The sequence below is a fragment of the Aphis gossypii genome, chromosome 2 (assembly GCF_020184175.1).
Source record: "Aphis gossypii isolate Hap1 chromosome 2, ASM2018417v2, whole genome shotgun sequence".
Taxonomy (NCBI): domain Eukaryota; kingdom Metazoa; phylum Arthropoda; class Insecta; order Hemiptera; family Aphididae; genus Aphis; species Aphis gossypii.
Window position 1 is genome coordinate 13,185,356 of NC_065531.1, and position 270,875 is coordinate 13,456,230.

The 270,875-nt window shown below is 28.3% G+C and overlaps 11 protein-coding genes, 1 long non-coding RNA gene and 2 other non-coding genes across 40 annotated transcripts in view; 9 read left to right on the plus strand and 5 right to left on the minus strand.

Annotated features, from left to right (window-relative positions):
• LOC126549632 (uncharacterized) overlaps nt 1–1,248 on the minus strand; it is a 13,867-nt gene extending 12,619 nt beyond the window's left edge. Inside the window, exons 1-2 of the mRNA XM_050199407.1 lie at nt 1,064–1,248; nt 935–983 (exon numbers count right to left, since the gene is read on the minus strand). Coding sequence (XP_050055364.1) covers nt 935–983; nt 1,064–1,144 — 130 coding nt within the window. The 5' untranslated portion in view covers nt 1,145–1,248. The remainder of the gene's footprint in view (nt 1–934; nt 984–1,063) is intronic.
• A 13,950-nt stretch (nt 1,249–15,198) lies between these two features.
• Nucleotides 15,199–17,758, plus strand: LOC114130823 (uncharacterized). The gene is made up of 8 exons (XM_050200851.1): nt 15,199–15,432; nt 15,605–15,728; nt 15,800–15,985; nt 16,142–16,525; nt 16,605–16,780; nt 16,872–17,031; nt 17,179–17,324; nt 17,410–17,758. The coding sequence occupies exons 1-8, from the start codon at nt 15,340–15,342 to the stop codon at nt 17,743–17,745; spliced, it is 1,605 nt and encodes a 534-aa protein (XP_050056808.1). The 5' UTR covers nt 15,199–15,339; the 3' UTR covers nt 17,746–17,758.
• A 5,658-nt stretch (nt 17,759–23,416) lies between these two features.
• LOC114131394 (aryl hydrocarbon receptor protein 1) lies at nt 23,417–76,489 on the plus strand. Of its 11 annotated transcripts, XM_050200090.1 has the most exons (13): nt 23,420–23,747; nt 24,050–24,121; nt 31,061–31,528; nt 40,947–41,140; nt 66,922–67,037; nt 67,117–67,206; nt 70,391–70,612; nt 70,785–70,975; nt 71,379–71,485; nt 72,264–72,405; nt 72,607–73,155; nt 73,963–75,075; nt 76,015–76,489. In XM_050200090.1, exons 3-13 carry the CDS (start codon nt 31,434–31,436, stop codon nt 76,307–76,309), a joined length of 3,114 nt encoding a protein of 1,037 aa, XP_050056047.1. In that variant the 5' UTR covers nt 23,420–23,747; nt 24,050–24,121; nt 31,061–31,433; the 3' UTR covers nt 76,310–76,489. The 11 variants fall into 11 exon arrangements, with proteins under 11 accessions (XP_050056053.1, XP_050056054.1, XP_050056055.1 ...); XM_050200096.1 differs by lacking the exons at nt 24,050–24,121; nt 76,015–76,489 and adding an exon at nt 75,936–75,963 and having other exon boundaries at nt 23,417–23,747; XM_050200097.1 differs by lacking the exon at nt 24,050–24,121 and having other exon boundaries at nt 23,418–23,747; nt 73,963–74,467.
• A 1,148-nt stretch (nt 76,490–77,637) lies between these two features.
• LOC126550582 (5S ribosomal RNA) lies at nt 77,638–77,756 on the minus strand. Its single transcript, XR_007604686.1, has one exon. It is a non-coding gene; the product is annotated as a 5S ribosomal RNA (ribosomal RNA).
• Nucleotides 77,757–79,882: 2,126 nt separating this feature from the next.
• On the plus strand, nt 79,883–80,001 carry LOC126550575 (5S ribosomal RNA). Its single transcript, XR_007604680.1, has one exon. It is a non-coding gene; the product is annotated as a 5S ribosomal RNA (ribosomal RNA).
• Nucleotides 80,002–91,062: 11,061 nt separating this feature from the next.
• Nucleotides 91,063–92,484, plus strand: LOC114128138 (protein jagunal). The gene is made up of 4 exons (XM_050201485.1): nt 91,063–91,298; nt 91,488–91,629; nt 91,833–92,051; nt 92,116–92,484. Exons 1-4 carry the CDS (start codon nt 91,213–91,215, stop codon nt 92,245–92,247), a joined length of 579 nt encoding a protein of 192 aa, XP_050057442.1. The 5' UTR covers nt 91,063–91,212; the 3' UTR covers nt 92,248–92,484.
• A 2,270-nt stretch (nt 92,485–94,754) lies between these two features.
• LOC114128131 (trithorax group protein osa-like) lies at nt 94,755–128,778 on the plus strand. 4 transcript variants are annotated; one of them, XM_027992568.2, is made up of 18 exons: nt 94,755–96,294; nt 108,628–108,816; nt 109,746–110,018; nt 117,506–117,986; nt 118,064–118,200; nt 118,474–118,878; nt 119,019–119,316; nt 119,395–119,627; nt 119,688–119,885; nt 120,165–120,381; nt 120,450–120,596; nt 124,029–124,191; nt 124,265–124,526; nt 124,604–124,769; nt 124,835–125,022; nt 125,094–125,210; nt 125,538–126,989; nt 127,344–128,778. In XM_027992568.2, the coding sequence occupies exons 1-18, from the start codon at nt 95,500–95,502 to the stop codon at nt 127,740–127,742; spliced, it is 6,120 nt and encodes a 2,039-aa protein (XP_027848369.2). In that variant the 5' UTR covers nt 94,755–95,499; the 3' UTR covers nt 127,743–128,778. The 4 variants fall into 4 exon arrangements, with proteins under 4 accessions (XP_027848369.2, XP_027848370.2, XP_027848371.2 ...); XM_027992569.2 differs by having other exon boundaries at nt 94,756–96,294; nt 120,459–120,596; XM_027992570.2 differs by lacking the exon at nt 118,474–118,878 and having other exon boundaries at nt 94,756–96,294.
• A 2,371-nt stretch (nt 128,779–131,149) lies between these two features.
• LOC114128133 (peroxiredoxin-4-like) lies at nt 131,150–139,915 on the minus strand. 5 transcript variants are annotated; one of them, XM_027992576.2, is made up of 6 exons: nt 139,432–139,915; nt 134,501–134,952; nt 133,577–133,684; nt 133,394–133,511; nt 131,756–131,995; nt 131,150–131,685 (listed from the first exon to the last, which is right to left on the minus strand). In XM_027992576.2, the coding sequence occupies exons 1-6, from the start codon at nt 139,473–139,475 to the stop codon at nt 131,511–131,513; spliced, it is 1,137 nt and encodes a 378-aa protein (XP_027848377.1). In that variant the 5' UTR covers nt 139,476–139,915; the 3' UTR covers nt 131,150–131,510. The 5 variants fall into 5 exon arrangements, with proteins under 5 accessions (XP_027848377.1, XP_027848376.1, XP_027848378.1 ...); XM_027992575.2 differs by lacking the exon at nt 134,501–134,952 and adding an exon at nt 135,260–136,010; XM_027992577.2 differs by lacking the exon at nt 134,501–134,952 and adding an exon at nt 137,816–138,120 and having other exon boundaries at nt 139,432–139,913.
• Nucleotides 139,916–140,338: 423 nt separating this feature from the next.
• LOC114128132 (heterogeneous nuclear ribonucleoprotein 27C-like) lies at nt 140,339–153,912 on the plus strand. Of its 3 annotated transcripts, none has more exons than XM_027992573.2 (11): nt 140,339–140,619; nt 143,879–143,919; nt 144,140–144,306; nt 144,372–144,558; nt 146,279–146,361; nt 147,768–147,866; nt 148,137–148,401; nt 148,487–148,600; nt 148,695–148,783; nt 151,041–151,122; nt 152,958–153,912. In XM_027992573.2, the coding sequence occupies exons 1-11, from the start codon at nt 140,582–140,584 to the stop codon at nt 153,089–153,091; spliced, it is 1,299 nt and encodes a 432-aa protein (XP_027848374.1). In that variant the 5' UTR covers nt 140,339–140,581; the 3' UTR covers nt 153,092–153,912. The 3 variants fall into 3 exon arrangements, with proteins under 3 accessions (XP_027848374.1, XP_027848373.1, XP_050057997.1); XM_027992572.2 differs by having other exon boundaries at nt 140,341–140,619; nt 148,665–148,783; XM_050202040.1 differs by having other exon boundaries at nt 140,342–140,619; nt 148,665–148,783; nt 151,041–151,205; nt 152,958–153,100.
• Nucleotides 153,913–158,009: 4,097 nt separating this feature from the next.
• Nucleotides 158,010–166,105, minus strand: LOC114128136 (katanin p60 ATPase-containing subunit A-like 2). 5 transcript variants are annotated; one of them, XM_050200710.1, is made up of 8 exons: nt 165,965–166,062; nt 164,807–164,947; nt 163,619–163,760; nt 160,118–160,505; nt 159,876–160,044; nt 159,491–159,791; nt 158,852–159,011; nt 158,010–158,785 (listed from the first exon to the last, which is right to left on the minus strand). In XM_050200710.1, coding segments are annotated over exons 3-8 (1,248 nt in total). In that variant the 5' UTR covers nt 163,621–163,760; nt 164,807–164,947; nt 165,965–166,062; the 3' UTR covers nt 158,010–158,557. The 5 variants fall into 5 exon arrangements, with proteins under 5 accessions (XP_050056667.1, XP_050056665.1, XP_027848382.1 ...); XM_050200708.1 differs by lacking the exon at nt 164,807–164,947 and having other exon boundaries at nt 159,882–160,044; nt 163,690–163,760; nt 165,965–166,105; XM_027992581.2 differs by lacking the exon at nt 164,807–164,947 and having other exon boundaries at nt 163,690–163,760; nt 165,965–166,105.
• LOC114128135 (bumetanide-sensitive sodium-(potassium)-chloride cotransporter-like) lies at nt 166,041–178,601 on the plus strand. 4 transcript variants are annotated; one of them, XM_027992578.2, is made up of 18 exons: nt 166,041–166,188; nt 166,691–166,754; nt 170,404–170,665; nt 171,786–172,036; nt 172,113–172,227; nt 172,305–172,432; nt 172,526–172,720; nt 173,107–173,338; nt 173,820–173,941; nt 174,044–174,179; nt 174,396–174,607; nt 175,318–175,556; nt 175,619–175,789; nt 175,873–175,973; nt 176,046–176,160; nt 177,089–177,216; nt 178,071–178,179; nt 178,279–178,601. In XM_027992578.2, the coding sequence occupies exons 2-18, from the start codon at nt 166,704–166,706 to the stop codon at nt 178,406–178,408; spliced, it is 2,697 nt and encodes an 898-aa protein (XP_027848379.2). In that variant the 5' UTR covers nt 166,041–166,188; nt 166,691–166,703; the 3' UTR covers nt 178,409–178,601. The 4 variants fall into 4 exon arrangements, with proteins under 4 accessions (XP_027848379.2, XP_027848380.2, XP_050056664.1 ...); XM_027992579.2 differs by lacking the exon at nt 166,041–166,188 and adding an exon at nt 166,223–166,622; XM_050200707.1 differs by lacking the exons at nt 166,041–166,188; nt 166,691–166,754 and adding an exon at nt 168,634–168,730.
• A 2,500-nt stretch (nt 178,602–181,101) lies between these two features.
• On the plus strand, nt 181,102–191,195 carry LOC114128137 (bumetanide-sensitive sodium-(potassium)-chloride cotransporter-like). Its single transcript, XM_027992582.2, has 17 exons — nt 181,102–181,379; nt 181,975–182,236; nt 183,764–184,014; nt 184,072–184,186; nt 184,254–184,393; nt 184,446–184,640; nt 184,718–184,949; nt 185,899–186,020; nt 186,526–186,661; nt 186,742–186,953; nt 187,019–187,257; nt 187,326–187,493; nt 188,077–188,180; nt 188,298–188,412; nt 190,290–190,414; nt 190,855–190,960; nt 191,022–191,195. The coding sequence occupies exons 1-17, from the start codon at nt 181,329–181,331 to the stop codon at nt 191,149–191,151; spliced, it is 2,703 nt and encodes a 900-aa protein (XP_027848383.2). The 5' UTR covers nt 181,102–181,328; the 3' UTR covers nt 191,152–191,195.
• A 27,395-nt stretch (nt 191,196–218,590) lies between these two features.
• On the plus strand, nt 218,591–227,543 carry LOC126550385 (uncharacterized). Its single transcript, XR_007604472.1, has 3 exons — nt 218,591–220,054; nt 221,048–221,180; nt 226,310–227,543. It is a non-coding gene; the product is annotated as an uncharacterized LOC126550385 (long non-coding RNA).
• A 30,913-nt stretch (nt 227,544–258,456) lies between these two features.
• LOC114125692 (uncharacterized) lies at nt 258,457–262,516 on the minus strand. The gene is made up of 2 exons (XM_027989458.2): nt 261,505–262,516; nt 258,457–260,800 (listed from the first exon to the last, which is right to left on the minus strand). The coding sequence occupies exons 1-2, from the start codon at nt 261,956–261,958 to the stop codon at nt 260,751–260,753; spliced, it is 504 nt and encodes a 167-aa protein (XP_027845259.2). The 5' UTR covers nt 261,959–262,516; the 3' UTR covers nt 258,457–260,750.
• Between the last annotated feature and the right edge of the window lie 8,359 nt (nt 262,517–270,875).

Below are 270,875 nucleotides of genomic sequence, written 5' to 3' on the forward strand. Positions count from 1 at the left end.
CGCACTATATATTTATATATATATTATTATTATTACAAAAACATTTATTTTAGATGATAATATCAACATCAAATTATATACGAGTATATAATATTCTGTATAATATATTTATACCAAGCCATGTAGGTAGGTACTGTGGGCTAGCGGGTGCTTTCGTCGATCGGCAGATTGACGCGGACTGTCGAATTTCCGAATACGTAAGCGTGGACAATATTGTGCAAGTGGTCGTCTTATTATATTATATAGGTACGAATCGCTACTTGCTATAATACGCGATGAGATACTATTATTAAGATTAAAAGGCACGGCCGTGCGTGTGATAATAATACACCAGTCGTACCTACGTCTTTTGAGATAATAACGCGAAAAACATGTTGCTGATTTATTATAACATAATATATCCTACAATAGGTTCCTTTGTAATATGAATAATTATAGTTGTATAAATACAGCTAGAGAGCCTATATAGTATAATATTATTATTATATAGGCTTTCTAAATACAGCCATACAGTTGGCGCAAGATACTTTACGTAGCTCATTGGACAAACACCTATCCATCACAATTTTACATGCATAGATTTTATGATGTGTAATGTGTATAGAACATCTATAGTTAAATATAAAAAAAAACCAAATAAATAATAATAATATATATATATATATATATATATATATATATATATATATATATATATATGTACAATCTTAAATGTAATTCAACAATAAAAATATTTACAAACTGTTATACCGTATAATTTGTATGCATTACTTACAATCAAGATAATAATAAAATAATAATTGCATAATTACTCGTTAGTCGTTATTTAAACATACCTATGTCCTTGACAATATCAATGTACAATATATTACTTTAAGGTCATTATCATTATAATATTTTATTGAATTTTTTCAATATGATCAAGTAGACTTACAAAATATTATAGCGAAATCCCCTTCCTTCCAGGGAATTATACCAGAATCCTGAAAGTGATAATATGTATAGCTTAAAAATATACAATATAAATAATAAAATTGAATTTATTGTTCTATTATTTACTTACTATTATATTTACATCACTTTCTACAAAAACAGTTAAGAACCCGATAAACATTAAAACTAATATGGATGACATTTTACACATATATTCTTGAAAACAAAATAATATTTAATATCTTGTTTGATAGAATAATATATCTTTTACATATTATTAGGTACATCTACCATAGAATAAAATACAATTTTTAGATTTTTGTGATGTTTAAATTTATAATAAACTCATAACAACGGATAGTATATTTTACATTAATACAATTAAGTGGAAATGGCTAAATATCTAACCATAGATTTTATTAAAATTTAAAACATTAGGCATAAAATTTAATTTCGTCTCGTTAAGACTAGTCATTTTTCTGATCGTCCAAAATGGCGCCAACTAGTTTTTGAAATGTTTATAATTATTTTTTAATATATTTTAGTAATTTTATTATTTACTATAACTATCATTAAATATTGTTGAAATAGCATTGAAAATTAGTCGGTTTTTTGTTGTAAAATTCAAAAGCATTGATTCTATATAAACAGGTATTCGCACTTGTTAGCCACTATTTTTTTTTGAAAATGCTTCAGCCAGATGACCTATTCTACAATTTTTACCCATAGGTAAGTAAAGTTGGACACTGACTATAGTTAGAAGATTAAAGTTAAAGTTAAGTTAGAAAATTAATCTTAAGTATTGGAAGTTACTTTTAAAAATAGTTTTGAATAGCTAATTGAATTTAGGTTTGTACTTAAAAAGAGGATTCCTGATTTAAAAACATACCTATAGCATACAAATGTATTAAGGCTTGAAATTGATAAAAAAAAGGATAAAATATAAAGCAGGTAAAAATTTTACTGAAAACATAACACTGCTAAATTTATTCAAAATATATTAATAAATTACGTAATACAATATTCAAAATTACATTCAATAAGCAATATTTCTACGAAATTATAGTTAAACCCAAAAAACTTATTAAAACAGACATTTAAAATTGTATTTGAAATTGTACGTGAGTTGGAATATAAATATTTTTTATTAATTTGGAATATTAAATAATTTGTATTGAATGATAAAATGAATGTTGATGTAATATGTGTCTCTAATATGCCTATAATAAGGCCAAGGGTTATGATAGCCTATGAGCGACGTCTATCTTACAAACTAGTTTTGTATTGATAGGAAGATAATAATATAATAATGTATACTTACGGTTTAATATTATTATTATTATTATTTTTTATTATTATTAAAGTGAAGGAAGTGATATAGCGTGACCGTAATGCGATTGAAAAATAAATAGGAAAAAATATTGTCGGAATAAATGAGATAAAATTATAGAAAAATACATCACAAAAATCGAAGGCCAACCGATGTTAGACGATTATAATACCAATCCCCAAGCCTGTAATTACGCATCGGAGCCCTGAGGATTTTGCTCCTTCACCCAAGTATCAAAGTCTCAATTATGCCGATTGATGTAAAGACTGCATCATATATGTATGATGGATCTAAAAAAAAAAAAATGTTAGACGGATGTGGAATGTAACCAGGGGCTAATTTTGAATTTGATTTTAAGAAAGTTATTTTTTATTATCTGTCGATATTAGTGCATTTTATGTAGGTAAAGCTTAATGTATATGTGAAAATGGCAAACATCTAATTTCTTAGTTATTTATATGCAATTTTTAATTTTTTTAGTTTCTTATCTGCAAAACTTAAGATGTACCTATTTAAGTAAGTTTATTAAATTTTTCCCATATATTGAAACATAATGTAAAATACTAGTCAAATACAATCTAACAATATTATATTATATGCATGTAATTAACACTAAATTGTTTTTTTTTTTACTGAATATCATTCTTTAATTACTTCTATATTGCGTTATAATTGAGTTACTTATAAGATAAATTTAGACAGAATATACAAAGATCCGGTGTTGGACTCTCTTCTCAATTTACTCACCTGCATACAGCGTAAAATAATACATTTTAGTGTATTAGGGTATTGTTATATTTAAATGAAAGCAATATTATGGCGTTATCTATAAAATCTAATTCGTAAATGAATTCTATAATTGCTGACATTTCTAAACATTTTTTGAATAGTTATCAATAACTGAAATAGAAAACTATACTTTTTTTGCAATTAAAATGTAAAGAATTTTTTTTCAGTATTTCGATATATAAAAATCGAAATTTGGACAGTATAGGTAGTTTTAAATATTTAAAGTTTAGGTGAGTGAAATACTAAAGACTAGACCGATATTTTTTGGAGTATATCATTGTACTAGTTAATTTCACAATAAAATATAATTAAAAATAAACGAAGAGTATTTAAATATTAAACAATACTACTTTAGTAATTTATATTTACCTATTATAATATATATTATATTATAATTATGATACATTTTTAAATAACTCTGATTTATCATTAGTATAAATACTATAAAATATAATTAAGATGAATATTAAATATTATAATTATTAGTTGTAAAAGTGGTTTTAACAATTGTAGTTGGAAACTTTAATAAATATTTTTTTTCTTTACATAATGTCTATAGACGAATAGACCGTGTTATATTATATTTTTGAATAATAATATTAACACTAAGCAGTAAATATTATATTTTTTAATAAATAAAATAGCTTAGAGACTCAATGCCATTTATTTTTATGTTAAAAATCTTAGCTTATTGAAATCGCATATTTATTGTTAATAATTATTAATGTTTTATTTATAGTTTTTGATGAGTGACTTAAACTATATATATTTTTTTTATAATCGAGAAATATGTATGGTTCGATTTACAGTATTCATTTTTCCTTCCGGAAAGTACATGTTTATACTATTTTGTGTACCTAATTTATGCAAATACATATTTTTGAACTAGTAATTTAGGTCACAATTTTTGATTGATTTAGGAAATATTTAAATAATTGGTCGACAGTTTACCTTGAAATTATGGATCATTTTATAGTTTATTAAGAAAACCTAGAGATGTATTTTAAACTTATCTATTTTTCTTATGGTGCATAAAACGTATAATATATAACAGAATTAATTGATAACACAATTTTATTATTTAACACAATTATTTCGTTAAAATATTTAACTAATTAATGATGGAATATTTAATATTATCATATTTTCTTTTAAATAACAATTACTTATTTAATATTCTATTTTAAAGTGATTATTGATTATTATGTATCTCTTTTAATAGTTTGAAACAAAATAAATACATTTTTAAAAATAAAAGTAAAAAATACTTTACCCTCTAAAAAAATCTATATAGACATCTATTGAAAAACTAATTAATTGAATATTTCATATTTTATCAAATTTCATAAGCTTAAATAAAATAATATGAATATACATAACTATTTATTATTTGATTTTAATTTCATATTTATATGCATGAGTGTGTATGTGTGAAAACTATGAAATATTATTATTTTTATAGTTAAAATCGCTATATATTAAAATTGAATAAAAATAAACTACAAATAGTTGGACCTCAAGTAACTTATCACTTACTATACTCATTAAAATTAAGTTGGATGCATGCTTAAAGTAGTGATGATTATTACTATTATTAAGTTGAATGTCGTCTTGCACCATATAATATAATGCAGTCTTTACATACAGCTTCACTGCTTCAGTATAGTGATATACGAGTGTAAACGAGATTTATAGCCAATAACATTACGATTTATATTGGACATTGCTTTGATATTTTATTTTATGTAATATATACATATTATAAATATAATAAGTTGCTTACTGGTCAGATAGGTATATCAACAGCGTGATTCCATAGAATGCGTGTTTTAATTAAACGTTTCATTATTTACAAATCTTTTTTTTTAAATAATAATAATGCATTAATGCAGTAAATAAATAAAAGAAGTAAGAAAGAATGCAATTTCAAGTTGTCCATAATTTTTGGATTTTAGCCAAATGAATGATAAATGTAAAATGAATAGATATATAAAAAAAGATAAATATAAATAATAAATTGAACCAAATATAATCGTATGATAAAAAAACCGGGAAATAGTATGTATGTATAATAATATTAGGTGTCGATAATTCGGAGTAAGTCACCACGATAGATAATGATACCTATATATTGAATTCAATTTGAATTCAATCAATTTAATATTTTACCTAAAAGAATGTTGCACAATTTTGTATTCTTGATAAATTTTATAATATTTTAAACATTTATAAACATTTTTTTAAATATTTTTAAATTACTTTAAAAGTATAGCACTCTATAGCTATATTTAAAATTTAAAATTTCCATAAATAGATTAAAATAATATGTCTTAATATTTATTTATAGTCTCAATTTTTCATTTTATTTTCACTAAAATCTACTTATAAGGAATCTCGTATTATACCTACATTTTCATGCTTATTTGCAAAGCATAAACATTTTTTTTTTTTATGAAAACGTTGAAGATTTCAAATGTCTTAAACATTTTAAATAGCTCAAAAAGAGAACATTATTTTCAAAATAATATTATAAATACAAAATTTTATGAAAATTCGATGTATACCTGACTATGATTAGGTATAGGTACATTTGTTTTAATTAACTTACAACTAAGATTAAAAAATCGATTTTGTCAAACTCTGTTTTTTTTTTTAGATTTTTCTGATTATTAGGAAAAGTACGGACAACTATTGAACTTTCACCTTCAACTATCAACAATATAACAATATTCAATTTCATATCAAATACCACAAAAAAGTAAAAAACCTGAATATTTTTTCACCACCTCAATGTTGACAATTGGAACATTTATTTTGCTACAAAATATGTTTTAAAACGCTAAAAAAGAAGCATCGTTGTCAAACTTCATCGTACCGAATCTAAAACAGAAGTATTTATATAGTTTGAATAGTAATTAAATAATTAAATGTTTGTTAAGGACGATATAGGAATTTTGTCGTGACTTCTTTAGTAGGTAAAAGTATGTTTAAATAAAGATTTAATTATATACACGTGATATATTGTATGTATATTTTAAAGCGGGTCTCATAAAATAAATATCTTTTAAAAAGTCTTAAAATTATACATCGTGTGTATATATATATATACTTAATATAAATAAAATATACTATAGGAATGATGAGTTTAAATAGGTTAAAATAATTTATATAAGTAAAATTAAAAATATAATGATTAAAAAGTCTTAAAATTATATATATGTTGTGTTAATAAAAAACAAGTGTGCATTTAGATAGATACTATTTATATTGAAATAACTGAACCGTTAAATTATCTATATTATAAGGTCGTGAGAAAAAAAAACACGAAAAAGAGAAAATCAAATAAGATAGGTACCAACTACCAACTGTTCACTTATTATATATATATATATATATATAGGGATATGTTATATTATAGTATGTAGTATGTACGCTCCGTATAAGAAACGATGTAAATATCTATATAATAGTAATAATAGTAATAATAGTAATATGCATATTATAAACGCAAGTGGATTTCGTGCGGACATTCGCTATAATAATGTGTTTGACCGACCTGAAAAAACTATTGATACAATAATTGTATTATATGTATATACTTACTATTTTTTATCCCGAGACATTATTGTCGTGCTAGTTATTTCTATTTATTCCATCACGATTGAACTTTTCTACCTACAGGCTATATATACTATGGTGACTTGACGTCCTGCAGGTTTATTAATTTTATTATCTAACCGACTATCTCTACATTTTGCAAACTGTATGCTATGTATTCGCTAATTGATGCTATGTACAAATAAATAATAATAATTATATGATTTTTATTTAAATACCATAATACAGTTATAGCTTTATTAGATATGGAGAAAAACGCGAATGCTTAAAATTGTCGTTTTCTATTAGTAGTCGAGTATACTGATGATGAGGGGAGAAGGTATTATATGTTAGTATACTTATTACTGATTATTACGAGGTATATAGGCACTGAAACAGATTTTTTCAAATGAAGTGTGACGGATATCAGCAATCAAAATTTGAATATCTATGTGTATTATGCGCAGTATATTTTACACGCACGCACACATTATATATAGGCTTATTATAACTTATAAGCCTATAGAGTGGACGAAATTTACAGTTAAATCGACCAAAAAATTTAGCTATGTTTATCATAATAAAATGTACTATATGTTTATTTTTTATATGTATAATATATGTATATGACGACGTTTCGCTAAATATACACATAATATACGACGTATAACTTATAATATGTACTTATATATATATAATATTATAATATAGTATACGCGTACTGCAGTGTGCCTGCAACATGATAAATTAGCCGATTGCGATACGGGTGTTAAATTATATATTATACGAAAAACGACCATTAGGGCTTTTGTCGAACGGATGCGGAATATGAGCGCATAATTTGATTTGTGTCGTGCCCGCGGCGGGACTCCTACGGCGGCGCGACGATTACCCGCGGGGAACCCGGTTGGGGGTGTTGGCCGCGTTCCCGGCGCGTACATTATATTATACCTACTATACGCGTTACCTGCCTATACAGTTAATATTACATATACACATATTATTACATGAGGCATTTTCGATTCTTTTTATTCCAACACTCGTACACTATACATTATATATCACACGCAAAACACAATAATTATTGTTGTCGAAAGAAGTCGTAACGTCGATACCGTTTTTTTTTTTTACCCTCGATTGGTCGTAAGGTGTTATTGATGTTAAAACACACATTCAAATATATATATCATTATTCTAATATAATACAAGTGCGGTGTGTAAAATGAATATATTTATTAGGTTTAAGTTTCCAGCTACGAAAATTTCAATTTAAATTCTTCCATCGTATATATATATATAATGTATAAATATACGAGCACCCATGCATAGAGCACAATACGCACTCGTATATACTATACATATGAGCGTTAATATAGTTGACCGTTAAACATTTTATAAATCATATTTGAAACCAGATATATACACATCTTTCACTTGGGTTATGATTCATAAGATACTTGCAGACGTCCCTCCCAAATGGTTTAAATTGCTGTCTTAAGCCCCCCCGAAATCACGGCCCGCGTGTAATGATCAGAAATTAACATCTGTATACGCGCATGAAAATAAATATTATCTTGAAAATTAACTCACCACAAATGTCCACTCCTCACTGTAATGCAGGAACCGAGATATAAAACTATATAATATATGGCTATAAACTACAGGTGTAGCTGCATCGTAATATATTTTTTTTAAGTATAATAAGTAGTAACCTACGTATTTTCTATACAGGGTTGATTGCACACGCAATGATAATAAAGTATACACATCACCACCACCGCCGTCAACCTGCAGCATAGGCGTTATTACTTTAATCAATATTGTATGTATACTAACCCACCATCACTGCACTATTTATACATACCTATATAAATAACTTTTCATAATATTACCATACTCACAATATTCGTCATCATGTATTATATTTTATACATAGTATGTGCAAATTTCACATTTAAAATGTAATCAAAGAAATTAGGTATACTAGGTATAGGTATATATAATAAAAAATAATAATACGACTTGAAGAATAGTACTATTTATGTATAGGTTTAAACATTAAAATCTATATACAGAATATTATTTTACGACATTCATTATTTTGAAAATTTGAAGCTTTTGAAAATATTTATTTTATATAATTTGAAGTCATTATAGAACAATATTTTTCTAAATAAAAACCAAAATTGTTAAGTCTTGAGTTAGTTATGACAATGTTACAACTTACGAGCTTTTGAAATAACGAGGATCTTATACATAAAAAAAACCTATTTGTATCACTTATACCTATATTATATATATATTATATATAAGCTAGTATAATCTGTATACATCGCATATGCCATATGCGTGTTGTATACAGGTAGGTATACGCAAGCCACGCATAATGAGTCTATATATGTATATGTATATATATAGATACACACTAAAAATGCTTATTAAATAGTATATAATATTTTAAATAATTAATTTATTGATAATATTGATAATGGTGATTTTATCGTACATCACTTAAATTATATGGATGTACTATAGTCTGCAGGTATAATTCATATTTTTCGCATAGTATTATATACTGTGAATAAAATAACGACATACGCTTCATATATAATATATTAATTATAATAACATGTCCTCATTGTATACGACGTGATTAATCGCAACGTCGCTGATTTTTTATGTTTTGTAAATATATATTATTCGCATAATGGAAGATTGAACTAAAAAACCTAAGATATGTAGGTAATACATATTATGTATGTAATTTTATTGTATTAGTATAAAGCAGTGTTTCCCAAAGTGAGCGATAGGAATATCCAAGGGAGATATGAAAGTTACAAGCTTAATTGATTTTTTATCATGCAGTTATACACCAATACATTTTTCTTTAAGGGAGAGGGGCGTCAGTCTTTTTTTTTACAAGTGGGTGGTAAAGATAAAAAAATAAATTTTGATCATTATACCTATACAATATACATATATATTATATGAATAATTACAAATTAAGTAGTTGAACTAAATTATTAAACATTAAAATTGCATAGAGTTAATAAAATATAATTAGAAAGTTATTTCAAGTCTCTGATTCGCTATTTATATAAGTACTATGTTTATTAAAAAAAAACATTTATTAATGATATATACAGTTAGGTATATATTTAATAACATAATATACATGTATATCTAAAAACTAAAATAAGATAAAAATATCTATAATATAATATCATTTATTTTAATTTTACTGTAATACAATTACTGTATTATATTATATTGGGACTGAGAATATAGTATACATTCAATTTTTTTTTTAATTATAAGAATATTTGTCTGTATTTATTTATTAATTTTGGAATAAATTATTAGTAATTTAATTGCATTCAAATTGCCCAAAGGTAATTCAATTATTAAAAACTGATTAAATGATTTTGAACTTTTAAAATATGTTTGGTTTTTTAAGATAATTATTAAGATTCACATACATATACAGCGATAAACATATTATTATTAAAATATAACATACAGTTAATGGAGAACCTATACATACAATATACTGTACAGAAGTTCCCTTTCTCGTTATCAATATGTTAAAATAATTAAAGTGTTTACTATACATTTATACCCATACAAATACCTTATATATTTTCAAAATATATTTTATGCATAATTTGAAATTTTATTCGAAATTTTTATTCAATAGATAACCTTTCCGTTTTTGTTTTACGTTCAAGCGGAAATACATATTTAATGGACATAAGGTATACCATCACTATAGAATTATTTTGTTCAACACGTGGTAGACATAAACATATTATTACAGAAAGTTTAAATTTTTAGGAAATTATACACAAATTATATGGACGCAGGTGTTTTGAAATAATTTTGCATAGTTATATATATATATCAAACATATATTATACATGATATATATGTACCTAACATAGGTATATATACGATATTTCTATCGGTAACATTAATACATTATATAATATGTATATATACTTAAAAGCAGGTAGCTACTGTCCAAATATAGTACGTATAATATAATAATATACAAGGTTAAAACTGAAAATAATGTTTTTTTTTTTAACTGCAATATCCACTTATATGTTATGGACGAAACCCTATTGCAGCAAATATTTTATTTTTTTTTGTAACAGTATAATACTGCAAAAGAATATCAGCTAACGAAAGCAACATTTTTTTGAAAACGGATGATTTTATTTTTTTTCTAAAATAAGTTACTAGATTTTGATTTATTATTATTGTAGATTTGTAGATTGAGAGATAATACCATTTATAAATCACGAAATCACAGATGGATATTATACATATTACAATATTACATGCACACGAATTAATGATTTCAATGATATTCGAAGGAAACGAGAAAAATCTTATTATAGATAATATTTAAATTTAGTACTTATATATTTATATATATAACATATTTTATATATATATATATATATATATATCAAGTATAATTTGGTTTTATAAGCTTTAGCTAGAGCACAATGTACCTACCTAATAATCTGTATCTAATAATATACTACTCAATACGCGTATACATTATTTTATTATTTTAATTAATACACTTACAATATACAGAAATTGCATCGATAAAATACAATATTGAGAAAATGAAAATATAATTTTTAATAATAAGATTAAGAACGCTCTATTTATATTACCTAATTATTTTTTCAACGATGGCACGTTGCCATATTTAATAATTTATATTAAATGATCGAGCACAACATATTTGGTACTTGTATATAGATAAATATCGAGAATCAAATAAAAAAATGTATAAAGAAAGTTTGTAAATCAGGAAAATGGCATAATATAATGTTTTTTTATAGCTTATAATGTATAAAAATGTAAAAAAAAAGAATTTCCAAAAAATAAAAAGATATTAAAAATAAATATAATAATATTATGAGCTACAAAATTTATTGTAATTTAAATGTAAACCTTAATTATAAGCTAATAACCTTGTTGTTGATGCTGTAACAATGTATAAAAAAAATCATAGCATTGAGAATTGATTTTTTAGGAAAAAAATATCTATTGTATTATTATATACGTATACCTAACCTACGTCCTACCTATATATAATATTCCGTTATATTATCTTGAATCGATAAATAACGCATACTAGCTATTCTAATCTAATGTAACGACAATGACATCGGCTAACCAGAAGAATTTGTCATTTATTACCACATCGGTCGGTTATGTCTCTAGCAAAATGACGACTGAATGAATGAAAAATTCTTCATTCACCGTCAAGATATTGGTGGTGAAGTCATTCATCGTAATTGTGATTGCTGCATCATTGATTCCGAACTCCGAATGGGTGGCGGTTTTACCTACTGCAGTGTGATTATATATATATAAGTTACACGACTTATTGGGACCCTGGACCACACGCGAGTAGAACGTTTTGTTATAAGTCTTAATAATAAAACAATTTTCTAACTTATATACAGTATACACCCATCACTCGCTATACGCACGAGTTCATATACCTATTGCAATGTAATTTGAATCTATATAAGTGATCGTCAACGATAATCGAACGCATAGTCTAGTGTTTTCCAACCGGGGGAAGGGGGGTGTAAATATTGCTGGGGAGACGTAAGCAACGGAGTAAAATTTTATTTATTAAATTACTTTTATTTTACAACGTATAGGGAAAAAATGAAAAATGATTATAGGAGGGGTGCGCGAGATTTTTGAAAATCTACAAAGGGGGCGTAGGATATAGAAAAGGTTGGGAAACACTGGTTTAGTCCAATATTATTTCAAGTAAAAAGTATAGACACAACAGTGCCAGATTCAAATTCTCGATCACGCATCAAAGTGTCGATCAGAGTAGTACCTACCTATAATAGTCTCTTTAATTTCTCAAATTAGTACAATATGCAGATAGTCTTAGTAGTGTATGCGTGATATAAAATTACACTTTTGTTCCGGTTTGTTGATTCTTATACAAAATATTAAATAAAAACACTATAATAATATGATGATCATAATATTTACAATAATTATAATTTACGTACAAGTAATATACTATACAGTCTATCATATTGCAAAATATAAAATAGTAATGAGTACTAATGACTCAAGTTATGATGAATGATGCGATGCATAGCAAACTATGACTTTGAAGTTTGAACTATATCAATATTCATAGGTACTTATAATAGGTACTTATGTTATAAAAATAATATATTAATATTTTCGTTCAGTTAATATTCTAAAGAGTAGGTTACTTATATAACCTGAAATTGCATTCAACTTAATGAACAATTGAGAATAATAAAATGTGTGTTTAGGATTTTTTATACTAAAAATATCAGAAATATTTCAAAATGTATTGCTCTGTGAAATGTTTAAATATTTATTACTTATTAGAAACTATACTGAATCGCAGAAATTATACATAGCATATGTACTTGAAATGGTTGTATCAGACTACCAACTTTTGGCTTTTGTTATTGCTCAAAGTAAAGATAATAGTGACAATTATACACTATACAGCCATATAGGTATAGGTAATTCAGCCAATGTTGTGAAGGTAGTTCAGGTATCGTACAAATAAAATTTGAGCTTTCAAGTAAACACGAGTATGCCTATAAATAGTATTATATTTGATAGATATGTGTTTTTATTATCAAAAAATATTCTTTAATCCTTTAAATGGGCATTTATATATGCAAAATGTAATTTCAGTATAATAATCAGATTGATATAAAATATAATAGGTATTATAATCTATTGGTAGTCTACCTTGAGGCTGACTGTTCTCGGAAAATTTCTTAACTCAAAATAGCAATCTCCGTATTTATATATTTATTATTATAATTATAGTTATAGGAATATTGCAAGGTGTCTATATAGCTGCATGTAGCATACAAAAAATAAAAATACACAACAACGTTTACAGCAACTATAAATTACTATTTACTCTTCTATATCTGGCTCTACATATACATAACCTGCAACGTTATAATAATATATTTTATTAATACACAGCAGTAGGTATAGGTACTCCAGTGCTTATAACCATGGTGAGGAGAGGAGTATATATCTAACCTTATATACCATTGATTAAACATAGGTATAGTAAGTACACGGAAAATAATAATTTGGTTATGGTTAATGGTTGTTTTATTTAGGTTGGCCGAACCATTTAGAAGGTTACTTTTAACCATTTTAATAGGTTGCGTCTACTTTTGTGACGTGGTTGTAAATAACAATACGAATATAATTATAAATTTAAAAATAGTTTTGCAGCTGCAGTTGAATTGGGTTTTGTGTTATATTTATAGACTATAGATGACAATATTTTATTAATTTCATTGATTATGATTAAGATATCGGTGTTATCATTGGTTATGGTATATAATATTATTACTTTAATGTAATTATTTTCAAATGTCAATACAATACACGGTTATTACTTATTTGTTAGTTGTTACTCTCCGTCTTGTGCAATACATCTATTCTCCGGTATTTCACATTTTTGTTTTTCGTCTTTCGAGTTTCGTTTGGTCATTTAGTGACAAGTGTATATGCTATTCATACGCGGACGTCTATAAATTGTACGTAGGTGCTACAATAGACTTACAGTAATTATTGTATATTTGGTTTTTTTTACCATGGATGATTTTGTTATAAACATCTTAAAAGAACTGAAGATTCCGCAAAATATAGTTCAAGAATTTACAGGTAAGTTTCTTAAAACTAAATACAAACTAAATTAATATACCTAGCTTTGTAGTTTATACAGACTAGAGTTAGTCAATAGTTATTATAGTTAAGTATTTGTTACAAGTTAATACTAAGATATACCTTCCCCCCACATAACCTATTGTATACATTATTACAGATTGTGTATTATATTCTTGTTTTCTAATAAATAAAAAAAAGAAAAGGTATACCTTCAGTATTCATAATTTATATTTTGTGTAGATACTAGATATATAATAGATACGTGTCATCTTACATTTGCCGTGTACTTGTGTACACTGATCACACTACATATATTTTGATTACTTTACAAAATCTATAAATTTATAATAATATAATCCTTTGGCTTGTTGCAAATATATGTAATAGCATTGATTAATGTATTATCAATGGTAATAGGTATTGTTTCATCACCAGATTTGTGTATTACTATCAGGTCATAAGTAGGTAAAGTAAAATATATTATAGGTATTTACATTTAAATATACATTAAATTGTTCTCTGTATAAGTGTATAACTGTCTACTGTCTAGTCAAATTTATTAACATCAATATCCTCTTGTATGCTCCATTTGGTAATAAATAGTAATCTATCAGTGATAGATACACTGTAACATAAATATACAATGTTTATAGTTCAGCCATGGGATTTTTTGTTACTAACATAATATGACATTATCACCATAAAAATTATTTATTTTTTTTTTTTTTGTAATAAATTATTCTACTTTGCTCTTATATAATATAGGAGAGGATAACTAGTATAATTGTTAAAGTATAAATACATTAAATTTTTGTTGAGAAAACAATAGGATAATATTTAATTTAAATATTAAAATTAATTTATGATTTTCATCTACCTGTATGTTTCTAAATTTCTAATGGTTAGATCATGGAGTTGATGAAGAAGCTTTTTTATGCTTAAGTGAATCTATGGTGCGGGAGATTTGTCTACCAATGGGCCATCGTGCCAAAATAGTTAAAAGAATATCAGAATTGAAGTCAAAATTATCATCTAATGTGCAAGTAATAAAATTATACTGATAATAAGTACCTACCTATTGTAATTCAATCTTCTTTCAATTTCCAAAACTGGCTTTATTTTTATTTTCATGAATTATTTTCCTATAACTTTATAGTTAATACCTAGATATGTTAATACTATATTGTGTGCAATAAACTGTTTTATTTATTATAGAACTCAGGTAATTCCTCTTTGGAGATGCCTGTTTTTAATGTTTTTGCTGATGGTAATTTGAGTAATATTGATAATATACTTAACTCCCAGGAAACTTTGCAGACAAATTTTGATGCAGAATCAAGTATACTCATTACTCTTGTTATTCTTAAAATTCAATACCTAAGCACATTAATTAATTCAACTAAAATGTAGGTACAGAAGTTATCAATCAGGATTATACAACACTTGAAAACTTTATTAATACTCCTAACACCAGCTTTATTAACACACCAAGCACCTCATATATGAATACACCTAGTGACAGTTATATTGATGCACCTGGCACCATTGATAATGTTGATGTGAATGCTAAAAAAAATACAATTAACGCTAAAGTATGTTTATTAAGTATCTATGTAGTTTATTCTATATGACTGTATGTAATTTATAACCATGATTTTATTAAAGCTACTAAAGGAATTATGTTAAAAAATAATAATAATGTATTCTACATAGGTATTAAAGGATATTAATAATTTTTGTTACAGGCATTAGATGCATCAATTAGCTTAGAAGCTATTTTAAATTGTTATCATGAAGGCAAAATCATTTTAGATAGTTATTTAAAGACTAACGAATTAAGTGGATTGTTGAGAAATAAATTGTCTCATATTATAATAACACATTTACTCAAACAAAACGAAGACAAAAAAATTTCTACTGAAAAGTTTAAGTCAGTATCACTGGAAATTTGTTCTTTATTTCCTCAAGAACACAAAGAGACTTATTATACTCCTTATAAAAAAGAGGCAAATTTAGTATCGTCTGCTAGAGGGAAGTTGTGGGACAAGTACAATAATTTAAGAAAAGAAATTAGGAAAATTAACCAAGGGTCAACTAAGGAGATAACACCTGAAAATAATTTTATACCCAATGAAAGTATAGTGAATACTGTGCAATTTTTTCATCAATATATCAATATAATATGTATTAATGTTATTTGTTTTGTTTGATTAAGAATTTGCTGAAGATATAATATGGCTCAAAAATAACATATCACCATGGAATATTGTTGAACAAAAATGGCTTAAAACATTTCATGAAAGACACAATTACTTATTAAAAAACGATAATACCAACAGTTGTTATCTGGCAGAGTATCCTCCTTTGAAAAGCCCGCTTGGTTTCACATTGGTTAGTATCCAATTTACATATAACTAAAATGTCTAAAACTACTTAATCTATATTTCTATGAGTTATTTAAACCATAAATATTTGATTATAGATTGATCTGGATTTCAGTCAGCTATACCCTCAAAAAACACTGATACTTTTTACTAAGTTTGAAATTTTAAAAAATAAACTACCAATATATATTAAAAAATATAATATCAAAGGAATTGATAGTAATTTGATTGATGCGATCGTAAATCCTCCAGACTCTGGTAAGATTTAACAAATTATTATTACGTGAAATGTAGCTCATAATAATATAATTATTATAAATACCTATCTAAAAATTCTATAAATGTTGTAAAATTAATTAAGTACTTTAAATTAATTTTTAAAATATAAATTTGTATGTGATATAGGTATTGATACAGTTGCTGCTTTAAAATTTCTTATAGAATTATTCAAGCCAATCAATATATCTAAAAGAACATGCACTGGATCAAAAAAAAAATTTACTAGACCATCTAAATTAGAAATACAGCAATCTTTCATTTATTATGTAAATGTATGATCTCACAAATTTATTCTATTTTTTAAACTATACTAATTTACTGAAATAATTAATTAGAGATTGGTTTTCCTATATTTAGAATGTTTCACAGTTGAAGGAAGTAGATGATGAAAAATCAAACAAGGCATTCAGAACAGGAGAAAGACTCCAACCATACATGATTTTTGTAGAGACTGATAGTAAGGTGACTTATTTTTATGTTGTAATCAACAAGTTTTATTATAAAGTTGAAAGTGCTTTAAAAGCATTAGATATATGCTTCAAATCTTTCTTTGTTTTTAATTTACATTATACACCACAATGTGATCAAATATGGTATTTTATGCAAACATTTATTTATGAAATTATAACCAAGTTTGACAAAAATTGCAGTCCAAATGTCAATACTTTAATTAATGACTTAAATAAGTGTTAATATTATCCAATATTTAATAATCATTTTAATAAAGAACTTAAAATTGTTAAAAATATTTGTTTAACAGTTAAAGATAAAACTTTTATTTTACATTTTAAAGCATTTCACTATTTTAATCATTTGTTGTACGTATCAAAATATATTATTATTTTAATTATATTTAAAAAACAATTATAAAATGCCTGTGTGTTTTATTTGTTTTGTTTCTGTAAATTCTTTTAAAATTCTTATCAGGCATATAAAACTATTTCATTCTTTTGAAAATATTATAGAGTACAAATGTATAGAACCATCATGCATAAGAAGTTATAACTCTTTTGATTCTTTTAGTAGACATCTGTTAAACCATACTGTAGTGAACCAACAGTTTTCTAGTAATTCACATATTGAACCAATGCAGATTGTTGATAATTTGCATGAAAATACGAATAAAGAACCAGATATAATTCCCTGTAGTGAAATATCCATTCAGTCATTTAAGGATCTAGTTACTAAGGATGCAATAATTCTTGTATCAAAATGGTATGATGAAATGGTTGTACCTAGGAACAAAGTGCAAATTCTTATAAATGACATAGATGTATTTAATGATAAATATATGCAAATTCTAAAAAAAGAAGTTTTAGATCATTTAGAAAAAAACAATAGTGATAAAAATTCAATTTCGAAAGTATCAGCTATGTTTGATGTTGTTAATAATCCCTTTATACATTTAAAAACTGAGTATAAACGATTAAAAGTTTTGGAAGAGTTAGGAGTCTTTATAAAACCAATTGAAATTGCTATAGGTAGTAGAAACAAAAACATCACAAAAAATGATAACATTGTTATTAATTTAGTTAATGTAAATATTTGTTTTATTCCATTAAGATGTATCTTTAAAGTATTTTTTGAACAACCTAATGTATTAAAAACAGTTCTTAAGTATTTTCAACATTTAAATTCTATGACTGGGGGAATTATTTGTAGTTTTGTGCAGAGTGAAGTTTGGAAAGGTAAATTTCAAAATAACACAGATAAAATAATCATACCTTTTTTTTTATATTTTGATGAATATGAGACTAACAATCCTCTTGGAGCTCATGCTGGTAAAAAAAAATTAGGCGCAGTTTATATATCATTTGGGTCATGCTTCCCTCCCGAATTCCAGTCTTCATTAAATTACATATTTCTTGCCTTACTTTTTATTGCTAATGACCGTAAGGAGTTTGGCAATAAAAATACATTTAAAGAACTAATTAATGAAATAAATTACTTACAAACCAATGGTATAATAGTGAATTTAGAAAATCAAAATTACACAATTTACTTTTCATTGGCATTAATCATTGGCGATAACTTGGGCTTACACTCAATGTTAGGTTTTAGTGAAAGCTTTAATGCAAATTATCCATGTCGTTTTTGTTTGTGTTCTAAAATTGAATGCAATTATTTAGTAACACAAGATGATAGTAAAATGAGAAATAAAGAAAATTATGCACAGGGTATAGCTATAGATAACTTATCACTTACAGGCATCAACGAATTGTGTGTATGGAACCAAATTGATGGTTTTGATGCTGTTCACAATTACTCAGTTGACCTAATGCATGACATTTTGGAGGGGGTTTGTTCTTATGATTTATCTGGGATATTATATGAATTCATAATTAATCTTAAATACTTTACATTGGATACATTGAACAATCGTTTACAGTATTTTAACTATGGTCCTTTAGAAGTCCAAAACAAACCTCAGTCAATATCGATGGATGTAATAAGAAATAAAAAAAAATTAAAAATGTCAGCAAGTGAAGTGTTATGTTTTTGCAGACATTTAGGTGTTATAATTGGTGACCTTGTTCCCATTAATTCAGAATTTTGGCAATTATATGTATTACTTCGACAAATTATACAGGTTGTAACTTTAAAATCAATTCAACCAGGATATGATTTATTATTAAAAACACTTATTACTGAACACCATGAGTTGTATTTGAAATTGTTTCTTACCAACTTAAAACCAAAGTATCACCACTTATTACATTATCCACTAATAATGAGTAAAGTAGGGCCTGTATCTCATTTATGGTCAATGAGATATGAGTCGAAACACAGGGAGTCCAAACTAACAGCTCATTCAATTACAAGTAGAAAAAATATTTGTTATACATTGAGTATAAAACACCAACTAAGACTTGCATATCGATTATTATCTAAATCTATTACACTATCTTTGTCTTCGGAAGCATCAAACGTAGGAAAAGTAATAGATATATCCAGAAATGAGATAGAAAAAATAGAAAATAATATATTTAATCAGACTTTAAATTTAAATTCTATGAGTTTTGTTTCTTGGGTTCAGGTGAAAGGTACTCGTTACACAACCAAGCAGAGAATGATCATTATAATTGATATTAAGGATATGCCCATATTTGTCATACTAAAATATATTTTCTTTAAGCTCCAATGTGACATACCATATTTAATTGGTCAGCGTATAAATACAATAGGGTTTAATGAACATCTACAAGCATATGAAATAAAAAATAGTGAAGAACTATTATGTATTTCATTTGATAGTCTACTTATAGAACAAAGTCCATGTGTTTGTAGCACAATGTCTGATGGTTGTACATATGTATCTTGTAATTTTTAAAAAGTTACCATATATATTTTGCTTAAAAAATGATAATGTATTATATTTTGTTCCATTTTTTTACACATATATTAAAAATGTATAAATAATAGTTAGATAATAATATTGTATTACCTATATTTTGTTGTAAATTGTTTATTTGTAATAAAATTTATTACCTACTTAAAGATATTTTATTTATTTATATCATGATATATAATATATTATATATAATTCCCTCCAAAATCCTATATCCTAGTTGCTATACAACCATTTCATTATGGTTTCTACAAATAATGAGATTTGTTACCATAACCTTATAATATTGTTGGTGATACTACGTATTGCTATGTAATAACAAAACAATTTAGGTTGGGATAACCGTGTTTATGGTTGACGGAACCATGTTGATTGGTTAAATTCCAACCTACTTGTTTGGTCACATCAACTGAATTACGACAACCAAATAGGTTTAGTACTCTGAACTATGTTAAATGGTAGTCCCTATACCTACCATTGAATTTGGTTAGCGTAACCATTAAAATGGTATCGACAACCATATAGTTTTTTCCGTGTACTTATAATATCAATAATGCTTATACGCAGTGTTTCGTTTAATTTCTTTAATCCATATATAAGTACAATTTATACTTAAATTTTTATTTTCTTATGTGGCATTTAAATCATTACCTAAGTATTATCGTCAATATAATTATACCTAGATGGCTGTCATATAGTATGCGGTCTACCGGCAAATGAGTTCTACCGGCCGCTGTAGGATGCGGTCTACCTGCGGTTTTTACATAGCCTTAAGTTTATTTTTAATAGATACACTTTAATCTTTTTCTATCTTTTAGATACACTTTATCTTAATTGCATTATACACAGATAACAATACTTCAACATTTTGTAAAATTATTGGCTCAATAGCTCAGTATGTCATTTATTGCGCGACACCACATTTTAATTTTTAACACCATATTTTACACACCTAATATGTTGGCAAAAGAGTTTTATTCAATAATTAGTAGTGAAGAATCAACCACAAACTTTTTAATTAGCAAAAATCTTGTGGCAAATAATGAAAATTCCGAATGTATTAAGTGTGGAAGTACTATGAATTTATACCTACGTAAGGAAAGAGGTAAGGAAAGGAGAATTTTACGTTGTAAGAGAAAGGGATGTCAAACAACACAAAGCTTAAGGTGAGAAAATTATTTTATTTTTCAAGGGATTTCCAATGAAATGAACTATATTTTATTTTAATTATTTAACCTTCCTTCATATTTCGACAATTTGTTCATTTACGATTTATTAATAATTATTAACTATATACCTACGTACGAATGTATTTTTCAATACAAACAATTTCCCATGTTTCCAAAAGTACAAAATACTCGTAGTAACAAAATAATATAAATTATTAAACTTGTTCTACGGTCCATATAACGATTGAAATTTTAAAAGTGCATGTTATACATTTTTTTTAGCTTTTTTTATTAATATTTTATAATTTTTAATACCTTTTTTTTTATAAATATAGTTTGTTTCATTAGGAACTCATATGGATATATTATATAATTAAATATTAATAAATAAATCATATTAGTTATAATTGTGTAATGTGTATATACTATTATATAGAAAAGATAATGCTTTTTGGACTTATATTGACAAAAATGGTCGTCTAAATAGTGGACTAAGCCTCAGTCAACAGTTAGAACTAGTGTTCTACTGGACTCAAGGTTTATCCAACAAAACAATCATGTCCTTAACTGGAAGATCGTCCAACACCGTATGTGACTGGATGAATTTGTGTCGGGATATACCAGCCAAAATGTTTGAAAAACGTAATAAATTTGGAGGACCGGATGTCACCATACAAGTTGACGAATGTTTGTTAAGAGGATCCAGAAAAAATCATAAAGGTAATTTCTATTTTATAATTTTATAGCTATATATATTATAGTGATAAATATTAAAAATGAACATTTTTCGTCCTTCGTTCCTAATCTGACTTTCGTTTCCGAACAATACACTTTTTATCATATTATATGCGTTATAAGTGTACCTATTATAGTATTATGTGTAGGTATACTTATATATAAGTAGCCATTCGAGTACCTATACTATACCTACTAGCTTATTATATTATACCTGCTTTATTTATCATGATTTTACATACATTATGTACAATATAGAATGATTATCGACGATTATAGATGGATATATATTCAAACGGACCTGCAGCAGCAGCAGCAGCAGCAATACAATATACGACGCAATAACGACTGGTGCAGTCGCGCTGCAGCAAGGCCGCAGGGGTGGTCGCTGCAGCTTGTACCGATATTATAATATTATATTTTCCATAATAATAATTACCTACCTATTATACATAGGTATATACACGTCGTATCTATAATACGCGCCCGGTACAGCAGCTATTATAATAATTCAGACTATACCTATATAGACGTGTGTGTGTGTGTGTGTGTGTGCGGTACATAAAACGTTGTTATAATAACAATATTATAATATTATAATAACACGGTCGGGTCGATTGAGTGTGTGATGTGCGCGCGCGCGCTTCGCCATATATATATAATATACATACAACGCAATCGCAATAATACGCGTGTAATAACAATATCGCTCGCGGCTCGGGCGACGGACTCCCACGGGACGGACACACACACACACACACGAGCCCTATACGCGGACCGGCATAGCGTACACGACGGCGGCCGGTGTAATTATTGTAATAGGAAAAGTGTAAACGCCGCTACGGCGGCGGCGGCGGCGGCAGTCGTCAGCCATTGCGGCGGTCGGCGCCCCATTGGTCGGCGGCCCGCCGCCAATCCAAGCGGAATGGAAAACGAACGGAACGCGGTGCGCGCTCGATGCCTCCCGCCGCTGCGGCCCGAAGCCGCCGGAGGGGGGGACGGAATTACACAAAACTCGTAGGAATCGTCGTCGCGGTCCCCACCCCCCACCGCCGCCCCGTGGCCGCGGCCGGTGTACGACCCGAACCTGACGGGCGCGAGCGGGAGCACACGGGCGAGCGCGCGCGCGCGCGCCGTCGAGTCGAACAGTCCGCGATCGTACACCGTGGCCGCCGCGCCGTTTCCATCCGTGTTCACCGCGCGCCAGAACAGCAGTGCGCCTCGTCGTGCCATCGCGTACGGTGTCCAGCGTGTGCGTCCGTGTCTGCGTGTGTCTGTGTCTGTGTGTGTGTGTGTGTGAGAGAGAGAGTGTGTGTGTGTATATATCGTGTGCGCGAGTGCGCGGGCGCGTGTGTACACCGATTTTCGTGTGACGAAAAGAAAAATTTAATATTTTCCGTCACACCTACGCCCCGGGATCGTATATTTTCTTCCGATCGTAGGTATATATTATATATTATACGTTTATATTATATTATATATATACCGTTGTAAGCATAGGTATATAACTCGTATAGGTCCACGGCACACTCGCGTCAACTCGTCTCTCGATTTGTTTCCGAAAGTTTTAAATTTTCGGACTGGGATTTATTAACACGTTTATATACCTATATCTTCATACACCTGCGCTGCATTACACGTCTTCGATTTTATAAATCATTTATAGGATACTGCACTCGCGAATCGCGAAATAACTGCACCAATCCTATACTGCTCGTATATTATAATATATTTTACTATATAGGTACTGTAAACCACTGCACAGTATATATATATCTGCAACAGTCGTCCGTATCGTGTGACTTTGAACTCAAACGTAAGTTTTTATGCGTATATACATTATAAAGCAGAAAAATATTTTATGTAGAATTTAAGGTATATAATAAGGTATTATGACAATTATGTTACATAAACGATAACGATGTAGGATATCGCGTGTATACAATAATGTACATACACTTACAGGATTTTTATTAACAGACGAGTTGATCTGAATTAGACTATATTTAACGTGTAGGTACATAAAATCTCCTATACTGGTGTTTCCAACACCGATGCCAAAAACGTAATTTTTAAATACGAGATTGATTATATCGAATTTGTCTGCATTTACCTTACCCATATATGCTTTTAGTAATGTTTTACGGTGTATCTACCTATATAGATCGAGTTCCAATATTTGAACGGGGAAAAAATAATACAATAGAATTGCGAATCTCGGGAATAAACCAAAAATATAATATTTGAGTCTTATAAAATTATTTAAAGTAAATCATAAAATTAATCGTTCAAGTTAAGTATATTAATGTAACAAATTATACATCGAAATCTTACTCTACTTTGTAAATGGTTTATAAATCATAAGGTATCTATATTATATTCAAATAACTATACATAATATAATATATAAAGTGACTTAAATGCATCTATGGATATAACTCATCTTTAATTTAGTGAAATTACTGTAATATATATGAAATTGTATAAATCGATTAACATTTTATGATGAAATCATCATACAATTAATATATACATTCACTGTAATAATAGGGAGAAAAGCATTGTTTTTTTTTTTACCTTCTTTGGTATAAGATCTTATTATAGGTATCATATTTTGTTACTAATGTTACACATTCGTATAATTATTACGTTATTATTCTATCACTATTTATAGATTAAAATTTATAATTCTGTACAATTATTGTAATGCGCGCATTAACTCGATACAATTATGCGGATATATATATTTTATATAATTGTAGGTAACTACCTATATTTTTATAACAATTAAGAATATGCTCATTTATTTAATGTAATTTCCAAATAATTTTTCACCTTTTATAACAGAACTGGTTGTATTATATAGGTACTTTTTACCAAACAACTCGAGTGTGAAACATAAAAAATATTTATCAGTATACTTTATCTAAGACTTGGGATATTTAAATAATCTATACGACTATATCTTTAAGTAGTTCGTATACATTTTAGATATTCTATTCATTTTCAAAATAATTGAACCGGCCGGTAAACCATAAAAGTGGTAAAATATTCATATACACTTGCATATTATGTAGATATATATAATATGTATTTAACACGTATATATATCTCATATGCATGAATTATAATTTATACCTACATTTAAAAAAACTATAGTTTATATATAATGGTATATTTTTATTAAAAAATCAAATCAAAATAATACAAATATGTTCGTTATCGTTGATGAAATAATTGTTACCAGTTATAGATATCATTATATAATAACTTCAAATAAAATTTAATTGTATTAATATAATATAATAATATGTTTAAATAAAATAATTAAGTAAAACTTATTTAAAGTGTTTAACAACAATATATTAAACATTATTGTATTTTCATAAATATGTACATAATAATATATTATATTAATGGTCATGATCCTGGACACTATATATTTTAACTACATAAAAATCGAGCGCTGTTAAGATTTTCTATATTAGATAATACACCTAACATATATGAATGTATGATAAAAGCATGTAGTTATCTGAAACAAGACCCTAATAATAAAAATAACACACAGTACCTATATACTTTATCTGATTTTTAGATTTTAAAATATTTAGTTAGCAAATAATTAAATGTACCTATAAACACCTAACTGTCTGCTTATTCGGGTGTAAACGCAAAGTAATAAAAAAATATAGGTGTATACTGTATATACTATATCTATTACAGTAAAATGGTTTTAAGTAGTTACAGTAAAAACTGCAACATTTTATTTAATATGAAAAATCTGAACAGTTATAAAATTACTATTTTTATTTTTTATTAATTAATTTATAAATATAAACTTTCTATATGTAACAGAAATTGTTTATAAAATTATACATAGGTACAGATCGCGACAAGTGTCTCCTTATTATAGATTATTACATGGATAATATTTTAACCACGATGTACCTACTACCTATACTTAGTGCACGCACATAAACAAATAGCTTTTGTCTTGAGTCCGATAACGGGTTTGCTGTGCATGCAGGCTCAGCAATGTGTACCGTCGTCTAGCTGTCTTTCAGTTAACACCACAGACTAAGATTTAAGATATATACTAGTCCATGGTTAGCGCACAGTCATGATGAAGCTAACCCATTAATTTTGTTTAACGAATAACAATATACGTGTAGCACTGCAGGAATTAGCATTTGCAAAAGCATTGAAAAGGATAAAATGTCACATTTAATTCACGGACGAAAAATATTTTTCTATTTATTTCATACGAGTACTTATACTGCAATGATTTAAGATTTATAATTAGAAAAAATATTATTATAAATTATAATTTTTATTCATAAATAATAAACTATTTGTATTAAGTGCTGTATTATATACTTAAATAAAAATACAGGAAATATTATTTTAATCGATAAAAATGTAGTTTAATACTTATAAAATAAAAGTCGATACAATATAAAAATAAACCATTTCCTTTTTATCGTAAAGTTGAAATTGTTTACATTGAGTTTAAGTAAATCGATGTGAATGCAAGAGCAGTAAATGCACTTTGGAAAATATTTATTACGATTTAAGTACCTATAACTACCAATACACAGTACGTGAAAATATATCGAATATTGGTCACAAATCCAGAAGCTCACGCGTTTACGTCCTTCACACGATAGGTGTCTCGTGTCTATAACTAATGTACGCAGAGTGCAGACTATATATAGATAGGTATTAGGTATATATATATATATATATATATAACTTGTCGTTGCAAATCGGCATGCAATCTCTTTGGTGCATAAAACTGTTAGTTCTCGTCTATATAAACGTTATTGTTTTAACGTGTTTACAAAACGTCAGAATAAAAATGTAGTTAATGAACGTAATCGACGCGTTAAATAGACTTACCAACTATATATACACAGTACAACTGCATTGTATATACATAATAAATTACGTGTAGTAGCTTGGTCTAGATTCCCTAGACTGGTTTAACATATTTTACACTTTCGCAACATTATTTTAATCAGTATGAAATGTAAATAAATAAAAAAAACCAATTGTAAACTTAGTTTTTTAGGCTCTGTAGCGAGCGAGAGATTTTAACTTTTAAGTACATTATTGTCTGCTTTAATAAGACGTACACCTATATATAAGTTATAATGTTAGACATATAGTTTATTATGCATTATCCAATCATCCAATAAAAGATATTATAAATTCGACATGATAAGTTAGAATTTCAATACGTACTTACTTCATATGTATATATATTATTTTTTTTTGGATTATCTAAAATAATACTTAGCGAGCTATTTATATGCAGAGCTATAAAAATAAAGTGCATACCTGTATTATCCTAATATCGATTTTTTATGAATTAACTTTAATTTGTTACCTTTTGAATACCTATATAACAAAAAAAAAAAAAAATAATAATAATTTGCATTAGATAAATGTTGTATAAATGTTTAATTATTCCGAGTGTTTGTAATATAACATCATGTCAAAACTATTGGTTTTAAAATAAGACGAATCTCGAGTTTATTTAATATCTTAATCGTCAGACAACCACCGATCGATTACATAATATGATATAGATGTCAATTTTTATACATAAACTATTTATTGAGAAATAATTATTTATTTTTATTATCAGAAATAAACAAAATATATTTTAAATTAATTATTAGTTATTGTAAATGCATTTTTAAAGGAGTTTTATGATTTATAGGACATTAAATTCCGATCTTTATTCAAGACTTAATGTATACGTAATTAACTTAAATTTTCATCATTCTTAGGATATTTTTTTTTACATGTTTATTAAAAAAAACACAATTTTTTTGACCAGGAAGCAAAAACAGTGAAGAAGATGAGGTCGTTTAGTCAGCGGTATATGTTATTTACCTATTTTTTTTTTTATTAATTAAGACAATTTAAAAATATAGGTACCTATACCCAAAATAAATTGACAAATAAAATTTAATTACGTACAATTGTACGAGTAATAAGTTAACTATTATATATTGTGTTTTAAAACTGCATAAATCACGTAAGTTAAAACGGCAAGAAAAATATTTGTTCTGGCGAATATATCTATACAGATTATTTTGTTATACGATGTCAAAAATAAATAAATTACACTCTACCGCACGCAATGCTGAAAAAAATATTTAAATTATAACGAAATTAGAATGATGTTGTATGCTCAATGCTGAAATAATCATAGCATTATATATTATTATAATATATATCTACTAACATTTCTTTAATAATTAATACTTACAATAATAAAATGTGATTACATTTTTCTTTGAATCGTAAAATCAAAATTTAATTTTTTTGTAATTTATTTATATATGTGTGTGGTAAATTTCAAAACTTAACACAATATGAAATATCGTTTTTTTGAATATGCGTGATAAATTATCAATACCAATAATAATATAATTTAATAACAATATAATATTGTATTTATGGTGTTTAGTCATATTATTTTAATATATCTATGAATGGATAGGTAATAGAAGTTGAAGTTGATATGTATAACTTTTTGTTGATTTTCAATTCATTATTATAATTATCGTATTTCAAGAATTAGGAAAACATGCATGTACCTATTGTACCTATATTTAAATGCTGTTCTTAAGCCCATTTGGTATTGTTATTCATATTACTACTGAAGAAAAATTATTTATAGGTATTATTTTAATAATAGTTGAATTATTTTTAACTTAAATTCCTAAAAGTCACAAAATGTGACAAGTTAACTTCTACCATCCCATTAAACTTTCACTATTTATATATATTATAGGTACCTACATAACACTCACCACGAACGATACTTTTGTTGTAAGCGTAGTTCCTATATAATATATACTCGTATATCCTACATTCTATAAATATAATATGACAATATAACTGTATAGTATATATATGTGACGGCAAAAATAGGAAATTGAGCATTTTATTAAATGCTTGGGACATACATAGAATTGTCAATGTATGTGAACAGTATACAAATTAAAAACCATTACATTCGGCCTGGTCATTTTAAACAATATGAGGTTTTATTTAAAGATAACTACACACTAAAGAAAAAATCATTTTATAAAAGTGTAGTATAATTAAAAGTTTAAAAAAAAATGAATAGGTACTTATAGTTTTATATTTTACTAAAATTTATTGCAACACTTTCGTGACATTTTGATGTAGGTATGAAGTTGTCCAGCAGTTTTGCATTTCATTTATATTGTTTATTAATTCATAAAATATGTTTTTTAAGTATTATGTTAAACACTTTTTTATTATGCACATAATATATTTACTGTATAGTAGATATTTTCGTGCCATGGACATAAACGTGTGCTCGGGGTAACCTGGTAGGCTGTTAACTACTTTGTTAAGTCGTAAAAACATCGATATCATATACTATTATATCTAATAAACTTATAAGTTAACATAAGGTTATTGGTAAATATAAGCCAATACTAACGTACCGTAAGCGATATGCAATATATGATGAAGTTTAATGTGTATAATTAAACATATAGTTCTTGCCTTCGTGTTATAAATTGGTAGGTACCGATAACTTAAAATTAATTTGAAATGTTTGAAAAGGTACTCTGAAAATTGAATTTTGTTTAGAAAATTGTAATATACATGTACCTAATTTTAAGTCCCTATGATTAACATTTGTTATTTTATAACAAAGGACAAATCCTCATTTTTGTTTAAATAGGTATACTCAATTATAATTTGTATTTTCAAACTTTGAAGTCAAAGTCTATATACAAATTAATTGTTATTCATATTATCTATTTAAAAAAAATGTCATTTCTATTAAAACAAATTATAAAGAATTTTGTATTTCACTTTAAAACCAAAGGTTTAAACCTAACCATTAATGTTTAAAAGTTAATAAACTTTTAAACACACCAAAAGTAATTTGCAAATTGTTGTAAATTCATCAAAAATTGAATTTGTGATGTGCATGAAACATTTTTCCTGTATGTATTCGATGATTTTAAATATTAATAAGAACTAGTAAGGACTGATGATATGTATTACATTATCATGCTTTGAAAAATAAATAGGTATATTAACATTCTAGGGAAAAACTACAAATATTCGAACATTTCAAATTCTTATATTATACCTATAATATTATATTATGTAAAATAGTTTAAAATGTGTCTAAATATCTTTAAAACTTCATACAACGTAATCATTAGAAAATAATAATTTAAGTAATAAGAAGGATATGTTTCAATTTTCTACTGTTACTAGTCAGTATAGTCAGTCATTCTTGAATTAAAATAAAATTGTTAAATCGGTGTAGCCAAAAACTGATGTGCCTTGCGTAAATATTTTTGTTTTTCCGTTATTTGTTTTCCGAATAGATAGAGAAGTGTTGGGAACATTTTGATTTCCTTTCTCCCGAACTATGTCAAAAATTCTAACTAAAAACCAGAAATCAATTTCAAAGTATATACAAAAATCGAAGTATTTATATAATTCTCCTTAATTTTACATTAAAGTCAGGCGCACTGTCCCAAAAATCCACAGCGATTTAATGTACGAGTAAATATCGATTTAAATACATTGGCATAGCTCCGCTCAGAATTAAAAAATAAAATTTTATTGAATTTTATTCATTATAATATGATTATAATATGTTAGTTTTAAAGCTACTGTTAAATTATTATAGTTATTATTATTATTCATCTCTTGTTGTCTATTATTTGTTTTTAATTAGGATTTTCGTCTACAGACGTCAATACATAACGGATACGTGGATGCGAGATTTGGGTCAGACGATAGCGTATTGGTACTAAGGTCGAACGCGGGGGCCAAACGATTCGAAGGTCACTACATCCGTCGTACCACCGAAATACGCGGATGAGATGTAATGTGATCGGCGGTCGAGTGACAACGGGCGCGCGGCGCTGACATCGCAGGTTGCTCGAGGCGCCCCCAAAACGGAGTACGTCACGGGGACGGGGCCATGCGGCGCCCCCCCAGCCACATACCATCAGCCACTGATCGAACACCATCAGAACCACGTACAACACCATCAGCTGGTGGCCGCATCCAACGGACAGTTGCGCGGTCAGTCCGGCGCCGCCGCGATGGCCGTGGCCGCGGTCACTGCACTGCCAGTCCAGCCCGTCAACCCGCTGAGCACCGTCTACGCAACCAAGCGACGACGGCGCAACGGCAAAAGGTATAATACGCATTTTTATTTACTTTCTAGATTATTTTTTATATTAATTTAAGCTGTGGTCGATTCGTCCAAAAATGAGTATACGCCTATAAAAGTAAAAACGTTAAGTTTAATTGAAAATGCTATCAAACGACCAACCGAATTATGAATGCATATTATTATTTAGATAATGTGTTAGTCAAGTTATAATTTTTTGGTGTATCTTAAGTGTAAATTTCATGTAAGGCTAGTTAATGTCTTTAATCAATTAATTTATAAATCTTTTCGTAGTGTTTTTTCTTATTTGTTCATAAGTTTGATTTCATGTAATCGTTTATAGATAAATGTAGCGAGTACCATATAATATAAATTAAGTTAACTGTACTACGCTCAAATCAGTCAAAATGTTACATCATTGTTTTTTTATAATTAAAGTTGGGTAATAAAAACGCATATAGAACTCGCATGGACTTTCTTGGGCTATTTTACCGGGGTTGTGATTATTTTTCTATAGTTACAAATAATGTATAACTTGATATAAATGCCATTTTTTATGTTATCTGCAACATATTTTACACCTATAAAAGATTGAAGTATTTTAAGTACAACGTTATTATGAAGAATATAAATTTATACACTTATCGATATAGTTATTACAATAGTTTTCGAAAATCCACGATTTTACAATCAAATTTTTGTACAATTGTATGTGCACTCGCACATGACCTATAATATAAACACGTGTAAATACGATGCTTTCGATAATTTAAAAGTACATATCCTATACATAAGGTATTATAATAGTATAGTATAACTGTCACAGTTTTAATAGGTTTATATAAAACGCGAACAAAATAATCCTGCGAATGTAACACATACGCCGTCATCATGACGCAAAACAATATATTATGATAACGTATACACACTATGCGTATATTACTATACCTATATAGGGTATATTACCTGTACAAACATATGTTATATATTAATTCGTTTTGGAGACCACAGCGCGCGAATGGCTTCCAAAAAAGTATATGTTCGCTTATATAGGCGTATACATATAGTTACATATTTTAATCTATCTTGTCATAGTATAGGTAGGTACATCAAAATGTTTTATCAGGCGTGGTGGTTTCTATATATTTTCCACTGTTCGTGTTGATTGATACAAATCGCGGGTGATGCTCGCGCGCGTCCGTCTACGTGATTATATTATAATATACATTAATAATAATATGTATACAGCGGGCGCCACGTGTGTTTGTGTAATTGATGCATTTCGTACTCCCGCAGTGTGACGTCACTAGGCTCCATTACCGAAGATTATGTTACACCGGTAACTTCGCTAGCACATATATACATATATACTTATATGTGTTGTATATGTATCATATACAACGGCAAGAACAACACACAGTGGATCCGGACCGGTAATGTAATGTTTGTCCATCACGCAATCGCGGGCACGACCGAGGGGGCCACTGGCCGACGCGAATATATACACTTATATATACGTGTACACATTTAAGTACGGGACTACCACTATAGGTTATATGTGTATGTTTGTTTGTACGTATATGTGTGCCGTATGTGCTACCCTTCGCGGCGTTTCCGACCCTCCGTCGCCGCACCCGCGTGGTGCCCGCCCTTTGAAAAAGTAATCATCAGTGGTCAATTCCTATATCGGTCTCGCGGCGCTCTCCGCGAGTTAAACTCGCGCGCACGTGTGTGGTGTGTATGTATATTGTATATATATTATATGTATAGAAAGGTACACGCTGCGGGGACGGATTTACGACTTATACGGTACACTGGGGTGCCCTGCTAACCGGCAGCCACCCTTGCTGTAATAACTTGTTTTCCCTTCGCGTACCTTCATTCATCCTTTCATATGTATATGTAGAGGTTCGTATATATATATATATAATAGAGATTATACTGAGTGTGTATGTTTGCGAAAAATTAATTTTAGAGTTATTTCGAAAATTGCCACAAGATGAACGAAAATAAATTTGATTTTTAAACTATTTCGAAAGAAAATTACGGTCGATACTGCAGATACGGCTACTATAGAATAAATACAATGATGCTTATAACTTTTGAAATATTTTTGTTGTATAATAATATAGTGAATATGAGCTTAGTTAAAAAAAAAAAAAAAAATGGAAGACATTTTTTTCGAACATCGATAGGTATAATTTTATATTTCAGGAAAAGTTTCAATATAATTGTATACTTTATACACTATAGTTTATATTAATTACCTCGCGACATTTTTCTAATGTAACAACTTCAAAGAAAAAAATCAGATGACTAATGTAATATTAAGTCACAGTGGTATTACTGTATTAGTAAGATCTCCTGTTTATTGTGGAATTACTTAATGTCTTAATGTTTAAATTGATTCAATATTCTTTATTTATTGTTTATTAAATGAGACAAATACAATTTGCACTAAAATTATGTAGTTGAATAATAATAATAATATTAAAGTAAAAGTTTACCCCAAAAATATGTCTAAATAAAATATAAGAATAAGTTACAACCTGCTATCTACATTCGTTCTGCTAATAAAAACTATTTAAAATATTAATAAGTAACAAATTCTATGGTCTTTGACTAACTTATAATTTATAAAAAATGATAAAACTTGTCTAATATAAAAATATAAACTTAAAGTGATACAAGAAATATTGTATAACTAATTAAATATATTATAGGTATACATATACTAATATTTAATAATATATATTATAACATACCATTAAATTGTCATAATAATAGAGAGTTAGGACTTAAAATATATACCTAATGTACCTGCATATAAAATTTACGTTTACTATTAGACTGATATATTTGTATCTGAAAATATTTTTACACCAACTTGATTTCCTTGAACATAATATGTCATAATATTCATTGTTAAACATAAACTTAAAAATCTTTTATATTTTTATATGTTAAGTAACAATTAGTTTACGAAATGATAGTCATAATACTAGATGTGTTGTCGGTGCTTTTTGAGAATTCAAATTAAATATAAATAGATACTTAATGAAATGTATAAAAAATAAAAACAACTTTGAAATTATAATAGAATTGTAAATATGTTTCATTTAATAGCTAAAAATCATTTGGTACTTTGATTGGGATTATTCAAAAAAAAAGTCTTACAACTATAATAATATTACATTATAATGTCAGCTATTCTCAATTTTTGAAATGGGCACCACCTACGTCCTGTGACTTTATAACCATATATATTTATTATATACTGTATACGGTTTTTAAACTTATGTTCAACAGACATAAGCCGGTATAGAAACGTCAAAAGTGATTTTTAATAACAAACTATATACTAGAAAAAAAAATAAAATCGAGAACAAACCCGTTGTGAGTACGTTGTGTACAACAGGGATAATTTGAGGTAATTGCTGGGGTCAGAAGACGTCTAAAATACATTTAAATTATACGGTTGTCCGGGTTGAACGCGGCCTTTCTCCGATTCGCCGACGTTTTCCGCGTTCTGGGTAAAAAAAAAATAGGTACCTAATAATAATAATAGTGAGAGTATACACTAAATAAAAAAAAGAATACATCGAGTAGTGTTCGTTCGATGTACGTGCCAGTGTATGTATTATATTATACATGTGTGTGTGTGTGTGTAAATTACTTGACAGGTGAAACCGTATTTTTTACACGAGTGCATGGAAATTTATTACGCAAATTATCATTTAACATTGATGTACGTCCGTCAGTACTTTTATATTCGCGAATTCTAATATTATTATACACTATCGTATTTTGTACCAGTTACCACGATCCACGATTCATTGATTTGTAGTTTTTCAAAACGAGTAAATTAAAAATTATATTTTCCAAACGGCATATGAGACAGCTGGCTGGTTCCAACGCATAACTAATGACTTAATTCTAAACTATTCATTTCGGACATATTATGTGACTATATATTATTATTTTTTAATTTGTTTATGTTTTTGTTTTGATCGGACAATTCTTTTGAGCAGTAAGAGATACAGTGTGAAATAGCTCAGGACAAATTATATCTGGGTAAGATTGTAAATTATATACAGTTAGACTGTCAGGTTCACCGGTTTGCAATCATTTCATGATGCAAGAATTGAATATGTATAATAGGTATACAACTGTTGTTAGGTTTATCTGATGTCCTTTGATACGAACATTTTCCGAATTTTTTCAGTATACGTGTTTAGCTATTAGAAATCCTTACCCACTGAATTTAAACGAACGGTTCGAAAATTGGTAGGTTATATTTTGATAAAGGTAAACTGTTTATGTTATCCTGGTGTGTTCTATTCTCAGTGTATTCAATATATTTTTCTTTTCTTAATATATACTCGTACTTATATCAGTTATCATGCGTTATATAAGTTAATTTTTATTTTGCATTTCATCATTGTTCAGTCAATTTCTATTAATCCGCGGCTTTACGTACTCCATAGACTAATACCAATTATTTTATGCAAGCTTTATATACTTTTCTGGATAGTTTGTCGGATAAATATATTATGACAATATATCAGGGCATTGGTATTGTATTTTAAATTTAGATTAAATAAATTGTACATTAGTACGATATTGAATCCAATTGGTTGGTACTTATTGGACTAATTCTAGTTTGATGCTTGTATAACATAAACAGTAGAATAGGTTCAATAGGTATATATTATTATATTCGTAAGTACTTATATTGTATATTAATATATGTATATTGTATACTTATAGTAAACGTATTATTGATGCCTGGAAGTTCACTATAATGTATGTTTTATTAGCATATTAGTTTTTGATTGGCTTCCCCCTCCCCTAAGCTGTATTTTCAGAGACGAGTCAAACAGAGAATCAATGGTGTTATTCTAGTACTTAATTATACACTGTTGAACTACAATTCTATATTATGTACAGATTATAACAATATATATTATATTTTAATAATAAAAATCTTAAATATTTAGTATTTCAAACTTAAAGAATACAAATGGACAATTTATATCCATTGAAAAATCATACGAAACACGCACATTTTACCTACCGGTTTGTTTTCTCATATTTATTATACAATAAAATATATTTTCTTATACACGATATATCTACGTCTCACCTGCTAAAGTAATATTCATAATAAAATACCGGAAAATGAAATAATTCATGTATTTCGAAAATAAAATAATATTTTTTTATCATTTAATTAAATTTACATTTAAAACTTAACAAATACTGTCAACTTTAAAATTTATACAATTGCGTATTTATATTCAAATATTAAAAACTATTTGAAACTAACTAGTATAGCTATTTGCTGGAGTTTCATTTAAATCATATTAAAAATAATAAACATATTATGTACATTATATGATTCATATAAAAAATAAAATATTAATATATTAATACAATAATATAACAATAATAATCGACAGTGAACACAGATTATTTAAACTAACATTTCAATAATACCTATATATCTTACAGTTTCTTGTTTAATCTTTAAACTGAGTCATTGATAATACTATGTCAGTAAATAATGTTATTTAATTTTGTAGTATGATGATTAATGTTTCTAAATTGGTTTAAAACCTATTCCTGTCAGTTGGCTGTCAGTTAGCCCTATTTGATTTAATATGCCAATAAAATAGTAGATACTATGTAAAGGGTTAAGTCGATGACACGTGGCGTATTTTATGGCTATTTGACTGCAGAATAATGGTTAATGGAAGACGTGTTTTGTTTGTACATAATACAATAATATATATGTATATTGTATAGCCGTATTATATAAACGTAAAATAGTGTATACATATTACTCATTAGTAAACTATATATGCTTTTATTCATGACTATATCTATAATATACTATATGATCCTGGCGACAGTTACAAACACATTAGGGTCATAAGACGTAATTGCACCTTTTTTTTGTTTTTTTAAAGGGTGGTGGTATCCTGCTTTTAGGCCTATAATCATTAGGTATATTATATAGATATACCTACCGTTTTTGAATTTTTACCATACTATATTGTTTTATAAAAGAATTTCTGATTTCATTGCGCAATATTAATATAATATCTTAAACGTATATTTTTAATTTAATTTTCATAATACTTGTTATTTATAAAATATATAACCTTATTGTTACTAATCAAACTTTAAAATGTCAATATAATGATATATACTACAGTTTTTTAGTCTATTAGAATGATAGTTTTGACTTTAATGTTTAAAATTATAAAATACAATTTAAATTCGTATACCTAACCTATTATAGACTATAATTGATCATGATTTTTGTTTAAATAGGATAAACATCATTTTTTATTTTTCTCTTAGGTATCTATTTATTTATCGTAAATTTTATATTATTAAATTGTAGATTTTATAATTGAATAATTTTTATTAAGTGAGTGTGAAAATAATAATTGAGTTCGTATATTCGTGTATAGTATATATATTATCCATATCCATGTTTTGCAATTATATTTAAATATTAGGCGATTAAATTTACATTTATTACTTATAAGTTTAATCATAACTAAAAACACTGTTGACTTTTATATACATAGATAAAAAAAACATCGGTTTTGTAGATTTAGTGATATTATATAGGTGTTAATAGTCAGTGAGTGGACCTTCGTCAGTTCAAATGCATAATGATATGAAAATAGTATTTATTACCCATATATTTCTTACAAGTTAAAAGTAACAGCGGGAGCTATTGATAGCGATCTAAACTATTTATTTAAGTAAAATATAATACATATATATATTTTAAATTAGAAGAATAGTAAATATAATTCTTTATTAGTTATTACTATAATATAGTTGCCAACTACGAGTTATCTTATAAATTATAACTACATACTATAGTCGTACCTATGTACACTGTAGCGCGTAGATCTTTGTCCAGAGAGAAATTATGAATGGTCTCTCCATAACGACGTTGTGCGGTCAATGAAGTCAACATGATTATAATCAACCGCCGGCGGCCAATATAAGAGTAGCGGATTTATGACGTCTACAAGTAAAAAAAACATAATAATTACGGTAAAATATAAACAATTACCTGTAAAGAACATAATGTTTCACAATAAGACAAATTGTACAATCAGAGGATTTTGAGAGTAATATTCAATCTGTTTTTTTTCTGATAAAGTCAATAAAATATGTGTTATATATTTTATTTAAAAAACATTTAGTTAAGAATAAAATTATATTTTTATTCTACTATTCTATTCTCTCTGCTTGGTTATAATAATATGTATATACTTAAACTTATCATACAAAGAAAAATTATTGAACCTTTTATCAATTATTATTGAATATTGTTAATATTGTTACCAAAAAAATTGAGTACACAAAAATAAAACAAATCACAAATTGTCTATTCATTCAAATATATATACTTATAATATTTTATTTTGTTTGTATTTTATTCACTACCGAATTTATTTATTTTATTTTAGTTGATACGGACCAATGTGCAATTTACAATTTAGTAATATTCATATCAGTAATACAATATATATAAATATGATACATAAGTAGATAAATAATAGTTATATTTTAAAAACAATTTATACTATAAGTAATTTAATGAAACTAAACAATACAAAAAAACAACATAAGTTCTTTATAGATAAATAAAAAAATATTAGTGAAAGAAGATATTATATAATACAGAAACAATACTAATAGGTAAATGTATTTTATGATTTACTTTCAAATTTAGTTCATTAAGAACTTGGTTATTAAAATATTAATAGAATCGTATAATGTGTATTTTTTGGAAAAATGAGAAATAAAAAATTAATGATTGTTGAAAATACTACGGTTTTAACCTAAAATGTGTCAATCTTTGTAAATAATAGTCGTCAATATCGCTATCTATTTAAAAGTTATAAAATAAAATGTATTGTTATTGTAATATATCTGCGTATTTTTAATGGTTCTAAGTTTAAAACTATAAAAATTAAATTTTTAATTTATAAAAATATTTTCATAATCAATGTAGTTGGTGCTTAATACATTATAGCGTGTACCATATAAAAAAAAGGATTTCAATCTAAACTATTTGAGTTTATTACTAACACGCAGTGCTGTTATTATCTCAAATTAAAGAATGTATGAGTGAGGTATAAATGTATTTGAAAATGAGCGGATCATGGAGTTTGAAGCAATTTTGTTTAACATTCCAAAAACAACGCTAAAGCTTTATTTTTGATAGCTATAATAATTATAATATGTGAGAGTTGATTTAGTAATTTCGAATATAATAATATATCTAAATCTTTAATTTAAGGGGATTTCTTAGATATTTTATTGGAGTATAAGATTATTGTTAAATTTAAAACTTTTTGAATAACAATAATTTACCAAAATAGTAATTCTTTACTCAAGTACTCGTCCATACAACAACTGTATAATATTTTATTTAGTTATGTATGTTATATTACTTGTTAGTTGTTACCTATATGCTCATTTTCTAGTTGGGATATGCTAAATATTATTATTTATTACCTAACATCTAACATTAATTGCGTTGTTGGAAATTGAGATCAGTTACATAATTGTATAACCCGTAATTTAGTAAATGTAAGTACTTCTCTACAACAGTTAAAAATATCCATTATAAATCCATTTGCCATTTCAAAATACATTTTGAAATATTGTTATTTTATAAATTAATTTTGATAGACATTTTTATAAAAAAAAAGATGTATTATATTTAATGGTTAAATTATCTACGATTTTAACTCATTCATATTTTAATGTGTGTATTCTATATAATATAAGTGACATAATAATAAATACATTTTTCACTATACTTTTTGATTTCTATAAGTATTCCTATTTTTAACTTACAATAAATAAAATACCTCATTACGATCATACCTGTATAAGTTATAATAATGTCAACTAGTCAATTTTAATTAAATAAATAAGTGTTCATCTATTTATTACTAGCTTTAATACTTGGTTGTACACTAAACTAATTTATAATCGATAAGAACGCTTGTAAAGTATTAGCCAAATGTAATACGTAATATAGTTTTTAGAAAAATAAAACATGAAATCATAATATCAAAATATGCAAATAGGTACCTATTTTATATTATTACCAACTCAAAAGTCATTTTGCTTAATATATACAATATTGAATATACATATTATATCTTATATACCTATAGTAATTTATTATTATATATATTAAAAAAAATAAATGTATTAGCTGTTCCTTGACAAAGCATAACGCTAAATTCGCTGTATTTATAAACCTACACCTATATTATATTATCTGCAGAACGTTCGGATATATAATTATAGTTAAAGTAGTACATATTATATAGGCAAACCTACCTAAAATGTCTAAAGCCGATGATTTCAAACCAATTTTTTTTTCTAGTGTGAAGACGACGCCCAAAGACGGGGGCGTGGGAAAGAGTAACCCAAGCAAGCGGCATCGCGAACGGTTGAACGCCGAGCTGGACACGCTGGCCAACCTGTTGCCGTTCGAACACAATATCCTATCCAAGTTGGACCGGCTGTCCATACTCCGGTTGTCCGTCAGCTATTTGCGCACCAAGAGCTATTTTCAAGGTAATTGTCGAGTATTTAACGTATCCGATATCCACATAGGTCATTTAATAGAAATAATCATATATTATGTATTTATATATCTACATATATATTATTATAACGCGTATAAAACACAACATCGTAGTAAAATGTACTGTTATTTATACGCTTCAAAATCGCACGTGGCCAGTCGCTATCGTGTCTATACATTATGCTGTACGTCGAAGGTATATATATATATATTTATTATAGACAGAGTAATATAGTAAGAGTACCGCCGTGTGCCGCAATGGTGCCGGTGCAGGTGGTGGCGGCGGCGTCGGCGGCTGTTCGGCTGCGTGTCTGACGGATGCCGCAGACGCGCGTGACGTGACCGAAACACTTTACACGCGACATTGGCATTTTAAAAATAGTTAGGACACGCGACCTTGACCATGGTCAACGGCAGAATCCGTCCGTTTGTGTACAGTGTTATATATTGTATAATGCTTAATTTATTATAGTCTCTATCGAGATGTATTACGTGCGATGCGCGAATTTTCGCGTGAAAAAGTCGTCGTAGAAGATGCTGCGGGACGATGCGAGTATAATAGTACCGTATAGTCTCTTGCGGTTTCATGTTGTCCACGAACAATTTGTTGCCGTGAGTGGGGAAAAAATTGATAAGAAAAAAAAATACAGAAAAACAACCGCAACAAAATCGAATACTGAACACTGTTCAACGAGACATACATGTACAACATATTAACATAATATAATATTTCACCGAACGCGAACCCATCGTAATGATATATTATTATATAATATTACATCAGGCGTGTATATGTATATCTATAATGATACACGATCGATTCACGATGCTCTATGATGGTACATACAATATACATCTATTACACGAGTGATGTTATGTACATGGAAATAACTAAGAGCTAATTATGCTACAAGATTTCAATTCGACAAAAATTTCCAAAAAATTCAAAGTTCTTAAAATATAGATACACTATTAAAATACGTTAAAAATCTATAAACGATATTGAATTTTTTAAGAAGACTATAAATATTAGACATAAATAAAATTATTGTTATTATATTATACAAATACCTATACATATGTAGGAGAAATGAGAATGGTGGTTGAAGCGAGTATTACATCTCTATTACACCTTCAGAACTATCTGACCACTATATGTAGGTACTATCCCTATTAGTAAGGTAGTTTTTATTATAATAATAATATATTTTTTATTACAATTTACGATCGTTACAATAATAAATTTAAAAATTATTAAAAATGTCATTAAAATATTCAGGAACTCTAAAAACATTTTTCACTTATGAAGGTACCTTTTATAATAGCAGATAAAAAATTACATTGCATCAAAATCCCATCTAATAATAAACTAATAATCGCTAATAACTGGATAACGCAATATAAATTATTGATAAGGTGTTGGATTCTTATTCTTCGATCCTCATGAAATCTTATTAAACAGGTAACAGCGCATATTAAACAAATCTTATATTAAATAATTTTTATAATCATTTATCTAATAATTCATGATTATAATAGCTACATAAATACTGAATATAAAATACTAAATACATAAATATACTGAAGTATCTTTATATATTTATATACTATACTGATGCATTTAAATTTAGAACCTATTTATAAAACCTAAGAATTTTGATAACACTGCAGTCCTGTTTATAGAAAAAAATACTAGGGGTAAAAGTTCATAAGTAAAAAAGTTTTAAAATTATACTTACATGGACAACGAACAAAAATTGTTTGAGTTGAACTCTCTCCCTCTATTCAGTCCGAGTATACAATTGTATACAATATAGGTAGACAATAGGATGATAATATTACTCTATGCGTATCGCGGTCATACATAAATATTAAATATAAATTATAATAGATACGCTAATTCATTAAAGTATACTTTGAGTAGGTACTGGATATAGTATTTGGAGGGTCAGTTGTCTTTAATTTCACATACGCTTCTATCATATAATACGATTACAATTATTATTATTATTTTATGAGATTATAATATTATATCATGTAAACCAGTTTGTTTGCTATTTTTTGTTGTATTTGCTCAAATAATTATTTTACGAAGTCGACATTTTAATTATTATTCTCACGTTTATACCGAGTAATTAAACAATCAAGTAAAACTATTGTATACTACTTATGTATATTTGAATATTTCTTATTTTGTGCTCATATCTATATCATACAATTATTATAAATATACCTACTACTTTTAGATATGTACGGTGTGGCGAGCTTGCGTAATATTTTTAAAATCTTAAACATTAATTTAAATACGTATACATAATATAGGATTAATTATTATTATTAACTAAATAGCCATGGTAGTATGGTACATAATATGAGTATAGGTGTTAATTATACGTATTCATCGTATGAAGTACCGGGGCAACGTTTTTTTTCAACATCATGCGGTTACCTGTTAAATATGTAAATGTACATGAACATAGAGTTTTAATCAAAATGGAATAGCCACATACAAACTAAGCATAACAAAACCAAGAGCCGAATAAATATTCCTATATAACACCCTTAATGGTTTGATGGAGTAGATACTGAGACGCATGTTGGACTCGTGGTTTTGATATTATGTAATTATAATTTCTAAATATTATGAAAAAAGGTCATTACGACATTACGGTTCATGAATATTCATATTATTATTCATAACTATATTATACGTATTAAGTAAATTAGAATTAATTCTTCTTAAAAAAAAATAATAAATAATTGTTGAAAAACAGTTCGATTTTGAGCTAGCTAGTTTTATTTGTTACTTTTATAAAGTTTTAACTAACATTTTTGAATAACTCAAATAAATATATCAAAATAAATAGGCTAAGAAAGTAATTATAGTATATTATACTATTTTAAAATCTAATTAAGTATAATATGTAAGTGTTGCAAATTATTTCAATAAACAAATCATGAGAGTTATGATTTAAGAACTAAAAAATACTTAAGAATTAAATGAGGTACAATAAAAATCAAATAAATGCGTGTATTAAAGTATTTTAAGCATTAAAGCAAAATATGTTTCTAAATTTCAATTTATAACTTCCTAAACTTACACAGTTACATAAATATATACATATATTGTGTGGGTAATTTGTATAATAATAATAATTATTATAAAATATGATTGTAAATTATTAAGACATATTTATTATGGGATTAGGATTTCTACATTAACTATACCAAATATTTATTTTTCTAGAATATAGATCCCATACAAAAACTAGTATAGTCCTTATTATTATATATAATAGGTGTATTGATTATGTATAATAATATCTTATAATGCCTACCTTAAGAATATTAATACACCATCAATAGAAAATATTAATTTACATTTTTTCATGTTATACTGATTTATGTTTAAGTGTTTTACAATTCTATCTATAGGCTATGGTAGGTCAAATTTTATGTATGTTATTTGAAATATTTTTTTTTATTCGCATGTGTATCATGCAACTCGTAAAACAACAAAAATTGTTCATTTGTTAATCGTGTTCATCGTGCACTCGTCTTTTATAATATATACTAATATATACGCGCTCATTTAGACTATATAGAGAACATAATATCAAGTCGCGGCGGAAACAGCAGCAGCAGCCCCATAACACGCAGGCGTAACTTATAATCCGTACAATATATGATACTATATAGTGTATATATATATATACACACACGACACACGTCGTTGTACCTATCTGTAATGAAACACGAGGTGGATAGGGGGATGGTGGAAAAGCGTGTCGCGATGTTTTATTATGCGTGGGAAGATTTAGATTACAGAACCGTATACGTATGTGTGTACGAGTGGAAAACGGGGCGCGAATTGCAGATGCAAAATTAAATCCGATAACGGGGCGAACGTTAAACAACTATAAATATACCGGACAATTTATTACCGTTGAGAGGGTCCCCTGTTCGCTACCGTGTGCGCGCCGATTGAAGATATTGTTTTTTACTTATTTATTCTCATATATACATAATATATGCGTGTGAGTGTATACACTTCTCTATCTCTGTTCCTCAATTTCTCTCTCTCTCTCTCTTTCTTCCGCCTTGCATTCGTTTTGTTTGTATTATTATTATTTGTTTTTTTTTTTTTTAAACGAACCGAGAACAGCCCCAGATGTCGGATACCGATACCCCCGAAGCCACGAAGCCAGTTTTGCAGTATAGCCAGCGTGTGATAAACACGCCTTAAATCAATTACGGCAAACACTTGCTGCAAAGGTGTTGCCCGGTAATTACTGTATCTGCTGAGTTCATCTCGCCAACGGGGAAGGGTGCACTGGTGGTTGTGGTGAGGGGAGAGGACGAAGGATAGAAAGCACACACGCCGTTTCATTGCAATGTGTAATATGTGTATAATATATATATATATAGGTAGTATTATGTACGTATATGTGTTTTACACTTGAAACGTTGGGAGCCAATATAAATAATAGGAGAGAGAGAGAGAGAGAGAGAAAAACGTCTTTGCAATCCGATAGTCTGAACCGATAATGCTCTGGAACTGTTGTTTACGAACCTATAGTGTGAAAAAAATACAACTCACACAATGACATTACCGGTTACCGGATAGCGTTTAAATAATTATTATTCGTTTATTGGTTAAAAATATGTTGTTCCCAATGCGCGTCCAGGGGATCAGTGCGAGACGATAAAATTCAGTAGACCTCGATAGCATAATATATTATTATTAACGTATATATATGCATAATACACCTACTGTGTATACGTGCACAAAGTTTAAAAAACAAAGAGAATTGAATGGTATTGACAAGTTTTACGCAAAACAATTAATCTTATACAATACGATCTAACAGATAATAACAAAATTCACTTAGTTAACTATAAATTTAAAATGCCAATGCATTTTCATACAATGTTCATTTGAGATACAAAGAAAATAATAAATAATTTTTACTTTTAACGAATTTATTATTAATTTTTTTTTCGATTGCTTTATCAAATATTTTCACACGTATTTAAAATAATATACAAAAATTTACAAAAGTATAGATGATACTCTAATGAGTCTAATGAGTGATAACCGCAGTCTGCATTACAGAAAATGTACTTTATAATTTTATACTTATTGAATAATGTGCAATATGTTATCTTGATGAACAGTCTTTAAAATACAAATAAAGGAGCTAATATATTTATTTTTTTATTTTAGAATTAAATTGCATTGTATTCGCAAGGAAAATAAATTATATTTAAAACACGTTTCTGTTTTAATTGCCTGTTCCGAGTTAGTCGAAAACCATAACAGTCATTGAAGGTGGTCGATATTATTATGTTAATATACCTACTCTTTATAGGGAGAAATAATAATTGTACGAAAGAGATGCATTTCAACACTACAGCAATTATATACCTAATTCTTTATTTTATTTTTTTAATGAGTTTGAAAGTTGGTATTATAAAATTTGAATTTAAATTTTCCATCTCTACACAATTTTGTGTATTTATTATTAATAATAATAATGAATTATTTCTTTTGCAAAATAGTTATTATTTTTTACTGTCAACATGATCTATATAAATTAAAGAAATTAAATAAATTACAATATTACCTATTTATTTCAATAATGATTATTTTAATGTCTCTTGCTCAATTTAAAAGTAATTTATATCGTTATTCATTAAAATCTTAATTTGAAATAATATATTTTTGTTTTTAGTAGTTCATTTATTTATACACGAATAATTTTTTATTGACTATTTATAATAAATTAACAACAATGTATAAAAAAAATGTAATTAAATAAAAATATTATGTATTATATAACAATGGTTTAATCAATAATAATTAAAAATAGACATATCTAATTTATACAGAATTATTATTTTATCAAATAATATGTAACGTTTTGTTTTTATATAGACGCTTAGTATAGTATATTATCAAAATTAATTTTTAAATAATTAATAATGCATTGTAAAATTATGCATCATTTGATGAGTATTATGACTTAAATAGGTCTCATATAAATTGAAAACGATTAACCGACGGCGGACATCAAAGAGATACAAAACGTGGAGTCTGGTAGTTCGTAATATAAGTCAATAGAATTTGAGTGTCGTAAACAAGAGAGAGCAATGAAAATACTAATTATTATCGTTCACGTACATTTTTATATATATGAGTAATAAAAAATGGCGCAACAACTGTCTTGAGTCGTTTTAAAACATTAATCCTGACTTTAAATGATGTTTGAAAAACCGTTTGTATATTACTAAACTGTATCATATTTTTATGTAAATATATATATTTATATATGATAAAGTGGTCAAATAGTGAAATTGATTAACTATTGTACATGTATAATATATGATTTAAATAAATGTTTTATTGGATAACAAATAAGACTTATAATTGTGAATAAGGACTATTTCCGTAGCAAAAAAATATGAATACATTTATTGAACTATTCTAAAATAACCGGTTGCGATGAAAGGTCATTACCATAAATAACATATAAAATGACCATTGACCAGACATATATATGAAAACATCTAGACATCAACGATGACGCATACGGTATCTGGTGAATTATTATAAAATGTGCATGTATAAATCATAATTGATTTCTAGATGTTGATTATAGTTTTATTTCCTTAAAAATAAATAATTAAAGTACACATTTTTTGTTTTTTTACATATTTTTAATACTTTAAGCAATGGTTCTTTTGCTATGATAGGTACGCGTCCCACTGGTGATACGCGGGAGGCCGCGTGAATACGAAAAATTAGTTTTAATACTGTATGTAATAAATCTAATATTATTTTATGTTCTATGTAAATAGATATGAAATATTATAAAAAATGTTGAATGTTCCTAAATTATAATTTTTTACATTATTATTATAAATAGGTAGGTACATTGACATTTTGAATAATTTTATTTACAGTCATAAGTAGTATATGACTGGTTTCTAATACATAGTATGAATCGTATGCAAAAAAATGTTAAAGATCTTCTGATATAGTCATATAGGACATTATTTCTAATTAAAACTATATTTATTGCCTTTATAATTTGTTTATTTGTTTACTGTTTTAAATAACTATCCCTTTAAATTATGCGTAGCAGATAAACAATAGGTATATTTCAATATTAGAATTTAAATTACTTTTTAAAATTATCACCTAAACATATAATATGATTACTAAGGCTCAGATTTTAAATCATAGGTAATAAGCAACTAAAAAAGCATATGATTGTTTTAAAAAAAGCAAAAAAAAATCATGACCAAAAATTAACATGAACTAGCTAGGTATAAAAATGAATAAAACAATTAAAAAAATTAATTAAAAAAAGAATTAACTACCATGTATTTTCCTAGATTTTCAGTAGTGAAATTGACTCTATTGTCCGACATAATATTTTGTACGTAGAAAACGAACTCTCTACATCCACTGAAGTGATCGATGCATACTTCATACAAGAGATTTCAAATTAGAACACTAAATCTTAAATTTTGAAATGGTCGATATCGATGTTCTAGGCATACTGCATACCGTATAGGTATTGCAGGCTATACGTTTAATACATTTAATAAACAAGCTGATAACGAAAACAATAATAATCCAGTATCCGCATTCTGGGTTTTTACATTAATTATTAATTTTATTTTTTTATTTCAGTAGCATAATAAACATAAAAAATTCAGTTGGAATAATTTAAAAAACCAATAAAAAAGTAAAAATAAATTGGTTTATTTGGAATCAGAATGACGTGAAACGAATTTATGTATAAAAATTAGATTTCTATCTCATATAGTTATAAAAAAAGAAGCATATGCTTTAAAATCCGATACCAAATGATTACCAAGTATACCCAATACAGAAACAGTTAACAATTAATTTTAAGAGATATAGAATACTAATAATATAAGCTAGTACAAAATCTATCACCGATCAATGATCATCATTCGTTACGTACTTATAATAGTAAAAACAATATAATATCATAATGTATCTATATATTGGTTTATTTATAATCAAATTACTATTATCTAGTAGAGCATAATATTTGATAAATTGTCAAGTGCTACTAGTATAGGTATGTACTACACATAGTCTAAGTATTAATTACTATTTATGGACTTATGGTAGAATTTAATATCTAACATTTTAAAAATATATAAAATTGATTAGGTTTTAGTGGACACTAATAAAACAATCTTAACGCTTATATTTTTTTGTATCGCACCAACAATTTGTAAAACACTATAAAATGACTCATTTATAAAATGCTTAAGATTTTCGTTTATTATTGGTCATTGAAATTGTCTAGTCACGAAGACCTCTTATTACATGCGGAAAAATATTATACAATAGTAATTGTATCACACACATTATATATATATCATATATCTTTAAATATGTGTGTGAATTTAGCTTGAAGACTGCAAGTTACGCCCCCTCCCTCCGAAATCATTGCGTCATGCGTCGTTTACGTGGAATAATGGATAATAATAAAATAAACACAAACACCTTTTTCGCTCATCCAACATAAAAAAATACCGTGTACAAGGGTTTCTTTAACTCTATATCCCGAAAATAAAAAAAAAGTATTTGCACTCGATTTGTCGTTTATAATTCGTTTTGTTTTTAAACAACGAACTTTTGTGTAGGTACCGTATAGGTATAATTTGTATACTATATATACGTTGCATATAATAATAGAATAATAATACGTAATAACAAGGGGGGATTTTTCGTTGGGCAGGTAAAAAGCGTCGTCGTCGGTTGAGTTATAGGTTCAGTACCGGCGACGTCGGCGGTGGCAGTGGCGTCCCATCCATTATCCAGATTACGAAATCGGTGGCGGCGGGTCTCGGCGGCGCATAAGGCTCGGGGAGAACATAAACGTGTAGGTACCTATATAAAATGTATAAAAACGAGACCGATTCGTGGTAAAAAATAGCGACTACAGTGGGGCCAAGGGCGAAGGGGAATGTACGAAAACGGGGCGCCGCCGCCACCGCCGTAAGTTTAATTTCCATAAACCCGCATAATATGTTTGTACGTATATAAATAAACCCTTATGGTACACACATAATATAATAATAATAATAATAATATACGAGTATATAATATTATTATTATTATTGCTCGACTCTATGTATACTCCACGCTTATATACCTATATATATTTTTACTTTATATACAGGTATATAACGCATATTACACTGTATAGTTGTTGTTGTTGTTATTATTATTATAATGTGCTACCCTAGCCGGGCCCTTTGACGATTTTCCGGTGCTGCCGTCGGCGTCGGGGTCGTCGTGACATTATATATTACGGAGAAAACGTTACAGTAAAGCAAAGGGTGTAGGGTGAGCCGTCGAAGAGCGCGCGCGCGGCGTACCGCACCGCACCAATGGGGCGTCGCCGTGCGGCATATAAAGGGATCGCGTGCCGTTCGTGGTCTCGCCCGTATTACAATTTATATACTTACATATTATGTATGTGTGTGTGTGTGTGTGTGTAAACGCACAACTTTCGTTATATACGGCAGAAACGTCAAGGGTTGGACGGTGGGAAGGGGCGCTAGAAAGTCGTATTGATCATTGGGAGCATTATGTACCCAAGTGTGTGTGTGTGTGTATACATAGGTAAGTAAGAGTATATTATTATGTATGTGTGTGTGTGTGTGTGTGTGTTTAAATACAAGTATATACGTATACACGGTTCCTGGTCGTGCCGTTCCCGCCGCTTTTGAGGTCAGACCCCCTTTGCACAAAACGGACGCCCCGCGATTGATTTTCCACGAACGATTACACCGGTATATAAAATATGTAGGCACCTACAACATATATTATACAGGTTGACGACACCGGTACGCAAGTTTTAATATTATATAGGTACATAAACGCTCGTGCCTCGTGTGTGTGTGTGTGTGTGTGTTTAAATACAAGTATATACGTATACACGGTTCCTGGTCGTGCCGTTCCCGCCGCTTTTGAGGTCAGACCCCCTTTGCACAAAACGGACGCCCCGCGATTGATTTTCCACGAACGATTACACCGGTATATAAAATATGTAGGCACCTACAACATATATTATACAGGTTGACGACACCGGTACGCAAGTTTTAATATTATATAGGTACATAAACGCTCGTGCCTCGTGTGTGTGTGTGTGTACAATAAGTTCGTCAATATTTTATTGTATAATGTATAATAATATATACTGTAATGAATGCATTATAATGGTATGTATTATGAGCAAAACATTGAATATGTGCAGCTCAAGTTATCGTATCAGAATGCCTGTTATTTACAATGGTTAGGTTTACACGTGTTTAAGATCTTACATATGTTTATTTTAGGTGGTATGCCTACCGTTTAGTATACCTATGTACATCCGAATACTTGAAATCTGTATGAGCGCAAGTGAAAATTGAGAAAATATTTCGGTGCCCCCTTTAAAGAGCTAAAACGAGTTTATTCCGTCAATTCAACTGCTTATCATATAATGTTAAAATTATAATTATTTACTTAAGTATTGTCCTTTACGGTAGACTGTCACGATTACTTTGAGAGTTTCCCGGTTCCACCAAACTATTGTCCCGCGAGTCTTGACTTATCTTGAGTCCTATAACCTTTTAAACCAGGCTTCACGAGTCATGACGTATACAAAAACTGGTCATTTGTATCTTGTACATACTAATATGTAATATATAATATAGACCCTGCGGTTTATCGTCAACGTTGTGGTTATAGCAGTCTAACTAGCCTCTTAAATACGCGTTTATTATGTACCGTACCTACGTAGACCGCACGACGAGAAAAAATATTCAACACCTATACCTTAACTACCTATAGAATTTGTCGTGTTAAATTTGTCGATCCGTCTAATATTTCTTCTTGAATTAGTTTCAAAATATCTATGCTTCTATTTACATATACGTGTAACACAATTATTATTATGTATACATATATTATAACACGTGAGTTACGTTACATTTTCAACAGTCGAGCGCGGTTGTACATAAATATTAATATATTGTTCAAAATCTGAAGTTAATCGTATTAGACGTATGGTATTTTTTTTTATTTTTATCGTCTTAATTCTAATTTTACCAAAAACCTTTTGTCCCCGACTCAAGTACAGTATAACGAAAAAAAAAATGTATATGTATGTTATATATTCCAAAACTACCGGTTTATGGTTAATCGCGGTCCGATAGAGGTCCAGTGGTTACGGTCGTGTTGGGTTTCCGTTCCGCGTCGCAGAAAAACCAGTCTTGGTAGGGTGCTTAGATGGAAAAAATATATATTCGCCAAAACCAAAGAGATAATCCGTCACAGGTAACTCGATCCGATAGTGTTACCCAGACTACCTTGTCACTAGTTGTCTTTTGAAACAATTGGAACGACCACGACGGGTTCTCGTTTCATTGCGCCCCGGCTTACTTCTTTGGTATAAACCGTATAATTACGAATCTTTGCCAATTAATTTTTTCTGCTCCCCACGTATTATGAAGTTAAACAAATTCTATCAATGAATAATCAAAATAATTACCTACGGTTATTCTTAACGAATTTAATATATTTCTCATTTTTAATTCAAATTTAACAAAAAACTAAAAGAAGTTAAATATTAACACTATGCTTTTAAGCCCGTGTTTATAATTTATAATATTATTGCTTATATACAATAGAAAGTATAAAATTGTATACTAAATAAAAAAATAAGAAAATTTTTAAGCATATACCTATGCTCTATATGCTAATAACCATATAACTATTACCAATCACCCATATATTATGCATTTTACAGTTATACAAGCTTAATTTTTTTAGAAAAAGTGTTAAGAGTTTTAAAATAAATTAATACAGTCTTTAAGTGTATAGATAGGTTATTTGTAAATTTTAAAGTTCGTGATTTGAATATACTATATGTAAATTTAATAAATAACAACTATATTAAAACTTAATATCTACCTATATAATATAATATTATTATTTATAAGAAAAATTTTAAAACCATTTTACATCATGACATTTAGTTATTATACTACGTTAAATAACTAATTATTTTTGTTTTTAAAATTTAAGCAGAAATAATTTATTATAACTTACTGTAATTAACACAGTTTGTGTACACATGATTGAAGTATAATTTACATAAATATTAAATATGGTATACAATTACATGATTAAATATGAAATAACTAAAAAATAAATTCTATTTCATGTATCAATTTACGGTCAAAAGATATCAAAAAATTATATGGGAGTACATTCTTGCATAATATTAAAATATTTAAAATGTATGTATCATATTAATATATGTATTCTTATGATGAATAATTAATTAGTTAGGTAAACAGTTACTTTGTGCAGTCCATTGTTTTAAATGCAAAATGTGTATACTTCGTACAATCTAGGGAAAATGTGCATTGTAGAACGAGGACACATTGTTCTATTTTATACATATAAATATAATACATTTATAATACATATGATATAACTATAAAGTATTTATACTATAAAAATGAATAATATATTTTTTTAAATGTGTTATAAAGTTCGATACGATTTAAATATTATTTGGTATCTAATAATATATTTATTAATACAATTTATTCAATAATATAGACATAACAAATAATGCAAAAAAATATGTAATCAAAAATATTATATTGTTCAAAAAAAAGAAAGAATTTTAAAATCTAAACAAGTTATGATAAATTAATACAGTATATTAAATATGATATTTAATATTATAATCAAAATCATCTTTGAAGAGTTTTGGTATTAGTTTATAGTTGAAATCGTTTAATAGAACTTTAAAACATTTTTAATATAATTTGTCATGACTTCAGACGTGCTTTTTATATTATAAATATATATATATATACTTTATACTATTTATAATAATTATATTATATATATTTAAATTTAAATAGTAATAGTAATAGTAATATAAGTTTTTGCGTTCGAAAATTCACATTTTTATCCGACCGTACGATATATCCACGTTTCGCATTTTTAATGATCGTGCATATATATAATCTAGAACCACTATAAGTAGATAAAAATAGTAACTGGTAGCGGTAGGTGTATGGTTCAATATCTTAAATAATTTTATTATTAAGACCTAATTATCTATTTATTTTACAAAGATGCTTCCTCTATCAAATTCACTTCAGTATTGTAGTATACCTACGAAAATACACGGTAATTTAAAAGTCTTTAGACGATTACTAATCGATATAGTTTAACAACTCCGAATTGCAAGTAAAGGATCGATACACCATTACAAAGATAAGATAGACCAGTTTATGTTCCTTTATTTTTTTTTTATTTTCATATCTAATAATCAAGACTTGTGATTGTTTTGTAATGATTACTAATTAGCGAACTACCTACAGTATGGTATAATATCCTAGGCGTATAGATCCAAGGGGAGCAAGTGTAATTTCCTATGATTTTTGAAGATGTGTGCCGAGTGATCGTATTAAAAATTAGTAACTCATAACCTATGTATTAAAACTTGAACAATTTATCTTCATTAAGGATGAAGAAAATTATCTGGTATATTCTAGTTCCTTTATTATGAATATAACAGTAATTTAACAAAAAAAAAAAAAAAATACAACATTGAACCAAATTTAATAAAATTAACTATCTACATAATAGAACCATCCCAGTGTATTATAGCAAACTGTACACCTTAGCAGTCTAACTTTGAACGAAGGTGATTTGCATGGGTTGACCAGGATTATTGTATTTAATCTGAAAGTAGTGAATCATTGCTTATTTACATTCTATGAAAACGATTAATTGAAGCATGGACGTTTATTTACAAATTATTATTGGTCACGAAAACTTAAATATTTGTTGAAAAGGTTAGTTAGAAAATATCACAATAACATCACTTCTGTTGAGAAGGTAGGTATACGCAGTTATCTGTGTATGTATGTGAGCCTATGCCCTATATTATATACAAAGAGCTCAATCAGTTCAGACTTAACAGTTATTTTTTCGGGAAACGTAGATATTTTCCGATGACGTTAACACTTAACTTTTTATTCGGGCCAATAGAGGGTTTTGCTAAGGTATTAAAATATTACAATAAAAAAAAACGTTTTTCGTTAAAAAATCATACTAAAATACACTTATGGTTCGAGGCCCTTCTTATGAGTTCGTCGACTGCGAACATTTACTATAATTTTCCGCCAGGACGAACACCAATAACACGGTGTTTGCGCAAAAACTATACCTACTCGTAACAATATTATTATGTATATATACGTATCATATACGAAACGTAATGTCGTAGAACTACGCAAAAACATCGCTGTCAGGTCTAAAAACCGTGTGAGACACTTTCGTTTATATATATATATATAGGTACTACTATTATAGTAACATATAAATGTAATATGTGTAGGTGATGGCGAGTGTGGTGGCGATTCGACGAGGGAGGAACTAGCGAATTTCGGTTAACGCGTGGGTGGTAGGGTGGATGTTCCGGGGAAGGCTTGGTCCGACGACAATGCGAATATCCGGCGGTAAATATATATGCGCGGTGACGGGAAAACGCGCCGTCTTTTTCACCCGTCCCGGAACCGGTACGGCAGCAGTATAGAGCGGTTCACCGAGACGAGACGATCTCGATTCTCTCACACACACGCACAGACACACACTCTCTCTCTCTCTCATTGAACATATCACTACAATGCGAAAACGGTGTGCGGACGTAATGGACCGCGACCGCGGGGTCCGGTGAGACAACAGCAGCGACGGACACTGTGCAGTATAGTTATTGTCATATCATTATTTTACCGTTAAGCGGCCAGCGACTATATATACGATACACCGACGGGCAACCCTCCAACGGAAAGCTGACACACGCGCGCCGCCCGGCCCATTATGCGCACACGTACGACATTTCCATTATTTCGTTCTGTTTGACCGGAACATTAACACGCGCGCACCGTAAAAGTACATAATATAATACCATAATATACCTACATAGTCGTACAGTGTGTGGCAGCGGACACTGGTCGACGCTTTTGTGCGACTCGGGGGGTTTTTGTGTGTATTTTGACGTTTCGCATATTATATTATTATTATACACGCGCGCATAATTCGCGGGCGATCGATTAACTTCCGCAATCGGTTAGCGTATATTATATACTGTTGTTGCTGTTACTATATTATTATTGTAGCGCGAGACTGCGAGAGGACGGTCGCTGTGGAAAAAATAATAATAAATATACGTAAATCCGGGAACGCTTTATATATCATATACCTACACTTATACAGAATTATTCAAAGCGAATCATTCGATGTTTTGCACCTGCAGGCATCCTATGTCACCCGATCTTACGCCATGCGACTATATACTTCTTTATGGTAATGTGCTAAATATGATGCTGTGTACTCGTACCACTATTATCATAAACCGCAGAAGGACTAAAAATTAAGAGAGTCAATTACAAAAAATGTATGCATGGAATAAATTAGAGTTTCTGACTAGATGTTGTTCGTGTGACCAAGAGAAACCATGTAGAATATTTATTGGTAGCATCACATCAATTTGGAACATTATTCTTATTTCTTTTATTTAATGAACCATACATATACCTATCACTCTAGATCTAAAACTAAAAAGATATAAACATTTGAAATCGGATGAATCATTTTGAATAACTCTGTGTTATTATGGTGAACTTACTGTTCATAAATGCTACACTGGCCGCCGCCGGCCTACATGCATTTGGCTTCTGTCAATCGGATTTACAAGGTTTCATTTTGTAATCCTTTGATGGTAAATATTGGGGTAGGCCACACTAAGTGACTCCTATATTTATATACATAAACGTGCCTATGTATACATAGTGAGTGTATCATGACGTGTATCTCCGTGTTTTCAATGGTCACGACATAACATCGCGAGTTAAATCGATTTCGTAACTGACACAAAACTGTGCCGAAAACTGTCTTGCATATATAGTTACTTATGTAGATGATGTGCCCACTAATTAAGTAGCTAATTGCTTTTATAATTTACCAAATAGTCTTTTATAAAACGCAACATTTAATTAATTTCGAATTTCGCAAAGTTTAATATGCATATAGTAATTATATTAAGCCTGAAATTTGTCAACAAAATATACTTGAAGGTTAAATTTAATTTTCTAGGGTAATAGTTTGAACTATGAAGTTTAATCAGGACAGAATTGTTATTGGACGCTAATGTTGAACAATTAAACTTGAACTGTAATATCTATAAAAACAAATTATTATTTATTTAAAATTTTCTGAAATATTCGCAAAATTATGATACCGATGTATTAAAAAAATATATATATATAAATTACTATCATTAACATTAATAATTATAAATAATAATAAATCAAACACCTTTTCTAGAATAATTTTAACCAAAAAAAAAATACAACATTTTGAATTTTCAATAAAACTAACTTCAATGAGTATAATAAAATTGGCTTATATACGGTCTACTTTATGTTACAAATTGTTTACCTAAATACAATTATAATATATTTGTTCTAAATTTAAGATTTATCCAAGAAAATTTAAACACTTACAATAATTTTGTAATAGTTCTTATGATATACTTATTTATATTTATATTTTTTTAATACTATTTATTTATTAGCCTTATACTTTTTAATTTATATATTATAGTCTTATTACTTTGTACCCATTACATATTTACTTTGTAAACGTTTTTATACATACCTATAAGAATATAAGACTATAAATACAGTGGAAAATATTTGAACAGATTGAACATGCTGTTGTGTCAATTACGATATAATTTGTGGTAAAATATTATAACCTAATACACCGTAATTCAGTCGGTTTCCTTTTGTTTATACGACGGTTATTATTATTATTATTATTAACGCCGCGGGGGTAATATAATGAAGAAAGTTACAATTAACAAAAAGCCATAAAGTATAAACGATACAGTCGATATATACACTCGGTTGGATATTAAAAATATGAGTTTTAATCGCAGTAAACCAACAATATTACACAACACAATGTATCTTGAAAAATACGTCGGGCGAATTAAATGCGATCGTACCTATAGTATTTTTTTAAAAACATAAACATACCGTTCTTATGTATATTATGAGATATTCTATTTAAAATGTCCGGTTTCGTAAACACTGTGTACACGATCTTAATGAATTCTGTCGAGAGAGAATACTGCAGCAATCTTCAAGTTTAGAATAAGTGGGGTACATGAAATAATAATGATACGATACCCAAGAAAAAAATGAATAGTAGGTATATGGTACATCGTATATAATATTATAATGCTAGTCATATATATACAGAGGTACATTTATTATTATTCTTAAATGTGTATCAATGAATATACCGCCACAAGGGGTCCTTCAGCCAAGCATATATCGCTAATTATTAATGAAAAACGGAGCATTACAACAGGTTGAGTAGGCGAACGGTGGCTAACATAATTCTGTTCCGACTGTGTAGCCAATAATGTATCGTGTCCCACAATAAAACAATATTCCAGGAGTCGACAGACGACTACGCCGGCAGCCGTTTCAATAGTATATACACACACACAAATATACATTATTATAATATTATGCATGTGCATATAATATATCGATATCAAAACCGACTAAACTAGTTTGTGTTATTAATTATCATTGTTATTATTTGTTAAATTTAAGTGTTTGAATAAAGATACATAATATAAACCGTAAGCGAGTGCAAAACTTTTGGTGATCTTATAAAATTTAGTACAGCGTTGAACACGTGGGAAGTACAATTTGTCAGTGTCCATACGTAAATGAAATATATTATAATATACTACACCAAAAATCAAAAACAAAAAAATATTTATACTTATACGCTATTCGTATATTTTAAATAAATTCATGGTAGTTTGTTTAGATATCGTCATCAAAATATTTAAGTATTAAATTTTCGAGAAATTAACACTAAAAAGATGTAATACATATTCACACAATGCGTCTGCGCATATGGTATAGGTATATTCAGCCTTCAGAGAGAGGTCATAACCAGACAGGTCTTCCGAAGGACAGTATTCTAATTATTATAACAACGTTTATTATAATTAAATGCATTCATACTATTCTATATAGATATTAGATTCATATTTGAATGTTTTATTTTTATTAACTGTTATATAACTTACGTTAATCGTTATACTTAGGTATACCTTATCAAAATTCAAAATGAACATACTCCGCAAAATCTATAGGATAATGAACTGTCATACATATAATTATAACTAGGTAGTAATATAAAAAACATTGAGATACAATGATTGAGAAAAAATTTAAATAATGACTTATATAGATATTATAATATATCACTACTATATATTTCATAAATATCCTAAGGACTGTGACTTAAGTCCTGCTATATTAAATACTACTTACTGCACATGGAATCCGTAGATTTTTTTAAACAGTGTTTTTTTTTAAACATCAAACGCCAATATACAGAATGACACAAAACATATTTTTAGGATAATAATAAAACAACATTGCGCTATAGCTTACCGGCCTAGATTTAACACCATTTGAAAAGCATTTTTCATTTTTTTTTTTTTGTGAAATATCGGTGTTTAATTCTAATAATACTTATTGAATTTTAAAATATTCAATATCATTATTTTTGTTTATGTACTCATATAATGCATAACTGTTGTAGTTTACCATAAAAACATTTTGGTATTATACAATTATACAATACTGAGAGCCTATTATTATATTAGCTTTAATTTTTTTCCGTATAATATATAGGTACTACATAATATAATGTAGTATGTACAAATCAAAACCTATTCTAAACATATATAATTTTAACAAAATGTTGTACGAGTAGGTACACATGCACCTATGTAAGTAAATTAGATATATGGTCGGTACTGACAGTGGCTGGTAATTATTCTCGCAAGCTGACCCTGTCAATTATTATAATACGGTGTGTAATTTTTAAGGCATGTGCGAGGGTGCCCTTGTAAAAGTTTTTGGACCGTGACTATCGAAAGGGTGGTTTATTCTGGGGAATAATGCTAATTAAAATATAAGAATATTCATAAAATAATAATAATAATTTCGTACCAACTTTATATAAACTTTGAGTACTATTATAAAAAAAAATTATAACGGAACAAGTTAGTTTATGGTTTTTTATTCACCTGGGACAAATTAATGTTTTATGAGTATCGCGTAACATATTATACGAGATTAAAAACAATGAATAATAATATTATAAGTACAATTATGTATTTTGAAAGGCTTTTTTTTTGTTATCATGCGAAAGCGACCCCCTCGGGTACGCAAAAACAAAGTATAGTAACGTACCTAATCCGAATGGTCGAGATTCATTTACATTACAGCGTCGTCGACTAGGTGCAGAAACGCTACTGTGAGTTATGCTCACAGGAAACCGGTCGGTGTGCGGCCTGTGTTTTATTGTATATACATTATGCGATCGTATATTATGTATATACTCGTAAAATAATAATAATACCTTAGGCGTGTATGTATACGTATTAATTATTATTATACAGTTGAACGGACAGCAGAAAAAAAGGAAAGAGAGAGACGACAGCGATATAGACTGGCCCTGCTGCTGTGGCAGCAGCAGCTGACGTGTGACCGTTTGGGACATGATAGCGGGCCGCTGGTAATTACACCTAAGCCGTATAGGTATAATGTCCTAATGACAGATATAAATCAAACGACCAGATGGTTTTGGTGGCAGGCACCCCCTCCCCCACCCCCCTTTTACCTTCCCCGCGATGATGTCATCGCCCCCACCTCGGTGTACGCCTCCTTTCCCGAGCTGGTTGGAAATTAATTACTTAAATTGTAATTGTTTTTTTTTTTTTTTTTTGTTAGAGGATCTATTATTTAAAAGTCGAACACTACGTTTTATAACAATAACTGCAACTGCAACTTACTGTTTATGGTATTATGGCATCATAATATTATGAGTCTAATATAATAGACTGGATATTTTATATTTTACGTAGGTACACGCGCATACGCATTTGCGCTACAACCATATACACTATATCACGCTACAGATACATGTCAATATCTTATTATAATATAACCGAAAGTAGAACCTATAAAGATTTAATAATTATAATTCAAATATTTTAGATATATATTTTGAAGTATCAATTTTCTGTATTGATTTCGCAAATTAGTTGTCGACAATATAACTTAAAGGTTTTCGTACGTATTAATGTACGAGTATACATATGAACATATAGAAGTTATAGTATTAGCTGTGTTTCGGACTAACCAAATTATTTTGCGGTCATGTTATACATGACAAAAAAATAACTTAAAAGAAACCGTATAAAAACATTGGAATGTTCTGGTTTCCATTCTAAAATCGGACGTATTCGCAATATATCGATGTTTTTAACATTGTGATGAATGTACTTTATCGTAAAATACAAAACAAATAATTAATAATATTATATTAACAGTTCACTGAAATACTCCAAAGTAACTGCTGTAACTACATCAGCTTACTAAAATTCCCGTAATGCGTACGAACTACGAGACTATAAATTACACACACGTCTATACTTACGATTATCACGTAATGTATCACGTCTTGCATTCTGCTGTAACGAGAATGAAACACTAGCAACTGATCAAATATACATATACGATTATTCTACCACAACCGTCCACAACAGCTACTTTACATTGTATTTTATGGTTGTCTAAAACTCTATGTGGTCTCATAAGTCATTGATTTCGTTCGGTATTTGTATATGTTTATTTAGTGATGTTCTCGAGTAATATTTTCATGTATATTTAATATTTATAATGTCCGTTCATACTACATAATATTATACAGAAAGTTATTATTTTTTCAAAAAAAATTAAATTATTACTTTAATTTGTTTCTTGTCAATTCGTTTTATTTTAATATAAACAACTCATAATTCAATAGAAGTATAATTTCTATATTTCATTATTTTAATAAATTATAATATAATAGTAATATTTTAGATAATTTACAATAATCTACATGATACGTATATGAATTTGAATAATTATTGTATTAAGATTACATATTCTCTAAAAGTAAAAATTCTATTAATTTTTAACAGAATAATAAAATTATAAAATAAGTAATGTCGGTTATTTGCTATTTTATATTTTTACTGACTACAATCGATTCACATTATCTTAAAAATAGATAGTGAATTATTTTATTTATTGTATTGTGTTCATTGTTTTTATTTCTCTATAAGTACAATTTAAACAACATTTCATCATTTTTAAATAATGTATAAATTGTAAAATACTCAATCATTTTATAACGCTTAATCTGTATTTGAGCTTATAGATTGTGATAGTTAATACTTTAAAAAAATATGTTTATGTTAACTGTACCTACATTTATGTTTATTTTCACAATACGTGTTTTTATACGTTCGTATTAACTTAAGCAAATTAAAAAAAAAAAAAATTCTTAAGTGAATTCTTAATATTATTACTTTATCAAATTATTAAACAATTTATTATTATAGATCATTTTATAGATTAAGGTACATTTACTTATAATTTTTTAATATTTATAACGTTAAATGAATAAATATATAAATTATTTAAAATAAATAGATGTGTTCACTGTTCAGTGCGTTCATGGACAATGGATATCATGGTACATTAATTAATTCAACTAATATCCTAAATACATCCCATACTAATATACTGAATATTTGAGTTAGTAGGTAATTTAGAATAACCAATAATTTTATAATATTACTTGTGAATAGTTTAAATAAAAACAACACATATAAAGTTTAGAATCTATTGGGTGTTTTTAAATGTTTTACGTATGAACTTACTAGTTACTACCTATTTAATTACTTAAATACATAAGTTAATATTATTTTATTATACAATTAATTTTTAATTAGTATACATGTATGACGTATATATATATATATATATATATTATATATATGTTATATTGTTTTGAGGAATGTTTTAAGTTAAACTTATATGTCTTTGAAATCAAAAGCATGTTGTTTTTGCAAGTATTGGAAATTTCTTTTATGAAAATCAATGATTGAACTACTCGTGCACCTACACTCAATAAAATATAATTCTATAAGTTGTACATTTTTTCGTATCTCAACAAATTTTAAAATATTATTTATAATAAATAATCTATAAAAAGTTCTATGGTGCAATTTTCTCGAGCGTTAAAACAATTAGATATATTTAATATTGTTGGTTCAAATTTTAAACGGTATCCTTGTAATCCGGTATCTTTTGATCAAATAAAAACGATCAGGGGAAATATCAGTGATATTTTAAATCTTTGATTAAATAATCATGATTGACTATTATATATGATAGGATGGAATTGGTGCTAGTTCAAAGCTTGGTAATTGATTTTTTCAAAACCTAAGAGTAACTTTCAGAATTTAATATCTAATACTAACAATAATAATAATATGGAAAAATCGTGCGTGGTGATCGATGCAAATTCCACAGACGTAGGTACAATTTTACTCTCATTTGGCATTTAAATAATGTGTTCGTGTGGGCTAAATATATTATATACACACATAATATAATATATAAGTATATATATATACTAAATATCATTATATACTACATAATTCACAACGCAGTTCCCACACGTCGATATTGTAGAAAGAATAGGACGCGTGTGGTGTTGCGGGGTAATGTACCGCGGAGGGAATAAAACATCTCGAAAGTCATAAAAAGATATATGATATTATTTTTATTACAATAAACACGCCGTGATCGCAGCTGGATAACGTCATGTTTAAAATGACCACGATAATTTTTTACAACATAATACGTCTTCACCCTTGATGTATCTGGGACTTCATATCCGGCGGCGGCAATGGCTGCAGGGGGGACGAAATCCAGTTTACGTGATATTTCGCCGAAATATTATTTTTCGAGCACGCGTATACCGATATGAGTGTGTACGTAATACATATATAAATATATGCACGAGTATTATGTGTAATATATGCACGTATTATATATAATGGTAGGCAGGCAGGTAGGTACTACCTGGTGGCGGCAACGATTCAGAGAAGTGATCGGAAGCGGAGAGAGAGTGGAAAAAGGGAGACACAAATCGTTTATTTGTGACCGAAGGGGTGGTTGCGGTGGATAGGGGATGATTTGTTTTGACGCCAGGTGCCCATGGTAACTGAATTACATAAACGGCCGCCGCGGGATCGCGTGCGATGAACGGTTTTTCGACGCTGGCACCCTCCCCTAGCGGTAACCCCTCTTCACGACCGCCACTACTACCTACCAACATCAATTCTCTAACACCCACATATGCAGCCAATGATACAATGTACATGGGTATTGTGTGTGTGTATATACCTACTAGCGAAAATATAGCACAGGATGAAACATGTGAAAGCTGAGCACGTCGCACGTGCGTCGCCTGGTAGTTATAGCGGCAGAGTAGTATCTTCTAAAAGTTTTATTTTATTTTATTTTTTTATTTCAAAAATCTGACATGTGATCTATTTATGTCACTTTACAAACGGGTTGCCAGTCGCGCGGCGAGAAAAGTAATTTCATCGCCAACGCACTCCCGCCGCCCCTTCCAACTTAAACACGCTAAAGTTTCCCTCAGAAACTCAAATGCACATATAATGTTCGTAAACGTACAATTGTATATAAGTAGTTACTACGGTAAGTTTAATAAAATCGTACGTCACTGGCAAAGTTTATGAATCCGGTTTTTATTACACACGGAATTATGGTTTTTTCTTACTTATTTTTTTATGTGTGTATATTTATATACGTACATATAATATATACATACAACTGATAATTCATAAATAATAAAACATTCATACTATCCAGGCAAAGACCGCTGTGTACACCACAATAATAAATAATTTTCGTCCGGTTAATTAAAGCAAAACCACTGAAAGACCGTCGGGATAAAAAGGACGAACAAATGTGTAGAAGAGAGCGAGTGAGAGGTAGATGGAGAACAGGATGAAAAGGGTACGCGTACAGACCGAAGAGTTAGAGGTAATAAACTAGGCTCGTTAGTTGTCGTTTTAAGGTGGGGCGCCGATGGGTTACGATTTGTTTGGGATGTAAATAAGCCATCACCAGCGGGCGGCCGATAATTTTTATCATTATTTATTTATTTGTCTTTTCGTTATTTATTTACTATATGGATTTATTGCGCAAAGCACACCGCGCGATTTGCTTTTTCAGGGTTCTTTTTAACGAACATGGCGCTCCAGTGGAGAGAAAAAAATGCAATAGATCACTTATTATTTATTTTATTTTATAAAAACCAAAAAAAATTTACATATTCCCACGCCTAATTCTAATGATTTTACAGTTTAAAAAAATACAAATAAAACATTTCGAATACCTCGAATAAAGACACTTAACATATACTAAAATGTACACATACAAAAATAGTTTTATTATTTCATTCAAATTCAATAATATTTTATTTTATAGCTTTCGAAACCTCATATTATATATAAAAAACCACTAAAAATAGTTATTATGTTTCCAACACAGATCTTTAAACGATTTTTTTAGTTTTATATAAGTTACAATTTAAAAAAATCTAACACATGCTAATATTTTTCAATCGATAATATAACATGGATAATAAATAGTCAAAATAGAAAATATAACTATTTAAAAAATATTTGAATGATAAGAAATTCCAATATTCTTTATTATTAGGTATGTGCCTGCTTGTAAATTTATGACAGTATAGGCGCAATTTAATTATGTAGATGAGAAATATAATGTAAACATATAAATACTCGTAAAAATGATAGTTTTTGTGAACCATTCGATCAAACGAGATTGTTACGATTTTTAATTGTTAAATATAATGTTTGTAACTTGGACGATTTAAATCTACCTACATAAAAAAAAACAATAACAAATGGACAAAATGTATAAATGGTCTAATATTCATTGCTGGCTATTTTATAACGTCATGCCTCGAGTAATCTGGATAATTTTGACATTGGTATGCAAATTATCGACTAGTATTATTATAGCAGTTAACTTAAAATGAATGACAAAGAGTAGATTTACACTCGTTTCGATTTTATTAGGATTAAACAGCAAGGAAATCATAGAAAAATCTGATTAAAATGTTTATGTTGTGAATACCGGTTTTAAATTTGTATTCTATACGTTCGTATTATTTATACAAAATAAATCTCGATAAATATGTATTGGGCAATTGGCCAAATAACATTTTATAATGGTTTCAATTAACATTTTGTGTAATTCGTGATATAAAGTTACGATATGAAGTTATGTGGTGTTACATTGAAGATCAAACCAGCTTAACCTGCACGTAGTCTAATCTTTATGTGTATAGGTAGGTATAGTGAACAAAATAAAAATGTTGTATTTATGCTGAACTTACTGCTTCAGGACTTATTTAAATTTTGAATAAAATGTAATAGCTACGACATATTCTATAGCTAATGATCCCGCGCGTGCATGTGTAAGCGTTGGAGTATAGATAAATATCAGTTTCAAATTGAATCATCACACGAGGGTGTACTTACTAATATAATAGGTAGTTGTTATACGGATGACTGACATAATTTCTACTACTCATGGTGTGATTAATAGCATTTTAATGTTGTTTTTTTTCTAACAGTTACTATGCACAAGTCCAAAGAAGAACAAGCCAATGTTACCAGCTCCCAGTACCAACGTTCTAGGACGTGCCCGGAGCCACATCATTTGTACTTGGACGGAGACATGTTCCTACAAGTGAATAATTAAATGCAAAATTTAACCATATTAGTGGTTCTATAATTCCAACATAAAATCTAATTATTTTTTCATACAGGCATTAAACGGCTTTTTAGTAATGCTCACCTGTGACGGAGAGGTTTTCTTTGCGACGCATACCATAGAAAATTACCTTGGCTTCCATCAGGTAATTTAAATTTATAGAACTTTTTATGAACATTTAAAACATATACGTATACATGTATATTATATAATGGATATTATGTTTCTGTTTATTAAAATAAAAACTTATTTTTCATTTATTAATATATCTATGTTAAGTTAAATAGTTTAATACACATTTGGACTTTAATTTTAATCAATTCATCATTTTAACCATTATCATGAAAATGTATTAAAAACCGATAATCAAAAGATTTATTAAAAACGTTGATATAAACATGTGTAATGAAAGTAGGTAGGTACCTAAATAATATTATTATAGTAACATTTCAACAGCTGCGTCGATGTACACGTGGGTACAAAATAATGGGCCGTGCAGATGTATTCTAACAAAAAAAAATATTATATACACTTATATACGCATATATCATACGATATATATCAATAATATACCTATGTGTATAAAAGACACTTTCATTATTATTGTTATTTTTTTAATTATGTTTTATTATAGTACTAATTTTTAACTGTCAAATTAATTGAACATTTATAGCATCACGTAAGCACATATGTAGACAACATTTGTATAGGTACAAAGCAATATATTAAAGTATAACTTTTTTCAAATGACAAACTCTTAGATACATGCAATAAAGTGTATATAAACTTAATGTATTTATGTCGATTGGTATTTTAAAACTACAACACTTTTTAGATAATACTAAAAATAGTCATTAATAAAACAGCAATAGAAACCTCTAGAGGTTGTCTAGAGTATTGATTTAATATTGGATATAAAAATCATAAACCAATTTACTATTAATTATAAATTATAACTTAATAATAATAATAAATATCGTAACGAAAACAATTTATAAACATATATATTATACACAATAAGTAATTAATAATTTATATTGTCTTTAAATTAATTTCACTTTGATGTGAATGAATTATATCAGGAAGCTTAACAAACCTACTCGATATATTATTATAGGTTGTGCTGACATTTACAAAAATATATTATGAGAAATATTGTTAACTTCACAAAATTATATAAAAATAATAATAAATAAGCGCTTATAGGTTTAAACAACAGACCAAATTGCCTAATAACCACTGTCATTTCCCGGACTATGTATATAATAAGGTTGGCCAGTAATAGAATATTTAAATTAGTTTGTTGTTGTGTAATAAAACTCTCTATAATGTATAGTAGGATATTATTTTATTGATATCAAAAATTTGTATCACAAGGTGATTAAAGTCAGACGATTTGGTGTTAAAAAGTATTAACATACTAAAACATCGATCTTTGTCTTCTCCAAAGGTTTAATATAAACCATTTAAAATACAATGCGTATTATAATACTTATACTACGATTGACGATAGTCCAATTGTAGATAATATATTATATGTTATTTATGAGTTCATACTTCGTATTCTAGATGCAAAACTGCATTGATAAGACAATTTGAATAAATCTATGTTCTATAGGTCATAGCAATATAACATTACAGAATATACGAAATAAACCAATATATAATATTTTAGATTTATTTTTTGATATTAATTTTTAGATATTATTTATTTTAAAGAACTTTTTAGGGATAAATTTTATATAAGATGATCGGTCACCTTTATTTAAAAGGAGCATATTATTAACCTTTATGACTCTTGAAATTAATAACCAAAATATTAATCTTTTTTAAATGACTTTCTCAAGAAATAACAATTTGATGAACTTATACCGACGTCCTACATAGTATGCTATTACTCGGTTTACATATAGGAAATAGATATACATATATAATATTCAATATTCTTTTTTTTTACTCTAATTAAGCATATTATAATATTATACATCTAATATTTTTGTAATGAAATAAAAATGTAAGTATACAATAATTTGAACTATTATTATGTATAATAATTACTTTAAAAATATAAAAACCTTTTAAAATGAAATAAGTTGTAGTTTATTCACATATTAGTATTTACGTTAAGTCTAGTACTGAATTATTATATCTACTTCAACAAAGAATATTTATTTTGAAACTACCACGAATAAAAAAAAACGTGTTTGAATATCAATGTTCGTGTTACAAGCTAGTTAAATAAAATATAGACTGTTTATCGTATTTTCGAACACTGTTGATCCAATTTTCTACAAGTTACAAATAAACGAATATTAAAAATAACTTACAATTATTAAAATTAAATGCAATTTGAATGCTTGTCAATACTTTTTGTATTGTTAATTGCCGTTAATTAATTAAAAATGCTAATTTTGGAAATTATTTAGTATTTACTGATTTATATCTTATTTTTACTCGATCTAGGTAAAAGGTGGGAGTAACCAAAGGGAAACTAGAGAACACGGTGTGGTCAGTGAACCGTGTTTCCTGCAACCGCGTGCACATTTTAATATTAACCCGCTAATTATTATTACTCACAGTTCCAATTGTAATACTTTCTACTTTTTTTTATATAGATATATAAAATATATAAAAAATATCATTTTTATTTTATAACTTAAGTGAGCCAACATTTTACGATGAATTAATATGAAAACGCATGACGACCGTATTAAAAACCTACTCTACCAACCTACTGCATAATTATTGTATTTTCGATTAAAAAAAAAGGTTTGGAAATGTTAATGTACAGTATAAATGGTATAATTAGATAAATCTTAATAATAAAATACACAAAAAATATTTTAATTATAATAATAATTTTTGAAATAAAAACGGATATTACTCATAAAGTCATTGCTAAAAAAAATATATATAATTTATTATACTATGAATTCAATGTCGTAGCTTGTGGTAGGTATATTATTTGAGTAGGTATATGCTTTTAAAGTTTGATACTTAAATTATAATATGGCTAAATAATCTCATAACGCTCTCCACTATATAATGATTGATGAGCATTCGAATCGTATATAAAATAGGTACAAAAACAAAAACTAAAAATTTTTTACTGAAATTTTTTTCAAACGACAAGAGTATACAATTTATGGAATTTTTGATTTTTGTTTAACAATAACTTCGAAGAAATCTTTGTGTTGAGTATAGTTTTCGGTTTAAAAGTGATAATGTAAACGTCGACGTTCTCTCTTAAGATATTCATGTTGTTTTTATCACCGTATATTATATATTATGATCTTATCATAACGCTATCATTTGGCTTGGTTTTACAGTCCGACATCGTTCACCAGTCAGTCTACGAGCTAGTACATTCTGAAGACCGAGAAGAGTTGCAGAGACAACTCATGTGGAATTCAGCCATACCCACGGAACCGGGGTCGCCGTCTCCGTCCATCACATTGCACGAGGCTTTGCACCCGGATAACGGCCGTCTGTTGCAGCGTAGTTTCACCATCCGTTTCCGGTGTCTGTTGGACAACACTTCCGGTTTTTTGGTAAAATAAAATTACAACAGCGACAATAATAATAATGCATAATATAATATTATAAAATATAATACATTCATACAATTACTGTAATTATACAGCCCTATTTTTATTTTCGTGTCTTATTCATTTGTGCAATAATATAATAATAATAAGTATAACTATTTTTATGTTTTGATAGAGACTGGACGTACGTGGACGGATCAAAGTAATTCACGGCCAAAACCGAAAGTCAGACGAACCACCACCATTGGGCCTATTTGCACTATGCACGCCATTCGGCCCGCCGTCTTTACTTGAAATACCGCACAAGGAAGTCATGTTCAAGAGTAAACATAAGCTAGATCTCAGCCTAGTGTCTATGGACCAAAGGTTTGTATTTGGGCATCTATATTAATTTTCTGTTTAGTTTTTAAAATCTAATTGACGTATATTATACTTCTATTTTATTTTTTTGTTTGTTATTATGTATATAATATATATATATATTATAGTCATGTAGATATATTATATATTTTTAATTTATGCTATGAAACAATTCTGATATATATGCATACTTTTAAAATTAAAAATATTTTTTATTATACTTTATACTTTATGAGACGATGAGTGATTTTTGTTAACAGAATTGCGCCACTTGTATAACAATATAATTTATATTATAGACTATAGACTCTATAGTATAGAGTATAGTTAATCAATTATGATTAAATACAAATAAATAACTTAAAAAAAAAGAAGTTAATTTTAATGAACATAAATATTTTTTTTTTAGAGGCAAGTTATTATTAGGTTATTGTGATTCCGAACTCGCTAATATGGGTGGATACGACTTAGTCCATTATGACGATTTAGCATACGTAGCCAGTGCCCATCAAGAACGTAAGTGTTTTAATATTAGAAGTTTCATATTATACATAAATATAAAGATAGATATAAATATTAGATAATATTAGTACGTCTTTTGAGGTAAAAACGCAATTTTTGTCCATAAGTGCATTGAAATAAAATACACATTTTGTGATTATAAATTGATATAGCAGCACTCGTCATTATTTTTACTATTATACTACTTTTAGCTTACACAATATTTTTATCAAAGATTATGTTAATTATGTTGTTTTTTAACATGTTACATGTTTTCTGGTCATTGTTTTAATTTTATTTACAATTCTATAAAGTACATTAATACGTTACATCTAAACAAGATATTGTTTGACATTTACTTCCCCTCAACTAAACTTTAAACGAAATAAAATAGGTAATAGGTATTGGTTAAATTAATTTTTTTTTCATTTTCCTGTACACATATTATGACGCAATAAACTTATTTATTATCTACAATTTTATAATGAACATATCAGCTTTTTTTTATCAACGTTCACAAATAAATACTAAAATTCATAGTAAATAATTAATTATAACGATTAAAATATTTTAGTCCATCGCAGAATCACATTATTATGCTATAACAATACTCCTATATAGTACCAAAAATAAAATTAATAGACATCACTAAATTGGACTGCATTTTACACTCAAGCCTCACAAATAAATGTCTGCAGTTTTATCTCTTAAAAAAAAAAACATTTAAAAAAAGCTCGAACAATTAAATCACTTGAAACGTTTCTTATAAAAAACATGCTTATTATTTTGTTAGTATTGAAGACTGGAGCATCAGGAATGATTGCCTATAGAGTGCAGACCAAACCAGGCACGTGGCAATGGCTACAGACTAGTTCCAGATTGGTTTACAAAAACTCCAAACCTGACTTTGTGATAGGAACGCACAGGCCTTTAATGTAAGTATCTATTCGAAGTTAATCAGGGCAGGTATTTTTTGTCTAGAAAAAATAATTAAACGAAAATACATATATATATTAAGAGCTGACCTAACACCAGTACGCCACACTATTTACTACATCACAAACGGCATGAGTTTATATTTAACTGCGGATCTGTCAATAATATAGCATTGTTTTTATGCACGGTACCGTTTACAGGGAAGAAGAAGGCCGCGATCTGTTAGGCAAACGGACCATGGACTTTAAGGTCAGTTATTTGGACGCGGGCCTGACGAATAGCTACTTCAGCGACTCGGAACAACTGTCCGGCTCGTTGTCGACATCCACCAACGCCGCGGTCGGTGCCGCGTCCACCACTGGTGCCCCTGGTACGACCGGAACGTCCGGTCAGACGCAGCCGTCACAGCCTAGACGCCGATACAAAACGCACCTACGGGACTTTCTATCAACGTGCCGGACGAAACGGAAACTGTCAGCGAGCACGGCTACACCGGCACCGACGGTGGCGGCAACCGTCGCCATCGAATATCCGGCGGCCGTCCAAGCGCCTTCGGTGCCCACAGTACCGCCGCCGACTGCCGACGTCCTTTACACAAACCTTAACACAGCGGCGCTGTATTCGGCAGGACCATACAACGGGGCAGTAGTCGCTGATAATGGTGGATACCACCAGACGAATTTTCATCAGACCCTCTACGATACTCGAATACCATACCTAACGGCTACAGACAACCTGTTTCAGTATAGGTAAAAAATAAAAATATTTATAATATTTAATAAATAATAATTGAGTTTATTATAAAATGGATTGATTAGATATTTAGATATTTCAATAACTTAATTCAAATTTTGATATCATAATTTTTTTTGTTACATCTAATGCACTAAACATAATATTTTTGTACACTTCGATTTAATTTTATTAATATTATGTTGTATAAAATTGATATATATATATAAGTTTATTTTTCTTTCAAAGAGAACCCCTTTTCATTCTTAATCAGATTATTTTTGAAAATATTGATACTTCTAAATCAGCATTCGAACGAATACTTTCTACAGTCATTTAACTTTTTGTACAAAACATCTGTCAATAATAATATATTTAGATGATATGGGGTATCTATGTATCTAAATCTTTTAAAAATTACTTAATTACCTAAGTATACTAAGCACTAGATTAAATATTATTATATTTATTTTTTATTCTGCAGTGTAAAATCACTTTTAAAGAGCATAAACTACTAATATTCTTAATGCTCTTATTTAAATAACTTAAAATATTACTTATTCAAAATTTTATCTAGATGCACTATAATTTTCAAAAAAATCATTTGCATATATTATTTACAGTAGGAAAAGAGGGTTTCGTTAGAAAAAACAAGTTTGTATCATCACAAAACATTCCTTAAATTTCATTAACAAATTTACAAATATATGAAAATGTGATCTTTAAATATAAATAGACTCTTAAAACTTCTTATAATCAAAATCTAAATAAATTTATTGTCAAATAATATTCCTAATTATTGTAAGTTATATTTAATTTTGCAGGCCTTTGGGAAACTATTACACCGAATATCACACACCGGCTACTACACCATACATGGGCAATGGGTTTTTGGACATAAGTCCCAGGGGGCCACCCGTGCAGTGTGGTCTGCCCACCTACGATCAGCTGACCACGGTGTCGACGACGGCTGTGAGTGGCAGGGAATGCGTGGACAAGCTGTACGGATCGTCACCAGTGGTGTCGATGGATCATCACCAACAACAACAGCAGCAACAGCACCTACACCACCAACAACAACACCACCACCAGCAGCAGCAACAACAACAACAACAACAACAACAACAGAACAGCGAAGACAACATAGGAAAATGTCATATGGACACCTCCACGGCCGCTGCCGCCGGTCTACCGTACTTGGTGCCATTATGCGACGTTCAGTTCCGCACGAAGAGCTCCTCGCCGCCGGTGCCGAATGGTCTGAAAATCGAAGACTCCAAATCCGAATACGGAATGCAATCGTCTGATTCGGACGTCCCCAGGCAAACGGTACTCATGTGGGGCACGTGTGTAGGGGACTCTTCGTCGTCGTCGCCGCCTAACCAATCGCCGGGCGGCGGCGGCGGCGGGGGCAACGGTGGTAATAATAGTAACGGAAGCGGCGGCGGCGGCGTTGGCGGCGGTGTTAATGGCAATGGCAGTGGAACGGGAGGAGGTGGTGCTGGTTGTGCCAACGGTGGTGCTGGTGGTGGTGCCAGCGTAACTGGAAATGTAGGTAGTGGTAGTGCCGGTGGCGACGGTGGTGGTGATCCGAGAACGTCGCCGCAGATCAACGGCCATCCACCGTCGCCGTACGTGCAGCGAAAGAAAATGTCACCACCCGCGCCGCAACAGCCACTTACCGGAAGTCCGTCTGACCAGCTCTGCAAGTCGCATCTACAAACGGACATGCCAGACACACCACCTAGCCCGTCGGCGGCGGCCGTGGCAGCAGCCGCATACGCTAACCATCATCACTACCATCACCAAAACCAGTATCATCACCACCATCATCATCAGCAGCATCATCTGACCGGGGGCCCTGAGGTATGGACAACCCCGCACGCGCACCCACCACCACCTCCACCGCACCACTTCTATGCTTATCACCACCACCAGTGAGTGTTTTTATTTTCGAGCACAATCGTGCGCAGTGCGATCGAATCCAAAAATCAAATAACTTTCAACGTTACATAGGTATTCTAAACATAAAAAGAACTCGAAAATTGTTAATCGGTGAACATGCGTTTTAAGCTATTAAACGATAACATTTGAAACTAATTTAATTACTAAATTAATATTTTTTTTAGTCTAATACGATCGCGCTGCGCATAAATCATGCTTTACCGCAATTATACGATCATTGAACGTTAAACAATATACAATTATATTTATAATTTTTATAACAAGTAATAAATTGTAAATGTTATTCATTAAAATAATTCGAAGTAACTACAAAATAGTTTAAGTAGTAACCTACTTAAAGTAACAACAAAATGTTAAACTAATTTATTCGAAAACATTTGGAAAGAATATTTGTTTTGAATACATACATAATAATTATTTAAATATTCGAGCTTCGATTTTATGAAATTTGTCTACTGATTAAACGAAAAATGGTATGAAAGGGAGTAGGGTAAAATATAAATAAGTACTTCACAAGTCCAGAATATTAAGGGTCTAAAAACTACCTATAAATAGCAAGTTCACGTATTATACGTGCATGGGCGAAGCAAGGGTGGAGCAGGGGTGGGCACTTGCCCACTCCTGCTGTATTCAATTTGCGCCTCAAATTGAATTAAAACAATTTTTTTTATATAATTATTGTTGACATTTTTATAATCTTGTTTTAATTTCTCCCCCCCCCTGATTTAAATCTTAGATACGCCCATGCACGTATATTATCTATAGTTTTCATATAAACATAAACGGATATAAAGCACATAAAAAAGTATCGTATACTTATATAGTTATATAGTTTTAGACGATAGACAGATGATCAAAAACTCGTGCGTAACAATTGCGACAATGACCACGTCGATTTGTATTGCTTTCAGCAGCAGCAGCAACAACAACATCAACACCACCACCACCACATCCACCACCAACAGCAACAGCAGCAACAACAACAGCAGCAGCAGCAGCAGCAGCAGCAACAGCAGCAGCAGCAGCAGCAGCATGGTCGATGCCTATCATCACGATCCGTACCACCACAACAATTACTATCATCTGTACAATCACACTGCTCATCACCAAACCGCTGCAATGCCGGCGCCGGCACAGTACCCGAGTCCGTCTCAGTCTCGGTTAAATCACAGGACTGCAGTCCTCTGTTGTCCATCTCGGAGGTGACCAACACACTGTTAAACCAATGAACGGACCACCAAAAAACAAATGAACGGCCGAAAAATCAAATACGTCACCCCCTCCCCAAATCCATCAAATCCAAAACACGTGAAGTAACCGTATACACGGGCACAATGACTGCAATACGCCAATACCAATACGTCATAATATATATATATATATATATAAGTAAAACTAAGTTCTCTATATTTACAAGATCCCAAGTATTCGTAAAATCAAGCGTCGTTGTATTCACACGGAAAGTTTTTTTTTTATATGGGGTAGGTTTTTGATGTGGCAACAATGAGTGATATCAGCGGAAAATAACGATACGCGTACTTATCCTGATGTATTATTAATAACGGTTAAACGTATTTCCAACGCATTACGTGATTTAAGTACACCACTATTGTAACAATGATATCGTCAACAAAAATAGCCTACAATATTATGTTGATTTTATTTTATATTATTATAAAATATTATATTATAATTTACCTACTAAATGATATCATTATGAAAATAATTTCTAACTTTATATTTCTCTCCAGACTTTTACTCGTCTATTTTAATATATGTAATTCATTGCACAAAAACTGATTTTTATCAAAACATGTTTTCGTAAACCACTCCCTTATATTATATTTACAACTTATATGTTTGTCATCGTAAAATCTATCTATTTTAGTTTTATGGTTTATTTCTGTGATACGAATAGGCTACAATAATATTATAATTTTTGTGAAAATCTATTCGCGCTGTGTTTCGTAGACGTACCTAGTTTGTATTTTTACAGTACCTAATAATTATTTTCGATCGCTTCGACATGTAAAGTTTTTTCTTATCGGACAGAGATCATACGATTATAAATTATAATATATATGTTTATGTATACTGTATACATTATATTGCTTGTAAAAATATTGTATACATAATTTACCTATCTATTGAATCTTTTCAATTTATTTATTTGTAATATTTTCATTTTTTTTTTTTTTTTGTTATTTTTGACCCATTTGTAATTTATTTTTGTACATAATTATTTATTATAAATTATTAATTTAAAACTACCAACGATTATTATTTTTTTAAATATTACTGAGACATTGAATAGTTTCACGTTGATGAATTGTGTTTATATACTAAACTTACATTATTATTGTCAACCACTTCAATTTAGTTGATGATAATCCCAAATCCCAGTTTATCATTCATTAATATTTAAAAAAAACATCCGTTTTGGCACCAAAATATTAATAAAACTAAATACACTATCAATTTATGTGTATTTTTCAAAAATGTCTAATAAAAAAAAAAAGCAAATAATAAAAAAATGCCAACGGCACGTAGTGTTCCCAAGCGGTCACCCATCCAAGTACTAACTACGCCCGACGTTGCTTAACTTCAGTGATCGGACGAGAACTGGTGTATTCAACGTGGTATGGTCGTTGGCGAGGAGTTGATAGTGTTTTATTTTATTTATATGTTTTTTTAATATTTGTATAAGTATTCATTATTGAGAAAACCATTGCTCGCGAAGTGAAATAACTATCAATATTAAATAATAATATACATATTATTAAATGGATATTAGTACAGTAGTACTTATGATTTATCACTGAACAGCAACAACTACAATACCTAGGTACGTAATGACATTATTATGGTCATAGTATACTGCAGCAGTGACTATTTTTATGTGTACAACGACACATTTTGTAAATAAAAATGTGCACCACCTATATTATAGTACTCTATTACATTCTGCAACCATACCTTGGACGAATTGATAATAACTATAAGCTCAAATTTAAATAAGTGCACTACGGAAAATCAAAAAAAATAGCCACTGTACTGCACTTTGCAGTTTTCTTTATAGATACGAGATACTTAATAGGTAGTACTTAGGAGTTACTAGGTTGTTCACTTGAAGAACATATTAAAATCTTATTGTATGTATTTTAGGTCTGATAACATTTTCCTTGAGACCTACATTTTATTGCTACCTATTTTGTGTAAAAAAAGATTTGATCACTGGCTGTTACATTATAGTATAAAACTTATACTATAAGTCAATGCCGGCGGAAAGCATGTGCGACCTGTGCAACCACACAGGGCGGCAAATTGTTTAGCATTTTAGGGGCGGCAATGCGGCATTGTTTATAAATAATAATATATAAATTATATAAGGGCGGCATATTATAGGTAATTGGCATAGGGCAGCGAAAAACCTAGCGCTGGAACTGGTATAAATTTTAAACTTTATTAAATAGGTACCTATCCTTCAGCGTTATCACGTTGATAGTATTGGACAATGGACAGTTATTATTTCCAATTGTAGTTTTGGTTCTAAAATTTGTGGATAAGTCTAGTACTATAGGCTACTAGGGTACCTAATAAGTTATATTTATAATTTAACTGTCCTAACCCATATGAACCTGAATTTACATTGACTACTCGTATATTTTTTTATAGTACAATGGTATTTAAACAATAACATAGCGTCATAGCTCCATATCTATTTTCCTTCATGACATTTTTTTAATAATTGTTTACAACTAATTACAGGTTTATTTGGTTAATGGTTTACTATTTGTTAATTCTATTATTATTATTATTAATTTATCAAGTTTTTTGAAAGAAATTAAATGCATTTTTTTTGTAAAGGCAATTTCTTTACAGAAGCGCTCATCGAAATGCCCGGCCCGTATGGCCATATCGTTATTATACGAATGACCGGTTGTGGTAGAAAGGGATATTCACGTTTTTTATTAGAGCTTACCTACCCAAAATAAAATATGATCGCACGTTCGCACGCCGCTATACTGTAGGTAGTAGGTACGCAAGATCTTGGTAGGTACGTACTACTCGACGAATAAACACAGTGGTGTAACGTGTAACAATGATAATAATATGGTGAACTGTGCCTATATACCCTCAATGACGTAAATATATTGATGGGGCACAAATTATGCTTCAAAAGATATATTCTTATTTTTTATTCTTCCTTCAAAACGACATTTTTAATTATAGGTAGGTACATCTTGAAATGTGTAGAATTTTGTTTATTTTCACATGCGTAAATTTAATGATAATATGAAAATAATACGAGGATAAAATTATTTTATATTTTAAAAAATTACCAATGAATTCATCAGCCTTAAAGCTTTTAAGAAAAAAAACAATTTTGAAATTTAAAATTTACTCATTTTCGTATTTATTTTAATCTGCTGCATAAACTACATATAGCTTACATGTTATTAAACGGCTGTCAGGATTAAACCAAGTCGCTACGTCTCGGTTTAATGGGGTCCGGATAAATGTGGTTCTACTGTATATTTGTTTATTGGATTACTTTTGGGCACTAGGTTTGGGTTAGGTAGAGGTGTTATTTTTTTTAATAAATATACCGTTTTGAAATGTTTAATTATTTTTATGCAATATTAAAAACAAATAATAGAATACTATTTATTAGCGATTACTAATTATTCATTATAATATAAAAAACCAATGAAGTTCATTAATTTAATTTAGGTAGGTATTTAAAATTTAAATTAAATTAAACACGATAAAACCATCGCCTACGACCATACCACGTTGAATACACCAGTTCTCGTCCGATCACTGAAGTTTAGCAACGTCGGGCGTAGTTAGTACTTGGATGGGTGACCGCTTGGGAACACTACGTGCCGTTGGCTTTTTTTTCTTTTTTCCTACTTTTTTTATAGACGTTTTTGAAAAATACCCATAAATAATAGAATATGAAATACTAAAATTATTATAATTATTTAAAAAAGAAATCAATAGTGTTTAATTAATATTTTGATACAAATATGAATGTTTTTTGAATACCTAGTACCTAATTCATAAATCCATTACTTTAATAAATGGATAAACGGGAATTTGTTATTTTTCTATTTTTTTTTATAACATAAAATCATAATGGATTTACAAGAATCATTGAATCACTAACCTACATCTTTAAACAGACCCAAATTACCTTTCAAATAAATACTATTTAAAAATGATCAAAAACCATCTAAACATTATATTATAGGTTATAATATAGGTATCATCATAGCATGGGCGCCCATAGGTAACACTTTAGGGGAGGTCAAAATAAAAAAAATTTCAAATGTAAGATAATTAAGATAATAATAATATTATGGTAATATTTATTGAGCTACAAGTGCATAATATTTTTTTGTCCAGGGGGGGCAAGTGCCCTATCTTGCCACCCCCAATGGGCGCCCATGCATCATAAGTATTTATATAATATATGCAAGAAATAAAACGAAAAAATTCAGAAACTTATTAGTTAAGTATTATTAATAAGTAGTATATCAATGTCATAATAATTATTGTAGTATCAGATCTGCAGACCGTCGAAGCTATAGTAAATTTTATTATTTATTCAATAGTTTAAAAACGAGTTTATGTAAAGACTTAGTTTGATCTTATCTATCAAAGTAGGTAATTATTAAATAGTTATGATATTTCCTTTTAACTAGTACTCACCTAGACGTGCTTAGTAAATTAAATCTTCACTAGACCTAAAACAAATATAAAGAATATAAAAATCTACAATAATTAGGTATATTATAAATTATAATAATACAAATTGAATTTAAAATTTAAGTTTATTTCAAGATTTTATATAGTTCCTACTTAATTATAATCATCATTATTTATATATAAAATCGATATATTACATTAGCATTTAGCTTCAAAATTATACAACTATATATAAGATAAATCTATAGTCTTTAAAAATAAATACATATATTAACATATTATTATATTATACTCGTGTCATTGAAATTACATAATTCTTACTCGTATACACTTTATATACTTAATAGAATGTATATTTGTATATAAAATAGTAGATACATTGTCATTTTAATATTATTTAATAATACATCAGTGGTGTATTTGGGATTTATTTAAGGGGGAGATATTATAACTATTTTCCTCTCTCCACACGAAATATATGAAGATACTATCAATTTATTATAACTTCATACCTAATATATTATATATATATATATATAGGATTTTAAAGCATAATAAGCAACTAAAAAAAGTACACGATTGTTATAAAAAAGCAAAAAAGAAGCATATTTATTTTTAAAATAAGCAATTAAGAGCATAACCAAAAATGAACATGAAGTAGTTATAAAAATTAATAAACATTTTAGAAAAATTAATTTAAATTAAAAAAAGAATTATTTACCATGCATTTCCCTAAATATGCAGTAGTGAAACTGACTCTATTGTCCGACAGAATATTTTTATACATAGATATCGAACTATCTACATCCATTGAAGTGATCGGTGCATACTTTATACCAGACTACCAGAGGTTTCAAATTACAACACTAAATAGTAAATCTTAAATTTTAAAACGATCGATTTAAGTGTTATAGGCATATTGAGTATTGACCATATAGGTACTGCATGGCGGTGTGTAAATCGATAATCTATACGTTTAATACATTTAATAAACAATCCGGTAACGAAAACAATAATAATCCAATATAGGTAACCATTAAGTTCGCATTCTGAGGTTTTATATTTCTTATTAATTCATTTGTTTTTATTACAATACCATAATAAACATATAAAAATCCACAGCTGGAATAATTTAAAAAAAAGCATTTGCATAAAAAAAAAAAATGGTTTATTTGGAATTAGGATGACTTGAAACGAATTTATGTATAAATTATAAAAATTAGATCTTTATCTCATAGACTAAAAAAAAAAGTTTATGCTTTAACATCTGAGCCTTAATTATATATATTCATAATAGAACTAGTAGGTGCATAAACCTTATAACTATAATTAATATATAACCCATATTAAACACCTATAATATGAATTAAATAATGAATCATTTATTTATTTATCATTTACAAAACAAACTGTAGCCTTCTAGGATTTTTAGCTATTTTGTCAATTTTCTTTAATATCTAATATTATATAGTTATGAATGCAAAGCTTCGTAAGCCTATTCAATCTGGACTAAAATTAAATTAATATTTAAAATTTAAACAATTAATAAATACAACAAATATTTCATTAGTGAATAGGGAATATTTACCTCATTCATAGAATTTCTTAAATATTAATCTTTTCATACAAATTACAAGCTAATGCAGAGATAAAAGCGAAAAAAAAGGTCAAAGGGAAAAATAGGTATATCTCCCTCATATCCCCCAGTAAATACGTCACTGCAGTAATTATACACATACCTAACACCATTAATCGTATTTAAAATATATAAATTATTTTGATACATAAAAACGATTTAATTACATACAATTAATATGTATTCATATTAGGTATAGCTAAAGGTAATATATAGATACACATATCATATTGTCACCTATATGGACTGTAGAATATTTACAGAAGCAGATCGTGTAGATTTTTAATCTCAGTAACTAATTCAAAATACAATTGCATTTTTTGAATTCTACAATATTAAGTACCTCCGACCTACCACCTACGGGTTCCTTCGCTTGGTATGAATAGAACTCTGGACGATGACACGAGTGTAACAAATGAAGATAGCGTAGAATTATACGAATTTTCGGAGCATATATATATATATATACGTTGCATGCGTGCGTGTATGCAGCAAAAGGTATGTAACGTTATATTAAATTTCTCGCGTGCACTGTTTTATTACATCGTATTTCAAAACTGCAAATAATTTAACATCTATCATTTTTTGTGTAGGTATACTTACGTCTTATTTCTCGGTCCTCGGATCATGGTCGTTGATGCTTGACCGTTTGCAACATCGTTTTTATTTTAAACTCGAAAACGCGACCGAACGATTATTATTACCTATACACTTACAGTAAAACTCTATATAGCAACTAAACTATTACAAACCACGCAAAAATGGACAACAAAATTATAACAACATTAAACCATGATTATAATTATATTTATAAGAGCAAAATACAATTAATATTCGAATAGGAAAATCGAAAAACAACCCGTACGGCTTACGCGCCACTTTGACACTTTATATACCGAAATTATGCTGTAATTGTGTGGTTGTGGTATACTGGCTACCGTATACCAGATACGGTTATTACAGCTAAGATATTTTACGACAAAAAAACGAAATGTCAAAATGACGATTATCTTGATAAATGTGAATAATGATTAATATTTAATAATAATATTATGGTTTGAATGTATAATTTAGAATGGGAGATATCCGTTTTAGACAAAACCATATACGACTACATTTCCTTATTCCACCCATGACATTTATAATTTATATGAAATAACAATAACACTGTAGTCTGTAACTGATTTTTTAGTAATTTTCCATATTATTTTATCATCGCACACAATTCATGAAAAATTAATTAACATACTCGTATGTGGTATGTTGTATTTACACAATCTTGAAGAACTTCATTAAACTTTGAATTTATACCTATGGGTACAATTGTAAAAACAATTTGACCAAGTACGATGTATCTATTTTTAATATTGTTAAGAATATTATGCAACAATTATGAAGGAAATGTTATCAATTTTCAATCTTTTTTACTGACGAACAAACATTTTCATTACATATGAATTGAAAAGAAATTAAATATGTTTCTATTTAATTAAATAATTTGTTTATTTTTATCAATTTATATTTGACCAATTTAAAGAGTCATAAGTGGTTGTTACAACAAAGTTTGTTAATGCTATAAATGTAATACCTAATTAATAATTATTAATTATTATTATTATCATAATTTATAAGCATTGAGTAATGAACACGACAAACTTAGTATAGAAGCCCGTGTTCACGCGTTAAAAGTACTAACGATAACAACAGCGCTATCTGCTGTCATTATTTTTAACTTCACAACACGTAAACGAAAATTGATCGCGTAATGATCCTTTTATTCACTAGATAGCTCTGTATTATACGATTTTAACATTTTGAATTTTCAGTTTTCGGATTTTCTGATCTACTGATACTTTTTGATATTTTTGAACAGTGGGTTTTTCTCAGTCATAATATGTATCTATATTATTATACACATATAAACGTATAATGCCTATAATATTATAGTTGACATAATACATTTTGAATTTTCGTTCAATTACATACTACAGTATTAGGAACCTAATACTTTGTTACCCAGTAACAAAATTGAATAGGTACAACATAAGTAAAAATAAGTAATTTACCAACTGAATATGTTTAACTTTTCACAACTTATATAATTTAAACTTATATTAAAGATTATATTAGATTGATTTGTCCCCCCCCCCCCAAAATGTATAGGACATAAGCGTAAAAGACATAAAAAAGAAATATCATTTGTAGTTTCTTCTAATATTAATAATTTACAAAAATACTTATTTCAAAATATTTAAAGTTGTCAATGATCGATAAAAATATATGGTATATATGTTAAGGTGAATGTCAACATTCACTGCCGTTTTTGGCGATTGTCAACATTTTAAATGATTATTAAAAATATACCAACAGTCACCGGTGAATGTTAGAAATTTTTATTATGATAATTATTAGTGGTCACTCACTTGTCAGTGTAAACGAAATTGCATTAAAAATAGAGCAGCAACAAAAATGGGATTTGGTTCCAAGCTGAAAGAATTCTACGTTCATCAAAACAAAAGTTTACGCTAGCCAAACCTGGTGATATTATTTGTATCCGAGTCCCCGATGTTGACCGAAGACGTATGGATCCACAGAACATGTTGGCAGTTATCGTAGCTGTCGTGTCCTTAAGGAAAACTTCCACTACAAATTCACAAATAATTGCCAGTTGAACAGTGTTACTTGAGATGCAATTATAAGACAAAGTGTGTATCGAAAAATTGTAGCTGTATATCATCAGGACTTTTATTTAACTCAAAATGTCATAATAGTTTATCTTGTTGGCTGGTGCAATACATAATGTATAATATATTAATAGTTAATAATAAGTAATATACCACCTAATATAAATTGAAACTTGATAATGAATCATTTGAGTTTATATTAGGTAGGTACTATATAAAGGTTCCTTTTTGAGTTTATTCATATTTTTTACAAAATGTCTACATCTAAAAAGAAATTGACATTCACCTTAACATAGATAGGTATAAATAAGTACTACTACTAATAAATAATAATAATTATGTTAAAACTCAAAACTCTGCACACACTATCGAGTCATCAAATAATATATTTGTCGATGATGATTATCCGTTTTATATCTATCATAAATTATTTCTCGTAGCATAAAAGTTCGTCAAATTTTGGTGTTTTTGTACTATACGGTTTTTTTTCTTATCTCATTTTGGCGCTTATGTGATGAGTTTCATCTAACTTAAGTGAACCCCACTTGATCTCCTACTGTATAGCAAAGCGATACCCACTTTCCCACCTTTTTGATAATGATGATCTATTAATCTTGTAGGAATAAGCGTCCTTACGAATTTCTTTTGAACCAAAGTTCAACTTCATAATATGATATAGAATTGACGTAGTACCTTATACCTATAGTAAACATGTATACATGTACTATGTACAATGTTTCTGAAAGGCGCTACAATGTGGCAAAGTTTTTCATCGGTACAAGTGAAAGATGGAATTTAACTTATCATTAAAGTTCGAAATTTATTTTATATTAAAACAATATATATTATATTTAAAAAATGGCAATGGAAAATAAAGACATTTCTTTCATTTAATTATTTTTAATAGTTAGTGTTTAAAATGTCTTAAAAGATTTATAATAAAATAGAAACTTTATAATACCTAAGCTTTCACTGCTTTCAGTATTATGATTATCCAGTGCTGGTAAGTATACCTTGTCAATACGAAAATACGTCAGTTACTAAAAATAAAGCAAAATATACTATCTACATATTATAATACCGTTTCCCAGTCATTATCAGTTTTTATTATAACGTGTCGAGCTTAACAGCTGTTGACATTATCCTGCAGTAAAAGGGTCTGTTGCGATTTTATCGATTATGTAACTACATTAATTTCGTATAAATTATTGCAATAAATTGATAATTTAACATAAAATATTAATACAAGTAGGTATTTACAAAAAAAAAAAAAAATAATAATAAATGAAATGAAATTTATTTTTTATACACATGCAATTAGTTTATATAATATATATATTTACTTATAAATATTACATTTTAATCATTTTTTAAAACAAAAAGCAGTTACTTTCAAATCTTATCTGTACATTTCATAGTTAAAATGAACCATTTTACAGTTAACTTTATTCATAAATAAAAATATTTTGTAACACTGTAAAAAGTACCAGGTACCCACTATATTATCGTAATCGAATCGGGGTATCGACTATAATACTATATTATGCATATGTGCATGTGGCAGTTGACAGGTTTGTCAACAGTCAATCATATTTTATATAATTTTGTCAGCCCAGTTATATATTAGACTAGAAGTGGCATGTATACAAAGTACAAACATAACTAATTCCCCAAGTTTTGGATTCATACATTATAGTCATTTTACATAATACTTTATACGAGTATCAGAGTATCATAAAACAATAATGTGTGAATGTGTCAGTGGGTAGAAAATGAAAAATGCCAATTGTATATTTTCAATACCTACTTTGACAATGCATTTTAGTTTTATCTGATAATTTTAAATCTACTGAATAATTTATTTTATTGTATCATTACTACCATAGAATATTATTTTTACATTTAACAATGAAACATATCATTACACACTACTTATTATTCGATGACGCAAGTTAAACCATTAATATTAAACTTATGGATACAGCTTTATTGTATAAAAATCTGTTAGCCAATACAGCTGATAGTTGATACCATACATTATTAACTATAGCGTCGTTGAATCTCTTTTATTCTTGTTTATATGGTAGCTTATCGCTAAAAAGCTTCTGTTCGAGTGAGAACACTGAGAACCATAATTTCTCTCTCCACTATGTTAGCCAAATCGCCCAAAACCATATGTTTATAGATGATAGGAATGATTATATTTATGTGTTTAATATAAATCATCAATGTGAATATAACATACTTACAAATCTTAAAAAACCATAAGCTTTCAAAATATTACAGACGACCTTCTCCCTTAACCTCTTTCTTAAAGATACAAATAAGATAAAAATAAATTTACGTTTTATATAATTTATCAATCTCCTTCACTGTATTTACTATTTAATATATATATATTTATATATACTAATTTATACTTAAATATATTTTTTTGTTTTTAGGTAATAGCTGAAATTGTATTAGATTATGATTAAAAATAAAATAATATATCATTTTAATGGTACAGTTCCATATATCACTTAAAAAAAGTAAGTTTGGACTCAATAGCTAGGTGCCTTGGTGATCAAATATATCACCGAATACCATCATATCCTAATTTTGCCGGTCCGTGTATTCCGATCGGAACCAAGAAACCTTGCGAGACGACATAAGAATATAAAATATCAGTAATCTACGATAACAATAACATCGTTTGCAGTGATGTGTGTGTCATGAAAGCAGTATAAATTATAACTGCCGGTTACTGGTACAGCGATACCGAAATCGTATGCTTGTTACGACGTTATAGGTATACTTATATTAGTTATTACTTAAATTTCCAATTTAGTAAATTGGAAGGTATAGAATACGAATTTCTCAATTTCTGTATAGTTATATCACTATTACAAGTTACAACTCATCGTAATTCGTGAACATTGAACATGTATGCCTCGGTTTTCAGCCACGACTTAACAACCACGCTTGTTCTCCCCAATTCTTAAGACCGGTTTCAGTTTTTTATGCCATGGTAGAAATTTTATTTAGTTGCTTGAAGCAACTATTAGCAACGACACATTTTTAATCCTCACCCGGAACTGACCCGTACGCGCATACGGCTCCCATACCTCACTGGCGGACCGCATCATGGCCGATGTTTCTTCTCGTACACTCCTGGTACCGAATTATGTTTTAAAATTATTTTTATGCAGCGCACGGGTTTATTAACTTGATTAAAAAAAAAACCTAACCCTTAGTTTCCTATCTACAACGCCACGTAATCACCATTAAACATTTTAAATTCATAATACTATGATTTCTTATAAAAGTTATAATTATAATATACTATAGGCTGTAAATGAAGTACAATGTTCCTTATCTGAAAGTATGGGAATATTGAACTGACTTATTCAGATTATTATCATCACTTTCAGTCGCTCATCCTCTTTTTATCACTCAATAGACAATACTAATTACTGACATACTAAGGAAATAAACTATACTTCACCATATACCTATAGGTACATATTAGTATATTACATTATTGCATACGGCAAGAAAGATATGTTATCATAATAAATATTAATATTATATACCTACATTGTGACAAACTAACGTATTAGTTAGTTATTTAGGTGATGTATTTTTATTTTTATTCTAACTATGTATAGATTTCCATTATCTTGCACTTGCCCAAATAAATAAATATAATATTATAAATGTTACACACACACTATTAGTTAAAGTACCTAAAATCTTATTAATTTAAAAGGAATAGCTATAAAAATTGATGGATTATATATTTTTTAATAAAACTAATAATCTGTTATAATATTTCAAATAATTATATAATTATACACAAAATAGGGAAATTGTATTAAAATAGGAGATAATTTACTTAAAATATACTATTTAACTTGTGAATTGTTATAAAGGTAGAATACTTGAATTCAAAAATAAACAATATATTTTTATAGTTTTATCTTATGAGATCATTGGCATCTTACAGTTTATATTTTTCGCCGTATATATTTAGATATGATTTTTACTTATAATGTATATTTATAGTAAGTTGAAAATTATACATTATTTTAGTATCTATAATATATAATAAGGAAAGCAGAGGTGCTTCAGAAGTGGAAAATTGCCCCCACCCAGCCCTTGAACTGTTAACTCTAAAAAATATACATAATAATTAATAATATTAAATTAAAATTTGAAAACAGCTTGTAAAAATGTACTGCAAATCTAATATGTATTAATTTAATTAAATGCAAAATATAAATAAAATGGTATACCTATAACACGTCATTAAACACAGTAAATAATGTAAAATAATAATAATATATTAATGTAAAAATGTTTTTAGTCATTGTCCACTTCAGACATTTAAAAGATACCTAGTCACCTAGATGATTAATTTTTATATACACTGTCAAAGATCAAAGTTTAACAAAATATTCAATAAGTCAAATTTCAATGGTCTACAATTTGTAAAGTTTTATCAGCTAACATTTATTTGAGAGTATTTAATACTATTTATTAAAATGATATTTCTTTTTATATAATTTCTGGTTGGTTAATCGGTTAATGGTTTTATTATGTTATTGCAAAACAGAGTTCATAGCAACGTCGCCTGTCATTTTGTGTGCCTTTTATCGTATTCTTATTGACGTTATAAATAAATTGTAATCATGGTTTCATAAATCATTCAATAACTATGATCTACTAAGAAATTTCCAGAGTTGGGTAGTGCTCAACTTTTGGACACGACACGACACGGCGTTTAGTTAAGAACTTTGCACCAAACTTTTATAATAAGCACCTACCTTCCTTTATAGTAATACATTTTTAATGGTTCTATTTTAACATTTTAAAAAAAGTTCACATATTTTGAATACTCTGTAAATGCTAACGTATTCTCTATTCTATAAATAATTATCTTTTTATTCGTGTATTAATTATCTAAATTAAAATGTTGAATTAAACATTTAATTAGTCTTTATGATTTATTTTAAGAAAGATATTTAAGAATGCATTTGAGCAATACCATGTTAACTTGAATATATAAATCTATAGCAAGATATTTTAATAACACACCTAACGCCTTCATTATTTCATTATTATCACTTATTGTAGACTGTTCTTTCAATCATAAAATACACAAGGACATAATCGCCAAGTTTCCAGGGCATCTAAAAAAATTGAACCAGACCTCAGATCTTAAAGGCTATCAGATAGTGCTTAAAAGTAATACGTTTAGCCTCCAAAGCGATTAAGAACCTGTCACCTACATACACTTACAGCTATTTTAGTTATTTATACGATGGATAAACATAACAGAAAAATCTAATGAAAATATGAAAATAAAAGATTAAGTATAGAGTGTGAACATTTTAACATGTCAAACCAATATTTCTACAAATTTAAATAGTTTCAAAAAATAATGAGTGTCCACATTAATATTTTATAGGTTAAATTAACACTTGGAAATCGTGTTGATGCCATTAAGCACTTTAAGTATAGTCATAGACTTAGTATATATCAGCACGTGTGAAAATAATAATAAATTTACAGGTTTTAATTATTTATAAATTGATATTTTGTTCTCATAAAAAATGTTATACGTTTAAATATTGACTGGTTCAGATTCACGTTCAAAAAATAATAATTTTATGATTCTTTTGTAAGCGGTTCGAATGTTATAGGCGCCAAAGTCAAACCATGCCAAATAACCAACATAATATGTATGTCCACTTTAGTATGATGTATTCTAAAGTCTAAGTAGCTTTGCCCAATGTTCGCACAAAAATAATTCTGTAAAATACGGGACTAAAATTAAATAAAATTTTTATAAAAAATAGTTTATAGTTATCACTATAGCTACACTCTGATGCTAGCAAACAGCTGCTCATGCAGATTAAATTTAGGTTAAGTATTCGCTGTTATCACTAAGCAGGGACCCGATTACCCGACCACTTTGGCAGTTTTATTTTTGAGAATGTAGCTAAGTGTATTTTGATATTTTATTTGAGTGAATATTATTCTTATGTAATAGTTTTTGACGTTTTTAGTTAAAAAAAAAAACCAATATAATGTCGTCAAAGGGCCCAACCATTGCTGGCTCAGACGGCTCAGATTTTTCTCACCGTCAAAAAGTTGCCGACCACTACAAAATCAGGTACTTTTAGAAATATACATTTATTTTGTTTTAAAATCTGCATTAATAATAATATAAACTAATAGTTTAATACTTAAAATAATATTATTATACAATTCAATTAATCAATTTTTTTTAAAAAATATTAATAAACCCTAGGTATAATAAATTATTAAAAAATATTTATTTAATAATTGATTTTAATTTTAGTGTACAAAACAAAAGTCGACTTAAATACTGTATACTATTTCACTATATTCTATTCTTTCTTATGGGTGCAAAATTATGCCCAGATGTTTTGGATAGATTGGATATATTTGTATTAGAAATTGAAGAACTTGAAATTCCTAAGGTAATAACATATAAGAATGCAATAATTTCTTACTAAATGTTATTTATAATACTGAATTATAAAAAATATTTACTATTATAATTTATAATACTGAATGATAAATACTATTTTGTATATTGAAATTTATAATATTAGTAGTATACATTTTCATTTTTTGAGTAAAACTTGACTGTATATAAAAAGGTGAATATTTATTATTTCAGCCATTGCTTTGGGAATATTTATGGTGTTTGAGTTTGCCAGCATCTTTTCTAGCATTACGTGCAATTAAGCATAATTGTATAAAAAATATTTCCTTTTACATCAAATGGATAATTTCATTCGGTGTTTTACCAGTAGTATATGGATTTTTCATTTACCTTCCAGAAGTTTATACTTTTATTACAAAAAGTCCTTCGACTGAATCTATTCAACTGTGGCGGGTGAGTATTGTGCTATAGAATTAGTAACTATTTACTTGTACTTAAATAATTTTTTGAATTTCAGAATTTCCCTTATGGTATACTTTGGTATATATTTATTGCTATAGCAGTTCAAATTCACGGATTCTCAATATACTTTGCACTAAATCTGAAAAATGCCTGGACTGCCCGGGGTACTGCTCAAAAAAAGAAATAAATGAGTTGCTTTGAAAAATCATGGTGATGTGGGATAGTGTAAATACTATGGATTATAATTGTACAATATATGTCTACAATTTTATGAATATGTAAGCTATGAGAACTGCATAATTGTTTTAATTAAACTGAATTAATATAGTTAATTAATGGTATGAAAAAATGTATTTTTGTAGTTTATTTGTGCTACATAAATTGTTTTCTTGTTTATTTAATATACAATTTACAAGATTGAAAATTTGTACAATTTTTTATAAGTTTATATGATTTTGTTAATTATAAATACTGAAAAATTATTTTTCACCCTATTTTATTCATTAATTTTTATACATGGGTTGATACTTAATACATTTTTATGATTAGTTGAAAATTAGAAATTAATAGTTAAAAAATTTTAGAGAATATCTAATCTATTTTGTTGTTACATAAAATTGTATGTATATAACCTATACAAATGTGTAAATAAATAACTGTTGTAGGACCATTCATTTAATTAAATTATTAAGTACTTGTTTTATTTAGTAAAAGTATTTTAAAACTAATATTATATAATATAATATAAACAATTCTTTATAATATTGAACATAATAATTTATTTTTATTATTAAAAATATCAAATGCACATTTTTACTTTTCTTATTTTAATAAACTAAAAAAAATAGATTATTTATCAAAAACAGTGATAAGCTTCTGAGTTAAAACAATATTTACTGTTTGTAGTATAGTACTTAGTGCATTCATGTACAATGTACTATAGAATATAAATTATAATGGCAGAACTTTTAGTTTTATTTAAATTAAGAATCGTTGTTTTGTTATAATATATTAATACATAATATAATCTAAATGATAAACGATTTAAAATACATGTGAGAAGTATAGTTTAAAATTATTATTTGTACATTTTTATGCACAAATATTGAATTATTTGTATTACAGGCCTATAATTAATGTTGATTTGAAATTTTTGTTTATTTTGAACATTCATTCAAATCAATATTGATAATACGTAATATTGTTTATTTACAGTTTACAAAAAATTAATTTACCATTGCAATCATTGCATAGCATTCTTATCATAATTATAATTGCCATTATCTATTTATATTGATTTTATTTTTAATCCTCCATCAGATTATTCAGATTTTTAAATTATAATATTTTGTAACTTTGTAAGTTGTTTAAGTACTTGGTAATAATTAATAATAATTCATATTATCTGAGTACACAATAATAATAATTTAAAATTATGTAAAATCGTAAAACAGTATATAGGTAAGACGTCCTTTGGGTGAAAATCGTTTTATTGATAACTTTAATGATTGATTATAACAAGATAAGATAAAGTGAGAGAACGATTTAAATGACAAGTATAATTATTATTCTCCTCGAATGAAATGTTTATTGTCGTTTTTATGTAATACGATTGTAGTCGGATTGTCGACCTCGTGAATTAATTTCTCAAACAAAATAATGAATAACTAATCGTGCCACCGATACGTTTTAAAAATATAACAATAAAATGTGCCGAGACGATGATTTCGAGCAAAAAATGGATAGGTATGAGACATAATAAAACTACACGACTGGTATTATGACGAAAATGTTCGTATAAAGCGTATAATAATATAGTCGTAATGTCGTGATGTGTAGATCGACCTGCGCGGGTTTTCTACGCCGGCAACGACGATAAAAATAATAATAACGAACGACGTATGTCATCGGTGTCGTTACGACTGGGGGAAAGAGGTGAAAAAAATTTCGGCCGTCTAAATGAAAAATGGCAGCAACACTCGGGAACGAGCCTGCCGTTGCGACGAGCACGTAACGTCATTACTACTCGCACAGCGACGGCGATATTGCAATGCTTGTGCGTGTGGTCGGTCGCAAGAGGTGCAAAAACGCGGCGGCGCAAAAACAAACGAATGGGCCCAAAAAAAAAAAACGCGAAGAAGCGGGCGACCGACCGTTGGAACGGCCAACCGCCGCCGCCGCCGCACGGTATGTTTGAAAAGTATAATATAGTAATATAATAATAATAATAATAATATATCGTTCGTGACCGGCGTCGTCGTGGCCACCCACAGCCGCGTCGATGGCGCGGCGGCGGCTGTCGTCGGGTAGATGGCGCGCGTCTTATTGGCCGGCGGAAAATCGTTTTTATCGACGCGCGCGCTAAAAAATGGAATAAAAAATCGTCGTAAAACGGCGGGCGGGTGAAACAATGACAATCGGCGTAGCCGGAAAAATCGTAGTTTTTCGGGACGCGCGACGTGCAGGATCGGGGCGGACTCGAACGTGGACGTCGTTCGCCGTCGGTGCCACGACGAGAAATAAATAATATTTTAATGGTGTTTAATATTTTATACTACGGACGACGTTAAAGCGAGAATACGACGTAACGATAGAAAAATCGTCGATGCGCGCGGGCCGGCGGCAGCAGCACCGTCGAGCGGCGGCGTCGTTTCTCCCGTCATTACAGAGTGGCCACGGGACGCGCGCGTGAAGCCGAGCCGAGCGTACACACTGTACGGCCGCCGTACATTTTTGTTCCGTTCAGAGTCTACGGGAGATAATCGGTGAGTGTGCGCGGCGTATTACTCGACCGAAATTTATTGGAAAAAAGGGTATTGCATATACACACCACGGGCACGTATGATTTTCTAGTGTTGTTATTATTTTTCGTATACGAATTACGTGTGCTGTGCGCGGTCGACCGTGTGCGTGTACGCGATTGTCGTTTGTGCAGTGTGTCGCGTTAATATTTTCCTCGTCGTCCGCGGGCCGAATCGAATTACCGCCGTAGATTTCGTTTTCTCCGTTCGTGGCGTCCGTGTGCCGCCGCCGATACACCGGGATAGGATATTCGTCCGAGAGGTGCGTCGTAACCTTTTGCCGTCCTAACCTCGTTTCGCGTTTCTCGCCCGTCGTCTTTTTTTGTCGTTTTTCCCGTCGTCGTCGTCGTCGTTCGTTTCCCGTTGACGCACCGCCGCCGCCGCCGCCGCGCACACGCAGTGCCAACGAACGGGCCATGTCCGATGCCGGTGCGGACACCGACGACGTGCACGGACGCAGCGGACGCGTCAAGTGATAATAATTATGTACGGTGCGCCATGTTCAATATTCGGTTTGCCGAGTGCAAACGGCTCGGGCATAACGTAGCTGATTCGTGTTATTATGTACTACGCTGGCGTTGACGGGTGGCGGCGGCGGGGTGTTGGCAAACGTTCTGCTGCCTGTAACGTCGTCTAACATGGCTGCTACGCACGCGGAAAACCAGCCGGGCGGCGACGTGAACAATCGCGACCAAGATAGGCCGCTGGACGTGCCCGGTTTCCAGAACGGCAGCCACGAGCGCAGGGCGCCAATGAGCGGCAGCGGCCTGATGGCGCCGGAATCGCCGAAAGGTAAGCAGCAACAGCAACAACAACAGCAGCAGCAGCAGCAACAGCAGCAGCAGGTGCCCACCAACCACCACAATTACGACGGCATGAGCAGCGGCAATGGTGGTGGCCCGCTGTACGGCCGGCCGGAGCACGGCGACCAGCCGACCGGCGATGGTGACATGCCCAAAACTAATAATTTCGAACAAACGCCGCCCGACAAGGACGGATATCCGCCGCCTCCTCCTGGCGGCTATCGCAACAGTTTTGGTCACCATCAGCCACCTCCTGAACAGCACCATGCCAATAGCAATGCGGAGCCCAACAGTTTTAGCCAGTTCAGGCACGCTTACCCCAAACCGATGATGCGGGTGCCCGGACCGCCGGGAACCATGTTTCCCCAGCGGCAATACTTGTCCGGCCAGAGTATATCTCAACCGACAGGACCTACACCCACGCTCAACCAGCTGCTGCAGTCATCAAATCCGGCGACGCGATATCAGAACAATTACGGCAACGAATATCCCAAGCCCGATGGTTCTCAACCGCCGCCGGTTCAAAACCAACAACAGCAACATTACAACCAAACTTGGCCACCGCCAAGACATAACATGCCACCTTTTCCTCCTCAGCACGGCATGCCTTATAGAAATATGCCACCATCGGTCAGTTGTTTTTTAATTATTTGTAATTACATATCAAAATTAGTGTGACTGCTGCTGAGAAATAAACTTAGATTAGAGTGGAAATAAGTATACATATTTCCCTACTCTAATCTATGCTCATTTCCAGAATTATAAATGAAATATCATTTAGTATTTACTTGGTACATTTAATGAACATTATTTTATTCGATGTTTTGGAGAGGTTGAGCATTGAATTAGTCGTTACATAGTAGCGTTAGGTAGGTGTTTTCTTGGTTCAACAGGGGTTTAGTTTTATTGCAGTCTGAAAATATTAAATCAAATCTGGCTCTTTTGTTTCACATTTTTCCTAACTTGTTAATTTTACTCACTACCCATATAATATTGTATTTCAAATAAAAAATTTTAAATCTAATATGTATAATCAATTATCATAAATCTAATTTAATTGGTAGAGCAACTGCTGTTGGAATAATATCATAGGTTCCTACATAATTTGTTGGTTTTAGAATATTTTTTTCATTAATTATTTATTTTTTTATCTTGGATCAAACTATTGAAGTATTTAATGTACAAATAAATGTTATTAATTTATTATACATATATCTCTACCTACCTACCTACCTAAATGTATAGCTATTAATTAATATATTATAATAACTTAACTTTTTGATAGGTATAATATTATTTAATTGTAATATTCATTTGAAAATTGCTTCAAGAACTTCTTTAAGTCAAAAAATATTTTTGTTATAGGTATATTTTCTAATATTTTATTCTTTTAATACTAATCGAAAAGTACTCAATTAAGCATCGTGAACTGTTCATATTCCTATTAATGCTAACCTATAATTCCAATACCAATAGTATCAGTTATTTGATTATATTACATGAATTTATTAAATATATTACACAATTACTCATTTCTGAACATAAAATACCTATGTCATAAATATTTAATTTAATGAAGTAATTAAATTTATTACAAAGTAGTACTTATAATATTCATATTAATCTCTGAAGTATTTTAACAATTTCATTTTGTGTAGTTTTTAAAACAACAATTACCTAATGAATTAATTATTAAAGAGAAACATTATTTACCAATATAATTTTGACAGACAGATAACTAAGTTAATAATTCATTAACTGAATTCAATTAAATTTTTGTTTTGCTTACATAATTTAATAATTATGTAAGTAATGTGTGTTTTCATGATTTACGATTGTTGTAATATTTTTCTTTACGTCTGTGAATAAAAGACGATCAAAGATAATTCTAGGCAGGTAGGTAAGTAGGAAATTATCTGAGTATTTTAATAATATGATTTTTTGAAGTTTTTAACAAGAGAAATCAGTTATTGAGAGTGTTTGACGTATTTCTTTATTTTGGAAAGAATATTTTAAAACGAGTAGGATTCAATTATGTCCGTCATATTATAAAATATTATGAATTTAGTAAACTTCCAGTCAGAATAATTAATTATATTATGTCATTTAGTTTTTTTTATTTGTAAAAGATTTAACAACGGGTGTTTGAAGTGTTCCTACGCGATATGCTCGACTGTACATTTTTAGATAATATCGTATAAATGATTTATATACTTACATTAGGTACTAGGGTTACTATATATCAAACACTTTTCATATTAGAGCCTGGTGATCCCTTATAGCTATTCATAATAATTATCGTTTCATTTACCGATTCGTCGAAACGTTGTGATTAAGAAATGTACGATCCGTGTCGTTGTCTGTAATAAAAGCACTTAAAACTGTAATACTCCGATTGGTTCATAGTGAGTTGACTGTATTAAAAATGTACATACATAGTAGGTAACTCGTACTCCGGATTTTTTAATTATTAAAAAACTTGTTAACGTTTCAAGGAACGATAAAAACAAATTGAGAAAAGTGTATTCGAAAATAAGACTTATAAATATGTCAATGATTGTTTACTAAAACATATGCACATGCCATAATAATTGTTTTTCTTTTAAATTGTATTATATCGACCGTGCGTGATCAACAACGCTGCAACATCAAATATAAGAGGGAGCTCCAGATCTGAACACGTCGAATAAATAATAAAAAGCTTCGTTTGTTTCAAAGACTTGATAATCTAATATTTTCGGATAGATAAACAAAAAAAAAAACAAATCATTGCTCCGTATTGAATATAAAAATAAATGAAAAGTGGTAATCGTTAGAATGGGGACAATCGTTTTTTTTTTATATTAATGCGTATTATTATAAATTTTTTCCTCTTAAAATTCGATACGTTCTCCGCCAGGTCTCGAATTTTGCCGCAGTGTCCGAGGTGACGCGTTCCGTCGTGTCACTTGTAATAATAATAATATCGGCATCGCGTGGGGCTCTCTTCGTCGTCTGTCGAATCAATTTGCCACATGGGTAAAGTCGCGTTGTTTTGCTGGCAAGTCCGGGACATACGATACGCGTACGGACCGCGGTACGTTCGATTACAATACGGGATAATAATATAATTTTACGCGGCAATTATCCACCGTGTGTGGTGTGTACACACGCACTTGCTATTATAATATAATAATAATATTATATATTATTTTATTATTATTATTATTATATTATTATTATTATACGTTTGTACGTAATACTATTATTTGGTAACGCCGTGTTTGTGTTATAACAATAATAAAATGCATCTGAGTAATTGATTATAATAGTAATAGTAATATTGTAATAATATCAAACACGTAAAGAGATAACAGTGGAAAAAAAACCGGCATGTGCATGTTTAATACAATATCGTTTTCACCGTTCTTCGGATTTTTGATAACCGGCTGCGAACGATCGTGTCGAGTGTGTAGTATGTGCGCGCGCGCGCGTGTGTGTAAATAACCGCGCGATAATAATTTCACGATCCGACCGTCGTCCGCCCCGGCGCGCGCGGTACCTGTGCGCTGATAGAACGACGAAGAGAGAGAAATACTTAATTCGTTATTAATATTAATTGAGCGCGATAATAATAAGAATATTACGTCGACCACGACTGCCGCGGGGTTCGCAGCCGTTGTGGATGTAAAACATTTGTTATAATAACAACATAATAATATTATAATATTATAACAATAATAATATATTAATAAGCGGTGCCGAGCGCGATAACGATTATTATTTATTCCGTTGTGTATTATGTATTAATAATGTTTAGAGTCGTGGCGGCGGCATTTCCACGTTACTCCCCTTCGCCGCCACTCGTCAGCGCGCGTCTCGGTTTTTTACGACAAAAATCGCCGTCGTACACATCTCGTCTATAATAACAATAATAATAATAATAATATATTATAATAGAATACGTGAGCGTCAGTGTGTGTGTGTGTGTGTGTTTGTTACGTCGTTATATAATATACCATTATTATTATAATGTGCGAGTGGTATACATATTTTTAAGAATTAAAGACGCATTTATTGGACAGTAATTGATTCATTCATTAGCCGATCGGCGGAATGCTCCCAAATATTTATTTTTAGCGTCCCGCGACACCGTTCGTGCCACCGCCTCCGCCCGATAATCGTCGCGTTAATTTATATAAACGTCTGCTGCGGCGGCGGCGGCGGGTATATATTATTGTCATTATTATTTATATTATTTTACTACCACCGCACACACATTAATATTTCCCGTACTACTTGTGTGTGTGTGTGTGTGTGTATCCTGTTGCAAGTCGTGTATTTTCACATGAATATTTCTCGACGTGTGATCCTTTCTGTGTTGTGTGTATAATAAATGTCTAACTACTCTCAAATGAATCCATTGTCGGCGCCGTGTTTGTTACATTTATCGACGTATTTCCGAAACGTAGGGAAAATCGGCGATTGTGTTCGAACACCACGAGCCGCCCGGGGGACGTATTAAATAATGATATAAATAAATAGTATTAGTGTAGTATTTGAAAAAAATTATCATAACGCGCGCGCCGGGGCCTCTCCTCTGCGAGTCGGCGTCAATGGGTTTTCTTTTAAGAAAAAATAAATACATTTTTTATTATTTTTTTTATCCCCGTTTTTTCCGTTTCTCTCGCTCGCTCCGGAGTAGTTTGTGTACGCGGGCTTTGTTGGAAACGAGCTGTAGCTTCGCAACCAGCGGCGGCGGCATTCACTTCGTTACGTTTTCCTATCGCGCGCGGCAGCTGCGTGTTGGGTAGAATGTATATATTATGTTGTATGGTGTGCGTGCGTTATATATATATATATAATATGTATATTATATATGTTATTCCCAGTGAACGGCGCTCGTTCGACGCCACGCCCACAGTCCCGCCTCGTTGCCACGTTGTGCACCGATGCCGCGTTTGCGTTATATAATGACACTACGGCTGCCCGAATGGCAACCTTGACAAGAAGAAAAATCGTATCATGGGGCCACCGCGTTGCGCCGGGAAATTTTCCTCCTTTTTTTTTCCTCTTTTCTCATTTCTTATCTCATATACATACTTCTTTTTTTATATATATACATATTTCAAGCGAAAAACCGTTTTCCAACAACTTTTTCGTTTACGACACTGCCCGATATTATTTTTATACCGAAAAAAATATCATCATTATTATTATTAGTATTATAGGCGACGAATAATTTTCAAAACCACACGGTCGCCGACTAAAGTCATGATTTTTTTTAGGTTATCCTATACATAATAACAATTTTAATTTATTTTAGTTGTTGCGATAAAAAATGTTTCAATAACATCGTGTTGGGTAGGTAGGTACTTAAAGAATTTATTTAAATTCTAGACTAAAATACTAAATTTAGTTGCACAAAATATTATTTGAATATTTGAAACCGTTATGCTCTGGTTGCATGAACATTTCAATCAATAATTGTTCCTTTTAACATGGTGTAGTGGCCGACAATTAGTCCATTACATTTTATTGAATCATAAAATTAATCAATTGATTATATGGGATTAAAATATTTGATTATTTTTATTTATTTAGGTTATTTAGGGGTTATAATTTTTTCCACAAAAAACTTTAATTATTATTTCTTGACCTTAATATACTAAAATGTACATTTTTTAAAAATAAAATTAATTCAAGATAGGTACATTTTGTAAATTAATTAACAAATAACGTATTTTTTGAATACAGGAAGGTGGTACGCAGTAAATTTTATTAATTTCACAAGCCATATGTGCTAAAATTTAACCAATGAATTTTGATTTGATACGTATTATGATTCATACATTTTTTCGTCATGTTAAGGATTTCTTAACTTAGTATAGTTATAGGTTGTATTGGTGCATTGACTGTGTGTATTATCAGACATTTATATTATGTTCATCGTCCATCGGAGAAGGTTAATTTAATTACCATGATGGTTTAATTTGAAATATAGGTAATATTAACAAAGCTGTATTAAAGCTAAGTATATAGTGGAAGGTAATTTACTTATTAAAATAGTTTAACCTAACCATATCTAGTAATTTAATTGAAAATACATATGTTTTCAGAAATATTATTACTGGAAAATATCAAATTGTATAAGTGACAGCGATTTAGATTACCAATAATATTAAACTGTTTTTAAAAAAAATACCAAAGAGAAAATTACGCTGAATAAATTATTTAATATCTGTAAATTATACCTAATCACTGTTAATAAAATATTTAGGATAGCATGTATAATTTTTTTCTTATTATTTGTTATTAAATATTTTAAAATATATGACATGTAATATCATACAGAATCAGATTAAAAAATTCCACTGACCTGAACATAATACGTTAAAACTATGATACATAAATTGTGTCCCTATGTTTTGTGTAGACAGTATATAAATTAACTAAATAGTTTACATTATGGTATTTAGTTTTTTTTTAATATTTTAAAATCTTGTGATATACGTAAAAAATATTTGTGTTATAAGCATATTCTGTTTATTGTAGGTATATATTATATAAATATTAATAATTTATCTTAGGTTACTATCTAATTAACAATTAAATTGAAATAAAAAAAATATTAAAGGTTTTAGAATTATTAATATTTATTATAAACTGGCTTTATTGATTTTGAAGTATAAGTTATGAACTAATCTACCCAGTAGGTTTAGCTAATAATTACAATTTACAACGCACAAAATTATTCATACTATAACACTTACACTACCTTTATTGATCTAATTGGCCTGACTCGTTGATAAATAAATCATTCAATTTAGTGTGACAATTTAAACATCTTGTATATCAGAGGCCCGTGGTCTAATTTTTTTTGGCTAACAGGCAAGAAATTATTTTTTAATTATTAATTATGGTTGTGAAGTAAATAGGATTTTTATTATTTTTCATTTAATTTTTTGAGTTTTTCTTTCATTACATATCTTCATACGAACTGAGTCCCAATGAAACCTTTTAGAATAAATTGTGTACCGGTTTTTTTTAAGTATTAATTGAGTCAATGTTTATAACTGAGTCCGGTCAAACTTAAGAAAAACTGTCTTCTTTCTCATTTTTACAGACTTGGGGGCTCTCTGTAATAATAATTAAAAAATTCTACAGATAGAATTAAAAAAAAAATTTAAACATTTTTATACTACCTTTAATAATGTATAGATATTGTATTCTATTATGAATACTTTAAATTTTACTTATGTATAATTAAATTAATATAGGTAATGATAAAATTATGTTTTTTATATTGGTAAAAATGTATGTGATAAACATTGTATATATACCTATTTATATTATTATCTCCAGACAAAAGTCATAAAAAAAAATGATATGAACGATATTGCGTAGTCTTCTTTATATACGTATAACATTATGGTTGGTTTTATATTTTACTAAAATAATTCTCGGACTCAATTAGCATATTTTTGGTTTCCTAACTGTGAGCTCAATAGTTATTACTTATAAGTTATAATAATTTTCCCCGCTTCGGTATTTGGACTCAATTAGTATACGCTGTACAGCGCTTTAGATATGCATATAAATCGAATTTTCAATGGCCCCAGAAATATTGTGAATGTTTGGAGTTCTGAAAGTGGCTTTTCAAAAAATAATATTAATAATTGTTGATTAATTAATTAATATTATTCTGTTTCTAATCCTTATCAATTATTTTAAAATGTTCAACTTAAAGACGAATAAGCTCTGTTTAGTTAAATATATTGTATATATGATATAATTTCATATAATTTGAGAAAAATTAAAAAGACGAAGATTATTGTTTCGGATAAATGTGATGAGATTAAATTTTTTTACGTAGACATTGTTGTTATGTTCATCTCATTTTATAACTCGTATTTTTCTAATTAATTCATTTTAATAATTTCATAAACAAAAGCCAATTGGTAATTTTATATTAATTATTTAATTAGGAATTAATAAATCGATTACCAATTTTTTCGAGTTATAATTATGCCCACTTTTTTAAATTTAAGAACTAAAATTGTTGTATTTGTTTAGTATCTTGTTTTTAATATTTTATATTGTATAGTAATTGTATTGTCATCATTAATTAATCTATTTTCTGTTAAAAAATCATACGATTAATTATAGTAACTTACTAGCTATTTGCGATTGAATATTCATTCATTCAAAAAAAAATATTTTTGACATCATAGCGTTTGATTTTGGGTTATTGAAATAACAATATAGTGAGCTTGAATATTTCAAATATTAGTGTTACAATAAATAATAACAATGATATATAGTTGTTTTATGTAATGGTCGTGTCGCGCGACTCGCGTGTCATGTAAGCCGATAATGATAATTATTGTAATAATAATGAATAATATTGATGATAATGATGGGTATATTTTATTAACGACAAACTTTTCAGCTTATATAGTATAATACGATTAACAGTTGTTATATTTTAATAACATGTACACCATTATTTTCGTTTGAACTTCACTTAATTAGTGAGATGTTTAGTTTTTCGTCGAGGATCCGTGATCGTTCTGGGTAACCGTTATAATTATTATCGACGTGTCGTCATAACCAGAGTTGGTTGACGGGTATCGCCGGACCTTGAATAGCATTGATAGGTTATTGGCATGTTATCTACAACTTACATTATCTATGTATGTATGTAGTATGTTAAGTGAGATATGTACGTCATTATAACATCGCGATAGTGATGTCATCAGTGCAGGCGATTAGCCTAAGCCGCGGTTTCTATAATAATAATATTCCTGTTATTGTTAATGACAATAATTTTAAAACAATTGCCATGTTCTCGTTAAAACGACTTCACGGATTTTACAAAATATTATTCAGCAGTATGACTTGTGGTATAACCGCACAGTGAGTCGTCGATTGTGGTGAAGGAAGTAGCGGTTAGCTGTGGAAATAGACCTTGGGAGCTTTTTAAAAAAAATTGAAGAACTAAAATGTTAGGAATTGTTTTGTTAATGAATATGTTATAGTGAATCCTTTATTATATTTAAACACAATACATACGTAGTTGCTGATGTAGATATTATGACTAATGCACGAGAAAAAATGTTGGGAACGGGTGTAAAAAGAATTCGCTGTGTGGATAGTCTTGAACTTCAGTTTGTTGTCGGCTATTTCCCCCATCATAGTCAGTCGTATTAAAAATTAGCACCGAAATTCAATTATTATTTAGTTTGGTGTATTAACTAGTAAAAAGAGAACAGTGATCATATTGAGCGTTCACGTCTTTATTCTTTAATTATTTTCGGTGTGAAAAATGTCAAAAAATATAATTTTATCATCAAGTAAATATCCAAAACAAGATAGTGTGCACGACTGCAGCGGTCGTCCGCATAGTGGTGAATGTTTGACGTTTTTCTACGTTTTACACGATATAGCCGGCCGTTAAATCGTTATTTAATATTACAATTAACGCTGTTTAATCCGTCGTGTGATCGACGTCTTATGATATTGTCCTTACTATACTTTGGCCTGGTGCACGCATTATTGGTGCATATCGTATGTATATTTATATAGGTCATTGACTGTAGAGTTTGCAAGTCGTAGTAGTAATAGTAGTAGTAGTAGTAGTAGTAGTAGTAGTAGTAGTAGTAGTAGTAGCAGTCCCCTGCGGCCTTTATCGGTGACAGCGATTGCGGAAATGCACATCTATCATTTCTGATTCTCCGCGTGTACCGCAAGCCTAGTTTATTAACCCAGATTATAATATACATAATATATATATATATATAATATATACAAGGAACGAGTGAATGAGTATTTATGTATATAAATATATACATACATATATGTATATATATATATATCACGTGTGTGTGTACGACACGATGGTGTGAGAGAGCGCGGTGAGGAGAGAATGGGTTTGTTTATTGTACACCGCACACGCATTATGTACGCGCCCATGCCCTTACCCAACAACACACCGCGCGCACACACACACAAACGCGTGCGATCGCACTGGCGAGTGTAAATTTAATACATTCAGATAAAAACACGCGGCACACGGAATATTTTGGGCCCACGTTCTATTTTATTTTTAGACGTTTAATTGATATACGCATATTATAATAATAGTAATAATAGTGATACTACGCGGTGCGTGTGTGTGTGTACAACTGTTGGTGGAGAGTAAAACGCCGCTGTGTCACGCGGCCGTCGTCGTAAAAACGGATGCGAAAGGACGGGGCGGCGGTTCCTCCTGTAGCCCCCCCGCCGCCGCCGCCGCATCGGCGACGACATTGTAAAACGTTTTTTTGTTTTTCGTGTTTACGTACATCGCCTATATACCTATATGATGATAATAATAATATAGAATTTACTACGCGTGTGTATGGGTATCGACGGCGGTACGGCAATAGGTTGTTCGGAAAACACACTATCCGCGCCCGGAAATCGCACGTCGTGTGGTGGTGCGTCCGTGCGTGATGTGTACCCATCGACACGACGTTATACGACGACAAATCGTTGTCGCCGTCGTTCGTCGTATCAGCACACATAGTGGTGTGTGTAATCTCGTTTTCGTCGGCATGCCTTCGGAGGCTACTTTTTCTCTTTTCGTACAAAAAATTGCACCTGTGCGAGTGGTATGTGTGCGCGCGCTCGTTTGGATTATTGAGGGATAGTCATTAGTATTATGTGTATTCAAATTCGTACACAATTCATATTCCCAACAATTGCTCGGTAAGTGGTAACAATATTGTTCTTTAATCACAAACTAATTTTAAAAAATTTATATTATTTTACAAATGTATAGTATTATGATAGGTACTCTTATAGCAATCGCATTCACCGATGACCGTGGGATTAGTTACTAGTAAAAAGTATGTTAATTCATAACTGATATAATTAATGTTCAACAATATTATATAATAAACGTGATGACATTATTCTTTAACATATTAAAGATACTATAGTATACCTTTACTATATCTGTCTTTTATAATCTACTATCTATACTACCTATCTATCTATTTGTGTAGACTTAAAAAAGTGATCACTGAGTAATTGACATCCTACTCGCACGCGTTTTGTAATTTATATTATTGTACGGGAAAATCGTCGCGTGTATTTCGAAAATCTTCTACGACAACGTGGCAATGTGTTAGTTGTGTACACGTGGGCTTAGTAATCCCGGGGAAAACGATACGATAACGCGTGTGTTTGTATTCGCTTTTGTACACCGCGCCTGTGTTAATCGTGTATAGTCGGTTATCGTAATGTAATTAATTGTCTATTACCTGAATGTGGATGTTATAAAACCTAAGACTTATATTTTATTGTATCTGTGAGTGTCGGTTTAAGGTCTATAAACAACGCGCGAAACCTATTCTATTTCGATTTGTTGTATATTCGAATTCTGTTTAACGAGTAAATAATGAAATATGTCGATTGTTTGTTTTACTGCATTGTTATTATCGTTATTCGTTTCTAATTGATAATACCTCAGTGTTAGCTTTTGAGTTGTCTAACAGCTTACACTATTGAGTATTTTACGTTTTTATTTTTTTCTTGCTGGAACCAATAAGATTGAAATGGTTTACATAGGCATAGGGTATCTGATACATGAATACTTCTTACTTTAGGTTTTTTTCTTTTTATAAAGTTATAATATATTTATTATTTATACTTTAAATTATAATATTGTTAAAAAAAATCAATTTTAAACTCATTTAACTAGTAAAGTATATTTTCTTCTTAATTTGTGTGCTAATATTAATGTTGAGCACTGGATGAACTAACAATTTTGTTTTGTGCTATGAAATTATATTAAAATTAAACATTAATATAACACATTTATTAATTCAGTTATAACTCTATAAACACTATTGAACTAAACGTAATAACTGCTGAGTGCAGTTTAATGTTAACCTCCTGTCATTTACCAACCAATAATGATGATCATATTTACTTATTAAACTCTTTATCTGTATTAGTAAATAATATATTGTAAATCGTTTAATAAAATAAAAAAAATAAAAAATTACCATAGGGTTTCCACGCTACTTTTGACATCGAGTCAACCCAAGTATCCAGTGAACTAGAAATGGGATTATTTTGATGAAAAACTGTTGTTATTTTTATTGTTCGGCCCGGGTGTTTTTGGATTTATAGTCGTCGTATTATACACCACGTGGTCTGTATCCATAATTGCGTTAGGTATGTGCGCGCGCGTGCGTATACTCTCGCGCACACACGGACAAATGCACATACAGTCACGATAATGGGTCATTAATTATTTCACATTGGACCCATTAGGGTCACCTTTTCCGCATCGTCTAACGCGACGACGTGCTCGTGATTCATGAATGAAGGAACGTCATTATCACGGACAGAATCCACAGTTTTACGGCTTCGTAATTTTACAACCCTTAAATGTTCCCAACCACCACGATCGATGTGTTATCCGCCACTATTACGTTGTACGGAGACCCCCCAGTCCCCGGTTCTCCCATCCACCCTATACACATTCTTTCACGATTCCAAACGTCGTCTCTATCACCACCACTGCCCCGTCTATAACAGGTTTCGCGCCAACCACACAAACATGCATTGTGCAAAACTTTTTAACACTACCCTCCGCTTCGGCATCGCCGTCGCCACGTTTATTGTGTATAGTAATCGTAGTAGTAGTGTGTATAATATATACACACAATATATATATATATATATGTATATACATACAATATATATATAGTAGTCTGCTGTGTGTGCCTACCTGCACACAAATCCGTTTCGCTTCTGTTTACTTTTTCCGCATCCCTCTCACATCTCACCCCGTGTCGGTCATTCTCTCTCACTCTCTTTGTGTTTATTGTCGGCTATTGACCCCGGATACCTTCAAGGTCGCAATTTTCCTCCCGATTCGTCGATCTTTTTCGCAGTTTGTCTAAAAGTTTTGTTTTTGCTTAACAGGCGAATCCCAGAGGACCTACGCCTCCGCCGTCGCCTGGCCATCAGGCTCATTATCCACCACCGCCGTCTTCGCCCACCGGATACCAGCAGCACCATCGGGTACCGCCTTTACACCATCAGTATCCACCGGGGCCACCGTCTCAGCAGCAGCAGCAGCAGCAATCGCAGCAGCCGCCACCTCATCAACAGGTAATTATCGTAGTTACGATTAAATGTGTAAACAACGGCGACACGGTCGCCAGGAGGGATTGACCTAGAACCATGTTATTATTATTATTATTATAGTTGTTTTTATTTACGGGCGCGATAAAATATTTCACTCCGATTCAAGACTTATTCTGGGAATGGGCCAAATCAACTGAGAGACACGTTACGCCGATCATCTAAACAATAATGATGATAATAATAATAACAACAATAATAATACTACAACTGAGATTTATAGTATTTCCGGGTTATTTATAAAATATAAATAAAAACCGTTCTTTACGAGTAAACGTCATTGACCTGTGCGTTATAGTTTTTTCGTCGCCCAGTCGACTTCAAATAGAATGGTAATGGTCGTACACGTCGGAGGAGCGGGCGGGCGGTGTAGTATTATCACTCACACAGCTGATCCTCTACTCACCGCATAGTCAGTAGCCGCCACCCATCACGACCTTGACTTCCGTGAAATGTTTTCCCGTCGGCCCCGAAATGATACACCACAATAAACGGCAAAACCCCAAAACCCTCGGGATCGCCGACTACTCTTACTTTCAATTCACAATGTACACGACCCGACGACCAGCGTTCGTTATTATTATCATCATCGCCGTCACTATTACTATTATTAGTCTGTACTCGGACGTGATCACGTTATTTAGTGTTTAGTGTACTATATATATATACTATACAATTACTACGATTCATTACCATCGTCATTTTACTACTCGATCTACTACTACTATTGCTTCCTCTACTACTGCTACTACGTACCAATACTATTATTACTATTTCTGATATACCATAGTATTATTACCACCGATATTCTTACTAGAATCTACCGTGTATATAAAATAGTATGTGTAAGCGTATGATTGGGTGTAGATCGTGTGTTAACCGCGGTTTTTCTGCAGGTACCTTATGGCAGCTACCCGAACCAGCAACCGCCGGTCGATCGTCAACAGCAGCAGCAGCAGCAGCAACCGCCGCCTCAACTTCCTCCACAACCGCCTCAACAACAACCCCACGGCGGTCTGGGGCAGACGACGTCGTCGCCGGCGTCGGCGAGCCCACCCGCTTTGCCTCCCGTGTCGCAGGGTCAAAATGCCCAGCAACATTCGTCGCCGACGCCGCCGCCACAACCTCAGCAGCAGCCACCTCATCAGTCACCGCCGCAGGTTCATCCGGTGAGTTATTTGACATTTTATTGGTAATCACATTTGTGTTCGTTCATTTCTATTTTAAAAAATCCTAACATCACTGGTCTGATCTAAATGGAATGTGTGTGTGTGTGTGTGTTTGTGTGTGCAATGTGTGTATCGGTGAAATATGGCTTGGGACGCTTTTCTACAGCGGGGACAATAATATCTCACGTGGCTCAATGTGCTAACGCAGAAGTACACAATTCTGTTGTCTGATTGTAATTGGTTTATTATAAAGTCAATTAACATAATTAAAACTTAACACTTTTACTACTAAAATTATTAAGTAGGTACTTTTTCATATTTTCTATTATTGGAATTTCATTGTCTAGATCACGTACACAAAACATTATATTGGTAGGTACACTATCAAGTATCGTCAGCAGAATGTTGGCTAAATGTTTATAAGACCTTTTTTTTTATCCTATTGTGTATTCAAAATAGTTTTTTTTAAACAAATTTAAATGGCAACCGGTTTGTTAATAAAACGACTGTTGTAATAATATTATGCATACAAAGTAAAACGTTTGAAGTTTGGTTTATTTATAACACAATTTTTCTTGATACACCTTAATGATGCATCTTGAGTTATTCTTTTCCTAGAATTTACTTTCTTTTGTTTAATGCGTCGAAATTTTACTATCTACTTTCAAACTGTTGGTTGGGCGGCTTATTTTTTTTTTATCGTACTGTAAAATCACGTGAATTATTTCTTAAACAGCAGTCGATTTAATTATACAGATATTGTTTTTTTTTTATGTTAGAAGTTTATTATACTATTTATGATTATAAAAATGTTTGTTTCTGATTTTTGGTATTCTTTAAGTTAGTTTATAGTTAGTTGATAACTAAAAAAAAAAATTAAAATTAAACACTTATAGTCGCGTATAAATCTAGAATAAATTCTTCAAACACGTGTATTTCTTACAATATCAGTGACATTCGATTACGTTACCACTTAAGAAAGAAAATCAGAAACAATGTCTAAATTATGAACGTTAAACATGATACTTGTAGTTTTTTTTCGTATTGTATTAGGAAGTTATAATTAATAATTTCTCCCAAATGGTAAATTACAAAATCAAACATAATGGATTCGGCTTGGACTATATAATATTCCGATTGAATACTTTATTATTCTTTCGACGTCTTAAAATGTAAAATTCAAAATTGTTCTCAAAATCAGTATATAAAACATCTAAAACTGTAGATAATAGATGATATTTGTCTAATTTTTCCGGACAAACAGTACCTACATTAAACGTAGTATATAGATCGTGGCCTTTTAAAAATGCGATAGCTACTGGTTTGAAAATGATATATTATGTGCTGTACGACAGGTTTTATGCATTTTTCTTCGTCAAATTATTCTTACATCTTAAGAAGTAAAGTAAGAATAAATTTACTGGTCCCATTGGGTTTGGTTACAAATGCCGAAAGTATTTGACCGTTGTAATTAATTGACATCAAATTGTAGTAATAAGAAACGCATTTTAGTTAGGTATTGAATTTTTATTTCATTCTGAATACATAACGTTTATATATTATATAAATTTATTTTCATTTAAACGCGTTTGTTTCAACCCGGCTTTCTAAATACCTATTGAAGGACACCAAACTATAAAATAAATAATCCCAGAATAATGGCAATATAAGCTGATAAACAACAGTTTTTTTAGGTTTAATTAATTTTTGGTGTTCTCGTGTTATAAGCAATGTGGACGGAATCATAGAAGCAATAAGCATTCCAATTTGGTGGAAAATTAATTAAAATAATTTGAAAATGTTAATATAAACATAATGCGGTGGTGTGTTTTCAATGCCGTCGTTGTGGTGTTAACTGTAAAAATGTAGTAAACGTCACGTCTAACCATTTTCGGCGTTTAACGTATACAAAATAACTTTTATTCGTTAAACACGCGTGTCTGGTTCTCTTTTTTGTGCTAAGCCACCGCCGGCGTTGACAGTTGATAAGGGTATAAGAGAGGAATAATAGGCGAAAAACGATAGCCGGCAAAGCAGAAGCGACGACCACAGCGGCAGATAAACGGACGGAAAATTATTACGAGCCGGTCGCCCGGTCATATTACATGAAAAAGGCGCATTTTTTTACGCTCGGTCTTATCGGGGTCGTTGGTGACGAGGGGGGAGGCGTAAAACAGTTATATTATCTAAATGTGGCGTGTACCGCATACGCACGAAGCACATTCATGAGCGGGAGCAATCCGGTTTCTACCGTTTGTGGTACGAAAAGAAAACATTTATTTTTTATTTTTATACACATACAAATAAATAATAATAATTATTATTGTTGCCGCGATGAATGCGCACACGTTCTCGTTTATAGCGTCGGACACAGGCCATAACCCGGGAACGTCGTCATCGTGTCGTAGTCGGGTTGGGCGCGCACGCCGTCGTTGTCGTAGCATAGCTCTGCAGTCTACGACGACGACGACGACGACCAATAACCACACTTTACCGCTCACACGACACACGAGCAATATATTATTATATCATGTGCAAAGAATGCGTATCGTCGTCGTCGTCCGTGCGCCGCGCCGCTCGTGTGTACCTCGCATTTTATACGTACGCTACACCAGCGGCCTGGGCTCGGTCGGCGGTCGGCTCGGCGTCCCGAGCATCCATTATTTGCGCCGTTACCCCAATGCCCCGCCACGTCGTTCCCGAGCACGAAACGTTGCTGCTAGCAGCACACTCGACTCGAGTTCCAGTCAGCGCGCGCTCTCGCCCCTCCCCGGCCCCGCCGTCCCCGTTACTTCCCGCCAACGCCATGCGGTGGGCCGGCCGGCCCCTCCGTCGGTCTCCTACCGACGCCGCCACCCCGCCGCCGCCAATCGGTTATCCGCCGCCCGCCGTCCACCGTAGCACCGATCGCGGCGCTTTATCCGTACGTTGTTTATTACGGCCGCCGTCGTTCTATTCGGGCTACGGGCTCCGCGTTTTGCGCGCGCGCTCCCGCTTTCGGGCCCCGTCATCATCATCGTAGTAGGGGCGATGATGATGGTGGTAGTAGTAGTAGTAATAGTAGTAGTAGTAGTATTAGTAGTAGTAGTAGTATTAGTATTGGTAGTAGTCGTCATCATCGCTGCTGCCGCCGCCGCCGCCGTACGACGGGCGGCAAATCGGGGAGTATACTGCTGTGGCAGCAGCAAGCTATCGTTATAAATATAATAATAGTAATAATAATAACGAATAACTAAGACGTACGTAACGTGTACGGCGGTCGTATGGAGGGAACTTAATTTGACTGGTCGGACTGAGCCGTTTCGACTCGTGTCCGTAAACTTCCCTACGTGGCCGTTGCGAACGGCCGGAACTAAAATTTCGATTTTCCGCGCCTGACGTCGTCGTCGTCGTCACCCTCGGTTTTGTCGGCGTATCGCCATTCGCCGCCGCGTCGCCGTATTCCCGCGGCCGTGCGCGGCGGTTTTCCTTTTTGGCCGCTCGCCGGTTGGCAACACTGCAGGCGTCGCGAGCGTGTGTGTAACCGTCGCCGACGTCGTAATTTCGGGGGATCGGTAGAGCCGAACCGGCCGCTGCATGATAACCGGAATATTGTTTGTGTGTGCGTGCTTATCTTTGTTGGTTTTTTTCCAACGTGCGCGCCGCTTATGTGTGTACTTTAATGCGGCTCTCCCCTCTCCGCATTATTTCTCCCCCACTCGTTCTGACTCACTCGTCCGCCGTCTTGGTTGACCGTTGTCGTCGTATATTTTTATCATTTTCCGTCTTTCTTTCTTCCGCTCGGCGGCCGCCGCCGCCGCCGCCGTCGGAGAGTCGAAATTAATGTACAAAATTATTACCGACGGTTGGACGGATAGGTTCTCTTCGGCACTGCGGCGGTGGGGTCTATACGCGCGCGTAATCACTTTCCCAGCCTTTCATCCGACAGGTTGCCCCTCCGCTCCGTCACGGTGTAGTATCGCATACCCCTCGCCTCGCCCAGCGCCCCTTTGTCGACGTCGTCGTGCTCTATCTGTAGCGTTGTGTTTTAAGGGTGAGGTCATCTCCTAACCCTTTTTATCGTTTTCCCCCGACCCGATTCCCCACCACGGCTGTTTGCGACCCCGTGTCGATAGTATTACATTAGCAAAAGACCCATTTAACATTATTACTACTGTTAATGTCGTTACTATTATTACTATTTACTGCTGCTAGGTAGTTCTATAATACCCCTAGTATATTATGATACTTTTTGCCAAATGTCTTTACTGTTAATGATTCGTGTACTAACGATGCACATCGCCTCCGCTCGTTGTGTATTTTTATTATTATTACTTCCATTCGTTTCTCTTTTTTTACCTAACAAAAATAATGTATCATCAGCAGTATAATATATATTATGTTGTTGTATGTGTACGAATGCGAAACGCTTTGTTTATGCACGTGTATATTATTTTTGAATTTTTACCGACGACGTGCGTTATACACGGACGGACCGATTGTTAACATTTCCCCATTAACTCTGGATCAATTATGCCGTTTTAACTGGCGGATAACAATGGATTACTGAGGATTTCGACTGAAATAAAATTTGTTTGCAGTACAGGGTTTTTGTAATTACTCTGTAGTTTTAAACATTTGCAGTCTAAATTATTATTATTTTAATTAATTATTAAACTGAGTACTTGCTAAATCATTTTATATGATTATTGAATAGATAATCAAATTTTCAAGTATAATATTTTTTTTTTGATTACAAAAAATAAATACGGTGTTATTGCATGCACTGAGACCACTACCACCAATCGTTTATTTACAAAATACAATATACATAATTAAAATAAAGTACACAAATTATACTCTCAACTACATATATTTCAATGAAATTTTTTTTCGTGGTAATGATACTTATTCATAACTATTTTATTATTATTATTATTTTTTTTTTTGATTGAGACTAATATTTATTTTATGTTGTGTATTATTGATATGCTTTTATACAATTTTAGTTTATTTATTTTGTAAATATTTATTATAAAATAATTTAGTATTATATTAATTGAAAAATTTACAAGTTAAAATATAGTCTTCGCATATACCAAACCGGCTGCGGCCTTCATATTTTGTCCATGCTTTTACCGCCCGCGTTGGGATCAATAAAGAGACACAATATATTATATCAATACAACAATGCCATCGACTTCGTGGCATCTACTTTGTTGTACTTATCTTTTATTCTTCACAGCCGATTTTTCTTTGGATACCTATATAATAATCAAATTTTTTTAGTTTATAATAATTTTTACCCAATCAATTATTATTAATTAGTGATTATCCATGTGTTTTTACAACTTTTAGCGTCAGTAATATTGGTTTAATACTTTAATAATATAATATTATTATACATTTCATGAATCAATTAGTAAATTCAAATAAGTCTGTATTTTTTTCTTTGTCTTGTAACATAAAACGATTGCTACGTTTAATTTATAGTAAAAATTTACTATCGATTTTTTCATACTGACTACACTCATACAATACCTAATTTAAGACTTAATGCAGTTACTTGAACAGCATCATCATTATCCTCTATAGACTATACGAAATGTTCTTTATAAAAATCACTTGGTTGGAAAATATGATACCTATTTATTAAAACATTAAAATTATCATATTTATAGATATTATAAATATTAATATTGTCGATTCATGAAATATGCTTACACCTGCTAATTGTTTTTCATTGTAGTTTTTACTATAATTAATTATTACTCAGTTTTTAATAATCATTCTCTTTAACATTAATTGAAATATTGAATAGCCATCCATATTTTATTTAAAATCAATTATCAATTATTATATTTTAAATCTATTAATATTTAACTGTTTAAATGTAATAAAGTATGTATATATATATATATATATATATCGTATTTATTTATTCGTTTAAATATTATATAATGCAAAACTAGAAGATCTAATTTTTGACTTAGAGTATCTTACATATTGTTTACATAAACTTAAAAAAAATGGTTTTATTTTTGTGTTGTGACAGGAAATTCTCCATTAGTAATAGTATTGAATTATAATGTATTAGACTAATTTCAAGCTATCCATACTTTGTTCTTCTCTAATTTTCTTCTATGGAACATCGCAGTCGGTATTAACATCTATGTTAAGAAAATTGAAACATAATGATATAATTTTATATTATTACTATAGGTATAAAATATTCTATTATGCCATTTTTAAAAATTTTAGCTCAAATTACCGTGTTTACTAATAGAAATATAGATTATTCATAATGTTATTAATAAATTATAAAAATCTTTAGAAAATTAAAGAGATTTATACTACACTACTTTGCTAAAATGTGTGTATCATATGCAATGATTTAATTCGACTTTTACATACATTGCAGTGACTTACTCAATGACGAGGTTTATTTGAAACTTATTTAACTTAGCAACCCTCAGTTTTTTTTAATAGAGTGTCGTAAATTAAAGTATTTTATAATTAATTTAGTTATTTTCGTATTTCACAAGATTTATACCTATGAGTAATTATTTGATAATATCATGTGTAATAATATACTCGTACGTTTCTTACTTTGATTATTCTTATGTTATTTCAAATTAAATCGTACGGTTTATTAGAATTTAAATGATTGTTGTTGACAATACGTTTGTTTGGTACTTTCCCTTTCCGTTGTTTTCACTGCTAAAAATGCACAGTGATTGATAAGTCCCAAAAGGTCATGGTCGGTTTTTGACCCCATTCCATTGAAAAAAAGGAAGCCACAACCGTTTACACATTGCGAAGATGTAACAACGTACAACCTATTTGATTTATATTGAAAACTGGCAATGATGGTGAAATAACTGGTGTGGTCTGTCCATGTTATGAATGGCATCACACGTGCCTCTTCCCCTCTACCAATCCCCTGTTCCGTCTCTTACCGGTGTCCTTATCATCCGTTTGTGTACACTCTTTGTATACATATATATATATTTGTGTGTGTGTGTAAATATATGTGTCGAGAATAGCGTGTTACCTCCACCCTTTTGCCGCGGTCCTTGTTCTCAGTCATTCTCTCTCACCCTTCTCTTCACCACCAGTCGACGGAAAGGTTCTAACCCTCCGCGTCTCGTCGTGCACAACTTTGTTGTCCCCTCGCTCTTCCACGTGCCACCAGCCCTCCGCTCAATCATCTCTTTTTCCAATTACCGCAATATAGAAGGAATACCTTTTGTGTGTATATAGTACATACCACGTTTTCTCTTTCTCTATATTCCTCGTTCCGTCTCTTTCGATCGTACTTTTCCCCGACCAGACGGTAGGTCTTCCCCGAAACCTCCACATGTTTTATTGACCCCCTACCTCTTTTCCTCTTCATCCTTCTAACCGTATGGTCCTTTTGCATCTTTTTACAGTCTAAGTCCGACCTGTTGATTCTATTTGTATTTATATATTTCCCCGTCAATAACGCCTACGGTGTTTTTATACAGGATTTGACAAGTCAAAACAGTAACGATAGTAATTGTGGTACTGGTGCTGGCAATGGTGGCACTCCTTTGCGGCCATCGCCGTCTCCTACAGGATCTACTGGTTCGCGTTCCATGTCGCCGGCTGTCACAGCACCGCCGGGTGGTGGACCGCCTCAACAACAACAGCAACAGAACATTCCAATGCCGCCTAGGCCACCAAGCAGTCAACAGCAGCCTGATCCAGGGCAAGCTACTCAAAATAATAGAATGAGTCATTCGCCTATGGGGCCACAACAAGGATATCAACAACAACCATCCCCACAACCTCCAAGTGGAATGCCTCATATGACGGGTCCTTCATCTGGAGCACCAGTACAAAATCCGTACAAAATGCCTGGACCAAATCCTTATGGCCCCCCTCCACCTGTATCATCACATAGTGGTTATCCTTCACAACAGCAGCCTGCTCCGCCTATGGGATCATACCCTCAACAACCTCCTGGTAAAATATGACCAACTTTGATGAACATTCTCTTAATTAATGTTCTATGTGTTTAATCGTATATGTTGATTATTTAGGTAATTACGGTGCTAGACCTCCTGGTATACCTTATCAAGGGTATCCACCACCTAATAGTAATGGTCCTCCACAACAATACTCTCCTAGAGGTATGCCGATGCATCATGGACCCCCTCATCAATTTCCTCCTTATCAAGTAAGTTTTTAATCGGGGAAATGTTTTGTGTAACACATTGTTTTATTATATTTAATATCATTGTCATTACTAATACTTAACATTTTATTGGGTAACTTTATTTGGTGTTTAAATTTTTTATAATATATTAAAAATATATTTGGAATAATTTAAACACTACTAAACATTTTATTTATATTATAAATTACAAAAAACGTTTGGTATTTGTTGTATTGTATTTGCTTTTTATACATTCTATGACATGCTTTTTGTGACACAAAATGTGCTTTGCAGGGATGGCCTGGTAGTGGTCCACCACAAGCACCACCTCCATTAAATAATAGTCACCATAGTGGTCCTGTTCAACCACCTACACCTACCAAAGTACCTCCCCCATCATCTTCCCCACAACAGCAGCAGCAGCAGCAGCAACAACAACAACAGCAACAACAGTCACCACAACAAACACAGCCTCAACAACACCAACAACCACCAATTCAGCACCCTCCCCCTGCACAATCACCATTACACCATCACCATCCGCATCACCCGCCCCCTCCGGGACCCCATATGCATCCACATGCTCATCAAATGCATTCAATGCAGCAAGGCACTTCTCCTGGACCACCTCCACCTGTCTCACCTGGTCCCAGGCCTCATACACCACCTCATCCACACTACCTCAAGCAACACTTACAGGTGAACATCCAAACAAACACAAAACTAATGCTTTATATGTGGCTTATAATATTTTGCTTTATTACTAGTTTTTTATTTTTAATGCATATTTAATTGTAAACTCCTTTGAAATTAATTAATTTCTTTTTCTTTAACTATAGCAACAACATAAAGGGCCTGGAGGCTATCAGACATCAGGTCCAATCCCACCTAATTCTGGGCCAGGAAATTATTTAAATTCAATGCCTCCACATAGTATGGGCCCACCAGCACCAGTTCAATCAAATACTGGTCCTCCAATGGCACCACCAAACCCTTCAATGATGTCAGTTGATCACGAAGTATCACAACAACAGCAAAGTCTTAGTGGTGTTGTAACTTCTGTTGTTACTACTGGACCTGATGGTACCGCTATTGATGATGCAAGTCAGCAATCGACTCTATCTAATGCCTCAGCAGGTAATTGTTATATTAAAATTTATTTAGATGATTATAATATTATTTTAAAGCTAATAATTATTGATTTTGTTTTTATAGCTTCTGGTGATGACTCAAATTGTACAACACCTAAAAGAAAAGAAAACATGAGTGGTGGTATGATGTATCAACAAGGAATGGGTGGTATTATGGGACCACCATGTTCACCTGCCCATGATGAGTACTCAAATCCGGATCCAATGGCACCTGCTTGGCCTAGAGGACCTCCATCTCATAATCCAGTATTTAATAGCCACATAGCTCCTCAAAACGAACATGTATATCGACCAAAGGTAATATTTTTCTTAACTTGCAAAGAGTACGTTTAAACTAAACAATTATATTTTTTTTAGAAACATGACAGCTTGAGTAAACTGTATGAAATGGATGATAATCCAGAGCGGCGCATTTGGTTGGATAAATTATTACATTTTATGGAAGAAAGAGGAACACCAATTTCTACATGTCCTACTATCTCCAAAAACCCTCTTGATTTGTTCCGCTTGTATATATATGTTAAAGAGCGAGGAGGTTTCATGGAGGTTTGCAAGGTGCGTCAAATTTTATTTTTGATTAATTTTTTTATATTCTCATAGCTAAGACTTGTTGTTATTACCAAGTTATGTTTGTAGTAATAGGTAAATATTTTTTCAATTTGTGATCATGTTAAATTACATAAATTATATTATGTAAAAGTCACCAATATTCCTACAACGTTGGTGTATATCACCATGTTCAACTTATTTTTAAGACCAAAATCAAGGCTCTACTGATGACTATTCAGTAGCATTAGTTAATATGTATTTACTTATTATAACTTAATTTATTAGGTAACAAAAAATAAAATATGGAAGGATGTTGCTGGTTTATTGGGTATTGGTGCATCATCTAGTGCAGCTTACACTCTAAGAAAACACTACACTAAAAATTTGTTACCGTATGAATGTCACTTTGACCGTGGAGGCATCGATCCTATACCTATAATCAATCAAGTTGAATCTTCCTCAAAGAAAAAAAGTTCTAAAGCAACATCTGTGCCTTCTCCTGGTAAGTGATCTTGTTCAACACACTTTGTGTGTTGAGTATGTTGGATTCAAGTAAATAATTACGATTAGGTTCTGCAGGATCTAATTCACAAGACTCGTTACCATCTGCACCAACTGCTCCAGGACCCGGTCATGTAGATGGTTACCCAGGATATGGAGGTTATAGTGGTCCACAAGATTATAATTCACCTCAAAGACCTCCTCATCCTCCTCATGGTAAGATTTTTTGATATTTATTTATATATAAGTTTATAAGCAGGTTATTAATAAAAAAATCTTTTTTGGTTTAATATTATTTGTTTAAATCTAAATGTTTAACTATATTGTAACTCAAAATATTAAATTATTTACACTATAAACACAATTTACTAAAACTTGGTTGACCCTTTGACTATTGCATTAAAATACGATTATACTTAGCTGTATAGTACTAAATTTACTTTATTGGGGAAATATTTTTTTGATTGGAGATTTCTGCAGATATTTTGTTATTAAGAAGAAAGAGTATGCATAACAGCAAGAGGTAAGTGATGTTTAGTGCATTGATGTAAACTTATTTCTGTAATCATAGAATTAAAATATTACTTTATTTGATATACAATTTTTTTTCAATTAAGTGAAAGTCATTGGTGTTAATATAATAACAGTAGTCAAAGGGTTAAATTGATAGCTAACCAAATATTTGTATTTCATAACTTAATCACTTATGGTACTATTAAAAATATATATATTAAATTCAAAAGATATTTGTTACTAGTTGAAATAAAACATTTAAATAAATTGGAAACTTGTTTATAATTTTCTCGTGTTTTGATAACCAATTTTTATTTTCACTTTTCAATAACTACTTAATTAAATTGTGGTCATAATGTATTGTTTAATAATAATCATATGTTTATTTTTAACATGAATTGTTAAAATTAAATTACTAATCATTTTTTTATAGAACAGATAAATTATTTAGTCTTATTTAACTGTATAATGTTGTAAAATATGTAAATACAAATTAAACAATTTTTAAAAAGACTCAATAATACCTATAATTGTGCATCACCTGTATATGTTACTTATTAATATATCATGTAGAATATATTAATAATACAGAGACAACACAAGTGTGAGCGTCAGATCCTCCTAAAAAAGCCCAGATAAACACGCATTATAAAATCTAGAAGCATTTTTTATTTTTATATTTAAAACAATTTCATTAGTATGCAAAAAATGTGTAAAAAGCTTTAAAAGATCAAAAATTACTTCAAAGATCATAAGTATATTGTTAATTTTAAATTTTAATTGACTAAAATAATATTAAAATTAATGAAAAGTCGAGCGTAAGTTTGTTGTATTACGCATTTGTAAGATAATTTCTGCTGTATTAAAAAAAAATTAGGTATGAGGATATTGTCGCAATATTTGTTCTTTCCCTCATTTGCACGCATCATTAACAATACAAATTCACGTAAAATCGTCTTTCATAATTTTTTATCAATAAAATCATCTATTGTAAAAGTTATTGATTATAATATTTTTGACATATCAGTTTTAAATTTAGTTGTTATTTGACTTTAAAGATAAAAATACATTTTTTGTTAACTTTAATGGATATTTAATTGCCTGAGACAGTATTTGAACAAATTGATAAATCAAACCCTCATATTTCTTGTAGTTTTGTAACAACTCTTAGATTACTCAAAAACTTAATGACTTTTTTAATGCAGCTGCCCCTCATATAATTTTTGTGCCTGTAGCAAAAATTGTTGCATTATTCAATTTTAATGTTTAAATTTTATATTTTTGTTTACCTTTCACTAACAACATTCTTTTAATACATAAATCTAATCGTTATCCTTATCACTAAAATAATGAGTAATATTTCATAGAATTTAAATTAATTAGAAGTTAATATATATATGTTTAATATACCTATTATTATTATTATAGTTTTAAAAATGTTTTTAATAGTTCGTGTGGGCTAACCCAAGCTTGTAATAAATTACAAACATTTATCATTTTGTTAATCTTTACCTATTAAAGTTAAAATATACTTAAATACTATACAATTATAAAAACTAAAAAGTATTAGTAAATTTAATTTTTTTTCTTTCACTATGTACAAATTTTGAACAGTTTTTTTGTCTCGATCAGTTATGTAATATACATTTTTTTTTTTTATCAGTACCGTATAACTTAGAAAGTAAGAACTGGAAATTATTTATTTCAGTGTACCGCATTAACTATTCGCTCCATATAGAATATTTAATTTTTAAATTTCGTTAATTTTTCTCATTCCCTTTATACTTTTGGTTTTGGATTGAGAATATAATCATTCTATAACATTGACTACTATTTAAAGGCTATATTATATTATTTAATTAACCAAACATTTGTATTGTCTATTGAAATTAATTTGGAAATTAAAATAACGATAGAAAATTAAGAAAATTATCTTAATCATAATCATTTGCATTGAGTAATTAGAAAAACATTTTTTGATAACACTAAACTCGCGCCATTGTCTCTGTCTAACAAACATACAATATAACAAATATGCGCGTTCAAAGGAACTAAATTTGTGACGTTATCTTTACCATTTTAGTGATTTGATCTGTTATCGAAAGTTAAGATAAGAAATAAAAATATTATCTAAAGCATCTCATAGGCTATAATGGTATTTAAATTTGAATGCGTGTTATAATTATGTAAAATATTATAATTTTAAAAGACGTATGATGAGGTGTTTAACTTGCTTAAAAGCTAACTTGTCAATAACAACATCAAATAATATTGTTTTAAACGCCCTGGAATCTACATATTATATTCTTGACTTTAAATTTTATACTAGGTGAATTTACTTAGGTATTAAACGTAACGAGTAATCAGTAACTAGTAACTACACTAAATAGATTTTTTTCAACTCAAAATTGTTATATTATATTATGTTTGTTTATGTTAATGGAAATAATATATACAATTTCGTCGTTCACTTTTACTGTACCGAACTGTGACTTGCGGCTTGCCATGTTTAATCTAAGTTAAAATAGTTAAATTATTGTGCTATCTTATACTCTACGTATATTATATTGATATACAGATATAGATAGAGAGTGTGAGTGAAATAACATCTTTCGTCTTCATAAAATTGCGGCATTATCAAATGTTTAGAATTAGCCACATGCAAAAATAAAAATAAAACTTATTTATGTTCTAAAGACTGCCTGATAAGGGCGATAAGGCTAATGAAAAATGTGAGAACATAGTCGTCTGTGGATACACATATTGTCTTATTGATATCGTTTTACTTGTGCAGGTTATAAGTGGTGTTGTGTAGTGTGTATAACACAATGGTGATAACTCGTATTCGTTATCAATTATTTTTCGTAATGTTAAATGGCTTAATTTTAATACAATTATTACTATTACGAATTACGATATAGTTTTTTATTTTAAAATATATTAAGATAGTGTTATTATGATTCTGATATATTTAATTGTTGTTTATACTTAATTTAATTTTTAATATTAAAAATAAATAAATAAATATAGATGTATTATATTATATTAACTATAAATAATTAAGACTAAAGACAAATAATGCTTAAAATATGCGTTACAATTATTATTGTCATTTGACATCTCATGACTTGATAGGAACTCAAGGAAGTTACCAAGGACAAGGTGGATACAACCAGCAGTATCCAGGCAGCAATGATCAGTATGGACAACATTATCCACCAGTTAGTACTCCAGTTGGTTACCCAAGTGGCCCAGTGAGACCACCTTTATATCCACCTTATTCAAATGATGCCGACAGGTAACAATTAATAATTAATGTTTTGTGTGTAAAAAGTATTTCTGTTTGCTAACCAATTTTTTTTTTATTAAAGAAATTATGGTGGTTCAGTTCCTCCTCCACAAGGCCCACCTAATACTCCTCAGGGACCTGGCAATGGTCAAGATCCATATGGACGTGGACCAGTTCCACCACCATCTGGCTATCAACAACCACCCAGGTTTCCTGGACCGCCACCACCACAGAATTCTTCACCTGCTACAGTAAACCAAACACAAGGAGGATCAGTTTCTACCCCTGGCTATCCACCTGGTCAGCAACCTCAACCAGATTATTATCGACAAGAACCTCCCGCTGTATGTATATATATATTAATTAATTTGTTTAATTCAAATCTATTTTACATAATTTAATATCTTTATTATTATTTTAGAGTCCTGGATATCCACCTACTAGTGCTCCGGGTACTTACCCAGGAAAAGGAATGCCACCTCCACAGCCACGGCGTCATCCTGATTTTGCTAAAGATCAACAAGGTGGTCCTCCCCAGCCAGCTGGTTATCCAGGTTATGGTCCTCAGCAACGACCTATGTATCCAGGTAAATATTAAACAATATTTCTTCAATTTTCAAACCTAAAAATTAACGATCTAAATTAACTTCAGGATGGACAGGTACACCAAATGCTGCTTCTAATCAATATCCGAGACCTGGATATCCACCTGGATCTCAACCACCACAGAATTGGTCACAGGGTCCACCACGTTCTATGCCTCCATCACACCCAGGACAACCACCCCAGTGGGAACAACATAGATATCCACCACAAGGACAACCTTATGGTGCTCAACAAGTGAGTAGTTTTTTATTTGTTTATAATTTGCTGTATTTAGCAATATTCTATCATACTTATGTGTTTCTTAGAATCATTGGGGTCCAATGGCACAAGCACAAATGAGGATGCCTAGACATGGATATCGCCCTGACGGAAGTAAACCGTATGGACCACATGGTCCAATGGCTCCACCACCACATATGAAGGTGAATAATATTTTTTCAAAATTATTTTAAACTAAGGACTGTTATCTTTGCCTTGCATCTTTGTACTGTTACTATAAGTAATTGTTTTACCTTAAAACCGTAATCTTTCTATAAGTTAAATTATTTTATTTTTATTAACTGCTAATAAATATATAAGGGATTATAAAATTTTTCATTTGTGTTCCTCATAATATTTTTAAAATCTCTTATCTATCAGTTAATGAATATATATATTATTTAGGTATAAAGATAACAATAACCTAAGTAATAGTATCTACCTCCTGAGGTACTATATTTTGCAATTAAATAAATTTTTTTTTTCTTTAGCCTGGAATGCCAGGGCAACCAATGTTTCAAGGCAGTAGTTTATTGAAGCGAGAAGTTATTTTCCCTCCTGATAGTATAGAAGCTGTAACACCAATTCTTTACAAACGACGTCGAATGATGCGACATGATGTTGCACCTGTGGATGCATGGCGATTGATGATGTCTTTACGTTCAGGTCTTTTAGCTGAGTCTACTTGGGCCTTGGATGTGCTCAATATATTGCTGTTTGATGATGTGTCTATACCCTTTTTTGGACTAACACATATGCCTGGATTATTAGATGTACTCTTAGAACATTTCCGGCAGTCACTAGTTGATATGCTTGATACTGATATCAAATCGTATTGCTGGTATGAAAAGTCTAAAGTGATAGAAGATATACCAGATGTTGGTGCTGTAGATAATGTAAATCCAAATGAAAAAGCTTATTTCCCAGATCCTAATTTCCCAAATCAACGACCAATTAAGAGTTCCGCAATTATTGATGGATCTAAAGAATTATTTATTAAAAATGGCAAGAGATCATGGGATGTAATTGATAATTATGACATGGGATATAACATTGCTGAAACAGATACAAGTTTTCTTGTACCTTGTTTTCGTTCAGAGTTTGGTCTTGTGCCATTTGTCAAATTACTGAAGAGTAATAAACCTAAAGCAGAAATATTAGATAATAAGGCATGTATAAAAAAAGAATTAGATGATAAAGAGTTAGTACAAAACAGTATTGACAATATTGTAAGTATAAAAAATATTAATGTACGTGATCCAATGGGCGTATTAAAGCGCAAGAGCATAACAGACTATGAAGATGAAAGTTTCTCTAAAGATGAATCAAGCTTGTCATTAATAAGCGAAAGCCAAGATTCCATTGGTAAACGGTGTGTGTGTATATCGAATATCTTACGAAATCTTTCATTTGTTCCTGGTAATGAATTAGAGTTTGCTAAAAGTGGCCCATTTCTTGGTTTGGTTGGCAAGCTGTTATTAACACACCACGAACATCCACTGCGCTCGTCAAAAACTAGGAATTATGATAAAGCTGACGATGACACAGAGTCATTATTCAATTGTACTACAACAACAGATGCTGATACAATTGAACCAGGCAATGACGCAAAGTGGTGGTGGGATTACTTAGACGTTGTCAGAGAAAACTTGCTAGTTTCTTTGGCTAACATTGCTGGTTATGTTGATTTGAGCACATTCAATGAAGATATTTCACGGCCTATCTTAGATGGTCTGCTACATTGGGCTATATGTCCGGCAGCTGCAGGCCAAGATCCGTTTCCTTCAGCACCACTCTCACCTCAACGACTAGCATTGGAATGTTTATGCAAGTTATGTGTCACCGATAATAATGTAGATCTGGTCATTGCTACCCCACCTTACTCAAGACTAGAAAAATTGGCCAACGTCCTTACTCGTTTGTTATGCAGGACTGAAGAACAAGTAAGTTATGTTTGAGTAAATATACACTGCCCATTACCCAGTTAGTTAGTGTTACGATTTTAACTTAATTCTTAGTTTTACAAAACGGTTCATTTTTATTTACTTTATAGTGTTTATACCTACCTCTCTGTTAATTAATTATTGTTTATTACACATTTTTAAAATTTATCCGTTTTTATTTTTTTTACCTTTAACTTTGTGTGATAAAAATAAAGCTTTTTACAATCCCATTTTATATTTTGTGAAAAAATGATTTTTGCAACTACCTATTTAGTTATAAACATTTATCTCTGCGAGTCTTATTACAACTAACCTAAACTTTTCAAAACTAAATGGTATAATTTTATTTATTAGGTACTCAGAGAATTCGCAGTCAATTTGTTACACTACTTAGCGGCTGCAGACAGTGGTATGGCACGTACAATTGCTCTTCAAAGTCCATGTGTTTCATTACTGGTAGCATTTATTGAACAGACTGAACAGAATGCTCTGAGTGTGGTAAATACTCATGGGCTGAATGCACTCCGCGATAATCCTGATTCAATGGGAACTAGCTTAGACATGTTAAGGAGAGCAGCGCGAATATTGTTGCTATTATCCAGACATCCAGACAACAGACCTTTGTTCTTGCAACAAGAGCAGAGGTTACTGTCGTTAGTCATGAGCCAAATACTCGATCAGCAAGTGGCAGCCCTCATATCGCGTGTCCTATTCCAATGTTCCAGAAATACGCCGTCTCCTCTCGCCCAATAACGATACGAATGCAATTTTTATTCTTCCAGATTAATTCTTTTTTTAAAGTTGTATAACGGTTTTTTTCACTTACTGCAAATTAATTTTCTTTATGTTTATTTATTTATAATTGAATAAAATAGTTTACTATTTTACGCAAACAAATTTCCGGAATCTTTTGTTTTGAATCAGTTGGAAAAAAAACAAAAAAACTAAGAAATTTAAAAATTATATATATTAAAATTAAATTAAAATCCTTAGACAAATCAAACAAAGAGACTGACCGTGTGATTGTTTTTAGAATTTTTTTCAAGCTAATCAATAATGTTAATTCCTTTATTATTGAGGTTTTGTTAATATTTATATTATAGCCTATAAATAGTTGACATTTTCCGCATAAACATTGTGTATAGTGAACACTTTCTTTTTTTTTTTTAATGTAAATAATGTCCCAAATCAATTTTTGTGGGGGTTATTATTATAAATTAGTCAAACTGATACTTAAAAAATGTAACATTGATTTTTATTTATTTTTTTTTTTAATATTTCAAAAAAATATTTTATACTTTGTATTGTAATGTATATATAATGTGTCTATAGAAAATAATAATTAATAATTATAATGTTGTAAGTGCGTTTATTTTTATTTATTTTTTAATTTATCTCAACCTGAAAAATTAATGTTAAATTGCCTCAAAATGAATTGTATGTAGACTATACTATTAATAATGTAATATAAAATATGTTATTTCAATAATAATAATAATAATTATTATTATTATTTTAATATTATGATATATATATAATTTTTTTTTTACAAAAGAAACAAATTTTGTTTTATCTAGATTATGATATATTTATAAAAAATTTTAGTGTTTATTGGAACTGAATGGACACGTTGTAAATATTAACGCGCGTGAATATTATTGTCATGTACAGTTAAGTATTTTTCTTTTTGTACAAAAATCGAAGACTACATAAAACAATTCGTATATTTGTAGATGTCAGGCATCAATTAAATGAAAAATAAATGGTTGACATTATTTAAAAAAAAAAACTGATTTTATTTATTATGTATTTCAATATTCATATTAAATTATACTATGCCCCATTGATGACTAATCAAAATGTCCGACGACGTCTTATAATTCTTTCCAGAAAATGTAAGCGTTTTTTAGTGCCACGGACAAAGAAATAAAGGTAAACAAATAAACAATGTACATAAATTGTTTTGAATTAGGTTCCTTGGTGGTATATTGTGAACATATAAATATAATTAATTATTCTAGCATTCACAGGACAAGGAGAAACATTTAAACAATAACAATTATTTACCATAAATGTACATTCAAGTTATAGTTCTATCAAATTTTCAAACGATTTCTTGTTTTAGAATCACTGTCCATCGTAGTTATTCAGTTGTTAATCATCGAACCTAAAACTAACCTTATTATACTAGTTATATAAAACTGTAATTCTGTATATCTGAAAATTATAACTCTAAGGTACTTATGTTTTATTTTAGCGTGCTTTTTAACAGACCACTTGAATGATTTAAAGTTATTGCTCAACATGTTATTAAATTAAATATAGCTATAATATATACATGTCTAATCACTAATTAAACCTGTATACAATTGAATCTTCATATAAATTTAATTTAATCAATTTCTACATAAAAGTGTATTATAATATTTTGAATAAAAACACAAAATTTATCATGGATAATAATTTAGTATAATAAAATAATAGAAGATAAACTTTTAAAAAACCATGGGTATGAATAATTTATTTTTTTTTAGATTTTGAGTAGAGCAATAAATGTATTTACATTTATTTTACAATTAAAAGTTTTTTTTGTTTTTATTTTTATTTTTGTGTGTCTATACGATAAGCAGTTGATAAAATGCTTCAATTTTCAACTTTGAGTGTGGGTTGGATAGGAAATTGAATCAAGTGCGTACTTTAAAAATCAAAACTTTCAAATACTTTTTTATAGTTGAATAAATGTTTAACTAGGTTTTTGATTGAATTGATTTCTTTATTTTGTTATTATTTAAATAAAAATAACCTAAAAAACTTAAAATTTCCACCAAGAGCTTAGATTACTATTTTATTACTACTATTTTGTAGGTATGGTGTAATTTTTAAAATATTTTAACTAAGCAATTTATATAATTTTTGATTTTTTAATACCTAATATTTTCTGTATAAATTGTAATAAAAAAATACTGGTGTAAAATTCTTGAAAATTTAATATAAGGTTCTACATAACTTATTCTTATATCTGCATAAAGTTATTTCAAATATATATATATATATATATATGCACATTTTAATTTTAAATTGAAATGTAAGTAGTTCATCAAATTTGTAAAATATTTCAAACTTTTTGTAGCTAAAAATTTATAAAAACTTCACATAGTAATAAAAGTAAAATAAATATCATTCATCGCTATATCATCAATTATAGAATAGATATTATAGATTTTATTATAATTTTTATTGACTAGTGTATTATCAATGACTATGACTATATCAATAAAAACAACCTTCGCTCAGAATGGTTATTCATAACACTATACAACGATGTATCATGTATAAATATATAATTTAATTCAAATTTAACACATCCATAATAGTGACCTACTCGACATTTAATGTACAGTATAGCCCACCCACTTGTCTATTTTAATTTTGCCATATTTAAATCATGTTTAAAGAAAATAAAGTGATTTGTATACAAACGAATGTAACAAAAATAAAAATTTGTAAATTTATTATTTATGTTATTTTTAGTTTTTTGGAACATATTACACTTTAAACTAATCAATATTTTTTATGCAGTTTAAATGTTAACAAAATTAAATATTTAAACGAATAATAGCAATTTTAATTATTTTGTTGTAATTCAAAAAATATCATTTGTGGGTATTTTAACTTTAATAAACTGATATTATATTATTATTTTTATGTATAGTATACACAATATTTTCAAATGTTAGTATGACATGCCGTAATGATTGTAATCGTAGGCACTAGGATACCATCACATGTACATAATAAATATACATATCGCAGGTACTTATGTTTTAGAATGTTATAACTAGGTTGAAAGTATCGAGATACACGTTCGACTGTTCTCTGATAACAGTCCTGGTCAGAGTTGTTGGTAATCTCTGAGACAAGGCGTTTGTATAACATGTTTGTGACTTAGGGGTTATGACTATAATTAGTTTAAATTGCTTCAAAATTAACAAATTATAGTCATTTAAATTTTTAAAAAAATTATGTTACCAGAGAGAGAGTGAGAGAAAAAAAAGAAAACGAAGGTAGGTTTAATAGTTACTAGCACAGAAAAGAATTATAATATTATTGTCATGTACAGTTAAATATTTGTAGATGTCAGGCATGAATTAAATTAAAAATAAATGGTTGACATTATTTATTTTGTAATTCAATATTTATATTATATTAGGTACAACATGGATGTTTCACATCAATTATCTTGGCGACAGTTTAACATATCACTCACAAATTTTATTTGAAATAATTTTGATAAAAATAAATACACAAATTGTCTAATTCTCCAGTGTTGGAGATGTACGTTGTACATGTAATAATGTGAATTTGAACATATAAGGGTACATCATAAAGAACATTATTCATTATGAAGTTGTCAAGTTCACTAAATTAACTTTAATTTAGTAAAATAAATGAACTATAATAATAAAAATTTAAAATAGCTTAGTAGTAATAATAATAATAATAATAATAATAATAATACAATTATGATATAGTTGGTTCGCCAGGTTTCCAATCAGCAGGGCATAATGTTTCCGTTTCATCAGTGTATTGAAATGCTTCTAGAAGTCTTAATATTTCACTGATATTCCTGCCTACAGGTAGATCATTAATTGTTACATGTCTTAAAATACCTCTCATATCTATTATATAATGAGCTCTGAAAAAAACGTAAGAATACAAATTAAAAATTATTTGTTTATTGAGAAATTAAAAATTTAAATCGTCACCTGAGAGAATGGCCAAGTTCTGATAAATAGCATCCATAACTTTTACTAATGGCATGTGTTGGATCAGATAATAGTGGCATTTTAGGTACAGCAATGCCTCCATCAGAGCGCAATGTACGTGACCATGCTTGATGAGAAAGGTATGAATCCACAGAACATGCAACTACTTCAGTATTAAGTGCTCTGAATTCAGATACTCTATCACTTAATGCAATCAGCTCACTTGGACAAATACGAGAACTATAAAATATTATAAAAGTTTGTTAATAATATGTTAAACAATAATAACACCATGTTTAAAATTAGTGGGAATATAATTTATTTAACTTTTAAATAGATAGATAATAGCAAATACTTGGTAAGGAAGTATAACATAGTATTATTTATAATACAGTAGTAAATTGGTAAAAACAAGTAAATTTATTAATTCATGTAGAAGTGTAAACAATATAGTATTATATAAATGTAAAAACTCGAGCTTAATAATTGCACAGAATTAAACATATTTAGATATTGGAGTATATTATATTGTAACAAAAATTAAAATTGATTTATAAATTGAAAATATTTGGTTATTACTGAAATGAGCGAATACATATAAAATGTAGATCATATGGTAGTATAAACAATTTAGTGTTTCCCAAATGCGAAGCCGTGAGCTCAACATATTTAAGTACGGTATTAGTTTGGGCATAATATTAATAACAAACAAGTTCTATTATTAAATATTTAAAATTATAAGTATTTGATTATAGCTAATTTGAATCTATACACATAAATGTAGATCATGTAAAAGTATAAACAATTTAGTGTTGCCCAAATGCGAAGCCGTGAGCTCAACATATTTAAGTACGGTATTAGTTTGGGCATAATATTAATAACAAACAAGTTCTATTATTAAATATTTAAAATTATAAGTATTTGATTATAGCTAAATTGAATCTATACACATAAATGTAGATCATATAAAAGTATAAACACTTTAGTGTTGCCCAAATGCGAAGCCGTGAGCTCAATACCATTTAAGTACGGTATTAGTTTGGGCATAACAAATTTCTATGATACACAAGTTCTAATATTGAACATTAATTAATGAAAATTATTTGATTATAACTGAAATGGATAAAAGAATCACTTATTAACATAGGTGCTGATTATTTGAAAAGCTACGATGCTTGAACATCCCGTGGTTCATTTTATAAGATTTGGAAAAATCAGACATAAATATTCAGTATGTTAATGTTTTATACCGTCCAAATATATATTAAAATTTAAAAGTAATTTAAAAAGAAATTAACATTTAGACTTATAAATAGTTATTTTATTTAAATAATGAAAAAATATATTATTTTAAATTTAGTAAATTATTAATTAAAATAAATAGCAGCTAGCAACATAGTATTTCTCAAAATTATTTAAATTAAAACTATACTCCGGCCCACGAGAGAACCACACTCCTTTGCACATACAAATAAGCGGACGGAGGCAGAACAGTAAAGGTGTCGGCGGCAGCCAGTGTTTTGGAGAGTTTAGTGGTGGGAATGTGCGACAACAATAGATAAGTTTTGGTCGCTGACAAGAAATGGTCTCTCATAGGCTGGACTATAGTTAAATTTTAATATTAATTATACAACTTACAAATCTTGAGGATAAAAAAATAGGACCAAATAACGACCACTATAATCACTTAATTTTAACTCTGTCACATGACCATTAACGACAGCTGTAGCTTTCCAAAACGGTGCAGGTTTGGAAACTGAAAATAAAAAATTTACATAATTATAGTTTTAGACTTTATTTTAGTTTCTAATTTAACTGTACCAATAGCTTTGCATTGATTTTCTTCATGTTTTTGATCCATTTTTTCATAATTAGATGTACTATGATAGTCATTGGATTGAAGACCAACTTCATAATCATCATCATTGTCTAATGAATAAAAATTTTAGTTTAATAATGTTATTATTTGGCAAACAGATGTTTAAATAAAACAACCATTTATTAAAATCGGTCAGAGCTGCAATTTTTCGGTTATAAATACGATTATATGTATATAATATTTATATATGTATATTATATATATAAATTTAAAAAAGAAATTTCTCTTAAAATTACTTCAAATATATTTATGTCACTTAAAATATATGAATTAAACATAATTATAATTTTATTTTATAGATTAATTATGTTGTAACAAATAGTTTATCAAGGTCACAAGTATTAACATAATAAATAATTGTTCTATAATATAAAAAATATTGTACACGGTAATAAAAGCTCTGACCAACTTTTTCAGGGCTTGTTGATTAAAACTGTCCTTCAAACATACGGTCTCAAACTAATCTTTGGATTTATAATTTACCTAACATACAAAATATATTTGCTATAAAATACAAAATTAAACGAGTAAGCTCTGACCAATTATAATAAATAGGTCAAAACACTTTATTTTTTTACAACTGAAGACCCAAAACTAACACTGATATAAAAAATGATAATTTCTTAATAATAACAAAACAAAATCTATGTCGTTTAAATACAATGATTGATGATCTTCAATTGTTATTTTTAAATAATAGAAAACGTATGAAAATAGAGTTTATAGCTTGAAGAATTTACTCCAGGAAATATTAATATATAACCAAAATAATTAGATTATTTAATCATTATTAGAAAAACTTTTAATAAAAAAAATTTAAAGCTATAAACTCAGGGAGACATACAAAAAATACCCAATATCCAAACCTTTAATGCTCAAAGATTTCATTTGTAAGTCATCAGGCGAATCTTCATCATCATCTTCTGTCTTAACTTTTGATTTGTTTCTAACAATTGGACCTTCGTAAACTGTGCCCCCAGTTTTCATCACATGTTTTTTAGCCTGTGAATGATTTCGTAAGACTGTGATATCAGCAACTAGACTTTTGTCACAAGCTTCACATCGAGCTTTATAACAGCTCTTTGGTTCTGGTGACAACCAGCCTCTAAATTCAGACAATTTTTCCCAATCTGCACGATACTTTTGTAGGCCTCGTTTTCGTTTCATCATATGAGCGCGATTAGCGGCTGATTCTTGTTTTATCCGCAGTGGGGTCAAAACTTCTTCAATTGCTATGTCATCTTCATCAGCAGATTGTTTCTGTGCTTCTGCATTATCTGATGATTTGATCTCAGATTCAACCTGGATGTCCCGCTTTCTGAGGAATTTAATTAATTTAATTTTACATGACAAGTACTGCTATAATGTACAACACACATGCACTAAAACATTATGTTAACACTTGGACCTTTGAACTTGAAAACCCTCTTTGGGAAGTTTTATTTAATATAAACCTAATAATTCAACCTAACCTATTTAAAATGTACCTTATCAAAATTTGCTTATTTGGAAAAATAAGACTAACTATTAAATTCATTGTTCAACATTATAAATACCAAAATAAAACACTTTTTTTCTAATAAAAAACTATTATTGCAGCTCTGACCTGGTCACCTAAATTTTACCTTTATTTTTTTGTACATGATGTTCAGTAACCACAGACACCAAATTACCAGTCTCGTCGATTACATTCACTTCTTTTTGTATGTATTGGGTATTTGAGCTAGAAGCTTGTGGACCTTCATTGTCATCATCATCTTCGTTAGGTAATGATACCACAACATATTTGTCGCGTTGTGATTGTGCTGCCATTTCAGATGTAATTATTTCCTCAGTAGGATTTGTTTGATTCATATATAATGCTCGTGACGCAAGTGATGATTTGTCTTCTTTATTAGTTACTACAGCTATACCATAAGTACCCTTTTTGTCAGTTACCACATTATATTCAATTGGTGGAACAGGATTGTCATCTGCATTAGGACAACGAGCTCTCACCATACGCACATGAGCTTTACTCACACCGTGTACTCGTAAAGACTTTAAATCTGCACGAAACATTCGTTCACATGCAATGCACCATGCTTTTGTTACATCTCCATCAATAGGTCGTAACCAAGCATGAAATTCTGGAAAACGTTGCCATTCGCTTCGAAACACTTGAGTGGGTGGTGTAAATGTAAGATGGGGTTGAGACATTTGGCCTCGGTTGTTTGAGCCTGTTGTTAAAATTGTATATTCTTCGTGTTGTTGGTTGTTAGACATTGAAATAGCGTAGAATCAAACAATATTATTTTAATATTAAAATGTAATTTGTCGTCTTTCTGCTTCAAATATTTTGAAATTCCCTAAGTGCTGCGGGTTACTGAATTTCATCTGCTGCAAAAAATAATAACATATAAACTAATTAAGAAGCCTATGACTTTATATTTCCCATTATAAATTAACTGTTCACATTATTAAGATAATAGTTGAATCAAATTTACATGTAAAACTTTATTAACAAAAAACTTCTACAGTAAAAATAATTTATTTGTCAATATTTCTTATATTTATCAAAAGATAATAATTATGCAATCTAACAGACACTATAAATCTTATAAAAAGTAAATGACAATAATTATAAAAATAATAAATGAATCTAGAAATAGTTATTAAATTTAAAAAATTTTAAATTCTGCGCAGGGAAAGAGGATGAATGTTTAAAATGTCTTTTTTGTTTTTAGTAAGAAGATATCAATTTTTAATAGATAAAATAATTCAATTATCAATTTCGAGGCAGGTTTTCAATAGTAAATTAAAATTAATTTATGTTTAAACGATAATTCAAAAAAAATGAAACTTGAAATCTTCTACAAATATTTATATCACTGTTTAATAAGTAAAATTAATTTTAAAACATTTTAGTCTTGTGGCAGTAAGTTATATCACTATTTATGTTTGATACAATATTTGTTTTTTGATAAAAAAAAAAAGCTTGATTTATATTCTCAATAAATAAATAATGAAATATATATAATATTTTTTTTAAATTTACAAAATTCATTAAATTCAACAAAAATTGTAATTTATAAAATGTTGAACTTTAATAGCAAAAGCTTGACAATTTGAATACTAGATTTATAAATGGATTACAAAAAGACATAACAGTACACATATTGTTTTTTAATGACAAGTTAAAATTAAAAAAAAAAGATAGTAGTTTCAAAATATTTAGTCTGTTCAAGTTAAAAGTACCTAGTCGCTCAGATGAAAATTAGTTAGGTTTGTGCATGTACCATATATATCGAACAGTACTGACTTATCACAGGGCGTCTGATTCCACCCTGGGGGTCCAATAGTTGTCAGTGGCTCAGTATGCATGCGCGAGTTTAGCCACTCTTAACCCGAACAGAGTATAAACTAAACACTGATTATAGAATAGACTATTTTATAACCAACAATTTTAAGCTATAGCCTATTTATAATTTACAAAATACTTTAGTTAGGTAAATATATTACATTACTACAACCTAACACATACATTATAGATCCCAACTCAATGACTCATACTGCACCAAGTACACACCTATATTTAATTGTAGATTACCTATATGTTTATTTAAACCAGTTCAGCGATCTTATTTAATATCAATACCCAATGTTATTTCTTAAATGAGAATATTTATATAAAAGATTAAAAGAATTATAATATTACTAGGTAACAATTTAAATTGTGGTTAATAAGGTATATAGGTAAAATACTATTTTAATTTAAATAAACCTACAAAAAAAAAAAAAAGACAAGATTAAAGACAAACATAGTAGGAAGACAACCATATCTTTAAAAAACAAAACAAAAATATTAATTTTTAATAATAAAATAGAATAATGTAATATATCAAATAAAATAAGTATAATATATATTAATCTCATCACATAATATAATATTGAACCATTCAGCCTTCAACCTATTTACATATTATAATATATTGTGTATAAATAACTTGCTCAATATATTTATCATAGTTAGATTTAAGTATGATCAAAATTGATACATTTTTTTAAAAGTTAGCAATGTTAAAGGAATCTAACCTATTAAATACATAAATTTATTGAACATGTAAGTGATATCATTACGCACGTTGAAGGACAGTTTAGAATACACAATTTCCTATCAATTATCAAGTAGGATACTCTACCTGAAACTACTGTATATGTCTCAATTTCCTCTGGTTCAGTAGGAGAACCATTGATTTTTTCCATGTTTCTTTCATGTTTACGTGTAGCTAAATGCTTTTCAAGCTCACTTTTTCCAGCAACCAATACACAATGACAAACCTTGCATATAGCTTTATCTGGCAGTTTATGAGGCACCAGCCAATCTTTGAACATGCTAAACTTCAACCAGTTTGGGTTGAATGACTTTTTGGTTAAACTCATTTTGCGGGACTCATCATCTTCAGTACGCATACGCTTATATTTTGGTTCTTCAGTATACATAATTCTAAAATGGTTTTTATAACCAAAATGGGATTTTAATGTTGATAATTCAAAGAGGGTTTTCATAAGTTAAAAATTTCTAGACCTAGCTTCTAAAAATATTATAAGGAAAAAATCACATTAATATGATAAAAGAAATAAATTTATGAAAACACCTCTTGAGTAATGAATTGTGTAATATTGTAAAATATTTCTTAATATACTTAAACCTACAAATAACTACCAATTCAATATGTATTGAGTATTAAAATAATATAATTGTAATTTCATAATCATTAAGGTACCTACTTAGTTTTAATTTAAATTTAATGAAATTTTCAAATTTTATTAAATTGAATGATTGTAGATATAAAGGTTATCAGTTCTAAAGTAGAAATCAAGAATTAACACCTTACCATTGTTTTTGTAAGTGAAACAGCTTTAAATACACATTTACAGAAGATAGAAATTAATTAAAATAATATTATTGAACCAATAAAATTTTGTCTCGACAAAAGTACATTTCACATAGGTATATTATAAATTAGAATGCCTTTAGCTTACAAAGTGTCCATTAGATAGGTAGAAAAAGCTTATCAATAAAAATAGCATTTTTAATGGTTTCTATAGTATATTATATTTACTTTTGATAAAAAAATAGATCAGGCTTATTAAATATATAATTAGTGATTACCAATAATTTAACAAGTACAACTATATTGTTAAGGTTTAAAAGAACCAAGACACAGGTGAGAAAAATACTAATAATATAATTAAAGAATTAGTTATACTCAATTGGTATAAAATAATTCGACAAAAATTTCTATCAAAATGATTTACACGTCTCAGGTTTGAGTGATTTTTAAAAAAGAGAAAACCCATGCTCAATTAAAATACCAAGTAAAATAGGGATATATGAACCTAACTACTATGTACAACTTATTTTTTTTTTCAAATTTTCAGTTTGTAGTAGGTAGTGTGTAAGTATCATCAAACACAATCGATTAACACATTACTTAAAACTTTTTTAACGTAAATCTGAAAACAAAAGGTCTAACCAACCGAACAGGGAGGTTAGACAGGGGATGGAATTCTATTGGTTTTAGACAGAGATCTATTGTCTACAGCGTTTACGACGTCGCAGCGATCACGCTGTTTTCCCACGCAAGAGGACCGGAAATCGCGGCGGAAATACAAATGAAACCATTTAACGGGCGTCGACCACGGACCCGAAAAACTATCGTCAACTCTGTCGCGGTTACCGCCAAAGGCTTTAACATCAACTAGGTACACACATAGAAATTTAAATATTAAAAATTGCAAAATAGACATTTACCCAGAATCGTCGTCGTCGATCAATTCGACATTGGTCGAAGACATTGCCGGCAATCGAACGCGTATGGAGGTGGTGCGAACGGGAAAACGTGAACACGCTCGTCGTGCCGTTGTCTCCGCGGTAGCGTCCGTCGAGTTTACCGTGTAGCGTCTAACGTCTAATGTTGATGGTCTGAACGTCTGATGAAGTGAGTAGTTAGTATCCCTGGTCCCGGGTCCGTCTCTATATCGTTGGTACGATAAAAACGGTGAATGCTACGAACGTTTTACTTGCACTGTAACGCACAGTAGAGCCGGAAAAGGCTAACAAAAAAAATCGGACGATAAAATGGCAGACACGATATGAACACACACACACACACACACATACACACATACACAAAAGCGCGTGTATAAATATATTATTATAACATAATATATAATATTGTACGTGTAACGTGTCTGACTGTCTGAGTGTCTGCCTGTTGTATATTATTTTTTTCTCCTTAACGTCTATTATAGTCGGTAAGCGTCTACACGAAGCCGCCGATAGAGCGTGTTGCGTGAGACCGCGACGTTGCCATTCCACGAGTGACGCGCGGGTTTATCACGTTTATTGGACGGCCGGCACGGACGCGTTAAATTTCCCGGCACGTTGTATGACATACAAAATAATAACATGTCCAATGGTGGTACATCAATAACATTAATAATATCGTATCCATTAAAAATTTGTAAATTTGTCGAGTAATTTTTATTCGCAGACACGAATTTTCGGCCAGTGTGTGGGCGATAGTCTTGTTCGCTGGAGATTTTTCTATCAAAAATTGCAACCGGCACCGGGTACGGTCCAAAGACGTTGGATAAACGATCAATCGGTTGACGTGAATGCGACAACGCCGCGTATCGTGAAATGCCGAAATTTTAGGAGAGAGAAAAAATGCGGACGCCATTTTGCGTCGGACGTGTCGTGTTTTTGTGTCTATTCGATATGCTAAATGTCCGACAACCGGACAATCATTAGACCTTAGTGTTTCGTAAAATATTTTGTACATTTTCATAAATTATTGCACGTCTTTGACAACCGTTTGTTTACTTTTTATAGTTTTTTTTTTTTATAGTCATTTGATTTTATATTTTTATATATATAATATAATATAGAACGCTACAAGATGAGAGGCAAATCTGATTTAGAGGAAGATGAACAAGGGTAAGTTTGATGGGCTAGCGTTGTGTTCCATTTGCCTGTTATTGTCTTAATCACTTGATCTGAGTATTGACTATTTAAGATGTTTTACCGCCCACGCAATAATTCCACCCGTACTTTTGTTTTCTTCGTACCGGCACTATTATATGCGGGCGCCGCCTCTTAAATTTAGAAACGCGTTTTTACTTAATTTCTCGTTTTTTTCAATTAAAACAGGTGTATTTTCTTTAGACCATATATACAATTCCTTACAATTGGAAATTTTAAGATTTAAAGTCTTGAAAGTAATTTTACTCACTTAAGATGTTGTTTATCAGATTACTTAGTTAAATTTTCTATATTTTGTTTTTCCTAAATCCATTATGGCATTATGATATATGTGTTGGGTTGCATTAACAATCATTTATCATGTAATTAATCATCAAAAGTGAACTAATGATTCCTTACATATAATTTATAATTGGTCTATTCTATTAGGTATACTTAATATTTTTTTAAATTCAAAGTTATTAGCAATTCCATTGATTTATAGGAATATTGTTAAAATATTTTATCACAACTTAAAAAGTTTATTACATCAAGAGTCTTTCTTACCATGTCCAGTTAATGTCTGATAACGTACCTGCAGAATTTTTTATGTTAACCGATAAAATTACTGGTTAGTCTGAACATAATAAGAACGGCCTTAAATGTCATAATTCAATATTTATCAATGTAACATAAGCATAACATTTAACTGGAGTTTTTTCGATGATTAATATGCCTATTATTAACAATATGTTATATAAGTACCTTACGAGTTTTATATTGAAATTGTTTATCTAAATTATTGTCTATTGATGCTCTGTTTTAAATTAATAACAATATATATATTAATTATTCTAAGAATAGTCTCGTAGTCAGTGCTAAGTTTTTAAATGTTCTTAAGACTTACTTTTTCCATTTTTATGAGAATAAATTTCTAGTTAATTTCCATTTATTAAATATAATTTCTTATTATTGATACAGATTTATATATATTTAAATGATTATTAAAAATACACAATTTTATCAGAAACCAAACTTCAAGTATACCTATTTGTAAAAAAATGTGTAACATATTTAACTTGTCTAACGCTTATATATATCAGACAAGTAGTCCTTAGTCCTTTCTATGTATAATAAATATATATATATAGAGCATCGAGACATTAAATCAAAGTTTTAAATAAATATTAGGTATCTAGAGTTTAATTCCTTTTATGTATTAATTTAACCTAATTTAAAATGTTTTATTGTTGAAGTTCATCTCGGCTATTTATATTTTTTAAAAAAAAATTCTTGCGTTACATTTTTAATGGTAGTAAAATAGAATACTAATAAAAATAGTATAAACAAATATTCTGATTCTATGATTTTTAATTATGCTATTAAATTCACTTGTTAAGCAAACAAAAGCTATTAAATTAGGTTTAATAGTTATCGTAGATTTATACTTTATAGTATTGAAATATGAATTACTTTTTCAGTTTTGTTGCTTTATTGAATTTGCAATATCCCTTTAAAAAATGTTTAGATTTACCTATGCTTAAGAATAATATAATAAACTTCTACCATAAGTTTGTGGAAACAGGGAACAACCAGAACTCAGTACCTAATTTTTAATTTAATTTGTGGAACTACTACTATCCATCAATTCCTATAACTTTATATTTATATCTGACTCATATGTCAATAATATACACAATATATTTTTTTTTTTTTTATTATGAAAATCCTCATTTGCAATATCGTTTTGAATTAATGACATTTTTGCTGATCTTAGTCATTGTTTTTATTCTTGTATTATGAACACCAATTAATAAATTATTTCTTTTGAAGTTCAGTATTATATATCATGATTTTAAGAACTTAGAAGTGCATCCATTTAAATCAGAGGTTCCCAACCTTTTTGGTGCTACAGACCACTTGGAGAATTCGATAAGTCACGGACAGCTTAAATTGTATTCATCATTTTTCTTATACATAAGAATCAATTTTTTTCACACATTTTAGAATTTAGATTATGAATAAATAAAAAGTAATAAAATTCCTTACAACAGACTTTTAATAATGTTTATAATTGATCATTTTTTATTCAAGTTAAAAATAATTAACAATTTAATGCAAATGCTATTCTAAAACAATGTACATCTGCTGATATAATCAAAACACGTTGATGGACAATCGATCAATTTCATTGCATAAGCAGTAATCATCTATTTGTATCTATATTGGCAGTTTAAAATATTACTGCTATAGCAGATTTTAAATACCTTCCAAAAACTGGCATTATTGTTATGGCAGTAATATTTCCAATGGTTTCTTATGTAAAAAGAAATTGTGTTATCCAGATTAAGCATATTATTGCGCAAATTGGCACTAAAGATTATTATAGATAATGATTTCCGTTTTATTTATAAGTTCACCTAATCACATGGTATTTCCATGTGCCAATTTAAAGCATATCTATTGAACAAAATGGTACTTTCAAGTGTCCGTCAACGTGTTAATGTACAAACAAGATAAAATTATCGTTTAAAATAATAACATAAATGTCACTGTATAATATAAACTTGTAAATAAACGACTAATATACACTATTCAATATTTGTGTTATGCCTCAATAAAAATGAAATATTTAAAATATTTTTAAACTTTGTAAGTATGGCTCACAGGCCACCTCACAATGTCAGGTCGGGAACCTATGGTTTAAATTTAATAAAAAGTATTTAAAAAATTTTCGATTTAAAATAGCTTTCATTCACGATAAAAATTACAAGTATAAAAGGTACCTAAAATTAACTTAAAACAATTTAACCTATTTTAACAATTTTAAAAAGGGAGTTCTCTTTTTAAAAAAAAATAATAATGTTGCATACGCAATACTCGTGTGATACAAGAGTTCATAAATGTATAAATAAGGATCATGGGCTAGTAGTTAAATTATTATAGTGTGAGTGATTCCACGAATAACGCTGTATATATGTAATATATATATGCACTTGATTAAATTGCTTTAGAAATATATACTTTCTATTATCCTAAGGTTCTTTATTATGTTTAAAAATTAAGTTATTATTGAAAAATATACTTCTATTAAATAGAAATTTCATAAACATGTAATAATAAATAGGTTAAAAAAATATATAAAGTTATAATATTAGGTAATAATTTATTCATTTAAATCTTAAATATTTATTTATTTGTATGTTATAACATAATTAATTTGATTTGATTGCAGAAAATTGTTTGTGGGTGGACTCAGCTGGGAAACTCAACAAGGTACTAAATTATATGTATTTAAAATATAAAATAAACAAACTCAAATTCTAAACTAAATACTTTGTATTTTTAAGAAATACTAAACAAACATTTGGTGATAAAACAATAAAAATTTTAACTTTAAATTATACATTGATTTTCAATTATTGATGAGTTTGAAAAGTTTTAAGACAAATCTTTGAAAAAATATGTAGTTAATTTGTATTTTATACTTCCTCAGAAAGTCTTCAAAGATATTTCAATCGATATGGTGAAGTGATTGATTGTGTTGTTATGAAAAATAGTGAAAGTGGACGGTCAAGAGGTTTTGGTTTTGTCACATTTGCTGATCCAAATAATGTAAATGTAGTACTACAAAATGGTCCTCATGTTTTGGATGGTCGCACTGTAAGTCATTTATGAAAATACATGATAATTCAAAGGATAATTTTATCATGAAATTATTTTTATAGATTGACCCAAAACCATGCAATCCTAGAACTTTGCAAAAACCTAAGAGAAGTTCAAGCTATCCTAAAGTTTTTTTGGGTGGTTTACCCTCTAATGTTACTGAAACTGATCTAAGAACTTTTTTTTCACGATATGGAAAAGTTATGGAAGTTGTAATCATGTACGATCAAGAAAAGAAAAAATCAAGAGGTAATATTTAATATTTTTTCTTTTTTAAGTTAAGGATTTAAACAATTTTTTTAGGTTTCTAAACAAACATAAAATAATTTAATAACAATTTCAATAGTTAAATATATTTACTAAATATTATTTAGTATTCCTACTATTATAATTAATTCATTCGTAAGTTATCTTGTAATATAATTATAATATGGTTTTATTCTCATGATAAATATGATTTTAAAGTAGATATAGGTAAATTATTATTAGAATTTAAGTTAAAATTAGACGTTAATGAAACTTAAGATTTCTGGTTGAAAGTTGAACAAAGGACGTGTTATTTATTTATACTTACTAATTTAGGTATGTTATAAAGTTATATTTAAATTTCTAAAATTTTATTTTTATATATAAAGGTTTGTTTTGTTTTATGGAATTAATTATCTTGACTTAGAACTAAGTATCTAACTGTATCACTATTGAGTATACATGTGTACAAATATTTATTTTACACTCTTCAACCAGTTATTTCAGTAATCCAACATTTAGATCACTTAATTTATACCTGTAGTTACTATACACCTAAGGTTAAGTAAGCAACAGAATGGTTTGTCTACATCGATATTTTATACCAATATTTAAATATTTTTATGTATTTCCAATATTATTATTTATTGAAATAACTTTTAATATTACCTATCTATTTTTATTTTCAAAATAAATGTACAAGTTCTATTTTATTATTATATTAAGATGTTAAAAATGTGATTATATCTTTTATGTTTGTTTATACGCCTATTTTTGTAATCTTAGTATTATTATAACACTGCTACTAATTTAAAATTTTAGTTATTTTCTACTATATAATATTTTATTAACTTATTATCAGTATCTTAGTTAATCCATTTTTAATAATAATTAATGTTTACTTTAAGCATTTATTCTTAAACTCAATGAACAATTGCAGTCTCATTAATTATAAAAATATTGTATGTTATAAGATTCTTATATTATATTATTATTTTCTATTTAAAACTTGATGTAGGTAAACATGCAATTTTAAATTTAATGTAAGCAAAACATATGATCTGTATTTCTAACATTTTTTGATTTTTAATTTCTTATAAGTAGTTATTTATAAATTATAAGACCTTGAGTACTATTTAATTAACACGTAATTCGAGCATTTTAAACATGATATATTAGTGTTACATTCTAATTTATAAAATATTTAATTTATTTTGTTGATAGTTTTAATATGAAAAAAGCTCAATTGTTTTCCTTAAAAATGTGATCTAGTTTATTTAAATTCGAAAGAATCAATTTTGGTTAGTTAATTTTGATGTTAAAATAAATTGACCAGATGATATTATAATCTTAATTTGCTTGATAATTAAACTATAAATTAAAGCCACTAATGGCCCTCGATATTCTTACTATTAATTCAAATAATAGGCTAATTTATTGTTGTATTGAACTTAATAATATAAAATAGATTTAGCTAATCTCAAATTTTAATATGGTGTAGGTTTGTAAGACTAAGAAAATGCATGTTTCTTCTTGATCAGTTTTCTATTTTAAATCATTACTCTGATTTTATGGCTATAGCATCTATTACTACTACAGTAAAGTTTGATAATTACTTTTAATTTCAGTATATATGTATTGTAGAAATTACTAAATTATAGTTTATTAGCAGTGTCAATGTGGTTTTGAATTTTCACCATTACATAACCAATGGTGTTTTTAGGGTTTGGATTTTTGTCGTTTGAAGATGATGATGCCGTTGATAGATGTGTAGCTGAGCATTTTGTCAACCTTAGTGGCAAACAGGTATTATTATTTTAGTAAATAAAATCCAATACCTAAATGTAAAGTTTAGTAACTTTGAATATTAAAAATATGTTGAACTCCAAACAGTTATAGGTAATAATTATTGTTTTGACATGAGTTTCTGTTTTCTATCTAATAGAAACTACTAGATAGTTTTAGATTCAAAGTTACTTGTTTTACCTTGGTTTATCAATATTTTAATAGTTTTCTTTTGATATATATTTGTTTCAATTTAAATATAATTATAATTATTATTATGAAGTTTGATATAATTAAATTATGTTCGACCCTTTCATTGTCTCTCCAGTACTATTATGTTATCTTTTCATCAATTGCTTATCTACCACAAAACAATATATTTTTTTATTATTATTAATCCACTAGATTCCAAAATATTGAATAATGATAACATAACATATGCTATCAAATATCACTATTTTAAATGTTGTTTTAACTGGATAAGGTGGATAACAGACATTCATGAATTAAAAATAATCAAAATTTAACTACTTGTGTTTTTATATATATATATATTTTTTTTTTTACATATTTTATATTTGTCAAAAATAAACAAAATTGTAGTTATCTTTAAATTTAGAGTTAACTATCAAAATTAAAAAAAAAAAAAATTCAGTAATTTTTACCAATTTTAAAAAAATGAGTATTTTTCAATATACTCTCATATTTTATAATATACCTAATAAGAAACTAATTTAGTAAAATAGCATAAGAACAAGGGTTCTATTTCCTCTTAAATTACATTCTACTACCTTAGCTGTTGTTAGCTGATATATTTTATGATATGTATATATGCTACCTATAATTCGAATAAGGATATAAAAAATTAAACTATCTGTTTTAATCTGTACCCTATATCGTTATATTTTTATTATTGAAATTTATATGCTATAATATTTAAATTGTCACAGTGAAATGGTTAACAAATTAAAAAACATTAATTTATTTTTTAACAGAATATTATAATATCTTTGATTTTTAATTTATTGAATGCATTTATATAATAATAATATAAAGTAAATGTGATTATTTATTCTACTAAATAATTAATTTTTAGTGTGAAATCATAAATTAAGCAGAATTATCATAATTATGTATTTTCCCCTTAAGAATATTTTTAATTTTACAATATGTAATCATATTTTAAGAAATAAGTTTAAGTTAATGTTTAAATATATATAAACCGTGATGCAGTATAAAAATTATTATAGAATTAATCTATTTTATACCTATTATAGTAATAATTATATATATCTTCAGTTATTGCTAAGTATAAATTAATATCTTAATTTAATATGCTTTTATAATTTTTGTGTTAATATCTATCAAAAATAATTTATTAATGTCTAAATAATTTAATATTTTTATTTAATATTGGTTTGTTTCAGGTTGAAATTAAAAAGGCTGAACCAAGAGATTCAAATAAAATGAACGACGTTGGGGCTAATCAATGGGGCATGAATCAAAATAATCATTTAGCAATGGGTGTAAGTCGAATAACTTAATAATTATGTATAAAAAAAATGTACTTATCGTTTTTAACATCTATTCCATAGTCATAGAATTGTAAAAGTTAATTCTGTACTAATATTTTTCTGATGCTATTTTTTATTCTACTATAAGTTTGTTGTATGATATATAAAACTTCTTAAGTAAAAACCAAACTTATAGCAAACTTGAATTTCTATAGTTACGGTATATGTCCATTAAAAAGTTAAATTATTTTTAGTAGTTATTGATAAATTATGTTTTTTTAGGGAATGGGCATGGGTGGCCCAGGTGGACAAATGGGAGGTCCTATGGGTGGAATGGGACCTATGGGTCCAGGAAATATGATGCAAGGCTATCAGGGAGGATGGAGTTCTACTCCTCAATCTCAATACCCTGGTTATGGCACTCCATCTGGTCCAGGTGGATTTCAAGGATGGGGAGCTCCACCTGGACCGCAAGGTCAAGGAATGGCTCCTCCAACTTGGGGTTCAAACTATGCACCACCTCAACAACCTGGATATGGGTCATATGGTAAACATATATTTTATCTATACATACACATTCTGTTATTACTTAATACTAAATCAATTTTTATATATTTATTAAACAATAATAGCACCTCAAGCACCTCCACAGTCAAGTTACGGAAATAACTGGAATTGGAATATACCTCAGAACGGACCTGCTGCAGCTACTGGACCTCCAGGACAAACTGGTCCAGGACCTCAAAGTAAGCTAATTTATTTTAATATTTTAAATCATTTATTTTTATAATTAAATTCTTATATAATCAGATGATATGTATTCTCGTTCTGCTGGAGCAGCACCAGCCACTGGACCTACTCCGCCTGGAACTGCCCCACAGAAAGCAGGTGATTATGCTGGCTATGGAAATTACACTGGCTATCAACAGGTATGACTTTTTAAATGATTTATATAGATATTTTAGTTCCTTAATTCATTTAAAATGTATTATGAAATTATTATGATTATTATTTTTTTCATAGAATTTATTTTAAAACTAGAGGGCAATGTAAATTGTATGGTTTTAAATCATTTTGTAAATTTATGATTAAAATATAATGAACCCAACATATAACATTTAATTATTAAAAATTAACTGATGACATTTCTTGAAACCTTTTTTAATTTTAAATTCTAAATGTTGTTTAAACTAATTAAATGTGCAAAATAAATAAAAAATATTCATATAATTAGGTATTTTTTCTAAATATTAGGTTGTAGAATATACTTCATATTTATGATCATTTGATCATTTTAACTATGTTGTTATATTGGATAGTTATTAAGCTTTCTCTTAATAGTAATTTGAATGTATATCTATCATGTCTTAATAAACATTAATTGTATAGTCCGGCCACCAAGAGAACGCTTCTGGGTGGCAACTAAAATTTGTCTGTTCCCACCACTAAACCCTCCAAAACACTAGCCGCCGTTAACGCGTTCCACCAACATCATCGCTGTTTTACAGTGATTAGGTGGTAGAGTGGGAGAAATTTGGGTACAGAACCGCGGAGCACAATCATTTGGATGTGCGAAAGCGTAGCATTCTCTTGGTAGCCGGAATATAGTTAACATTTTTTTCGTGAAGTTGAATTATTGAGTGATGAGTTGTACTATTGTATAACAATGAAATTATATTTTATTAACCTACAGTAAAATTTTAAAAAATGTATAATACATTTATTGTAGTAATAAGACAATTAAATGTTAAATTCAATTAAAATTTAGATCGTTTTAATTGAAGTACTTACATTTAAACTGTGATTTCATGTTACATTAATATTATTGTTATTACTTATACTTTAAGTTATTAATTATTATATGGATAAAAGTTCATCTTAGCATATTCCTCCACTATTATAATCATATTTATTCAATCTAAGGTATGTTAATTTTGTAACTTATATCGTATTAGAAACAATTAAAAATTTAAATAGGTTTGGTGGTTTAAAAAACATGACAAATATTGTTTTTTAATAACGAGAATATTTTTAAATACAAAACTCAAAGTTGTTGCGATTTTGGATTATGTTGAAGTAATTCTAAATTAAGTTTTTGTAATTAAATAATTAATTAATAAATGATCTTAATTTGTACTTATTTATTATGTCGGTACTACTGGTTGGTAAAATATAATTTTAAATACATTACTTATAATCGATTATTGTTTATAATATTTATTTTTATTATATGCATTGTTTACAAATATGATTTTTAAAATATTTGTAATACTTTTAATGATATTCATTCAAATTAATTTATTTTAAGATAATTTATATCAAATTAATATTTTTCTTTGTATTCTTTAATTTTATTAATAAGTAAAAGGATTAAAAATAATTTCATGATCTAATTTTACTTTATTACTAAGTATATTTGGTATAATAAGTATTGGTATTACAAATTAATTATAATAGATATTTTGAGATTTAATTTAAAATATATTTTTTCCCCTTAACATAAATAATATAACCATTTTAATATTTTCAAGTTTTATTATTTACTACTAGTAATCACAAAAAAATATAATTGTTATTTATGAAATAAATAAATTATAAATATATTTTTTATTTAAAACTTTTGTGTTGAGTTTTGTTACAAAATGTAAATTAAACACAATTTAAAATTTAACTATTTGTAACCACGTCCCATAATTAATAAAAAAAAAATTTATAAAATCAAAGGCCGTACAATTTGCGTTTGTTCAAATTAAATTAAGCGTATACTGCCTTTTAAAATTATGCTTACACCCGATGTTATTAGATTGAAATTAAATTATAGTTTACTGATTGATTATTCTATGAATTTAAAATATTTATATTTTTTTTTTTATTAATAAGTACCTATTTATTATTTAATAAAATTTACTCGTTACTCATTTAATGTAAAGAAATGCAAATTTTACATCTTTAATTAATCATTATTTTAAAGGCAGATAATACAAAGTTTGATTTAAAGTTGTTATTTTTCTATTTATTATAATTCTTAATTTTTGTGTTTTTTTTTTTTTTTTTTATTATTATTGATTATACATAATAATGGTAGTTAGTTTTAGTAATAATAGTAGATGTAGTGATAGCAGTAATAATAGATACATAGTTTTACATTTTGTTATGGGATAATATTGGAGTAAATTATATTTTTAGGATTCGACCAGCTATGGTGCAGGCCAAACTTATAGAGGTGCGGACGGCACAGCCGCTGGCCTCGGGTCTGGCGGTGGGTATGGTAAGCCATTTGACTTTAAAGAATGGCCCACTTCATGACTGATTGAATTCAATTAACACTTCTCTCAATATTCACTGGTTTGGGTAACACAATTATTATAATAACGAAACAATTAAAAATAATATAACTTATAAAAAAGAAAAATTTAGGAATATTATAGTATCGATTAATATTTGTAATTCTTACGTATATAATAGAATTATATATTAAATATCTATATTAATACAATCTATTTATAATTACTACATAATACTATTTAACTTATACTCGAATAACAAATGGAACTTAGTATAATAATTATTATTTCCCTAGTTTCTAATGGTTTTTTTTTTATTATTATTATATATTTAATTTAGCCTGTTTTTTTTTCTTTTAGACATATGACAATTGTTATCATAGTTTGTTTATTTTTTCTTTGGTCTTAAGTAAAAAAAGTAACGGCACCATGTTTTTTTAAGGTGAAACCAAAAGTGAGACTAGGCAGTACATCTAAAATATTTCGAATATAATTATTTTATAACTTAGTGTGAAGGGAATCGGGTTAAGGAATATAAATAATATTAACAAAATTCGGGTAAATTTCAAGCTCTTAGGTTTATTAAATTACTTTTAAAAATCACATTGTAATAGATAGCTAAAGAACCACTGGACTGATTAATTGGTAAAAAAATTTTAATGTACATACAGGCTTAAGGAAGATTCTCGAATCGTTTAAAAAATAAGTGTTGTTTTCATTTTTAAGTAGAAGTTGAATTATTTAATGAATAAGTCAAGGTTACTTTAAATATCTTGTCCCGACTATTTGTCATTTTTTTTTTTAATATATATATATATTTATATATTATATATAACAGAAGCTCGTCCTAGTAAGTTACTGGTTTTTTTTATAAAGTCACTATTTTTAAAATTTAATAATAAACTTAAGATTACACAATTAGTGGATAAAACTTAAAAGTAATATTATCTGTATTTACTTATAGGATGACATTTTCTTAGTAATAATAATTTTTATTTTTTGAGAACATTATTCTCAAAAAATGATTTTTACCAAAACTATATTTTTAAAGAATTAACGACTTAAATGTGATGAGTTATAAGCATATTTTTTGTACAAAATAAGTCTAGGTTTACAGTTGTTATGGTCTTAAATAAGAATTTGTTTTAATTATTGAATTTTTTTTTATCAAGACATTTTATATATTCGACGGATAGGACACGATTGAGAACTTTTTTAACCTGTGACAAAAGCTATGAAATATTTATATAGATATTTATTTATATATTTCTCGTTTTATTTATTATTTATGAATGTTTAATTATTTTGTGAAAAAAACAAATTTGAGCTTTATTATTAATACTTTAGCCTGTAACAATTTTTATTTTGAGAAAAAAATCCTATTATTTATTGTCAGTTAGTGTTTTTTCAATGATGTAGAAGGTCGCTTTTGGCGTGATTTAAAACAAAATAATATAATAATAATAATAATAATTGTTTAAATATTAAAAAAAACAATACAAACAAATTGTGTGTCCATTATTAATTAATCCCCTCCTAATTTTTTGGGCGACATTGCGAGTTGTAAGTAAATGTGTTTTCCCATACTTTTTACTTAAACTGGAAATAATAATAATTTTCTATTGTCTCCATCTACAATCTTTAGTAAATGTCATTCAGTTATGAAAGTCGGCCATTTTTTTTTTTTTTATATTATTTAATTTTTCTTACTTGCAGTGTTGCCTATTCTTTTCTATCTATTTAATGTTCTATTTTTTCAAAAGAAAAAATTGAAATAGACAATTAGGTTTTTAAATTGTGTCAACTTTCTATAATTTAGTGGCCCCAGTAGTGACGCCAGTCGTTTCCGCCGGAGTACCGGCGGCGACCTACAATAACGCCCCAGGACCAACCAGAGCGAATAATTATAATTCAAACCAAGCACAACCATACCATCCTTACAGGCGCAACTGAACGTATTATTATTTGACTGGATCATCACTGGTGACATTTGTCCACTTATGCTCCTCGTACTATTTCTAATCATTCTTATTCTTATTAATAATAAACTACTATTATAAGCTATAAAATACACATTGTGATTGTGTTTATTTGTAAGAAAGAAGCTGATTACTACATTAAATCAACAATTAAGTATTGTTACCTACATGTTGATTATTATGTAATCATTATAAATAGAGAACACCTTGTCATTTTAATTTTTTTTTTTAATGAATTTTATCGTGATTATGTCCAAGCATACTGTATATAAATTTAATTTTTTGTTAAAACCTACAAATAGGTTATTTAATAGGTCAAAAATGAAATATGAATAAAAATTACTCAATAATAACCCCGATTAAATTATTTAGTGTATATTAAAATTAAATTCTTTAAAATCACAATATTGTCAATTTATTTATTTTTATTGTAAATAATAGTTTTACTTAGAGTAGGTATTTCCAATGAACTAAAAATGAATTTATTATTATTATTATTCTCTATTAATTGATTTGTAATCATTTAGTCAGTTATCGCCATTTATTTTATATTTATATCATCTGTTGCGTGAATTTAATTTACTGGTAAGTATTTTAAAATGTATTTAAATTAATTAAGTTTTAGATATTGAGTGCAACTAGAAAATCCTTAGTTGTAATTTTTTTTTTTAGTCAATTCCCCATGGTTTAGTATAAGTGCTCCAAAAATTGCATGTTTTCAATTTGATTCAATTGAATATTGTATATGAAATTTAAATTCCATTACAATAAATATACATAAAAATGAAATGCCAAGTTTCTATTATTTATTTACTTTTAAATTGTCGTATAAACTTGGCTGGCTACATTACAATTAATTAACATTTTTACATTGAATATAATATATTTTAGTAGAAAAAACAAAATTTATACTACAACATTTGTGATTTAGTAGACAAGTAGAATTCAATGTTTGTTGTATATTTTACTTTTTTACACCAATTCTAGATTATTTCTAGTATTGTAATTCCGTGTTCTGCATTATCTAGTTACATTTTTTTGTATATTATTTTCATCTAGATAATTTTTTACTAAATGTATAATTAATTTATGATAACTTTAACATTTTTAAAAATCAATGAGTAGTAGTAAATCAGAAGTAAAGTATTGACTGTTGAGTTGTAAAAGTCCTTATAGATTTAAAGCAAATGCAATATTATTAGATTGATAATACCAATATTGTGGAAAATAGATAATATGACCAAGATAATCTTTTCTACATCATAGCAAGTGTTATGTATTAGTATTATAAATTAGTCTCCCGTGATTAAGTAAGTGCAGGTAGGTATTATTTGTATCTACTAATGTACAACATATAACTATTGATAAGTAAATAAAAAAATTTGGCTATAAACTATTCTGATATTTAGAAAAATGCTTACCTATTCATTGTTTATCTTAATTATGTTGAGATATAAATCCATAATAATTAATGAGTGATGACTTATCACCAATGGTACTTTTAATTGTATACGTTTTTAATCCATTTTATAAAAATCACATTTTGGTATCTCTTTATACCGACTATATGTGATAGTAATATTAACAATTTAAGATACAACTACAAATGTCTCATGAAATAAGAAATCTAAAAACAGTCCTTTTACTTTGAAGTAAGAGTTTGATTTGAAGATTTGAAGTTGGTCCATATGAATAAACACTCATTTTATAGCACTAATAAAATATTAATAGAAATTGTAAAAGGTGTTAAAAATGGTAAGTATATTTTATGAGTATTTTTTTATTGCTACATTTTATTTAAATATAATAGTATGTTATAATAGTCTGATTATAAGTATGGTCTCATTACCACAACAAAGTATACTTACATAATTTTTATATTAGCTAGGTATCTAAATAGGTAAATTTTATATGTTATTTAGCAAATAGGCTCGTTGCACACTCACTGATATTATTGATGTCGGAGTGACATAGTCTAATGTTAGGTTTTTCAATTAGGTAATTCAATTTTCAAAAAGTGACATAAAACATTTGTGCTCTTTAAATAGAAATATCTGACAAAAAAATTATTTTTATGCTTACCGAAAATTGCAAAAAGTTGACGTAGCACTTTTATGCTTTAAGGAGTCGTAATAAACTATTATGTGAACTATAAACTCACCAATTTTATGTTGATCTTCGTTACTCGTTTCTTTAAAATTATTTTCTAGAAATGTTATAAATACTTCTCTCCAATCATTTTTTTTTTTTTTGATTCTATCTTTGTAGTCAATAGTCATCATTGAACTTATCCCACAATGTTACTCTATTAAATTACTATGTTATAATATCATACTTAAATATTGTGTTAAAAAAATTCATACAAATTATGTAGCACTGTAGCGGATTTAATACAAGTTAAAATATAAGTCATAATAATCACCACCTTACATCGTGGTTGACACTGTTATCTATTATTCTAAATTAGGACCATATAATTTTAAATGATTATTTTATATTTTTATTCTACAGTGGTTATTCGACAAATGCTTATTAATACCATAGGTGATAATCAAAAGAGCTAACGTACTCCCCTCTCCCACCAAAAAGAAATATTGTAAACTAACCACCTACTAAATTTTAGAGTAAAAAAACTTAAAATTAATTTAATGATTAATTTTATAAATCATGATTAGGTACCTAATTAAGCCAACAGTTAGCTGCAAACTCTAATTTATACATAGGTATAACTTTAATAGTCATGATTCCCTACGTTTCAATAAGACCTATAATCTATATAAAATATAATACCTAATCGTCATAGAATATAGAAGCTCAATATCAACCGCATAATATACTAGTATTATAACGTAACATAAAATTCTATTTATAAGTATTTTTGAATTACACACGTGTACACAAGATCAAAATTATATAAAAAGAAAAATATTTTTTTTACGTATGTACGATATCGTCGACCAAACTCGCAATTGTCCTAACTCCATTACTCCAAAAATGTCATTTTGGAATTATTTTCTTTTCTTTTAGACAATATTACAATAATTTTATGCATTGTTTAAAATCATTATCACTCCAATTGGTTAGGTACTTCTTTTTCCATGAAATCGGCTGTTAAAATTCAGAATATACTAAGTTTTAATAAAAATTTTAAAATTAATGACACATTTTTTCCCCTGAAAAGTTGTCATTTTGGAGTTAGGTCAATTGCGAGTTAAGCCGACGATACACTTATTACTTATCTATACTAAGGAGTATAAATAAAATTCAGTATGTTCGTATGATACTATTATGAATATTAGCTTACCTATACCTACCAACTTCAACCAAGTCTCTGAAGTCACCTTTTCAGACGTTAATGCATTGTAGTAACATTAAAATTAACCAGGAAACATCTCAAAGAAGCTGAATGAAAAGTCTCCCAAAAAAGGTATGTATGTGTATACTTATTACACTGTTATTACTTATTAAACAATTGAATAGTTAAAAATCCTTGAGTTTTCCTTTTAACCCTATTCCTAATTTTTTGTCTACATTATTAGAAAATAATTTAGAAAACACTTATAAGAGGACGCCACACTTGCATATGTTGTTTCTGTCGCATAATCGTATATACATATAACATATTACCTACTTTATTTGTTAAAAAAATGTTTTGCGCGTGAATGCGTGATGTATTTACTCCCTCGATATTTAAATTAAAATAACTAAAATTATAAATCGCATGGGAAGAACTTTACGGGTATTGTAGCGTCTTAATTTTTTTTTTTTTTGATGACATGAATACAGTTTAAGTTTTCAGTTTGAGAGCTAGGTTTATTTCATTTAATTATTAAAAATTATTGGTTATTACTAGGGCTAGGATTTATATGCAATAAAAAATTGTAAAATATGCATTTTATTTACCCAAATATGCAAAAATATGCAAAAACAAATTTTTATTATTTCTAGAGTATTATTATTTATCATAATTCAAAATTGTATTATTATTACATTAAAATATTGAATATTAGTTTATATTATATCATTATTACATGCTACTATAATGTGTTGTAATAAAATAATTTTCAAATACAAACATCCAGCGATTTGAACGTAAAATAGATTTATACTGACTAAAACTCCTTTCCACATCACACGAGGTTATGGGTGTATATTTTAAATAATGCGATTTATCCTGGAGTTAATCAATATCGATTTCTTAGATAGATAATATTTATACTTTATATTTACAATAATTCGACGGATAAACCAAAAATTATCGATTTTATGAAAAAAAACACCATTTAAAATTAACAATAAATTATAAAAATTTGAAAATTTAAGTTAAAAAAAGTCAAAGTTCCAAAAATCTATAAATATGCAATTATATGCATTGTGTTCAAAATATGCAAAAATATGCAAAAATAAATTGGTTCTATTTAAACGAGAATAAGCCAAATCGTGGACAAATCTGACAACCATTAAATTTGGACTTAAGGAAAAAAACATGCAAATGCATATAAATCCTAGCCCTAGTTATTACTATTAAAAAAATTAAAACGCTACAACGCAGATAAAATTCTTCCCAGTGCAATTTATAATTTTGATGTATTAAGTAGATATCTCACGCAAAACAATTTTTAACTTTGTTACACGTGTAGGTATAAGACAGTTAAAACACATGCGGGTGTTGCACTGTGTTGTCCTTTTATGTTTTTATAAGTCCACCGTTGAACAAAATTATTTAGCATTTTTCAAGTATTAATTTCAGCCCATCATGAACTTTAAAATTGTTTTATTGTTTTTTCTTTAACATAATACTATAATTTTGCATACAAATTTAACTGTATGTTCACGAAGTATTTGTACACCTGTGAAAGGCAGTGATAATTTTGAACGAATAATGAATAATATAATAATAATATATTATTTATTATAGGTAATCAAAAGATAGTAAATACTTATACTGTTATACTTATCATATCTAATCATATTCTAAATATTTTGATGTAAAATATGAATATAAAAATGTATGCCATGATTCAAAAAAGTAAAAATTTAAAAATTATAACGATAAAAATGTTTTATTTCGACTGTAAATTACGCACGACAAATATATTTAAAAATGTTAATAGATTTTGAAATAAGTACCTAATTTATTTTGTTTGATTAAACATTAAAAAATCACCCTGCGTATTAGGTGTGAATTACACCGTGTGATTAAAAAAGCATAATATATAAAGGTATCATTTATTTATATTCATGTGTTTTAGGGTGTGTACTAAGAATAAGTGTTTTGTAATTAATTATATTTATATAAAAATTTATATTAGTAATTTTATATTTTATATTATATAAATACATTAATTCATAAGCTCCTATATAGGTACCTATAAAAAAAAAAAAATGTTTGTAGGTATTCTAATACTTAGGTCCTACGTTTAAATAATTCATCTTGAAGTTAACATGATGCATATTGTGATTGCCAAATTTTATATTTATTATTATCTGCCTCACTTGTTGATGGTTTAGTTTTTGAAATTGCATTATTGACTTCTTTAGTTGTTATTGTAAAATTGATTTTATTATCAGCTTTTTTTTCTAAAACTTGAAATATTGAACGCATAGCCTGCATTGCTGTTTCTTTACATACAAGTCTTATATCTGCACCAGAATAACCATTAGTTTCCTAAAAAAAGTATGAATTATATTTTAAAGTATTAGGTACCTATTGTATTAATTTTGTGTAACAAACCTGAGCAAGACTATCACTATCAATGTCGCATTTGATATACTTGTGTTTTTGTAGCATTTCCGATAAATAGTATATAAACATATCTTTTCTAGCTTTAACATCCGGTAAATCAACAAAAATACGTTTTTCAAGACGACGAAAAATCGCAGGATCTAATTCCCTTTGATTATACAAAAATAGTTAGGCGTAGGCAACAATATAATACTTATAAAAATAAATGTGTAGGTAATAATTATTTCAATACATATAGACTTTTACTGTATAGGTACCTACTTATTATTAGGCTTAGGGGTTAGGGACTTCAAGCATTTGCATATTTTTTCTGAATTATGAAGAAAGTAGCAGTCAAATATAAATCAGGTGACGAGTTAACTTATGTTAAAAGTTTCAAGTAAACACAAATAATGTCTTTAAATAACAATAAAACAACTATAATTGTTATATTCTTCGTTTAAATATCTAATTTACTTTCAAATTTGAACTTAAATGTCTATACTCTATAGGTTAAGACGGTTAAGTACAATAAACAAAATTACCAAGTTTTTTACTTTGCATAAGGATTTAGGTTTGTGGTTATTAATTATTATTTTAACTATTTATTTAATGTTACTATCTAAATATTTATTATTATGATTTTACCACGGATGGTTTGATGTTGCCAATAGAAATATTCGTTTTTCCGAACGTAGGAGACCATCCATATGTATTAATATTTCAGATGTTAGTCTACGAGAAGCTTCGTGGTCAATACGTTTCGATGCAATTGTATCTAACTCATCAATAAATATTGTACTTGGTGACATTTGTTCTGCCATTTCAAACATTACTTTAATAAGTTTTTCAGAATCTCCTCTCCATTTAGCAACAAGTGTACTAGGTGTGATATTGAAAAATGTAGTTTTACATTCAGTCGCTACCGCTTTAGCAAGCAATGTTTTTCCTGAAAATAGTGTTTATTTTTAATACCTACATAATGTATATTATAAAATAGTAATTTATTAAAATATCTATATAATATAAGCACCTGTACCAGGAGGACCATATAATAACATTGCTGCCCACGGGGTACAAAGTCCAGTAAATAAGTCAGGATATTTTGTTGGTAATACGATAGCCTCATCTAATAACTTCTTAGGCGTCGAAAGTCCTTTAATATCTGACCATTTTACATTTGGATTAGTGACTAAAATTTCCTTTAAAATAGTTTCGGTTTAAATATTCTGTTTGATTACTTTTTATATCACTAAGTTTTTTTTTAATTATTACTTTTGATATAATTTCTGCGTATACTCGCCATTCGTCCTTCCAATATCCGAGATCAATAGAAGGCAAACAATATTCTTCTTCTAAGGATTCATTAAAAATATTTAAAGGAGTTACTGTAATAAAATTAGTGTCTATTGTTTGAATATCTTGTGAATGTTGATTTGTATTTGATTTTTTACTAATTTTGGTTTTATTTTTTGTAGCATTAAGAGTATCAGATTTTGCAATATCCAACGATTTACTAATTTGTGGTTTTTTCTGATAACGTAAAAAATAATAGTTTTCGTATTCTATAAGAATAGTATCCAAGTCTATGTTATCACAAACTACATGATTATTTGTATTTAAACAAGCTTCTTCTATTAATGTTGATGCTGTTTTGATGTACCTAATTTATAAAAACTATGTTTAAGAGGACGTCATACCCGCATGTGTTGTCTCCGTCTTACACACGTACGACATAGATAAAATGCGTTTATGCAGTCTGAATAGAACTCGCTCAATTTTAGTTCTAGAGTAAATATACCTATAACAAAACTGAATTATGAAAATATTTCCGAGGGCAAGAACTTGCGTTTTTTCCATTATTCGCAATATAACGTTCATTATATCGCTTAGAAATAACGAAAATGTCAACGTTTTTAAATGACCTTTAACTTTTTTAAATTAAATTAATTTTTTTTTAACGCAGCGTCTTCCTCTCAGAAATATTGTCGCAATTTAATTTTATAATAGGTAGATTTAGAGAATGAGTAGACTGCGTAAACGCGTTTTGTCTATGTCACATACGTGTGTAAGACCGAGACAAAACATGCGGTTATGATGTCCTCTTAATGAGTATATTCAAATATAATGATTAATGCTATAATATTTCTCATGGTATTAAAAATTATTGCAGTATATTATTATACGAGGAAAATATGTTTTTCGGAAGATTTCGGTAATACGTAGTATGGTCATGAAAAAATAATATCTAGGTTATTTATTTATTTTCATCAAAAATATAATGAGCTTTAAAAGACAATCTTACAGTGATACATAGGTAAATAATAAATTTACAGATAAGTACAATATAGGAAAGTAATTTATTGAACAGTTGCATAAATAATGGATAGTGGTATAGTACACATATTAATACTATAATAACGAGTTTTTGTAACCTATATAGCTGTTAGATAAAACTCGATTCAAATTTTCCCCTGAAAACTATATAAGGGACCCACACGATTTCACTCTTACAGGAAGTATTTCTAAAAAATCAAAGTTTGTTAATTACTTTTATTACTTATTATCTTATACTATAAAGTTTATAGGTTTGTAATAATATAATTTTATAAAAGTATTTTTAATATTGAGGCGTATGCGAAATGTATGCTTGTTTTTTTGCTGTGGTAGGTAACAGCACCTTATAATTTATATAGTTTATGCTTACACAGTATAAAATATTATAAATATCTTAGAATCTATAAATTTAATAAAAATCTTAAGACCCACTAAACATTTACTTGCAACTCACAGTTTGATAAACGCTGACGTATAGGATATTTACTGATAAAATTGGCTTTTGCTTTTTTTCAAAAACATATTTTATACAGATAAAATATATAAATATTTATCATTTAAAATTTTAAACAATATTTTATAGTTCATAAGTCAATAAAATACATTTTTATATTATAGAAAAGAAGGTGAAAAAGTATTTTTGAACTATTAAAATAAGTACCTAAGTATAAAAACTATTTGTTTATTAGGCACCTAAGATAGGTGAAAATTGGGGAGGGGCTAGCCCCCCAAAATTGAACATATTTCAAAGTATAATGGTTTATTTTGTAAAAATAGATTCTATCCCTCCCCTAAAATTCAATCAAATCTCCGCCTATGGTACTTACCTTTTATTATGTACGAGTCCGATGACTCGTGACTATTATATACCTATTTATAATATTTAATTGTTCCTTTTTACATGGCTTAATAAATATACAATTTATAAATTAGTACTAATAAGTACTATACTTTAAGTAATTTATATGAGGTATAGTTTAATTAACGATTTGTATATATATGCATTTTTAACTATACAAAGAATATTCTCGAATATTTTCAGATATGTATATTATTTAAATGCTAATAACTTGATTAGATAGTGGAATAGTTCTAGTATTCTAATAAATTCCTAATTACTTAAGAATTAATCAATAATTAACAGACAAACAGTGCGGTATCGAAACAATCCAATTACGGTAAACCATAATCATAATATAGTGTACTATACATATTATTTAAGAATTACTGATTATTTATTTCTTGTTAAAATATAATATACATAGAGTTTCAATTTGGTATATTATTTTACAATAAAAAAAAATAAAAGATATTTTATTACCCAGATAGTAAAATAATTATATAATATACCTAATGTTATTATAGATATTCCATTATTCCCATTATTACATTAGTGAATGTACATAAATCTGCTAGGAAGTAAGGATGTTCACGATTTATGTGGCATATGAGTGTGTGTATATATGTTAGCAGTAATGTTTGTAATAGGTACGTTATTTTATTAAATAAATAGTTATTCTATAAAATTCCTAAATATGCTTCTTAATATATTAATTACACTGTTTTACTAGTTAGTATTGAATAGGTACCAGTTGACAGTTGGGTTTTCAATAATACATGCAATTTAGTACCAAACACTAGGTAATGGTCAAGGGTTTTTCAAATGCGGATTTCAACAAAAGTGCCCCACATAACGGTGCGGGCATATTATGTTGTAAAAAAGGTACTTTGTATCTCTAAACTTATTTATTTTATTTTGTTTTATTTCTCAAAAATAAGAATACTGAGTCCCACTGAGACTTAAGTGAGGGCCCAGGAGTCTAATATATATAACATATAAATTTATAGGTAATAATTAGTACGAACTGAAAATTAAACTTATAGCTAATCGATTATACAAATGTTAACTATACTACATAATTATATTCTAAATGAATCCAAGAAGTTCGTATACTAATAAATAAATTGCAATTTGTAAAAATAATAATAATTGTAATAAATTGACATTGAACAAATCAGAATCGACTTTTTCAAAATGAATATTTATATTCAATAAAACCTTTTAATGCATAAACTAAACCGCTATTGTTATTTTATAAAATACCTAGCTAGTATTTAGAATAACTAGTTGAAGTAGGTATATATTTATAGATTCATATAATATATTAACTGAAAGTAGGTAGTCATAATTCTATAAAATAGCTAGTTATTTTATAGAATTTCTGAATTTCATACATTAACGTTAACATATATATAAATAAATAATCATTTAAAGTTTAAATACTATTACAGTATTATCTTTTGCTATTTGCAAAAATATTTGTGTTAAATACTTTTATATATGTTATAACTTATAATAAATATAAGTAATAAACAAGTTTCAAAGTATAGGTACCTCATAATCGTATTTATTAATTAGGTACCTACCTATTTACCTACATTTTTACATTACGACTGGTACGCGTGTATCCGTATAAACAATAAAATTTATACTTGAATATAATTCATACCCTTCGAATCTTAAAAAATTCTCTATCAAATAAAGGATTGATTTTTTTCTTTCTTGTTTCTTCTTTTTTTCCTGTAAATACATTTTTATACAATATTTGGTTAAAATTTTGTTTATACATATAAAATTCGTTTACAAAATTCCTGAACACAAATCACAAGTGAAATTATGAACTATAAACATGTAGTTGTATACTTATTATTATTCCTCATATGAATTTATTAAACATTTATACAATTGTACAAGTGTTGAAAACTGTTTTGGTCGTTTTAGAGGAAGTAGAACGTCATCAAAAGAAAAAAAAACGTCCCTAAATGCTATGCCTTAATTGAAACAATTATATACTTATATGTATTATAAATATGTATAAGTTTAAAATGTCACTCAAAATTAATTGTTAGTTATTAAACTATACTACTATACGTGTGTATAACATGATATTACGTTTTTTAACTTTTCGTCGGTGTTAGGTACTTATTATTAGTCGTAATTCGTGGACTAGTTAAAGTAATGGCAATTCAATCAAACTACAAATTGCTTTATTTTAACATTTTTTAGATAAGTATTTTGTTATAATAAATTAAATAGTATCTAGTGATCTACCTACCTATATAAATTATAAAGTATTTTTAATTGTAACTTATAATAATATATATATAGGTTGGTACTTCTGTAGTTATAACATGTAAAGAAAATATTAGTAATGCAGTAATGCAGTGTATATATTACATATTATAACACTTAAATATGTGCAAACATTAATAGAAAAGAAATTGTACCTTATTTTAACCAGCAAAGCATCCAAAGCTTTACAATGTCAACTTAAGTATAAGTTCAATGTGCTTTGATTCAATGGTTATTACTTAACTATTATTAGTATGTATAAACATAGATATATAAGAATAGAAAAAATAAGTACATATACATGGACACCGAAAAATAAATTTGGCAATTAGCATAAAATGGGTACCTAATAAATATTTATTGTACAATGTACATCTTATAAAAGTTTAAAAAAACAACATTTTTAATAAATTGGAGATGTCCCTCTGCTATGATTTTAAGTTAGTCACTTTTAACTATATACATATATATTTTGAGCTTGCTTACTAATATACCTATTTATCGAGTTGTTTAATATTTATTACTGTTAGGAGACTGCTACATCAATATTTTTAACTTTAGCTGTCTTTGTTTTGCGAATACACAGCATCAATATATTTTCCACGATTATGACTCTGGTTCGGTTCAGGCAAAACCTATATTGAGGTTTTATAAAGAAAGATTTTTCTTGCACCTTAATCAAATAGTTAGTAAGTATTTTTATTTTTTAATTTAAATTAATGATTAAAAATAAAATAAATTAAAAATAAGCTATACCATTAAGTATAGTTCATATGTTTTTAAAATACATGTATTGTGCACAATCAAATTTTGTTAAAAAATTTGTAAAACTTCTTACTTTTTTTTGTTTTTCTGCGAGTTTATAAAAATAAGTACTGGGATTTTTTAAATTTTGACCTCTTTAAAGTACAAACTAGATTCAATTTTCTATCCAAAACTACCCTCGAAGTTCAAAAATTAAGCATTTTACCTACTACTTATCATGTATTCTTACGTAATTGTAAAATCAATACATTCACCGCCCAAAATCTAAAAATACCTAAAACATTGATTATGCTTTTTTTGAATAACTATAATAGGTACCAAATTATTTAAATTTAAATTTAAATAATTTTACTGTAATGTATTAAAAGGCAAGATAATATTTTTTAATTTATATGGAGCGTATTATCCTCTAAAAATCAACATGCTAGAGGCCCCATTCATAAGTCAAATTGACACTGACAAGATATATCATTTTTTATAAAACGTTTACCTTTAATACATATAAATATACAATATGTCCATAATTTGCTTTTAACTGAACCAGAAAATCGGAATAGAGAAGGTAACGAATAAACCTTTAGTATTATTATTATTTTTTTATTAACTTATTTTTAAATAATACTAAAACGTTAGTAAAACGTATTCATAATGAAATATAAATAATATTATAAATTATAATTTATAATACAACGTGCAAGATAAGTAGAAAAAAAAGTGTTGATGTTGTGATCACTTAAATGAAACACCCAGTATATAATTTAGTTAAACAACACTGATTATTTTTAATTTGTAATCTTTATAGTATTATTTACATACATTTATAATGATAACATTATAATGACATATAGCTGATAATAACTAATAAGTATAAGTTTAATAAAACTCACATAATCGCGTCCTTGATGTGTGCTGTTGTTTAATGAATCACATCTTATCATTGTTATAAAACTTTAGTTATTTTCTATTTAATGAAAGAACGTGAATTGTTTAATCAAAAACAAAAAGTTTACTTCATACTAGCATTTTATGAATATTTCATACCATCGATCACGCACAGTTAATATAAACTATAATATTATTTCCATAGCAACAACTTGCATCGTGAATTTGTGTGCGTTTATTGAAATATTAAAATAAATAATACTCATCTATTTATATTTAACTTAACATTTTTTATACTTTTTAAATTTTTGCTAAATTGGGTTTAATTATTATTTGTTATTATAACCACGATCCTTTAAATAACGTACCGGTACCACTTTTTCATGAAGCCCCCGCCTAATAAAAAAATATATATTATACTCAGTATAAACCGGTTCAGTTTATACTGCAACAGTTATCAGTTTATCACAATTTTTGTATACTTAGATAGTTAGATACTAAGATACTTGTAATTTTGTAAACGTATTATTATTTATTTTATTAATACAAAAAAATTAAATCTATTTATTATCTTATAATATGTTATTTTTTAAAAATATTCTTTTTCACTGAATTTTAAATTAAGCTAGTTTGTATATAAATCAAATAATCAATTATAAGAATGTAAATATTTCTTAATGGATCTTTGTTTTACGAAAATTGTATTAATTTAATTATTATTTTTTATGTAGCCAGTCGACAAGTATGACTGAACAGGTGGATGTTAAATTAAAAACTTACCATTGGAATAATCAGGTAAATAAATTAATATAATTTATATAGGTATTTAATTTAATTTTAATTAAGACATTATTTTTTTAATATTAAATCTAACCAAGTTTCATCTATAAAAAAATAGAATTTCTAACCAATATCATAATATTCAGGACATTTCTGTTTGCGTAGTTTATGATGTATGTAGTTTTTGAATTTTTTTCATATTTTTAAGTTTACTAATTATTATTTATTCAATTATTCATATTTTATCCTTCATAAAATACCATAATTTTACCGATTTTTCATTGTTTTGTATTAATAACTATGTATCATTTCGTTGGAAAATATTTTTTTCTAGTATTCATTTGCTATAGTGTTTATTAGGAAAAAAAATTTTAAAAAATCGCATTTATAAGTTTGTATAATCTTTAGTTAGGTAAACCATCTTGAATTACTAAGATTGACACATAAAAAACAATCAATAACTTATATTTTAGTACATTTTAAACTTTTTAAAATAAATATAATATAATATATAAAATATACTGCGTGCGAAAGCTGTACGGGTACGTTTATGACTATTGACTATACCTCTTAAATAGTTGTTTAAGGTGTATATATGAGTAAATTACATTTTTTATAGATAAAGTCCAAGTCATAACATTGTTTAGAGTTGTATAGTTCACTGCTGATTACATTGAATTTATTTTTAAGTAATATGTTTGTTTATATTTGAGATATCATGTGTTAAACTGTGGAAGGCTTTGATTCATTGTGGGTGTAATATACTTAATATAATTTTATTGAAGGAGATATTATATTTAGGTTAATTACACAATGCTTGAATTTTAAAGGTAAAGTGCCTATTCCGCTTAAGAAATATTAAAGCGTACTTTTTGTTTGCAAGCGAAATCTTGTCACTTAAAAAATCCTATATTACCTATCTACTGATATCTAATAAATAATGAAAAATATTTCTGACTATAATTCCATAATACGTTAATATATAGAGCCAAGATTTTTTCTATTTAATTGTCATATTGATTCATTCAATTTCTACCCTACAATAAATCAACAATAGAAATAGGTAGGTACTTACATTTTTATGTATTATTAGGCTACATACATTTTTTGATTTTTGGATGAATAATATATTTTCATGATATTAATGATAAGCAAAGAAAAGACAAAAACGCTTTATCTAAAATGTTGATGATTTTTTTTCAGTGTTTTATGGTTATGTATACCAAATTAACCAACTTATGAATAATAATAATACGAATAGAAAAGGTGGTTCTTGTAATCTGTAAATTTTATGTATAAATATTTTATTAGGTATATCGGTACATACCCATAGTAATTGGTACGATGTCTATTAGTATAATAAATAAATTACTGTCTTTAATTTGAAAACTTTAAACCGAATAATGTTTAGAAGAACAAAAAGTTGCTTTGTTGAACGTTTGCACGAGAGAGAAAACACATGCGTATTCAACTTTTCTTTAAGAAATTTCATTTTTAAACTTTTTTTATTTATATCAGTGTAATTCAATTATAATGCGATAAAAATAATAAAAAGAAGAGTTGATATGTATACTGAGTCGAGCTTGTATCTGATATAGGTACAGAGTTCCTATAGATAAATATAATAATAATATATAAAATTATTTATGCTATTACTTGCAACTTGAACTAGGTACTTATTATCTGAATGCAATTTATTTTTGTCGATATAGGCAATAATATTTTCGTTTATATGTAGATAGTACTATTTATGGCAACTAAAAATATTGAACTACGCAAATAGTTATTAGATGTATTATATGTATATGTTATTATTTATAACTCATAATCATAAGACATGATCATTGAACGGTATTAATAAAAAACCGGCTTTTATTGAGGGGCCTCTGAGTTTTCTTAGGTGACCTAGCTCTCACTTCGGTCTTGGCAATGTGCCTGTACATTAGTATGATGTATGATATTAGTACCATGATTGTGGAGATGATTTAAAGGTAACCATTATATTTCCATTAATTTTGAATTAAAAAAAAAATCAATATACATCATACATGAAGCTAATTGGCCTTTTTTTCGCTTTTACATACTTAGTGGTTTAATTAATATACAACTGTTCCAAGCAACTAAGTATAAAAGATGTATCACAAGTCACAACAACCCCAAAGTTTTTAATAACAAAACATTGTTAGTACTTATTCATTAAAATTTAAAAAATATTATTTTGGTTATCACTATATGTCTGTATAACCTTACTATATAATTATGAGTTGGGTGCTATATTATGTATATCCTATTTGAGCCAAGATTAATATAATACTACAATGTTTATAAAATATATAGATACGGAATTTATACTCATTACACACTACAGACCACAGTGATAGCACTAGGTACCTAAACCAGTAATTTAAAGTTAGTTTAGTTACAATCAGCTTAGAATATATTTTGCCAGTAAACTATCAAGAGTTCTCATTTTAGGTCAGCGAGTTAGAGTAGGTACTTGGTTAAAATTTAAACCATTCATTTTTTAAAAATGTTATTGATTCATTCCACTTGTTTATGATGGCAATAAAAACAATTGTATCGTTATATGTTTCATAAGTTTATAACCATTAATCTATGTCTTGTCTTAAATTTTGTTATTAGTAGTTAAAAATATTTAAATAGCTGTTCATGTTTTTAAAGTCGTAGTTTGAACTAATTTCTTTTCACAGTTTAGATAGGTATATTACTGGTATTAGGTACCGAACGAAGTATTAAGTTATGGACGGATGACCACTCCTATATAATTACTATACGACTTTATGACCTATGTCGGTTTTATATGAAGCATTGAAAATTCGCAGTATAATAGACTTTGTTTATTTGGAAAAATATTTAATATTATATGATAAGTGATGACATCATGATTACATTGTAATGATAGGAAAAATTTGTTTGTAGACGAATAGGTGCAGTATTCAATTCCTGCAGTCTTTAATGACTGCTGAACAATTTTTAATGCTAATTTGTATTTAGTAGTATATTCATATTCTATATGTAATGTATATATAAGTAAATTATTTTTTATAATCCAGAATTTTCAGTTTATCACCTATATAGGCGATTGATTAATCTACCGTTGTCAAACAGTAGTTTCAATTCTCTATTATAGTATTACCAATAATATAACATTAAGTATTTATTTTATTTTAACAATATTAATTTTTACATACATTACGGTTGTATCTGTATGTTCAAGGTACAGTTGCTTGAAAAGAAAATACAATTACCTATCTAATGTATTACGAGATTACGTTGTATATCACTTTTAAAAAGAAAAACATTTTATTTTATACACAAGAAGAAAATTAAAGGTTGTAGAGAGGGTTTTATTTTCTTGATGTATCATTTTAGTGTATTGGGTGGTTATACGGTCATATTTAGTGTGATGTATAAGGGCGCAGAAGGAATACGAATGTTTGATAAAATCATGTAAATCGACTGACATAAGCTTACAGTACAATTTATATTATTTTTTACTTAAGTATAAAGTTAATATAAGCACTCTATCTTTCTCTTTGATAACAATACTGAATACTTTCCTAATTCAGTCGTATACGGTATACGTAATATAAATATTTAATATTGTAACTATATATCTATGTGCTGCAATACAACTTTACAGATCCAATCCTATGAGAAGTTGGTTCATGATGAAGAAAGTAAATTAAATGTAAACCAAGGAATAAAATTAGGATGGGTCGAAGGTGTGCTGAACCCATGTTTACTCAGTATATGGGGTGTTATGCTTTTCTTGCGGATGCCCTGGATTGTTGGACAAGCTGGCATATTTGATTCGATTTTGATTATCTTCATATCACTTATAATAATAATTATCACTACATTTTCACTGTCAGCCATCAGTACTAATGGACGAGTTAAAGGAGGTATCTAATATAATATTATGCATGTATTCAATAGTAAATAGGATAAAACTTATAGCAAAGTTATGAATGTAATGAAATTCTAAAGATTTTATTATCTAAAAATACTTTTAATAACAAAAAATAAATAAAATAAAATGCTTCAAACTTCAATATTGAAGGTGGTGTTTGGATACAAATTAGATATTTTTGATTTGACTCTGAAAGTCAAAATTAGAAAATTACCTAATTTTTTTAAAATGATTGAAAAAACTAATAAAATACATCAAAACAAAAGATTATAAACACAATAAATCAAAATCGAATTGGTTTATAATTATTGGTTATAATTCAAAATGAAATAATTGTTGGGAATTAAAATTGTCATAAAAAATGTATAATAACATTTTCTTGGTAAAATACAATTTTAAAAATATTTTCTTTTTTTTTAAATCTATTTATAGAAGTTTGAAAATTATGCTAAGTTTTTAATTAGATTTCACCATTTCACATAATCTCTCTCCCTGGTGGTTGTATATCAGTTCTAAATCTATGATAATATTTTACAATTTTTTATAATTTGTTACTTTATGTATTTGTATTGTAATTCAAGTTTTATTAAATTGGAGGCCAACTAAGTACATTGTCAACATTCCAAATATATTTTATTTGACATCAAAAATATAAAGTAGCAAAATTATTGGCACTGGTTTGAAGCTAATGCGGAATTTCGAGAATCAACTTCACGGAAGTGAAACGTACAGTTTATCAGTGTGGTTTTTAACCTTTTCAAAATCCCGTACACTCATAATTTTAAAGCAATTTTGCAGGCTACAGCCATAAAATAAAACTGTACTTACTAGTTACTACTTGTATCTATATAAATTTAAAATTGCATAGGTATAAAATGCAAATTTAAAAATCAGTTTATGATTTATAATTTAAGATTATTATTAAGTATTTTAATGTAGCGCAATTCTGTTTGTCAAAATGATTATAGGATGTGCTTGTTCTCGTTAATAACTTAAAGGATAGTGAGAAAAAGATATTTAAAAACGCACCATGCTAATAATTGTCTAAAATGTATGTTTAACTTGATTTATAATAATTGAAAACTAACATTAATAACATTATAATCCCTCAGGGGGTTTATATTTTATTATTTCCAGGTCAATTGGACCGGAATTTGGTGCGTCTATTGGAATCCTATTGGCATTAGCCAATACCATTTTAGTAGCATTGAACACAATTGGATTTTGTTTATCATTAAAATCACTATTGCATACGTTTAATATACATGCAATGGATTCCAGTTTTATATTTATACTAACAGGGTTTATAGCGATACTTATTATGGGAGTATTGTGTTGCGTAGGCATGGACGATGAAGCTAAAGTTAGTAATGTTAACGATAGTATAATAGGTATGGTACCTAATTGATATTATTTTTAAAATTTAATTATTTTTCAAGATTCAAAATATATTGCTAATTTTTATTGTTGGAGCAATTTTCGACGTCTTAATAGGATCATTTTTAGGACCAACAAATGATGTTGCAATAGCTTCAGGCTTCACCGGACTTAGCAGTAAATTTATTTTTAACTTTAAAAACATAATATAATTTATAGTTTTAGTTACAGAAACGACTATCATTATTTTTTAGTTAAGACATTTAAAGAAAATTGGTATTCAGATTATACGACCGATCAATCATTTTTTACAATTTTTGCTGTTTTTTTTCCGTCTGTTACGGGTATACAAGCTGGAGCAAATATATCGGGAGATCTTAAGGTAGGTTATACTAAAGTGTATACTATATTGTACTATACTTAAGAATATCAAATATAATTTATAGCTATAATTATAAATATGACAATTTTATAGGATCCAAGTGCTTCAATACCGAAGGGAACTCTGTTATCGATTCTCATTACCATTACTTCGTATGTTGTTTTAGTATTAGTGCCCGGAGCGGTTCAACTAAGAGATGCGAGTGGTAATCCAAACGAAATACTTAATGGATTTTATTTAAATTGTTCATTTAGAAACTGTACTCAAGGATTACACAATGACGAAAATGTAATTATATTTATATTTATCATGATATCATAATTAGGTAGTTAATTAAGACCAGGGACGGCCAAACAATCGATTGCGGACAATTTCAAAGTCGATCATGTTAGAATTTATTTTTAGGGCCACGCGTCCTATATATTTCTTAATGATTATAGTTATTCAATAATAAAAAAATGTTCTATGGAAGTCGATCCTCAATGTGAAGTATGTTTTTAGTAGATCGTGACCAAAAAAAATTTGGCCACTCCTGAATTAAGTAATAACTAAGAGGCTTTAGAAAACATAATAAACTGATAAATATGATTCGGTGTTATTATCAATTATCTGAAAATTGAAATGTTACTACCTACTACAATACATGTTGCCATTGAATTTAAAAATTATTACAGGTAATGCAGACAATATCTTTATGGCCGTACCTCATATACCTTGGTTGTTTTGCAGCCACTTTAAGCACTGCTTTAACTGCCTTAATTGCTGTTCCTAAAATATTACAGAGGATGGGTCAAGATGATATTTATCCATTTCTTAAATACCTATCAAAAGGCTATGGAAAATCGAATGAGCCTTATCGAGCTCACATCCTAGCTATTGTAATATCATCGATATTTCTTTTAATTGGTATTAAAAACAATTGATTAGTATTATAACTATTATGATAATTATTTATTTAAAACTAAAACTTAGTATTTCATTATAAAATATTAGGATACTGTTATTGTCTATTTTGATAATACATTTTTATCATAATTTCTGTACATGCATATACGTTATATAATAAAAGATTCATAGGCGCAAATGGAGTGGAGCTTGGGGGGGCTAAGCCCCCTAATTTTACTCTTATATTAAAATTGAATGTACCTATTAATAATCAAATGTTGTTTTCTACTGCTCCCTATTACTGAAAAAGTGTACAATATGGTCAATATAATTTTTTTTCTTTACATTTTAATTTGATGTGGAGGGGGTTTGGGACATTTTTGTTGAATATATTAAAGAGCTTGAGCCCCCCGCCAATGTAATTCCGTATTCGCGCCTATGAAAAGATTTATATAAACAGATTTTAAATCTTTTTGGCGTCTTCGTCTATATTTTTTTACAGGTGAACTGAATGAGATCGCATCATTCATCTCCACGATTTATTTGTGTGCATACGCTTTGTTAAATTTATGTACATTTCATGTTGCATATTTCCAACCATTAGGTTGGAGGCCATCATACGAGGTATTTACTAATACTATATTATCATCATTAAGTCATTATAAACGTTAGTTTATATTATTTGATTAATAACATAGCACCAATATAAATTAATTATTATTTTAGTTTTATAACAAATGGTTAAGTCTTGCTGGAGCTATAATTTGTTTTTCAGTAATGATACTTATTGATCAACAAATGTCAGTAATTGTTGGATGTATTATATGGATTTTATATACAATTGCAGCTGGAAAGAAAGATGGTATGAAATTAGTTATGAATTTTATAATTTGTAATCCTGTTGGTTCTTATAAATGTTATATGAATTATATGATATACCAGAGTTTCTCAACCTGAAGTAATTTACCATATTTTTTTTTCCTTTTTTTTTGGGGGGGGGGGGAGTCACGACACTAAAAAGGTTGAGAAACACTGTGATATACTATTATAAATCATTATTTTTTTAAAACGATTAAAGATATAAATTGGGGATCCTCAAAACAAATACAACAAATCAAAACCGTTATAAATAATGTGTACATGGCTGACACCATTCAACAGCATGTTAAAAACTATGTACCAAATATTATGGTACTTTCTGGTGAGCCTGAATCAAGAAAAGAATTAGTCTATTTTGCTCATATAATAACTAAAAATAATGGCTTACAAACGTGTATCAATATAATAAAGGTACGTGATTTTTTTCCGCATTATACATACCATGATAATAATTATTGGAAAAATTGAAAGTATAAAATAAAATAATCTTAAATTAAAATTAAAATATCATAAATAATTATTTTAATTATAATATTACCTCGTAAGTTATAACTTTAATAATAATATAAAACGCTAACAAAAATATTAAAATTATTTATTATTTTTATTATTTGTCAATTGATATTTGATTTGCTTATTTAAAGAATAATAATACCTATGTGTATAAATACATCACGAAATAAATTACACTCGATACATAGTATTAACATAGGTAGTTCAAAATGTATCAGATGATAAGTAATTACCTGCTACCTTGTACCTATACTATTGTAACAAGTGCAATAATGTTGGTAAATCTGATTTAAAATTAGGTTTGTTATTCTAAAACTTTATTGAAAGTTTATTTAATTATCTATTAACTACTATAAAATTGTAATCAAATATTTTAAAAATCTACAAATACAAAGTATGATTATTAAAAGTTTATATTTCATATATTGTTGCTTTAATAAAGAACCTAGTAAAATTTACAGAATTATACTAATAATATAATTTATAGAAAGTTTTATTTTTAAATTGCTGTATAATGAAATTGAATTTTATAAAAACCATAAAATTCTATAAATTATGTTGTTATTTAAAATTTCAGGGGAAAATGTATGTATTAAATTTTTTTGCAGAATCAATTAATACATAAGCAAAAAAAAGAATTACTAGAAAAAGGAGCGAATTGGTTAAATCAAACTGGGATCAGATCTTTGTATAATATACTCGATAATATCGATTTGGATATTGGTGTTCACATAATAAATAGTTGTGGCCATGGCATTCTCAAACCTAATATTATTGTAATTGGTTATAAGCATGACTGGTTTAACTGCAAGGATGATGATATTCAAACATATTTAAATATATTAAAGTATAATTTTTAAAATTAATTAATAGAACAAGTGCTTAAAAGATTGTGTTTGTATTAAAAAGTTCATCAAATATGGATGGAATTGCGACTATAATTGTTCGGCTACCGAAGATCGACACAACCACTGAAAGCGAAGATAACAAAGTTGCTATTACTAAACAAATACGGTTTTACGAAGATGAAAAAGTAAACAGTAAAGCATTAATTAACAAAGAAGAAAAATATCAAGCAAAGTAAGATACTTTTTCAACAGGTTTTTTTTTTATTTGTTATTTATTTCCCATGGTCTAAGGTAATCAAATTATTTTAAACTCAGGGAATTTGATTGTTCTGTAAAAATGCACGATACTGAATTTTCGTTTATTACAAAACGAAATAATGGGACAGTGGATGTATGGTGGCTGTACGACGACGGTGGTGTGTTAAAATGAAATCTGTTAAATAGACACATGTGCCTAAAAATATTTACAATAAAACTGAACTTTACAGGTTTGGCGTTGATCATCGCACACATATTTAAATCGTGTGATATCTGGAAAAAATGCAAGTTTCGAATATTCGGCGTGACGGATCAATTAAAAAACGTAGATGTGGAGAAAAATAAGTAATAATAACAACAATAATAATTTACACTTTAGTTATATTTAATTTATTTACCATAGAAAAATGTTTAACGATTAAAATATGCGTTAATCGTTACTTACAGACTATTATAGTATTTACAATATACCGTTTAAAGTAAAATGGGATATTATATTATAGATAATTACATACGACATAACATTCAACAATGCAACATTGTTTGATAAAAAAAAATCTATAAATAAAATACAGCTGTTAAATTAATTGAGTTAAATGCATACAACATTCATTTTACAAAAAAAGACTACACGCAAAGGTATTTAGGACATGTAGGTAGTAGGTACCTACTTAACACTGTATAATTGTATATTTTAAATTAGTCAATAAACATAATAATTAAATTTAAATAATACACATATAACACATATATACACCATGAAAGTTTTACATCTAATTTGTTTATTATTGTTATCACCATTTACAGTTTGTATTGTTACACATTTATTTAGTTGTAAAATAAGTATTAAATCGAATTTTTTTGATTTGACTTTATTCTTCTGATCACGATAAAATAAATTATTTAATCTGCACCCTCTGATATGTATACGTTGTGTATACATTTATATTTGTTTTTTTGATAGTTTTATCACAAATATTTTTTTTTCATCGAAGTCATAATATTTTAATGATACCAATATGGTTATTTACAATGATATGTGTTATATTATGTGGACTACTGTGCATAATGAGATAAGATAAGATAATTCTATTTGCAGAAAAAAACAGCACGAACGTGTCAGGGGAATTCTTAACTTAATAATTTAAACTCCAATTTATTGTGTCACAATATAATTATTATTCGTGTTAGACTTTGATAATTAGGGAATGAAATAAAATGTCTTTTTTAAATTATACCTACCAATAAATATAAAACAAATTATAATTTTCAGATTAAAACAGCTGCTATCAATGTATCGGATTCAATTTGATTTTATAGATGTTTTATTAGCAAAACCAACTAGCCTTAAAACTATGGCCAATTTCAAAACATTGTGGAATCAACAATTTATTAATCAAAGTAAAAATAGTTTAATAATTTTATTTTTAGATTTCTATATCTGATTTATTTATAATCTTATTTATAATCTGATTCATAAAATAGCTTTTTTTGCATGCCTATTATTTACTTACATGGCTACTATGAGTACGATAGGTGACAGAATAAAAATATATGTCATAGTTTAATAAATTCATAACACTATTATTTATTAAAGTAGTCAGTTGATATCCCTTAGAGGTCCCCGTAAAAGTTAAAAATGCATTCTATATCTTAAATAAGCATTCACATAGTAACCTACCAACCCAAATAATGAGTACTAATAGTACTATTATTAACTAATCTTAATGACTATAATATCATAAATGTTCTCTAAGTGACTTACGTTTTTATCGAAATATGGTCAATGATTGCTGATAAATTCATAATCTTGAACACCAAATTTATTTTATTCTAGTCAAATGAATTGATTGTTATTAGTTTATGAGTACTTAAAAATTAGTCCAGTACTAATTTGTCATTAGCCTTTCAAATTTATTTCAATATTATATTTAAATTAAACTGTGCATTCTACATCGTGTCGTGTCAATTCTCAATAATTTTCCACTTCATATAAGTAGAATAAATTGAACTTGGAATTTATATGTTGTTATAATTTATAATACGTATGTTTCATTAGTTCCATAATTAGTCTTTTGTGATTACCAGTCTACAGGACTGAAGGCATTAAAGACTTAAGTAGGTTGCTATGTACGTTTAATATAATTGCCTAAATGTTTAGACGGGTCTATAATTTTTTTACCATATACTCAAGATAAGATGAAAAGTGAAAACAAGTCACATTTTATTCATGTACCTCTTAATGTTTAATTTAGAAAGTCAACAACAGGATAACGAAAAATATAATGAACAATCTGTTATTGATACATTGTACGTAAAAGATTTATTGGAAACTTATTCAATGGAATCTAATTTAATCATTATGTAAGTAAACACGTACATTACTATTAATTTAATAGTATTTAATTACAATTATTTTTGTGAAAATAAACGTAAAAAATATGTTTTGTATGTTAATTATAGATCATCGTCTAAAACGTCCGAGAAATTAGACCAAATACACATGTATTGGATGGAAGTGATAACTAAAGAATTACCACCTTGCATTGTAATTCATGGAAATACAATTAAAACTGTTACAGCTAGTGCTTAAATTTAAATAATCATCATCATTTGTTGTATTATATTTTTTTAAATACTAATATCTGGCTGATATTAAGGATATTATATTTTTCTTAGTTATTATTTAAGTTAGTTGATGTCTTTATATTATCTGATATGTCAATGTGCAATGATAATTGATTATTAAACTGAATTATATTTACAAAATAAAGTTGTCATATGAATGAATGAGTAATTTTATAAGCTATATAAAGCGTAAATAGGTTTTAATTCAAAATATTACATGTATATTTTCCAATAAAATATGAATTGTTCTTGTATTACATGGGTTGAGGTTGAAGCAATGTATTCGACCTCAGGCAATATTTTATTTTGCGACTCTTCAGTTAACTACATAGTAATTTATGTTGATTAAAATCTCATTTATGTCTAATGCTCATAAAAATGAATAGGTAGTGAATTTATGATAAGTGGTCAATTATGTCTATATATGTTTAATCATTTTATATAGATATAAGAATATCTTATATGGGATTTTGTAATAAATTTACAGGAATTTTGAAAAACCAAAAATTTTAAATAATTTTAAGAATTATAAAAAAAATAAGAAAATTTATTTATTCAAAATCTGATATCATTACATTCATTGCTCCACTCGAATCTAAATTATATTTAAAATTGATTGATTAATAAATTATAGTTAATATTGTATTATATTTTTATCAGTTTTTTAAGTACTTTGTATTAATAGTATAGGATCTATTAACAAATGTTCCTGGGTGCTTTGTTGTACCAAGCAAACACTGACTCTATTATAAACCATTTTAATTAATAGTAAGTATTTCACCACCATAATAGTCATAACATGACAGAACGTGGCAGAACATAGAGAATCATGGAGGGAGATAGTGGAAGCGACAAAGCGGCAATGGGCCTATAAATGGCCTAGGATAAACCGAAAAAAAAAGTAATAGTCATAATAATAGTTTATTATAGTTATCGCCTGAAATTAGAAAATAAATAAATTTTGACAGATCAATAATTGAGTTAATACATTTAATCGCGTGTTTTTTTTCCATGTATTGGAGAGATTATAACCATGGTTTTAACTTATTATCACCTTAATGACTATTATATAAATATTAGTGTTAAAAAATAGTTGTATGAACCAAACAATATACAAAATTATTCTAAATTATAAATAGTAAGATTTATTAAATTATATTAAGTATAAAAATACTATTTATGATAGAGTTTACTGGCTAAAGCCTAAAACATTTATTTCAAATATTTCAATATCGACAATATCTATATAATATCTCATACCATATTTTTCAAATTCGAATCACAACCAATAATACTAAGTGTTCATTGTCTCTCAATAATTGTAGCTTTAATTCTAAAATGTATTATTTTTAATATTATGTGAAAATAGATAGTTGGATTTTTGTGTTTTGTGACCTAATCAGAAAAAAATTATTATTTTTTAATCACTTCTACTTCTATTTTAATTTACAAAATTAAAATATGAATTAAATGGTCTATGAACAATTATTTTATTATCATAATATACTGAGTGATTTTTTAACGTTAGATCTACTCGTTTTCTCACAGTCAAATATATTGTTTCTCTTATATACCTATAATTAAAATTTATTCATGACTTATTAATAAGATAAATCAAATTTATTTACAATTTTTATTTATACACAATTATAATGTTACATACTAAATAAAAATAGTTATTTTTACAGAAAGAGCTAAGTTTTTATAGATAAAAAAATAAAAACCTAAAATTTAGATGGACAGACGGACAGTTATATATACCTACCACAAACTAGCAACATGTATTACTGTATAGTATATTCCAGTAAATACATAAAATATTAATAATTTAACAATTCTTAAAAGAACAAAATTGAAAATAACGAGTGCCTTATGCTAAAAATTGCTAAAAATGAAGTATGTATAGAACTCATACTAAAATACTTGATAAAATATAAGTAAAATTGTATGATTACAAATAAAAAAGATAGCTTATTCTTGCTTTCATATAAATTAAATACATATAATAAATGTGTGTGTGTGTGTGTGTGTGTGTGTGTGTGTGTGTGTGTGTAATAAATATATAATAATTATATAATAAATGTATTGGTATAATGGGACAATTTGATGTTCGGTTGCCTCTATTTTAGGGAACACCTACTGAAAAAAAGCAATCGTTGCGTAAAGGAAACAGTTGCGTTGTTTGTGTATTTCTGGTTATTTTTGGTTTTTTTGTCTCATAATACTCGTTTTTTAATTAAATTTATTATTTTTCACTATAACCATTATTATAACTTTAGATTATTAGTTCGTTGTATGCTTTTTCAGTGCATAAAAGCATTTTTTTAGATCTACCTTCAGTTTTCAGCTTATTATGATCAAATATTGATTAGCCAATAGGTGAATAATATAGGTACTATTGTACAATATTTTGAACTTAACTATAATTGACATGCGCAAACATTGACATATTGCTGGAATATTATAATATACCTTCACGCATTTCATTTATTTGTCAGTTCATTATATGTATCATTGTATCATACATTATAATTAAAATATTCAATTAATATTCACAATTAGAAATATTAAAAAAAATAAATAAATAATAGCAATAAACATTCTTATCATAAATACAGCAATTGTACATTTTATGGCCAGTTCGTTTTGTTCATCTGTGTAAAATTTTAATTATAATAGCCTCTAGAGACATGTTTACCTAGTAAAGTATTCCATTGTTTTTATCTATTGTAAAGATCTCGTGAACTTTTACAAAATAATATTATTATAACCAATGTTTTTGTACGAGTTATTTAATTAATTAAAATAATAACTCAATTACTATACATTATATGAAGCACCATTTTTTTAAAATGTAGCAGTTATAATTTTGAAAGCTTGAAAACATGTCAGAACACGAAGAAATTAAAAGTAATAATCGTCCGTGGATTGATCAGGTACACATAAAAAAAAACTTAATTATATTTATTTTATTTTATTGTTTGTAATGAGCGCCCACTATAGAAATTACATTTTTTATACATTACAAATTACTCGTATAATACCTACACACAATACGTTTTCCTAACTACTCCTATTCTGAGTAATTTTATTGTAATTATGGAATACCTATTTATATTTTTACAACTTATAAATTTATAATGTCTTCAGTCATTTTTTTTTTAATTTGTAATTGTAATTTTAAGTAGTTATTACTTATTGTATTATAGTTTTTGCGAAAAATTTTACTTTTTATCTCAGTTAACTATTTTGGTTTTTAATATTATTAAAAAGCAACTACTATTAAAACATACATTAAAATTGTTTAATAAAATTAATTAGATAACTAATTTTATTTAAACTCAAAATTATTACATATTATTAATCTGACTACCTACTAGATAATAACTTAGAGTATTTCAGTATTTGTACTTTTTCAGAATATGAAAAAAACTTACCATAAAAAAATGTGAAAATTATATCGATTTATTATTATATATTATATACTTTTAAGTTTTATTTGTACAGTAATAGATCTAATTATACTTAAAGATTCAATCGTTCAATGAATTATATCGTGAAGAAGAAAACAATGTAGAAGTGAGCCCAGGAATAAAACTAGGATGGGTCAAAGGCGTATTAATTCCATGCCTTCTAAGCATTTGGGGCGTGATGCTTTTCTTGCGGATGCAATGGATTTTAGGACATGCTGGAATCTTTCATTCAATTATTATTATTTTAATTGCGCTGGTTATTATACTAATCACCACTTTTTCACTATCTGCAATCAGTACAAATGGGAAAGTAAAAGGAGGTATTATTTTACTTAAAAATAATTTAAAATGTCTTAAATATATAATTAAAATTGCATAATATATTATACATATTTTACTATTCTATGGTGATAATATTTGTTCAATAATACTATAAATTGAGAAATCCTAATGTCTCCTATTTATAATTATTTATACTTTTTACACTTAATCACCTTAAAAACTGCAGACAGAATTCAGATATAAAATTCTTATGCTTATTTTGATGAGGTGGAAATAGTACTTGATAATGATAATATTCTCAAAATTTACCAGAATGATTTTAAAATATTTATGTAATATATACATTTATTATATAGGTCTCAGGTATATCGTACAGTAGTAGTTTATAATAGCCTAGGATGAGCACAGACTAGTTATAAAATTGAAGTTTGTTTTTGTTAATAAATTCTAACTTAACTATAGTTACATTATTTATTGAGTTACTGAATAACTATTTATATATTTGTATATTTCATGTATTTGTTGAACAATTTCATTAATTATTTTTAATAATCCAAAAAGATAAATTAAAATTTATATGTACAGCATTATTTAAAATCATTTAAAAAAAATACTATAATTAAAATTCAATACATTTTTTTTTTTTTTTTTTGAGACGTATAAGATGTAATACAAGATTTGTTCTTTTTATACATAAATTATACTATTTTAGTAATAATAATTTTTAGATCACTATTTTATCTAACTTTGCTGGTATTTTAATTGACCAAACTATAATCTAATCAAATTCTATTTTTTTTAAAACATTTTAAATAATTTAAATTTAGTAATAGTAAATTGAATTACTATTCTTACTTTATAGCTAGTCAGGAATTATACAAAAACTTGACCAAGCTGATAATAACAAAAACAGATTATGTTTAAAAGCTATACGAAAAAAAGGTATAAATATTTTTTTTATATATTATATATATTTAACGTGTAAAGAAAATAACCATTAAAGTAATAGTTTATACAAAATTAAAAATAAATTAAAAGTATTTATAATCAAAATGGTAATATTAATGAACTGAAGTTACAGATTTTTATCCCATTATGAACAATGAAATCCATCTTAAACCAATCATAAAAATATTTGAGATTTTTTTACTAGTGTTTATCGTTTATAAGAAACTATCCTATGTTAGGTAAAACTGTTTCTACGTTATTCGCATACACTCAATAGCCTATCTTAATTGATTAATATTTTAAATAATTATTAGTTACTATACAACTACACATTCAAAATTATAAGTAAAAATAACACATCGTTAGCTATTATAAAATAAATTCAAAAACCAATGTTCACCAATCACAAATCTTGACTTTTCAGTTTTTCATTTTTTTAGTATTAAAAAGATTGAAAATATAATTTAAAGTCGATTATATGTTGATGGAAATTTAAAAATATTGAAAATACATGGCATAATTATTTTCTTTCCATCCGTCATCTTTATCTTTTTTTAATAAAAATATATTTTTAAGTAAAACTTAATGATTTATTTATTATTATTTCATTTATTTAGGAGGCCTTTATTTTATTATTTCTCGATCAATTGGTCCAGAATTTGGAGCTTCAATTGGTATCTTATTAGCATTTGCTAATACAATTTCTGCAGCTATGAACACAATTGGATTTTGTATATCTTTAAGATCATTACTACAAGAAAATGATATAAGCATAATAGATTCAAATTTTAGATTCAGAGCATTAGGAGTATTTTCTATAATAATTATGAGTATACTTTGTTGTATCGGCATGGATAGAGAAGCTGAAGTCCGTATACAAATATTTTATAAATTATTAAAGTCTTTATAAAATGTTTTTTTTCAGGTACAAAATGCTCTTCTTATTGCGATAATTATCGGTATTTTTAACGTAATTATTGGTTCCTTTAATGGTCCAAAAAGTAATATAGCAAAGGCATCAGGCTTCACTGGACCTAACAGTAATATATTTCATAACGATTTATCAATTATAACTTGCAATTTAAGTGATTTAACGTTGCATTCCAGTGGAAACATTTAAGCAAAACTGGTATTCAGACTATAGGATTGATAATAACGTTCAACAATCATTTTTTACAATTTTCGCAGTTTTCTTTCCATCTGTAACTGGTATACAAGCTGGAGCAAATATATCGGGAGATCTTAAAGTAAACAAGACAGTATTAATTCGATATAAATTATCATAAACCCACTTTTTAGGATCCTAGTGCATCAATACCAAAAGGAACATTATTATCGATTCTCATTACCATAACTTCGTACATTGTATTAATAATAGTACCTGGAGCGGTTCAACTGAGAGAAGCGAGTGGTTTTGAAAACGAACTTCAAGATGGATTTTATTTGAATTGTTCTTTTAGAAATTGCACTAAAGGATTGTACAATGACAAAAATGTTAGTTAATTATTAATGTAATTAATGTACATATCTGTTATGTATGCAAATTAACATTTTTATTTTTAATGTTTTAGCTGATGCAATCAATTTCTTTGTGGCCGATAACTATATATTTCGGTTGTTTTGGAGCTACTATTAGTACTGCCTTAACTGCTTTAATATCCGTTCCAAAGTTATTACAAAGAATGGGACAAGATGATGTTTATCCACTTCTTAAATATTTAGCAAAAGGCTATGGAAAAAGTAAAGAACCCTATCGCGCACATATTTTTGCCATGATTCTGTCATCAATATTACTTATCATAGGTAATAAAAGGGTAGTTTACATTAATTTATACGTTATAACGCTTTATTTAAGACAATTTTTAATGTTTAGTGATTTTATTAATTATTATTGGTTAAATTTCAAGAAAAACTGCAGTATTCTTTCAAATAAAGATCCTAAATTTCTATCAAAGTATTAATATAATACAATAAATAGTGTAGAACTTATAACTTATTACAATTAAGACTAATTAATACTTAAAAAGCAAAATGCATAAAAAATTGTAAGAAAAATTATTTTTTAACACTAATTTATAACTTATTGGACTTAAGATCATAACTCATATGACAACATGATCCTGTACCGAAGTCATGTTCTTACTTTTTTCCATTTATATACTTCTGTGGCTCTGTCACAGTGTTACACTTCATATAATACTACTAAATACATTATTTTTAAAAATATATACTTCGATAATTACGAAATAATAACTAGATATTAGCTAGGTACTTAGTTAATTAAATGCTTTTTATACATTACACAATATAGTATGTATGGTAACTGCATTACAATTTGCATCATTGCCAACGTATATTACCCACATATTAAGTCTAATGTAGTATTCCAATCCTTTAAATTTATTTTTATATGTTATTATAGCTATATTAAATTAATACCCAATGTTTAAATAACAATTTTTTATTGTTTTAAAAATTATATTATAAGATATTATACATGATTTAATTTGGTTCGATCTTTTTGATCGTTAAAATATAAAAGGACAATAGATTATAAATGCTATACAAAAACTGAATAAATAATATGCATCAAAGTAAACTATAGCAAAATTATCTAATAGATTTAATCTAATTTTCTCAACTTCACAAAAATAAAATTATTACAATTTATTTGAACTAACGTAGCCCAATAAAATCTTTTTTTTTTTTTTTTATCAGAATCATTTAAAATTGTTTAATATGTATTTTTCAGGTGAATTAAATGATATTGCCTCATTGATCTCAACTATTTATTTATCTGCATATGCTATGTTAAATTTATGTACATTTCATATTGCATATTTTAAACCTTTGGGTTGGAGGCCGACATATAAGGTACTCATTTAATAATATAAATACTTACTACTGCAGTACTTTACCAAACCCGTGTTTAATTAAAATAATAAACACCAATATATTTGTAAAAGAATTTTTTAAGAAATTATTTTAACTCGGCAATTACAGATAATAATAATACAGAACAATTAACAAACATGATTGAAAGATAAATTAATAATTACAATATTACTTAGTGTTTATTATTGACAATCGATTGTGATATAATTTGAGTTTCAATTGCAGCGATGAATGGGGAGATTGGATTTAATAACATTGTTAGGTTGGATAGAAATGTTGATAATACTAATTCAATGATCATATTTTGAGGTAAATTATTGGGCCTAACACCAAAAGTATTAAAAATACGTAATAGATTCAAGATTGATCTGAAGAGCAGTATTGAGGAGAGGCTCATAAAAATATATTCAGTACCTATGTATTGTTTATACTACACACATTTTTTATTTTATAACAACAAAATATTAATTAATTATTTTTTTAGTTTTACAACAAATGGTTAAGTCTTGCTGCAGCTATTATCTGCATTATCGTAATGGTATTTATCGATAAAAAAATGTCTGCAATTGTTGGTTGTGCTATATGTATTTTATATAGAATTGCCGCTAGAAAAAAAGAAGGTATGTTAAATTACTTGTATATTTTCTAAAATAATTAATTAACCGATTTTTGTATTATTGTAAATTATATTTAAATAAAGTGATAAATTGGGGATCTTCTAAGCAAACACGACACATAAAAACATTTATAAAAAACATATATAAGTCCAATACTATTCGATATCATGTTAAAAACTATTTACCTAATTTAATTGTGTTTTCTGGAAACCCTGAGTCAAGAAAAAAGTTAGTTTCTTTAGCTCATTTGATTACTAAGAATAATGGTATACAAATGTGTGTCAATATTGAAAAGGTTGGTTATAAAAAATGTGAAATAGTTTCATTTAAATATTAAAATTATGAATTATTTTTCAAAAGATATCACTTACGCCAAGACAAAAGAAAATACGCCTTGACAAAGGAATTCAGTGGTTAAAAAATTCTGGAATCAAGTCCCTTTATGTTGTCATTGATAATATCGGGCTGGATTTAGCAACTCATATGGTATATAGCTGTGGACATGGACAGTTTAAACCAAATATAGTAATGGTTGGATACAAGTCCGATTGGCTAAATTGCCCGTATCAAGATCTTCAAACTTATTTAAATATTTTCAAGTAGACACCATTCTAAAACTATATAATATATTAAATATATTATATTAAAACGAATATTTCGGTATTAGTGTCGCAAATATGAATGGAATGTCAACAATCATGGTCCGTGTATCATCAAGTGAAAGTTTTGAAGATCAAAATTTATTAATGCAAGATTTTAAGCACTTAAACAAAAAGGAAGAAATCCCGTACAAAACCCAATCAAATCAAAATACAAGTATTAGAAACCAACAAAAGTAAAAATAATTTATATTATTATTTATTTTAAAATTGTAGGTATGACTAAATTAGTTATTTAGATTTTCAATTAAAAGTTTGAACATTTAATATCCCTGGTGTACCTAAAAGTCTGTTTTTATGTCTAGTCATTCAATCGATATTACGTTCCCGTGGTTACCAATATCAATATTTACAATTTATTTATTATTAAAATTTAAAACAAAAGATACCTATGATAAAAAATTAAATTAACATAAAATAGATTAAACAAACAAAATATATATATCGTTTGTTTTCGAACAGGATTTATTCCTAGACAATATTTAAGTAAAATACCAAAATATGAATGCCTATTGCTTATACTTTAAGAATTTTAAAAACGTCCTATTAATTATAAACAAATGAAAAAATTTAATTTATTTAAGTTTCTATACATAAAAAAATTATGTTTCATTAGGTTTTATAATTTTTTTAAATTGTTTATAGAATTATAGTTTAATTTTAAAGCCGGGTATTGAACACAATCACACAGTGGTTGACTTTAATAATTTATTAATTATTATATCATAATTGGTTTGTAATATGGATTAACAATTGCAGGGTAGCTGATTGCTTTGTAAAAATAAAGAATAAAGAATTTTCATTTGATAAGAAATCAAAGCATGATGGGACAGTCGATGTATGGTGGTTGTTTAATGATGGAGGTTGGTATAAGCTTACTTTTGTTTTGTAAATGGTTTATGTCGTTTATGATAATATAGCTTAGCAAAACAACTTATTGGTTATAACTTATAATAAAACTGTTTTTAATTTCAATTTAGGATTATCGTTAATCATTTCATATATATTAAAACACAGAAGTACATGGAAAAATTGTAAATTTCGAATATTTGGCGTAACCAACAGAGTTGAATGTTTGTCTGAAGAAAAAAACAAGTAAAAAATATAAATTTAGAAATATCAAATAAGTAATAATAGAATTTATTTATTATGACGTATGCTCTACTTAAAATAGATGTAAATTGTTTTTAAAGTACCTACCTACCATAAGTAACTATTGTATTATATTTTTTAATTAATTTTTTTTCTTTTAGTAATTATGTAACCATCAATGATGAAAATTAGATAATAACGTAGATACCAAGGCAATATCATAAATCCCTAATACCTATTAGTAGACGACATCGTCAATGCTAGGCATTAACTAACAATAACTTACGCAATGTTGTAAAAATCAAATATTTTATTAATACATTTACAACTATGACTAGGATTCAGGAAATTATCTACCTTAATGTCTAATACTGATAGACAATGTTAATAATTTATTTAGTTCAGTAAAATACTTGACTTGGATCAGGAATTTATAAATATAAGATCATTTATACATAATGATTTATTTTCAAGATTTAATATACAAAACACTTCTAATTGTATAAAACATTACTTTTTACAACCATATCTATTAGTTTTGCATCCTGTTTTACAATTAATACATTTTATATGAGTATATCCTTGTGGCTTGTGATCCCTCGATTCCATAACCAGCGCCCAACAGTTTCACTAACAGTAACTTCTTTTTCTCCATATTTTAGTATTAGATTTATATTGGATATGGTACCTATTACCTACTATATAAATGACATATGTATCCAATAAACACCTATCTTTTACTTTCAGACTGGTACCTAATGTGGGTCCCATCGACATGATAGAGCCGCCATAATTACGTTATTGTTAGTATAGATTATAGATAAATCGATTTTACAACACAAGGCTATTTCTAATTCAACATACAAATAATTTATTTAATAGTTTTATCAACTATGTCTATTTAAGCCCGGAATTATCGTCATTACCTAGTAAATATTTCTAAATATCAATGCGACATTGACTGAAAATGATGAACAAAACATTATTCCTATTTAGTAAATATGATATACTATCTATTTGATCGAAAATACCGTTATTGGCTAAATATTTTCGTAAGTTCTTTAATTTACATCTTTGATAGTAACATAATATATACACAATCTGTAAATTTAATATTTACAATAAGTATCAATGCATATATGTTGGAAAAGGATAAATATGGGTTTCCTCCTCACCACAAAAAAAAAAATATGTCTTTCATCATAAAAATGTATTTCTACAAAATTACAAAATGTTTCTCTCCTTTAAAGTTTCAATAGTATGTCATTTCTAGTAGTGTTACTTTATAAGCTGAGACTTTTATAGATTATTTTTTTTTCTTGGATTAAGGTTAAATAAGGCGTACATCATATTTTAGTCCTCTTCTTCTAAGATTTAAATCTTTGCAGCACTTTCTTTTTAGTTTAAGGACATTTCTGTAATAGTGTTGAAACTTGAAACCAATACCTATATACCTACTAAGACCAAAATGTATTGGTTAATAATTTCCGTTTATCCTACATTTATTTTACTTTATGTAGAGGTATTAGGTTTATCATAAAATATTAAAATGTAACTACATTGTTTTGAAATATCTAATCTATTTACAAGTCTAATACACCTGGAGTATAGATAGTCATTTTTAGCTCTTCAAAAGTTTGTAGAAACCAGATTAGTTTTTCTCTAATAGGCTTAACTATTAAATTAACCCCAGCATAGTTACACCCACTTAAATAGTCCAAAAATTAATAATTTATTTTATACGGCATTGTGGTGATATACTGGTATGGTATAGAATATTATAAATTTACCATACGTTAGATACACATAAAGACAACAAAATATTTACAAACTTAATAAAAACATATATTATTATGTATACATAAACATATATTTTTCAGATTAAAACAATTACTATCATTGTATCGAATTGATTTTGACTACTTGGATATAATTTTATCAAACACCACTGATCTTTCAACAATGACATATTTCAATTCTTTATTGGAACGCGCATCTTCCAAAGGTACAACTTTGATATACGTTTAATTATCTATAGCAGGGGCCAGGGATGGCAAATCCATGGCACGCAAAGATTTTTACTATAATATTATGATAATAGATAAACATATTTAAAATTTTTTTTTATAACATTCAATATTATAGCAATATAATATTTTTCATGACACGTAAAAAAAAAGGTAAATTTTTGGCACGTGGTGTTCAAAAGGTTTGCCACCCCTGATCTATAGTATATAATATATACCCATGTATAACATTAGGTACTACAAAACAGATCCATGACCATATAATTATAAATAACAGAATAAAATGGTGTACAATCATATATTTTAGCTAATTAATCATTATTTTTTTTTATTGTTCCGGTGATATATAATTAAAGAATCAACTAGGTATTCAAAAGATAAATAAAACTTATTTTAATAACTTGAATTTATTATCTAGAGAATCAATTTGATGAGTACAATTTACATAAGGAACATATTTCTGAAACACTGTTTTTAAGAGATTTAATTGAATTGCATTCGTTTAATTCTGATCTTATCATCTTGTGAGTATAATAAAGTTTATTTTTATATGAAAGATTGATTTTTTTTTAAAAAAAATTTCAGAACAACTCCGAAAAATAATGAGGAACTCAATATATTATTCATGTGTTGGATAGAAACGATTTCTAGAGGGTTACCACCGTGTATTATAATCAATGGGAGCACAGAGCCAGTTATTACCGTCAATGCTTAAGCCATAAATAAATATAAAATGCGTAATGCATATATTACACTTTATATTTAGTATACAATCACGAACTCTTGAATTTCCTTTCATGTAGAAAGTTATAAAGAGAGCTCAGATTTTGTAGCAAATGCTTCTTTTGATAAGAGTGTCATAGAAAGATAGGTTAAAGATAATTCTTATTATATATAAATACTTTTGAATCCTTCTGATTTCAATGAAATAAACTTTATTTTGCTTTTTTCCCCATTTGCTTCTTTTAGATTCTGAACGGAGTGATGAATGTATTGATTTTACAATGATGTGTATTTTTTTTTTAATTTTTACATAATTTTTATAAAAATTTAACCTATTTTTTTGTATATTATATTTTGACTATAGCACCCAATACAATAAATTTTAATGAAAGTAACTTGACCAAATATATGGTCATAAATTCCTTTTTTAATATTTAATTTAATGTGTAATTTAAATTTGTTTTTTATAGTTAGATTTTATAAATGCTTTTTTAATTTTTCAAGGATTTATTTTGGTACAAAAACGGATCCCTATAGTTATTAATTATTATTATACTTATTTTTTTTTTTTTTGCAATTGGGACTAGATTCAACCGAAATCATTAAATCGCAATCTCTCATATCATAATACGTCAAGTCAATTTCTTAGTTGGTGTTTTATTACATAACATAGACATTATGTCAACAACTCGAAAACATACTTTAATACTTTTGCATTTATTTGTATTGAATAAATCGAAAATAGTAAAAATGAAAACAAAATATCTTAGAGACATTGAATGTGTCCCAGATCTCAATAATTAACCTAAAACTGTCTATAGGACTTTATTAGACCAACGCTTCAGCAAACACCTTCAAAAATTAATATACTGTATAAATGTATTAATTATTTTATTCAAATAACCTGTTTTTTCACCTTAACTACTCATAAAAATAAAACACATTTTTTCATTATCATTATGGAACTCTATATTTTAAAATGAAAAATTAATAGTAAAACGTAATATATAATATTGAGTATTTCTTAAATTATCATATGATAAGTATTATGTATATAATTTTCCAAAAATCAGCATAGCAACACTTAGGTAGATACTTATAAGTTATAGAAATACTACTTAGTTCGTAAAGCAATTAATAGTAACTTAATAATTATGATTATTGATACCTAATATTAAAATCATATATATATGTATATATATATATAGGTATTCGGGTATTCTATATTAATAAGTATTTTATTCTTTAATATTACAACTATTACAAGTAGATTGAGATATATCATAAAATATTTTTAACCTTAGATTTTGATCTTATTTGTTAATTTTAACTCTAAATGAAATATATTGTAATTTATAGACTTTCTTTTTGTGCACTAATAATATATTAATTATTACACAAAACTATATACTTAATATATATACGTATACTTTTTTATTACTCATTGTATTAACATTGTAGATACACGTCATGTATGTTATATTTTAAATCGTGGTAGATACTAGATATTAGGTATTTACTATATTGATTATAGAATAGTCTATTATATAATCAATGATGTCTACTAGATACCTACATGGCTACATCACGTTTTAACTGTTTGATCATACACTAGGTTGGCAAACTACCTACCAAATGCTTTGCCATATTTTGATTATGATGGTGTTTAAAAGTAATGATAGGATTGTCTGTTGTTTATAATTTTCATTGTTGATGACTGTAATAAAATAACAATTATAAGATTCACTAAACAAAACAACATATTATTCTTATACGGCTACAAGTTCTTACTTTTTAAATAAAAAGGAAAAAATTTAAAATAGACCTCTTATTAATTATTTGGAAGTTATTTCATATTCCTACAATCTCATCTCACTACCTATTGGATGCATCCGCGTGCAAATATCTTCTGGTATTTTTCTCAGATTTCTTTCGAGTGATGTTTCAGATGATGTAGGTATTTTGTTTTTTAAGAGAATTGAGTTTATTAATTATCGTATGTGGTATTTACCCAATATCCAAGGGCTAAAAATGACCAAAACCGTATAATGTTGTGTATTTTATAATTAATTAATATTTTAGATATGAATAGTTTTGATTTTAGCAGAAATATTAATACTGTTAAGTGCGGTAATTATTTTCTCTTATAAACATAATTATTTCCTTATTTTTTATTTTTCGATTATAAATCTCATTTATCTTTTCATATATTTTGTTTTTATTATTTTAAATGATATAAATTATAATTAGCTTCCTCCTCTCAGCTATATTATACAATGTAGATAACGATATGTTATGTAAGCATGTAGCCACTGTATATTGGGCTGCTTCGAAATACTCTTATGGCTAATCTTATTAATTATTATCTTAACCGACTTAACCTATTATAATTATTTACCCTATCTATCGAATTTAAAATGGGATTGGTTGCTGTTCTGTACGATAGTGACGAGATGTGATTTAGTTACATAATATATTAATATTCTAACCTATAAGTTAGGGTACTTACTGCTTATGTATAGTTTTCAATAATAATTTAATCAAAAACGAACTGAATTATAAATATTTTAGTAGTATTGACTGCAAAAATTGATTTCATACACAAATCTGACCAAAACAATCAATTTCTTCGTATTAAATGTGACATTCAGTAGTCTAACTGTTTTTGTTTTGCTTTATAGTTCGTATTAAAAACTATATTAACTAAACTATACCGTATTTAAAACGGTGGTAGCCGTATTGAACCTAACGTTATAAATTAAAAAACTTGAAGAAAAGTTAATACTTCCAAATTGTTAATTAACAATATGGTATTCCTGAGTAAAATAGCATAATGTTGCAGAAATACATAGGTATAAATAGATAATATAATATATTAATATATTAATGTATGTACATTATACAATCAATTTAAATTGTTGTTAATTTTCTCCGATTAGTATTAGACGGCGCACTTTACCAGACTATAATATTGTAACATAAAAGCTCATTTCCAACAGCAGATGGAAGCACCTGTTTAGTGTTTTAAAATACACTTTTAACACGTATTTAATATTATTTTATATTACTAATTAGTGGAAATTACTATTGTTGTTACAATTTCTTATAACAATAGAATTATTTTCCCTAACAGCCTGAACAGTAAACAACCCTTAAAAATCTACATATATATATATATATATCAATGCGTGATCACTAGGTATACGTCGGAGATTGTGGTAATTTAATTTTTAAAAACCAAAAATAAATCAGATTATAGATTCCATAGCCCGCGGGTATGCACAGGTAGTATATATTACATAATACACATATTAATAATTATCGACTTTTATTATTTTCCATAAAATATCGTAAAGCGTTCGTTATGGACGTTTACGCGAGTACGTGCGCGCACACACACCGTCGCCGTCGTCATATTATCGACGTTATCCGTTACGACGCGGTCCGGCGGCGGTATTATAAGTGTAGAGAGCAAAAATGAGATTGTTCTAAAAATAAACATCCTGTTGACCTTGCGCCGTTAACCATCGTGAGAAAACAGTAAACAACATTACTCACCGTAGCGTAAACCATATTATTATTATTATTATTATTATGCACTGTGGTCCGCGGCTCTTCAGACGTCTCGCGCGGTGACCCCCGTCGTGGTCCGTACCTCCTCCCCAGCATCCCCCTCGCCGACCCAACGACTTGTCACTGTCATTGTCGCTCTCCTATACGACCATAGGCACTCGGGCTCGTCATTCTCACTCTTGCGCGCTCCGACTTCGTTTAAGGAACGTGCAATGCGTACATATTTCATGGCGTCTACCGCGGTATAGAAATGCGTATAATAATAACGTAATAATACACACTTACTGTGCAGACCGTATTATAGTATGTGTATTGTGTACGTTTCGCGCCCGATCTATATATACACGTCCGATACGCCAAGTTTAGACCGCATGTGCAATATGCTCCACGACTACCGACTAGTTCAATATATAGGCAAACGATTTTCCTATTCCTATCGCAGCGTCTTCCTCTATATACAGTGCCGCGGTCGGTCTAATTTCGGACTGTACGGTACATTATAATATGTGCTCGGTGTGTACCTATAATAGGCCGCCATAACGATAATATATAGTATATGCGCAGTCTGCAGACAAATATGCGAAGGCGATAGCGGTAAACGGTCAGAGTAGACGCGGCGTTGAAAGTTTACGACGGCAATGGCTAGACACCATCGGAATCGTGACATTTATTTTCATTATTATTTAGTCGTCACTCAAAAAATATAATGGTCTACTTGACGTCTCAACGCTTGTCGACAAACGTCCAGAATATTGAAAAAACCAACATTATGTAGAATACACCGTTTATAGACAATTGAACTGAACTTTAGACGTTGAGTTCAGATCGTTCAGAGTGTTTTGGACTAAAATACGTGTTAAGTTCGGTTCTAAAATCTTGATTTGGAAAAAAAATCAATTGAACTTACAGTGCATATACCTACGACTTCGTCATGTTGTATTTCCGTAAACTATTCTATTTATTCTTATAATCAGTTCGGTCGGATTCGTTAATGTGACGAAAAGTTCCATAAAAAAAAGTATGATATTATGACGGTAAGATAGATGAGAGTATAAAAGGGTAAGGCCTGGATCCGTTTACCGCCGAAATACTTGGTTAAATGGTCTCGGAAATATTTTACAGGATATCCGCCTATGAGTAGTATAACAGTAGGCGCCGGAGTAGAAAATTAGATTATAGTAGTTGTTACTTGTTAGTATCTTCTATATTAATTTTAACATCACGACGTCGGCGCCGTCCTATAAATACGTGAAGGTCCGTTTTATTAGTGCACATTCAGATAATTATAATATTATTCATATGTATTTGTTCAAACTGCCATAATACGTAAACGCAATATACTTTTTATACGACGTTGAAATCGTGAAATCCCGATGGTTCGTAAACTAAACTATATACTGTAGCCTCAGTTTGATTCGAAGAAAAATGCTTTTGACATTGAGACATATTATAGAAACCACGTTTGATATTCAACATTTCAACTGAATGTATTTGCATATAAAATCAAAAAATAAACTGCAGTATAAAAAATAGAACAATTTATTACAACCCTTAGATTATAGATGTTGTATCAACCTTCCATCAGACCTACAGAACCCTAAACGATCTATACCACCGTCCACCTTTGACCTCCTGACTCCGAGTCTTATTTATAAATTATAATACATTTTTATTATTTATAATTTTAAAATCATTTGAAATGAAAAAAATATTTTCTTAATTCAAAATCTGTTTAATTTTTCTGCGATTTTAAATCTCTATTATTAGGTAAACACTGAAATACCTGTCATGCCATATCACTAAACATTATTTTATTGTTTTTTTTTATTTATATATATTTATAATATGTAGTGCACTAGTGCGAATAATATAAATGTCATTTTGCATAATTTGTACGTCTATCCAGCATTATGCTCATGTATATTGTATACATTATATCCTAAATGGCCTGAACGACAATTGTATTTTTTTTAATCTAAATGGATTATAAAGGATCTTCTCAAAGTAATATATTATGCAATACGACTGTCACAGCGGAAAAGTAATGCTTAACTTAAATGTATAGAAATACAAGTAATAAAAATTACCAAAAAACCATTATATTACTGAATAAAAGTGAATGAAATGACATTGTTGAAATCAAATATAAAACTATGGTTATAATTTATAATACTAAAAATGTAAATAAATCATGTCACTTAAGTCGTAAGTATAACTTTAATTGTTTTTTTTTTAGTTAAATAAAATACATATAAAATGTGTCGTATTTTTATAAAAAATTAAATTAACTATATATTATTGTTGTTTTAATCATTGAATTATGAATTAGGGTCTAAAAAAGACTGCATCCACGTAAATAAATAGTATTACAACAATAAGTTACATTATAAAACATAAAAAAAAATGAAAAAAAATAATTTAGAGAAAAAAAGTTAACTATTTAAATAGGAAAAAGTCTCTGTTGACAAAATGTATTACATATTAAATTACGAGGGAAAACAAAAATTTAGAAGGGTATAATGATTAATGGGAGACGAAAGAGGTGTGTACACTGTGTAGTAAACAATGGTTGTACAATGGTAACTGTTGGACGTACATAGTAAGATGCCATGTGGAATAGTGTATAGATCACTTTCCCATTTATTTTCACAAAACTATATTGTAGTTATTTAAATAGGAATTTAAGCTCATAAAATAAAAACTAATTAATTATATTATACTTTTTGTGTATTAGCATTAAAAAAATTGTTAATATCATAATTTATGGGCTTAATAATAAATTATCTTTAATTATTATTATTTTTATCTAAAATTACCATATTATTATTAATGCATATTCAAATGATCAAAAATTATAAATTATAAGTACTTGTATATTATGCATTTTTGTTTATCTATATATTTAAGTATTTAACCAATTTAACTAGTTCTTATGACGTATAATATTTATGAAAAATAAATGTTTTATTAATTATAATTAATTATTAAATAAAATACCTGCATATCATAATACATCGTCAAAATTCTATAAATTTACCATTATTTATATAGCTTATAGGTATAATATGTATGAATCCCAAAAATTAAACAAAATTAATTTCCCCCCAGTTATTTTGATAAATACTAGTAATTTTAGATGTTATCTCTCTGAAACACAAAACTACAACAAACTGTATTTAATTTTTTATACAAAACCACTATCAAAAATGATAATAGAAACATCTTTTCGACTACTTATCGTGTGCACAACCACAAAAAGTACATAATATTATAATATTGTAAAATTAATACATTCATCGCTCCGCTTATAATCTAAAATGATTTATTTAAGTATAAGTTTGTCATGAATATTACTTTAAAACATAACTTTACATGACTCGTTTTAGTTACTGAGTAAATCGAATTAAACACATAATTCCGAATAATATAATAATATGATAATATTTTTTCTGTTTATAATTTAAGTGAAGCAATTAATTTTTCTATTTTACAATCATTATTGCCTTTATGTCTATGATCACTTTTCAGAAGTTTTAATGGAAATATCAAAGAGTACATCTATAACGTTTGAAAGGGTTTATACTTTAATATATACAATCATTGAACCATATTAAGGACTTTCTACATTATCTACATCTATAGATAAATTAAATCAAGTTTTTATGTACAATATTTATTTTACTTTAAAAATTATATAAATAATATTTATTTTATATAATTCTTATTTATTATTAATTATTTATATTATATTTTGTAGTACTAGAGGTGCAATGCAGTATTATATCATTAAAATAATTAATGCTGTATCAGCTACAGTCAAAATATTGTAAACTAGTATTATCTGACTCACCTCCATCGAAACCCGTAGGCCGTAGGGTACGATAACCATTTAATCTATTCTATGCTCCAACTACGTAGTCACCCTTTTACTCTGTAGTTTCTTTTCCTAACATGTCGTAACATTTTTAAACTACGTCTTATTTTAATACAAATGTATCTATATTAGGCACAACAGAATATTGTTTTTATACATACGCACATATTATATATAAATAGTTATAACCTATTTTTGGACATATTATTTTTAGATTTTTTAAAATAATTGTTGAAAGTTTAAACTATATATAATAGAAATTTATAAATAAACTAAAATAATTTACTCCACGGTTTTACCTAAGAAGTAGCTGTTACTAATCAAATACTACTAATAGTTACATTTATATTGTCAGTTTGTCACATTTCAACTAGATGGATTTTATTAATTATTATTAAGAGGATGTTATATTCGCATTCGATGTCTCCGTCTTACACACGTACGATATATCAAATTTTAATGTTAGTTTTAATATTAGAATGAGTTAACCTAGTATATAATTTAAAGGTAAGATTATTATCTAAGGCCCCACGTAGGCTTTTATTGCTATTATCATTGTTAAGTAAGTTATGAGTTAATAACCTTTTTGAAACTGTAAATTTTAAAATGACCATAACTTATTTAAAAATAATAATATCAATAAAATCCTAAATGGGGCCTAGATTATAATTTTATCATTAAATTGTGTAATAGATCAATTCACTCTAATATCAAAATTAACTACAGCACACTATTGAAACGGGTGGACGAACATTTGCTATATCCTACGTGTGCAAGACCGAATAACGTAAGTCAAAGGCAACACATGTGGGTACGATGTCCTCTTGATCTAAATTTTAAAATATAAACCTATGTATACCTATATGTATATTTATTTCAAATTCACGCAGCAAAATTACCATATTTACTACAGAAACAATATCTACTAGACTATTATACGAAATCTATAATAAAATAAAATATACATAGAAATCTCTGAAATATATTCATACCCTATAGGCTACATAGGTTTTGACAGTTAAGGTACTTTTATATGTAGGTACCGTACAAAATACTTATTATCATGTATATTATTATCTTTTATTTTGTTCATTATATTATACCAATATTTTAAAATTGAAACTACGAGTATAATATATTATAAAGATTAATTATATCTTCAACTGACAATATTTATATAATAGGTAAGTATAATTAGTATGCAGTGCTTTGTGGTGTAATCCATTAGAAAAATATAAAGTTATCTTTTGAGGTATTATTATAAAATAATGTTGTTGTTGTTGTTACATAAATATCTATATAAACACTTAATACATAACGCAGTATTCAATCTATTCAGTGTCCAGAGCTATATGATTTACCTAAGAGATCATTTCAAATTTAAATCCTATATTTTAGTTCTTTTTTATAAAAGAAATTTATAAAATTTAATTTAAGGAAATAGTGCAGTATAACAATTGGATCCTATATTTCTGTAAGTGTTAGAATTAACTTATGAAATTCATATTAGTAAACCGGATTTATGCATAATTTTTTTTAAAAAAATAGGATAAAATAATAAAAAGAACAGGGTACTTTACTCACCTCGGTATTGAAATTCACTGAATGTCATAAATTTGAATGAATTGAATAAATTAAAATCTCACATTATTATAGCTTTAATGATAAACCAAATTACCATTGTTTCAACAATTCAACCTTTTTTCGATATTAGTAAATTGGTTCTCTTTTTTTCTCGTTCTTTTTTTCAATTTTTCTAACATAGGGAACCTTTTGACTAATCGCGCTTATAAAAACATAAAAATGATAGAATACTCAAGTGAAGAAAGAAATTGCTCAACATATTTTAATATAAAATATAATTTAAACGTTAAACGTAACAAACCATTTAATATTTATACAATTTATTATATTTAGGCACTGAAAAAAAAATAGTTTTTTTATATTATATTCAAATAATATTTAATATATTAGTTTGTCTATTATATAATTTAAGCGTGACCTTACAAGTATAGTATTATAAAAGTATATATTTCTAGTTCACAGTACTTTTTTTGCAACATATTTTTTTAAGTTTAAGTGGAATGTTTGTTCAAAGCCATTTATTTTACCGTGACCACAGAATCACAGTATTTCCCAAAAAATTCAATATGTGTACCCAGCACCTTTTTACAAGGAGATTATAATATAGCCTTTGACCATCAACTTGCCGCTCATATAAAAATATTTACCGTATACACATTATTAAGCATATAACTGCTTACACAAAAAATATTCATTTTCTGTAAACTTTTGATTTTTACAACTTTTTCATAAAAATTTAAATAATTATTTAAAGTAATCAAAGAACAAGATAAATATTTTTAAGTAAACGAAAAGTTGGCGATCAAAGGCTGTGTAATCTCCTAATAAAAACTAAAAAGATGCCATGAATATATTGCTTAAGTATATCAAACTTTTTAAGAAATAATATGATTTTGCATTTCATGTTAAAATAAATAACGTTGAGGGGAACATTTTTACTTTAACTTCAATAAATCTCTCTTTAAAAAGGGACTGTAAACAGTTAACATACAAATTTACAAATTCATACTACTCAGACATTTATAGCATAAAGTACAAGGACGATATCACAAGTAAAAGTCACAAAAGTTGAGTATTCAGGTAAATACAAAACTTGTCTCTAAACATTTTTGCAATCAAACGTGAATTGTATTGGTTATCCGTTCCGTCATAATTCCTTTGAAATCTCCAGGGGCCAAAAATTGTATTAAATTATATTATGCATTTTTTGTTTTTGCTATAGCTAAAATTTTGGCTTCCAACATTTTAACTTTTAAAAGATACTTTATCAAAATCACCTAATAATAATTTATTAATACGACGTACGTTTGTTTAGTTAACATCATGTAGGTATGTATGTTTGTATATTGATGAATTGTATTAAATTATTTATATTGTTTGATTTGTACAGTTAAATATACGCCGTAATATTTAAATATTCAAGACAGACATCACAGATAAAAATGTTCAAACCGATCAAACACTATAAAAATACATAAAAACGTTTTCACATTTTACCAATTTAATCAAACGTTATTTCATACCACCAATTAATTGGCAATTACTGTGCGTATATTAGATTCAAATATTCTCGAGCATCAGGTTATTGATTTATATATATTATATTATTAGTTTTACTGTTAATTGTTATACATTCAATTTCAATAAAATTGTAATTTATACTTAGAAGAGTTAAATTAAACTAAATGAAATACCTATATTTCCACGTAAAAGTGGAAATTCTTTGACGTAAGTCAAACATGTTTAAACATTGTTATCCAACATAAAATAATGTCCTTGCAGGAAAATGCGGAATTTATGTTCGTATAAAATGTATTTCTTACAATTTAGTGCGTTTTTGTTATTGCGAGGTCAGTAAACAAATATGTCCTACTTTCATTGACTTATTTATGACCCTAAAATGAATGACCAAATAATATACATATTATTTATACTCACATGTATAACGATCGAATTTATAGCCTGATGTACCACTTATACAATTAAACATCACCTTTAATATTATAACTTAAATTTACTGTTATACCTTTTTTTTAAAAAAAAGAGTGTTTTTACACTGACAAATAATATTGTTAAAATATCATGTGCTATAATATTGAGTATAATGTAAAAATTGAATCGCAAAAATTACATTTTTATTTATGCTCGCGGATTATTCTATTAATTCGAATGATAATGATAATATTCTTCATACAATGAGGATTCTATAAAAGTAAACAATAAAATGTTTTGAAAAACAACGCGCAATTTCATCTTAGAACTTAGAAACGCCAATCCATAGTATATTTTAATTGAATTACGGTCAAATATCACTTTATGTCTTTCTAAGATTAAGCATACATTAGAATAATATACATATTTATATTTTATTCTCATCACGACTTAATGCTTACCTGTAATCATCATTCTAGTATACGCATACATAGTCACATACACCAGATACTGTACAATCATTATAATTGACCCTGCAGCTGCGTCGGGTTATAGCAGCTGTATGATCTGGCTCTAACTATTATACATTATTATTAATATAATATTATACTGTTCAGTTTTTACGAGTTTCTCGTGATAATATCCCGTAAAATGTACGTTAGTAATTCCAAATCGTTTCGTTAGTTAAAATATAGCAATGACTGATGAGCCTAGAACAGTTTTCAATAATCAATTTAATTTAAATTGTTTTGGACGGCTCAAGTCGTGTGCGTCATTTAAACGATTTCTACTGCGTTCCGTTCACTGATGAGATTTGTTGCATCACATTTGTATATTATTAAAAAATGACCAAATTATATACGATATAATATTATTATACACGAAATAGGGACAATTGCAATATAATTCAGTATTTTTGTCATATTAATTTCATCCTTTTATAGTATTATTGTAACTGTAATAAATATATTATTATAGCCGATTTTTCGAAAAATTCAAAATTTTGGTACTATGATCTGAACAATCTTATTTAAGCCGATTATATTATATTTTGTAAAGCATATTGAACAGTCTATGAAAGTTTTATTGTCACGGTGTTTTGGACCGAGGATTGTTGTATACAGTTAAACAATAACACCCCTAACTATAGTCATTATCGTTGGTATAATGATGTTTTGGCCTTTGGCGTCCTCGTTTCCATGCGAATGTTTGTTTTTCATAACGGCCAGCAGCGATAAAATTTGTTTTTATGTATAAATGTATAATATTGTTATATTAATACGTACACAATATACATCTATAATACCAATACCATTTTCCATCGTCCAAATTCTACGGTATCAGAGTGTTAACCACAATCATTTACCTACTGTGTAGATAACGAGCTATTATTACTTTTGATTGTTATTGTTGTAGAACTTATTTCTATTTTTAAATCACGGCCGATAAACCGGTGATAACCGTTTATGGTGTTTTGTAGGTCAATCGTGTCAGCGCCGCCTCATTATATTTTAATACATACATATCTATTATTTTATATCTATACTAATATTTTTTAGACGTAGGTACTACATTCCCACTGGCAGATCAAACGTCAACGGATGAGACAAAAAAATTTATTAAAAAATACCAGCGAGAAACGATGTTCATGGTGTTGAATTTATATAGGTACCTCATAGGGGGTTTTCAGCGTGACGTTTTGGCACTGGTCGTACCGATTTTTGCAACCGAAATATTACAAAACAAAATAGCGTAAATTCTACACAGGTACTGCTCTGGCGCCTGTAAGAAATAATCTATGAAAATATGTTTTTTTTTTACATCCAATTACATATAGTGTCGAGTAAAACATAAATTTACTCCGGCTCGAATCTAATTTTTTAAATGCGACGTTGGAAGGTGTCCAAATAAAAATGTTGGACGTTATCTAGGAATTGGGATACTGCGGAAGAAACTACTAAAATTCTTGTAAAAGAGCAGAATGAAAACTTAAGATGGTTTAATTTAAGTATATTATATACGCGATACACATACTAATTCATATGTTTAAAAAATGTTTGCATGCTAGTTGAGAATATCGAGTCATTTTACTTGTAATGTAATATATGTTAATAGTATTGTATTATTCGAACTTCATACAACAATGCTAGAAAGTTATATTAAGTTTAAACTTCATTAATTATGTGATGGATCTTGGAAGATATTTGTCTTTTACTTTTTTATTTGTTTTTCTCTATGACTTGATAACAACATATACAAGAACACAGAGTTCGTTTAACTCGTAAGTTCGAGTTTAAATTTAAAATTTTAAGCAACAGTTTCATTTTATATTCTAACATAGTATTAGTACATATTATCATAATATTGTAATATTATGATTTATGATATAAAAAAAAGCTATCCACTTAGTTCTACCTAATTGGATTTTGAATTTTGCTAAAAAAAAAAAAAAGTCATTCTATACAAATTTAAATATATAAGTTTTCTACAGATACCTTTTTCACAAACAATATCATTATTGTGCTAACAATCATAATATTTATTTAGACGTGTATTTGATCATTAAATCAAAAACGGTATACTATTGTACGTGACTACGTGAGTATGTGGCCATTAAAAAATAAATCAAAATGTATAGTATTAAAACTGCAGAAATGCAGAATATAATAGTACATAATAACATAATAATACTATTACATTTATTGTTGCGGAATAAATACATAAGTACGTCTTAGTCTTGAAGAATACTTTTTTCATAATGATCATTTTGTAAAGAATATTGAAAATTGTTCTGTTTATTATCTATTAAAATATTAAATAATAATAGAAATTATACGAGGTCAAGTCTGAAAATAAATGTAGACCGTTAACTAACTAACTTCGTGAGAAAATTGAGAATTGAGCTTATATTTTTAAAATTGTATTGTATAGAAAATAAGAATATACATAAAACATTATGATGAAAATCTCGAATCCTTATGATAAATATTTTTCGAATAACAACAAAAACGCTATAATTAGGTAGGTACCTATACATATAATTCGAAAAAAAAAGATTCAAATAATTTAAATGTACATATGCCTAACCTAACCTAACCTAACCTAATCTATCTATAGTTGACGTTAGAAAATGGAAAAAGTTATATCACACCTAGAAATTGCGAATACCAGTATAATATTTGTTATGAATTTCAAGTCCATTCATTTTGGAATTATAACAAAAGAAAAAAAAACAATTTCACTAATTTTGTTGAATATTTCTTTTAGGTATTAGGTATGCCGTATAGGTACCCAAATATAAATTTAGTTGTGTAGTAAAAATTGATTATTTTCGTTTTAAACTAAAAAGTCATCAAAACTTACAAAAAAAAAAAATCACGAATTATCAGTTCTCAGAACATTGAATGAGTATTTACTATACTATTTCTTAATCATTACTTAACTAGAAGTTAAAATAAACTAAATCGTTATACAAATCTTTTAAATTTCAATACAGTTTTAGTAGTTTAACAAATGAGTAAGCTACGATAATACTCCTATAGGTGGAATTTCAAAATTATTATATTAAATTTAAATTACATTAGAATTGATCGTACCTAGCGTACATTATATTTGAATATTTTTAGAATATCAAACAAAGCATTTTTAAGAAATGTAATAGTTTTGGATTGATTAAATTATAATTTATACGAATAGATTTGATTATTTTTGATTTATCTATCTGTCACAATTATTGACCCTACCTATTATCTTATTTCCTAGTTTAATATCTATTGGCTATTGTAATTTATTATTCGGTTTGATTTATTTAAATAAAATAATATAATTTATTGATTTTGAAATATTTAGCGATTAACTTATTTTTATTTATGGTTTTTGATTCAACAATTAATTGTTATTTTGTGGTTGATTGTGTATTATTTATGCTATAAAATTTAATATTTTTCGTATAGGTACCTGTAAAATTATAAATTCTTTACAATTTTTATTTTTTGTTGAAATAATAATAACCAATAGGACATAGATATGCTGATAAGCTTTGGATATCGACAGTTAAAAAATCTCACGGATTACAATATTACTTTAGTACTTATTACCTACTGGTAGTACCCGTTCAATCTATTTTTAGTTAGGTTCCCACTTCCTACAATATAATTTTTTCGTAATTTTATTGAAAAGTTTTAGCACATATTATTTTCTGATATTTAAGACCATGTTACAATTTATAGGAAATAATTTTCAGAAAAGTAATATAAACATTCTTTGTTTTACTCCAATGGCTCAATATACACTGTTAATAATCTAGTGTTTTATAATCCGCACGTGATAAAATTCAGTAGACTCCTAGTAGAAATTACAAATGCAGATGTATAACAACATAGAAGGAACTATAGTTTAATTTGTTAAAATTAATGCGAAGTTATAATTTTATAAAAGATACAATCTTTTTTATAGCTTAGCTAGGTATTTAAGTGTTTGGAGTTTAGGAATGTAATCAGTGGGTGGCTTTTAATTTTTCAACTAAAGACTTTAAGCTAAACTTTATATCAGTTTAGCTTATTATACACAAAATTGTGTACAATCATGCAAATCTAAAATATATTAATAACATTTTACATATTAAATATAAGTTTATATAATTATATCAATTATCAATATAAATCATCAATACAATTTTTTAAATATATTTTTATTATCTTATATTTATCATTGCCTAATGACTAATACTATAATGTAATAAATAACAATGCGTGTGTGTTTAATATTTAACTAAATAATAACTGTAGGTACATATTTTAATAAAAATATGTTAGATTATATTATACAAAGGTAATGTGTATTAATTATAGATAAGATTCTAAAAATAAAATAATTTGATGTTTATGCAAAGTTACGGTCACCAATGCCTTATTTGAGTAAGTTAATATTTAAAGTTTTCAATTTATAAAAATTGTATGAATGGTACCCATCATTATTATAATATTTATAAGAGTAAAGTTGGTATACCTATAACTAATGCATACAGTACGTTTAGTATTAAATGTTCATGTACAGACAATAATAGGTAATAAATGATGAGAATAGGAGGAACATAGGTATTAAGTAGGAATTGTTTAATAAATTCAATGAACGAATTTCAAACGTCAAATAATTTAAAATAGAAAATTTAAAGTTTAAACATCAAACATAAAAATAATAAATTAATGAATAATACTAACAACACTAAAGTTAAGTAAATAACTTTATAAATATATAATTAGACATTAGTTAACTTGTTTAATTGTTTACTAAATTGTTTGAAATCTAAATGCATATTACGCGTCATCGTAGTGGCGTATTTGAGATGAGGCAATAGGGGCCATAGGGGCATTTGACAGAAAAGGGTTAGTGGTGGTGATCGCGTGACTCGATTACCACTGGACACCGCGTGTGAATAAAGTGTTTTACGATATTTTTGGTTGTTCATTTATTTGTATACGTTCGAGCAATCGGAATATACGATAAGCTCCAATTCCAAATTATAAGCTCGGTCTTATCATCCGAACTTGGTTTTTATATTTATTATATCTTTTTTTTCCCTAAATTAAACTATATTCTTTTCTTTTTCATTTTTTAATACTCTTTCTCTTTCACTTACGACAAAAAAAAGAAAGTTTTAATTAGATTCTTGTTAATTATTCCTTATATGGTACATTTTATTCTATTACAGTATGATACGTTTGTTTTTGGGAGGGCAACTGACGATGGCGCAGTTACTTTACTATGATAATCATTAATCACATACGACCAGTGGCTATTTTTGTGTGTACTACGACACATTTTGTGCACTACGAAATTACTAATGTGCACTACGAAAAATAAAAATGTGCACCATCTGTATAGTACTATATTACATTCTGCAACCATACCTTGGACGAATTGATAGGAACTATAAGCTCAAATTTAGATATGTGTACTACGGGATATTAATGAAAAAGAAAATATTCGAACTTAAAAAGCTTAAGGACTCTGTCGAAACGCAAACTCGACGCGGCGTTGCGTAGGCGGCACAGGTTATGCAATTGGGATTGCATAAAGAAGTTTGATTTTTCCATTCATAAATTAAAAGAGTCTAAAACCGATCAAATGAATGTTTTTAAAGAAAACCTACGCGTAGTAAATATTTAACACGAGGTAGACGAACAAAGAATAATGTACTAAAGTCAAACAGTACACCAATTAGTAAATATAACTAATACTTTGTTTCCTAGAATAGAAATTAATAAAAAAATTTTAATTATTAACCAAATTATGTTTTAATACAAATGATGAGAGTAAACACTTTCGTCGAAATTGTACCAAGCGCAAGGTCAGGTCAAATGGGGAATCGTAAGTTCCTACACGGCAGGAGACAGTTACATGCAAGTTCCTTCACTACGTATATCATAAGTTATCAATCTTATATCAGTTATATCATATAATACTGTCATAAATTTTAACCCTTTATTCCATATAACATATAATTTATAAGCTATCTATTTAATTTATTAAATTTAATAATTTATTTTAAATATAATAATTGTAGTATAATAATAATTTATAATTGTAAAAAAATAATATTAATAATATTTATTAGGTAAATTATTAAATATTAGATAGATAACTTATCAATTATATATTATATAGAATAAAGGGTTAAAATTTATGACAGTATTATATAATATAACTGATAATATTAGATTAATAACTTATAATATATGTAGTGTAGGAACTTATACACACGTGTACCTTTTTTTACCGTGTAGGAACTTACACATGTACTTATTTTATACTGTGTAGGAACTTATACATTCACGTGGTCAAATACACCCTAGCTTGATAAATACAAAAGCTTTATTGGAAAAATTTAAGGACATTAAACTTGTTCTATCTAGTGGGACCAATATACCATTGGAGGTAAAACACAATAATGTTTATGATCTAGTTAAAATATTAGATTTGATGGTATATATGACAATAAAAATAACCTTTTATTTCCACAAATTGTAGCATAAGAACGAGTGGTTATACTTCACTTATAACAATTCTGTATTTTTAACGTACGAAGAAGATAAAGAATCGAAAAATCACATCACCATCCACATTAATTATTAGTATCTACAGTCTACAGGATTACACTGGTAGTAGTACACTAGTACCTAAATATTTAGAACTAATTCAACAGATTTACTGGTATTCGATTATAAGTTATAAGGTTATAAATATTAATTTTTTATTTTTTAACAAATGTTATTAATTAAATATCATAATAAAAATGTACATGAATTTTTATGTAAACATAATAAAATCTATTTTTAAATCAAGCTTTATAACTGTAACAAACTATTTTTACTTATCAACTATTATTTAAATTGCTAATGTTTTAAAATGTGCACTTACACAGTTAGGTGCATAAATACATAATATATAGGTACCTTGCTTATTATACTATCTGTTTAATACTTCAATAGTAATATCTAATAGGTAATTACTTATTAGTTATTACTAATTAGTAATTACATTTATAGAGAATAGATTATTTTATCGAAAATATTTTATTTTAATCTTGAATTTATTTTACTGTAAGAAATATTTTTTCATATTATTTAGAATCTAATTGACTTCAATAATATAAAAAAAAGGGTAAAACTTATATGAACTTGTTTTGCTTTAATTAGCTGGTATTTTTAAATCAATAGGTAAATATATTTCAGTGGATTTTTTTTTAAAGTCAAATACTTATTTTGTGTACTGATATACATCATACAATTTACTGATAACAAATTTAAATTATAGACATACTTCAACTTGTATTATTATTATTTTTATTTAATAAATTTAATTCTCTTCTTTTTTCTTGGTCAATCCTATAAAGTTATGATCGAAGGGTGGATAGAAAGAAGAAGGATGGTTTTTTTCTAACGTTGCATTTACCTAACCAGTGTAGGTCTTAATTGAATAAACTAATAACTAATAACATTGATAACTAATTAATAATAATTAATAACGACTCATAATTGTAATCTAAAAACATAATATTTATATTTAACCTAATTAACAATCACGATTCAAGGACCAAAGTAAAATGTTATATTAGAACTCAGTATAATAACTAATAACTAGTATAAAGTGTTATATATTTTTATTAAGCTAATATGCCTATACAATGCTACGATGTATCAGTATTTATATTTTACACCCATATCGAAGTAAAATATTAATTAAAATGTAAAAATACAAAAAAATATGTAATTTTAACGATACAATACAATGTTATGTTTCTTCACGATTTTATGTCCATTCTCATAAGTGATAATTGATATTATCGTATTATAATATTATGTTACTATCTGATACTATGATACATAGTTTTTTAATGTTTAATCTTTTAAGTTTTATTATATTTCCAAATCAGTAAATACTAAATGTCCTTGAAATAATACTATTAAAAACTCTGATAAATAATAAAAATACAATAATAGTTTTCCTATAGCCGTATGTGTTGTCAAAAAGCTAATCATTATAATATTATTAAAATTATATTGTAAATGAAGGCGTAAATTTAACTGTGGGGGAATTAATTTTGTTTTTATTAGTATATTACATTATTATATTATCATACATCTAGAACAAATTACATACACTGTATATTGTAAGAAAAAAATGTGCAATACTCTTTAATAGGTAATTGTTTTATAGTTAATTTTTTCATTTTAAAATGTATACAGAAAAATCAATAATCACATCCTTGATTATTCAATAAAAATGTCGAATTTTGAATTAATCAGCCAAACTCTACCAGAGGTATCCGAGAAATTTATTCATATTTTATATTTTAGACATTATTTAATTTTTATTCTGTATAACAGTACATGCATATCTCACTACACTAAACTGTACCGTATCCACTTATATTATAACTATATATAATATAATATATATTGTTAAAATATTATATTTATATACATCATCGTTTTTAGTTTTGTATAGTGCATGTATGCGGTGTTTTTGCTACTGTTTGCATGTACAGAAATCCAACAATAAACCCCACACATTTGAGAAGCAATCCTATCTCTATAAATACTATTTCAGTTTATTTAAAAGAAAATAAAAGAATATTGTTTTGGTTTAAATGGACTTTTATTGTTATTCGTTTTGGCATATATCTATGTAGTGGATGAGTTCATCGTACTTGTGCTTAGCCTATTTAGTATTTACCATAGTATCCACAATTACTTTTCTTATTGAACATTTACTTTTATTATAGTAGGTATATTTAGATGAATACACCTTAACACATTTTTAGAATTAATTTAAACAGACATAAGACACATTAACCCATAATATTAATGTCTTATATGTTGTAGGTACACAACTAATTTATCGTAAATATATTTTCACTTAATTTAATAGAAAATATATATGTACCTATCACAGCTTATTTATCAATGATAATACGGTCAGTAACGATAAATTAATCATATTTTCGTATATACCTATACCTATATATTTATCTACATAAAAGGGCAACATTTCCTTGTTGCAATAGATTTTAAATGTCACTAACGTCACGCTCAAGCATATAAAACATAAAATTAGATTGCATGCACAATGCACATAATTGCACATACTAGTATACTACTTACAATTTTTATTATACCTGCAATTACCACCTATATAGTATAGGAAATAAAAATGGTCCTCACTCCTAATTCCTGTTTGTACGACGTACACTATTAATCGTGTATTATACTAACGGGAAATTGTTATTTACTTTGATACAAAGAATCTAATATCAAATACTAGCAAAATAAATACAATATGATAGTAATAAAATAATAACCATAAAATGTTATATATTTTTATTTATGTATATTATACGTACAAAAATGTAATACAATGACGTTTTGGAGAAAAGGAAATGATCACAATTCGCAATGGCTGAATGTCGACGTGCCTATAGACTATCATATACCTAGATAGGTACTCAATGCTCATATAAAGAAGACCATTATATAGGTATATACATCCGTGCCCCCCCTCCTACAGAATATTGCACATAACTTAAATTCATAGTGTACTGTTATAGAGTAGGTATACCTGTTCGATGCAATGGTAAACGTTTTGTGGGACATTATACACACTGTGCACCAGCGATGATCTCATCGGTGCACTAGTTAATAACGGCAGCAATGCACCTGCACCGAGAATGTGCTTCTTTTCCAGCGCATAATAATAATAATAATAATAGTGATATAGTAGTAATAATAATGACGATGTCGATAACAATAACGATAATATAATGCGCGCGTGTTATTTCTTTTGGTCGTATTTTACGAAGGAGGCGCTCCTTAGTTCGTGGTAAAGCGCTAAAAGCGCAGACGCCGCAAAGAGGGGGACGACGGATGATAGACAGAGTATTCGTTTGTCGGTGGCAGACGGCAACGAACAACAAAAAAAAAAAAAAAAAATTAAATAAAAATTAAGCAGACGCGCGTGTATATTATATTTATGTAATCATGTGACGTGCATCCGATCACGTAGGTCCTCTTTCATCGATGCTGATAATAATAATAAATGTTTTTAATTTTCTTGTATCTTAACGTGTATATAACCCTCAGCAACAACTGCAGCAGTCGGCCGATTGTAAGAGACAATTATGTTATTGCTATAACGGCATTATACTTATATGTACGTTGCTCGTTATATGGGTTTTTATGTCTATATAATCATACTAATATAACATATCTAAAATACAATATCATGCTCTATAGCCGCGACGTACCATCATAATATTGATCATCGCACGTCATCCACGACTCATTCCGCCCTCGGTCCCAAAAAAACATGTCTAGAAATAAAAAAATTTCACACCGAACGGCCCGACGGTCGGACCACTCTGTAAACCGGCGTGTGTTATATGCACATCATTCCGATGCAATTTTTTTTTTACGCGATGTTTTTTCTTCGTAATAATAGTATATTAATAATATATATATATATATAATATAATAATTATTGTGTCCGTCCTTACGGGCTAATTCCCGTTTGCGTACCTATATAGAAAGCGAGTCGGAGAAAGTGTGGCTATATATATATATTATATACGATAATATTATTATCATCACCACCGACTTGGACGTGGTGGTACACAACAATATAATATAAAGATTCTGCAGTAGACATCATCAGCAGGTCGGTGAAGACGCAGAGAGATATAATATATTATATTCAATACTGCTGCAGGCATATATAAAACTTTAAGTTTCGCGTAATGGTTATAAGTTTGTCAATCACTCCTCTCGGAATATGAATATTCTTCATATTTATATTGCACACACATAGTTATATATATATATATATATAATTATTTATGCGCACTGTGTGCACTTGCTCACTTTTCCGCATATTCAGTAAGATCTATCTAACGGATCGGGTATTTTTTTCCCTGCTATATTTTTCCTCTATTCACTACCCGTGCATTTATGCCACATCAAACAAAACGTACTTTATAATATCATAAAACATTTTATCAGTCCCGGCGGTGATATATAACGCGTAGGTCTATACTTAATACTTTTTAATCAGTGTAATATATTATCTCGTTTTAATATTATATTATGTTATAATATTATATACGCGATTATTATTTTCCTCGTATACATTGCCGTCATACCTATATGGCTGTATAATGTACACTTAAATGCATTAAATAATTTTACCCTTTATAATATAAATTATACGCATTTATTATATATATACTAAGACTTATTAACAACGTTCATCGACGTATATAGAGTGACGTTGCTTTATTGTGTCACGTTGTCATTTGCCAACGATTATAATATAGTACCGATAGCCAAAATACTTCATATTATGTAGTCTTAACCCGTCTAACCTATGTGTCAGAAACTCCAAAAACAGAGCTATTTTAATTTTTATATAGATACCTCACATCAAAATAAACTCCTATTCATTATTATCACTATACGTTCATTATAATAATAATTACGAAATACGCAGTTTATAGATCATTGGTTATACTAATAAGTAATAACGTATAATTTTAGGTAAAAGTAAAACTGTTAATAATAGACACCCTCTCGACAGGCAACCCAAACTTCCTACGCAACCCCAACACTTTAGTTGTGCCTCTGATCCAAGGGTATTTTGCAAATCTAAAACATGGCGTATAGCCTCGAAACTGTTTCGACATTTTATAATATCCTTACGGCTACATCTGCTCTGTGCGAGTATTCGAGTTCCTATACAAATTATCTGCGTACATAACCATTATATATATAATAGCTATAGCTATTTAAGCTGCAGAAACATTACGATAACCTCCAATATTAACAAGTTGCGAGTATGTACATATTTACTACATAACCATGTATATAGGCGGTTAAGTACATTGTAGTTTTATATGTCTATGATCGAATCTTGAGACGTAGATTGATTATGCGATACTTATGAGCTTTAGTGTAACTTTTGGCGTACATAACTGCTATCATGTTATGATGCGTGTTGGACGATTGTTAATATATTGGATATTTGGATTAGAGTGATAATATTATGTTTTAAATTGCCTGCTGAGGTACACGAGGCAATAATATGGAATATAAATAAAATATAAATATAATAATTTAACAACTGGCGCACATAAAGTCATAAACACGCAGGCACCAAATAACTCCAGACATCATAATATTATGCGTTTTTGTTATAATTTATATTATATACTCTCAATAATATTTTGACATTTTTATTATTTTATAACCCCCATAATTTATGTATATATTCATATTTATGACAGGTGAAACATTAAAACTTATAACATGCCATTCGAATAAATAGTTTTTATTGACATACGCATTATGTACAAAAATATTTAAGAACCGACATAATAACTTATAAGTTTTCGTGATTAATTGAAATCGACTTATAATCAACGAACGCGCGTGGGATGAAAACATAAAATTAAACATTTCGAGTGTTGTAAATAGGAATTATTTTCTATTATGAAAATAATAATAGTAATAATAGCTAACCGTATGATAATTCCAATAAGGTACATAAAGAAGATATTTTTAATGGCATTTTAATCCACTCAAACGACTAATATTATAGTTACAGACTTACAGTATAATTATAGTTTAAATACTAATGAATTCTTATTCGTACCAAAAAACGTGCAAAATATATACCAATATATATAATAATAATAATAATTAATAAGAAACGCTCAATCTCCTGTAAGTTTTAAAACAAATAGCTTTTTTTAAAACACTTTAATGTAACAAAATCGAAATTTGAACAAGTAGTTTTTAGTTATTGAACGTTTTATAGTAGGTACGGCTGGTACAAAAATAAAGGCTACATTGGCTATAAAATATAGATATTATAATGATAATTAGTTTGATAGATATTAGGACTAAGATGATTTGAAAATTTAGTAATTTATATTAATCTATATAATTTTTATAATTATGCAAATGTTTTTCAAAACTATAAATACTAGATCTAATAAGTAATAGTACATCTATATTCCTTTAAAACCATTATCCTTAATCTACATATTTTAATGAATCAAGTATTACATGTTCAAAATTTTGTTAAAATAGATACAACATTTAAAAAAAATTTGACTGCTTAACAATAAAAGAATAAATAAAAATTAACAACAAGTAACACTGAAAAGGTTGGTCTTCATTTAAATAAATAAATACACTGTAATTCAAAGGACCCACTCTTTAAATGTCATAACTTATAAGATGTTTAAGGATTTTAAAATGTTATGTCCTAATGTCCTATATGTACACATAAAAAGTTCAAAAATCAAAATTTAAAAGAATGCATTATTAAAAGTAAAAATGGATGTGAGCCCTGAGCAGTAAGCATGATCAGTGAATCATTCTGTATGTATGTATTTTATGTGTCGCGACTTTTGGTAATTACTATTCAATAATTAATCATATCGAATAACCTATCGGTACCAACATCATTGAAACATTATAGATTTTATTAACGACGTTCGCAGATTTCGAAATTAATAATCATCAAAATATATTATAAATAATAATGTAGGTAATCATAATTGTACCGAATAACCGATTACTTTCAAAGGGTATAAAAACAAGAAAATGACCTAGTTATTAAGTTTACACCATGATAACTATATTGCGGACCTACACCCTTAAAGTTATAATTGATATGGTGTTTATTCTAGTTTACTGTCTACACGATACACCTTACGTTTTCAGTATAATTGCAATATTAATATTATATACTTGGCATATTATGCCAATATTATCAATATGACCAATTTTAGGTAAAAATATTTTTATCTGACCTAATCGATCAAACGTCAGTTAAATGTTATATTAGCTAGTTAATGTATACGGCTTTATATGTTTGTATACATCATATATGTATATTACCTTACCTGATAAGGGTTGGATAACGACGATAACCTGTCCTATGTGTGTGATGTACACTAAACCAATATAATATAAATTATATAGGTACTTATTTCTACTCAAATGATAATGATAAAAATAATAACTTTATTATTAATTTTTTTATGTATCATCTTTATCTTATTTAATTGGTAAAGAACATTATTAAACGCTATTTTAAATGTTTTGCATGATACGGAATGACTAAAAAATTAGGTTTTAATGAATAATCAAAAAAAAAAAAAATATATATATCATGTATGGAACATCGTTGTTAGTTGAAACCTTAAAACGCATAATATGATCTGAAAGTAGGAGAAAATTTTATTTTGTCAAGCAAAAATGTAATAATTGCTGTACTGTCCATATTCTACTATAAAGAACTATATAATTTTTATCAGATTTTTTCATACAACAATATAAACTAATTTTCATAGATATATATAGGTAATAACTATTTAAATTGAAGTAATCTAATAAAAAAACTAAATTTAAAATTAACTTCATACGTTGTAATGTTGTATGTATGTACATGTTTTCATTTCATTCAGATTGTAGGACATCACAAATGCAATTTTTATTTGAAGAGTTCATATTTTGATCAGACGATCAACTATCATCAGTGAATAAAGCAAATAGAAATGCATTCGAAAGTAAAAGAGTGTTATTTAAAAAAGTTATATGTTTTTAAAATAAGCATAAAATTTTAAATAGTATAATAAAGAAAACAGAAACACGCCTGGAAATTAAATTTCTAATACACAATATTGGAGGAATTTTATATAATATGCAAGCGTATCATAATCACTGTTTCCACAGATTAAAAATCCTATTTTGAATATTAACATCTATATTATTAAGTATAGTGTATAAAATTCAAAAGAATAAAAAGAAATGAAAGTTTTGACTAGCGAAGTTTTCGTCCGTAGCCGTCGATATATTTGAATTGGAATATATATTTATAATTATTACATTAGTTTTATTTATTGGCTATTTCTATGGCTTTTAATTGTTATGCTTATTTCGTTTACCTATATAACTTTGGTTTTTTTTTTCAATATTATTTATAGATTATTTTCCGTTGAACTTTTCCTCGCAAAAATGCAACAGTCGTATTTATATATTTAGCAGGGTTTGGTGTATGTATACTTTTTATGTATAAATGTGGTTCGTCAGTACACTCGTATTATATTATTATATTATACACACTACTCTACTGCAGCATAGCAGATATAGAAACGTATGCACATAATGATATGCATTCCTCGTGGTTTTTGACCCGGTTCGCCGATGCGAAATTTTTACAATCATTTCCACAGACCAACAATGCGATAAAATACAATGAATAAAACGTGTAATGATAAATAAAAAAAAAACTGCAAAGAGACGGGCATAAAGTAGCAACAATATTATAATAACATGACGTCAAGAAACTAACTAATTGATGTGGTTTAAAAATAAATAAAAAAAATATATAGAAGAGGTAATGCCAAATGTTATATATCACTGAAAATCCCGGGGAAAAGGTTAAATTTTATTAACTGCCAATCGTCATTAATTCACTTATCAAATCCAACTTTAATAATCATAATAATAAAAGTACAAAAAGTAACATAAAATAATACCTACGCCGCATGTATGTAACATGCAATCGATGTCACCAACGTATCAAGGTCGTAAATACATAAACAATTGTGTGTACATATATATATGTCTATTGTATACTTGAACACATATGTTTTATAATATTGTATATACTCTAAGTTTTATAAAAATATAATATATACCAACAGACATTACATTAACTTGTTAAATCGTCTCAAAGCGTTTGTCGTACGTATTTTATTCACATCTATCTATTTTTCGAACTTGGGGAAACGCCCAACAACCTTGAAGGTAGCCAAAAAAAGAAAAAACTTTGCAATTTTCTTCTTTGTTCGCACACACTATAAAACATCATTGATTTAGGTAAAATAAAAATATTTGTAATATGTCCCGATGATCAAATATTAAATTATTCACGGTTCTACTAACCATTATAGTGACTTATTGCCCTTATAGCAAGTCTATCAATTAGGTAATATATAGTTATAATTTTTCTGTAATTTAGAAAATATATTCAATAATAATTATCAAAATACGTGGTTAAATTTGATTGCGGTATAATTTTTTTTCGTAATTATATAATTTTGACTTTTTTTTATATAGTAGTTTTAATTTTTGAGTTATGAACAAGTTATAACTGCAAGAAGTTATTTAGTTTTCAATAGTTTATTTATGCCTTTTAAAATACACCTATGAATCTAACTTAACCATAGCACCTAACTCTCATCAGTGCAGCTGCGTACGAAGTGATTATGAATATACGAGAGTACGAGACTGGTAAAAACTTGATTATGTTTTTATTTTCAATTCCTATGTATTCTAAATATTACACGAAATTTATCCAATTATATAAACTCGGATAATATTCTAAATTAATTTTCAAATAAATAAAAACATATATATATATTATATATATATTATTACATAAATAAAAATATGTAGGTACAAATGTACAATAAGATGTAACAATTTACCTCACATGCAATTTGAGAAATATACTCATATTTTGAACTAACATATCACTCATAACTCATAAATATTACATCATACGTATACTTTAGAAGAATAAATTATTTTATTGGTACCGCTACTTTATAGTTTATACTGTATTCTGTAAAATAAATAAAGAATTATTTCAAAAACTTCTATCAGGAATTTTTAAAAACATTTTCGGAATTCTATACCTCCCTGTTATTGAAGTGATTCCCAAAAATCTTTGATTGCTTTTGAATTTATTCGTTATATTAAGTTTAAAAGTTAAACATTTCTATAGTTTCTCTAATTTTGAACGAGTAATAGCGTATAATTACTAGAACTCCAATTTTAAAGCATATGCTTCTTTTTTTTATATACGAGATGGAAATCTAATTTTTATACATAAATTCGTTTCACGACATTCTGATTCCAAATAAACCAATTTATTTTTGCTTTTTATTATTTTTCCAATTACTCCATCTGTAAATTTTTTCATGTTTATTATGCTATTGTAATAATAAAAAAAAAAATAAAAAAATATTAATTAATAAGAAATGGAAAAACCCAGAATGCGAACTAAATGGTTATATTGGATTATTTTTGTTTTCGTTATCGACTTGATTATTAAATGTATGAAACATAGATTATTAATTTACATATAGCCAGCAGTATCTATACGGTCAGTATGCCTATAACATCGATATCGACCATTTCAAAATTTAAGTTTTAGTGTTGTAATTTTAAATCTCTTGTATGAAGTATGACTATGCACCGATCACTTCAGTGGATGTAGAGAGTTCATTTTCTATATATAAAAATATTCCGTCGGACAATAGTCAGTTTCACTACCAACTGTAAATCTAAGGAAATACATGGTAAGTAGTTAATTCTTTTTTAATTTAAATTAATTTTTCAAATGTTTTTTATTCATTTGTATGACTAGTTCATGTTAATTTTTAGTCATGCTTTTTTTTTGCTATTTTAAAAATAAATAGGCTTTTCTTTTTTAAAACAATCATGTGCATTTTAATTGCTTATAATGCTTTAAGATCCGAGTTCTATTAATAGTTATTAAATTATAATTATACTTATTATTTAATAATACAATACGAGTTAAGAGTTAAACAATAATTAAAATAAGAGACTGTGTAGCATATAATTCTTAACTTTATAATACTATTAAAATATTGTGCAGTAGGAGTGTTTTACTTATATTATGCTTAATGTTACCATATTAATGTATTAATTTCAAAAATTGTTATTTTAATTTTATTCGTATTCAAATATTATTTAACAACAACAACTAGCACTGCATTACTGCGTGGGTTTATTCAATATTGTCAATACATATAGTTAGTAATATGCATTTTTTACCTTAATTAAATGTTAAAATACTTTTATACCTACATTCAATATATATGAACAAACGCTATAATTTGATATGGTAAATTAATATTTTTATTTACCTCTTGAAATTCAATCATAATGTTATCAAATTTCAGTGATGTATAGATATATATTTTACATTTTTTTTTTTTACTTGTTCACTGTCATGTTTTATGTACACCTACTACTATAAAATACTGTTAGGATGTATGAAGTTTGAAGGAATACTATCATGTTTATAATAATTATCATACGCATTAATTCATTTAAATTTGTTATTAAGTATTAACTCTTTGTTTTTTTTAAAAACAAGTTTGTAAGTATTATTTTATGTATTTAAACGTGTGTAAAATTTAATTGTTTCACACTTTCTTTTTTAAACTTTTCATAACTTTCAGGTTAACATAATTGCACTACATAAACTTTGCCTATGTTAATTGGTATTACACGAATTAAACTCAACGTGTTTGTGATTTATTTAGACAGTCGTGACAGTGTAATTTGATTTTGATTGATGGCAGACCAGTATTAAAACCAAATTAAGATGAGGTGATCCAATATAATTGGACTTACAAGACTGATGAACAGTAATTATCTACAATACACACTACACAGGTTTGTTATCCTGTATTGACTCTTCGGTCAACGGATACGCGGATTATCATAATTTATCACTAAGGTTTAATGAAAATGATATAGCTTGACCTATACTGTGCAACTCGATGACATAACAATAATCGACGTTTTAATAAATAATTAGAATATAAGTATTCTACAAATGATTAGTATTTGCTGAGAATGAGGCAGGTTATCATAAATCGGAATACGCAGGATAGACGATTATAATTATAATTATTCGCCATCTATTTGTGTAAACTTTTTTATTTTCGAATGTGTATTATTAAATTAATCATTGTTATAAATTGTTCAAGTTTAAAACTTGAATGATTTTAAATTCAAAGTAAACAGCTAAGTAAATGCTTTTCTACAGTTTCGGTCCGCTTTGTATTAAATCTATAATATTGTTATATGCCTGTTGGCTCTTGTATCGGTATATCGCCACTAGTTGCAATTATTATTCAAATATCGCTTTAAATTATTGTAAAAGAAAAATAAGTGACAGTAATATCACCTATATGATACAAGTGTACAAGTGAGATACCTTGATGAATTTTTTGAAAATTAAAAATACATCGTTGTATTGACTTTACAGTGAATTCGTTAAATCTTAGACTATTGGCAAATTAGTAAAATATATTCCTTAGACTCACGCACTACTACGGAGAATATACGCATACATATTTTAGATATATTAAAATTGCATTATAAATTTATCACGTGATGATTTTATAGAATATAATGTCAAATCGAACTTAAAATTTTGAATTCGATTAAATAATGTACAAGTGTAATACAACTACAGCCACCTACCTACTCATAACGTGTACAGTGTTCTACAGTAGATAGGAATAGTAGTGTTGGTATTTGGTTATAATTCATACTCAAACCCATAAATTACCTATGCATACACCGAGAACACAATTCAATACTACTGCAGTGTACAAAGCTATCATACTATGTATATAGTGTGTGTGTGCTTCGTTCACCGCACAGTTTTCATTGCAACTGCAGTAACGTGTCATTGTTATTTGTTGTTCGGACAAGGCTTATCACCGAATGCTAATGCCCATATATTGTCATATTGTACGTGAGTGTAAAAAACCTGTACACAATAAAACATTATAACATATTTCATATTATATTATACTGATTTTATATTTCTGTTCGACAGCTGTTATAATATATACAATTCGGCATTTAATGCACGTCATATAATACGCGGTTTTAAAGCGTTATTCGCACAGCTCGTCGTCAAACACAATACGGTGCACTGTGCATTTATGTGCCGATTAAGTTTTAAGTATTCGTAGTATGATGATAATAATAATAATATAACGACGGCATAAATGGCGCGCACGTGGAAAACTCGTCACCGAGCGTCGAGATATCGTGAAAAACAAATCGAAACCGAACGATCGGAGGCGACGCGTCGCGTGTCGTTCAAATGAAAATTTTTACGATTTGCAGAATAATTTAATTCAGAGTTGTCATAACAATGCCGTTTATGCGTCTGTTGATAATATATAATTGAATATTATACGGTATACGCATATACGCCGTACACACGTGCATTTGATAATAGTTAATTATAATACATCGGTATTATACCTATATTAAACTTTTAACTGCTGATCGATACTCAAACTATTTACCGTGCTCAAAACTCATTTGATACTCGCCAGAGTGGCTGCACCGGTGTTTTATTATTTCAGTATTGAATTTTAAGTACCTATTGAATCCCACGACAGGATGTACCGACTACCGAAGATTCATACTTATCACCAACAACTGTAATTATAATATTAAATAAGTGCCTCCATTAATAGAACCACTTTACTGTCTTATAATTATAAAATTATAATATTATAATATAATATCTTTATACCTTTCGTTTATGTTTAACCGTCGAAAAATCACATAATATGTGCCATACATTAGTTATATATATTATATAGGACCTGTATATTATATATAAAGCGGTTTTACTTATCTGCATATCTAACAATAATATTATATTGTGTATAAAAAATATAAATAAACAGTATGTAAACGATCGAAAACACTCAATATCTTTGTGCAGAGCCATACCGCGGCTGTACCTAATATTAATTTTATTTTTTAGTTAGATACATTATACATAGTCAAATGCATTTCCGTATTTTCTGAATAACTTTACTATCGATTAGATATGCTCGTACGTTGTGCGCATTACTACTTTTTTCTCTCTTAAAATAATAGAAACTTTCCCTTTTGGCTAGTTTTTTTTTAAATTTTTCCAAGAATTTTTGTTTTCCAACTATTCAATTTCAAAATCTAAAATTAAAACGAGAATATTGGGTAGGATATCCTTTTAACACACACACACACACACACACATATATAATATAGATGAGGTGATTCTCTGAGCATGCAGACTCTCTCTTTTCTTTAGTAATGCAGTTATTCAAAATCAAATTTTCGGGATTTTCAAATATATTTAATGACAATATCTGAATTTAGTGTCTCATAGAGATATACAATTTTCAAACGACGACCGTGTTCTTTTTTTTTATTGTAGGTAGTTAGGTAGATTTTCTTTTCAATATGTTGACGAATCAAAGTCAAAATTCCGACCAGTACAGTTTTTAAGTTATTAAACTTTATGTACTAAAAGTCTAAGAATAATAGTTCCATGATAATATGATATACATAATGGGTTTGGAAGCTAGGTGTTTGTATGGTAATTTAAAAATGTTAGTAATTTATATTAACTATCGATATTTATAATTAATAAAATGTTCATTTATAATAAATACTATAGTATTAATAGTATATATCTATAGATCCGATATAACAGTATATTTTATATTTTTGTAAGACTATTTTTAAGATATAAACATTTTAATATCTGATATAACATATAAATCCTCGTTGAAGTTTTGAAATAGGGATATCAAAATGCTAAAAAAAAATTGTCCACTTAATACTAAATAATTTATAGTAAAAATTAAGACCCAGATTTCCATTTGAAAAACAGAAGTTTGTATTGCCACAGGACACTACTCAAGTAGTACAAAGACTATCAACATTTTTAAAATTTGTTCTTTTAGTATATTTAAATATTTTAAAAAATAGAATAAGAATAAATTCATTATTAAAAATTAAAATAATAAATGACAGCGGGAGGTGAACATTCTCGGTGAATCACCCTATAATATATATCGTACTGCAGTATAATTCGCAATCATTTCACCTTCATTTGAGCCTACACGTTACACGTAATTGTTTAAATATCATATTATATACAATAAACATTTATATTTTATAGGCAACATTACCGACTACTTTGTGAGTATTTCAACGACACTTTTCACATTGGTCTCGTGACCAACAGATTACATTTTCTGTTGCAACCACCGTGCCTGGGCGCCCGTCGACGCCCACAGATAACCATCACGTCTCGTCGTGGCACAAACAGAGAACGAGAATAATTATATTATAAAATATAATATTATCTTACTCCGACTAAATTTATTGGAATATAATGTCGTTTGGATCGTACTTATAATATTTATTATTTGTACTTGCGTCATCGTAATTAATGTTACTACCTACTTAAAGTATATTATGCTGCTTGTGGTAAAACAAAATTTTTTTTCAAATGATAAAAATCCTTTTTACTGTGCATTGTTGTTTGTTAAACATAAATAATTCGAAAGTTCGAAGACATAGTTATTACACTTAATGTATTAATTATAATAAACCCTATAGTATTATACATAACATATTAAACAGATTCAATATCTGCGGCTATGTCCTTTTAACTCCACTTATGTATGCATTGTTTCAGTCTTACAAACGTACAACATAGCAGATAGATCTTATATTCACAATAATGTATTTTACTCTGATATTTTTAAAATTAAAGTGATCTTTTTAATTAGAGTAGTAAAATGAATTATTATGAACGAAACATTTGTTATATTGTACGTTTCTAAGATGGAGACTACACATGCAAGTATGGGAGTGTTATGTGAACTGATGTCCTCTTATTAAGTCTTATAGCACTTGTTACACTCTGTCAATGTTTTATTAGTTATACAATTTTAATTTATTATTATTTTCAAATCATCGTATCTTTTAAGTTTAAACCTATTATTATTTACTAAGTATGATTATTATTACTGTTATTATTCATATTATCCTTAATATATACAGTTGAATATCTCAGAATCTACTTTCTTTGCCTTTTATAAATACATCAACATTTCAAAATAATTAAATAAAATACTGAAATATACAGTAAAAATAAGGATTTTAGTTTTTATTTGAAAAGGAGTTTATATCCACTTATGGCAATTCTTAAATTAAATTAAATATCTATGCATTTTAAAATACGACGTTGAAGTGTACTTGAAAATTCCAAAATTCAGAAAAGAACTAATAGGGTTAGTTTAGTGAATATATAATAATACTGTGTCAAGTCTTCTTGCAGGTTCAACCGACTGCGGTGTGGACGGTGTGGTGCATATAATATAATATGTATAACGCTATAGCAGACAATCAATAAATCCGTTATAAAAATATATAGGTTTTTTTTTGTTCTCTCGGGTAATACATATACGTTTATATTTTATAAGTACTAGACTAGATAGTAAGTAGGTATACATGTGTATATCACAGATACGATGCAGGTATTCGATACGATAACAAGACAGTGTTACCTGGACGTGCTCAAATGGAGAGGGGTTTAGAAGGTTCACCCCCTCACCCCAATTGACTATTATAAATATTTACATTCATATTTCTTGATTTCACATCAAATGACAAATATCGAAAAATTTTCTAAACACAGTTATTTTTTTTATCAGCTGTGGATTATTATAGGACTGTATTATTTCATTTTAATTGTAACCTCCAATGATACTAAGCCTAACTACTAATTTGCACCGACTTCTGCATCACCCCAACATACGAGTAGCTTATAAGATACGATTATATCTCTGATTTCATATCAGTGGTGATAAGTGCTTTATATTTTAATTACAAATTACAGTATTATTTTCATTCTGAAATTTGAATACCTACAATTTGTAATTTTATCGTATCTGGATATCACTAAACAAATTTATTAATTTTTTCAGAAGGTCGACTATACATCTATACGCTTATACCCGTGGGGTATTAGTGCAAGTAGTGCAACTGAAATAAATTCATTTAAAAGAAAACACAAATCTAACGAATTGGAAATCAGTCAAAGGACATTAATCAGATAAGATCGGTAAAGTAATGCTTGTTAGACATTTATGGATGTCACCTATTATGCTTGTACCTTGATAAAATTTATCAATATAGATAAAATTTATACTACTTAAAATGCACATTTTTTATAATTTATAATATATACTGAATACTGATTGGCTTTTACACATTTTCTATACATCGATTTATTTATTCAACAGTTAAATGACCAATTTTCTTGTCATAAAAATATATTTAAGGCGAGTAATAAAACAATTTAAACAATTTGTTTTTATTAGATATACCAATTTAAAATAATGGTTTTTAGGTTTTCAGTGTTTATTTTCTAGATCATATTCTGAAGATTTTTGTAAGCTCATTCAGTTTTATCTTAATACTGACAAACAAACTGTTTTATCAGAGTTGAATTTATGGTATACTAAAAAAATAATGGACAGCATCTTGAAAATGGATTGGAGGCATTGGGATTTTGCGAGAAGGAACTATTTTCAATTATTAATTTTTTAATTCAACTTCTATATACTTTACCATTGTTTACAGTAACACCAAAACGAACATTTTTAAGATTAAAAAGGCTGAACACTTATTTAAAAAGCACAATGGCTGAAGTATTTCTAATACTTATGATTGCTAAAATATCATATTTATTCGTATTTACTATTTATACTCCGTGCACGTTAAGAGCATGACCGGATGAGCAGCTGAAACAACTTCCTCCACTATGCAGCTCGCCTTAGAAAGCCAACCCACATTTGTATATGGACTGATTTTCGTGTTAAGAGTAGTAATAGTATGACAGTTCATGTTGTTGATATTTGAGTAAGCGCTGCATACCGGTGACAAAGTGTTTGAGGAACCAATCAGAACCCGATTGCGCTTAACAAACGCAAAATCGTCCGCTGCCCAATCGTGCTCTTAATGTGCACGAAGTATAGGAAAATATTTTTTAGACTCCAATTAACGGACGACAATGTTATATATTAACAAAGATATGCTGACTGACAGCTGAAGAAGTACTCGACGAACTGGCTTAAAAATCTTGCAAAGTTGATTATATGTTCTCTGATTTAGTATTATAATTTACAAGTTGAATTAAACAAGTATTTTGTGCTCCAAAAATTGTAGGTAATATGTTATTTATTTATATTTTGTAATATATATCTCATATTTATATTGATTTCTATAAAAATAATAAAAAAACATTTCAACCCCCTTCCCTATTCAAAATTTCTGAGCACGACTCTAATGATATATGTTACATATATATATCATGTATCGTCAATGACAACGGATAAAATATGTATAAAATTGTATTCACATATACTTATTTATGTGTAATAAATAAGACGACGGTACAGCGCGTTATATCAAGTCCGGTATTAATGATATTATCGGTGCAGGATAATTGTCTTTACTACTCCGCAAAAGGTGGGGGTACTCGAATAAAATAATTTATAATTATATACAATTTCAAATTACCTACCTCGAAAATTTGTGTTTTTCACTGTTGAAATGTGTCCTATGTAACTAATACTTTTTAGAAATGTATACATATTTATATACAGAATAATTCTTTTATCGAGCAACACTCATTATTTCAAAATATATTAACGTTTTGAAATATTTTTTTTTACATAACTGGACTTCCAGTCGAAGTTATAACTTCTTTAAGACTACTCGTCCTAATTTCAATTTGTATGTATTGCAATGCTCCGAAAAGTATTCTGCTTCACGATATGAAATTAAAAATGTATGTTCAATATTTTCATTCAAAACACAAAAAAAAATATTGTTTTGTTTCGACTGGAAATCGTGTAACAAAAAATAATAGTTTAAAAACGTTAATAAATTTATATTTTGAAATAACGAATGTTGCTCGATAAAAGAATTATTCTGTACCTATATGAACATATTATATGTGTACATTTCTATAAAACTATATAGTTAAATGGCACAAATTTCAATTGAGAGCCGCGTAAGTATACGGACGGATGTGTTGGCAGTATATAATATATTAATGTGTAAACGCAATGAGAATATATACGTTTTCGTGGACGAGGCCACCGTGTGTGCAAAACGTGCGTATTGAGTGTATATGCATACATATAATAATATATATTGGCGAGTTCAACGTCCAATTGGCCGCCGTGTATATATAATATATATATGCGTCCGAGAAATATGCGAATTCGTGGGCGTATGTATATACTATACATAGGTGTCGGTATTAGTTTATACACATCACGTAGGTATAAAGCGTGTTTGAAGAAAATCGTACACGGTCAAAGTTTGTATAATATATTACGTTCAATGTAAATAACCGAAAAAATAAATAATATTATTATATGTGTATGTATAAAATGGTGTTCATATATGTATTAGTATACAATTTATGCAAACGATGTTTTGGAATGCGAGGGTGGTTATTGCCGTACAGCCCATATATCATATAGGAGCTGAATGACACGTCTTGGCTTGGATCGTAGAAATATCGCTGAAATGTATTTTAATGGTTGAGACGTTTTCTATGATTATATGAGGAAGTATCGTGAATAATTTTCGATAGGACCTTAAGAGGTATTATCGGTTCTTGACTTTATAGTGGTCACAACAATATTTTCAGGTTTGTTATTGTATACTATCATACTGCTTTGTTTGCCTCACAAGAACAACAATTTTATAAATCGCAAAAATTCGCATATAATTACAAACAGAATAATATATTATTATTTGTATCGTTTTATTATGTTAACTGCACATACACATACGAGCTTACGCAATATTTAAATTTTGTTACTGAGAACCTTACAAAATTCAAATGTATAGACATCAATGATACATAATAGTTTATTTTTTTTATTTAACGTTTTATCAAATTCCATCATTATACCATTGTTTCTTAAACTTAAATAGTTAAATTTAGTTAAAATGCATTTTTCTTTAGATTTTTGAAGCGAGCGTAATAAAAAGTCCTATTTAAAAAGTTGTCTTAACTTTGTCCCCGCAGTTATACGAGCTAAAATATGGTTCATGATTATTTGTGTCGGCAAACTATTTTTGTAAAAAAAACCTCGTACCATTATAAATTTTAACGGGAAAAAGTTGAACTTTGTTGAAAGAATAGTCGATTTAGCAGTTCTGACAGACAAGTAGTCAAATAATTTAACTCTCCTCTTGGGTTTCTCATATTATCTTGCAGCACGCACTGAACAACCAATAAGACGACTGCTGTCATCATAATATTATGATCGTGTGTTGACGTCGGGAAATCGGAAAGGTTTAACCTTCCACATAATGGAATTTAATACTCATCACACCGCCCACATGATCGAAATGTAGTAGTTATATAATATACACATGTATATTATGTGTTTGTTGTAATATTATTATGTTTATCGCGTATTATAGTTTCAACTACGCATACGTAGTTTGCGAATATACATATTACATACGCGTAATTTCGTGTTCTGTCGAATCGGCCCAATAGTATTCTGGGAAGAATGTAATACTCATTTATCAGTTGTAAATACATCGCGTAATGTGTACCTAATGTGTTTGTATACAAAACGAATTTAAAATTATTGCGATTAATCGCAATCATGACTATCGTAGTGTGGAGAGTTCCTATATAGTCTGCGTATAACAGGTGTGGATGTATAATATTATTGTTGATAAAAATAAAAAAAATGAATAATAATCAATATGCATAATAATATTATTATAATTTTTACGCTGTCCGTAATCCCTGGGATTACGCTATTCGACAAAAACAATCTATTACGCGTACAATGTCTTATTATAATAATAACAAATATACTCGTGATAGTTTGAAAAATGTCTGCCAATATTGTATCATTGACTCATAAAATATTAATCTCAAGTATTCGCATTGTAAAATATTATTTACACGTCTTATTTTACTGCTTGTGTAAATATTACATTGTTGCAAACGCTGATTTTACCAAATTACTCAGATAAGTCCATTATGACATCAGGCATATAAATAAAAACTAAAAAATGATGAAAACCGAAATTTCTATTCAATATAATATTTACTATAGTATAACCCCACTATACGTAAACTTCGATAAATGATTGTTGTATTACCTAAATTTCACCCTCACAATTTTTATTTTACATTTTGAATCTTCGGTATTTAAAAATATCAGTGCAAATTTTCAAATTAATTTACAAACTGTTTAACTGTTTCAAATAAAATATATGAGGTACTAGTACAAAAACAATAACTAATATAATACAGCGTAATACTTATAAATTATAGCCTCAGTTTTAAATGGTATTATATAAAAAGTATATAATCTGGAATTGGAGATACCAGTAAACAGGGAGTATATCCGAGTATCTATAAGCTCGTGTACCTGTATCCTACGGATTACTGTAGTTAGCTCGGTAACCTAAATTAGATATTGCATCAGCAATACATAGTGATCGACTCCACAGGGTAGCTTATTAATTAAAAAATGTTATATTAAAATATACTTATGTTTCTCAATACTAATAAATAATGCTTTTGCCATTACAAAGTAGATTCCCAGTTCATTTGCATGTATCAACCTCTAAACTCAATAACTGCAAAGGGACTAAATTTTTTTTTTTTATGTTTATGTAGCACTATTAATATTTATTAACCTGTAAATCTGACAAAGCTCTTCAAAATAGTAATAAATTATTTATGATAGTATTTGATGGTCATAAAGGCGCCGTATTCGTTTCATACTCTTTTTCTTTGAAATATTGTTTTTGAGTTCATATAAACATAATTTTTGTTCAGCATTTTTAAAATGATTGCATTAAATATAGATATATACACGATCCACCTTATCGTGCTCGGTCTACGCAGCCATCAGATATTGATTGATTAAAAGCTGCAACTTCCCCTTTATCTAATATTAAAAATGGTATTATTGGTACTTTAAAATATAATAACGTTTTTCATTGTCTAAAAAAAAAGTTGTAAAAACAATTTATAAAGAAAGTTAAAACAGTTAATTGTAATTTATTTGTCTTGTACATATTATAACCGTAACTGTATTATATTTATAGTATCTTACACTTTAGAGAAAAATTAATTATTAAAATACGTATGTAAAATATGTGGTGACGTACGCATTACATATAGTATTTTTATAACATAAAAATTCAACTTTTATCTTTGTCTTAATATACCAATACATTAATGTAAAGGTTCAACTTTCAAATCAAAATTACATATACGACTGATTAAATATTGTTAATTTCTATATAACTAACTGTATAATCCAAATTCTCCCGAAAAAAAATATACAAATTTTAAGTACAGCGCTATATTGGTGTATTTCGTTTCAAGATGTAGTAGTGTGTGGATATAATCGTGTAGGTGTGTTTCGTTTTATGAATAATTCGATCCAGATGAAAAATCAACCTACATTAGTTTGGATATAGTACTTGGTATATTTTTAAGGCAGTTCAAACTACTCTTTAAATTTTCCTGATTTTTCCAAGAACAATCTCTGCAATTTTCGTTAAAACGATTGAATAGTCTTAAATTTATAAGTTACAATCATACGAACAATTGATTTTTTTCAAAATTTTATATCTGTAACCAATGGCAACCCTAAATATTATAATAAAAATTTTTTCGATTTTTTTGAGCTAAATAAATGAAATGTATGTTTGAGTCATTCTATAGTAACTTATAGAGATTAAAAAATGAAACTTTATATTCAATCCTTGAGTCTCAAGAATTGTGTACGCACATTATTTTGGTACCAACAAAAGTTTCCAAGTTTTTAAGCTTATTATCAGTAATAAAAAAAAAATTATTGTTTATTTATACATATAAAAAGAAATGTAAGCTCCGTACTCAAACCTACATTCCTTTTTATATGTATAAATAAATAATTGGAAAAATTAAATTGACTTATACCTTGAATAAACTGAATGCGAATTATATTTTGTCTATAAACTTCTACTGTAGGTATTTCAGTTGAGTAAAATATTTAAATGTATACATATACACATAGTTATAAATCACGTAGTCACGTGAGTGTATGTAAATATTATTTTCTACATTCCATAATAGGTATATTATATGTTATCGTGTGTTTTGAGTGTATAGGATGTGAATTATCAATTATATCAGTATCGATCGTGTTCACTCAAATGATCAAAAGAACATTGCAGGAAGTTCTGTAAGTACATTGTGTATAATACTGTGTGACTCTTCCAGTCCTTCAAAAAATCGTAGTATAATACAATAATGTTGATATGAATTACCATTAGAATTTAGAGTTGAAAATGAATCATATCCGGGACGAAAAATACAAAAAACGTTAATATAATACATAGAAGACTAGATGATGATTGCAGGTGTAAGATTTGTTTTTATTTTAATTTTCGTCCATGACAAGGTGATTTTATTTTTTATATATTACTATAAGTGTAATGCTGTATTACCAGATTTTGTCCTAGTTATAAAATTAATCTATCTTTTTATCGTTTTTCGTTTTGCTTCAATTGAAGTATTCAAGTTTATAATAGTAACACAACTATATGTTAGTAGGTAATGATTAATTTTATGATCTTCCATTTCCTGAGTCTAGAGATAACTTTGATGTATTAGCATTAAAAAGAAAATGTAAAACCATATACTTCGACAAACTGTCTTCGGTAAAGGGTTAAAGGTTTGGACTAAAAATATTTTTATAAGCATAAAATAACGTTTCAACATCGTCCGTAATTATTAGGGGGTATGTCATAAACTCATAAGTCATAAAAGTAAATAATTAGGTATCTAGTTTAATTGTTTTTAAATTGTTATTGTAAGTTGTCTTTGCAATTACTACTTAGGTTGATATTTTTGATGTTTTCCCATTTTTTATATTCATCAAAATAACTTAATTGAATTTATCCAAAATCAATTAAGCGACTATGTCGTCATTAGATTCTCAAAGTTTAATCTGTATTTTTATTATTTACAATAGCTACAGTTCTATATATACTGAAAAATATACTTTAATAGGTAAGTACTGATAGCTTTAATTTATCGATACCTCATCAGTAAAACGTGGATTTGTACGCATTTGCATATTTATTCTGGTTGATTGTATGATATGTTAATAAATTGAGTACAAAATTTGTTTCTTGACATAACGAAAAAAATGAAACTTTTCTTAGTATATCTTTTGGTGCATATTTCGATGTGTTTTTTTAGACATTTTTTTAATATATACTATTGTTTATTATAATATAAAATAAAATATTATATTTTTATAGTTTCGATTTATATCAAAATTAATTAATAGGTAGGTATACTGAATACTTAAAAACCACTTTATAAAGGTTTAGATCAATAATTGAGGAAATAAAATACGTAGGTAAACTAAGATAATATAATATTGGTATTGATTATTGATATTATTTCACTATTGTTCAAAAAACAACTTTTTTTTTTTATACATATTTTTATACTTATTTTTCATGCATATTTTAACATTTTTAGTGCATATATTTATGCATATTTAACATTTTTTAGCGCATATTTGGTTGGTTTTTAATGCATATAAATCCACGCTCTACTTATTATAGTGACAATAAAGTATGTCTCTGTGTGAGTTCTCTCATCACTAACGTGTCATTCGCGTTGCAGAACCTTATCGATTTTTACCATAAATACAAATTTAATTATTGTATTTAATTAATAATTGAACACGAATTATAAAAAGGCATTTATTAATAAAAAAAAAAAGGTAAAATAAAAGAAAAACAATGTTTATCCATTAACATAAAAATGAATGAAATGAAACGCATTTTTATATGAGAATTATTTTTCTATTTTTATCTAAAACAAATTAACGATTGCCTTCAAATCCAAATCCTAAAGTGATTTAATACTGATTACTATACACGCCAGAGGCACGAATTCGTATACATATTAATATCTTATGATGGCATTTGAACTCGACTTGATTAGGTACATATGGCTGTTTATCGTCCATTAATGAATAACAATATAATAATATAAGATTTTAAATTTTAATCATGCTGAATTATTACCATTAGACAACACAATATCCATAGCACGTCGTGTATGAAGTACCGCGCCATAATTTTTCTAATGCGACTTATTATATAGGTACCTAGTTTAGGTATACGTCTTATTAAATAACATATACGCACCTAAACCGTACTTCATAATGGTAAACTAAGTTTTAATAAGTCGATGAACGTTTATAATTTCATACATTATTATGTATATATACTGTATTATAATACATACATACATTTATACATACACACATTCATACGGCGACCATTAACAAGTTAGCACCGTTTTTTTTTATTATTATTTTACGAAACCACACGTACGCAGCCGCACGGGTAATAATAGGTATGATAATAACATAATTAATATAATATAATACATATAATATTAAATATGTACTCGACGTGAGCCACAATAGTTTTTAGAAACGGTATACAAACTACGCGTTTACTAAACACGAGTATATTGTACATGGAAACTTGTACGCCTACCGTTAATTGATACAATTGTGTATACCTAATTACTGAATTGCGTATCTGCAGTAACTGCTTGCCGCAGAGGCTACTCCGTAGTGGGAAATAGAAATTCAAAATAAAAGTAGGTACAATCTATATCATACATGCGTATTATTGTAATAATTAATAAAATGTATTTTTTATTATTATATTTATCATAATACTACGTGTGAGTATAACAATATACTATACCGTCTATACCTATCATTGGTCAATGGTTATATAATTGACAATAGATAATACATTGTATTGAAACAGCAGATATATTTTTTTTAATATATCTAGTTTATTGTATTATTATATTAAAAGCAATGGTTTAATGTTTTAGGTGCGTTAAGAAAATATAAAAATATAGTTTTAATAACTCACACATAAATATAATCATAATATTATCAAACCAATTATTGAAACTTTTTAAATGGTGGTTTGCATAAATTAATGTTTTCAAACAATAAAAAATAAAAAATGTTATGTTAACTTAAAATTGAAAAACGTAATCAACTTTTTTAACTCGATCCAATAGATATAAATATGTTATGTCACCAGCGAACAAAAACATTTTTAAACAATACTCATTCTACTAATTGATTAAAATCGGTCGTAGTAATAACTAATAAGCTGGAAATATAATTTCTAGATATTGTGCATGCGGTGTCCTAACCTAGTGTAATACGTATATAAAAACAATAGAACTAGGTATATTCATTTAATTAATCGTTATTTATTATAATACGCATAATTAGGGGTTAAACCTTGAATAGTTGGGAACGTTGTTTGTGATATATTTCTTAATTTTTTTTTCAAGTCTCGCCATCGAAGTCAATGCGGAATACCATAGCATACCTACGTAATTTGTTATTTACCAACAATCATTAACCCATCAGCGTCAGAGATTATTAAAATCACTTGACAAAATTGTACACAACTACCTTAAAAAATAATTAATTATATACATATTAATATAATAAGCACCTATGTCCTACACATTGCCCAAGAAATAACGTAATAAACAGTCAACAACGGACAAAGTCATTCGATAGGAGGACATAGGTGCCTACCTATATCATTTAATACCTATAATACAATAATAACCGTAAACCGATCGATGTTGTTGTTAATCGTATTTACTAGAATTCTAGAATTTACCGACTACTGTAACTATATGTAAACAGCTTTTTCTGATCGATGTTAATAAAATCTAAGCTTATAAAATAATATTCCACAAACAATTTAAATTTAAATTTAATAAGACTTGAAAGTTAAAATTTAATGTATTAAGGTCCCTTGTACATTATTATCTTATAAAAACTTAAAATCTATAAAAATCATATTATGCAAAATTCTTTTGTATAAACATTCCATCTTCCAAATTTCGACAAAATTGAATATTTAAATACAAAAAAGTAGGTCAGCGCATTTCGGTGGATGTTTGTCCATCGTCCCTTCGGTCTTCGCCCCTCGGACATGATAAAGTAATTTTACTGTAGGTATTCGATTTGAATGCAATATGATTGCATTTGATAAAAAACGATTCTGAGCGGACGAGGGGATCTTTTTTATTTAATTTTATTCGTTTCTATGGTGATTAACAAAGTTGTAATTATTTTATATTACCTACAGTGAAGTTGTACATTTTTCTCCTTTAACCGCTTTTATTTCGAGTATCATTTCGAAAATCGAAAAATGACCTCTTTAAAGTACCAGCTCAAGAACATTACCTTTCAGAAAATATGCTACACTTGTACTTTTGAGCAAGTTTAGGGGGAGAAAAATTGTTTACAGAATAAAAAAGAAATAAACATCATTGTAAAACCAATACATTCCTCGCTCCGCTCAGAATCTAAAATAAGAATTTAAGTTGTGTTGTGTTGTTATAATTAAGTAAATATTATTCGCATAAGGACTTGAAAGTTTTCACCATTACGTAAATTATTATTTTCTATACACAATGAAATTGTAAATAATATTATAATTAGGTAATAAGTATTATATAATATATGCGAAAATATTATCAGTTTTTAACAACAATTAGTTCAACCAGCAATAAGTATAAATTAAACGAATTTATAAAGGAAACGCAAACGCGAATAATATCAAAAATTGGATCCCTTACACATTTGAATGACCGCATATACACACGTACCTCGCCGTAACCTCTTCGCCACATTGCGATTCGTTTATTACCGCAGACAAAACTCAGTTTTCGCCTCTTTTGTTTCACAATTAATTTTTAATTGCTACGCAATTCGTTCGATTGATGTATACATAATATATAATATATACATGTAGTACTATAAATATCTTTACATATTAAACTCTTAAACACAGACATTATTAACCCAAAATCTAATCAAATGTTTATAGTGCCCTGCACCTATATATACCCTTACAGTAACCTGGAAGTTAACAAGTGTATACAGTATAAGTTACATAAATATATATAAGAGTGATTCGCTCGAATTTGATTATAAAGGTAGCAAACATTATAATACATTTATTGAACTCAATACTCATACGTTAGAATTAATATATTATTATCATCTAATAGAAGACCTATAAGTAAACGGAATGATCGCGATAAAAATACACCATATATTTTAATTTAAATTAAAAATAACCATAAAATAAGAAAAATAAATATATTGTGAAGATTTTGAATATAATAATATTTTTTAACTACCTAAATCAAATTAAAGAAAATGAATGTTTAATGTTCATTAAGTAATTAAATAATTTATAATTTGGTTCGTATTTGTTTGAAGTCCGAAGCCATTAAATAATACTGACGAAATTTTAAACAGTTTTATGAAAATTAATTATATTATATTTGTTTTTTAATTTAACTTATTTATAACATATAAACATATATATTGAATATAAATAAATTAAATGTATTATTTTCAAGATATCATCATTATATAACACAATTTTAATTAAGAAATAAAATCATTAAACTACTTGAAAGTTTCATTTAATACTATTAGAAGTCCTTAATAAAAAAAATCGTTAATCATTAATCTTTTTTAACGTCCCATTTCGATTTTTTTTTAAATAACTATATCACTAATCAGCAATGTCCTCTTCCGCTCTACTTTTCATATTCCAACCACACAAAAAACCCAGATATTGACTAATAATGGAGCATTTCAGAACTCAATAGCAGAAATAATACCTATGTAACCAATGTGACGTTAAATATTGACTGATTCGATTTTGAAAATAATTGAAGAACAAACGCCAGAACTAAATCATCCTTATATTCCTCGGAGGATAAAAGCATAATAATTTACTTTTGAACTTATAAAAGTGTAGTTTTACGGAAAATATTAATCGGAATTTCGATTACCATCAATGTTTTAATTTATTTTTTGCTATGATGTAATTGTGCCCACTATACTCAGTTTAGATTATTTGTGCATCAACTACACCTACGTGTTTTAATACACGAATATCGATTTTCACGTGATATAAAATTATTAAATCTACACGAATTACATTAAAAGTAAAAATAAAGATAAACACACCGTGAAATGACACGTTTATAATAATAAAAACATCAAATTAATCACATGTTTGCATAGAGTGGATGAGATTAAATTATTTAGGTGCCTATGCCAAAACGAGGTGAAGAGCAATTTACTCGCAAGATTACAATACTTCCTATTATTATACCTCGTAATTACGTACAATGATTAAAATATAATTAAAATATACATTTATCTTTGCTTGGTTTTCTCGACGGAATAAAAAGTAAAAACCGTAGAAAATCAATAAGCAGAAAAACAGCAACGTGACCGACATCGCGACGTTGCATTTCAACATAAAAACAACTTTGTTGGTTCATACAAATATATATTCCTATATATATATAATATAATATAAGTGCAAATAGTGCAATAATAAATATATATATACACGCATACGTCATACACACTGTTGAGAGAAATAAGAGACAAAACCTACCCCTATACATGGCTCAACCTGGGGTTCGTTAACTTTCAACATCTCTCCACCTATGACGCAGGTCAGTGCGATTTTCAGGAACGACTAGAGCGTAATATACGGTGACAGTTAAATGCGTTATGCGACAGCTATTGGATGTTTCATAAATTTATATGAATAAAATATATTGTAAATATTCGACTCTGTGTTTCTGTTCTATGATTTTTATTATGCCAATTGTATACATCAGAAAAACAATTTTCAAACAATAATTCAAGACGAAACATGCTGTAAAATAATTTCAATATAAAATCCTTACATCACATTCCTTTCGTAGTGTGTTTATTAAATGGATTTATAAGGTATAAGTACACTAAATTATAATTATATTATATGTATTTATTAAGTTTGCAAAATAAGCTGAGAAATAATTATTAGTATCTCTATTCTCTATGATCTCAATACAATCCCGATTTTCAAATATTTAAATGTTTCAAAGTTTAATGACAATACACAATAATACTGCTAAATAACATTCATGATTGGACGATTTATTTGTTTTTATTTTTTTGTTACCGTATCACTTTTTTAATTACTATAAAAATAGCAATTTAATATTTATTAATTGTAAACTTGAAAACTAGTGTAAATTAATTTATAATCTTCCCAAGAGCCAAAACTAAAACTAAATTAATTACCTAATCTATTTTTATGTTAATGTTTCAGTCATAATAACTATGTTTATAAAACAAAAAGTAATTAAGGCATTCATTAATTTTAATATTTGATAAATTGTACACACTAAAAACAATAAAAATAAGGACAACGTAACATATTATGATAATATGGTCAACACATCACTAACAAACTAAGGTATTATAGGTACAATAAGTACATATAATACTATATTCAACAAACTACTACTAAAAATATGTATTATGTACATTTGTATGTTATTTTATTATTAATTTTTAACAAATAATCACACATCACGAACTAAGTCGGCATACTTTAAAATATATTTTTAATTTATAAGTTCAACATTAAAACTAAAAACAATTTACATTTTAATTATAATATTTGACTATGAAACATTTATTATTACTACTTACGTCGTTTATTAATTTTTTAATAAAATTCTGCTTTTACTCAAGAAACTTACGCTATGAAAACATAAGTTTCGCAAGCAATATTATAAGTATCGTTTGAAAAATTATTAAAAATTATTAAAAATTATTCAATTGAAAAATTAAAAATTGTATTTAATAAAATAAATTTTTTTTTAAAAAAAGCCTATAACCTACACATTTTACAAGTTTAAACCACTATTATAATAATAATCGTACTAACATGAATATAAATAATACAAGTGTGAAATCTTTAAGTTACTTATATCAATTAATAAGGCGGGAATATTTTATGCAAGTTTAGCGAACACCGCTGTTGAACCTTTCAAAGTACAGTGGCACAGTTCATTGGGCCAGAAAATATTTTAAGTAAAAATTTTCAAAACATTTTTATTATAGTGTACTCAGCATAATATTATTTAGTATAAGTATAGAAATAACTTTTAGTTTTAACATTATAATATAATATTATTGGTATGTTATATTTTTCAATTATAATATTTTATTAAAAATAATTTCTAATTTCTATACATGAAAAATGAAACCATTTTACACACAGGTGCATATACTGTGATTTGAAGTGCCATTAACTGTACATGTATATTATGTTATATAATATTATTCTAAAGCTTATTAATTTATAATTATTATAATTTCAATATCAAAACGTTAGTGTGTATCGCATTGATTACAAACTATGCCTATGCAGTTTTTCCCTAAAATCTAAAATAATTCCTAAACATGTCAAACAATATTAAAACTAGGTATTATATATTTATAGGTTACAGTCGTTCAAAATCTTCAATAATCTTAAATCAATTAAAACACACGTGTATTGTATAGTAACATAATATATTACTACAGTACTATTGGTAATTTAACCAAGTCCTTGTTGACTTATCGCGTCTGTATAAATATCTTATCGAAGCACGACTAACGTCGCGACTCACAAGGTTTTTTATTAAAAAAAATAAATTAATTAATGTATCTAGAGAGATGTTCAATGTATACATTATTTTGTTTGAGTATGGGTTTTTAAATTGAATTTTTCTCCTAAAACCCACGGTTAAACAAAACAGAACATTATTGTATATCCCAACCGATAATCTGAAAATCCTTAGATAAGTTAAACACAGTGAAAACTCATTTCCTGAGTAAGACATTTCTTGGAAATTGAAACGTATTGGTTTAAGTCAATTAACCTTCACTGGATACTTATATAAGTCTGTCTTACTTAAGTGGATTGGTACATATTTAAATCATTTAATCGACTTTAATATACCTATCTTTCATTATAAAAAATAAATAGATAACTTTATTATTTTTTTACTTCTACAGACTACATTGAATCACCTTGTAAACCTACATCTGGATATTATTGAACATAAATAACTATTCTAATACCTGACTTTAATATTTATATTACTTATCTAAAATAATATTGCACAATAATATTTTTCAAATTATTGGTTTTTTTTTTAGACAACGTCGCTAACGTAATATTATTATGTTGTATAAATTTGTATCTCTTTATTTGTACATGGTAATTTAAAAACAAATTATATACCTATAGGTACTTATAATACATTTTACTAAGTAAATTTTATTTTTTTAAACTTCCCCTGTCTTATTGAATTATACTTAAATTAATAAAATAATTTATTAAATAATTTGATACCATGGACCTTGACACACGCGACATCCAAATCAATTTATGAATTTGTAATTAAATTGGTTTCCAATATTTTTTATTTTTTCATTCGAACGAGTGACATGCTGACATGTCCAAAAATAACAAATCCGAGATTCGTCGAAATGAACTCATTGCACGCATGCGAAATTTACATATTCTCGTATATATTATAATAGCAATATACAGAGCGTACCTATGTTATACAAGTAGACAGTTTAAAAGTAATAATATTATTATTTTTTTTTTATCGTATCCCGACTTCCGAGTTATATGGGTTTGAAACGAAATGGTGTACCTACTATATTTAATATGTTCTTTTGACACGTACGGTCACTACGGTACACAAAGTGTGTATCTATATATTATACAATATGGATATACAATAGACACAGCAGTATTTAGGTATATAGACTGAATATAATATTATAGGTATATTGTGCTGTTATATGATCGGCGAAGTATTTTTTAGGCATTTACTCTATATTTAATATATTTTTAAATCGTATTCTTAAAAGTTATTACCTAAACATGATATATTATACTTACTAATATAATAAATTATTTAAGGTGGGTTGATATTATTTGTACCATAATTATGTGACCGTCGTCATAATATATCTCAAACCAGTCAAACCTAAGTATTTACTATTTAGGTATGTCGCTAGACATTTGGCAATGTACGATTCGCTGTAGACACATTATTTTAATATAAATGAGGTTTGCAATTAAAACGCGGATATTATGTATCTTTGTACAGGTTACAGGTACCTAGTACCTAACGTAACAAGGTAGTTCGTAGTTTGCGTGTTGTGTCTTCATAATTACATATTTCGTTCTTAGTAATTTAGTCACTGTATAATATATGTTATAAATGCATATGTTATTATTATCTCTTTTCTTCGTCGTAAGTATATAATATAATATGTAATAATAAATGTCACCTGTTACTACTAAATGTGCTTATAATCTTATACACGTCACTATTGCTTTTTAGAAACTGTACAATGTACATAACATAAATTAAATAAATGATCAATATAATACGATAGCAGCTTTAGTATTGAAACCCATTTAAATTTTAAAATCCAATTGAAATTTAAATGAACAATGCTTAGCCAATTGAATTACCAAAACTTCAACCGGTTATCACTGTTAGCCTGTAGAATATTAAGCAAACACGTCAAAAACAATATTGACGAATCATAATATAATAATATGATGATCAAAGCAGACATCCAACAGTTTCCATTAAATGTTAGTTACTTGTTATGTACAAGTCATCCACACTCGTATAAAATGATGATTTCAACGTCCAGCGATAAATATAAGTGGAATACAATGACACGTTGTCAGATGTTTAAAATAAAAGATCAGTAATAAATTTTAAATGTAGCCATGTAGCCTTACTCGAGAAAACTATGTTTATATTACAATTTTGGGTTCTATCATTGGACATAGTCTCCCTACTCCTACCATTCAAGTGACAAAAATGATTCATCTCATTTACTTATTGTGCTAAATTATGTATAGATTGTAATATATATATATATATACAACAATGAAGGCTAAATAAAATAATAAATTAGTATTTTTTATACATTCAAACTATTTTTAGAGCATTAAAATATTTTATTAGTTTTAACACGTACCGAAAAAACGTTATAAATTATAATAATAATTACCTAATGGCTTAAATTAGGGTAAAATGATGAATATCAGAATTATTTATTTAAAAAAATAATAAATATATATTTAGGAATATTTATAGTTTTAAGCTTAATCCATGTAAGTATAGTCAAATTTTACAATATAATTATTACTTGTAAAATAAAATGCAAGAAGTTTTTGGAGCAATACAATATATAATATGTATTTCAATAAACACTTACATTGTTTTTCAATTGTTTTAACTTAATTGTTTAGTAAAAGTAATACATATTAATTATTATACCTATTCCATTGACTTGCAGCGCAGTGGTGAGCGAAGTGAAATAAGAGTATTCAGCGGACAACGACAACTACTAAAGGGTAATTTTTATATTATATTTTTTGGTACTTTGTTTCGATTTAAATAACTAAAAGCACATAATAACATTTACCAATTATAACTATTCATCTCAATATCGGTACACTTAAAAATAACTGTAGTAAAAAAATATAACATTTCGTTTGCCGCTACTCTTTATAGTTATGGTTAATGGTTATGTATATTATTATTACAACATTAATTTTAATATTCATAAATATTATATAGTGTGAAATGCATATTTATGATTTCCAACAATTTAACATATTATGAAAAGCTTAAAATTTAAAAGTTTTTTTATAGCACATCAAAAATAACACTTGACTTATGTACAACAATTTGTTTTTAAACTATACATATGTATAATATAAGTATACATTATTAATTATTATATTATTATACTGTTCTACGTATTAATTCAACTTTGCGTCGTGTGGTTTCAATACATCTTATAATAATTATGTTATATTACTATATATCTTAAATTATACTTTTTTTCTTAATATTTTTGAAGTTTAAAACAACAATTTTAAATGCCAATTTTTTTATTCATTACTTTTTTTAAATTTTAATTAATAAATGTATTGGACAGTGATAATTTTCAAGGTACTATATTTAAAAAAAAAACCAGTGTCGCAAAAATAATATTCAGTGCACAGGCGACCAGTGGCAGAATCAATATACCTACACATAGTTTAAGTGGGTCATCTTAATTGTAATTCTTTATTTGATAATAGTACGTTCAATTGGCAAAAAAACTTGTTACCGTGGAATTCTGACGGGAATTTTTGGCGTGACGTAATTTTATTTCTAAACTTCTATATACGGTTTACCGCCCGCGTTATTATTTTGTTGAATATTTTTATAAGACAAAATGGTTTTTAAACAAAAATTGTACATTTATTTAAACAAAAAACACTTGCAGTGCTATTAATTTAGTTTATGATAAACAATAAAAAAATAAAAAAGCACTTGATTCTATGATGGTTTTTTACAAGTTAAATGCTATACGACGGTTAACAATACTGCAGCGACCTTGTAATATACATAAGTGCCAATGAGCTGAATGAGCTATTATATGTTTTAACTTCAAACTGATGAATGATGATATATTTATTTTTTTTAATATTTGACAATGAAAATTGTTGAAGACACGACTAGCATAATCGCACGTGAGATAGTGACATACGTTTTTAAAATATACAAATTTTATGAGTTATGTCGTAATATTTATAAAACGTTTTGTGCTGTGAACAAATTTCAAAATTATTCTCTATTAATACTCACATTTTAGATATACAATTATTTTATTTTATATAAATTGTATTTTAAAGATTTGAAAACTAACGAAATATAATAATTACTAAAGTTATACTAAAGTCTTAAAAATTTATATATTTCAGTGACGCCCAATCTTTTTTTCTTCTATAAGCCACCGATAAAACAAAACAATAGCATAAAAATAAAAATAAATTCAAATATTTTGAAAATTATTGTAATTTTTATACAGTTTTTTTATTTAAAAGTTAGGTAATGGCTTTTAAGAACTATTGAAACCTAGAGAGTCATTGATCTATATGACTATATAGTGTAGTTAGTGTACATAATACGTGCACTGACTAAAATTTATAAATTAAATTTGAATTGTAATATGGTTAAATAATAATTAGTTAATCTTCTTATTTGTCTATTTGATTAATTATTCATATTAATTTGAATAACTAACGTAAATATAGATGTTTTTTATTTAATTTAAAATTTATCTAGTAATATAATATGTATATTACTGAACTTTTCAAATGTTTTTAAGACTCTTAAAATAAAACTAAAATTGCTCGTCTATACATATTGAATATAAATTTAATTCACGAAATAGTAGATACCTACTTATGTTTTTTTTAAAAATATTTTACATTTTAATTGAAAATAACTTTAACTAAGTATAATACAAAACTGCAGCTGAATTCCGATTTTACAATTTATTTACATATTTCTGCGTTATTATGCCCTGGTGATCTGAATTTTCAAATTTTTTTTTAAAATATAGTCATATTTTAAACCAAAACTTAATTTATGATACATTAATACATTTAATTCCTAAAATATAGTTATTTTTAGGTTTTTTATTCATATTATATAATTTTACACTCAACAATAAAACAATTATTGTGTAGACAATACTCAGTTCTAGGTATAGTTTCTAAGAACTAAATATATTACAAGGGCCTGCATACTATATGCTTAACGTTGTCCTTGCATCGTAAGTATGTATACGTATAGAACGGCTCAACAGAAGGTTCTTCAAGATATCCTAAATTGTTTAAGGTTTGAGAATAATATTATTTGTCTTTTGATGATTAATTTTAATATCAAAAAAGATAAACGGATTATTATTTATTTACTTGGTGATTTTAACATACAACGTGAGGTAACGTTACAAATCCACAATTTGTTTTTCGGTACACTTGGCTAAATAGTAAATAGACTTCAGTGTTACTCTTACTAACAATATTGTGTATTTAATTTAAATCGGATATGTGCAGTATACCTAATCATTATAAGTACAATAAAATATAATGTGTCACGTTTTTATATTTACCTATATTATAATACCAATAAATTCGCTAATCTTACATACGAGAAAAAGAGAGATTGTCGGAAGTGTATAATAAACAACCCTATTTTTAGTGATGAGGCATATTCGATATTATAAAATATAATATACATTAGTCATATGCCTATACGTTTTTCGTTAAGAGATGTAAAAATATATCCGCGGATTTGTTGCCATTAGACTTTAACTGTATTGATAAATGAAAATAATTGTATTATTGCAGGTATTCAAGTGTTTTGATAATAATATGGTATCGAAACTCGTCTTTCGAACTGCACTCATCGATGAAAGTCCGTACACCCAACTCGTGTACAGTGCAGCAACAACGTCAGCAGTTTAAAACAATGTTAGATGTATTATATTATAAAGTACATACATAAATATAAACATATTGTTAATGAATATGGGCCATAGGAAAGCGCATAATGCATAACCTACGAGCTGAGGCAGACACTTTTTTTAAATGGCATATGTGACCAAAGTCCTGGAATAAAACTTTATAGAAGAATAAAAAATATATTATAGATACGATACAGGTATTTACAACTTAATTATGCGACAAGAATCGTGAAATTATATCCTTTTCATGATAAACACGATAATAAAAATATATTTTTATTTATCGAGAAAAATGTTGAAAACCTGATATTTTCCAATATAAGGAGCAATAATAATAATAACTATAATCATGAATATTTTTAAGGTAGCGGTATGAGCACTTATTTAAGGACAATTATATTTTCGAGGAGTACATTTTATCATCCACTGCATACCATACGGTCTGTCTGAGCATTCCTGTCGCCTATGACTAAGTTATACTCGTGGGCGCATCTAATATATCTTGAAATATCTTATGCCTCTTATAGTATTGTTAAATTTTCTTCGACAGGCACGTCACATCAGCCAGCAAGCTTATGCAATAACATTATGTGTGGTTTCGGAACAAGTGTGTCATATTATCATATTATATACTTCCGTGTGCGTGTGCTACTCGTTAATAGTATATATGCAAAGTTTTCTCGATGTCTTTCCCTACACCTAGTGCTCATAAAATTGTCACTATCGTCATTTGTTAGCAATAAAAACCTTAAAAACTCGTCAAATAATAATAATTGCCGATTGTAATCATGACAAAGTCTCGGCCGGATACAACTCTCGAACGTGCGTCAATGTACAGAAACCGTGTTTTTATTCTTTCTAGCCATTATATTGTTTTCACACAACCATAAAAGTTTATTGGCATACAGACAATAATAATAATTATAATAATAATAATAATTTTCTGTTTAGTGTTTATACAATAATAATAATAATAATATAATATGTAATATAATCTATTTATTACTAAACATATACATAATGTATAGAACACGTCATCGTGGATTATTATATACTTGTATATACATAAACGCAAAATATTATTCATTATTAATTTCTGTTTAATGTCGGTCAAAACAAAATCAATTGCGTTTTAATTTTTAATATTATGTTTGCATGTGCACGAAAAACAGCGCACATTGACTGTCTGCCGTCTGATGTAATCAGAAAGCAATAACAGAACAAAACAAAACGAAAAAAAAAAATCAAACGTGGACCTATTTCTTTTCAAGGCGTCTCTTATAATATAGTCTCTTCCCGAGACGACATCGGCGCTGATATTATTATTTAACATGAGAATAGGTACCCATTATATCGTGTAATGTGTGGGTTCGAATGGCAAAAAAAATATTTTTTTACAAAACGAACACACAAACGCGCATAAACGCATTATTACTATATACTATATGATATCTCTTCGCGTTAGTCTGCAACGCAGACGACGATCAATCGATTCGCGAACGATCGATCAAACGTGAAAATTGTTTTTTTTTCCTACTTGCAAGTAGGTATATGCGCGTATATATTTGCGTATATACAAAACAGGCTAAGGCGTTTACGAGTTTGCATTTTATTTGCAAATGAGGATTTCAAGGGGTAGGTATTATGCGACCATCTATGTACGTACAGTCGACGTTCGTATTTATGCTCCTCGTGCGTTGTTCGACCGCTGTTACTAATGTTATTATCGTTCAGATTCGTCGAACTCGAATGAATCTACTCTAAATAGACTAAGTGAAATCACTTTGCTCGTATCCACTATTATATCGAAGTATTCGTCGTAAAATCGTAACGCGAGCACAGCTTTCGTCGTCATCTTCTGAACTTATTCATTCTCTATTCTCGAATAATATAAATTGTAAATATAATATTATATAGTGTGTTTACTGTTTATCTACTCAACCATACACAGACAGTCCCCCTAGTCTGCGCTTAGTCACCATAACATTAATAGTTGCATTCCGTAATGAATTATATTATTATAATGCGGTGATAATAATACGGTCATGTTTTAGCTTTTCGATCCACATTTTATATTTTTATCTAAGAGGACGTTAAACTATATATTATTATGTATTTATACGAGCGCATATCGGTCGATAATAATAATATAGTATTATAACATCTATATTCTATACCTATAACGATGTTATTTTATTATTATTCCGTGTTCGTTATTATGAATAAGCATATTATTGCGTTTACAGGTCATTTACATGTACACAAATACATGCACAATACGCCTTTTTGAACGAGTTTGGGTTTACGCGAATTCAATTATCGATTTTACATTAACTACACCTACAAGTTACCATACATGCCACCAACTATAATATATATAAGCCAATATTACGGGTAATATGAATGGAGTGTGTACGGTGTTAATATAATTTTAATGTACCCACAAGTTCTGTTTCGGTATTTGTGCAGTTAATTTGTTTTATTATAATTTATAAGATCCGATTTAGATGAAACCATGTACGTGTTTAAAGAAAGCGTTGGTGAGTCATTAGCGCCACTCATTGCCGAAATTACATTATGTATGTCAACACTGTCAACCAATGATTCGTAAGCTGCACAGTGCGAACTGAGTCCAAACGTATTTCGAAAAATATATCACCGTCGGAGCATTGCCATTGAGTGCAAATTATACATTTTGTACGTAGGTAGGTATAAAAATAATAAGGCGATAATTGATAATTCACCAAATCTAAAAATGATAAATCATTAATGATGTGGTAATCAGTAATCACGTATTAATCTAAAAATAAAACGTCTTTAATCGTATATTTTGTTGTTAATCATTTCGACGCATACGCACTTATAAGCATATATATGAGTATTTAGTGTGTATTATTATCGCCATGAGATGTTTTAAATTTAAAAACTAATTATTACGAAATTACTTATAGGCGGTTGCGTTGAATTTTCATAATCCAACTTATTATTGTCTTATATACCGTTTTCATTGCTGAGGTATTGTTATTAGTGGTAATGTGTTATTACGTTCCACTTATAAGTAATTATAAAACTCAATAATAAGTTATCGAGTGATTATTATATTTTACTTATATTTATACATTTTATCAATACAAAATAGTTAAAATGCCTATATTATACTATACCTATAACAACATATTATATCCATTTGTCTCACGTTTGATACGTTAATGCACTATAAAATACCATAATATTTCTATTATTATAAATATCCCTCAATAACAATAATTATATTGTGCAATTATCGAACACTATTAACAAATATATCGGTTAGTCGATTCATTATGTCACGTCGCAACCATATCTGCATTAAAAAAAAAAAAAAAAAAAAATACAATTTTTATAATACACAAGAAGTTGCCATTACGGTCTACGAGTCTCCATCTGTATAATTAAAGTTCAACAAAGTTACAAAGGTAGCAAATTTGAGGTCAGTAAATTCAATTGTGTGTTGTTGGCTTTGTTATTAGAGTATAATAAGTGATCTGACTTGAAATCAAATTTAATGGTATTATCTTATTTTAAGTCGGAGACAACATAATATGTGAATATGACCTCCTTTTAATGTAATAAAAATAAAGCTACGATTTGTGCAAACAAGCAAATAACTCAGATTTAGTGACTATAAGAAGTTACAGTTAAATATCCGAGTTATTTCACTATATTCACTGCTACAACGAAAATTAACTCAATAGATTTGTTGTAATTATTTTAATTTAGTTATTAAACTTACTCCAAATTTTGAAGTCATTTATACAAAACATGAAATAGATTGATTGTTCTCAAAAAACGTGCATAATTATTTTTTACAGTTTTACTTAAATAATTTAAGTAGGTAGTACTTATTGGCTAGCTGCTGTTGATACATTTAACGGACTATATTACAACGTAATTTCATATTATACGATTGATTGAAATGTATCTCTTTAAGTTATATAGGTAGTAGGAAGTAGGTACTTACTTATGAATTAATACCTACAGATAGGGAATGATTCCAATAATTATTTTCAAATAAGTGGTACAAGTTAAAAATTTAAAAAACACGACTTTTAAGTTAAAACTAGATATTCATTTTCTTGAGAATTATATTAACGATAATAATTACTTAATTACTATTATAACTAATATTCTAATATTATAAACTTTAATACTTTAACAAGCAAATTATTATACATTTATACATTGCTGTAATTAATTGAAATACAGCTTTAATATAATATAATATCGAAACGGAGAAGTGTAGGTAGTACAAAATACAAATAGTACAATAAGCATATGAATACATATATACCTATTAACTACAATATTATTGACTTTATCGGAGTAAGTCTCGAGGGACGATGATGCATAGAAAATGTGTTAGTAGGTGTAACAAACTTTCGAAGACGACGAGGCACGTGGCATTATGATTTAAATTGTATGAACTCCAAGTCTGTGGGCGTAAATAATATGACGTTTTGTACTCTAGCACTAACGCCGTGTTAAACTTTGTTTTTTTTTCTGGGAATTAGAAATTACGTGATTAATGCGAATATCGAATCTTAAATTATTATTAAGTCATCCAATTGACGAGGATATAACGCCAATTGCATCATTCATCGCCATTTCCTATGCGAATAAAAAGGAGAAAAAATTGATTTTTCAATAAAATTATGGAAAGTTTTAAAATATAAACAGTATTTCAGGCTTCTTTTCTTTGACTATTTATAGAGGATAATAAAGTTATAATAAAATCTATTCGTTTAAACATCATTATTTTTATTTCAAAGCGAAATGTTATCGATTTAAAAACTAAACAGTTCAAGCAATAAGTATTTATTTACTGTATAATGTTTCAAAATAAAAATTTTGTAAAACGTAGGTTATATAATATTATTCTCAACAAAATTTACAACAAGTTTTATCTCTCAATAAGTTCGTCATAACTGTAGGCGAATATAGTTTTGAAATATTTGACAATGGAATAAGGACGATGCTGGGGTTGTAATAAATCTGAATAAATATGATAACTTATTATATAATATTTTTTCCTCACAAAAACGAGCTTACATCGATTTATTTTTATTTACTCACTAAAATGTCGGTTTATTTCAAATCTACATGTTTATTAATTTATGTTTAATGCCTACAAACATATTCTATACCTACTAAACTAACTGTCTAACTACTCTAACTCATAATTTCTTCAACATAAATAATAAATTATTTGTTTCATTTTACTGTGGATTTTAATACTTTTGAATTTATAGACAACGATATAGATTTATTGGTCCATGTAACATAAAAATAATTTTTATATGTTTGATCGTAATAATATGTAGTATAGAAACGAGAGGTATGAAGACGAAAAAATTAAAGCTACAGCTAATGTGACAGTTAAGGCGAGCACATTCAGAATCATCACCACTTAAATCAACACAGTGTCTATATATAGTCAAATTTTAAGCCAGAAAATGTATTGTAATCATCACTTATTCGTGTACCTATACTAAAGGTTAGGTTTAGAACACCTTTGTGAAAACACGATGACTAATAACATCAGTAAATTTACTTATGTACATGTGTAATGTAAAACCTAATGTTATATAACATTAATTAATTAATAAACAATATAATACATATACCTATTTTCATGAACGCGCTATGTCGCAATAATCTGTCATGTGTGGCGCAAGAATACCCAGCATCATAACATACGGGGTGAGTCACCACACGTGTTTATCCCCCTTTTTTCAATTATTATACGTAGGTTTGTATTCAATTTCGGATTTTTGAATTTTTAAATGACAATAAATTGTTTAAAAATATAGTAAGTTGTAAGAATATACAATTGTGGTCCTTATATTATATATAAATAAATTTAAAAATTCCAATATAAGAATTTGAAAAAAAAAACATTATTTAATTATCAAAGAAATCTGTGCATGACTGGTGAGTGGCGATTCATTTTGTATGCTATATTATTTCGTCCTAATTGGAAGACGGTTGCTTGTGAATCCGAAACACGAGCTTTATTTAGGTAGGTAAGTTTCGCGGACTTTGGAAAGTACCTATACTATTTATAGACGGCTCATATTCGTCTCATATTCTAATCATTATTATCGACAGAGTACATTTTGTGTACCTGTAACATTAAATATATTCTTATTTTGTTCTTAAGTAGATACGCCCAGTCGTTATCTCGACTTATTAACAATCGGCCCGTGATAAAATGATGTCGGACGCCTCTGAGTTACGCAAGTTCTCAAGTGGATTGGAGATGTATGTGGTACACGACTTGTTCATAAGTATCAGTTAGGTATGCCTTATGACACAATATTTGCACTAGCGTTTTTTTATCATAATGTAGTATAATAATATGTACACGCGCGCATACAAATAATATGACCATTAATGATGTTCAAGTGTTTTATTATGTTAAATTGGAGATAAATTTAATAAAAAAAATTAAAAAAACATCGAATGTGAATTGTTAATAGTATATAATATGCAGTTACTTATAGTATATATGAATTACTTGCAGAAAAAATAATTAATAACCTATACCATTCAATAATGTACAATGGAAAAAAACTTATTTAGAAAAAATGAATATGTTTTCAAATTCATAATATTTTTATTTTACATTTTCCAGTAATTTTATCTTTGAAAACTGGATCATTGTATCATTCTGCAACTTCTGATTTTAAAGTAACGGCCATTTAGAGTTTTATCCTAAGAATATTATTCAATTTATTCGATTTATACTAATTAATAAATAATAACAGACTATACAGACTTGAGGCCTAATTGCAAGCTACTTATTATCGGCGCTCATATCTAGACGAACCGTTCAAAGTGTACCTATACACTATAAGCAATATTAAGCGTAAGTAAAAAACGTGCACAACAAATGCACCCTAAATAATAATTAGTTATTAGTAAAAAAATAATAAAGTTTAGATTGGATAAGGGTTGTCTAAAAACGCATATACACAGCACGCAACTTGTTTAATTTCTCTATTACATCTGATTTTTAAGACATTATCTAGACCCAACCGGGTCGTACTCACAGGGGGGGATGAGGTCACGAGGGTGTCATATTGACATGAATTATTTTTTTATGCATTTACTTAAGTTTCATACTAGTTTCTCGCTTTTCAAAAAAAAAAAGGTAATGTATAATTTTATTGATTTAAAATTTTTTAGTTATGTTAATAATTACCTATCAAAGATAAATATAATATATATAGGTAGTAAATAGTAGATACTAATATACTTTATTACGTTTTCTTATCAACCGAATAGTGAATAACCGAACCGTCTAAAAACGCATATACACAGCACGAAAAAGCTGAACACGCCCCTGGACCCAACTGTTTACTGTGTTCCATTCCAAAAATCCTCGGAACTGCTGTTAAAAACGTCTTTATTGAGATTTCAGTATGAATGGGATGAAAACTTATTGACGGACATCAAAAATCAAAAGAAAAGACAATTAAAGCTGTACAGTTTAAAAGAGAGAAAAGAGACTATAGACTAAAGAGATTAAAGACATAAAAAGAACTATTGAAAAAACACATCAATATATTATGTACATATATATATTGTATTGTTTTCTAATGCTCCCTTTCTATTACTTAGTCTGGCTGTATAGGTTTGGTCTGACCCATTAGAAAATTGAACACCTAAACTCTGTTTTAGCAGGTTACCCAAAGATTAGAAATGTAATTTACTAATTGCTGTTAAAATAATTAAAAAAAATTACGAATAATATATTCAACACATAATGATAGATTTACGTTATTACGTCGCTTACAGTCCTTAGGTACTTAAATTATTTTTATTTTGATGTAGACGCAATTTTTTATCGTTCAGTAATAGCCATTTTATCTGTTGACCACAACATCAACAATATTATATGGCGGTAGGTAAATAACATTCGAAAAGTTCTAAAAATATATCTGTTTTTAACCTACAGTATACAAAACAACGACCCACGTCACCGAAATAACAAAATATTAATGTATTGTAACATTATTGCTACTCACACTATCACTACTACTACTACTACTACTACTACTACTACTACTACTATTACTATTACTACTATTATTATTATTAATATTTACGACACTACAAATAAATACGCACATCGCACTCATTATAATTCAGAATAGTAACGCACAAACACGCGTTCCAACAATATCATTATTCGTGAATTTTTATAGTAAATTTCCCTTTCTATCGTAAACTCGTAGGCGACGACCCCGGCGCATTGTTTACTTGCGCCTTTACCATAGATAACTCAAATAAAATAATAATAATAATATAATTATTATAATCTTCGCACATCCGCACGGCACACGGCAGGCACAGCGGTCATAATAATAGCTCCGACGAACTTTGATTCGCGCGTGCGCGCGCCGTTTATAAATAAAAAATCAATCTACTAATAACTTATCAATTATCTTTCTATTTTTATATATTGTTTACCTACATCATCCGCGATGATCTTTTTATGGTTACCAATCGACGACATCTCTGAATAAATGTTATTGTTTAATTAATGTCAATATTGTACTGTTTTTTTTTTTGATCAAAAGTCCACCACCTGTTAAGCGATAACCGATAAGGATTAGGAACGAAATCCAATACCCACAATATTACACTTCTAAACTTCTTAAGCAAATAATAATAACAATAACATTATAATAAAAAAAAATGATGACAATAATAATAATTTTTTTCTCATTATTATTATCTATATAATTATTTCGTTTCGACGTCAAAGGTTATTCAGGTTATTGCTATTATTAGCACTATAATATAATATAATGTGCCGAGTTTACATTTTAAGTATTTACGACTATACATATAATATTATACGAGATAACTGTTAATAAATAAAAATCTTCGGACTCGGCGAAAGCGAGTACTCGACTCGGGCATAGCGAGTGGTACATATATATACACGACGGGGTGAGAATGCGTCACCGGCGGGGACCGCGCGCGAATAGGGTAGCTTCCCCTTCGTCCGGAGGGGCAAGGGTGTGTTACTGACGTCATGCGCCAGGCGTCTACCTCACGACCGCAACTGTATAGGTACACTTAGAATCGCGTGTGGGACGACGGTGGCGGCGTTAGAGGGATGGCGGCCCAGTCGAGGCTTTTCACCGATCCGCGATGACGACCTCGACATTGACATTTCCGTGCGATCCCCCCCCTCGCCAACCATTAACAATATACTTATGCACTGAGGTCGGAAATCACGTCGCTTTCTAGCAGAGCGCACTCGAAATTAAAATTTCTAACGAATCGTGGCAATCCGACCGGATGCGTGCACGTCACAACTAGTCAGCTACCGCCGCGTTCAAATTTATTAATTGTATTGGACACTCCTACGCGGTGATGGACATATCGCTATTATATAGACTCTGTCGAGTGGCACCCGAAGAATCCGCATGCATTCACACCTACGGATCCCAACGAGTATACCTAAAAATTATTATTTAAAATTAAAGTAATTAATTTACCATTTGTGTCATTGGATTCGTCGGCCGTGAGCGCATAATACAATAGTACAGCGTTACCCTGTTGAATTACATTACTTCTGAAACGGCTAAAAGAATCGTGGACTTAAAATATCGGAATTTCATAACTTATTTAGAATTATTATATCATACACAGTTTGCAATTTGTAAAAGGCATAACATTATAAATATATTATGAATACAATTGTAACGGTATTCTTTATTTTTCAGTTTTTTCTTTGTCGAAAAGTCTGAAAAGTGTTGTGAAAAAATCAATATTAAGTAGGTAATGCTGATTATTTAATAATTAATAATAGGTTAATAAAGTGAGATATTTTTTCTGTGATAAAAAAAATCACATTATCTGAGTAACTTTATAGATTATGGGCATACACATTATACAATATACATAGGCATTAGATTTTGTTTGAGAGTATAATATATTTGTCTATATTAATTAATTTGATTAATGATAAACGAAATCAAACTATGAATAAAATAAAAAAAACTTCCAATGAAGTAATACTTACCTTGTGTTTACTATCTAAGCAGATATAAATTGTATATGGGTTTAGGGTTGGTATATTGTTTAATAGTTTTTATAGTATAAAATGTATTACGAATGTTTAAATTAACTCTCGTTTTTTAGTTATTACTAATTAATAAAAATACTTTTCGATGTAGCTGGCAGATATTAGTATATTACCTAATCGTAATTGTAACGATATAATATAATAAAAGAACGTGCCATCACAAGTACTGTTGAAACTTTAAAATAAGTACTTAAGTACTGGTGACTATTATTTATTGTTGTGGTGTCCCATATTATTTACATAAGTATGACGTAAATGTAGGTGTTGAATTTTTTAAAATTGTTTATAAGTTGCTTTTAAGTGTTTAAACTAATTATTATGATATAGTAATATATTAATATATAGAATATTTTTCCGATCAGATCGCTTTCGTTTTCTGTTACACGTCATTCAGTCAGCATGTTATAAATTTCTTATTAAACGATTCGTGCATAATATAATAACAAATATATTGTACAGGCTAACATTGGCGCTACCAAAAAATCTATTAATCATACAGCAATTTACAACAAGTAATAACAATCATCATTCATCGTTTTACTTTTGTTCAACTAATTACTTAGTACAACTATGATATGAAAAATGTATTAGTAGATATTTTAAAATATGTCATACAATATCATTGAAATATGATATACATAGGTAAATATTATGAATGACGTATGAAAAACCAGTCGTGAGTTTTTTAAACACCGTTGGATATTTTTAACACAATTTTTCAAAAAAACTATTACAGAGAATTCCAATCAAACCGTCAAAAAACTTAAAGTATCATATATTTTAATCTTTATACGATCTCAAATCTATAAATAGTACAATTTGAAGCGTTCAACTTTTATGGACTAAAAAATGTGTAGAAGCCAGAAGGCACAGAAAACAGATCACTGTAAAACTATCAATTCCTCGTTTGGCTTAAAACGTATTGATAACCGAAGGGCACAGCTAATATTCCATCGATCATAAGAATTTTCACTACGGTCAGGAATACCTTTCTGTTATATATTATTATGTATAATGGAAAACGTCTAATATTTGTATTCGTTGTATAATAATATAAGACGATCGATATTCGTCGTTTGCAAAGACCTTTTCTCGAACACGGCGGTGGACGGATTTTATACGATTTATTTACTAACGTCGTCGAATCGTCGTGAAATTACCATGCGAATAATCGAATGACTTGTAGTTTTATTTTTAAATCGCGGATACACCAGACTCGTAATTTATTTCCTGTTCCATTATAATATGGTACACCGCTGGTTGTTCTGTAATTCGCGTAGGAACTATAATAACGTATTAACATCGTATCAAGGTCCAATTTACATGGAACTACCAAGTAAACTTTATGCATTGTTCTGATAATACTTCAGAATTCGAAAACCTACGTTGACATTTTTATTTCTGGCATGTTGAATAGTTTTTACCTAGTTTCAATAATGGCACAAAACTCTGTCATTGTAGAGAAATGAAAATACTGTATAATTTCCGTATAATTTGTTAATTGTTAATAGATACGAAAAAGGATATGTTTAACCAATAATTTATGTGGAAATCTCAAAGGAAAGAAAAAAATTAAAACAACACATTGAACAATAAAAAATAATATTTTATTAATTGAGGATTTTATTACAATTGTATTACAAATAAAAATGTAAAATACATTTTTCTCTTCCGGCACTTATACAATAAAATAGACATATAATATTAATTTTTTGCGTACAGACAGAAAAACATAAACAAATAAGATAAATAAAGATAATTTAATAATTTTCCTTTTTTTTAGTTATAATAATTTATGTGAAGACAGTATAATTTTGTAAGACATTTTAAGTACATTTTCTTTTGAAGTTTGAAAACAATTATATTAATACTGTGTAAAATATTTAGTCTATCAATCAGTCTAATTCAATGATTTTATTTTATTGGAAAAAAAAACCGGTGATAAAATTTATTTTGGTATCAGACATGACAGGAAAATATAACTTAATTAAATAAAAAATAAAAAGACTAGTTTCTTTTTTTCATCAAAATATATAATTAAACGTAACAAATATTTTTGACTATTGTATTTCAAAGGACAAGTAATTATCACATTTAGTATTGTAACTTATTATGATTTCTAGACAAGTATTATTTATGTTGTGGTTTGGGCGCCATCAAAAATTAATTAATTTAATAATTTAACTACGAATTAATGATGCGGTTATACTATGAAAGATTTAAATTAAGATTTATGATATCCATACATTTTAAAATAAAAAATGAATGGTAACATAATTTCTTATAATTATTCTTTTGTACTTTGATTTTTAAATAATCAATACCAAATAACTATTACAAGAAAATTAATTAAAACCAAATTGAATAACTATGTATTAATGTTAAAATTAATATAATTATGGAAGCTATTTATTTTGTATGATTAATTGCACATGAGAGTGTTAAGTGTATATTATTCATAATTATGAAAAAAAATGAGAACTGTTCATGGAAAGTTAATGAGAAAATTAATAATTAGGCGCCCAATGTAATAATAATATTTTTTTTTAAGCTAACTCCAAAACAATAACAGTTTTTATTTTCATGTTGTAGTAAACCCTATTTACCTAGATAAATAAAGATAAAAGCTGAATATCTTAAAAAAATAGTAACAAACGTATCACAGATTATATATGGTTGATTAATTTTTACCTATTATAAACAAAACAGAGCATCAGACTTAACTTACCAACCCATTAAAATAATTTTCCCTTTATGATACAACGTAACAGCCTAATGAACATCTAACAAATTTAAGTACAGTCTATTATTGAGTATCCAGGTAGGACATATGTTGCCCCTTAAGAACGAAAACTACATTACAATTATTTGCAAAAGAATACATTTTGTGATATGGTATTTTTAATTTTATTTGGTCAGTCAGACTTATGGAGTGCGAGTTATAAATTATTGCAGCCAAAATATTCTATATAAATACTTTTCAATATATCTTAAAAATATTTGATCTGTGATATTTTATATAAAAAAAAAAAAAGCTTTTGAATGAAATTTTACCCCCAAATTACACATTGATATAATATTATATACATTAATTTATACACTAAAGTAGGCGGGTTGGTAAGAAAGAACAATAAGAGCCTATCAAGTAATTTATTTTAAATCTTGCCTAGAATCCTGTTGGATTTAAAATTGTATTTAAATTGCATTGATTTTATATTTGACACTATCAGAGTATCTTAATTTTAAAAAAACCCTCATTTTTTGATCACTGTTAATACATCAAGACATTTTCAACAATAATATAATACATTAAACATTAAGGTTATAAGACCTTGTCCCCTATTGATTGATAGGCTTAAGTTATAATTAGTCGAGTACCTTCTTTAATTTTCATATAGTAATATTTATAAAGTACTAAAAAATAATATTAAAAATAAACCATAATGCTGAGATAAGCCATAAGCTGTCAATATTAATATATACATAAAAAATGTAACTAATAATTTTTTTTTATATAATATAGGCTAAGTATCAACTTAAAATAGGCTATTATTTATACATTTTTTAGAATACTCTCTATTATTAACCAAAACACACAATGCATCCATTAAAAAAAAAAACAAAGTCAGTATTTTAAAATAGATGCGACTTGTGTAATAAATAATTTATTATTCTAAACAAAGTGCCGGCACTTACCCTAGCACGCAAGAGTACACTATGATTTTCTGTAGGATTCTTGATTTTTTACTGTTTATTTTATCATAGCGCAATATTGGTGCCCAACGGACAGGACGTGGCCATAGTGGACACTGGCCGGCTTTTTGCTGATCTAGTCAGGTTTGGTACTGACCGTTGATGGTCGTCACCTTTGGCTATATCTCAGGATCTTCTCCTCGCAATATCCTTACTCGAGGCTGTCGTTGTACTATCTGTACAACACACATAAATCTACTGTTAGAATACACATTTTAGTCTGGAAGTCATTGAAATTACTTAAGTTAAAATGGGTTGTATATTCTGCTGGAAGAATCGATAAACTAGACTAAGCCAAGTCTGTATACTTTGTGGTAGGTAATGTAATAATAGAGTTGATTATATTAATTTAGTGTTAATACTAACATCAATAAGACTTAAAAATGGTTACAACAATATTAATGATTTTTTTTTACTTTCAGAAGCTTTACAAGTACCTATAGTAATATACCAACAACAAAAACAACGTGTTTATATTCGTTTCACAAAGGAGAAGGTTAAATTGTCGTCAATTGAATGGCATGAGAATACAATGAAATTCAGGTCATACCAAATACAATGAACATTGGCCCAATAGTGATAGGGTTTATCGGGGACATAGCAAACAGACCATAAAAAAGTTTAGTCGTCACAAGCCAATTACCAATTACACACTAATATCGCATACCCGCAAATAGCAAATAAACAAATGCCTAGGTAAACGTCAACACTTGTCGGAATCAAACATGACAAAATATACAGACACGCTGGAATCGAAGTAGGGTTGCTTTGAAACGAGCAGACTCGAAGGGATTGCCTCGAGTCGTTGCTCGGTGATGGGTCGTAGAAGGCGTGTAAGGGTTGGGTTAATTATTTTTCTTATTTAGAGAGGAACACTCACTGTCTTTGGATTTAGACGTCAGCGACCGCCTGAGTTTGTCGACGAGCTTCGAGTGGAACATGTTCAGTGACGACGTGGACGACACCTTTGGCGGCGACGAGGACGACGACGAAGACTTGGCGGGGCTCTGCAGGCTGGACTGCGAATTCCGCGACGAGTTTCTGGACGCAGCTCCGTGATGGTGCTGCAGGCTGCCGTGGTGGAAAGCCGTCTGCTTGGACACTCCGCCGAGCGACCGATGGGCCGGCGAGCCTACCATGAAATCGCTGCCGGGCGACGTGGACAACGACGGACCGTCCGCCGACCGGGAACCGCTGTGCATCCGTCTGGTGCCACCGCACGACGAAGCCGACGAGGCGGACGTCTTGTCGTTGGAACACTCGGAAACACGTCTGTTCCGATTCGATTTGTAAATATTGTAATCATTTTTTACGACAGGCATCATGAAGGCCATGACTTTTTTCTAATGTGCAGCAAGTGTTAAATAAAAAATAAAAATTAACGAGGAACCGACGACGAGATTCACTCTTCGGAGTTAACGATTTTCTATAACAAATTCGACTGTTTCCGTCTGCAGTGATTTTTATTCTGTTCCGTTTATCGTTACTTTTTTTTTTCACCGTCCGTACACGTATTTTTATTTCAATACGATTTCAATATATTTAATATTATTTAATATTTTATTATAAACTGTTTTCCGTACGGACCGATATGTAAATAATTTAAATAATTATTATTATCTCATCAATTCGCACTGAAAGATTGTTACCGGTATGCACGTCAGTCGGCAACTGGCGGGAATTTATAAATTCGATTTCGGATAAGGACGTATATAAATATATGTTTATATACGCGCGCGATTATATCTAGTGAAAAAAAAAAAAAAAAAAACAAAACGTTTCTGTAACGATACCGATTTCGTTTCTCTATTTTACTCCACTGGACGAGTCGAACGTTAAGAACGGTGCGCGAGTCGTGACTATGTGCAAAGCAATGCAACGGAATGAGAATCACTTTGGCCGTGTGACCTTTCCGCCTTGCGAACGCGCGTTACCACCACTACCGCCGCCGCCGCCGCCGCCGTCGACCCCGCACCGCGACCACACCGGCCGCGACACCGACCCGCCGCGCCGTTGCCGGGACCGCTTCACCGCCGCGCCCACTCCCACCCGCAGGACGACGACGTTATGAAACCCGTCCCGCGGGCCGCCGCCGTCGGTGGCCTCGGGGACGCGTCGGTTACACCGGTCGGTCGGCGTCCTAAAACACGGTCGTTTAGGGCGGGCGGGCGAGGGGCGGTTAGGCATTCGTCGTCTGGATGTTATTGATCCGAACCGTCCCCGCGACCACTCCCTCCGCCGCCCACCGTAGTCGTCGGGCGTACGTGCGTGCGTGCACGTGTGGCAACCGCTTACCACCCGTCCCCGCGCCACGGTCGACGACCAACGGTTTTCCCCACCCGCCCCCGCCCGCAGGTGGATCGGCGGCGGCCGTTTTACGACGACGGGTCTCGACCACCCGTCCCGCACCGCCGTATCGTGGGGTAATATTGTCGGCCGAATTTCGGTCCCGGTGCTGGCAGATGGCGCGACACGTAGCGCGCGCGTCCCGTACGCCCGCCCGCCCACCGCAGTCGGTGAACCGAATTCCAGTGGTTCCCAAACGCTAGAACGTTAACACCGTCATCGCCGTCGCGTACGATGGCGGCGACTGTGCCCTGCGCGTTGTAGTGCATTCCACGTTAGAGTAATATTATTATTGTTGTCGTTGTTGTCGTCGTCTTCGTCGTGTAGCACAAGTAAATACGTTTGCATATTCGTATTTCGTATTTTTGTCCGCGACCACTCCGGCAGCCAAGTCGGGTTTTATTTTCATATATTTAATAAGTATGGTCGTTCTCGAAGCACGACGCCCGCCATCATCGCTCCGTTCACGTCCGGCAAACGACCGTCGGAGAAATCATTTCGTTTTTTGTGCTTGTATCAACTGTGCACGAAACGCCGTCGTTGTGTAGGAAACGAGCTGATGTCGTCGTGAAAACCGTTCGGATCGCCAAGTCCGGAGCGAAATCGGAATGAGCGACGCGTCACGGTATTCTGCCGTCGGGCCCGCTCGTAGCTATATAATATTATTGTAATAGTACGTATTGCGTTTAAGTAATATTGTATATTATAATATTATTATTGTAATAGTACGTATTGCGTTTGAACAATATTGTATGGGCTAAAGGCTTTTCCATACGTTTCTCGGCCACGTCCCGTTTTTCTGGGATACGTTTTCGTCGTACGTAGCACGCGAGATTCGTGATTTTTTTCATTTCTCACGTCGTTCGCTCAAAACCATAATAATAAATAATATTCTGAAACGTAATGTTGAACGTTTTCCACTAATGTTTAGAAAAACAATTTGAATCGTACGCGACTCCGAGGGCTAGAGTCACAGTACGTGTTTTCGCCGCATTTATTTACAATCACACGACGTGGAATCGAGAGATATTATGATAAATAAAATAATAATTTTATTTATTATTATTATTGTATTGTCTCCATTTACACGACGGATCGATTTTTTTCGTGTTTGGTTTTTTTTTTGTTATGTTATGCGACGACCACGGAGCAAACGAGAATTGGGTCGTCGAGAAACAAATACATCAATATTTTTTCGATCCGCTCCGGTCGTTTGGTTGGATTTTTTTTTTTTTTTTGTCTACGTGTCAATGACGAATTTCCGATTTTCGTCCTAGCTCGCTAATAAAACGCTCCATACAAATCATTTATACCTAATATATTTATTGTGAAATATATTCTTATCCTGACGATACATTTAATAATAATATTATTCTTATCGTTACGATGGCACACAAACTTAAACTCAGATCCTTAAGCCCGTTAACACAGAGGGAAAGTTTAATAATTATTATATAAAAGTAAAAGTATCCGGATAATAATGTCCACAATGTAATTAATGCGCACATGCACAACATTACGATGGCACAATCTAGAATTTTCTCTAAACTTGAGATGCGAACGATGAGCTCGCACGTTTTCGTTGCGTTCTGTGAACAAAATCTGGTTGCAAATCATGCAAGTGGATATTTAATTTTTACCATAAAATATTATGAAAACTTGGTGAAGAAAAAACCGAAACCCGCTGCTAGTATTTGTAATATTATACATCCGTAATACAAATCGTTTAAAATACAAGTATAATAAAGTACTTAATATATTATTATTATTATTATTACTTCCCCGTTATTCGTTTTTTTTTTATGTTTTTCTTGGGATACGGATAATATTCTTTAAATATATTATTATACAGTATGCAGTGGTGACGTAATACATTTCTGCTTTCGGACATAATATAGTGTATTATACAGTTAAATACTTAAATATTATTACGCGACTAATAATCGCTAATAACGTATAATTTTTAAGTAAATAACGCGCAGACCATGAATTATGTCTCCGGACCCCGAGGATATTGCATTATAAAATAACTAATACAGTATGAAATACCCACACAACTATAATAGGTGCTATGGTGAAATGTATGTTTGCGAATGACATAAATAATTGATGTCTGGGAAAGTGGGAAATAAAATATTGCGATGTGCATGAATTGAAGTCTGGGAAATAAATAAAAAAAATAAAACGATGTTCTCAATTTGGGTCAGCGTGGTTTCAATTAAAAGTGACGAAACGATATAGTGTACTGCGCACTGGTATACTTACGTGGCTAGATATACTTTAGTATGCCAATAATTTCGTCGATTTACATAATATTATAAAATAATGTACTAATAAACTATTAAATTGTATTATCCGAGATTTCGATTTTCCGCATTCCTGCCCGTATTTTTAATATAGTTCCTATAATATTTTACGTGGTCAATATCATCGACGATTCCGGTCGCTGAACCCATAGTTATTGGGTAAAAATGACCAATAATAAGTGAAATCGTAATGTTAAAAAAGTGTCCACGTGTCATCGTCATCGTCGAGCAGATCGGAGCCGGTTTAAACGCGAAAGTACCGATTTTTGCATATTTTTACAATAATCGTTTTGGCAACATTTTCTGTCGTGTGCGGAAAGAAAACATACGTGACGGGAAGTGACTAGCGACCGTGTGCGTGTGACGAATAACCCTTTGGCCGGATGGCGGATATAATATAATAATATGCACGCGGCGGTGGGCGACAATATGACGCCGACGCGTGCAGTTTGTACAAAAATAACTAGAACCGAAATAATTCGTAAGATTCTGCGAAAGAGAGATGGAAGAATAGATGACATGGACCACTCGTAGACTATTTAGAAGACGGGCCACTAGCAATAAAAGTAACGGATTATTAACCAAAACGCGAGTGAGAGAAGAGAGAGAGACGACTATTATACTTCAAAGAGTCGTTAATTTATTCGTTTCAACACGTTTAATCGATTACTATTAGAGCCTTCGTGACGCCCAACAATTATTTTATATACATACTGTAATAATATTATAAACGCCAATTTGCATGCATTTCCTGATCTAGAAATGCAGTTCCGCTCCCCTCCTTATAAAAAGTACACTCGCAATTATGACAAAAAATATACCTTATTAGTAATTATATATATTTTGTCAGTAATGTACTGTATAGTTATAAAACGTAAATCCATCTTGCGGTTTAGTGTATAATATACTGTATATAGCCATATAGGTACGGTATAATACCTAACTATTTAAAAACTGAACGTTCGATTTACACTCCCAATAGTTTTATAACAAGGAAAATTGAACGTTGTTTAAAACGAATGTTTTATTGACCTATCATCAAATTTAAAGGTGAAAATATTATCCAGGACAGTGAATGCCCCGAGAACACCTCGAAAGATTTATTTTTTAATAAGCCTGTGAATACGTTTGCTAATCATATATACCACTAAATGTGTATTATGTGCATTTCGTATGATGTTTTTTGGTAGGTATTAGATTATCATACTATCGTATAGTGTATGGTATTATATTACAATTATTATTTTAGTTTTTTTTCTTTTAACTTCTCTCTCTATATATTATATATATATATATATCATTTTGGATTGCACATGTTCGTTGTATGTATTGTTAAACTTCAAGCCTGGCCGTATTGTGTAGGATATAATATTGCCGCACGCCTATGAAGTATGAGATCGTGAATTACATATATATTATGTTCACTATGTGTCTATGTGGCAGTGGTTGCATCAAATTTTGTTTGTTTCGTACAAAATTATATACCTATTGGTTATTATTAATATCATACTCCGTACACGTGTGAATCGTGAATGTGTGGTTGTCGTCAGGTAGACGTCCATTCGTACAAAACGCCGTATATATTATTATAATAGTAGATGTATAGTTGGTTACCTATACTAAAAACGATTTGCATAAGCTATGTATAATGACCCGCGGCAAACGTGCAACAGATGCGATGGAAATATTCGCTTTGTACCTATGCATATTATTTTCAATACGAAGCTGTGTGCGTGCGTTTATTGAAAATAATTAGGATAGTTAACCGTTTGACAATGTTTTTTTATGTGAAATGTGAATCATAGCAACTATTTATATTTGATTTAGTCTTTTAAACCTTTTACTAGTAATTAATTACAGATTCAAATAGCACGTATAACATAAAAAATTCTAATGTGATTACTCAAACGCACCTATAGTTATTTTTGGTTATCGGTTATGATGTTTGTGATTTAAATACAAATGATATAAGTCCATAAAGTCAAAGTTTACCGTTTTTACTCTTAGTAATACTTACTGTTACAGTGTTATGACTTATGTAGATTATGTAGATACATGATACATTTGATGATTATCAACCACTTTAGAAGTTTAGAAGTAATCATTAATTTGTTACTATTTAATTATACATTCCATGTGTACCTATATATTTAGTATTTATAATAAAAGTTACATATTAAAAAAAAAAAAAATAATAAAACTTGTAATGTAATTATTTTTATTTATTATATTGATAAAAATATGCAACGTTACTGAAAATAGTTCTTTATGAATTAAAATCATTATCAGAATATACATTGATAATTACACTTTTTTTATTTTATGTTCATGAGAATATGAGGTGATAACGAATAAATATTATATCATTTTAAAAATTAAAAATATTAATTATATTCATTATAAATAAATAATGAAGTAGGTAATATTTTATTAGGCAACTATATAAAATTTATATACAAAGAAACAACTATAATAATAATATTATAATTTATATTATATATTCATATAATCACATATTATTGTACTTAGTACTTAGTATACCTTATTTATTATTTATAAACTATAGTACCTACTGGCTTCTACTCATATAATATTATGAATTAAAAAGTACATTAACCTAATAATTTATGAACCATACTGCTTAAACTTTAAAACTTTCAAATAATAGAACGTATTTTTGTTTCTACATTCTACTACTACACAAAAGTATTAATGTGAAAACATTTTAAGACTTAATATTTAATCCTATATTATATATTATTATTATACTATGTTATTTTGTAGCTGAGTAGTTGTATCTCTTGTATACATACATAAATACATAATTAAATACGGACTAGCTATTTACCGACAATATATCTATTAATATTTGCATTAGTAAATTTACTTTTTGTTCGTTTTCAATTTTTTTTTTATTTTAATGATAATAATGAACTTATAATATTATACAAATACAATTAAACTTTACTTCAGTTTAATTATTGGACGTCAAGGACAGTAAATAGAATATAGATATACGATATATCGTTTTTACCATACTACCATGCCTCTGCATTCATAACCTTCTCATTCTTATAAATTAATGTTGACAATAAGTAATTATTAACTGTTAAAATGAGTTGATCGTTCTCATTGGAAATGTTTATGTATCTAAGTCAAAATGCTTATACAAGCAGATTTTGAGTTACTTTTAACTTGTGTACTAAGGATAACATCGTAAATTGTCTCTTTGACTATAGTATTAAAATATGTGAGGGCTATCAATCTATTATGATCATTTAAAATTTATAAAATTGATTATAAGATATAAACATTTTATTAATTGTAAAAATTGCTGAGTATGCCATAGGTACTTACTAAGTAGTAAGTATGTATTTTTATGTTTTATTAGGACTGTTATATTTATCTATATTCCGAAATAAGTGTAAATAATTTAAATTTATGAATTATATACCTATCTATATATATAATATACCTATACTATCAGTTCTCATTTGAAAAATAATAATTTATATCACCCACCACAGGACATTCCATAAATGGTATAAAATTTAAGCATTTGAAAATTAGGCTTTTTTATAAGTTCATTTAAAAAGTTTATCTAAGTTTAAATTTCTATAATTTTTGAGAAGTAATTACCTATTTGAAAAATTACAATAGTTCCATACTTTTGTGATAGTTTTCTAATAATCTATTAATTATACTATACCGAAAATCAATTTTTTTATTATTGTACAATAATTGTACATAGTACATAAACCAAATAAAGTATGTCCACAATTATACGATATACCAAGCCGTGAGCACGTGTTTCCTTGTATTTTGTGACGTCTATATAATATATTATATGAGTATAAATAATTCATAGTTTATCCACAGGTGTGATGTGTGAAGGAACTGCTATCGTCCTTCGAATTTCAAAATGTGTATTGTTTATTGTAGGCATTATTGTAAAGTATTTTAATACATTTTTTTGTAAGTATTTGAACAATATTTTAAATACATTGTTTTATTACTGAATAGGTACTATTTAATTATACAATTTTTTTGATTTCTCATAGATTTTAAAATTGTTTTTATTATTTTGTAATCCTTGCGCTGAATAAAAATAGTAAATACACTGCCGCTGTCTTTAAACATAAACGTTAAAGTTATTATATATGTATAATATTATATTACGTGTAATATGTATGTATTATTAAAATAGTGAGAATTTATTGTAACATTATGAGTAATACCATTGAGTACTCAATTTTTTTTTTACTCAATGGTAATACTTACAACTCACTACTTACATACTTCACTAAAAATATTATTTTACTATTTTAGAATTTTTAGTATTACTTAAATCATCAATAGAAAATCTGGTTTTAAATAGTTATAACTTATAGTTATATAAGTCAATCATTACTTATACTTAGAGTATAAATAATACAATATTCAATAACCATATATGTAGGTATTACCGTTTCCAGGATTTGTGATGGTCTATACAAATTGTCAATTAAGATGTTTATACTATTATGAAATGTTTGTTTTACATTTTTTTGCAATGCTATAAAAAAATATAAAGTGCAATATTATTTTTCTTAAAAACTCAATATCTATGAAATTTATTAAGTGTATAAAATATAAATATATAACAAAGCAGAAATCAATTTTTCATAAAGCGTATTTTGAATTTTGATTAAGACACACATGGTAGTTTGGTCTGTTACGTGAATGTGATAGTATCTTTTATGTATTTATATTATATGTATTAAAATTAGGTATATAAAAAATAAATAAATAAAATATTAACTACGAAAATATATTAATAATTTTATCTGATTTACTTTAAGACTATACCTATTAGTTTAATAAAACATTGCCGTTGTTGCAATAAAGATACTATTACCTACTATTACTAAAATATTGCACTATAGAAATGGTATTTCTGTATCTTTTTCTTTAACTTAACCCTGTTGATTAGTATACAGTTGAAAATCAGTCACTCCCATTATAATTTTTTGTTTTATTAAACGTTTACTTGTATTACTGTAATACACTAATACTGTGAATGTTGATGATCGACTTGTCAATTGTCATCAATCTCTATTAATCAAAATCGATTACGTAGCCACTAGCCACGTAGGTATACAAAAATCACGAATTCAATAAATAATAATAATCGTGGGACTATATTATAATTTATAAATTAATTCAAATAATATATGATGGATTGAGATTACATCAAATGCACTTGTATTATAGAGACAAGTTATGCTATTATAGTACCTATTATGTATATAATAACTTAAATAACTAATGTATAAATACATAATAACATATTATTTAAATTAAAAAAAAATGTTTAATATTTTTAAAATATTAAAAATTGCGCAATATACGACATTCAGAGCCCGAGTGTTAACAATTTAACATCCGCCTTATTTTGATTATAACAGCCACTAAATAACGATCCAGTAAATATATATAAATATTTTGAAAACATTGATAAATCATTTAATTGAATAAACGATTTTGACTTAAGCTATGTATGTTTTACTTTAATATTTATCTTATTGTAATGTGTAAAATTGAGGTGCAAGCACAAACA

What these genes read in the sequence shown, in the direction of transcription:
- LOC114128131 (XM_027992568.2), top strand. Translation starts at nt 95,500, where the DNA reads ATGGCTGCTACGCACGCGGAAAACCAGCCGGGCGGCGACGTGAACAAT. An exon ending in AACATCTGTGCCTTCTCCTG is followed by an intron (nt 120,382 to 120,449) that starts GTAAGTGATCTT and finishes AATTACGATTAG; the next exon opens with GTTCTGCAGGATCTAATTCA. An exon ending in ACCTCCTCATCCTCCTCATG is followed by an intron (nt 120,597 to 124,028) that starts GTAAGATTTTTT and finishes ATGACTTGATAG; the next exon opens with GAACTCAAGGAAGTTACCAA.
- LOC114130823 (XM_050200851.1), top strand. Translation starts at nt 15,340, where the DNA reads ATGGTGCGGGAGATTTGTCTACCAATGGGCCATCGTGCCAAAATAGTT. An exon ending in CGTAAATCCTCCAGACTCTG is followed by an intron (nt 17,032 to 17,178) that starts GTAAGATTTAAC and finishes TATGTGATATAG; the next exon opens with GTATTGATACAGTTGCTGCT. An exon ending in CTTTCATTTATTATGTAAAT is followed by an intron (nt 17,325 to 17,409) that starts GTATGATCTCAC and finishes TCCTATATTTAG; the next exon opens with AATGTTTCACAGTTGAAGGA.
- LOC114128137 (XM_027992582.2), top strand. Translation starts at nt 181,329, where the DNA reads ATGTCAGAACACGAAGAAATTAAAAGTAATAATCGTCCGTGGATTGAT. An exon ending in ACTTATTTAAATATTTTCAA is followed by an intron (nt 187,258 to 187,325) that starts GTAGACACCATT and finishes TTTCGGTATTAG; the next exon opens with TGTCGCAAATATGAATGGAA. An exon ending in GTGGTTGTTTAATGATGGAG is followed by an intron (nt 188,181 to 188,297) that starts GTTGGTATAAGC and finishes ATTTCAATTTAG; the next exon opens with GATTATCGTTAATCATTTCA.
- LOC114131394 (XM_050200090.1), top strand. Translation starts at nt 31,434, where the DNA reads ATGGCCGTGGCCGCGGTCACTGCACTGCCAGTCCAGCCCGTCAACCCG. An exon ending in CGACGGCGCAACGGCAAAAG is followed by an intron (nt 31,529 to 40,946) that starts GTATAATACGCA and finishes TTTTTTTTCTAG; the next exon opens with TGTGAAGACGACGCCCAAAG. An exon ending in GACAACCTGTTTCAGTATAG is followed by an intron (nt 73,156 to 73,962) that starts GTAAAAAATAAA and finishes TTAATTTTGCAG; the next exon opens with GCCTTTGGGAAACTATTACA.
- LOC114125692 (XM_027989458.2), bottom strand. Translation starts at nt 261,958, where the DNA reads ATGGCCTTCATGATGCCTGTCGTAAAAAATGATTACAATATTTACAAA. An exon ending in GACGTCTAAATCCAAAGACA is followed by an intron (nt 260,801 to 261,504) that starts GTGAGTGTTCCT and finishes TGTGTTGTACAG; the next exon opens with ATAGTACAACGACAGCCTCG.
- LOC114128133 (XM_027992575.2), bottom strand. Translation starts at nt 135,899, where the DNA reads ATGTCTAACAACCAACAACACGAAGAATATACAATTTTAACAACAGGC. An exon ending in TTTTTTTATCCTCAAGATTT is followed by an intron (nt 131,996 to 133,393) that starts GTAAGTTGTATA and finishes AATATTTTATAG; the next exon opens with TTCTCGTATTTGTCCAAGTG. An exon ending in GAACTTGGCCATTCTCTCAG is followed by an intron (nt 131,686 to 131,755) that starts GTGACGATTTAA and finishes CGTTTTTTTCAG; the next exon opens with AGCTCATTATATAATAGATA.
- LOC114128138 (XM_050201485.1), top strand. Translation starts at nt 91,213, where the DNA reads ATGTCGTCAAAGGGCCCAACCATTGCTGGCTCAGACGGCTCAGATTTT. An exon ending in AAGAACTTGAAATTCCTAAG is followed by an intron (nt 91,630 to 91,832) that starts GTAATAACATAT and finishes TTATTATTTCAG; the next exon opens with CCATTGCTTTGGGAATATTT. An exon ending in AATCTATTCAACTGTGGCGG is followed by an intron (nt 92,052 to 92,115) that starts GTGAGTATTGTG and finishes TTTGAATTTCAG; the next exon opens with AATTTCCCTTATGGTATACT.
- LOC114128136 (XM_027992581.2), bottom strand. Translation starts at nt 166,015, where the DNA reads ATGATAAGATGTGATTCATTAAACAACAGCACACATCAAGGACGCGAT. An exon ending in AATTTTTTAAGATTCGAAGG is followed by an intron (nt 160,506 to 163,689) that starts GTATGAATTATA and finishes TTTATAAATTAG; the next exon opens with GTACATCAAAACAGCATCAA. An exon ending in GCAACATCAAACCATCCGTG is followed by an intron (nt 159,012 to 159,490) that starts GTAAAATCATAA and finishes GTATAATCAAAG; the next exon opens with GGAATTAGATCCTGCGATTT.
- LOC114128132 (XM_027992572.2), top strand. Translation starts at nt 140,582, where the DNA reads ATGAGAGGCAAATCTGATTTAGAGGAAGATGAACAAGG. An exon ending in TTAGAGGAAGATGAACAAGG is followed by an intron (nt 140,620 to 143,878) that starts GTAAGTTTGATG and finishes ATTTGATTGCAG; the next exon opens with AAAATTGTTTGTGGGTGGAC. An exon ending in AACTGGTCCAGGACCTCAAA is followed by an intron (nt 148,601 to 148,664) that starts GTAAGCTAATTT and finishes TTATATAATCAG; the next exon opens with ATGATATGTATTCTCGTTCT.
- LOC114128135 (XM_027992578.2), top strand. Translation starts at nt 166,704, where the DNA reads ATGACTGAACAGGTGGATGTTAAATTAAAAACTTACCATTGGAATAAT. An exon ending in AGGCTTCACCGGACTTAGCA is followed by an intron (nt 172,228 to 172,304) that starts GTAAATTTATTT and finishes ATTATTTTTTAG; the next exon opens with TTAAGACATTTAAAGAAAAT. An exon ending in GTGGCTGTACGACGACGGTG is followed by an intron (nt 175,974 to 176,045) that starts GTGTGTTAAAAT and finishes TGAACTTTACAG; the next exon opens with GTTTGGCGTTGATCATCGCA.